This window comes from Calonectris borealis, chromosome 3, assembly GCF_964195595.1.
Source record: "Calonectris borealis chromosome 3, bCalBor7.hap1.2, whole genome shotgun sequence".
Taxonomy (NCBI): Eukaryota; Metazoa; Chordata; class Aves; order Procellariiformes; family Procellariidae; genus Calonectris; species Calonectris borealis.
In genome coordinates, this window is record NC_134314.1 from 101,366,504 (window position 1) to 101,654,861 (window position 288,358).

A 288,358-nucleotide genomic window follows, 5' to 3' on the forward strand; every position below is an offset into this window, starting at 1 on the left:
AGACTGGCTCCCAGCACCGCTTTGCAAACTGAGACCAGGTGAGTTTGCCTTCAAACAGTTGGATGATTTACTTTCTGATTCATATCCCTGGATACTACCCTCTCGTTTTTCTCGCAATGCTGATGCAAAAAAAATCACTAAAACAACACAAGAGCCAAAAGATAATTAAAACTTTCCATCACATTGCACTGACATTATCAAGCCGTGGGTGGATTTACTGACACAGTAGTGGAAGTACGAAATCAGCATTGGTTCCATTCTTTAGAGATGCAGTGCTGCTGGCGCCCATACAGAAACGCCTACAAGTCTTGAGAGAATATGATTGCTGACCTAAAATGTTTGTATACACTAGGTTATTCAAACAGTTTTAAGATATTTCTGAGAGCGAGCCTTATTTCAGTTTGATCTCTGGCTCCATGCTCAAGAAACATCTTGCACTTAACTGAGAATTTGCTGGGAACCTAGATTATATCCCAGCCCTGAATGCTTGGCCAAGGAGATCGAGGGTCTCTGCCAGCAGAAATATACACTGGAAGACAGGCTGCCTCAGTGTGTTTTACCAGTACTCCACCACATATTGGACTGATTTGAAACCACCAATTGCAGTTGTATTCCACCACAAAGAACAGTTAAGTCGGGCACATTTCACCGTGAACCACCTCAGAAGGATTTGATTTTATATGGAAATTTTTGTAATGTAATCTTTACAGGGAGGGAAGCAATAGCTCACAGAAAAATTAAAGAGAAAAAATGGCCTTTACGCAAGTGTGTACAGATAGCCATTTACTCTCATTTGGCTTTATCTTTCTTTGCATGCATGCCACCAGATAGAAAGACAGAAGTTTTGAGCTTTCTTTCCCCTTAGAAAAGAAGTAGTATACAAAATATGCCCCTTTTTGCCGTTAAAAAAAGAACAACCAAAGATCTGCTACGGAATAGAAAGTTAAGTTAATTATTTGCAAATATTTGAAGGGGAGCAAATAATAGAGGCAATCCAAAATATTAGAGCTGTCTTACAGCACAAAACAAGCCCTGAGCTAAAATTCAGGGGAAAAGAAAACAACCCAGTAAACTGGCTATTGGAAGAAAACTACCAAACAAATGATACGCCCAGGAAAATGGCACCAGTCACTTGGGGCGATAAGAACTGGTCCACACGGAGCACAAGAAAAAGTATTTCAGGAGGGAGCCTTTAACGTTAGGGACAGGACCCAAACCACAAAGGTCATAGACTAGCATTAAAAAGTCAACGTTCTTCAGCAACAAACATACAGACACACATCCACTTCACATGAAACACGTTTGCTCTGTTTTGGCAAAGTCTGGCATTTAGGGGTGCCTGAAGGCCAGTCCTCCCTCCCGAGCCAATGCCCTAAGCACTCTCCCCTTTCCCTCCATCCTCCTGCCCACCGGCATTCCTTCAGGAAGGTGGAAGCCCTGCAGCTCCTCCAGCCAGGTGCTGCGGGTGCCCTGGAGCTTTCTCCTGACGAACAGTAAATCTGGGCACACACCTCCACATGCCAAGGAAGAAACTGAGCCCAGGGTCCCCAAGATATCTGGCTAAGATGTCTAACACCTGAATTAGTTCATAAAAACCAGTGCCCTTCTCCTCCTCTGCCCGCCCCATTTTCAAGGATGAACAGTGAGTTCTGCTCAGCTTTCTCAGAAAACGCCTTCGGCTGCCTCCCTGCTGGGAGGACCCCAGTCTCTGGCTCCCAAGGGGACAGGTACCTCCCGCAGCCTCAGACACGCTTTTAAGCTCTGTCGAACACAAGAAATTTCCCCACATGCCTCAGCTTAACCAACAACTCTCTCTTCTCTGGTCAGCAGCAGAGATGCTTCATTTGCCCATCTCACATCCTAACTCTGATCACATATTGGCTGCAATCTCAGGTCCTAAACTCTGTGAGTTAGGGGATGAGTTAGGCTAAAGCAGCTGAGCCTTTGACTGAATCCATCCTTCAATGTTCATGGTCACACAGGAAGACTCTATCATCAGACTTCAAACATCAAAGCAGTAATCCCAGGGCTGGGTTTCTGTCCTGAGCAATAGGTCACCCTTCCTCTGAAGCTGCCCAGAAATAACATTGACGTAAGATCAACAGTTGACAGTCATTTTCCAAGTCACATATTTTTCTTAACAGCATTCACGAGCTGAGTTTTTCTAACACTATCTATTTCTCCCTGATGAGCAGCACATATACAAATTCTGTCCCATCCATGAATAAAAAGGGTTTGAACGTATGCAGAGAGCATACGTGGCATTTGTGCTACTCTGCGCAGGGCTGATCACTGATACTGGCTGACAGTCTATGACATGCGACTCAGCTGCGTGAGGAGGGATGGGGTAGGAGCTACCGAGAACGGTAACATCTTCCAGTGCTTTGATCACCTCCAAGGGAGGCAGGAGGGCTCCATTTCTAGATGTTGTCTGCCCTAGGGCACAGGGTTTTTTTTTTAACCTGGATCAGGACAGAACTTCTAAAGCAAATCTCTTGATTGTTATCACCTGAGTGTGCTTTGCTTCACATCCCCAAGCAGCCTCACAAGTTGCAAACCAGGTTCCTTTTATGTGAAACCTGCTTAGAAGATGAGCCTCAAGAGGCCACCTAGCATCCTCCAGCTGGTAGGGGACACTCAGTGGGGCCAGGCTAGAGCTAGCCCAAAGTATATGCACTGAAAAAATCTGTAAAGCATGGGTGCTAGGAGTTCAGCTCCAAGTGTTTAGATCCACAGGTTTGCTCTTGCTGGGCCACATTACTTTTTAACATAGACACAACTTCTGTAATTAAAATTAGGGCACCTGATTCCATCCTTGAAATATTTGGTTGCAGAGGATTTTCACTCAGTCATATTCCAGGAAATTGTCTTACTGCCCATAGCTAGCCCCACGAGACAGAATTTCAGAGCTCATTCTCAGGTGTGCGGTGCATGAGACACTCCTCTTCCATTTGTCATGCTATTGATGTCATTAGAGGAGAACTTGAGCAGCATTCCCAGACAACACCTCTTCCTGGAAACAGAGTTTGGATGGATCACAATGCCTCAACTCCAGAGTTTCCAGATTATTATTTATCACTAGAAACTGAGTTTCAGTGCTTAAGCCCTAATCCATTGGTCTCATTTCCTCCTCTAATGATTCGCTCTGCAAACACGCCCACATCGTTACCCACTAGCAGGACCCTATCCTCTCCTTGGACCAACAGTTGGGTCTTGCACCCACCCAGGCAGTATTTGTCCCAGAAATCCACCTCTCTCTAAAATCTTCACACACACCATACATTCAGACCATTAAAATTAAAAAAAAACATGGCAATGCAAGACCGTGAAAATTATAAATAGCACAGCTTCCCCTCTCCTAGCCTCCATGACGCAAAATGTGCTAAGAACAAATGGGGCAGAATGGTCACTCTTTTAGTAGATGTCCCACAATCCCCATCCTATTCTCCACAGATGTGGCCTTGAATTATTTCAGATTGTAACACTTCCCCAAAGGGCACCACATTATTTACCCCGCAAAACACCATACTGATTTCTCAGCAGTAAGTACAACGAACAGCGCTATTAGAATAAGTACACGGATCTAGTTTCCCCCCTGCTCTCTCATCCAGTGGACGTTAGAGAGGCTCAGACAGCTTTACGATCTAGTTAAAATTCCCCTCATATCACAGGATGGGTGCCTATCCCAGTAACTTACTGATGAATCTAATCTCTTCTTGTTGTTCCCATTGCTAAAATGTTTACCAAACTTCAAAACTAAGGCAAACTAATTTAGATTATAGCAGAGTGCCACCTAGTGCTAAGCAGGTTTGAATTCAAAAGACATGCTCTCATCTGTAAGAAATTATTGACCAAAAATTCATTCTTCAGTTGTACTGGCAGTATAACACACCCTCTCTGAGAGGGTGCAAGGAAAGCATATGAAATAGCAGAGGGGAAGATTATAAAAGAGCCTGAACTAATTACGTTCTTTGTAAAGTTGACAAGGCTCTGCCGTCAGCGAAGCCCTGCACTTCTAGGTGAGTGCATTTAGACTGTTACACATGCTCTAGATTTTAGCACATAACATGATGTATGTGAATGGAAGAAGAAAATGTGACAAAAATATGCTCAAACTACTCCAGAAATGCCCAAGAACGGAGGGGGGGGGGAGGGGAGGAGAAGAAAAAAGCCATGTTTATTTCAAACTTTTCTTTATAGGATTTAATTTTTTTCCCACCAAGAGAAAATCTAAATCCCCTGCTGAAGTGAACACATCACACAGGGCCAGGAACATCTTCTGTGTTTCAGATGAAAGGCACCTACTGACCCCAGCAAACATCAGCTGAAATCTTTATATGCCCCTCAGCTGCCTGAAGAGGGATGAGGTGAAAACTCTGCTTGTGGGCTCTGACAATGGCCTTAGGCATGGACAGAGATGAGAGATGCAGACGTTTCCACTCCCTAAATGCTTTTACTGATGTTCCAAGGGAGATTTTAGGCTGAGAGAGGGTGGGAGCAGGAAGAAGTTCCCTGATAGCTCCAACAGAGATTAAGCATTTCCCAGTATTAAGCGAGGGAAAGCATTTCCCTGGTTAGGATGATGTTCCCATGCTGTAGACGTTCTTCCCTGAGACCAACAAAGGAAAAAGTGTCAATTTTTTTTTTTTAAATTTCTTAAACCTTCAACACACCCAACAACAGGTGTTTTGTAAAACAAGATTTCCCAGAAGATGATACCCAGGCTACAGTCCCTTCTCTCGGTGAGCGCTACACGTGCTTATGAACAACTGGCTCACACAGGCTGTCGGGGTGGAGCACAGATACTCCCAGGAAAACACAGTCTGAGGTAAAGTCTATTTGCTGCTCAGCGCTGTCTTCTTCCTTGGGTGTGTTTGAGAGAAAGCTGAGACTAATTGATATTTATTACAAAAAACACAGACTATCTTTAGGCTAGTAGAAATGGGCAGGGTGGATCAGGAACTAATTCAATGAATTATTCTGAATTATTTTCTCATTCTTGTCTCACCCTGTTCAGTGCTTTCAGACTGCAGCAAAGCCACGAAAAACCACTTTCACTGTTGCCATTTGGAGCCTGTTATAATTTACAAGTATGGACTGTGGCATAAAAGTTATCAAATTCTTCCGTTTTAGAGGACAAACAAGATTTCATAGCTGCTTAGTAAATGTTTCCAAATACAGCAAATACACCCTTGCAGTGGGAGAAATTAGCATGATTCATGAGTTGCTTTTTCTTTTCTTTTTTGGTTAAAACCAGTCAAGTTTGAGAGGGATGAAACACAAAGGGGCAGCAATTTGAACCCTGTCTGCTGTGCAACTACTGTATGAACAAAAGCAACCTGAACTACTTTCCTCAAGTCATCTGCTCTGACCCAAAAATCTTGTCTTGAAAGACGAGAGAGGTGCCACCCTGCTGAGACTATGCCTATTTGTAGCCATTGTTACCACAGTGGAAGAATTCGGTGCAAGTCCAGCAGCACATTAGCAGGCGGGGTGTGGAGATGCCTCTGTAGGCTAGCGGCCTTGGGAAGACTTGCTCATGACCACCCCTTTGAAGGATCAAGCTGGTCCCACTACACACCTTCCCAGCGCCCCAAAGCTCGGGACGGGTGGCTCCAGCTAGCAAAACTGTTGCATATTCGCATACAGTTTCATACCGCACTCTGTGTGACAGAGCTCATATCCTACAGGTAAATGAAAGTGCCCCCTTTTTTAAGTCTTAAAAAGCAGAACTCCCCTCACTCAAAACCTAAAATAATAATTAAGACAAAATTGAACTGTGGCTGATTCCAGTTATTAAAAAAAAAGAAAAAAGGGAAGGATGCACTCCCACTCCCTTCTCAGGATTATCCCAGCGTTCCCCAGAGAGCCGCTATCTTTCATTAACCTCAGCATCCCACCACCTCCAGCACGCTGCACGGAATGAAACCTCCACAGCTGGCTCAGCTCTTTGATCCTGCAAACCTTCTTGCTTGAGGCAGAGAGAGGATTATCTCCATCCTGATTAGAGTAACTCACAGAAAGCTCCCTTTCCTCTCACAGCCTGCCCAGGCGGAGGCAAAGGGAAGTGCTGCTGTCCCTCACTTTTCCAGTTTTGCTGCGAAGGGTGTCTCATGCTGCGTGGAATGAACCTACTTCAGCCCAAGTACAACAGGCGCCACGTGCTCTTTTATCGTGTAAGTTCCTGGCCCACGTCCCAGTTTGCCATGGAAAAATTTGTGCATCTTTGCAAGTAAATATCATCACCACCACAACACCTATTTTTATATGTTTTAAAACGTATTATTAAATAATATTTATCTTTATATAAATATATTTTTTTTTTCGGCAGGGCAGCGCACCTCAGTTTTACAGAAGTGAGATGCCCTCATTCTACACACAGAGAGACTGAGACACAAGGGTGAAGCTCTTCGGTGAAAGCCTCCCCGTTGACTTGGGAGCAGCACTCTGATGTCTCCAGCCTCCACCCGAGGTGTCTCCACCCGGCCGCAGCTCTCCCTTCTGGCGCTCCTGAGGCGCCATTTGCACAAGGTCAGCTGCCTTGTTTAAGCCAGGACTCCGGTTTAACACAAGGTCAGCGGCCTACCCAGGACTCTGGTTTAAAAGACCGCTCTCCGTTGGGAAGCTGCTGTCCCAACCAAGGACCTTTAAACCCAATCCAGCAATCAACGAGGAGTCCCGTCTTACAAAACTGCACAGACAAAACAAAGGGGCTGAGCCCGAACGGCCTGCGTGATACCCTGCGGTGGAAACCTCCTCTTTGGGTTATTGCATTTGAACTGCTCAGAGCAAAACGCAATGCTCAGCTGTAAAATATTTTCTTTTTGGCAGCTCACAATCTTGTTCCAAAGGCACATGTGAAATACATTCCTGGGTAATCTTGGAGTGAAGTGGGCCAGATGGTAGCAGTCAGATGTGACCCAATTCTTCTTAAGCTCTCATATTTTCAAAGATGTGTGCTTAAAAACCTCATGCCTCTTTCCCACAGCATATTTATATTTCAGACCGGGTTTCCGAGGCAGTCGCAGGCATGTACAGAACTGTCACCTTTTGGCACCCTGTGTCCTGGGGATAAGGAGCAGTGCACGTCTGTAAGGGAACAAGTCGTGCCATCGCAGTTCTCGTTCTGTTTCCCCTGGACCGAGGGGATATCAGGCAGCCTCCCGGAGGGCGAGGGAGTGGAAATGCTTTCTTCAGGCTTTACTGAAGGGAAACAGATAAAAGAGGGACGGGAGTGGAAACTGGTTCCAGTTGTTGTATCAGCTGGAGGGGAGGGAATGGCTTTCAAAATGGCCATAGAGCATTTTAGCTTAAGGTTTAGGCTTGTTTTTCTCAGAAAGACTTTAAAATGCCTGATTCTTGTTCAATTAAGCATGCACGCAGGGCCTCCCCTCTTTCTGGAGGGTTTACTTTTTGTTCTCATTTTCATTTTCACGTATCTGGCACAGGCATCTGAGTCATATCCCTAATGTCTAAGTGTTTCAACATTCGTTGCAATATCGCGGTGCTCAGGGTAAGCCCATGCAGCTAACGCTGCAGAACCCATCACCGCAGGAGGGCCACCTCCGGGAGCAGGGGAAGGAAAAGCCCCGCCAGCCCAGGTGGCAACTGGAGCTGACCGGTGTCAGAGCAGGGGTAGGACGGTCCCTGACCCCGCTTTGTGCGGGACTCTTCACCCACCTCACAGCAGTTTTAGGATGGCAGGTCAGACTTCACACGTGTATGCAGACAGACCTCTCCATAAAACTCGACCTTTTCAGTGCTTTCTTTCTGACAAGAAGCTTATTAGTACTTGGCTATCACTACCTCACAAAATCATGGTCCCTTCAGAAAAATAAACCCAATAATTCACTACTGAGTCTGTCTTTCCCAGCTTAGGAGAGGCAGAGCGAGAGTTGCCCATTAAAATGGCTTTTCTCCCCACCAGGAGAGTTCAGCAAACAAATCAATACCTGCACCCCTCCAAGGGCCTCGGCTGAAAATTTTAAAGGTGCAGCACGCTGAGAAGAAAACAAAACTAATGTTCAAAGGCTACCTAGAGACTGCCATGGCAGGCATGCCTCTGGAAGGTCTGTGTCTGGATTTTGGATTTGGTCGGAAATGAGATGTCACTGAGCAGAGCAGAGCCCGTACGTACCCTTTCCCGTGCCATGCAGCCTCGCACCAGCCCGGTCCTCCCTGCTCGGGCTCCCCTCGACAGCCAGCAGCTCCAGCCTCATCTGGAGCGGGTGCCAACCACCACAGCTTCATGGAGGGGCATGGACATACGGATATCTCACTTGATGTAGAAGGTCTATTTCTTCCTTCAGTGCAAAAGCTGAAAGCAAGCAACTTGTGCATTAGAAGCATAATATACAAAGAAAATTTCCAACTAATACAAACATTTGGTTCCATATTGTGGATTATCAGATCAAGCAGCTGAATTTAATTTACAGGGCAGAGTTCAGCCTCCCTGATGGCGGCCGGGTGCAGCTGCTCACCGCGGAGGGGCTTGCACCCACACTGCACACACAGACGCAGGCTGCAGCAGCAAGAAATTCTCTGCGAGGATCTGACACCTGCATTTCACCAGTGTAATGGTTTTTCATTGTCTGCAAAGAAGAGATCAATACTTTTGATTTAATATGTTGCTGAAGGTATTTTGTGGAATTTCACTTGCCCTTCGCAGTTTCTTGGTGAAGCTGTTTGCAACACGGGGATTGAGCTGGAGAGAAGTGTCTGCTCACAAGCCAACGTGGCAGCAAAACATCATCAGTGCTAGGAGGCTACCTGTGGAAATCCTTCCCAGAAAATAAGCAGGTTAAATCTGAGCCTTATAGACCAGCTACATCAAAATACAACTTGCCAATTAAAAAAAAACAAAGCAAAAAACAACAACAAAACCCGATTTCTAAATGTTCTTGAGAAGCAAACTCCTATTTCCATGCTCACACAGTCTATTCTGGTGAAAAAGAGAAAGAAACACCTTTTTGGCCACTGCCCAGACTAGAGATCCTGATGATTGGTGCCATTCACCGTGGGGTCAAAGTTTTGGTAGAGAGATTAAATAATTAGTTTCTACCTGCAGCAAAGAGAAACACCAGATGTTCTGCAAGCGAATGAGAAAGTAAAAATAAACAACATGAAACATATATCCAGAACAGGGTATATTTTTGGGAAACATTCCCAAAATTAAAAAGCAACTATGCAGCACTGTTTAGTTTCATTCTTAGCATAAGGCTACACAGAGCCAACTTAGATAATGGCAGCTACCACAAAGGTACTGTAAATTAATCAAAATATTTAATCAAAAAGGGGAAAAATCTAAAAAAATGATCTGAAATGTCTTTGTAGAAATTTCTGCAAGGGTTTCTGTAGGGTTTCCCAAGCTATACACTGGCTTCAACATGAGAAATAAAGCAGTCACATTGCATATCCTCCTGTCTTCATTGGGTATAGGAGTTTTACAGTTCTAAGTTGGGAGTACGAGCATCTTTCCACCCAGGCAGATTTTTCACCTGCTGGTAAGAAAGGCAGCAACACAGCTGGATATCAATCCAGCTCTAATTCATACTGAGGTGGTGGTCAGAGATGATTATTCTAGTGGCCCTAGAAAAAAAGAGCACTGAAAAAAATTGAAAATAATCAGCGAGGAAAATCCTTTAGTAAAGTCTGCTTTGTAACAAGTTTTGACAAAGCATTGCACAACATACTTCGTATTGCCTTTTCTCTACTAGAATATAAAAGACCCTTTTAAAAGGTCAAATTCTTGTAGTTTAGAGAATAAGAATCACAAAACCACCGTCTAGCCTGCAATGCGCTGTAGCGGTGAGCACACTCCTTTGCCAAGAAAAGCAGGATGACCCATCCATGCAAATCCCCTTTTGCAGCTTTCTCCCTCCTTTCAGTTTTCAAATTACTCAAGAAACATATCTTTATTTCCTAGAATACGTTCACTACTGAACTATCTCAGCTACCTATACCAGTGTTTGGAGACCATTTGTTTGTTCTGTTTAAGAAAATTCAGTGGTGCAATCCCCTTCTTTTGTTGTACCAGTCACATGAGACCACATATTTCCTTCCCGTAATCAACTCTTGGAGTCACTTTTCCACTTCAAAGCTTAAATTTGTACCTGTGAAATTTCTTATGTGAACCTTTGTTAATGCTAGCTTAAAATTTGCCTGGTGCAAAATTTCCTTCCCGTAAAGCAGCTTGCTGGGATACCCTGTGATGAAATGCAAGGTGGATGCAACATTCACAACAGCAGTGTGACTATTCCAAGTGAATATTCATTAGAAATTGTTCAGGTGTATAACCTCCGTCAAGACAGACTTTTTTATTTTTAGTTTTTCAAATTGTGGCAGCAGGACCAGGTAAATTTTAGAGGCATCAAATAATTCAGAGCAAACAAAATATTCAGCATCTGCATGATAAGAAGTGAAGGATTTTTTTCCAAATGAACGTCAGCAAACAGCCACAGGTTCCTCTGCAGCATGACAGGTCAGGAGGCAAGAATTGCCATTTTCTTCATATATGGTCACTGGTTGGTGCATGAGAGTCAAGGAAAAACAAGTATCAGCGTTACTCAGCCAAAGCAACTACTAAAGGCAAACAAGCCTAATTATTGTGTCTACACACCTGTACGAAAAATGGTATGCCTTTACTGCACTTAGCTTTTATTTGCCATTACTACGTAGAATTGGCTTTTCCTCACCACTATATTCAGTAGCCATGCAGCCTCACTGCTGTAACGTTTCGTCAAATCATCAGCAGTAGCTTGATCAATTTTGGATCACAGGAGAAAAAAATGGTGCATTTTATTGCTGTTCAAATGCAGCTCTGCCCTGAAAATGACTCTGAACTGGAAGTCCTTGAGAACTACCAGGAATAAACCTCATGGAGGGCCTTTGAACATTTGCAGGAACAAGGGACAACAAACAAATCAGGTTAAGGATTACAAAAGAGTTGCATGTTGGGCTGATCAAAAACTTGCCCATTCCTTTGCACACATGATATTAATTCCCCCCGTTTCATGCACATTTCATTAAATACATATTTTACGGAGACGCGGCACGACGGATGCGCAGCAAGAACATGTGCACAGAGCACAGTACTCGCGGGCCAAGCTCTCTGCACATACAGCTTCATGCAGATGTACCTAGCCTAAAAGTCGGGAGCCGATTCCCATGACTTAAAGCAAGGCAAGTCTCTAGAAACGTTTTCGATTCAGCAAAAAGCTCGACTGTCAAGTAAGCTGTTTACGGCAGCTCTCCCCACCTGCAGCCCTCCCCCCCAAAAAAAAAGCCTTTCTGCTCTTTGCTGCAGGGCTGTGATTTATTCCCACAGGGTGATTCTGGGGAGATAGTGCATGCGGTGGGGAGAGACTGTAGTTGGCAACAATTCAGGACCCGAAAATGGGATACAGCCCATGGTTTCCCTAGTTCTTCCCTTAAAACAGAGCTAAAACAGAATGTCTTTCATGCTATCTGTGACATTAACACCTGTGACATTGGTCAGGCCCCAAAGTGATGGGGGGAACATAGGAATAAGCTTTCCAGTCAAACCTGCAGCAGACTTTGTGACAATGCATTCCTTTGCCTATTTCCAGTCAAACAAATTTAAATCTGTGGAAGAATGAAGAAAAAAAAAGTAAAAATCAAAGCAGTAAATGAGAATGCTGCATATAGAAACCTCTTCCTTTCCTCGCTGAGAAATTAATGGATCGCGATAGCCTGCGCGCTGCCGCTGAACTGGAGACGCTCCGGGAGAAGGTGATCCGAGGAAGAGAAACTGCTCCAGGAACATCACTCGGGCTGGCCACGACGAGGTGCCACGGCGCAGGGCTCACCACAACAGGGCGGCCCTGATGGCGCTCCGCAAGCCCTGCGCAGCCGCCTCCGCCGACCCCTTCAGTGTATGCATTTACCTCCATACACCACCAACCCTGCGTAGCCGGTAACTGCAACGCCGGCACCGGCTGACTTTGTCTGGACGGCTGAAGCCTTAGCCAAGATTTTCGGCGGACAGGGGGCCTGCGTGAGTTGCAGCCATTCCCCTCCTTGATGGTTAGAGAGACAGACTGCTTTAATTGCTGGAAATAACCTGGAAGGTCATCATATTCGTAAGAGAGAAAAAACATTTTGAAACATTGTGTTTAACTGGAGAGAAATTTAAAAAAAAAAAAATCTCTCAGACCAAGAGGCCTGTTCAGGGAAAGATGTTTCAGAGGCACAACTCTAGGAAGACAGATTACTCCGATAGAGTAATCCGGAAGAGAATTATTCGTGGAGTTGTTTTTTTTTTTTTCCTAGAGAACTATTCCAAAATATTCCAATATAAGCACAACTTAGTGTGTATGTACACACACAAAATATAACGTAAGCAGATCCGTATGGTCCTGGCAAAGGGTGGAACGGACATCTGTCCTGAAAAATCCCTCCTAGGTATGCTTTTTTTAAAATTGAAAATGCTTCACACCTGTTTCCCTCCCAGCTGGCAGAAAATCCACAGGATTGCATATCTCCTGATTTGTGAATCAATCTAAAAAATGCATTGCAACTTTTGACATAAGAAACCCAGCTTCACAGGCTCAATGGACATTTAATTTTCTATTTGCCAAACTTTGGGCAAATGGGATCCTTTCAAGTGCCCTGTGTATACTACAGCTATTTCACGTTCATCATTCATGACGAATCTCTGTTTAGCGTTAGCAATGTTGGATACCTGTGCATGGACAAGATGTTGACTGCTCTCTCCAGTCTTAATGCTGAGCTGTCCAGTTCTTCAAGGAAGAACTCAAACCAACGCAATGCTGAAAACAAGGTTTTCCACTGAAATTCTGCCTATGGTAGAATCTGCAGCGTCACTAGAAAAGAGGGTGCCCACCCACAGCAGGGGTGCAGCTCACACCCACCTCTGGACCAGAAGAAATGTAGTAAGAGCAAGTTTGGCATACAGTTACCTCCTCTGCACACACAACACTGCGTAGCCCTGCTTCTTTCGCTGTCAAATTTAAAAATTTTTTGTCTGCCTTGCTAAAGCCAAAGGCTTTAGCTGTTGGGTTTTTTGGGTTTTTTTTTTTGTTTTCCTGAGCTACGAGGCGAGACTCTAGGCTTCTCTGATCTAGCAATAACACCAAGTTTGTTCCAAGTTCCTTTTACCTTGGACATAAATAGTTTTTTAAGTTCCTAATTCTACTGTGAGTGTTCACACAACACCAGAGACACTAATTTTATATAATACAAAATACCAGGGACTTTTGTACTTACGTACTAGATAGCTTTTGAAGCTGTTTTGCTTGTCCGATGCAGACAGCTTGTGATTTCCCTTCTCTATGATTTTTCCTCTACGCAGTTACAGATGTACAGGAAAGCGTGAATGGACTTAAGAGAGACTAAAAGGAAAAATTATTGCCAGTGCAAGGACTGATCTCTTATTTGAGAGCTGTGGGAGGGAAAAAAAGGGGACGGACACACGCTCAGCCGCTAACTGGAGTGACAAGACAGCGTATTTAAAGGAAGCTGAAATAAATTCTGAAGCAGCGTTAAAAGCAAATGTCACCTCTTGCTTTTAGCCGGGGAGGGCAGTGATGCACACAGGACGAAGAGCGGGCTGCGTGACAGGGAGGATCCAGACCAAGGTCAACTTGCGAAACAAGTGATGCATGAGAGAAACACTGAATTGCTGAAACATCCTGCAACAGGGAATTCAGTATCTCAAGAGCTATCTGGAGCGCTTATTTGGCTCACTACGCAAAAACATGTTCTAGAAATAGCAACTTAAAGGCACTTTATCAAAAAATAAAGCTGGGACAATGCAACTGACTATAATTCAGACAGCCTCTAAGAATTTATAAAGGCGTTTTTTACAGCAGTCCCAAAGAACCAACAAAGCGTGGTGGTTATTGGAGAGCAAAATAACGTGACATACGCAGAGGTACGCAGGAGAGGCTGCTGACAAGGCACGGACCTTGCTGACTATGGAGGAGGTCACTTGCCTGGTGAGAGCTGGGAAGTGCCCGGAGGTCCCCTTCCAAAGGGGATACTGGGCTGTAAAACTTAAATCACAAGGACACACATATCCCTTGAAGATGTAGACTCTAGATTTTGGGTGTTAGTAGAAGTTTTTGGAAGTTTTCTAGAATTGCTTATTAAAAATAAAACCCAGCCAAAATCTGCATGAACTTGCTGTTTCTCCAAATCACCCTGTAACCACCCAGTACTTCTAACAAAAGTGAAAGCTCTTGTAGGTTTTAACATACAGACAAAACCTACCAGAGGGCAATTTTGAGTGCGGGGCAGGGAAAGGAGTTCATTTCTTTTTCTTTTTTTGATTATCCAGTGATAATGTCCTCTTCTTCCCTTAAAATCAGTTTAGTCATTTTGACACAGTGCCTTAAGCAGAGTATCAGGAGTGGTTTGTTTTGGTTTGATTTTTTCCCTCCTTTTCCAATGGCGACAAGAACCCATCCTCTGGAGTCTCTCCTCAACCGGGCATTTCATCCCTCCTCCCCCCGCAGCGCTCCTGTAACAGACTCAGCCATGCCAGGAGCCCAGCTTCCCAATTTTAAGTTTTTCTCTCTTTATAAAGAGGAATCTGAGGCCTACGCTCAGTTTAAGGTAACTGAGCAAGTTTAAGGCAATGAGGTTAGCAGACCTCTGAAGGGGCTTTTCATTTACCTGGAAATGTCTTGCATTTGTATAATATCACTTAGGAAACGTCAACCTTTAGAGGATGTGTCAGGAGCTTCCACTTAGCCCATCCTGACGGAGGGGGACAGCCAGACCCGCAGAGGAGGGTACCGGGGACCCAACCTAGGAAACGCAGCTCCGGTACGATCGCTGTCCCACCACTGTGCCTCCTCTCCCAGTCCTTTTGCCTGAAACCAGTCCTCTCACCTTGCCGTCCTGCTGGGAACACCTTTTTTCCCCTGTGCTCCTAAACCTTTCAATTCAGTGCGGCGTGAAGTCATCCACGTTTCTCTTTCAAACAAAAAAAAATGGCCTTGAGCAGCTGTATCTGTTTGATGCATGTACATACGTGTATGTACGTTAAATGCATTAAAATGTGTACATGCCCAGTCTTCTAAATTGTATAATCCTACTGTAAGCAGTTTTTCATTCTCAGTTGATTAAAGTATTAGTACATAAAACATCTGTCAGAAATAAAGATTAGGCAATGGGCTCAGACTTGCTCAGAAGGAAAGCAAACAAGCAGCACAAATATCGCACAAATAAAATCCATCTCATGTAATATTAATCCTTTCATTGCCAGGACCCAGCATTTTATTGGCATGAGGCAGCAGAAATGAGAATTTGTTTGTCTGGCTCTGGCCAAGCATAAATTTCACAAGGACGTTCTCCTTATTTTTATCCTGATTCAACTGAAATCGTGCACTGAACTGAAGGAAATATAAGGTGGTATAACACATCTTACGGGGTGAAGCACAAAGTAGAAAATACAACTTACTGTTCAGTGTAGACTGTAATCAATTTAACAATCAAAAATTAATTTTTGCCTTATTTTCAGAGACAAAGCCAGAATCTGTGCATTCCAGGGATGATTAAAAAAGAAATAAGAGGCTAGTACTTGACAGGCATCATATGTAAAAACTAGTACTTCTTATTTATAATGAGAATTACAGTAAGATCAAACCTAAAAAATGTTCATCACTACCCATCCACACCCCCAGCCTCTTCCTCACCTATCCTGGAACTTCTATGGGGAGAAAAAACTCCAAAGTTTTTGGTCACATCCTGAGAAGTGCCCTTTATATGTAAAGCCCAATTAATACCACTTTGCACGACAAGCACCCAATATGGATACATAGTGCAAGAACCCATAAGCTTGGCATTTCCTAACATTCAAGTATTCAACTTGGCATTCCCTGACATTCAAGTATGCAACCTAAACAAACATTTTAATGAAGAATTTGAATTTAAAGTTTCAATCATGTAAAATGGGATGTCATTATAGTTTTATGCTTTCAGTGGAGCTTCCACCCTGAACTTCAGCTCCACGTGACGCATACCATCCTTGCAGCCACTTAAGCTGGCAGCAGATGCTGCTGTCCCAAATAAGAGGGGGCTCTTGGAGCCCTATCCTGCCTCCACCGTGAGGGAGGCTCACAGAAGACCAGGTTACCTACTCTTCAGGAAGACTCCTGCCCTACAGAGCATCCCAGGAGAAGAGGTAGCAAAAGCCTTGTGCTGAATTTGGAGAGAAAGGGAGCAGAGCCTAGAAAAGCACACCACCGCACAGCTGCCCCCAGTGCAAAGTGGTACCTGATGCAGCAGGTGTGCTGGAAACAGCACAGCATGACCTTAGGACATCTGCTTGTTGCTCAAGTTAGAACCGCAGCATTCTCCTGACAATCTGGTGGAAAAGAAGAGTCACTGAGGTTTCCAGTCAAACTCAGGGGGTGGCAGTGATGGTTTTTTGTTTGTTTTTCCTTTAAGCGAGGATAAACATGAGGTATTGGTCTGTCTGGGAGGTTTCTTTCTTCTCCACCCCACCCTCCCCTTTTGTGAAGGACAGAAACCAGCTGCAAGAAATGGAGATGATTCAAAGCCTTTTAAAAGACTGAGAATCTTTCTCAAGGAATGTATTAAGCATATTGTGACCTTCTGCATCTGCAATTGGACAGAGACTATCAGGAATGTGGAAGCATCATGGTATTTAACATGTTATATCCAAAATAAGCTTGTACTTTTCACATGACTTCCAGAAGAAAGCTTCTGGCAGAACCCTGGAAGGTAGACTGCACTTTGCATCAGGACAAATACCTACTTGTAATCCCCTGCTGCCCATCAATTAGCTACAGTAGGATAATGCTAGTAGGCTACTGATCAAAAATAGAAAAGGGAAATGTCATAGAACTTTCAAAAAGTAAAGAAGATCAATATTTAGGAGTGCCAGCATTATGCATGATGCTGAACTACCTTATTTTTAGGCAATCTGGGAAGTTACCAAAAAACCACAAGTTAAAAAGGTTCTTCCAAAATGATAGACCCAGACATTGCAACTGCGATCACAGCATCCACTTTATATACAGAAGGAACCAGAACAGATATGAAGAAAGACACTGCAATATATTATTTTGATTATTTTATTTTTTTTTAATCTTCAAAATTTTCTGCCTTGAGACAGGAATGCATGATAGATAGAAATGGCTCAAACATCTTCACATGAAACACTCTTAATCATAATTCATTCACAATTATTTTTCTAAAACATCTACAGGTACATAATCCCACCCATTTCCATCCATTATCACAGATTTAATTATTTGTTAAACAGTAGTTGCCAGCAATTGAAAGCTGTAAGGCTTTTTGCATATTAGTAGAGTCTTCTGAACTACAAACACAAGAATATCACAACTATAACTCTCACTTTACATGGCAACCCCAGGTGGCAGATGTTCCAAAAAGAAATGTGTTGCTTACGTGGAGTTCATAAAAATGACAGAGAGAGCTCTGTGCCTCGTTAGCTCTAAAATCCTTTCTCCTTTACTAAGATTATTTTCTAAACCTACAGCATATTCCTCATTTGGAACCAAGTACTTTGATGAGTCGACCTTTATCTTCCATTGCTGCTATTTGGCAAATTTGCGAGTCAGGCATACTAGAGCTCTCCAGTAAAACTCTCTGTACAGAGCACAGTTTAAACAGATGGGTTGCTTGGAATCCGTATCTCCCTCCGTCTGAAGGGAACTACTTTGAGGTTTTCTGGAACTGTTGTAAACAAGAGGATATTTTTTTTTTTTATATATATATGTGTGTGTGTATATATATATTTATATATTTTATATATAAATGTTCTAAATGTCCTTTGGGAGTCCATTTGTTTTTATCTTTCCAAATGATGACTAAATACCTGATCTGTAGCATTTCTCCTGAGAAGATACTAGTAAGGGAATGACAGTTTTGATGCACTTTGGAATGGCACAATCACGTAAACGCTTGCACAATTAAGACTTATGAACTCATCCAAAGTTTCTAAACATGATATTCTAACTAAGTACTAAAATACCAGCACAATGCAGCAAGTTAAAAAAGAAAATTCTATGTAATCAAAATATAAACAAGTACATAGGAAATGGATATCTGTCAGTAAATCTGTATCTTTTTAAAGTAGGAAACGTATGCACTTAAGAAAAAAATGTAGCTATCTGACAAACTTTGTAAAAAAAGTACTTTCCAAATGCATAACAAATGCCAAGATATCCCGTAACTGGCCAGGTATAGCCATATGAGAGCTGCATGGCTTAGAGCAACCTGGGGAGGGGTGGGGTAGAAACAAAAATCACAAAAATAATAGATCAGCAAGTCGGGGGCAGGGGCGGGGAATCACATAATCGTCTAAATTATTGTATGCTTATATCACAACTGCTAAAGGAGCCAGGGAAAAAAAAAATAGAGATTGCAGTTTAATGATTCTTAGAGTTACCTCTAAAAATTCAGAAGAAAAAATTATCAACTTAATGTACTAATCCTAAGCACCAATTTAATAATTTAAGTTAACTGTATTTATATTTCTCCTACTAGGGATGGAGCAAGTTCTGCTTGAAGGCTTAAAAGTTTAATTCTGGAGCCCATCTGACTTCTGTGTTCTTGCCACGCTTCCTTTGCTGTTCACATCAAAGTCACTGTAAAGACTCTCTTAAGTTTCAAACTCTCTAGGCAAGCAATTCTTTGAAGAGACAATTACATCCTACAGTTTAAATCAACTTTCAGGTCATGAAAAGTGAAACACACTAGTATTTGGTTAGTCTGTTTTTAAATAGCCTGTGAAAATGGAACAGCCAACACCGTTCCTCGACAGGATTTGCCTTAGAACTAGCAGCACCCAGGGCAGACCAACTGCAAGGACATCCAGACTCCACTAGGAATTAGTAGTGTTAGAAAGTTGCATATGTGTTAGACCAAGAAGGCATCGCCATACATGTGGCATCGTGACATTGTTTTTCCTCTATTTTTCTCATTAAGAAAAAACAAAGGAAAACAGCCCTACAAAGACCTTTTTGGTTGTTTTTTTTGTTTTGTTTGTCTTCGCACCTGGAAAAAGCAGCACAGTACTCCCCGGCTGGAACAGCTCAGCACTTCCCATCAGCTTAGTTCTTTCAGAAAGCACTTTCACATAGTTAAGGTGGTCTACTTCAGCTAATTCTCAGAGCTAACCTTTTTTCCAGTATATATTTCATGCCACTTCCTGACAGCAATTTCAGAACTGAAATGGATCTATGGTAATGTCCACTACAAACCGTGACCAGATCTTGACACAGACCGTCAACAGCCAGGCCCTTGGGATGGTTCCACACATTGAACTGAAGCTCAGACTAAAAATCTCACTGAAACTCAAAAGCTGGAGTGGTCATGAATCTCAGCTACTTTTCCCTATTTGAACCCTCACCCTGTAATGAAAGCACGCACACCAAGGGAAAATAACAACCGCCTGAACTGGGAGCGTTAAGACACCGGTGAGTTATCTTGCTGCTCTTCAGTGACCGTGGATTCGCTGTGTTCCTCGCTCGTCTCGTTGGAGGGCTCCTCGTAGCCCGGCTCGGCGGGATCCAGGCTGCTCCCCTCGCTTTGCTCTTCGCTTTGCTCTTCGCTGGCCTCCGCAGACTGCTCCAAGTTGCTCTCCAAAGAAGCCGGAGAGCTGCCAGTTACACTTTCGTTTTGGTTCATTTCGTTAAAAGGCTGTGGGAGAGGTGCAGGAGACTGTACAGCATTTTCACTGGCAGGGATGGGCACTTTGGTTGCACCAATGTCTACGACAATGTCATTTTGTGGTAGAGTTACCTTCTCCACAAGTTTCCATTGAATAATACTCATGTCTTTCCCTCCAGTTGAAATCAAGTGACCATCACTATGGGTGAAGCTGACATTTGTCACATGACTACTGTGAGCGCTGTACTTGTGACTTGGAGCCTATCGAAAACAAGTAGAAAGATAAATCCCATGCTTGACTAGAAGAGCACACGATACCAAGATCTAAAACTACTACTGCTTTTGCTTAGCCCTTCAAGAGAGCTCTTTATTCACATAAGAGTAAAGAATTATATTTATATTAGGTTCCCCCTCCCCGGTACATCCTCTCTTCTTAAGGCTTGTAACTTGGGACAGATTTAGATCTTTATGCAAAAAAGTAATGGACTTAACACCAAGGCCAGCCAACAGAAAGCATCAAGCCTCTGCTCCAGAACTTAAGGATAACTATTGCCACTTCACTTTTAGGTATATTATTTTACATTTTGTATTATTTTATATTTTATATATAAACTTAATGGGGAAAACCATGCTTTTGTCTCTAGCACTGTTCTCAGATATAAATGAGCTATTTGGCTGCCAGGTTCCAGAACGACTGAGCTGGAAGCAGGTGTCTGGCAAGGAAAGCTTCATGCAATGCAAACAAGCACATAGACTAGACTGGTCTAGACTTACCTTTGGCTTGGAACAGGGATACTGAAAGAGATGGACCTTACAAAAATCATCAGCAACTGCTATCACTTTTCGGTTATGGGATCTGACAAGGGCATTTATGTCTGTCCCATCTGATCCTTCGGGCCAAACTCCTAGGAGAGAGTAGAGCAGATATTTAGCAATGATGGTTTTAGAAACAAATTAGAAGACAATCCATAAACAAAAATAAAATCTATAAAGCTGTGAGAAAAGGCAAGCTTAACAAAAGGTAAGAAAGACATTCAGCTGCAAAATGGAATAAGCATTGCATTAAATGTCATTAGTATTTTGCTAGCCTAATGCCGCTCCCCCACCCCCGCCCCCCCCCAAACCCTCAGCCTCAGCCAGGATAACCTCTCGGGCTTGATAGGTTTCCTGTTCAAAACCTCAGTTTCGTTTAAAGCTCATTTTAAGTTTGCTGCTAAAATTGGCAACTCTTAATTTAACACTTTCATTCATGCACAAACGTTTTAAAAGCAAGACTGATGCTGAAGCATGGAACAAGCCCAGGTACCGTACATTATTCAGAGACTTCTTTTGGTTTTATTTTAAATTTGGAGCAATTTTTAGTATTTGCATGATTTAAGCGAGACAACTGATTGATGATACTTTGCACAAAAACCCAGCCTGTATGAGTTTCATAGATGTAAGTGCTGTCAAGTGCTTAAGTACAATTCAATATGCTTTTAAGTGAAAAGAATGACACAGATATGTCTAGACAAAAGAATAACAACATTGCCTGGATGAAAAGCACTGAACAAATTGGGGAGGGGGGAGGCTCTAAGTCTTAACAAAAAATAAAGGTCCTAGAGATTCCCATAACTGAACTGATGATTCACATCTGCAAGAAAAGCTGAACAAAAGGTAAGCAAGGGCTTATAAGATACTAATTTATGCCGAAGGTATCATATTTTTACAGCTCAGACTTGGATTTCTGATTAGTTCAGGAGTTAGGAGGAATTTCATCCCCCTCAAATTTCAGCCCCTACCCCGAAAAACTGTGTGTCCGATTGACTGAGAAGGATGTCCATTATCAGATACGAAAATATCTTCTTCCTCCATTACAATCACAGACTCCGATAAAATAAAAAACATGTGCTGTCTTACTATTTATACAGCACAAAACGTCGACTTAGAATTGCCTTATCCTTTTCGAACTCCCACACTATCTCATCTTGTTTTTAAGCAAAATGGCAAATAGCATTTAACTTCGAAGTTGTTTTTTGACATTATTCAGTGAGTGGAGTAAGAACTGTATTTTCTCAGAAGAACAACACAGGCAGCTTCTTAAGCTTGTTACAATGCCAATAAGCTACGCTGTAGGTAATTTACTAAATAAAGACATGAAATGCTAAGGAAAGTATTCACAAACACTTTAGTGCTCTCGCATCAATGAAATCAATCCGAAAAATATATACTATTTAAGAATTTTCAAGTAGCTTAAAATGAATGAATTTTAACTTTCTCCTGCATTCTATATATAAAATACTGTCATCAGGTGGGAGTAATAAATGAACTTCAAATCAATTTCCTGACGTTTCAGCTACCACCTTAGGCACACTGTGCCAAACAGCCATGCTATTTCCTCTTCTTTTTAATTTAAGATTGAAAAGACTAATATTCAAGATTGCATCTCTTATTAAACATCTTTCGTGTTCACAAATTCCTTTAGCAGCTCTAAAGGTAAGACAACCCTTTGTCATCAGACAGCAGGATTTGCTTTCAATGCACCAGGCAAACATAGAAAAACCAAGACATTAATATGACCAAGTTCTTAGTTCTTAATAACTGTAAAAATAACAAAACAGACAAAATAATAGGACTTGGTTATTAGGTATGACAGCAGCAGCACTTCAATTTTAATAAAGTCTGCTAGCCAGCACTAAGCCTCTCAAAAGAATCTGCTCAGACGAAAGTGTGGGAAATGTGCAGTAAGTGAGAGAGTGACTTCAAGTGCTCGGGGTGCAGACTGATGACACTGCTGAGCATTGACAGTAATATCAACTGCCAAAAAGGAGTGATGCTATTCTCATTCGAACCATGCATTTCCATCCTCTTTCTTCTGCTGACAACAGTGCAATGCCTAAGCCTACGGACACACTATCCACAGCGCTAAATTAGTAAAACACATACCCCAAAAGCCAAAATCCCATAAACTTAACCCTCTTTCCTGAACATCAAAGTGAGCTGTCCCCGGCTTGTTTGGATCCCTGAGCCAGCTGACCCTCGGGTCAAAGCCAGACTTCTCCTTTGGGCAGCAAATATCTGCTAGTTTGGCTTAGCTGCACTGTCTGATTTAATGGGAAAATACTTGCCTTTGTCTGAGACCAAGCCATAATTTTAAGATTCTGCAAAGGGTGTCGGAATACCAGACAATATAAAATTAAAGCATGATGAATCTTGGCTAGGAAGTTTAAATATATTCTGTTCTGCCCCAGAATAACATCACATTATCTGCTTTATCTACTTCACTCCCAGGTCCTCTGGCACACTGAAGATTTTGAGAGCAGTTGAGACTAATTAAACTTAATCCAGAGTGGTTAAAGTTTGTATTAATCCAAAAGGGAATGCAGGCAGGATCAGCAGACTTATCCACTTTTTAAAAGCAAAAAGTAAAAAGGCTTCTCAAAACAGCAGTATGGGAGCTGCTCATCTCCACCCTGGCCCCAGTCACCAGTAGCTTCTATCCGACAGCTGTTAAAGAGACAAAGCCAATGGTCTAGATGTGAAATCAAACTCTTTCTGCACTCCCACACCTCATCTCCTTAGGTCAGGAGTAAAGGACACTTCTGGGAAAGCGCTGGGGTTCAGAGAGCTGCTCCCCTTATTCTGTCTGCTCTTACCACCAAACGTAGTGGTAAAAGTTCAGTAGCAACAGAGCCACTGTCTGTTACCTCCACGTTTCTGGTAGATTTAAGTACTCTGCATAAAATGTAGAACGGCTTCAGCTCCAAGGTTATTCCAGAAGGAATATTTAAGTCCTTACAAACTGTTTTCATTGCTCCTGCAGAAAGATGTCATACTAGTGTCAAACAGAGTCTTGCTTTTCACTTTCTTTAGCGTCTCCTGAATCTTCTGATACTCCATTTTAAAAAAGGCATTTGTTGCATATTATTTCAGTCACAGTAGCAAAGACAGCAAGGAAATGACTGCTGTGGACCAATTTCTTATCAGCCTCGGCTTACATGCCCAGAGCATCAGGAGGAAACAGCCATCCACTCTCTACTTCACCGATACAGACTGAACAAAAAATACACGTACACAACCCAGTTCACAGTTCTCAGGCTAATGGGAGCCAGTATTTTAATCGAACTAGCAATAATCAACAGTATTCAGCTCCAGAAACAGCACGCTCCTGTTTATTTCTGCTACCTACCTCAAGCTCCAAACAACTCAGAAATATTTATGCAGTTTATCAACCAGTCAGCTTCCTTCCCTGACCCCTTTATTCTCCCTGCTCTGCCTCAGATCTTTGGTACCCAGAAAGGAAATCAAGCCTGGTTATAAAGCACCAAATGCCCTCCACCCAACCAACAGGCCACACAAGAGTGTCAGTGTTAGCCCACAAATCAACTGCAATCCTTTAAGACTACTTGCTCATTAAGCATTTGACAGTCCTAAAATATACCCAATAGGTGTCAGAAGCTACAGAAAGCACTCAGACTTAACTGATTTTATTCTACCCTCAATCAGAGTTGAACTCCTAGTAGCTGTGAAGAAAAGATTTGCAAACTAACCCTCACCTCTAAAGAATTTGCTGATTTACCTGCTTTTGATATTTCCAACATCAGGCAGGTATCTGATCTCAGTGGTGGAAGCGAGACATTCAGCATCCTGCTCACACAACTTGGTTTTACCACACTGACAGGCTGACACATACTTTTCAACCCCTCACAGAGGGGCTCCTCATTTATGGCCAACAGGGCTGCCTTCAGCAAAAGCAGTTTGATTGTTTGGCCACAGTCTCAAACTGCACTATTAAAATCGGATCTGTCAGCTTTGTAAATTTTTTTGTACATTTAAAAAATAAACTATTAGGTAAAGGATCTGTTTAATCTTTAAAGCATTTTTACTCTTTAGAAGCAGTGTATATTACTTAGCATTGACTACAGGTATCAAAGTGCTATCATGATTTTAAGACATAAACTATAACCTACACTCACATAGTCTTGTTCCTATCCCAAAACAAGGTAAGCAAAGGAGAATGCACGTGTGCCATATGAGCACTTTAAAATATCAGCTTTTTGCTTCAGTGCCTCCAAAATTGGTAGCCTAAAATGACAGCAGAAAAATCAAATCCCGAACTTCAGGACTAAATAGAAATTAATTATACATTGTCTATAGAGCATCCAGTGCTCTGTATCACAGACAAGTATTGTGGTCAGTCTCTTTGGTCTGTCATCTCAGCACCATCCTCAATAATTATTAACAGCATGTTTCTAATGACAAATTAAAGCAAAAGAAAACAGAAAAGCACAGTGTGAATAGCTTAAAAGCAAGTTAAATGGTGCTTACCAAACACCTGGAAGCCTAGCACACAAGTGTATGTCGTCCAATCTATATCCTTACAGTCAGAACGATTCCTGATTAGCTTACAGCCACTTGGAATGTCCCCTGTAAAAAAAGTGAATGATGAGTTATGCCATATAATTTTATATTTACACATCTGCTCTTTGAAGGTACTAAGACAGTAAACAAATGCATCTTAAAACCAATCTGGAATCACATTGTAGAGGCAAAGACAGACCAGTACCTTTATCAAATTCCAGACACTTGAAGCTTCACTTTGTATTTAAGAGTCACATTTAGTTCTCACTCCCCTCTTCAGATCAGCGTACCTCGAAAACACTTCCCTGCAGCTTGGGTCCCCTGCTACCTACTCTACAAAATGATTTAATAGGGTCTGTAATAGAATAATTTCTCCTTCCTACCAGTTCCACTGATGTGCTAAAATTCAATCAATCATTCAGGAAGCTCTGCTTTTAAAATAGTGAGAAACTACTGCCAGAGGAGCCTTAGACTGCTTTTCAACTTCTAACTAGGAATGGAAAGATTGTTTCCCAAAAGAATGTCCATCTTTCAGTATACCAGCCCAGTACTAACGGCTCACAGCTCTTTCCTTCCCTATACAGGCAAATATAAACACCAACACGTCCTTTTGGTAGATCGAGGTATTGCACTATCCAGATTTGAAACATAAGTTGTGACAGGCAGAAGGAACATGTCAAGGTGACAGATACTTAAACTGATGGCTCTTCTTGTCTGTACAGGAACAGAGCTACAATCCTCTTGGATCTTGTTAAAATCACAGGAACACAAGAATACAAAAACCAATTTAAAACCAGACTGATATGCACTATGCAAGTTGAACTTTTGACATAACCACTATATATTAAATTCATATTTTCACATATTAAAAAAAGACAAACACAAGAACATTATTACCACTAACTCATTAAAGCAGTATTATTGCTTTGCTTAGTTTTCAACACCACCAGCCAAGACGAAGTTTAAAAAAAGAAACCCCAGAACAGAACAGTGGCACAGACCCACCGATTTTATTCCCCCAAAATAACTGATACTGTGGACACTAATTAGACAACTGTATATATTATTTTCAATCTACAGAACTGTAGGCCAACATCAAAACGTAGTGCCACTTGTTCTGTAACTTTTACGCTGTTAAACTGATTTATGACCTTGTAAAGAAGTCAGCTATATTTGGCATTGCCATTAGGTAATACACAGCTCTGAATAACATCAAGATATCAGGTTACACAAGTTCAAATTGGTTCCTTTGTCAGTAAGCATTTTGCACAGTCCTGATCAAACACACTCTTCTAAATATTCAGACAGCTAATACATACGTCTGTTTCCAGTGTATTTAATTTCATACTTACAGTATAGTATTTCATAGTCTCCTGAGTTTGACATTATATACTTGTTGTCCGGGGACCAGTCAAGGTGTGTAATATAGCTGGAATGTCCCTGGAGAATAATGCAGTAACACCAATGTGAAACACGTATTTTAATTCAAACAGAAGCAGAAGTTGCACCCACAGATGGGACAGCTAACAGCAAAAAAGCACCTTCCCACCCACCCCAGGTCTGCCGCAATTCACTTGTGCTCCTTTAAAGGCTCCTTACTCCCCAGTGCCACTCTCACTAACAGCTAAACAAACACAGGCTGGGCACTGCGCCTCTCCCACCGCATGGTGGATTCTTCACTTGTAAATGGTGTCATCCCTCTCGGACCCCAGAATGATTTACTCCTAGAAGGTACATTGCTAAAATACGGATGAACTCACATTTGTACTTGAATTAAGAAAGTATACATTGCTACTAATTGAGAAAGGCAAGTAACTTACACAGGATCATTTTTAGATCCCATCAGAAAAGTGACAGATAGGATTCTTTATTTCTCTGTCTATTCAAAATAATTTCCATTAAATGCATGCACATTCAAATAACCTTTGCTCACCCTAAAATCTTAGGATACCTTGGTTAACAACCACCATGTAAAACTACAAGATCAAGGACTGGTATTACAAGAATACCTTTGTAAGCTTTTTGAAAGTTTCTGCTGTGCTTCTTGCACTGCATGCATGTTAGTGCCAGCTTTGAAAGAAGTCTTCCCTATAGGCACAGGGTCATCTATATAAGAATCAAACCACTTTGGCCTAATTGCTTAGTTATCACCATCAAGAGCACACTGAAGACTAAACACCCATCTTTGTTTTTGAGGGAGAAGCTAAATGAAGCGGTCAGAGTATTTTTTCTGTACCTAAGTTTTTTTGTTGGTAATAATAATAATAATAATGATGATGATAATAATAATAATAATAAAAAAATGAGAGGCTCCAGAGAAGTCGCCAACTTGTGTAAGGTAGGAATAAATTCTTTCTCTGTAGAGAAAAGGGTAGGAAATTAATAAAAGTGATGTCCATTTCAATCTTTTCTTCTTCCACCCTTCCATTTTTTCTTACTGCTCCTCCTTCCCTTGTAAGACCATCCATTTTCTCCCCTTCCTAGTGATTCTGTCAGGCAACAAAAAGCCACTTTCTTGACCGACAGATGCCAATTCATCTCCCTTTCTAGGTGGGCATTATGAAGACGGTGTCTCTCGGCCCCTCCCGCAAGGTCTCTTGGCCCAGCCTGCACCCACCGTGCCAGGGCCACGCTGGAGCACTGCACTGGCTGCCGCGCCACCCACCACGCCAACTTCCTCTAGAGAGAACTCTAAGAGATGCCCGATGGCTTCCAGAATTACATGTAGACATACACCCGTGTCTGTCTCCTTGTCCCCAGGTCCTTTGTGAGAGACTGCAAAAACATTTAGGAGAAAAGCTAGCCTTTAAGATTTATTTACTTATGAACTAGTCTCTGCCTCAAGCAGAGGAACTGTGTATTGACATAAATACTTTGCAGTCATAGGTGGGATATATGATATCGACATGCAAACTTGGTATTTTGGGGGGGAAAAAAAGAAAAAGCACAATTGGCTAGGATTTTTTCTCCCCCCGCCTTTATTTTCCAAGTCTTCAAATTTGCAAGCGAACTCCAACATGGAAAAGAATTGGTCAGTCATTTACTAAATCCTGCCAGACATTTGGCAGCTGTTAAAATTCCTGGGGGCAGCAGGGGAGGGAACAAACCAATTGGCCACAGCGCTCCGTGCTGCAAAATCCCTTCAGGCAAGCGATCACCGAATGATGAGCTGGAACATAACATTGTCGTAATATTTTCAATAGGACGATCCCATTTTCTATTAAAATCTTTCTTTGGTAACTGCCCGCTGATAAGACAATGTTTTACTCTTTCCCTCTCTGTACCTTTATACACAATGAACATAATTACTCGCATTTTCACTGGCTAGTAAAACTATCTGACTAAATGGAAACCCCCTCCTTCATTGGCAATGTTTATCTGTTTCAGATTTAAGCAGTGCAAGGGCCGAAATGCCCACCGCCTATAGGACGGGCACACTAATTATTTCAGGTTAAGTCCAGTGTATCAAATACTTCAGCGTGGCTGCCCGTGTGGCTTTAGCCCCACAGGCCTCTCAGTAAACGCATGGCACTTGCTTCTCCTTTGCTAAAAGATATCTCTGATGTAAGACAGAGACAGCACCAGCTACCTTGGAGCTGCTGACACGCTGGAAGTTCATAACCGAGCCCACACCTTCACACTTCTGTCTGCATAGCTGGAGTCCTCAAAAAACAGCTGCACAAGTCAAAACGGTTGTTTCGGCTCATGTGAAATTCCTTCTGGTCACAATCAACACCATCCCTCCCTGTAGAAACAGGCTCACAGGGCAGAGACTCGCCTCTCCAGCAGCAGCAGAAAGCCCGGTCGTGGCTGAAAGGCGATGTAAACGTAACAGTGGGCATACAGCCCTTCTGCACAAGCTGATGCCTGTTCAGTAGATAAAATCCTTCTGAAAGTATTCAAATAATGTATTCAAGTTGGAAGAAACTACCAGGAGGACTGAGTCATACTACTTGGAGGTCACCCGCAAGGCTACTGAATGACAGAACACCAGAAGGACGCGGTGCCAGCACCCAAGCACCGGCCAGGCGAGCGCTCCGGGTCCCGAGCGTGCCTGGGTGTCTCCCTGCTTAGCGTCAAGCTAAGCAGGGTATTGACCCTCCAGCGTGCTGGCAGGCAGCAGAGGGGAGGCGCAGGGCACGTGAAACCCGATCGGCAGTGTTAGCTCTGGTCAGCTAACATGCTGCTGCCTTCTGCGCAAGCTGGAAGGGTCGGGGAGCTCAGCCCCGACAGAAACCAGGTTGCTATTTTTAGCTTCTACATGCAGTCACTCCGACTGAAAAAAATGGTTAACAGAAATCTGCTTTGAAGCCTTAGCGCTTCTGCCTGAGTATAACAATGCTCATTTCTCCCATCCCAATTTTTACAAACCTCTTTCCTGCCAAGGCAGAAGGACAGACAGACATACAGATGCTGGTTTAAATTACAATATGCTCTCTCCTGATACATAATACATACAATAGACAGAAATAAATGATCTCATACATCTTCAGCGAGCTCACAGAGACCTTGAAGTACATAGCAAGCTAAATATTACGTACGTTAAGATTAGCCATCTCTGAGTGATTTTAACAGTTATGGTTGAAAAATAAGCAATGGGGTGAAATGTTGTACTGAGGTGCAGCCGTCCGCTGCCATCCCCACCAGCCCCACTGGGCCCCCAGTCTGACCTCCTTGTAGGCTCAGTACTTTCCCCACTGCCTGAGCTCCCCAGGAAGGCTGCAGAGCTGATTTCTCACCTCACGACTGTTGTGCTATCGGCTAACCCCATCACTACACTGCTCGGGGGCTGCAGGATGCCCTGGCTCACCTGCACCACAACCCTGCTATCAGGGTAGTCTCCACCACACCCAGCAGACTTCCCTCCCAGCCGCATCCCATGCCAGCGCCGAGCCCTCCCTGCCAGCCTGCACACCACAGGGACAGAGCAAACCCACTGCTGCTGACCGCCCTGGCAGCCCTGTGCCCCCAGCAGCAGCTAGACCCAGGCTGCTCTGGACCCCCATGCTCTAGCAGCGCAGGGCATCCTCAGCCAAATGATGGGTAGAAATCTCTCAAAGACACCATACATGGCACTAAAGGACTGGCTAATGCCTGTTCATTTCCTCGTAACTAACAGTTTCCACTGCACGTCTTGCATCAAAGGTTGTAGAAAAATAATAATAAAAAAAAATTTAGAAATTAAAAAAAAAAAAAAAAGAAAACACAAAACACAATTTAGCCTTATGGTCCCCTTACCTGCCATTTTCAAATTAACAAAGCAGCTTGAGAAGTTCTCTTATTTTTAAAACTAAAGAAATGCAATTGGTGACAAACATATGAAAAGTGTTTTGAGCAGGGGATGCATTCCTTGAAAAAAAAACATTTCACATGATAAATATGGTATCATTTGCAAATCCCACTAAGGTTCAGATGTTCTTTATGTAAGTATTCCCACTAACCTAAAGAGACAGCTGAACTTAAGGCCAGGATGTTACATAACTAAACACTTAAGGAAAAAACGTATGCCTTTTTAGCACTGGGACAACCTCATGTAAGTGTAAGGACTAATATAAACTCCACTACTTCTGCGACATTTACATTTATTCACCCAGTGCCAGAAATTTATTGTTAATGTATCCCCCAATTCCAAATTTTGTAGTAACAATTACAGCTGAAAATAGTGCGTATTTGCAACCTCCAAAATCACATATTCTAATGAAATTCCACCATCTAATGTTACGTTGGTCCAAGGAGTACTTTACCAACAAGGGGAAAACGCCCCCGAACAGTGTAATATTTTCCCTGAAGCAGTTTCAGCATATAGGTACAAGGCATTTCTCCACCTTACTGCTAATTTCCCATTTCAAAGAAAAAGTCAATAGTCTGAGAAATTAGTTGCATTTGATGCAAAAGTGTTCACCTAACACTAATGGTTGCAGTATCCATCAGACTGAAGTTTAAAATCAATCAAATGCTGAAAAAAACCCCATAAAAACTATAATCAAAACTAAATATGGAAAAGCACCAACCCGGAAAGAGTTGCACTGCCTAACATCTTAGTGCATATATAACATCAAAATGCAAGAACTGCTGATTATATTTGCTCCAAAACTTACAGTGCATTTTCCGTATCTGCTATACTTTCTTCCATTTTCTGTTACTACGTAGAGGTAAATAAAGTTGTCATGGGATCCAACTGCAAGTAAGGTGCCATCTGCAACGCAAAATATTTGATATAAATTAGCAGAATGTTTGTTTTCCAAATTTTAATGATTTCAGATTTATCACTAAGACAATAGTCTCAATTAAACCACTGTCTACGAATTGTATTTAAGGATAGATAACTGTTTACATTATGTTGTTTTTCAGTCAGTACCTGTTTACTTTGTGGGTATGGTTTTTGGGCAAGTTCTTTCACTTCTGCTTTTTTTAAGTAAGTGTCCAATGGACAGTGTAAAAATCTTCAGATTGCACTAGATTTCTGGAAATTGCCAACAGCAGGCAGGCTTGAGTTTTCTGCATCACAAAAAATGCAGAACAGTACTCTATAGTTAGCTTAGCTTTGGAGGCGGGGATTGCATATAAATCAGCATTAAATAATGTCTAAAGAAGTGGAACATTCAAACATTACAAGCAGTTTACTTGTTGTCTCCATTTACAAAAAAAGTACGTGGACAAGCGTTGCCTTGAATCACGATCAAACGCCTCTAGTGTCAATGAACATCAATGCTTTAAAATAAATTGCTGTGCTTGGCAGATGTGGCAGCAGCAGAGGAACATTTTGCCCACTGACATGGCATGTTATCCAAAAGCAAACAAGAAACATATTTATGGGAGTGTTCTCCCATCCAGTTTTAACAGAGAGGAGTCAGCCTCTGATGATCTGTCATGTCACGTTTGAAGAGGAGACTAATACTAATACTGGCTTGGAGTCCACGTAATCCCATAGCAAATACTTAACAAACAGCTCTGAGTTTCAGACAGACCTGAGCTTAGTTTTACGGTTTTGTATTAATAAACTTGAAAATTAACTAAGAAGTATATTAAAATATCACTGAAATACTAAGCTTTTTACAGACTTTTCTGTTAACCTGTCAACTATCTAGTTGAGAACTTTTACTTTTTCTGGGAGCAAAGCTAACCTTTATTATAACAGCACAGTTCAACGTGACGGAAAGGCTGGGAAAGGCGACTGTAATGTTTGCAGTTACAAAACTCCAAGATTTAATACACACAAACAAATCTGTAACCAAGTATTCAGTTATATATGAAGCATCTTTAACGATTTTTTTCAAAGCTCTGCCTTTTCTAGTGACTGGAGAGTAGTTTAACACGGTTTAACAGAACAGACGTCTCATTTATCACCAATTATTCTGAATGTACAAGTCTGCCTACCTACTGAGTAGCGCATCACTGAGAGCTGTTCGTTGCCATCAGTGTGTATTGAAACCAGATCCCTCGTTTCCGCATCTAAAACAAACCACCTAGAGAGAGGAGAATTCCAATGAGTATCATTTCCACTAAACAAAAAAGCAAGCAAAAGAGCAATAATCACTGCCTGCCTTCATCTTCTCATGCTAGCCCCTCCAGGGCAGCACATCGAACATCTGTTTTTAATGGAACGCTTTTCTGGTTCACAAAGCAATACAAGTTTCAGTGAAGAATATATAACAGATTCTAAATACAGTCCAATTTTTTCCCCCTCCCTTGAAGACCATAGTAATCACCAAAATGTCTACCGGATGATAAACATGCTACCAGATAGCTAATATGACTGCACCTTATGATACTGAAGACTTAAAGCTACAGCTGAATTTTAATCTACTACTTCTTCCCTATTTTGAACAACAGCTTTGATATAAAAACTGCTCTTTCAGTTTGTATGAAGAAAGTTAAAAAAATAAAGATAGAAGTAGCAGGAGGGAGTGGAAAACATTTCCATACTCATTTTAAACACAAATTATATTCTAATTTGGTATCTTCCCCTCAGTCCTTTCCATTTCTATGAATAATTTTATCGAAGTAAGAAGGAATAACCATTTACTGAAATTTGATGGTTCATAACCTAGCATTTTTTTTTTCTTTGACTTCCTGCTTGGATGATTTATAACTAAGGTAATTAATTGCATTTTTTATTACTTAACAATAACTTTTAACCCGCAGTATTAGTTATGAGGCACATGTAAAAAGCTCAGAGAAGCTTACAAAAACTCAGTGGCCCGTACACTGAAATGGCCACTGACAGCAAGTCAGTGGTGGCCAAGATCAGCAGAACCTGAACGTTTTGCAATGGTTCTGATGCCCAACTCCTAAATACAGCGAACATTAGCAAAACAAAGACAATGAAAATTTAATAAAAAAATATATATACACATACATGTTTATCATGAAAACATAAGATCTCAACATGGCTAAACACATTAAAGGTGTACTCAGAATTTAATTTCTTGGCTCCAAACTTCTGATCTCACAACCGTGTGTGTACACTACGACCAGGCTTCTGTCCCTAGTGGCAAACGGCAAGTTCACGCACTGTGGAAATGAGCAAGGCAATTCCACCTGCCGCCTCACACAGATACTTAATAGCGAACTCAGTGGAACAAACACACCACAAAAACTAGGACCCTCTATTCCAAAAGAAACTTACATAAGCTAAAATAAACTTCAGGAACAACAGCGCACATCGCTGCTTTCTATGGATGAAGCTGAGATTCCAGCTCACGCTGATCCAGTGTCCCGCAGCTAGGTATCTGGAAAGTGGTCTGGTCCCAATGGCTTAAAACCAGCTTGTGGTTAGAGAACCACATGAAAGAAATTAAACAACATACACATAAAAAAACCTCAGCCCCACATGCCATGGACTGCTGAATAATCTGTGTGCAAGACAGATGAAAAACAGCTAATATGTTTGCATTGGACAGCAGTAGAAACCACGCTCAGAGTTTCTCTGCTGTAATCCTGTGCTTGAAAGTGGACTTTTGATTTCTTCCAATCTACACACTGAAGTTTTGAAGGTTCTCTGAACGCATTAGGAGTTACGAGTTGCTATTCTGCTATTTAGTTCAAACTAAATAGCCCTGTCAAATGCTTCACTAAAATGTTACCTGGCTGTTAACCCTGATGGGGTGTGGATATTAAAGAAGAAATCAAAATAAATTTTTAAAAAAACAAACCAAAACCACAAAATGGTTTGGCGGGGGGAAGAGAGAGGGTACTTATGCCATCTTGCCACCACAGAAAGAAAAACAATCGCTCCATCATGACAGCAAAATTGCTCTAAAAGTACATCCTGATGGGACAACAAGAGAAGTGTGAAGAACACACATGGAGGCATCACTGAGTTGGAGTCATCTGGTCTCCAAGCATCACGAGAAGTTGGTCTGAAAGCCAATGCCCCACTGTCATTCTTATTTGTGTTTTCCTGAATGCAGCCCAGGGTGGAGGCTCCTCACTGCTTCAGCCCAGGTTGGCAACACACTTCTTGTGCATAGACAGCAAAACAGGAGATAGAAAGACCTTTTGCTTCACCAGAAAACTCAGGCACTATACTGTAAAATCTATTTATCTAGCAAGACGACACAGCATGATGCCTGTTTGTTTATTTTGAGCAGCATAATTGCGGTGCCTGGATATGAAAACTGATGATCAGCACAGTAACAACCAAAAGCAGCCTTCTTCCACCAAGTGGATGGGTACCCTCTTCCCATGCCCTCCTGCAGGTGACCATGCTGCACAGCGCTTCTGCCAGACAGCCAAGGGGAGGGCCGAGAGCCCTTTGTGTTCCAAAACACACAACCAGGGCAGGGCAGGGAGGCTGCTGCAGCACAGACATGCCTCGATGCTGGCCCTGAGACCGGCTCTTTAGGTTGGTCCTTTGAGGCTGTTACCTGAACCAGGTAATCCTCCAGTTAATATTATGTAAAACGAAAAATACCAAAAGCCTAAAATGCAACCGGAAAAACATGCAAACCCCCCTATTTTACTGAAAGCGCAGAAGTGGTACTGCGTGGTATCAAACACAATGCAAAACTTCTCTTGCTCTTAAGAGTGCACAGTGAACTTCATATGGCATTAGGAGACAGCATTTTGTGACACTGGTCCTTCTCCAAAAATTTTTCTGAACAAGAGATATTAGCAGCAATCTTAGCTGACAGAGGAAACAGCCAGTGCACTGTGATGGATGAATGGTATCCCAGCTGTAAGATAGTAGCTCTTTTGCTTTTTCTGGTTTTTATTGATTTTCTCCCAATTGTTACTGAAGATAACATGCTTAACTTGTTTGTGAGTTCACGTAAACAAGACAGAACTTTTGCCATTTTCATCCATTTCTTGTCTCACCATTCCTTTGCTTTAAAAAAAATACTAATAACCTATCTAAAAATATGTTTTTAGAAACAAAACCCCTTAAACTACTCTCTTTTGGAAAACGAATTCTGACCCATGACAGACATTCATTACTGGTAATTCACATCTGTGAATGCAGAATTTTTCTGATGAAATCACCAGGGAAACAGTATTCCAAAGTAGTAATATATTTTTGCACTTACACTTGCAATTCCCACGTTTAGTTAATACTGAATGTTGAACCTGCAAGGCATTAATCAGAGTAAACAAACGAACCCATCTTACAAGACTGGTTCCCTGGGATATTTAAGCTTCTTCATCTTAACACCACAACAGATGCTGAACCGGTATGAATCTCAATAGCTCTATTGACTGATTTACCTCCTTGTGGCTCTGGCTCATGCTGGTCTCGTCCTCCAGCCCTCAGTTTTCTTAATAATGTTAGTATTTTTGTAAGAATCTTATTAGTCTTTTTTTCTGCAGTGCACAGCACTCAAGATATTCTACACGATTAGTCACAGAAAGGTCTACTTCCCTGCAAATAATACCACTGGCAGCATGGCAAAAGGATCTGTATAGTGCCCTGAAAAACCCCCTTTTCTGGTAGGATTTCTGATTGCAAGCCCTTTTTAGTTTTTTAGCTGTGCACTTCCAGCAAACAGCAGGATCCACAAAACGTATTAGTTCTCTCCAAACCAGGCTTAATCCCAGACAATTGATGACCAGGCACACAGAAGGTATTTAAAGAAGGAGTTAACAAAACCTGCAGCAGACCATTTGCAGACAGCCCAAAAAGGGAAATGATACTGAAACACTCATCATGGGAAGCGGTACGTGAAAAGCACACCAAAAACATATGTGTTGGCCTGATAAAAACACACCCCTGTGAAACAACAGACAAGAATGGGAAGAGAGGTAGAAAATTCAGTTTTCTTCAGATGTCACAGTTTTAACCATCAAACCCATCTTTCTTAATGCTCCATCCCCCACCCCTGTCTTACCGACCTCCATACTGGAAGAGAGCGGCACTAGAACGACAATAGACAGACACATCCAAGGTTTATTGAACTCTAAATAAATTAGACTCATTTAATATTGGCTTTATGCATTTTGGGCTATGAATCATGTAAGTTATTTAATAACTTGTTAAAGGCCTGAGACTATTTTCTCCCATACGTTAAACAAGATACATCATGCAGCCCTCCTTCCTTGGGAAATAATTCCCTTGGACTGGATTATCTGGTGCAGAAAGCACCGCGTGATGCTGCTGGTTAGGCAGTAAATTTAAAACTGTTCTGTTTATCTTGATTCACAACTCCATTTATTTCTCATACACTTGTACACTTAGCAGGCCTCATTTCAATTCAGTTTCATTTGTATATCTCAAACCTATCATTGAATCATGCAACTTCAGAATGCAATAAAATATAATGGTGAAAATATAACTGCTCAGTTCCAAGAAAAACAGGGTAAAAAACAAAAAAAAACCCAAAAAAACCCCAAAAAACCCAAGGCCATCATCATAAATTTATCCAACACAGTATAAATTGGTTGCCTCAGGTAACCAAAAAATACAAATTTAAACTGAAAAGTGCTGAACTGAAAAAGTAATGTTAAAACGCTCTGGGAGGAAAAAAAAAAACAAACAAAAAAACCTCACAACTAAAAACCTCAAAACCAAACACAAGACTGAATGCTTCGACCATTCAATATGTCTTCATTGTGCTTTGATGTAATTTCAAAAACATCTAATAACTCTCAAGAAATGTAGCCTGACCTTCTTTTCCCTTTTCCCTGTTTCAAGTACTATTAGGCCAGTATCTTCTGCTCTGTTTAATGAAGGTAGAAACACTTGTTTAATTTAATGCTATAATTAGAAAGGGATGAAAAAATGGAAAGGTACAACATGGAAACCAAACATACAAGAGCTCAGCAAGATTCTTCTTAGGAAGGTAAACTTGGTTTTCTAGCCTGATACTGTACCTAATGAATTTAGTGCAGACTGTATCTTCATCTTGGAGAAGAAAACTCCTTAAAAAGTATGTAACATTTCGTTTTTCCAGGAAAGTTTAAAGGTGTTACACATGCTCAGCAGTTTCTAAAAACCAAACTTTAAATGGTTTTTAGGCATGAGGTTAGGTATAAAAAAATTTCTAGGGGGCGAATTAAACACACAAAAAAATCCCGATTTTCTTACATGCACTATGCGTTATTTTATCATCGAATTGTCAACCATGAGGTATAACTGAAAAACAGAATAAAATGCTAGTAGATTTAATATCTACTCCTCTCACCTTTCTAATGCTATGAATATCCCGTTTTTTCTTTTAATTGGTACTTGATAAAAATCCATTGCATAAGACTCCTTTCTCAGGACACGATACCAAGCCAGAGTTTGACTATGAATTAAAACAAATTTTTTCCACCACTGAAAGAAGCCTGAGTTAAAAGATTCAGCTTGTGTTTTGATAGCTTTCAAATACGCAACGATTTCAGGAAGAATATGAACAGCTTGACAGCACTTCGTTGCAGCAATGTGCCATGTTAAACTTTGTCTTACCCAAAAATCAAAATCCTAGCCTGTTCACTTGCCTCTCCATGTCAATTTAAAAGGTTGCAAGTGTGTTTGATTTGGGAAAGAGGAAGATCTGTACTGTGCCCATCTTACAAACTAATGTAACATACACACACAATATTGAAATATATGATACTTGGTAAAGCCAATAAGGACTGCTCATGGAAACCTCTGCAAAAAAAATAGTAAAAAAATAAATAAATAAAAATCAAGGCCTGGGCTTTCATGGGAGAGTAGTTAAAAAACCAAAATAGTCTAACAACAGTCAAATAACCCTTCTGTCTTCATCTAACCCATGTACGAAAGGTCCGTCCCCTTCCCCCAAGCTTTTTTGGCTACTTAACCTCCAGCAAAAAGAATAAAAAGCAAACGAATTCCAATATGTAAGACACGTAGTATCAAATTGTCTGCTTTAAACTTTCAATCATCACAACTCAGTCGAAAGGCATTTACCTGCCCGAGTGCGTTCCTATTGCGACCACTGCTCCACTGGGATGGAAGTCAGCACAGTGCCCCGGTTCCTGAACGGAGAGGCACAGACATGTGATTCACCCGCCCGCCTCCTTATGGTCAAACACCTCTCCTTACCAAAGCTACCCTAAAAGTCTGAGGTGAACTGACACAGGGAAAACCAATCACTTAGCAGCATGCTTATAATCCTCAGACAGATTTTCTTTTCATGTATCAGTGACATGCACTACGTGACGTTCTTGAAAGTAAAAAGCCTAAATTTCTGTGTAAAAAGATACTTTTGCTTGGGTATTAGGACAGAACTAGCCAAAACATGAAATGAACAATGACAGTAAGGAAGGATATCTAAAGCCAAACCTTGCACAACTATATGATATCTTCTTCAGATTGTCTGAATAATTGGCAAAAAAGTTACACTGTAACAAGGACTAAGTTTTATTCAACTTGGATTGTCAGAATGGCATCAGACAATGGTAACCAGAGTACAGTGTATACAATGTCTGATGAGTCTATACAATGTCTGGTTAAGTTTATCAAAGCTTCCGAATAGCTGCTTTTAAAGACGTAACTACAGGATTTTTGCTTCTCTTGCAATTAGATGGCACAAGGGTGTTGCAGAAAACTAATGCTTTTTCCTATTTTCCAGCTTTGTATTTAACATTAAAGGGTTGACATACATCTAGCAGCCTGGTCCATTCCAGCGTGTGGTCCACAGAGTTCCACATACAAACTTGCCTATCTTGGGCACACGTTAAAAATAAGTCTTTGAAAGGATGGGATGCCAGTCCCCAGAGTTCATCTGTATGTCCCTGGAAAGAAAACACATATGATTTAACAATGAATAAAATAAAGACACTCTTAAAATAACTCACCAGCAGAGAATGCCTTTACATTTTTGGGTTATAGTTTTTTTTAAAAAAAAAAAAAAAAAAAGTTGTGCTCACCTGTACCTCTACTAGGAAACCATCGTTAAATGTTCCCCGCAAAACAAAGTTTCGTGAAGTACCAACTAAAAATTGATCTGCTTTTCCTTCTGCTACTGCTCTGATTGTTCCATACTGATCAGGAACCTAGGAAAAGAAACATCTGTAAAACCACATCACGCATCTTGATAGGTGCTTATTTTTGAAGACCACAAATAGTGCACAACGACAGTACCAGAACTGCAGTTCTCCCAGTAAAAAAGAATAATCTAATCATGTATACACTAGATCAGGACTTGGCCCGAAACCTACCCTATTTATTTGTTCAGTACAGGCATATAAAACAATCTTGCTCCAAAACAATCACAATTGTGCCATTTTAGTAAGTCTCAGTAGAAAAAATTACAAATTAAATTACATGGATTTTTAAGTGTCAAATACACTAAACAAATGCACTCCACAGCCTTACAACTCATCTTATAAGGATAGGAATAAGACATAGTTACTGTTTACTTTTCAAAACTCATTGTGAAGAATAAGAAAAATCTTGTAGCACACAGTAAATGCTTCCTGATTTTCTTAATGCTTCCTGATTAGCCTTAAGTAAATGTTCATATGCCTTATGTCAGCAATGACTCCGAATTTTATTGAGTTTGTTTACCACATGCTTGAAGTCTAATACACTGTTTTATTTTACAGTGTGCATTTATTTGGTTTTCTAAATGATTTTTCTTTAGAAAACACACTAACTTTAGTATTAGCCACAAAATCAATGCAATCATTCAGAAAGTCTTCTGTCAGGGTTCTGGTAATATTTCTCAACATAAAAAATTAGCTTTAACATAACATTATTACCAAAAGGAAAATAGAGACATTGATATGACTAGAGTGTGTTACTTAAGCCTAAGAGTTGTATATGATACTCAATGCTTACTTACTCTCAGCCGTGTTTTCTAAAGGTTAGTGTTAGATTCAAGGTAATAACAAACTCTAGATAGAACTAAACATACGTGTTACGGAAAAAATGCAGCTATAAATGGACACTAGGTAAGTGGAACAAACCATTATTACAACAACTGTTTAAGAACAACACGTTCTTTCAAGAGGTCATCTTATTGTCAGGAAAAAAAAAAAGTATTTTAAAATCCGTAACGTACCATTTTTTTCCAGTTCATCCCCATTTACCTAGCATTGCCATAGAGCCAAATCACAAAGACATACATATTCATGAAACACTTGTTTTAGGATAAAGTTAAGAGAAGTTCCTCAACACAGCTTATTAATCATTAATTCTTCCAGAATACCCGGATGTATCCTACCAATCGTTTGCCTTATGTCAAAAATTCTATTAAAACACACAAATCCTGGTAACACTGTCTTTCTCCAGACAGGCAAACGTAACAAAAACACAGGCAATACTAAAGAATATCCTCAAAAAAGGGACGAATAAAAGAAATTAAGGAAGGCCTTGGAGGAAAGAAAAACCTTAAAATTTCTGTTCAGCTTAAACCGAGGAGAACTGAAACTTCATATAGGCTCATTTATAGGCTGAAAATTTAAACACTTTTATAAAAACATTGTCATCCACTTAAAAAGACAGCAACCAGAAGATAGTCTTATCATCGTAACTACTGATCCTCCAAAGGGTGGAGGAGAGGGCTCGGTCTTGCTAGTCAATACCTTGCTCAAGGTAATTTCCTTGTCACTCTTGCTTTCTTACCTCAATTTCCCTTTCGGGATTCAAATCATGATCCCATAAGATGATCTTTCGGTCTTTCCCACCTCCAGTTAGCAGCATCCCATTCCTCATTTGACAGAGTGTGAACACACTGCCATCGTGAGCTTTGATTTGTCTGCTTATCTGATATACTCCTACATGCACAAAAAGAAAATAATAAAGAACACTACTCGTTTTTTCACCTGGGGTTTACAAGAAGCTGTGTCTTTTGGCAGAAGAATAAAGTAACAGCATATAATAAATAATTACATTCAGACTGTCAGGCTATTAGTATTGCATTAGTATTGCAAACACAAGGTGGTAGTGTTTTCTTACAGGATAAAAAGATAAAACAAAGGACCTGCCTTTCTGAATAGAAACTTTTTCAAGATTGATTGTCCTGCAACTCGTGAAGGCAAGAACAACAACTATACGCAAAATGCTTTCATTTCTCTGCTACCCAAGGGAACACAGTTTTTCCAGATGCAAGAGAAACTGTCCTTTAGAGTCAGTAAGTATTTAGCAAGTCATTATTAGAAAAGAGTTAAAGTTATTTTATTAAAAGAAACTCAAAGACTTGTTGTCTATAGTCTTATGGGAATAAAAAGCAAATTATTTATAGCAAAGTTTCCAGGATGCATGAACCTAATATCTAATGCTGGATGTTGCCTCACTTAAAATAGCATAACCAGCATTTGGCATCTATCAACGTAGCAGTCTACCCAAAGGAAAACACTAGGAAGAATGAAAGAGAGATGAGAAAATTAAACAACAAAGGTAGCAAGGAAGCCTTTTGCATCCTAATTCAGTCTTCATGTCAAAAGAACTGCTGTAGTAAAGTATATTTAAAAAAAAGCAAGATTCTGGTGCTTTGAGATTTGCATATTTTCAAATAGCAATCACAGAAAAAGCCTAAAACAGCTCCCAGATAAATACCAGCTTAACTTCAATGACTGCCTATGGCTCAAGTCAGTTCAGGTCAGCATGCTCTCACACTGCGAAAAAGAGTTTGCAATCAAGTCCTGTGACCAATCTAATGTGATAAACCAACTAAAAGATCCCATATTTAATTAAGCCAATGTAAATAAATGTTCTATTCAATATCTTTTAAGATTATACTGGGAAAAGGTTATTTTTGCACAAGAACTTCAAAATTAAACATCATATAATCTGTTAAATTACTTTTCCATTGCAGTTACCTTGAAAGACAAGAAAAAGATTTACCTAAAAAACAGACTTACCGTTAAAAATTTGCTTTTTACATGAATGTTTTCCTGGCATACCAATTTAAACCAGAGTGTTTGAAATAGCTGCCAAGTAAAATAAATTACCCTTTAATTTATAAGTTACCTTAGGGCTCAACTGTGCCAGGTCTGCATATGTTGGGTAACAAATAATTTTCCTTTCTTTTTTACAAAAGCTTTGCCCTAAAGAGTAAGTTTAACCCCAATTTCAAATAAGATGGGTTTTAAAGTATATTTTACAGCCAAGACTTGAGTCTCTGCTAAACCAGATACTATTATTTGCGTAACTGGTACAACTACACATTATATTTTTCCTTCACATACAAGTCCTACTAACATCAGCTTCAACACTTAATAGTATTCCTCTGAGACTAAGCATGGTACAACGTAAGCTTTATGAGGCAAAGGTAGCCTGCAGAATCCCCAAACTGATCCTACAGCCTTTTTCAAATCTCAGGATGAAAGGAAAGCTGATTAACTGCACATTTATTTAAATGCAAAACATTTAGATAAAGTAGTTTTAATTCATTTCAGGCACAGTCTCATTAATTATTGAGAAACTCTGGATTGCTCTTAAGTCAGCACATTGATGAGACTTGAAGGAGTTTAATACCACCTGTTAATAATAGGAAGTGTACACCCTTCGTCAGGCCTGTTTCCCTATTCCTTTTCTAATGCAATCCTTTATGTTTGTCTTCTACAAACTATCTAAAATCTGCGATTAACTGTGAATGTATCCTACCTTTAGGTCCTTTTCCTGGAGTAGATTCTACAGTAGTTTTGCCCCATATAAGTATTATCCCACCTGAGTCTCCAGTGAGCACATCACCATTTCCCAAAAAAGCCAAACACTGAACAAATTTGGGTTTTTCATATTTCTGAAACAAAATAAGCAAAAGAAAGGGATAATTACTTGTACGCGTTACGTAATTAGTATAATGTATCCAGACTCATACACCCTGCATACACGTATACAGAATTTAACCTTTTTTGATTGTTTACCTCTCTGCTCAAACAGTACAAATTTATAGAAAGCGTGAGCAGATCATTCCATTGATTTAAAACTGACCTGATATCAAGATATTCTTACCCCAAATATCCCTTGCTTCCTTGATAATGAATTGCCACTCCAGGTCCAGAAAAATATATGAGATTTGCCACATGTTATTATGGTATTTGCATCAGTTGGATGGAATTCTACAGCAAGAACAAGTTCATTTGTAGTCTGAAATAGTAACAGAAATAATATTTATTCAGATGGGTCATTAACTACTAGAAATCCCAAGTTTCAGAACAGAGATATGAGGAACTAGACAGCTCATTGTATGCTTAAAAGAATCTCTAAGTTTCCGTGCTAAATCAACTGCCTGAATGACCGCACATATCATTTTATATATATTGATTTTTTACATTCATAAGAGATCTTTATAAAACTTCAGTAGCAAAGTCAGGGGTTTACATTCGCTTTTTAAATCTCAAAAGCTTCTGCCCTCTGGAATAGCTAGGACTATTGCCATGGAAAGTGAATGATCTATAAAAGACAGTTTTTTGAGTTGAAAACCCTGCTTAGTTTCTACACAGACTAGTTTGCTATTCTGGATAACAAAGCTGTGACAGAGGCAACTGAGATAATGGTAACATAGTAGGATTATATTCATAATTCTCTTTCTGAATTGCTGTAAAAATTCCTTTGGGTTCTTTCTTCCTCTCCTTTCCTCCTCCCGAAGAAGAAGAAAAGAAACCTGCACAACTCAAACCCCTGATACAGAGTCCCACCTTTGTATTTTTAGTGGCTGCATATACTGTTCCTGAATTACTAACACCTCAGTCAATATTTCCTCCTTTACCAATAGATTTTACAAACATCATAAACTGACTGGTCATTTATTTAACCTCTAATGTATATTCAACCAAACTGTCTTTGAAAACAATCTCTTGGAGGCAATAACTCTACAAAACACTTAAGTAAATGCATCAATCATTTACTTCTATGGGATTTAAGCCCATGCTTTAAAAGAGTATACATAAAAGTGCTGCTGAATCAGCACCTGTGGGAGTACTCTTTCCCACCTCACCATTTTTGGCTCACTTTAGGAAAACAACCTTCTTAAGTTTCATTTTTCGTTGAAGGCCGTATTTGTTGAATTATGCTTCTCACACACAGTTTCCTCCACATGAGGGGATCTGCTATATCCACAAATCATACGAAACTAAGGACTGAAAAATTTAATGGAGTTCAGCTGAGAGAAGGTTTCCGTTTCGCACCCTAGCTCAAGGGATGAAACTCTACTGACATCACCTATCATGGAAGGTGCTTAAGATACTGCGAGATCAAGTCCTAAACATGAGTAAGTACTGAAAGGCAAGCTGTCCCTGCCAAATTGTTTTTAGCCAATTCCGAAACACCAAGGAACTCCCTGGAGAGTGAAAATAGTCGCAACAATGTCAATAAAGTGGGAAATACAAGGCATATGCCACATAGCTTCACATTAAATATCAGTAAGGAAATGAAAATAATGACATAGAATTACATGAAAACTTACAGAATAGAATATAATTAGTATTGGTCAACATAATTTAAAGAAAATGGGTCAAACCAACCTGATTTTGTTATCTGAAATTGCAAGTTTGTAATCATATAGACATATATGCTTGTAGAGCATGCCATTTGCTGACTTATGATTAAAATAAATTAAAAAATCCTCAGTTCCACATCCATGTACTATCTCCTTGCTTGATATTGTGTAATGCAAAGCAAGATGTCTCAAAATACAGACTTCAATAGCAAGTTATTATTGGATTGGGTGTTTCCAGTGGAATCAACTTTACATAAACATTGAGCGCAACACCTCTGAATGCTTCTCATCAATCAGAAATTTAGAAGGTTATGAAAGAAACAGGAAAGCAAACAAGATTGCAATCTACAAAAGTACTGATGGACTTCAAATGAGAAGAGACACATGTACTGAGAATCAATGTCTGGAACTCGATCCAGATAAAAAATGAAAATAAGAAATGTCTAAAAAAATTTGTTTTCTTTTAAATAAACAACTACAGACTGAAACATCACTTCAGTTTCTTAAAGCTCCCAGGATTATTTTTTTTAAAATTAGGAAAATATTAGAGAATTGCTTTATTTGGATTGGCTTTTAGGGATGAGTAAAATGGAATTATAAGTGCTCCAATATTCAAAACCTTTCCAATATACAAGTTAAGAATACATTTCTTTTGTGCCCTTACACAAGCCAGCAGTATTACACAGTTGCAGTTTCCAAGTAAGATCAAATGTGTGTCTCACAAACTGTTGTATTTATGGGAATAAAAACACTTGTATTTCAGAATATTAATTTGTGCAATAATTACCTTTATTTCTGCTATTTTTGATTTCCTCTGCCAATCCCACACAGTGAGCATATGCTCATTAGAGTCATCAATTACACACAAATGAGTACCAGAATCCTAAAGGAAAAAGAACAAAAGAAGTGCTGACAAAGTACTATCACACCCCATTTAGAAACAGGGAAGGGTAGTAGTATTTTAAAAAACCAAAGTTATAAATATAAATTAAGCAAGTCCTTTTAAAGTAATTATAAGCTTGATATATCTGGTATTTTCCTTTTCTCTTAAAGACAGACATAGATTTTTGCATAATCTCACAAAAAATGACCATGCTTCAAGCAATATTCTAGGAAAGCTTTAAAAGCATCTTACCAAGTCTTTCCATTTCAGTTTGGTTTTGTTGTTGTCTTTTTTTTTGCTTTCTTGTTTGCAATATCAAGGTAGTAGCAAAGAGATTTCTCCCTTTTTCTATTCTGCAAATATTTTGGTTTTCCTCAGGTCTCAGAGGACAGACACATAGCTCCACTTGTGTTTTTTTTCTTAAATGTCACTACCACATACACACAACTTTACATTATCAAATTTTGTAAGCACATCTCATTTTTTCCTCATGGACCATTAAGTACCAGCAGTTTCATCATGTAGTTTGTAAAACTGCAGCAAAGGTAACACCTTCTGAATAAAATGATGCTTACAGAGCAGAAAGACTGGCATCTACGGTATCAAATAACTGAAATGGCTAATTTTGAACAATTTTACAACAAAATGGTAAATATGGCTATACGGAATTGAAAAGAGCAGACAGAAAATCTTAGAACAAAAACATACTTATTCACAGCAACACATACTTGCACAAACCAGTTGTTTCAAGGACATGTGTAGAAAGATTTGGAGGAGGCCTTATTTATTTTAAAGTTGATTCTTGCAGTTCAACCGCATTCTCTAACAAATTATGAAAATAGAGGTGGCTGAAATTTTTATTCCCAAATACTAATACTATTATGAGCAGTAATATGCAAATATACATGTCAATTATTAAGTGGAAAGACACCCTGAAGACAGCACTGGCGATATACAAGCTCTTGCATGGGTTAATGGAATTATGTGGTAAAAACACAGTTCTAGATACTGCATATTCACTGTTTCAGTCCAGTGAGGAATCAGATGAGACTGTAATAAGGTATCAAAATCCATTTCAGCTGCAAAACAAACTAATAAAAACTAAAATCTAGTCCTCAAAAATACCTTAGTGGTTTTTTGTTTGTTTGTTTTGTTTTGTTTTTTAAAATGATGGAACATGTATTTATTCACCTTGAAAAACAAATGTATCTGAGTTCAGAAGTTTTATTGATTTGTTAGAGAAACAGGAATGACAGTATTCCTCTCACATTATTCTATGTATGCTACTCCCAATTTGTAAAACAAAAAACAAAAAAGAAACAAACAAAAAATTCTTTTATTTACTGAAAGACAAAACCTAGGTATAACTAACTTAGCAACATTTCAATGTGTAAGCATTTCTTTTCAACAAGTTGCCCAGCGAGACTGTTGAGTCTCCATCCTTGGAGATACTCAGAACCCAGCTGGACCACAGCCCTGAGCAGCCTGCTCTGGCTGAGCCTGCGGTGAGCAGGACGGTGGATGAGGTGCTCTTCATCCTCTCCCTACCTCAGCTGTCCTGTGAATCTCTTCCTCTATTAGCAAACTACAGCAGACATTCTTTTTCTGCATTTTTTATTTTTACACGTATTAATTCTTCTTGCTGGGATGCAAGAAGCACAGCCTGGGTTTTCATGAGGTCTGACTTGTCTTTAGTGCTTTGGTGAAAATACAAAGGCAGCTTAAAGATGAAAATATACACATATTTTACAAAAAAATAAACTCACTGCCAATTTTGAAATGAGAACTTTATCAATGCCAAGTAGCACATCTCCATTTGCTACCGATTTTTCTGATAAATTCTGTGGGCCTGGTAACAAGAGTTCTATTTTTTTTTTCTATGTAAAAGTAGAGGCACAAATTGAAGAAAGTATTCCTCAGGAAAAAGTAGCACAAGATAATGTTGGGTTTTTTACTTCCTGTTGGTGGATAAAAACCTACTCCAGCTGTGCAAGCAGAAAAGTTACGCTTTCTATCAGAATTCACTAAAATTTGTCTTCATGAACTTCACTAACAAACTTGTTTTTAACAGCCAAACAAAAAACCAAGCCCCTCACAAACAAAACCAAACCACCAAACCCAGCACAGACTTCAGTTTCTAGTTAAGGCTTTTCTTGCCTGCTATTTATTCACTGCACTAGTTTGTTACCGCAATTTTACGTGTGCAATTTCCTGTTTTTCCAGCTAGCTCACTGTCAGCTGGTTTTATAAAGTATACATAAACTTTACTGACACACTTTTAATACCAAAACAGATCAGCTAGACAACTACATACAAAAACTTCCGAAGATTTCCCTCCCGTTTATGTAGGATTGGACAAATTATTTAACACACCAAGTAACTGCACCCATCTTACCGCTTTTGAAAAATCCAAACACCCCACTCCACGTTCAAAAGTCCCGAGGCCGATAACCTGCAGCGTCACGAGGCTCACCGAGTCCCATACTCTAACATGGGGCTGCAGAGGCTGTGTGAAAAAGCAATGGGACAAAGAGCGTCATCAACAGTGAAAGCATCACATGCATGTGTCAAGTTTTGTTAAGCAGATGTTACCTGAATTACAGACTGCAGACCGAAATGCAGGATGACCTGTGCTAACAATGCCACTGGATAGTTATCTTGAAGCTCAAAAGGTGAGAGTCATAGCTCCCTACGTGTGGACTACAAACATGGCAGTGGTACCATCGAGATAAGAAATCAAGTATGGTGGCATTTTTGGGAGTTGTGAAAATGAATCTTTACCCAATTTAAGTCATTGAACAAATAATGGAAGAGTCATCTTGCATTTCAGACCCCAGACCTAGCAATCTTATGCAACAACTGAAAATAATGATCAAACCTTGGTTTTTTTAATATGTAATGTAGGGAAAAAAAACCACCAAACAAAACCCAACCCTGGTGCACCGAGTCCCCTAACCATCACCAACCACTCAATGAAAATCTCCATGGTTATATTTCATACAAGTACTATCCCAAACCAGCTTAGCTTCATAACTGTGAAACAATCACAAATAAAGTGGCAATTAAGTTGGCTTAAGGACAGCATTCACCATAGAAAGTGACAATAAATCATCCCATTGATGGAAAAACAAACCAACCAGCCCTAACAAGAGATTCAACAAATGTTCAGTGGAAATCATAACAATATCTATACAAAAAATCCCACATCAATTTCTTACAAAATCTAAGAAATTAAGTTGAACATCTGAATAAGGGTTATATTTAATGTGCTTCTACACCTCATAGTATCTGTCTTTTTTCTTCCCACCTCTTTTTTTTTTTCCCTCTGTCTACAACTTCATGAAGATAATCCAATTATTCAAATTCTGACAGAGTTCACCAACAGCCAGGGACAACAGCATTTAAACACACTTGCTCTCAAATAAGGAAGTTTGTAGGAAAGCTTGACACCTTCCGTGAATTCTCCAAGTTGGTTTCCTCTTCCATGAAGGCTTAAGAGTACACTGACCCACAGAACTTGGGGGGACTTGTTCTCTTCTGGGAGAAGACTTATTGAAAGAAATGTGACAGAAGTGACGTGGCCTTATAAATCAATTACAAGCTTCACATTTGCTTGCAGAGTTAAAATTGAGTTTCCTATGTCACAGTTAAAGGACTTTATGAGCTTCTGCTCTTTTTGATGTATGGCTGAGTGTTTAGTTGTCACTGTCTTTTTCTAGAGATATAGGCTGTTACCTTAGAAACAGCAAAATATCTCAGTAAAGGCTGTGCATAAAATAAACTGCAAACAGAAGGTGATGATGAGATTAAAAAAAAACAGAACACTTTTCCTGATTTTCAAAACAAAATACTACTGCTCAACAGCTCTATTACTTACCCTTCCATCTTTATCCACTCCAGCTAACTGTCCTGTTGCAATTCTAATTTTGTCTGGATGAACTGCAAGACTAAGACAGACAGAAATATGACTTGCTTTTGCTGTCATAGGTCTTCAAAACTGAGAGGTTTTTTGTAAATTTTTTTTCTTTCTCAACAGAAGCCCGTGAAGACACTTATGATCCTCAATCCCACTTCTAATGAGACAGCTTGAATGTTTTTCATCAGACTATTTCATAACACACTGTACTAATGGGTCGATCAGGCTCTTGCAATGGCTGCTGGCACAAAACTAGGAGTGCCAGAAGAGCCACCTCCACATGTGCTCTGACAAATCTAAGGTTTGCACTATATTGGGAGTCCACTGTAACAAAACATACATTATGTCACAATGAACTTCCTACATGTAGTTATATGCCATTTTTATAAACACTACAGCATATTTTATGCCTAAGCGTACAGATAGCATGAACCTGGGGAAAAAACAGCTGAAAAGCTGGCTGACGGCTTGTGCAGCCAGGAGTCAGGGATTACTGCCACTTGAAATGAGTTACTAATGTAATTGTACTAATGAAATTCTCCAGTATGGTGCACCACTAGTGTAAGTAAAAATTTGCTTTTGCTTATCACATTTTGCTTTGGAGTTGATATAAAAAAAAACATAGTGCAATTTCAGAGTACACATCCTCTTAGTCCTAGTGATTTTTTGACCGACCTTCTTATTTGCTTTCTCTGTAAAATTACAAATGTGAAGAAAGCCATTGAACCAGGAAAGGGGAAGCAGGGAGGAGCCTGAAGAGGTCAGAGTAATGGACACCAAAAGCATTTACAATTCAGCCTAGTTTTTTGAATGAAAGTGAAGAACACAAGACTGACAGCATTCCTCCCACAGGAAACAATTACAGTTATCAAAGCACAGCCGGGAGAAAAGAGGTTTAGATGGCAACTCTCCTCCTTTCTGGTACAGTAGGGAGCTTATGTTCCCCATCACATCATCTGCACTACTCTTCAGACTAACATCGTAAAGTCAGCAACTGCCTTTGCACCCACAATGACGTTGGCTTCAATTTCCCTGCTTCTCTGTTTGGTTTTGCAAACATCTTTCGTATTTCCCAGACAACAGATGCCTCACTTGGATGGGGCATCTATTAAAAAATGAGAAAATTATTGCTCAGTTTTCCATTTGGTTTTCTAATTCTCCTTTAAGACTACACCTTTGCCACACTGCCTGTAAATCACTGATTTAGAATTAGGCTAACAACAATTTTTAATTTCTGGGACATCTATTTAGAATAATTTACGCAAAGATCCTTTCTCTAATTTGGCACTCTTAAGATTGTTTACACACCCTGTTGTTTTACATTACTGCCAGAAAACCTAAGCTAGCATGGCCTGCTCTAGCACCGTTCATTTGTGCAGTGTTTACTACAGTGAAATCTACTGGGACTGATGAAACAGAAAATAACTACAATTATGATGACATTAATGAGCTCATACATACAGTAGGAGAGAATAAAAAAATACATTTCTGCATTATTAGACACATACTTACATGCAAATGTTAAATACTAACCATTTAACGCAGTCTGTATGACCCAAGTAGTGTCGCTGAGTTCTCTCCTCATAGTTAAATAGTACCACCACTGATGCTATGAAATATACAATTTCTCCGGTAGGAAGGAGGTAAACATTGGCTCGACAGTCTCTTCCACGATACCCATATCTATACATTTTTTTTTTTAAGTCAAGGTTTTCATAATCACTGTATACCAGAAAAAAAAAACCCCACAACTTTCCCCCCCCCCCTTAAAGGATTCCTGGGGAGCTCTCATGTCAGCAAATGCCCTTTATGTTTTTTCCTCTAGAACTACAGCACAGTTTCAGTAACACGGTTTAAAACAAAACAAAACAAACCCCATATAATTGGGCTTCAGGAAACGAAATCCCTTAAAAAGTGATGCTCATTGATGTTAAAAATAAAATATATACGGCACACTGAAGTAAAACAAATACAGTGTTGTCATTTTATAAACACCTCCATGTGAAGTTTCATTAGGTAACAGCAGGACTCACTGTACTGGCTTAACATTTTTTACAGCAACAGAGCTGTGCATCTGCCCCCCCGGCATCAGAGCATTATTTCCATTTGGTCTTTTAAAACAAGCGTGTGAAAATTCCTAATGCCCTTCAGAAAACGGCAAGCTTCTGCACAGCAGCTGCCAAGTTCAGGAAATATTTCTTTAGACTGTTTTAGAGTATTTTTAAAGCAAACAAAACTCAAAAGGAACTGACACAGTGAAAAATATTCTATCCAAATCTACCCAAAATATATAAAAGAGATGATTTTTGTAGGAAACCTGCATAACTCCTAATGACATTCAGAAGTTTTACACGCTGTGAACCAGCCTTGGTTAGCACTGATCAAATGTTATTATAACCCGTTATTTCTTTGAAACAAGTGCAATTTTCTTCACCTAGGCTATTAATGTGGCTGTCTGCCTGTATTTCAGTTCCCAGGGTCACTATGTACAATTAACATCAAAATCCAGACTTAAACAGTAGCTCTGTAGCCTCAAAAAATATAATTTTCCTGTTATGTCCTGCATTTCAGAGCGCTCCCCTCTTCAGTGCCAACTAATACACTTGCAACAGCAAGGAAAATATTGGAAATATATTAAGCAACTTTAGCTAAAGGATTCCAGCCTTAGGTCCTGGTTAATCAGGTAAATAAAAGGAATTCAAAGACCCACATGGAGAAAACTGGATGGATGAAGCTGGCCCTTTCTCATAAACGAAAGCAGGTGCAGTAGTCCAAGTTTGGGAGTATCTAAACTGACATCTCCTAAGCTGACAGCCTGGCCTCTATTCTTCTTGGAAAAGGTCTACCTTTCTACCAAAAATACTATCCTCACCCCTAAAAACCCACCACCACACTACCTTTCCTCTTTTGCAGTTCTACCAAACCACAGGACTGCTATACCACAGGAACACTTGCAAAATTAAACACATGCTGTAACTAAATAACGGTTTGAAGAGGGACACTGCATTCAGTTGTCAATTAAATCTCTTAAAGAGTACGGAAAACAAAACAGATTTATATCTTGCTGTCTTCCGTTTATTACAGAAGAACACAATGGCTCCTCTGAAGCAGAGATTATTCACTGACTTGCTCAGCAAATGGTATCGAGAAAAATGCTGACACAACACAATGCTGAGGGCAAAAAAAAGAAGGATGCCTCTGTTTCTCCTCCATCACTATTTACTTTCTCACTAAATCTTCCTCTTTCTTCTTCTTTTAAACGTTGATGGAGCAAAAAGAAACTCCAGAATGGCCTTTTATTAAAAAAAAAAAAAACACAAAGCAAAACAACCAGACCACTGAACTTTCAAAAACGATGGGCTACAAACCAATGAAAATATTTTTTCTATCCTGAAGCACGAAGAACACTATTCTAAATACCTTCTCAGAGGAGAAAGGCAGATCTTGTTAATCTGCTGTACACAATAGGGAATGTATTGATAGGGATTTATTAAGATTGACACCTTTGAACATTCATCCTCAAAGAGTACTAATGATTTACGCAAACATGCCTTTCCACAGCAGAAGTCTACCATGCAAAGCTAAGGCTAAATATTTTGGCACTCACCATTGAGCTCTGGCATTCATGAAGCTGCAAAAAATGGTTACGTTTTCTCAGTCCATTCCTTTCCTTTACCCTTCCTGCACAATAAAGTACCAAAGAGTGGCTGCATTTTCTAGGAGTGTGTTTTTTAGGAGTAAAGGAACAACTTGTATTGTGGGAGCAATTTTTTGCTTTCTTCATTCTCCATCTCAGACTATCTTGAGAGAAAACGAGAGGGGTTGTTGCTCCACAGCAGTTCTTTCCTTCTCCACATATTCAGAACAAAGCAGCAGATATGTTAATAAAATAACTAACTGTCTCTCTCTACAGAAAAAGGGGTAGCACAACTTTGATGCTTAATTTCCACTAAATTTCAATGTTAATCTTTCAATGAGACTGATGTTTCAACCAGGGAAATTCAGAGATGGTTGTCTTCGTATTGTGAATGATTCTCACCAATTACAAGGACTGTTTTGTCACAACATTTGATATGCCTAACAGCTTTTAGTTTTGGGGTTTTTTTTGGTTTTTTTTATTGGCTAAGAATAGCCACGGTCCTCATAAAAAGTGATCCACTGTACACCAGAATTCAATAGTATATTTACCACTGACTTCAATTATTCTTAGAAAGAGGAGCAGCAGAGCTAAAAATACCCTCCAGAAACTGAGCTACTATACATTGGGAGAAAGAGTCTACGAAGTCTATAAAGTCATTGCCTATCAACAGCAGCACTAACTGTGACCTCTGTAGCTGCTAAATAAACCCATATTTCGCTATTACTAGGAATGCCAGATATGCTTTAACCAGTTCTGAAGTGCAGTAGGAAAGATTGCACTACAAAGCAGGGATACCCAAACAAAATTATTTAAATGAAATCACTCAGGAACCAGACACAGTCAAGAGCTCAGACTTCCCCACGAGCTACTTTATCTTGCCAAGCAGCTTAGGTATTTCTGCAGAGCAGACAAAAGCTAAGTGTGTTCTGTTGAGTCTACAGTACTATGTATCAGTAGTTGAATATACTTGCAGGACACAGTTCATCTAGAAAGCACACCCCTCTCCCAAACCAACCAACCAGCAAAAAACCCCAAACAAAAACCCACCCCAAGAACCCTTCTGTTCTTGCCTTGAAGTTGTTATTAGTTGATCAGCGTCTTCCAAAACAGTAATATCGAAGGAAAGCCCAATCATAAACAATCATCCAGAAGGCAGGAGAATTAAAGGCATTCAAAACAAAACTTATAGATTGAACAATTCAACACTCAATTGACCTTTCAGTTGCAAAACACTGACAATAAAATATTCTGTGAATCACTGTCCCCATGCCTTTTTAATAAAGTGTACAGGCTTCAGTTTGCCGTCGTATTTGGAAGTTACTGCTGGCTTGCAGATTTCTTCCCCTTGCTAAACCTGTGCATGAAGTACAAGACCTTCTGCTGTTGTATCTTCCTGCCTCCAAAACTGAAGAGCAATTTTGTGCAACTTCATAAAGACCAATATTAAACCTTCCTAAGTTTTACTGCCTTTTCCTCATTGTTTTCTTCATCATTGTATTCAAAAGATACCCCACATTCATAAATATACTGGTCTGATTTAGGATGATATTTCCTTGAACAGATTCCAAAAACATATGGATAGTCTGTTTAGACTAGATTTATTTCACTTTAATTAGCCCTCAGCAGGAAACTGTTTTAACCTGAACTTAAGGTCCTCGGGCATCAAATAAGTGTGTCCACACTGGGATTTGCACCTACTTAGCTGAGGGTGTGATTTTGTGATCAGTTTTCCTCAGTTCAAACTACTCACTGCTGCTGAAAAAGTAGATCTGATCTTCCTCCAGTACGCCAGTTCTAGTCCTTGCATGTTTGCGGGGCAAATCAAATTAATGAGTTGATCCTGCTGAAAGTTAACTCCGCAAAAAAAGATTACATTTCAGCCAGATCAGTGACTGACCCAATTCACTCCACAGTCATATGAGTGCCAGCTTCACGAGCACCCATGAGCTGTGACAGTAGGAAAGCTGGGCACCACAGCTTTGCAAAGCATGAATAAAGCTCTGTTTTCCTTCCAGTCAGACTTTTAACCCAAAACTTTCCTCCTTTATGGTCTAAGCTTCCACAGTCTCACTGAAAAGTTCAGAGGACATGAGCTCCACAGCTGCTCTTCATAACCAAGTACTCAAAATTATCTGTTTCAAACATCTATTAGTTAAAAAAGGCAGGAAAAATAATAGAGGAATCTTCTTTCCTAAAGCGAGTAACAAGGGGTGGCTTAAAATATATGTATGCCTTGTTCACTAACAGATATGCCAAGAGAGGTACAGGCAGCCTCTGTCTGTACATATCCTGACATTTGACAGTGTATCATCAACATTCCTAAAAATCTTCCTGCTTTCAGCAACTTCAGAAGGATCAAACTTCAGATTATTACACCAACTCAAGTGATGCCTAGACATGTTATTTTACTGAAGCACTAAGAAACTTACTTATACAATCACAGCTTACTGGAAGAATCTGCAGAGATGGGGGGGGTGACAGGAAGACCCAAATGTGTGCAAAAGCACATCTCGTATAATGAACTTAATGTCTGATCTACTAAGCCTGGAGAATTGTCGTCAGCCACACACCACCTCCATTCTTCAAATGATAAATTTATTTAGTGCGCTTAATGCAAACTAGTCTCCAAGAAATTAACCCCTTCACTGTGGAGCTGAAATACAGCAGCAGTGCGGAAGATGGCTGCTTCTGCAAGGTAGGTAAGAACAACGAGAAATTAAAGATCTTCCATAGCTCTAAAACCTCCTAAAAATGAACAGAGATTGCAAACTAACAATGTTCCCAAATGCAAAGCCTACATTAATATAATGGGGGGCAGAGGAGGACATTTTTGAAACTCTGTAACTCTCCAAAGACACTTTCTTTCACACTAAAAATAAATTGCAATTAGTTTCATACACCAAAACAAACGAAGAAAAAGTACGGCTTTTCTGTGCCTACATATTTTGCAGCTTTAAATCGTACTATACAGTAGCTACAAGCCACTTCAATTGTTACATTAAATTGAACTTTTTTTCCCCTTTTTTATCTTTGAACAGAGAAGAGACAAGACCAGATTCTAAAGGAAAAAAAAAAGCAAGACAAGACAAAAAGCGAACAGCAAGTAGTTACTGATATCAAGGATACACCCACTCCAGTTTTAACTTTTCAGGAGGCAGCTCTGTCCTAATATCATCATAGTTTTCTACATCAGAAGGAATGAACATTGTGATTGGTCGACCTCGCATGAACATCTTGATATATTCTCCCTCTGTTGAAACAAAAAAGTGTATTAATCATGTGGCAAGCTTACACAAGAAATAAGCACAAAAGAAACCAGTAATAAGCACAGAGATGCAAATAACACTTGTGATATAACAATTATTTTTGAAATGCGAGCTTGGTAAAGGCCCAGATTTTTTTTTTTAAAAAACGGAACACAAACACACACACACACACATGTGCACACACAGAGTAAGCATTAGTTGAATTTGTGATAGAACAGATTTAGCATGTATCATTTTAGACACACAAATTGAATTACAAAGGCAAATTTCAAATTCAAGTTAAAATCTGAAATGGAATAAATAAGTAGTCCTAGAATCACAGGATAAGGTATTTCAGGTTGAAGAGGACCTCAGGAAGTCTTTTAAGTCCAACCTCTGGCTCAAAGCAGGCTGAGCCATGAGGTCAGACTAGGTTGCTCAGGGTTTTGCCTAGCCCAGTCTTGAAAACTGCCAAGGGTGGAGACGGCACAACCTCTTGCCACCCGGCTGTCTGCCAGCATCCCTAGGGCCTCTCCCGCAGAGCTGCTCCCTGCAGCCCCTCTGTCCCCAGCCTGTATCCCTGCCAGGGGCTCTTCTTTCCCCCAGGTGCAGGACTTGGCATTTGTCCTTGCTTAATTTTGTGAGGTTCCTGCAGGCCCATCCCTTCAGCCTGTCCAGGCACCCCTGGTTGGCAGCTCTACCTTCCAGCATATCAACTGGGCCCCCTGGTCTGCTGTCATCTGAAAACTTGAGAGTGTACTGTGTTGCCTGCTCCAGGTCATTGCTAAAGATATTAAACAGGACTGGTCCAGGACAGACCCCTGCAGATTCCATTTGTTACCTATTGGCCACCAGGTAGAGTGTGACCCGCTAACCACAACCCTCTGAGGCCAACCATCCAACCGGTTCTTTTCCCCAGCTAGCTTCCCCACCTATCTAAACCGTAACAGCCAAGCTAAGACACAAGGATACTGCAGGAAAAAGTGTAAAAAGTTTTGCTGAGGAATATCATCTGAAATTATATATCATCACAAACTCATACTCTAACCTGAACTATTAATTTATTGAAATCATTCCAATTGCATATTGCATCATATCCTGAAGAATGGAAAGAAGCAACAGCTCCTAATGACTTCAGCTGTAACACTGTCTACAGCTGTGACAAAATCCACGCATATTGGGGCATCTGAGCACTTCACAAGCCTTTAGGAGTTCCTTTTTAAGGAACATGAGATTATTTTCCACCAGAGAAAACTAATCACAGAGTAGCTAAGTGGCTTGGTCAAACACATTATCTAGTTGTCGGAAGGTAAATCATCTGGATTTAAGGAATACATGATTGCAACTAGTGTATTAGGTGCCTTACAGGAGTCTTCCCTCCACACTATGACAATAATCATTTTCTAACTGCAGAAGACCAGAAAAGCCCTTGGAGACTTTTAAAAGCCTTTACGCCCTACCAGCACTGTAGTGCTGTTTAACTGTGGTTAAACCAGGCCTCAAATCCACAAGAATTAATGCCAGCCTCCAACGCTGCTGACAGGAGTTTCATTTCGAAAAGCACTGATGACAAAGACCCAAGTATTTCACTAATTTTGCACCAATGAAATGGTAACTTTTCACTCCAACTTCTTTAGTAATTAATATCCATTGTTAATGTAACTAATATAACAAACCCAAAGTAATACAATATTCTGCTGTGAATCTGGAACTCAAATAATTTTTATGAGTAGGTATTTGAAAATCACAGCAGACAGAGGGAACTCAGAGTTTCAAACCAAAATATAAGTAGTTGAGTAGGACTGGAGTAGAAGAATAGCTGTGAATTAGCAATACAGTATTAAGAAATCTCTAATCACATTTGATGCAACGAATATTGAGCTCTAAAATTCAGACCTTTAAACAATTATTTTTTATTTCTTTCAAAAGACAAACATGAGACAGACTTCCCGTAAATGCCCAGGGAACACTTGTAAATATTTTCCCAATTAAGCATAAGATTATTACTTACTCAGACTGCATGAATGTGCAATCTATGTTTTGCATTCCCTAAGACATCTAAAATTGAAATTATGAGGAATTCAGACTTATTCCCACACAATTATAGCTTAACAGCTCAAGTCAAACTTGGAGATCTAAAAAGGCAAGAGAAAGCAGATAATTTCAGTGACAGCAGAAGCAATGTAGATTCCAAAACAGTCTCTTGCTTACAGAAACACTTTAGGAGATGCAAAGATGGAGAAATAATCAAAGTTTTGAGCAAGACCAACCTAAAGTCAGGGTCTCTACCCTTCTCTGAATTTGAAATACCCCTACTATACAGACTGCAGAAACATATTCTGCATTACTGCAGTCAGAAGAGAATGAGAGGGAAAAAAGGTAACTATTTTCATCCACCAAAGATATAAAGCAGTCTTGCACAAAGTTTGGAAATGAATTCTTGACACTCAAGGTCTTTCTTCTACAGCTAGACAAGATAGAAGACCGACCATCATCCGTCTAATGAAAAAATGTGGTGAATATTCTAGGTTATTTAAAAGAAGTATTTCTGATCATAGAGGATTTTATCAGAGTTGTGTGAAATTCCATGGAATACCCCCCCAGCTCTGAAAACACCGGAAAGCACTAGCTTTGAATACAGCAGTGATGATCCTAGCACACACCAATGACTTGGACAGCATTGACACATACAGGAAAAATCTATGGTGACCAAATCATACAATATATTCAGTAACTCCTAGCCAGAGAAAGAACTCCCCATGAGCTTGCGTGGTTTTAACATCACTTGTCACAGCATTGCTCAAACTGAACTAGGTCAATGAGTCCATGCATCTGAACATAAGCTAGTTAAAACTATTCTACTACATGCATGATACTCACTTTGAAGATTTCACAACACATACGGCTTTATTTGTCAAAACTTTTGTTTTTCCTCTTAACACCCTGTAGTTTGATTTCTTGGTGCTTAACAGTTTTAACAATTTTTTTTAGTTGTTTGATGAAAAAGATCACAGTTTATCAAATTTACCAAGTTCCCAGACTTAAAAGATATGATTAGTGTGACTCCTTTTCCTCTTTTAGTGTGCTCAAGTCAACCTTCTGAGACCGAGAATTCATTTTACTTGAATTTTGTGTTGCTTTTGACCCTGATAGTAGATTTACTCTCCGGTGGAAGCAAAGGAATTTTCCTACGACAGTCGAAATACAACTGAAAGTTAGTGCAAAAAACCCACAGGCTCAAAAAATAATTCCTGATCAGAAATCGTAATAATTGAGCAATGTAAAACTAACACATGCATAAAGGTTATTCCTTATTTAGAATATTAATACAATGAAAGTTGAGCCATTTAAGTCCAGTATCAAAAGAACAAATACCAAGAAGATGAAAAAAAGTTTTCCCATTTCTTTGTAAGAACAAATACAGCTCCTTTGGATGAGAACCCTGTGAGTCCATCCACTGACAACAGTAGAAAACTTGCCTCAGATCAAATACCAAAGAACAAAGAAAATCACTTCCCAGTAGCTAAGTTAAAAACAGTTATTCTACCAAATGCGCATTGCTTAATTGCATTGCTGAGAAAAGCTAAAGAACAGTGTTGTCACTAGCTTGACACAAATGTTTCGATAATTACTCTGAACTAGTAACATGTCTCATTTTCCCACCAAAATATTTTTGTTATAGTATGTATTTTACAGAGATAAAATAACACTGGCCAAAACCAAGAGTAACATATTAATAAGGACCTTTCTATTAAAATCTGGTGCTCACACTCTTATAAATTAAAGCACAGCGTAGCCTGAGGGTATTTAGAAACAAACATTCATTTGTGCAAGTCAGATTCTTGATTTAACACTGAGCTCGGCACTTCTGGTTCCACAAGATGAGTGCAAAATGACACCACAAATTTAGGATCAAATTTCTCATCGCTGCTTAGAACAGTGGAGACAAGCTGCAACTGAAATTCATTCGGATGGAGGCAGTTGCACCTGTCAGGCTCTACAGATGAGAGAGATGAAGAGTCCAAGAGGAATTCAGTCAGGTCTTTGGCCAGAAGAGAAGAGGCTTTCCTGAAGCTCAGGGAAAAGATTATCTGCAGGGCATTCAGATACAAATTAGCTCTCTGAACTCCCCCATTAAAGAAAGAACATTTTTTGCTTTTATTAGCTAGCTGCATGTTATTCAAGATTGCCTTTGAAGATACATATTTAACACACTTGTTAGAGAGATATAGGCTAGGTATAACTTGATTAAGCCTCTCCCTACAGAAGAGGAAGGATTAAAAAAAAAGAGATAACCCACTGAAAGATTTTTGTCTGACTGTAAATATCCTTTCGTCAGAATAACCTGTAGGGCAGATATAATATTAATGTAAAAATCTTTTGAAATACTAGAGAGGATGGCAGCATATCAACAAAACCATTCTCAAAGAGCAACTAATTGCCTGAGGCCAAATTCTTGTATTTGCAAGTTAAGAAAACCAATGATTTAACTCTTTCATAGCATACTGGCTCAACCGAATGCTCAAGAGCATTAAGACTGTTTCTTTCCTGCATTCTCACTATTACCAGGTACAAAGCAGTATGTCAAGACTTTTTTCTCCTCACTTGATCTTTCGGAAGAAAGGAGCTTTTGGTCATCTCATAACAGATAAGTAGGTAAGGGGGTATAGGGGAGATAAAGTCAGAAGTTTTAAAGAGGGTGGGGGAAAAAAAACCCAAACAAACAAAAAATCCTTGTCAATTCTGGCATCTACCAGCCTGAAAGCAGTAGGTATGAAAGTACAAATTCTCTACCCCATATAAAGAGATGTTCAGACTGCACTACCCACTGTGCAGAAGCATTTGGTGGGGGGAGGGGGGAAGGGGCAGGAGGGCATACTGAAAGGACCTTGGCACTTGCTAAGTTAATTAACCTGCAACTGCAGACGTCCTATAAATCCTTTCAAATATGGATCAAACCAAGTACAGTTGGTTTTTAAAAGTACAGTTAAAACTCTGTAGATAGCACACCCAGGTGCTGTGGATTATCCACGCCACACAAAAAGGAATAGCTCAGGCCCAGGGTTGCTACAAAAGGCAGCATCAAGCGGATGCAGTGCTCTGGCTTCAGGGGCCAGCTCTTCTCTGGGAACAGCTGTAGCTGCTTTTGTGCAGCTTTGAGCTCAAATTCACAGCCCTTGCCAAACTTTGCTTGGCTCTGCAATAATTCACCTCTGGAGCCTCAACAATCTCTTTGCACAAGTGCCAGAGCACACAGGACCAGCACTCCCAACTTTTGCTCCCAGGATCGGCTCAGGCTTATTAGCCTCAAATGGGAGCCCTGTGGGTTTGCTTGACCCAAGCAAACTCCATGAAGGTCTCAGCTCTCTGTGGGATCCCCAGAGATCTGGGGAAACTATTAACTCAGCCCCAAAGATGCAGAAACACTTGATCTGACTACACCGTGGCCCCAGTCAGCTGAAGGGAGACCAAACATCACTCAGGAAGACTGACACAAAGACAGAGCCTAGCAACTTGGCGAGGGCCCCCCAACGGTGGAATTGAGCGCCAATCAGCCACGAGGCTCTGCAAACCCATGCCATGAGCTGGAGGAACATCACAGCTGAACCCAGCCTAGCCCAGCCCGACAGATGCACGACATGTCCCCCAGTGCCCGCCCTCTGCCTGCATCACTCCGGTTTTCACTCTGATCAGGGTACTGCAGCACTTGCTTTGGACAGCAGAGACGTGGCTGTCACTGCTGATTTCGGACAACCATGCTCTGCTGATTTCGGAACACCATCCAAAAACCTCCTTCTCCTAACAGTCGGGAACCTCTCAACTTCCATGCAACAAAAAAGCATGGCTAGGTTGTTCACTTTTTGTGCGTGTCACAGCATGGCTGTTAACGTCAGCACAGGTCTGTCCATCTGCTGTCTGAAAGTGCATCAGGTGAGCACGAAAACAGCAATCATGCCCTTCCTCCTCCCAGCCTTCATTTTGCAAAAACATAAACATCCAACACAAAATTTACCTTTTATCATTGTGGGTGGCTATAACTGCATGCAGTGTTACAGAGGAGAACCTACCAGGGTTTTGATGCATTAACATTTTCTATGAGGCTGCGCATCTCCGTTATAATTACTTCTGATACATCCTGGGATTGCATTTGTGTCTTCATGATAAGTGAGTGGTTCAATCTTCATATGATTAACTAGCATGTTAGAGCCCTTAACTAGCACGTTAGAGCCCTTTTCCTCACCATTTAATTCTGGCAGACAACCTGTTTATAGCTAAAACATTGCTAGCAACTCCTGCATGTGTGATCTTTCACTTCGAATAATTTAATTCTGTCTTATACTACCCCAGGCCTCAGGAACATCTAGGTCTTACTGTATTAAAATCTCAGCTTCCACTGTATCAGTTTGGTCTCTCAGCTTCATGTCATCAGTGAAATTTCATCAGTGCTCCTACTTTCCTGTGTTAAGTTCATTAGTGTAAACACTAAGCCAAATAGGTCCCAACAGGCTGGAGGCAGATGTTAGCAACCAGAGTTTCTACTGCAGGTTCTTTGAAAGTTTATAACCTGCTAGAGAAGAGAGGAATAAATATGTCGATGAAACAAGGTGCTGCTACTGAGACAGAATCCTAGAAGCCTGCCTGATCTCCAAAGAAACAAGTGCATCTTCTTCACTGACAGTCACTGTAAGCCAGCGTACTCACCTTGCATGCAAGGAAACTGTTGGTAAGGCATGCAACACCAAGAATCCAGGACTAAAACTAGGGGCAAATAAAAAATTGTAGACAAACAGTAGAGTGTGGCCAAAAATTTTCTGCAAAGCTTCCTTGTATCAAAAGGAGATTCTCATTAATATAAATAAGCTTTTAATCAGGCCTTATACACGGAAAAAAAAAAACCCACACCAAAAAAGAAAAAGCAGCACAAAGGTAACAGTAAAATTCAACTTCAAACAATGCCTATTAATTCGCTCTTCGAAGAAAGTTTAAAATCCAGCAATTCGGGGAAAGCAAACTGGAGGGTAAGACCAATGAAAAACACTGCAGATGATAACAGACAGCAAAGATATGGCAATACAAACCCTCTGAAAGGCTGAAATTAGTGCTTCCATGAAGTCAGCACAGAAAGACTCATGCAATGACACTTAAGCAATTTATTACTTTCTGTGAATCATATTCTCAGGGGAATATGGAAGGTTTTCAGAGGAAAATAATAAAAATAATAGGAACTGAAAGGAGGAGAAAAAAAAGATCAAAGAAGTCTTTGTAGATTAACTCCGAAGAGAAGAGCAATTCAGGAGACATGAAAGCTACTATTTAGATCCTTCAGAAATTTGAAGACAGTGACATAACAAATCCAAAATCCTCCCAGTTTCCAAAAAACATGCCTCAAAATGAAATCGTCAAGGAATACACAGTAGTTTCCTAGAAGCACGTGAGAAACCCTCATCCTCAATTACTGATTTCTTCAACAAAACTGGACAAAATATTAGAAGAATGTATTTTATATCCTCATTATTTAGACAGACCCTGAGGTAGCCCTTCAAGTCTGTGCTGTAATTAACTGCTCTTCAGCTAGCAAGTGTATGCATAATGGAAAGTCTAACAAGCATACAGTAGATTTTTTATATATATATATATATATACACACACACACTCTCACACAGAGTAGATAATAGCGAATAGATAACAAAATTATCTGTTTTTCTACATGGTTATAAGTTTAATTCTTAAGGAATCATTACAATAATCTCATCTTGCAAATTATTAGTGACTGTTTTTCGATACATCCCACCCCATCTAGTCTGAAAGAGCAACATGGACTGATGCATCAAAACCCTCAGCTCAGCTCTACTTGTGTTTAGCATCTGAATCTTACTGTTGAAGTGAATTACAAGCAAACGAAAAACCCCAAAAGATTCCAACTAGCTTGGCCAAGCAGACCTCTCTAATAATACACAATAAACTACCACATCCAGAGTACATTTATTAATCTGTCTTCACCTTCTAGTTGCTTGACCAGTGAAGTTATGCTTTTTAATGCTACAAATAGCTTCTTTCCCACAAGCTTTCTGCTTTCAGGCCTGTGTCCAAGAACTCTGTAGGACCACTAACCTGAGGGACAAAGGCTTAGAAGCCTGTTTCTAATTTAAACCAGTACTAACAGCACAGAGACGAATACAACCAAATTCAGCCACCATGCCCAGACCATTACATTTTAAGTTACAGTGGAATTAAAATGCAGCTGCAGGTCTGCCATCTCTCACCCTGAGCTATGTGTCAATGCTTGCTGAACCTGACAAGCGGACATGCACTGTCGCTATTGCGCGCTGGTGCAATGCAAACCAAACAGTCGAAAAAAGCAGATGAGATGAGAGATTTGCCTCCGTTCGGAAGGATTTTACAGCTTTGCCTTGTGATTTCTTAATAGATCTTTGGTTACTAATTTTATATAACTTGATAAGTAAATCATAGTTAAAACCCTGTTTTTGCATGTACCAGGTGACATAAAGAATCCAGGTATTAACAACAGTTACCATTTATTTGCATTGAAATAATTCAGGTTTAATATTAAACTCCAGCTTTTTATTAAAAAAAAGGACTCAAAAAGGAGTACTGCACACAAACAAGCTCAATAAGACTGTATCTAAATGCTTCCTGCTTAAATAATAAAATCCTAACTTCACCAAGAATTAATCATAAAAACTCCCAAATACCAATTTGTTTTTCTGACAGTATCTATGGTTTTTAATAATATGCACTGTGCCTGAATGAGAGCAAGCAGCCCAATAATAATGAGATAGACTGGGTCTCTCTTTGCCCTCAGGTACATGAGCACCTTCAGTAAGCATCAGACAGAAAATCTGTGTCTGATGAAAAAACTGATCCAAGGTAGTTACTGAATTTTGCACTCTCATTGGACAGGACACACTATCAGCAGGGTAAATTTTTCCACTGTGTGCCCCGTTCTGTGAAGCTAGAACTATAGCACAGTTCAACTAACAGAAGAAAAAGTACTGGAAACTAATAAAGAACAATCTAAAAAGAAACAAACTTAGGAATGCAGTGAATGTTTTTCATTAATTCTTTCACATATGGTTTTTATTGCCATCCAAAAACGTCTAAGTGTCTCTTATTACTTTATAATAAGTGAACAAATGATTCATATACAGAGCTGCTATCACTGAAAACTGAACTCAAACGGGAATCTCAGTGAAAAAAATTACCTTTTATCTTAAAATAAGCCAGGTCATTAACTTCTGGGTATAAAAATATGAATGCTTTATGATTAATACTTCAAAAATGTCTCTGCTGAAGTGAAAAGCAAGATGACTTTTATAAGCAATTATAAACACCTGCTGGTAAAGAATTTAAAAGAATAACTTTAGCTAGTGTCCTTTTAAGGCTGTAGTAAGCACCTGTTCATTTCACCCATAGCTTTATTGGATTTTCACAGAATGTTAATACCTCCTTAGCACTGGATTTTATTGTAAAAAGATTGTTCTGGTTTACAAGGATAAACAAACAAATGTTCAAAAATAAGCTGAAAAACCTAAACGCAAAAATCTCTTCAGCGAATGTATGGAAGCATGTATAATACTTCCCTCATTGGACTGGCATCACCAAAGCGTTCCCGTCTGTATGACCTCTGCTTCAGCATATACCCAGATGCATAAAGCTCAGGACCTTAACATGGAGTAGATGCAACTCAACCCAAATGGGAGAGATAAAGGCGCTGAGGGAACAAAACTGGGTACTGCGATAGGAGGTATATGAGGAACACTGGTAACACGCATGGGCTCGGCATGGTGCTAAACAGGAAACTCAAGTGACTGCCTGCAAGGCAGCTGCAGGCTGCGGCTCCCCATGCTGCTGCTGCTGGCAGGAGGAGAGAATTGCCTAGGTCTTGCTGACGTTGACATGCAATACCTGCAGCACACTCTCTGGGAGACTCCACACCAAAGTCAATTCAGACGTCGAAGCTAATGTCTTTCACTACTAAAGCTCATCTAAGATTCTTACTTGCTCCTGAAGTCTTTCACTTTTATAGCTAATATATACTATCAACAGAAATCACAATGAATGTGCACAGATGGTCACAATATAGATAGTATTGCAGCAACTTCTGCTGCTAGAAAAATAAGATTCCAAGAACTAAACGTGCAAAAACATATTTCTCTACGTTTTGTGGTACTGTACTACACTGACGTGTTTCAAAGAAGTTTCTTTAATAGCTGAATCAAAAAAAAGGCAAAAGTGGTTTCAGGATGTTCAAAGCTACACAGAATTGTCATGTTCCACTGTATTATCCCATGCAAACCACCTTCTGCTATGATAATTTGCAATTTCACTGTGTTTCCAAACTTATTTTAAGTGTGTATAAAGACACTGAAGTATTTTTATGTAGATTTGCTTTGAAGCTTGACAGTTTGCAGTCTTCCCAAAAGTCTCCTTCACACAATTTCTAGGAAGCACATTGAGACAATCGTTAGCGCGGGAGGTGTGTGCCGGGGGCGCACGCAGTGTTTCACATACAGCCTAGTGAAATGAGCAGCTTGGGGGAGCTGCTGTAACTTAATTAATACCATGCTAGAGACCGCTCGCCTCTAGAGGCAAAGACTGGCAAGCCACAAAAGAGTGTTAAAACATCTATAACTTTTTCATGTCTTTGGGTTGCAGACCAGCAAGGTCCTGCACAAAGAGCACGAGCAAAGGCTACCCTTCATCCCACCCTGCCCAAGACAACTATGTCCAGCTGCATGGGATTTACCTCCAGAAACCATGTTAACTGTCTGTGCAAAACTTCAACTTTCTGACCGACTGGGTCAAGGTGCCAACGGGAAATTTGGTTTAGTTATGTGGCAACTATTAAGTACAAAATAGGCTAAAGTCACATGCCCTGAACAGGACGTTGCACTACAGAGAATTGGCTGAGTACTGCTAAGCTTATACTGGAAAGGATGGGGGGGCCCTCTGCAACTACAGTAACTAACAGGTGGTTACTTCTGTGGCAGTAAACACAACACAAAACCTAACACAGCCTTATACACACACAAACACATACTCTAAAAGTTGTCAAAAAATACACTAATTGGTCCATATTTAAAAAAAAAAAAAAAAACTTTGGAGGCTGAATCCTGCTAATTGCAACTTCACCCATGTTAAAGGCAGAATGATGTTTTGCCACTATATGTGTTTAAAATGTTAGTAAATGCGTTTTCTATGACAAGACTTTGTGTCCATCTTCCACATACGTGGGGCCACTGTCATCTGCATCGTATTTCTCTTTCATTCCAGTTGGGCTCAGAACAGACTATGGCATGACACACATGGAAGGTACCCGTTCATCATTCAGTGAAAGCTCACATCGTCAACAGAGTAACACAATAGATAGCAGGGTACACATCGAGGCCACGTAAGTTATAGCTACCAGGATGAGAGAACTGAAGGAGTGCTCATTCTTGGCAGAACACGTAGAATTGCAGAAGCAGATTGTAAGGAAAGAATTAGTATTGAAGATATTTTAGCTGTATGCAACTTGGTTTTGTGAAAAGTTGTCTAACAAAGGGTATTTTTAATCTAACAGTTTTATTTAATTCTTACAAAGCTAAATTGCAGCTGGTCTAGACATTACGGGTTAGTTTTCTTTTTACGGTAACCATTGCTGCACATATGTACTGTTAAGCTAGTGTTAAGCAACCTGGCATAAAGAAACATTTCTTCTTTGTTCCTGATGCTTATGCACCCTTTTTCATCCCTCTTGTCTTTGAAGGATGCTTTTGGTAAGCATCAAATTAGAATATTTTTAAATCTGTAGTTTCTCTATGAATTAGAAAAAGATAAAGTAAGTGAATTCAAGTTGATTTTGCTTTCATTACAACAATTCATATATTAACTTCCAAAAATTTTGAGTGTTTTTTTCTTTTTGAAAGAAAATCCAGAGGAGACCAAAAGAAATCAAACTGTGTATAATGTAATCTTGCTTACAGCACAGAATTTGGGGACTACAGATTTGTTAATTAGCAGCAAAAAAGCATGAGACAGAACCTCTGTACATAGATATATGTTGTGTACAGCATGCACTTGGGTTACATGCTTCAGTTTTGAAACTGCATGCTTCAGTACAGTTTGCAGGACATCAAAGCAGAGTAGTTTTGCTACACGAGAAGTGGATTTCTTTTGTTGTCAGGTCCCACCACATTCAGATTAGATGGCTCCTTTTCCCGTCTGAACAAGCCAGCAGCAGCAGGTAGCCACAGAATGCAAGATTCATCGGTGCAAATACATACACTTTAGAAGAGACTCATTTTTCATTTTAGGAGACCATATTAAAACCTTCAGTCTCTGTTCTTGTCTAATCAGCGTGTATATATTGTAATATTGGCAAGACAGAAAGCTGAGATAAAACAAATCTTTTAGTTGGCCCTTCTTAATATTCTGATATCTTAGGCAACAATGCAAGACTTCTAGAACTTTATTTGAACATACATTCCTCTCTGAGGAAATTATGCGTGTAGTAATTTATTTTAGACTACCCCCAAATAATCCCCACATAGATTGCAATGTGCGTATGCATATATATTTCCACAATAAGAAAGCTGAAATATTTATTTAAATGCTCAAACTTTTTAAGAGATCATGCACTGATGTTTACTTTGATGGTGAAAAGCCAAATAAAAGATTTGCAAGAGCGCTGAATTAGAAAGCAACCAAAGGGCATAGCTTAATTCTTACCTTGGCTGTTTTTTTCACGAGTTGACATTTTTGCTGGTTATGGGACAGAAATAAAATATCTTAAAACTATTCCTAAAGTCTCACTAACACCTGCTTGGATGAAGACTGGCACATAGGTCAAAATTTTAGATTTTTGTGTTCCTAACCTCTCTCTATGCACATGCATACAGAGAAAATAATCAAAATAGGTTTTTTGTTTCACAAAAGTAAAACAAATCCTCCCACCACCCACCAAAAACTTCTGTCCTTCCTAAAGATCCAATTTGATGAGGCATTTCTCCATAATTTCAAAGATCCTTATACAGGTCTTGAGTAACATTTGGCTAGATGAATTCTTGACTAATTATTAATGCTATTTTAGCTCTATATCCCTGTTTCATAAGCATACGTCCCAATGTATTTATTTACAGGACATACTATTCAGTCAAAAGCAAATCTTTTCAACTTCATCCAGTATTTAAAAATAAATGTTTTTATTTACCTTGGCTGACGATGACATCTTTGTGCCTGGGGAAAAATTCAAAATAGTATCATTAATAATATGTGAAATGCTTATCAAGCCAATACCATCTAGTTCTTACAGATTATTGCATTTGGCAATGTCATCAGATTCTGTGTACAGTGTAACTGTAGCATAGGATGCTAAATAACTAATCTTGGTCATTGTAGTGCATTTTTACCCATATATTATTTTATGCAGGTCACTGTACCTTTCGAGTAACTTATAGTCTTTGGCCCTACGGCAAGGGTTCCTAAGAATTACTGTGATAACAACAAAATACAAAGAGCTTTTAAAAATAAATTATGGAGGACATATTCCTTGTGCATGGAAAATTCCATTTTGAGAGAGCAAACTTGTAATAACCAAATGTTTTAAGCTGCCAAACACTCTCAGGCCTGCACGCAAAGCATTTAACACCTGTCAAAATAAGCTGTCAGCACAAAACAACACAAATTTTTCTAGGAATTAACCCCGTTGGACACACAGATTAAATGTAAGCAAGTTGCAGTTTCATTTAAACCAGATCCATGCAGCAGTACTGGATGTACAACACAAAGTCTTCAAAAGAGTGCAGTTGAGACATCTCTCCTCACCAGAACCAGGAATGAACTACTCACAAAACACCTCAATCCTTTTTTGTGAAGAGTGAAGAAATACTAATTTCCAGCATCAGAGCTACTTCTTACCGGAATAACACTCCTTGATAGGAAAATGTATTGCATAAAAAACCCTCTCGAATTAATTTGAAATTCAGCAGGAAGGTATGAGTGGCATCCAGTATTTTTAGCTGGATAGAGGTCAAATTTTTGTAACAGTGACAAAGGGTCAAGCATATGCATACGGAAAGTCATCTCTGGCTATTGGTAAAATCACCCTTCATCATACTGCCAAATGAAAAATTAAAACTGGATTCCCAGTATTACCTGAAAAACACTGAATGATGGGCTGCTGTGGGAACCCTCTTACTTCTTAAGGCTTTATCAGACTGATTTACAGCTCAGTGCTGGCTTAAAGACTGAGCTTACTAAACAAAGTTCATATCCTGGGCTGGTAGCGCAAAGCATATGTAAAACATTTCTGTCCTGGGGCCCACATTAGGGGCTGAATTCTATTCCCTTGCACAAGACTCGGGTAACTTCAGGCAGATTAGGCCAACGTTTCTTAATTGGGAATGATAAATGCAATATAACAATATGCCTTTGCACAATACCAACCAATTCTTTTAGAAATTGGGCACAGAGGATGTGACTAAGAAATGAGTATTAATGTGTGCTCTTGAATGCAAGTAGTGCTTTTATTATAATTCTGAGCATAAGAACAAGGTACACAAAGAATGCAACAGCCAGTCTTCAATCAGATGATGGTCTACAATTGACAAGGTTTGAAGCTTTGTTTTTTGCCAAATACTGTAAGATACAACAGCTTCAAGTTATGAACAGATAACTTTCTCTAAGAAAGAATTAATCCTAATCTTTCCTTGTCCGCTCTTTTGTTAGATACCTGATCTTTTTTCTACATTAGAGACTGCAGAAGGGCAGCATTTAAAGTCTTTTAGAAAATAAGCAGAATCACAGGAAAATGAAACAAGATCTCTCTATTTTGACCATGCCTGAACCAATATACAAAATGTTAATAAAAGTAAAATTTATTTTTTATTATTAGCAAATTTGAAGTATATACCACATTGTGAAGATACTTTAGTAGCATAACAAAAACCAAGAAAAGAAACTTGATAAGTAGAAATCAAGACAGAGGGTTTTTTCATTCCAAAATACTATCTAGCAGTACCCTGCTATAATCTAAATTGCCAAAGGGCTTTTAAATTCCAACAGTGAAAACCAATTACAAAAGGAAAATAAATACTTGCAAAATATGTAACGTATAATCCCTCACGCACAGCACTTCACTGCTCTGCAGAACTCTTCAGGCTAAGCATAAAGCTTTTAGTAAATGTGCCGATATCCACACCCAAGATTAATTTGTTTTTGTTCTTCCCATTCCTAGGAAAGAAGGAATGCACTTGCACCGCTCTTGACTCTAAGTATGTATTTGACAGTCTTATATGCAAGCTAGTAAGAGCACTGCAGACACGATCATAAAAAGACTGGGAATTACTCTGAAAGGTCTGCAAAGTTTTATTTGTCATAGTGGGAGGGGTTTTCAGGTAGTTCTGCCTTGGACCAGTTAATGGCTATTTGAATGAAGGTTAATGAGCGGATGCATGAAATCTGCAGACAACATCAAGCTGGGAGAAGCTGCCAGCACGCTGGGGGGATCTTGGCCAATAGGAGAGGGGTCAGTCAGAAAGTCAACACAACAATTTCAACAAATTCAGCAAAATGTCAACAAAGTCAAAACAAGAAACTAAGTGTGTGAATATGAAGTGGGAAGCCCAATTGGCAAAGAGTACTGAGGACAAGAATTGGGTCACAATAGGGGTCGACAATGTGGAGGTAGAGCAAAAAGCAAACTCTTGTCCCTGTGCTGACAGGAGTAGAAGTAACTACTCTGTGCTATTCATCCCTGGGGTAAGGCCTCCACTGGAGACCACAAACTGAGAAAACCTGCTGCTGAAGAAGAGCACGAGAGGAATGATGGGCTACAGCACATCACCTACTGAAGGTGAAGCTGAAAAGAAGATCTCTGCCTATTATCTAGAACCTGCCATCAGGAACCTGTTAAACAGCTAATTTGAGAGACCTACCTGAAATCATAAAAGTATGTTCTTACTATTACAGTCTACTTTAGAAACACACATACTATGTCAAATCCAGTAGATTAACTTCAAGGAAATAAACTTGCATTTTCAAATCAGTTTTAATTAGGAAAAAACTGGTTGGAAGCTTCACACCCGTGGCATTAAGCCATAAATCTTAACTCATAGTTAAGTGCATAATTCCACTAACTCAAATGGGCAACATTAAAATATATTTACACTCAAATCCTGCATTCACATTTTATAATAATTTTAAGATTCCACAGGCACCTGGAGTGCCGCATTGACAGGTAAGGCAAGTAATTACTCCTAGTAAAAACAAAGATGCAAATGGTCTTAGCATATACATAAATAAATTCACTAAAATTATGCAATTTCATAATATTTTCACTCTAAAGTTCACTTGCTTTTATGTACCAAACTGATACATACTTGTCTGCATTCTTTGCCACTTTTGATATTAATTTAGATGTTGATGCTACTCTCAGCAGCTTGTTACGACTGTCATCTGAACTCTCCCAAGCACTGTGAGGTTTTTCAGCAGTCAAGGATTTCTTTATGCTGGAAGAAACAAAAATATACTTTAAAATTACAAGATAATAAGATACCAATAACTGTAACTGGTATGCAATGGACAGATCAAGCAGCAGGAGACAAAAGCAGAGCTAGGTCTTCCTTCAAGCTGAAGCATGAAACGGGAAAAAAAGATTAGTCAAAAAGTTCTAACTGGATGAACGAAAACAATTGAGCAAGACAGTTGCCAAATGTTTTATCTATTCCTTTCCATTTCCAAATGCTCTTACATAAAGACTTGAACAAAATTCTATACTTCATTACTATATTGCTAATGAATTACAAAAGTGGAAAAAAAATGAGGCTACAGTATATCAGCCTTAAAGAAGAAATTATAAAAAAAAAAAACACAACACTTAAGAAGGTAACAAAGAAAAGCAGAATTTTTTTTCCCTGATTAACTGTTCACCAGTTTTAACACACTAATGTCTGAGGCAGAACAGTTCTATCAGGTTACAGTTTTATATGGCTGTTTTGCAGATAGCACATTCTAAACCACATTAATGGCTTTGATCTTTTTGAAACAAATGTCTGCAAACTTTTTGCATGAATAAGGCAAGTTAGGTTTGGCCCAATACTACAGACAATTAAATCCATGAATTCCGATGTAATTTCTCAGCAATCTTATTGTAGCCAATTTACACTAATAGGAACCTGCAAGTTTTGCAGTCACTAGTTCATTAGTTTCACACACATCTTAATCGTGGAAAACATGTTCAAAAGTGATCTAGCTCAAATTAATCTTCAACCAGCTGATTTAGAGTCTGCATTTGTCCTGCTAACAGTATTATACTTCATCCTGTCAGAAATGCTTTTTGCAGGATTAAGTCTTGAACTGCAACCTTAGAAATGGCAAGCTCCTTCCACAGCACCTCAAGAAGCTGAAAGGTCCTGTGACAAACAAGTTAATCAAATCAAGTTAAACCATTAGGAGACTAAAAAAGGCATTTATTTTTTTCCCCACACTGCGAAAGATTAGTAAGCGAGACTTCAGACAAACATCTTTACAGCAAGATACCAGGCAGGAGAACAACAGGCCACAAGTTCAGCTTCAGACAACTCAAGAGTTTGTGCAAGACATGGAGACAGAGCCTTTATGGAGTGTTATAACATGCATCAGTCAAGTGAAAGTTTAAGTATTTATTAGAGCTGTGAATTCGAGCAATGCAAGACAACATAATCTTGTGAACGACACTAAATTTCAGAAGAAAAAATTTCATTTATTTAAGAGCTTGTTTCAGTCTCCTAAATGCCAAACAGTAAAAGAAAATTTCATACCTTGCAAAACAATAAGGTGACAATGAACCAAAAAAGGAAAAAAAGAAAAAGAAACCACACTAAGTGATCTGCATAGTTTTGAAACTCAGAAATAATCACCCAATTCTTAAAATCCCTTTCCTTGACTTTAAAAAGCCATTTAAAAAAAAAAAAAAAAGGTACCATTTTTTCTGTGCCTAATTCCCTAATTCCCACTAAAATGAGTGGGAACTTAGAGGCAATCCTAAATAGACTTCTACATTCACTCAAGTCAAGCAGTTCTATGATTTGGGTGTAAAACCAGAACTTCACTCATGTAAAGAATCAGAATAAAAGCGAAGTGAACCACCTGCAACCTAGCAGGAATTGAAAAGAGAAGGGCTGCAAAAAAAAAAAATCTAAACTGCAATCACTTTATAAAATAATTTGAGAACAAAAACTCCTGAAGGAAGAGTTGCAATGATACTAGTATTTAACAAATGCTGTTACGAGATGTAGTAAATGGCCATGTGCAAAATACACTCTTCAACTCAGCTACGCCAGACAAAACATATGAAGTGTATTTTGAGAAGGATCAAGTCAGAGTAATCATTAAATATTTTAGAATAATGACTGATTAGAGGTAATCCACCATATTAGGATTTTAATCACAGAGAACAAAAAAACCTTTGTAATCTTAAAAATTTACTCAAAGAAAAATTGCATTTTTACGTATTTGCTCTGTTGCAATGCACGTTGAATGCATCTTCTTTAGCACAAAAAATATCAAACATTTATTCACTTGATCATGAGATTGGAACTATTTCACATGACTTGTTGTCAAATACGAACTCAGTATCATTACAATCATTTTCTAGTTCTGTACTGTGGTACTGTGAAAACCTTTTAGCTGGAGCAGAACTCTTGCTTTCTTGAGTTTGCCTGTGTGTTTGGAGAGTCTGTGAGGAGGGCTGGGGAGAAGGTGATGCTTGAGTTTGTGGACTTTGATCATTAGAATGAGATTCCTCTTTTTTTTCTTTCTGTCCTGGAGGTTTTTCCTTCTTTTTTTCTGTACCGCTGTAAAATAAAGTATAACATGGGGGGGAAAAAAAAACAGAGAACAAGCAAATAAATTAAAAAGGTGGGAGAAAATGCCCATTGTGAAAAGATGGGAGAAGCATGTAACAACTTACTAGATATAATCACCGAAAGAACGCTTTGATTATGTTTACTCACTCTCTTCAGGTTAGCGCTTTGCTAAAACAAGATTTTTTCACAAGCTCCAAAAATAAAAAAGGTGAGGGAGGCATGGAAGATTATTCACTTACTTTTACTGTGTAGTTGTACTAAGTTTAGCGTGATTTTAAAATGAATAAAACTTTGATTTGAGTATGTCCTTCATTCGTGCATGCTTCTACAGCATTCAAAGCTGACACAAGTTGATGCACCACAAGTCTGACATCCCTCAGAAAAAAAAATCATCCTCTGGTTCAGCTCACTGACTACCTCACCGTGCTGCTAGCCAAGGCTCCGTGCAAGCAAAAGGCAGGAGTGTGACTTGCACTATCTCCGATTAGCTTAAGCCCACCATGAAACTATACCCCTCTCTCTGTATTTCTGGACGTGCATGGTATCGCTTATCTTTGCGCTGTCACTGAAAGAGTGAAATGCCGTTGCCGGTCCCTTGGCTCTCCCTGGCTGCACCAGAGCTCAAAGGAAATCATCACTGAAAACTCATCGCTGTTTTGATCTGGAGTTGACTAACATCAGACTGTCTTGCCACTTCAATGCCTTCGGTAAACGACAGCTAAGAATGCATCTTTATTTTCATAGTGCTGTACTTATTAAGTTAACATTTGAAACAGCTTTAAATACATGTCATTAACAACCTTAAATTCATTAAGAACCTAACCAAAGGTCCACTAAGTAAACAGAAAGATTAATTAAAAGGCTCTTTATAAAATAGCATGCTTTGCAATATACTGAATCACACAAACAATAGCAGGACCTGAAAGAGAAAATTATTCTGTAGTACACAGCCTATTTTTTTTTTTTCCCCAGATTAAAAAAAACATCTTCCAAGATAAATTTCTCAGTGAACAAACAAAGCAAGACACAAACACCAGCTTTTCTCTTAGGTTCAAAGTAACCTGAAAAGTAAAAAAGAAATAGTCTCTTTTTGAAGGGAAGAATCCAGATTTCTATTCCCTCACATCAATTCCCCCCTGAACCCTTGTATTATTTGTGTTTTCATTTACCTTTCCCTACAAAACAATGAAAATCAGTAAGACAACATTCAAAATAAACGAATAAAAATGGGCCCCCGATTTTAAGGTAACATTCATAGGACCTTCTTTTTGTTTCATTTGTTACTTCAATTAAAGTATATCACCTACCATCAAGACAAAGCCCTCAACGCTTATGAGTTCAACTTTTCTAAATGCTTCCAAAGCAGCACTGAAGAATAGGTCAAAACATGAAAAATAATACAAAACCAAAATATATTTATAAGGATCACTCATATTAACTAGTTAAAAATGTCAATATAATCCATCAAAGTTACTTTTTCTTTTCAGAAAAAAGATGACAACAAAACAGAAAGAGCTTTCGCATTTCTTGAGGGCATATATGTGATCATAGAGAACAAAGCTTGAAGAACTGTGGGGTTTTGGTTAATAATTTATAGCCAGAAGTCCTTAATTAACTAGAAGCATAAAAACTATTATTATTTTTTAATCAGAAGACTTAGCTTGCATTGCTAGATGCAAAAGCACACTACGCAATCTTAATCTTTTTGTGGCAAGAAATGCAGTATAGCGAAATAAATTCTCGGAATCTCTTGTCACTAGAGAAAACACGTCTTTCTATTCCTACTCTGACAGGTACACTCATAGACCTCTGCATTCATTCTCCCATAAAAGCAGGATTTCTCACAGTGAAGTCCACCTACTAGGACAGACCTCTTTTTTTTTTTAAAAAACAAATCATGTTTCAAGAAGACATGCTTCCAATTTTCCCTTTCCCTTTACTTGGGGATTTCAAAATACAGTCTAATAATAGTAAAAGAGATGAGGGACACAGAGAGAATACACAAACATAATAACTTCCATAACTCCAGCTTGCAAGTCTACAAAGAATGGTCCTATTTGGTCAGAACAATGGCTCACCTGGCACCATGTTCTTTCTCTGATGATGGCATAAAAGAGCTCATCAGAGAGGTCATTACCTGCAGTCCCTTCCCCCATACTTTTTGTAATATCCTGTTTACAATGACACACCAGCAATCCTGCAATTCACCTCTGCGTTCCTCCAGCATGCTCAGGTGCATGCCACCTGCTGACAGCAGCATATTATCTAACTTATCAATTCGGTCTCATATTTTCTGTGTTCTTACCCAAACTCATTTAGCTCATCTGATCCATCTCCTAGAAACCACAGGGTCAGTGTGGGAATCTCTTCAATGGCTTCACCGAGCTTGTCAGCTGTGGACTATCCGTTTCACACCTCTGCCATTAGGTTCACTCCTTAACTTCTCTGTTGGGCCATGAGAGTCACTGGACCACTCCGGTTTCTCTGAGTTGCAGCACAAGGTACACCTTGGGTTCCAGCACAGTGCTTTTATCTACCACCAGGTTGCAAGTGGGCTTCTTTTTTTGACTGCCATTTTAATGTGAAAGTAAATTACGTAAATATGTGGCAGTCTTGGTACTGAATATCTTTGTGTTGAATTTATTTGGTTTGCTCTCTCCTGCTAAAATCTTCAGCTTAATTGTATTATGACTGCTATTACAGAGTGGCTCTCCCACTAATACCTCTTGAATTAGGTCTTGCGCAACAACTGAAACCAAATCAAGAACAGCACCTTTTCTTGTGGGTTTCTAAAGACTAGTTGTTCTGGGAAGCAGTCATTTAATGCGTCCAAAAATTCTTTCTAAATCCCTACTCGATGAGGCATTTCTTCAGTCTACATGTGAATAGTTGAGATCTATTACAATCTGTCCTAATTTTGCAGATTCTCTAGTTTCACTTAACACAATGTTTCGTCCTTTGGACCACAACACATTGGCACCTCCTGCAGAGGGTGGTCATTCTGAAACATGAAGACTATTCTTACCAGAAGCCGTTTTCAGAAGAGTGTTTAGTCCTAAGGAAAATGATCTCGCAAAGCAGGTCTCTGCAAGAGTCATCTGCAGTACAAAGTATGAACCTGTTTCCAAATATAGTGATAACACAAGATATGGGGCATGTTTTTTGTTCTAAAGTGTTTCGACACCTCTATCACAAGTCAGTTCCAGACTACAGGGCTGAAATTTTCCCAACATGTATGTGACTTCATCTCTGTCAATGGGACACATCTACCTGTTGTTCGTGGTACATTCCTGGGCTCTGGTTTTAGCAACAGCTGATATTTTAGCATACCTTTGTTGAAATGAGACGTGCTGCTGCTGTGCAGCTACTGAGCCATCAGATCATCTCCATGATCTCAGTGTTCAAGTTGGTAGAACAGGGATTAAACAGTCCAGGAAATGAAACAGAAGAAATTCTCAGAGATGGCACATCTACAGAGGCCAGAGCCCCAGAAACGTATAATATTAAGACTGCACAAAATACAGACACTAAATTTCAACAATAACAGTTTAAACACAAGTAGGCCTTCTGTTATTTGTGACTAGATGTACGGCTGCATATATTTAGAATATGAAAAGCTATAGGCAGGTTATGGGGGCTGTTAAAGTGTAATTCTACATCAACAGATGACCATGTCCACCTCCTGCACCAGTTCAACCTCCAGCCTGAAGAAAAGCCTGGACAAGTTGGGGTGAAGCATCCCATGACCAGCTGATATTCTCCTCTGGCCTCCCTCCTTTTCAACTGTGACAAGAATGTTAGAAATAGACACGTTTACCCTAACTTTAAGGAAATGGGACTACTATTGACATTCACTTATGTCTGCTACTAGGAACACTATCTGGTACTGAACAGTGTTGCTGTTGTTAAGAAAACACCACAAACCCTGAGATTTGACATTTTCTTTCACCTTTCTTGAGCTGGTAATTTTACAAAAAGGCAAGTCTATTTTCTTCCAAATACCAAACAAATTTTATGGAAGAGTGTACAAAAACAGGAGAGTGAAAGGAACTGCTGAAAAGGTAACTAAAGAGGGGGCTTAAGCCTTCCTAAAACAAGCCTTGAAGAAGGGAGTCACATATCTTCAGATGCATTGGAAACACCAAAACCTCCCCTGGTTATTTGGGTGCCTAGGGAGAGCTGTCCTCTGCATATTAAGGCTTTCCTCTTTTGGCCTACCCAGGTCTCCTTTTAAAGACCTTAACTCAGATGAAAGGGATGCCGGCCACTCCACTCTGCTCTTCTTCTGTAGTCAAGTGTTGAGCAGCCAATGAATCAAGGTGGTGATTCAGAGCAAACGCAAGCTGAACACCACAGGAACCGGACTGGCTCTCATCAAAGTGCCAAGAGCCACAGGGGTAAGATTAATGGAAAAGTGCTAACTAGGAAATACCTTCCTGCAGGAATGTCTTTTGTCCCAGGGCCGGTCACACTAGCAGACAGAGACACACCATGATCACTTTCTGATTTCTTGTCGAAAAATAAACATAAGGATTCAATAAAAAAGGATATGCAACGCTACACAATGGAGAAGAGCTAAGAGCACGGCATTACCCTTGCTTTCCAAATTCCAAAGGGCACTAAAGCTTTTTCTGGTTTGTTCTCACACAGTTTATATTTGCATACAGCATTTTTATTCCCTGAAGTATATAATTTCCCTGTCTTGTTGTATAGCACAGTATTTACATCCACACTAGAAGATAAACCAGCCACTGGGGTTACCAAAGTACTCTACAGAGGCCAAGAATTTGTTCACATAATTTACCACAGTTACACATTAGCGTATTCTCTGTCCTGCGGCTGTATGTGACATCCTGTTCTTCCCAAGAAATAGGAAAAGGTGCAAAACCTATTGATTGAAGAAGCCATGTAATCACTACCTAACAGACCCACAGAAGAAAGCAGTTACACACTTTGTTTACTGTATGCGGCTGAAACCATTACATGGAGGGAAAAAAGCTATTGTTTGGTGCTTAGCTCATTTAACTTACAAATACTCAAGCAGTGTTATTTCTACAGATTGGAGATCTGATACAGATATTCTTCATAAAGACTACGTAGCCATATTTCGGGTTAAGATTTTCTACACAAAAATGTAAACTTTTATCTTACACAATTCACTATTGTTTCATAGTTATTTTGCTATTGCCTACTATTTACGTTCCAGACAATGAAGTCAGTTTTGTCCTTGAATTTCCTTGGAAAAAAATAAAGATGCAGATGAATACCAGCAGGAAAAATTTTCCATTTGTATTGGAAATACATTTGCCCGTTCTGCTGCTTAGTGAGAATGCATTTTGGACACTATAGAAATACTCTCCATTTATGAATTCTTTTTAGAACCCTGCTGTAAGCAGCCAAACAATATGGTACATCTCCAAAGTTTATTTGTGCCTTACTAGACTTCAGGAAGCCCTGCTGAGGGTCGTGCAGAGGCAAAAATCAAATCAAGCTCTTGCTTGGTTTGTTTTTTGGTTTGTTTTATTTTGTTTGTTTCCCGCCTTCCCCCCCCCCCCCCAAAAAAAAAAAAAAAAAATTCGATTTTAATAACAAATTGGTACCTTTTTGCAGCAGATGAAAGAGTTTCTTTTCTGGCAACAGAAACAGAGGAACTGTGGCTTGTTTTCCTGCTTCCTGTACTCCCATTAGTTATACAGGACATCGAGATAGCTTCTCGGAGGCTTGGCTGACCTAGGAAAAAAAAAATATTTAAGAACACAGGGTTTTACAGCTGTATCCAAAGATCCATCTGAAAAACCAAAAGCTCTCAGACAGGGACCTGGTATCACACAGCAGCAGCCCCAGCACTCAGGGCAACCCCCTAGCCTACATCCGGTGACGTACATTCATGAAAGCCTTAACCTAAGCAGCTGGAGATGGGAGACCTGGGACAATCAGGCAAGAATATGCTCTGATAGGCGTCAGCTTCTCTGCTGCCAACTGCCATGCTGCCAGTAAATACTTTAATTCAGCGACATGCCACATCTCTTTCCAGTTGTGATTCACAGGGAGAATTATAGATTACAGCTAGCCTTGGGAAGCTGGTAGCTCCAAAAGCTGTGGGTCAGCAGATCTGATTATTTCAACTCTGTTGTTCAAAACCATCACAGCACAGATAATACCACATGAGGTTTGTTGTTTTCAATTTTTTGAAGTTCAAAGAAGTTGCAGGCAGAAGCCCTCTCTACTGGAAGAATTATTAAGTTATTTAAGGGTTGTGATTCTAAGGATTCAAAAATCAAGTTTTTCAGCTTGTTTTCAGCTGCCCCTTCCATCTTAAAAAGGCATCGACCTTTGAGTATATCCACTATGGTACAGTTATTACGTTTCTGATATAGTTTACTCTGTAGAGCATCTGCCACATCCAGTGAACATTACAGACTCCCTCCAGGGATGAATCAAGACTGTATATGTGAAGAAGGCTGTTGTCTGTCAGATGCCCACTTCACTCATTGCAGAAGTTTGAAACTATGCAGTGAATGTGGGAGGGGACTGCAAGGAAGACAGGGGGAGCAAAGGCTCTTCTATTTAAAGAGCTGAATGCTAGTCTGGCAATCGGCTCCCAGACCTGCCTCTGCCACAGACTGTCAGTGAAATACACGGCATTTTACTCTAACACTCTTTCCCACTAATTGTGTGTCTCTCCTTTTTTGCATGCCTGTCTTATTTCTAAGGTCTTATTCAGAAAAGAGTCTTGCCCTCTCCTCCACCCGAGTGCTAAACTTGTGCTTTTCCCTTCTGAAGCGTTACATGCCCTGAAAAAATCCCTGGGCTAATCTTACATTAAGCATCCAAAAACCAGTGGTCACTTTTGACCCCGTCTCCGTGCCACATCGCCATTTCACAAACAGCACGTTGTTACTGCATCTCATGGGGTCGTGATGTCCAGCCACTCTGACTTCAGCAACAAGCACGAAGGACACGACTGACAGGAAAATAACAGGTCTGTGTTCATGGCAGGCTTGGAATAGTGTGAGATAGATAAGGCATGAGGCCATACATTGAAGATAAAAGTGAGGAGTAAAAAAGCAGTCGGGGAGAATCAACTGCTCTGCGCACTGAAGGCAAACTCGCACAGATGCATCATTTGAACAATACGAGCATTTGGTCCATTTGTCACATTGAAGATCTATCAGGCAGGCTGAGAGGCAAATTAATTCTGATTTTAAACAAGCACTTTACATGCGAGAGATACCCATCAAGGGAATATTAGATTTCAGAACTATTTGGATGAAGGCAGAAATGGCCTGACCTGCGCTAACCATATACTGCTTCAAATGCACCAAGCAGCATGTGACCACATCTGAAATTCAGATCAGGAAAGCCAAAAGGAGCATGCAGAATATCCCAGGCAGAAGTGAGAGTAAAGGAAATCTGAAGAAAGTAAAGACATGTTTACATACAGAAACACTGCAAAGATCATTGTTGTTCTTCCTAAATTCTGCATAAATCAACTTAGTGCGATTCCTTTCGACCGGTACTTCTTAGAGACCATTGTATTTGCAATGTACACATTTGGAACACAGATTTTATTTTAAAAGTTAATATACTGTACAAAACCTCTAAAGCTCAAGAGATTTCTAGCCCCCCTGTGTAACTTAGGTGCAAGAACAAAAGCGCATGAGCTTAAAAAGCACTTTTAGTATTAGAAGCCTATAAATTAGCTTCTTTTATCTTCAGTGACAAAGTAAATCATCTTCTTTGTGGAGATGCATAATATCAAGGCCTATGATTCACTCTTGAACTGCATATGACCTTAACATCTCCATCTGCTCATCGTAATAGATCAATGCCTCTCCAACCAGCACTAGCGCGGCTTTCCAGAAACGTGAATCGGGAGACAAATAGCGGTAATTCTCAGTATGGTGGGGAAAGCATTCAGCAGAAAGTGTAAAGAACAGCGGTACTACAGACACAGTCCAGGAACTTAATAATATGGGGGGAAAAAAAATTGCTCCGTTTTCTCAAGCAAGGAGCACATTGCTATTTTGTTCGCTGATGGTATCTAAAAGAATTCCCCCTAATAAGTACAAAAAGCATTAGCTCCTGCTTACGTCCAAGGACAAAACTGATGACAAATAAAACTGTACATCAATGCACATTCACGACAGGAATGTGCTCTGCTCCATGCAATGATGAATGCAATAATAATTAAAAAAAAGGATCCGTACGGCAGTTTTGGGGTTATTTGTTTTTCAGTAAAGTGGGTGTTGATGGTAGATCTGCAGAGTACTTCCTAATTTCAACAAGTGGCATGCAAAATTAAGTTTGAGATGAAGATTTTTGAATCAAAGTAAAAACAATTTTGGTAAATTGACTAACAATTACACATAACCCAGATCTCTTGAATCATTCATTTCTTGAAAAAGTGACTGAAACATTTGGACACAGACTGAAACATCAAGATCTAGGAAAAAATGCACTGACAGATTTTTTTCAAGTGTCAAAAATCAGGCTTTCTTACACTCCAGAACAAAATCTTGGTCAGTCACAGTTCAGCGTACCACACTCAATGTGCAATAAAATGTAAAAAAACCCAACAAAAACAATGAAAAAAAAAGAAACCAAACAAAAACCCCCAAACGCAACACCCCTAAGAAACAAGCCGCTTTCCAGGCTCTCTATATATTCCATTTTAACTAGATATTCAAAAGTGACCTTTAGAATACCTATTTTTGAAAGGAAAAAAATTTTAAAATTCAATTAATCTGCATTTATATATAAAGAAAATGCATTTACATTTTAAGCCGTGAGAAGGAAGGGCAAGTTTAAGCTCTGTGCACGTCCCAGGCAGTGGAGCAGTGAAGTGGCTGCTGACGGGGTCAGAGACACACAAGCCGGATCTTCCCAGCTGGATCAGAAGCCCAGGGAAGCCGACCCGCCAGCCCAAACCACACAGCTCTCTTCAGGACTTTTAACCAGGGCACCTCTACAGTCAAAAGATGTCAAAAATTAAACAACACTATAACCTTCTTCACTGCAGAGATAGTCCTTCATAGCAGCCAAGCAACTTTGCTTCAGAGACCTGGGAAATAATGAAGCTGCACAGGAGAACACAAATTCCAGATCAATAAACTAAAACAATTGAGTTCTCCCAGCACTCGGATTGCACATCTCTGCCAATATCATGTCATACGTCACCTGCTAGCATAAACAGTCTGAAATTTTTCAGACTGAATAGCACTCAAGCTTTATCTGTTCATTTGGAACAAAAGCCAGACATAAACTGATGAACGTAAAATGAAAGCCAGTGTATGGTGACCAGGATTAAAGCCAAATTGACAGAGATCAAAGTGGTAAAAAATGTCTTTTATGGATAATGGATTCATCTCTGTTCTGATAATTTTCATAGAATAGTATCTGTTGAGTTCAAAAGAAGCATTTCATTAAGATCTGTCAAGTATACAAGTGTGTGAATGAAAGATAAGTAGGATTAGAAAAAACAGGCCACAATAAACCAAGAATCTATTTCCAACTCTTTTTCAGCCTTGATTAGCTAACTGGGGAAAAACTGAAGCCAAGCTATAAGAGACAGTGGTAAGTTTTGAAAATGTGTGTCCTGTGATAACATGATAGCTTTTCTTTCCAAACATACGTAAGGTAGTAGAGCTGAAGATCAGTTACTAATTCACTTCTTTTTCCCAAACCCCAAAGTTACAGTTTTTATGTTAAAATATATTTTATTATGTTATTAATTGTGTTAACTGGAACAATGATTTGCTTAATATCTTCGTATTTGCTGATATCCTGACAGGTAAACCGCCTTTCTTCCAAAATAAAACCAAACCCTTCTTTCTCTTCTTCAGGTAATTTCAATTTGAAGTAAATAGCTGCAGCTACATTAAAATAACTTCTCTGGACACTTCATTCAAGTGGATTTAAAACAAAAAGCTCAACAAATCACGTGTTACAAAAAAAAAGATTTACTTATACTGTTTTTTTAAGCTTGTCTTTTTTTTTAAAAAAAAAAACAATATCCAAGTCCTTCAACAACCTTAGAATATTTCCTTTTCAGCAAAACTTGACAAAGATTTCTATATTTCAAACATATTACATGCCTAGGGGTTTTGTGCAAATAAAACTGATGGCGTGAAGGACAGAAACCCAATTTAGTACTCTTACTAAAGAAGCGTACTTACTAAAGAAGTGTGTGTTCAACTACACTATTAGTCATCAGAGAACCCACACAGGTGAGCCACAGAAAAACAGACTGAAATAGTTCTAAGTGTAGCAGAATATAAGATTTTATCTGCACTTCCTTCCTAAAATAAAGGCATCAAAAACGAACTAAAAATTATGACAAATCCTAAACTTACTTCAAGATGTCATAATAAATTGTACCAAAGCAACTAACTGTAGTCACTGCTCTGCTTCCAAAGTTTCAAAGGATGTCAAGTCCCTCAGTTCAATGAAAACACTGGCAAAGAAATAGCTTGGGAGCACAAAAACTCTTTTCAAAAAGAGTACTGTATTCTGAAGGGTAGGGAAAAAATTTCTTCAGCATTGTTTTATTCAACTACTTCACTTACATAATAAGAGTCAAATTCTGGTTGAGACTTCTTAAGTAGAAAAAATGTTCTCTTCTATCACATGAACAAACATACTAGGTCTCAAATTATGACCAATATAAATCAGGAAAAAATAATTCAGTTCACTACCTATGAGTTATACTTCATCTTGTTTAATAATCCAATTTTAAGACAAAATTAAGTTTTGACAAACTTTATTATTCTTACAACAATTATATCTAGCTGAAAAAAATTGAGATGCTTTTAAACGTCTTTTTCTTGAAGCCCAATTTCACAAATCTCAACTGACAACTGGCTATTAAACATACATTATTTGTCATTTCCTATTAAAAGGAAAAGAACTATCTGAAAAGAGGCATGTTAATATGCAACAGTTTGAGAATGTATGGCTAAAACATAAACATCTTGAGATGCAAGTGAATCTCTCGCAACAGGTAGATAAATTAACTAAAATGTTACGAATAATTAAATATTTATTTAGAGATTTCTCAGAAGATTTTTATAGCTAGTGACTTACTGTCAACGCATACATTTCTAACTACAACTGATCCTCCTAGAGACATAAAACTAGTTTTTCGGGTGTTATGCTCTTAAGAGTCTAGGGGAGCCATGCCCCTGCTCCGATGCTTGGCTCTTTGGGCAGACATTTTAAAAACTACTACCCAGGGAAACTGAAGACTTCTTTGGCGTGGCACAGTCAATTGCTTATTCAAACCACACAGCCCTTTTCTTCCTCCCTCCCTACCCTCTTATTATTTTGCTATACTTTCCCAGAGGCACCATCTACTTCCTCAACCAATTGCCAAATGAGCTATATCCAAGCAGAGGAAATAAAATTTTAACTATGATATTCTGAAACAATTTGGTATACTCTGGCAAACAGTGATGAAAGAGCTACCCAAGTGTTACAAACAACAAGCCAGTTTTTATTTGAAAAAGTTAGTGGCACCATTTAACTCTTCCAATATTGTAATTCTTAGTTTAAGAAGCATCATGGAGAACAGCAGTACTGCTCAGGAGAATTTGCCCAAACTGCCTAAAAAATGCACACAAATGCACAAAACATATCCAAAACTGTAAGAGGCATATGGAAAAAGAATAAGGATACTTATCACCACAGCTGAAAACCACTCTTCTACAATGCTCTGAATATCTTCTTCAATGAACAAGATTATTAGGTTACAGAAGTTAAAAAAACTGTATTTTCTTCTTCATTTCTCTTTCCCTAAACTTAGTTCAGCTGGTTAGTGACCCTTAGTTCATTAACGCTCTCTAGATCCAAATTCTTTGAATATAGGGAAATATATGAAGAACATCAAGAATAGTAAATAAAACAGAAGAAAAAGAAAAGATTAAAGAAGAGGAGAAAAGGGGAAAAATGGGGAAGAAATGCAGAAAAAATAATTTTAATGCAGAAAGAACAGATGGCACTAAATCCAATATCTGGAAACCCCATTAAGACCTCAAGAGTATCATTATTTGTTATGTGAGCATACAGCCTGCCGACTTCAATTGGACTATTCCCATGAGTAAAATGACACACGTACAAGCTTGCCAGGTTAGTCTTAATTACGTGGATAAGAGCCTGTATCCTACCTCTACCATAAGCACTTTTCTATCTACACTTCTATTTTTTGTTTCCTTAACATTTATTGATTAGACAACATAAACATGTACCCAGTTATTAAAACAATTCTGCACATTAAAACGTGTTAAGACTAAACCCACAAATGCGAGTCTATCTTTTGTTTTCATTAATGAAGCTTGCTGAACACCTGAAGTCAATTTTTGTTAATATAAAACAAAATGACTTAATATTATTGAAATGAAACCATTGCCGAGATAAGGTAAAAATTACATCTGAGGTGCTTTGCTTTCATTGGTGCAATGAGATAGAATTCGATGCAAGATACTACTTAGCATTTTTCCTATTGAAGAGATATCGAAGAGGCACACTATCTCACACCAGAGAAGGGAGCAGGAAAGCAAGGAAAACTCTCCAGGTTCCTATTATAAAAATCCACCGCGCAAAGAAAAAAAAAAAAATCTGCATTTCCAGTACATAGCTGCATTTGCAGATCCCCAAGATCACTGCTTTAAGTAAAATAAATGGCTCTCGGTCTGCCAGCCTCTCGGTGCCTCTCTGCAAACTGCCATCCACTGCTTCAATTTCACTTTGTGAGCTGAATTTGCATACAAGTTATTTGATATCAATTCTTCTGCAAGCAACAGGAAATGTTCCTCCAAAGGTTTAACCTGTGACAAGCCTCCTCATTACTTCCGAATCCAGAAAAAGGACATGAACTCTTTGTTTCTCTACAGGCAGACATCAAATGTCCTTTCTGGTAGATGGCCACTTTTTCAGGCAAGAGCTCATACCCCAGTGATATGACTAGTCTGAGACATTTTACTGGTGCCATTGTGTGCCACAAACTTGTCTCCACACCCAGAGCCTGAGGGATGAATTCTCCTGTTACACACATTTTGACACCCTGGAAGATTTTAATAGGTTTACCAGGCACCAGCTGTGAGCCAATCTATCTTGCTGGCAGCCGCAAGTACCAGACTGCTTTGTGCTTTCCTTTTCTTCGGTGTCCAGGTAATCTTTGTTTTTGGAACTTTTTGTGAATGTTAACAGCATCAATCATGCATCAACAGCAGAGACATGTGGCAACAAGAGTGCAGAGCTGCCAAAAGCAAAGAACTTCTCACCAAAGAAATTCTTCTTACCAAGCCATCTATTAAAAAGAAAAGAAAGAGAGAAAGATAGATAGAAAGAAAGGAAAAAAAAGCCCCACAAACGCACCCACACACTACAATCCCCCCAAACCCTGTAGCTGCTGGGGACCTGTTCCCTAATCAAGCCCTGTCACATTTCTAATCCTCAACACTATCTTTGCACCTGGTAATTTCTTCTTTGTGTAGTTATTCTTAGTTGTGTGCAGAGATGGAGAAGTACTATCAGAGCCTTTTTATTCTGAAAAGATTTTCTCTATTTAGAATGACTTTGCATTGAGAAATACTAAAGAGGAAAACAAGCCGCGTGCGAACACTCCCAGTCTGCTTTTCACTGTGCAATAACAGACAAGTGCTAATTCTGCTGCAATCCCTACTAGAGGTATTTTCCTCATACAGTATCTCCAATTCATGCTTTACTAGGAGGCACTAAGGTGGGTGGCTAAAAAAATCTCACCCTTTAGCTTATCTCATACAGTTAGCTAATCACCTATCCCTGTATGAAGAGCAGCTTGCTTCTGAGGCAGGGCTAGACAGACAAAATCATAGGTAGTAACCTGATAGCCCATGGGTTAGAAACAAAAATCTACCCATGCCCATGTGAATTTTTTCACTGAAGACTGGACTAAGTTCAAAATAAGCATGCAACAGAAATGTAGGGAAAAAAAACCAAAGACTACAAGGATAATGCAAAAAATTTTAGCTTCAGCTATGGTTGATTCAATCTGTCAATCTAAAATAAAGGGATAAGAAAAATAAGAACAGAATTAGCTCACCAGATATGCAATGCAGACAAACTAACACAAAGGATGAAGAGATCTCTTTTTGCATTAAGTTAGGCAACTTCAGAACGAGAAAAATCAGTGAAAATGTGATCGGGATTTGTCCCTTTCAGCACAATTCACAGTCTGTTCACAAGACTTGTTTTTAGCCTATGAAAAACGTCTTTTCAGAAACACTGCTTGAGGTGGCAACGAGAGAAAAAAAATGGAGAGGTTTTGGAAAACTCATTTCAGCAACAAGTAGGAAAGACTCCTTCAAACGAGGTTAGATATTGTCTCTTAAGTAGATTAAAACTCTTTTGTTTGATGGAAAGATTCAAGTTGGCTTTTTCTGGTGCTATGATTATTGTAAATTCAGTTTATTTTAAAGGTATTTATCTCACTGTGTTGCCATACTTCAAATTAAACACACGTGTCTCGGTGTATTCAGAAATATATACACATCTATGCTCTTTCCTCATTATTTATGCCAGCATGTATTTAAGGGCTGCTGTAGAGACAAATACTTCTGTGAATCAAACACTCAGCATTTTTTTAAAGAAAACCTACTTATAATATTTACCATGAAATTGCAATTGTTGTAATGCAGAAATCCAGATTCTTGACAGGATCACGAACACCAAAAAGAGTTTTGGAGGAATACAATTACCTTTGCAGCATGACTTGACTAGTAAGAGCCTGTTATGTACCCGTAAAATAGTTCAAAGAAAAATTAACAATGACTTCCTTGAGTATTATTTTTATATGACAATTCAGATCTTCTGCCAATCCTACTTATTCATGAAAATAATACGTTTCGTTTTGTTAAAACATTTCAAGAGTTCTTTATCTATTGAATGAACTTAAAATACAGAAATCAAAAGTAGAACCTAAGGTATTGCAAAAAGCATCTTTATACCATCCATATGCAGCTGATTTAATGATAAACAGTGAAGTTAATGTGTTGCCTGGTGGTATTAGGTAATTGAACACAAAGGGGACACATCTACCACAAATTAAATACAGTGCCAATTAGTCATAACTCATTTAAGTTCAATGTATTAGCTCATATGTGTACATCTCTGCCCCCGCACCCATCTCTTTCTTCACAGTTACATGCTGTTGTCATTAATTGGTAGAGATGTAATAGGAGAAAGCTGAAGATATTTAGATATTCCACCCCCCTCCCCCAAGAAATAATTAATTTATTTTTCACTGAACAAATTCACCTGGAGAACTGTGTATGGCCCCAGGACCCCCAGAGTCTCAGTAAAGAGATGGCCCCCAAGGCATTTTGCAGAACACAGCACGTTTGCCCTGCCTGTGCACAGAGTTTGCTGGGTATCAGACAGCTTCAAGCCAAAGGTCTTCAGCCATGTTTGTGCATATCCCAGCTCATCTGCATTTAAATGGGAAGAATAAGGTCCTATGTTGCACGCATTTTGCCCACAGTTTTCTACTTGGACATTTTCTTTTTGTCATAATGGACAGCAAACAGCGAAGATGGATTTAGTCGAAGTACTTGCTAGAGCTCTATTTACACAGAGTTAGAGAAGGAAGTCTCAATCTTGATGAGACCAGAGATGCATATCAGGTAGATTTTGCATATGCAGAGATGCATATCAGGTAGAAGCTGCATTTATAAACAAGGATGACAAGAGTCTACCATTTAGCAAGCAAGAGAGAATGGCAGAATTCAGAGCCCAAGCCAATTAAGCATCATCACTTCCTTCCATCTGGCATAGAGACTGCAAAAACACTTAATTAAGGATCTCTCTGCCCCATCTGAAAAAATCCAAACTTTCAGCATTTTCAGCTTTTGCATTTTCAGCTTGTATAATGCAGCCACCCAAACGAATATATGCTATGATGTTTCAGTTCAGTGTTATACTGGCATTGGTGTAATGGGTGTACTTCAAGGCTGAAATACAGGGATTGAGCCCAGAAAACTATGCGCTGCATGGTTTGATGGGGATACATGCATTTATGGTGAATTAGAACTCTAAATTATCTCAAATATGACCTAAACTTTTATTTAATCAGAGGCTTAATATGTACCACAAACATACGTAGCCATAGTTCTCTCTGACTACACAATTTTAAGTTGGAGTAAATTCAAGTAACTCGATTCAAATAGTTCTCCAGAATAGAAAAGGAAATGTTCATGGAAAAAAAAAAGTATGTAAAAATTAGCGCAAACAGCATCTAGTTTCTCTACTTTTAAACAATCCTATATATTTCAAAGTTACAATGGAAAATTACTAGCCACTATGCAGAAGAGACGCTACATGGCCACTTCTTACAAGAAACCTGCTGGTGACGATTTATCTCTGTAGATGAACAAAAATTAACTCTATTCAGAAAACTTCCTTATTTGGTGGCAATGTGTTTTGGGTTTTTTGTTTAGTTTTGTTTTGTGATTTAGGAGCAGGGGGAAACATAGCCGCTAATACACCCCTTCAGTTGAATAACTTCTACGTGAAGTCAAAGCCGAGACTCAGAGCTGCTCATATGTGCCAGAACCCCCAGTGGCAGGTTAAAGACCGCAGCTGTAAAGCATTTCACCATTTAAATTAAAACAGGAACCTTTTAACAAGAGGTAAGGTAAATTTTCAGGGGTGTCAAGTACATAAAAATCTTAGCAAACGGCAAAATTAATATGCATATTTCAGATCTCTATTAGCCATATATTATAAAGAACTCTTAAAAAACTAACCCCTCCAGCTCAAAATATACCTGCCTTTCCACATGAGACAGAAAAGGGAAAAAAGAAGTGATCAATGGAGAACATTCTAAATTATAACATTCTGACTCTGGAAAGAATTTACCAAATATGGGCTTACCTTTACTTGGTGCTGATTTTCTCACAGAAGCTACATGGTCTTCAGAGATAGCAAGACGCCTTAGCACATCAGCCAACGCTGCTTTTAGCACAGTGATTTCATCTTCTTGTTGCTGTACTCTCAGCTCCAGGGCTGAAAGACGGTCCTGGACATCAGACGTGCTCGCAGCTGAGATGCTGTCATCTGTATAGCGGGAAAGCAGAGCGGAAAGAGGCATTTAACGGTTTTGTTCTAAGCTAAAGCCAGAGCAAGAAGCATGTACAGCATGAGTACGCCTGTCCCAGCATTTTGAAATACTGAAGATGTTCAAACATGTTTAGGCAAAGAAGGAATGGATATTATGTTAAATGTATCCAATTAATGCTTCAAGACAGAAACGTTACTAATCATTAACTAAAACAGAAGGTTTAAAGAGTTCTGATTACAATCAGAAGAGGAAATGTGTTTTCTGTTAAAATAGTGTAGAAAGAAAAACATGCTTACCAGTAGAAGGAAGACTGAAATTAAGCTTATTTAAATAGCCAACTGAATTAACAAAAAAGGTATAAAATTGTGGTCAAATTTCGCAATATATTCTTTTGGAACTGTTGAAGAATTTTAAATGTGATCCTTAATTTTAAAGCAAGATGTAAAGTCAAAAAAAAAAATCCGCAGTTGAACATAAAAGTATTGCTAGCCATGCCCTAATGGCATCAAGTGGCAATCTCAATTTAAATGGTCTAGATCAGAGTTCTTAACTCCAATGCCTTCTCTCTAACTTTTTTCACATCACCACCCTGCATGTGCCAAAAAAATATATGACATTATAACATTTGGCCTGAAGTGAACAGAAAATAAATACACTACAAAAAGGTTCCAAAAATCTGTTTGGCCACACAGAGATAGATTAGCATGGAAGGCATAATCCAGCCAAATCTATTCTTCAGTGGTAAAAAGGAAATTACAGCTTCTGCGTACTCTTTGCTTTTGACAGTTCTTTGCATTATTTCTGCCAAGCCAAAATAACACATAACAGATTTTTGTATTTGGCTGTTCCAACAAATCACAGGCCAACCACTAAAAAAGACCCATAAAAGAATATGTTGCTCAACGACAAGGTACTGAATTCCTTATCCATCCTGATTTAGGCTTACTAAAAACTCAGGAAGGAACTTCTAATACAGGTTTACAAAATTTACCTGTATTATACAAACAGACAGTATGAGTCAATGTTCTATGAAATATATACAAACAGCAAATTTACACGTAAGGGTGAATAGCTGGATATCATTACTGCGATTACATACAATCTAAACTTTAGTTCACTAATCGAGGGAAAAAAAAAGTTAATATAAGCCACAATCCTAAAACTCTATTTTTCACTTAAAAAAGCCTTAATCTTTGAAATATTTGCGTAAGGGCACTTTTAAAATAAATGTAAGCGAAAAGACCACTGGGCCAAACCCCTCCAAAGAATTAAATATGAAAGAAATTAATGAGTTTAATGCCAACTTCCATTCAGTTAAAACATGCTACTCACTACTGAAGGAGCAAGAATTGAACCAACCGAAATAGAGAATCACAGTAATACTTTCACAACACTAAGAAAATTCCTACAAGGAATTAGTAAAACAAACTAATATTAGCAGTGAAATGTATTCACAATTATTATTAAACTGAACGGAACAGTTAAAATTACATTGATAAAACAAGTCCTACGAGAAGACAGTTTTGCATATTGATTTAATGCACTATTTGGTTAAACCAAAAGCAGAAGTGAATCACTTCATAGTTAATACTATATTCATTCAGGCTAATAAATAAAAAGAACTGCAGGGGAATTAATAAGGCAGGTAATCGGACTGAGATCCAGAGACAACAGATCAGAACAACTCCGAACAAAATGCCTTTAATATCACCAGCCATAACCGTACCTCCTATATGCAGAAAAGTTATTTTAATGACTGTACAGCCCAACATATCTGATGCTCTCTCAATAGTACTTTACAAATCCAAACCAGTGACAGGTACCCCAAGTTGGGAAGGACTGTGTAAGATTCTTTTATTAAACCCCCTATTTTCAGAACATAAAACCCCATCTGTTTTAAGGAGCTAGGAGAAGTTCCTACAAGCACATGTACCTATGCAGCATATCAAAAGGAACTAAAGTAAATTTACATAAATGAATTAATGAAGAAAAGTTTTTACTTTAGGGAAGTGAATGGACTGAAAGAAGTACCATATAATTCATACTTTTGCTGTCCTTACAATATTAGCCTTTAAATACATGCAGTGGACCAGTCAAAATGAACATTGCATAAAACAGTGACAATTATTTTCAAAATATTATGATCTTTATATTTCACCTTACACTGCAGTAGCAGTCGAAACACAGAAGAGAGAAATTTGACATTTCCTTAAAAAAGAGAAAAAAAAAAAAAGGAAAGCTTAATTTTTTCCTTTTTTGTCTGCCAAAGCCTTCAATTAATGAACTACAAAAGGTTTTATAATGGATAAATTACGGATATATTCTGAGGCCATATAAATATACAGATTACTATAAAGCATTTGTGAAAGAACTAAGTAGCTATGTCAAATCATCATTTTAGAAGCCAGACATTACTGTGTTCCCTGCGTGGAGTCCAAATAATAGTAATTACCAAACCAGGAAAGGCTCCACTGCTGGTCGGTCTCTCCAATGAGCACAGATGCAAGCACTCTACCAGAGTGCTGGCTGCCTGACATGGACATCTTTTTTCCCATTGACTACGAACATTGACTAGATTGCTTCTGCTGAACCCCAGCACCTCAAAAAAGGGACACATTAGATGGCTCCTGCAGCTCCCAAAGCCACAGCTACGTCATTAACTTCAAAGGGACCAGGAAGGCAAATTCTTCTGCCCTGTAAGGCTGAGCTGCAATGCTTTTACTCCCTCAACATATCAAACGAGATGGTAGAGGAGTTGGCTAATGTTCACCTCTATGGCCTGTGCTATGGAGGCTTAACTCCTAGACGTGGCATGGAGAGGCAGAAGGACCCTCAAATTCAACCTCATCGCAACAGCTTGTCAGAGGTCGTAGCTGTGTAAATGGGGCATGAGTAAGAAACCAAGAAGGTTAAGCCATTTAGCCGATTCAAAAATAGGCAAAGCAATGGGCTGTGTGTACAATGGAAGAAAAGAGGTTTCAAACCACCAGCTGCTGCTTTGCATTGCCGAGAGAGACACAGCGACTGAAAGAAACTGGATAGCAAGAAGATCACTAGGAAATCAAGAATATTTTGGTTGATCAAAGAACACAGTAGCACACTGAGAAGACATTTTAGTGTTCTTTATCACTCTACAGAAGCAGCATCTGTTTCAAGGGATGACAATCATATATTACCCTGGTAACTATTAGAGAATTAAAATGAATGATTCCCAACCCAAATACCTCACCCATGACAGCAAATATTCAACTGAACTCCAACATGCCCTTCTTGGCAGTGTCTTGAAAAGTCAGTCAACTAGGGATTAGCTTAGAAGAAGATGCCTTGAAAGCAAACACAACTGCAATCCTTGAGATCATTTTGACAAATCTGCACAATGCAAAACTATCCTTTTTTTTCCATAGAAGTTTTTGAAATCTCTTCCAGATTTCTTCTTCCGTTAAAAATATATTCTTATAATCTAAATAACTTCCAAATAAACTTCAAAAGAAGTTTAAACAAAAAGCTTCCTTCAAGGGCATGCCTGATGCCCTTCAGAGGGGAAAGAGCTCTTATGCAAGTACAAAGTCAGTCACTTATGAAGCAGAAGTCCATCTCCTCCCTTCCTCTTCTCCCACTCCTAAACATCGTGCTGTCTCAGACATCTATCCAGGCCTTCCATGAGCCACTCTTAATTTACTAAACCAGAGGGAGAGTCATTTATTTATTTATTTAAAGAGGGAAACAAGGATAGGGAATATAGCAAGAAATTTGTAAGTGCAATTGACTATTAATTCATTCACTTAATTAATTTTTAAAAGACCTTTTTAGTTATCTGGTTATTTTTATTATAACCAAATAGCATCATTTCTGATGTGTTGGTCATGTTTCCCATGACCTATGCCTTCAAGAGAGCCACTGGGAACAAGATCCATTGCGAAAGAAGCACCATCTGCAGTGCTCGCTGGTAGTAGTAAGGAGACATCCACACAGATGTGGATCTAAGGTCCTTCAATCTTAAAAAGTGGTTTAAGGTAAGTGTATTGGTACTCAAATGACAGCAAAAACATGCTAGGTCTAAACAAATGGTGCTGTAACTTTCAAAATAATACGTCTTGTTATTTTACCATAGTTCACTAGTTTGATATTTAATTTTAGCCATTAAACATTAATTCTTCCCCTCCTCTTGGAGTAAGCAGGGATGTATGGGACGCTTGTATTCAGTACTCATGAGACATCTGAATGACCCTAAAAATTAGGGTTCATTTTTCAGAGCCAACGAACAGCGTGAAACAGATGCATTACACTGCGTGGGACTCCTCACAGTCACATGCATCCAACCACTCCCAGCAGACTGCACAAAGCAGCAGCTCAACCCACCCCTTAGACTTTAGCCAGGAACTTCGAAAGGAGTATCCAGTACGTAGTGATGGCATTTAACAAACCTCCCAATCCATGTATCAATCCTCTCCTCACATGTCACTGACGAGGCACGTCAGCATTTGAAAAGTATCACCCTTCATCACTGACTGCCTAGGAGAAATTTGAACTGGCTGCATTTAAAAAAATGTATCTTACTACTGATCCATCTATTCTGGGGCCCCTCAACAATTCCAGAGCATCCATTATCACTTCTCTGAGTCAATTCCTCCCCGCCCCGACTAAACATAAGTAAGGGCTTCATTTTAGACATAAGCAACATTTCAGAAAAACAAATTCTACAAACTCCAGCACATGGAAATTTAAACCACAGGGTGGAAAATCCTACATTTTATCCAATAAAGCCACACAAACCACAGATATTTTTAAATCCCTGCCTGCCAAGGCACCCACACAGTTTTCTGTGTTTTCTCCAGAGTGGTACGAGTCTTTTATCACAGAAATGCAACAGAAATTACTTGGACTGGTATAAAGATCTGGCTGACAATTTCAGGAGTTAATTGGCCCAAAGGAACCCTTTCTTACTAGGACTGTGATCTGTCCATGTGTGCAGGAAGGTACGAATTCACAACTTGCAATTTTCATTCTGAAGAGCAGTGAATAATTTGAATCTGGATGAGGCTTACATTTCTAGAGAGATAACATAGTAGGAAAAACAAATTTGTCAGTTAAGTGAAAGAAAATTCTCTACAGTTTTCTACAGCTCACTTAAGACTAGCTCATAAAAGATCAGGAATTCTGTTCCATATCTCTAATACATAATTCTCAAAAACAACAACAAAAAGTTGAATTAGACTCTACACTTTTGCTCGCAGTATCTCCTTCACCTCCTCCAAAAGCCAGCACACACACAAATTATCTCGGTTTTGTAAAGGATGTGAGTCATGGAAGGAACATGAGAACGGGAACTAAAACACAAACACAAACGTGGAAGATTAAAAAAGCTTCCCCCACTTCCCACCCCCCCACCCCCAGAAAAAGGATACTGTATTAACTTCTATGCCTAGAAGCTAGATCTGGTGGCATGGAAGTGGGGTGGGAAGCTGTCCCCAAGTTTTCTCTTCCTGCAAATGCAAGACTCTGGCCTTTAACACTCTGCATTACTCCACATATTTTTTACTTCCTTTCCTACTTTTTCATTCTCTTTCCCTAATTTCCCAATTTTTCCATTCAGAATTTTAAAAAATGCCCTGCTTGATCTCACATTAATTATTGGAGACAAAGGTAAAATCTCTTTCTGTACTTTCTTGTAGAACAATAATGCAGATGCTTTGAGATGGGTACAGCTAAGTCATTGACTGCAGACAGTGGTCCCCAACTCACAGCTCTCAAATATGTGGCACTGTTAGTACTTCCAACACTAGCTAAGCCTTGTATTTTTCTCTTCCACAGACATTTCTTCAGGTTTTCAGGAAGAATGCATGTTGTCATACTTCACTCATTTGCTCAGGGTTGATGCTGCACGAGGACCATCACGTTGAGAAAACTGTCTTCCCTGCGCAGCTTGTTAGATCGTTTAGTGTTTCATAGTCCAATCTTATTTTAGTCCCCTACATGCTAGTTAATAAAAAAAGATGTATTACTCTCCACTAGCCTTTCACAAGCCACTTTAAACTCAAGTCCACAGTAAGCAGTATAAGTTTATTTGCACAGATCCTACTGCAGAATCAGACCATAAAATGAGAGTGCAACATCTAGTGGATAGTGCCTTAAACATCAAAAGTGATCATCCCAATGGCTAATCTGCATTTTTAATCATAAACCATGTAAAAAGATTGCTTATTATTCACTTTAAAATATAGCAGTGCAATCCACTATGTTAACTGATGGATACAGATCTGGGCCATAAAAAAACGCAACAAACCAACAACAAAAAAAGCCAACCCTCACTCAAGTCTGAAAATCTGGACTGTGCCTACAACCTGAAAGGAATATAATTTATGCTGTTAACAATTTATGCATGACTTGAATAAGTGTAAACTGGCCCATACGGAATAGACCTATACAGACCTGTACAGATCTGTAATCATACACCCCAAAACTCAATTTTAAAAAAAAAAAAAAAAAAAAATAACCATGGGCCATAAACTATCAATTTAAATCATTAAAGCATTACATTAAATTTTAAAAGAAGAACAAAAAGATATATAACTACACTGGACAAAGTTTCCTTAAGACTTTTCAATTAAGCACAACATATATACATTATACAACTGCAGTGTTTTGTCTGTAGATGATCCATGAGAAGACTTTACCCTAACACAGGAATATTCTGCAATGCAATAGTCACGACTGATCTTTGCTATTTCTGGACTGCTTTATGGTTTATTTGAAGCGGGTTCATGTCTGTGAGCCTACTACTGCCCTATTACATTATAGAGAACACCACCCATGTTTTCAGGCAATCTCATTTTAAAGGGTTGGTCTGACACATAAGATGATCTATCACTTCATCCCTAATAATTAATAGTTCTACTTGTGTACGCTAAACAGATTTGTGCACATGGGCTTTCATATCTTTGTTTTTTGCTGACATGAAAAAGCAAGGGAAGGAGAAAGATTAAAAGACAATACAAAAACATCCTGAAAAAGTAACTTCGTAATAACCACAAATTACAGCTGTTATGACAAAAATATTTTTGTAATAATCCCATGCATCTGCTGCTGTAAACACTCGTATTATTTTTAATACAGATAATCTAGAAACATATCAGCACGAGATTCACAGGGCACAACTCCACCCATGCTGTATTTGACCAACGTGAGTGTTCAGCTTGCCCAAGTTTCCAGTAACTGTATTATTTATTGGGCACACAAGTTTTAAGAAGAAACAGATCAGACTTTATACTTGCCAATACTAATTTTGATAGGTAGACTGAGAAAACAAAACAAAACCAACACTTACACACACTTCTCCTATTTGACATCGGTATCCATATAATTACTTGAAGAGGCAGATAGTTATGCTGGCTCTCTCATGTATCCTTCCTGAACTGCATACTTCGTATCAGCGCCACCTCCATTAAGGCGCATCTCAACTGTAAGACCATTCATGGGATTTTCACCACCCACTACTTAAAAAGCCTTGTGGTTTTTAAGTATTTTTCTTCCCCTAGCATTGCTTAGCTCTGGATGCTCCTGGTACTGTTCTGAAGCTCAGGACTCTTCAATGCTTGGCCTTCAACCAGCAGAACATGACCTTGCTTTCCAAAAGTTTAGCTTCTGCTAAACAGATGAACAAGCTCTACACACCACAGACAGAATTCATGGTGGCTACAGGCACCTGCTTGGGATGCCCCGCATAACTCGTTCAGCAGCAATCCCAGTCACCCCAAGCTGTTTTCATATCTGATGCCACCCTATTTTCATGTGACAACAAGAGAAAGAGAGGGGCAGAGAGCATCTTCTCCTGTTATCTAACACGTATGCTTGGAAGTTCACACAGCAACCAAAGAGACTGCTGCAATGAACTGCTCCACTGTAAGTTACATATGCATTAAAAATAACACTTTAGCACACATATATTAGTATTCCTTTGTCAAAAATATTTCATGTTATGCTAGAAGTGTTAACATTATTAACATTTATGATCGTTTCCATAATAAAATGCTAATTTAAAAGTTACAAATTAATAACTTTGCCAAGCATGAAACTATGCAGGTTGAAAATTTCAGTCTCTGGAGTTCCTTTTCCTTATCCTTCCCCATGCCCAAACTGACTCAGTTAAAATTTCCTGACAAACAACTTTTCTCATGCTGAAGAGGGACCAAATCTCTGAGGTCTTCCTCTTCACCAAGGGCTCTGCCACTGCTCGCCTCCCCGCACCACGAGTAGATGGCACCCAGCCACCCCATGGAGAAACTCAACGGTCTTCCAGCTTTGCAGGACAGAGGCAAAGCCAGACACTGCCTGGGGCTACGGCGTGGCCAGAACAGGGCACCGAGAGCAGGAAAGCATCAACGCATCCCTCCCGCACTCCCCAGGCGACACAGAGGAAGAACCTCCATGTTCTGCCTAACCTGGAACACCGGACATCGGCGTGGAAAAGTGCTGAGCTCTCACAGGTACCTCACACCCGTAGTAATCAGGTTTTTGACGTGTACAGGGCTGTCCTACCTATGCACTTTGACAATCAAGTCTTCCGTGTTTCAAATTGGGCAATTACTTAATTAGAAAATTGGGTAATTAGCAGATGCTTTTGACCTTAATCTCTTTTTAACTTCACTCTTCATCTGTTAAATGTAAGCATCATCCCACACTGCATAAAGGTTAATTAACACTTGTGGGCTACTGAGGCACTACCATAAATGTTATAGCAAAGTCAATGTTGAAATTCATGCGTTTATTTGAAAAGGAAGACTAAAAGCCCTGACATAAAAATAACATAGGGAGCCACGCAAAGAAAATGAAGGCAACTCAAAACACTGAGCAACTGCTTTTTAGGCAGAATCACCTTTTCCGAGCACTGACTTGAGGGAGACTATGATCAAGTAATTAAAGGCTGCATCTTAATACCTATATGATCCAGAAGATTAAATACAGGCTTGAAGGACTAATCCAATTCTGGTTTTTATGTTCAGTCTTTGACTTCCCACTCATAACACTTTTCTTTAACCATATTTCATTACTGCATAAATCTACAAAAGACAGCAGCATTACTTGTCACTGATCTGCTCAACACAAGGAATGATAATACAACCATATTCAGGCTCGGACAAAAGTACCAGGATCCAAAACATCATAAAGTCCAGCAAACGTCGTGGAGAGTTCACCAAGGAACAAGAGATCATCTGAAACACTCTGGTTTTCCCAGAGTATTTTGCAAACTCATTTACACAGACAGGTACCCACCAGTTATCTGGCAGACAAGGAAGTTGGTGTGAAGGCTTGTAAATGGAAAAGGGGGGGAGGGGGGAAGCAAAAGAAGAGAAAGAGCACTCACAGTAATCTCAGATTCTCCACCTCTCTCTGAACCCCTCCCTCCCCCCGGGACTACTTATTTTTTAACTGCTTTTGTCAGAGTGATGGTGCTAACTCCTGCTCAGAGAAGAGTCTGTATATTTAGGGTATCTTTTTTGTACAGTGGTATTTTTGATGTTACAAATTAGAAAGTTATTTATGAGTCCTGCGGGAAGGAAAAAAGAGCAGCACAATGAAGCAGCCAGTACAACAAATTTCAGAAATGTTCCAACACTTTTATTTACAAAGATAATGTCTAACTTGATTTTATGTTCAGTCTTTGACTTCCCACTCATAACACTTTTCTTTAACCATATTTCATTACCGCATAAATCTACAAAAGACAGCAGCATTACTTGTCACTGATCTGCTCAACACAAGCAGATTTAAGCCCCAATTCATACAGATTACCTCTGATTTTCCAAGCTGTAGTTCCAAAATATATTTCCAATATATTTTTTCCAGTAATGTGCAAATAAAATCCGAGTTTGCAAAACATTCAATCTTTAGATTGCAACAACGCAGCGAAAGTCCAACATTCCCCATCACTGCAGTGCATCTCCTCTGCTGCAGAACATCTGAATTCAGTAGTACTAACACACTTTTAATCTGAAAGTTATGGAAACCTTCCAACATCTTAAATATTTATTGCTTATTAGGGCAACAAACTTATCTGAGTTTTTGTTTGTGGTGTGCTTTTAACAAGTCCGTTTTTGCCCCGGAGGAAAGCTGTTTCTACTCTTTAAGCTTGCTATATTCTCATCAATTCTAGGGTATAATTTCAGCAGTAAAACAGAAAAGCACTCAAAGCATTAAGTAAGATAACATCAAGCATAGCAACATACCCTCTTCTTTTATGGATACAATTTATTTTGTACCATGCAATGTTTATTTGCAAAATTTTACTAATCTCAAATCCTGAAACACAAATGAATAATCTCCAGCTTCTGTTATCTAGCAATCAAGTTAGACATTATCTTTGTAAATAAAAGTGTTGGAACATTTCTGAAATTTGTTGTACTGGCTGCTTCATTGTGCTGCTCTTTTTTCCTTCCCGCAGGACTCATAAATAACTTTCTAATTTGTAACATCAAAAATACCACTGTACAAACTAAGTTTCTTTGATCTCATTCTGTGCTATTCTAAGCCACTCTATCATAAATGCCACTATGCAAAACTCCATCAAGTCAGGGAAAATACAGTTTTATTATTATATTTTATTAATTTCCTTTCCCAAAGAAATATGGTTTTGTCCGTACTGTCCATTTATGAATCTGGGTTGTACAGGTTGTGCAGCGGTTGCTTGTGTTTCATAGGGAATAGGATGTTATCTTGTAGATTTAGTATTATGTTTACGCAACAAGAATAGTCTCCTATTGAAAGGATGGACGCATATATAAAAATATCAGTATTAGTATACTGCCACATTAAAGAGATTCACTTCTTGATACTGACATCAAACACAGAGCATAGTGCATGCTTGTTCTCACTCATCTTCATTTTCCTTCATGCTTAAGGGAAAGCTGCTCAAGCCTGTCCTTCCCAGCATCATTTCAGGCCCAAAACGCATTCTTAAAGTGCAGATACCCCTCTTCATCAGCACTCCCCCAAATTCACAGTAAACCTCTCGTGGGTGCCTAGTCAGCAGGTCAGGATGCCATGCTTTTTCCACAGGACAGAGCCCTGCGTCCCCTCCCAGGGAGGCTGGTGGCTCCCCACAGGCCACCGACCCACTGCAATTTGGTTTTGACCCACTGCAATTTGGTTTCATGGAGCTCGCATCCCCCTGGGCATTCGGAGCTCCCTCTCCCAAAACACTCCCCTCCCCCGCAGGGGAAGCCTTCCCTTTCGGCTCTGCTGGGAAGAGTGGGATCTGGCAGCAGAAACACGATTACTCCAGAGGAGGGGAGAGGCACCAGGGCTGGTGTACCCAGTGGGGTATTTGATGGCTCTTACCTCTCCAAGTCACAGGAGACAGTGATTTCAGATAAAGGTAAGTCTTTGGAAACAGACTTAGCAACTCACTGCCTTACGTTAGTTTTCTGGTATTTCAGGTATACTAATTCCTTCCACTTATTCACAGCCCTATGGGGCCACTGCTTTATTAACTCTCAATACCAGCACCCATTCAGTAAAACGCCAGCTTTCTCTCCAACAAGCTAAAGTGACCTTGAAAAGTTATTATCCTTCTTTGCATTTTCTTATCCAAAAGCTAAGGATGACAATCCTTAGCTCCCTCTCTTGTAAAAAATAAGCTCTATTAAGAGACAAGCCTTCTGAAGGGAGCGTTAATTCCAGTGTTAAGTTCTCTCCCGTGACCACCCACCACGGCTGAGGTGCTGCCGCAGCGGGGCCAGGGCGACCGGTTGTGCTTGCATGCTCCGTCCCAGTGGGCAGCATCTCCTACAGAAGGCACCCCTTGCCCCAGCTCTGCGTTGAAAACATTACACCCGCTGTTGCAGCAGGGGATACCACCTCGCAGTCGTAAAACCTCTCCTGTGTCTTGTAGGCAAGAACAGACACAAGGTTTGCTTTTGACATTTTTAAAAGTCCATTTTTTCTTGGGAGTGCAAGACTAAATCTCTCTAATCACAAACTAGATCCAACAGCAGTCAAAATCCCACTTTTGTTTACCTCCACCAAGATGTTTCCCCAACTTCTGCAACTGCTTACAGCTTTTGGTACTAGAGGAACACTCCTACAACAACTAATACTTACTCCAGGTGGAAACCTGGAAATCAACAGTGAGTTTGGGCTTTTTTTGCATAGAAAAGAACTAAAACTTCTCTGTACAGACTAGTCATAGCATAGACGCTGCTAAGCTATCTGCTTAGTTTCAAGAACAAAGCACAAGCTGCGTGACTCCCACACAGCCAAACTGTAAGGTGGTATCTGCAACTACTCATAGCACGTTAGTCACAATCTCCATTTCAATTACTACAGAGGAGCAAGTATTGAGAAATAAAGGGAATATTTGCACATCGTGTGTCATAGAAAACATTTCAGACCAGACAGCAAGCAGAAATATCTATACCGGTGTAAGTCAACAGCCACCCTCAAAAAGGGGAACTGAGCTTAAATACAATTAAAAAACTGACTAGTTCTTTAGTTAAGCTCCTTTGTTTTATTATGTTAGCAGTTAAACAGTCCCAGCAAAGCTTTGAAGTTAACACCTATAAACAAGGTGTGGGTGGAAAGCATTGCTCACACCTTTCCTGCCGCTGTGGCTGCTGCTGCCTGACAGGAGACTGACTGCCCGGTCATGGATCCTGCCATTCTGCAACATGCTGTTTCTGAACAGCTGTAGAAATATTTAATATTAACCTTTATTAATTTACAAAGAAAGATACTCTTTTAAACAATTCAGACTGCAGATCTACCATCAAGTGTTGCCACCTCTTCCTTAGTAAGGACACTACCAACAATAAGTTTCCACAAATGCTCTACAAACAAATGAGGTAACTGTAAATTAAAGTAATTTAATTCATGAACAGGAAGAACTCTTGAACAGCATGACAGACTTCTATATGTGTGACTATACATATATTTTAAAAAGCTATAGTTAGGCTGCTTCCACAGAAATGAACACATAAAAATGATGGCAGCTTCAATGATAATTTCAGTTGCAGTATACTGCATAATACTGGCAGTATTATGCCTAAAATGGAAAACTCCACCGGAAAGGGAGGAATTGGATCTCATCTTTATTTAGCCTAAGCCACAAAGCAGGTTCCAGAATCGATTCACCGGCAAGCAAACACAAACACATGGAAACAGTGTTATGTGATGCTACAACTTCTCAGAGAAAAATCAATCACCAAACAGAACATTTTGGACGATGTCGGCAGGCTAAGACCTTCTAAAATTTCACCTTGAACATATTTTATGTAGAAGTCCTACAAAAATTGAAGTGTCATAATTGCTATTGATAAATCATACAAAACCATCATGAATGCGTGCATGGAATTTGCCTGCATGGGAAAAACATCGCCTTTTCACGGGGATACCTTTTCCTTCCTTCTCAAAGGCTCCTTTAGGAAAACACATATATTTCTTATGTGGAATATTTGCCCAATTTTGTAAACATAAAAGGGACCATTTTTCTATCAAATTTGCTTAAATACATCACGTTATGTATCATAAACAAACAGATTACTTACTACCTGTTCTTTCCATGGATGGAGCCTCTGAAGTGGAAAAAATATTCAGGTTTCTTTTCCCCCTATTTGCTACAAAGTAACGGTTTTTAGGTAAAGAAAACACCCCTAAGAATAGCAAAGGATATGGGACTGATCATGGATGTGTCTGGTATTAGAAATGATCAAGTACTACAAATACTTGATAAGGAAACAAGAATTAAATCTGGTTGTGACTAAGTAACAGGAGCGTCATGAACCAGGAATAAGCTGCATTTTTGCCCATTTTCTTCCTTCTCTTCAAAAATCACGGGATTGATTAATTAATCAAGAACCAACACCAACCAAAGTCTCCTCAGAAATGGGAATCTTTATGTGCCACAGTACCCAAGCTAAAAGAAAGCAGAAACGTTTTGCTGCAAATGTACACTAGCACTGATGCCAGCGGACAGCCTCTCCGTTGCTGCTCAGCCTGCCACCGCCATGTCGGCCATCGCTCCCCGGCAGACCTACCTCTAAGCTCTTCTCTTCAGTACACAGGGTGTCACTTCCAGCTTTCTATAACACATCAGGAACAGCAATGCTAGGGAAAGCCTGCTTGCAACCCACGGAAAGAATGTCTATAGTTTCATACTAATACACTTCAAACTAGTGAAGTGAAAAATGTACTGGAAAAAGCTATATATTGTAGGCCTCCAGTGTTTGCAATTCAGTTCTCTTCCTGTTTTAAAATCCTGGAGATTTCTATAACCTTCTTTGATATCTCTGGGGGGGAACAATCTAAAGCCAAAAAATAATAGTTACTCTGAAAGCAGCTATCATCTTAAACCACAGAATTATCCAGTTTATTCCTTTAATGCTTATGTTTTAAGATTGATTAATTCCACATACACTTATTAAGCATTAGCTATACTAATTCAGCTATTTATTTGTATAAAAGAACCATCCAGGAGCGTGCTCTTTCTGCATAATACTGCCAGCCAAAATAACAGGATCCTTCATGCATGAAAAGGATCCCCCCACCACCACGACAGAATACATCAATAAGAACAAAATTGTTTTATACATTTCCAGCATCTTCTAACCTTTCCAATAATCTTATTTTACCAATTTTATTTTTAGCGTTAGCAGGAAAGAATTAAAACTGAGCTAGTATGAGCATGTTCTTTGGGCTACAACCTGGGGTACGGCCACGTAAACTACCAGGGAGTGAGCCCAAGAGGGAGTTAATAGCATCACAGCTTCCATGTAGTAACTACTCACATGCACGCTCTTACTCAAGAGTAGGTGCCAGGCTGTTTAACCTACTAATCCATATTTACTAACCTACTGTGTCAACACGCTGTAAGTTTCCGCCTTTGCTTAGCCCTCTGCAGCTCATGTGCAAGCCCACACTCTTAACTAGGTGTGACCAGCCTTTGCAACCTGCAACTTGCATAGCAAAAAGTCCTCGTACGAGAATGCTACACAAAACGCTGCCTGTACACCTCTAAGAGCTGGGGAAGACCTCCCGGCATCGATCCGCAGGTGGAGAGGAGAAGTGACCCTGCCCCAGCGGCGTCACTGCTCTGGTGAGGAGGGAGCAGGGCCAGGAGCACGGCTTTGCCCTTGCCAGCTCCTGCCAAACTCCAGCCCAACAGCCCCCAGGGCCACTGCACCACCAGCCATGTAACATAACCCCGATATGGAAACTGCATGCCATCAGCGCAAACCACTCAGGAATCAAAAGCCACTTCCAGCTCCAATTTTTGCCTCTTTATCATCTAAAAAAAACCCAACCCCCAAAAAACCTTATTGCTCAAGACACCGTGCCACTTAAGCCATTGAGCAAATGGGTAAAAGCAATCGTGGCAACATCATGCAAAAACCTGAAGGACCAACTCTATCAGCTTCTCATGGAACGGAAGGCTCCCTTTGATGCATTTCATAGATATCAGAAATCTGACTGTGGGTATTCTCATGGTTTCAAATGCTTCTGAAAAGCATCACAAGCAAACAAAGGCACAATCCAACAAATTAATGCATTTTTAGAACATACGAAGAACAAAAAAGGTGCTGTGAGAGAAGAGCATGGCACCTAAATTCTATCTGTTTTTATGACACATCGGAGCATCTTCTCATCACACAATAAACTGTGACTAATGACTGTCACATCCAGTCATTCCTTCTCCTTCCCTGCTCACAGGACGGATTCTGCATGTCCAGCAGTTTTTCTGTGTTTCTTTGCAAGTTCTGCTCTCAGAGTCGCTCTGTCTCACTGCAGAATGAGCAGGTTGAAGCAGCACTTTAGTTTTGCGTGCTGCAAAAGGGAGGTTTTCAATGCTGCTGCTTTCCTGATTACTTTGCTTATCTGTGTGAAGCAGCAGTGTGATGTAGGGTTCATAAAGATACTTTCTTAGGTTTCTTAATCTGGGCATTACTCAAAATTTGAGAGCAAAGACTCAGTGTTGAGAAAGTGTGTGCAGTCTGAGACTTTTTATCTGACGTTAATAATGAGTTTGCTGTGTCAGCTGCACCTTTGATATTTCACCAGTTTTGGTACTTCAGCAACTTGGAGTGTGGCTTGCAATTACTACACCTTGCAATTACTTTCTGTGACTGCTCAGAAAATGCTAACCGTTACCTTGCACAAGTCATCATTATCTTCTCAACCCCCTTTTGATGACTAATACATATTCCTAGAACTGTTAGAAGTGAGATAGACACCCGAACAGGCAAAGCAGAAGAAACATTACCAAAAAATGTAACCACATTTTTGAAAGTTAACTATCAAGTTAAAGAAATGAGACTTTTCCGTTGAGTCAGGGAAAGTATTAACCTTCTAAACAGTGTGAGATGAAAACCCCTAAGGACCTTTACAATACTTGTAATTTTACATCGTATCTACATAGCACTGCTGTTATAGTGCAATATTGCAGATATTTAGTCACATTCTATAGCGTAATAATGCAGACATTTACCAAAGTATGTACCAGATACACTTTTTTTTGTTTCTCAGTCGAGACATACATTGAAAGATTTTTAACGAGCTGTGTACGTGCAAACATTTACAGCACGTCTGCAGTTGGCGACCTGCAGAGTCAAACACCATGTTTGACCTGAGAGAGGGATCCCCACGGCTCTGCGCGATGCCACCGCACCAGCCTGTCCTGCGCACGGCCAGATCAGACCAGGCACGTCCCTTCTCTCGGTTACCTGGAAAGGGGGTAGTATCTGAAGAGGAAATGGCACTTTGACAATAAATTTAATGTAATGATGCCTGGAAACAGCTAGCCCATCTAGCTTACAGCTCACTTCATTAAGCATAGGCTCAGCTAACTCACGAAGCAAGTAAATACTGCTTAGTCCAATTGTGCTTATAACTACTCAATATAACCACTCAATAGAAGCTTCATTTAACTCTGCCAAATTAGTAGAAGGTGGTAAGCAAAACTATACTAACCTGATAAGGAAGTAGAACTTAACAACAAGTATACATTATTCTGCAAAATCTGGTAGACTTATGGTTGCGTAACAGGCAGCAATGGTATTTTCACAAACTACAATGAGATGGGGTTTCACCTCTAGACATAAGCCAAGGATCCTTGCTGAAGATGTCACTGAAGATGTGGAAAATTATGCCAGTAAAGAGTGGCGGCTGTCATAATTTCCTTCTATAAGTACGGTATAATAAGCAAAGAAGCATACAAAAGGAGAGTAATATCCCATCTGTCCCTACATTCGGAAAGTCCCATTTCCAGGCATTTAAGCCCTTCAATTACAAGCATGAATGGCCATGTCTACAAAAATGCAATCCTTTGCATTCATTTCTTGGTGACTCTGTTCCTCCTGGTAGGGACCAGTTTGCCCTTCTGTCGGGGGATCAATAGGAAGCAGAGAATTTTCCCAAAATACAGCCTAAAGCATTTGACTGAAGAAGGAGCCCTAGCTCTTGTGGAATATCTGGGTTGCATTTCATTATTTCTAGAAAATAAAACACTGCCTCCTTCACCCAGAAAACTCACTGCGGTTCTTTAAGCGTGCTACAATCAAATAGCTTTTTTCTGGAAAACAGGAAAGCAAGTTCAGAGAAACTATTAATGTATTTTGAGTCCAGGACTATGGCCAATGCTATTCTTATATAGCTTTTAATTCTTTAAACCTCCTCACTAATACAACCTCCTGTAGCAAAAACGCTTAAATGAGCCTTGGGCCATTCAGCAAACCCGACCCTCATCCCCCAGTGCAAACAGCTGCTCACTGAACGCTGGATTCGGACCCGCAGCAGCGCTCACGGTACGTCAAAAGCCTTCCCTGGTCTTGCCAGATGGAATTCTCGTACTAGGTAGGCCAGCGTAGGTTTGTAAGGCAGGCTGGCGGGAATTCTCTCCTCCTTCCTCAGTAAAAATATATCAACTGAAGGGAGGAGCGCTTGCTCTGAGTCTGATGCTTTTGCGCGATGGAAATGATAATGTGGATTGGTTAGTTAACAATTGCTCAGAACAAATTATTTAAAGCAGTTTTAAAACTAGCTATGACAACACTGACTTTCACATAGTCAAATCGTGTGTCAAACACACTGAAACCTACAGCAAGTTAAATTTTTAATCAAACACTGAATATTGTAACATTTTAGGTGCATCAACTAAAAGGACACAGACTTTTTCAGACTTTTTTTTAATTTTTTTTTTTTTTAAAAGTATTAAGATAGTGATATGGAGTTTTACATTTATTATCATTATCATTGGCAGCACCTAGAGAAAGGCTAGCTCAAAGGTTTTCAATACAATTACAGCAAAAGTTGTCTCATTTAAAAAGGCTTCACCGCATCAGCACAAATGCTGTAGTTGTGGCAGTCCAAGACTGTAAGAAAAACGCTGTTTAGGGAGATGTAATCCACCGGAATACAGTGATACTTGGTTTATTTCACTGGTCCCCACCCAGTACCTAACCATTTTAGGTAAAATATCAAACTGAAAATAGGACTTCTATGTCAAATTTGTCTATTTTTGCCTACATAACAGGGACTAGAAAGAAAAAAGCCCTTGTAACATCTAAATACTTAAAGCAAAGTTCCATATGTGAGATACTAATTCAAAGTAAGCACTACTTCTCCACAAGCGCCCAGGCAGGGAAGGCAGCAGGAGCAGCACCGTGCGCCAGCCACCTTCACCCCCTGCCAGCAAGGCAGAGGGCAAAGCTTCTGCTGGCCAAGGTGCCCTCCAAGGCACAGTGACACCCCCGGGTGAGCAGCACCAAGCCCAAGGAGGACTCGGTCTTACCCCTGCGGAAACCCTGCAGGGCCACCACAACACCGCCACCTTTACCATCAACACCTCCAGCAACTGGCAAATCCCCACTGTGAAACACCACCTAAGCAAACTCTCTACTAGTCTTAACATTAAAGGTAAATGTATCCAAATCAATTTAAGAGTCTGAAAGCAATAAAGTTTACAAACTTGGTAAACACTTGGGACATTGGTGGGGTTTTTTTTTCCCCACTTATAAAATACTATTTACAACGCCAAGTGTCATTGGAGGCATATATTTAACCAAGAAGCGTGCAAAACTAAAGCTTTGTTTGCAGGTAAATATTTTCCTTCGTCAAACTGAAAATTTCTGTCCTGATCCGTATGACCTAAGCTAAATTCTAGCTCAGATCTAATTTGATAGTTAATGTTATGACATAAGCCCTTGCCTTAGCTTTAGTTATAAAAGGCTAATTAAATACAAGTAGAAAAAAGAAGTTGTACCTACTGACATCAACCAACTTTTTTTTAAAAATCTGATTAAGCTTCCCATCAGCACTGATATCCCATACATTAAAAGGGAGTGCTAGTTCTTCACTGCTGAATTAGGAATTTATTTTTCGCTTTGGCATGAAATGAGTAATTGGACATATGTGCACAAAACAAATCACAATTAAAGGTAAGGTAGAGAAGTTCCTATAGAAAAGCGTATCACTATAGGATACTTATTAACAAAAAATTGTTATCCCCCAAAACCTCACCTGAAATACCCTACTGTAAGTATAAAGCCTTAATCTTCTTCAAATAAAGCAAGAATGAGCATGTATGGCCAAAAAAAAAAAAAAAAAAAATTTCTTTCTACAGCTTAATCTCAGGCTTTTTCCTACTTGTTACCACTGCAAAGTTGCTAAAAGCCCTCAAGGCAAGGAGCTCTCAAGGATGAGGATAGAAATTTCATATGAACAAAGCACTTGTTGATTCTCCATCATACCTGTTTCTAATTGCTGTAAGTTTACTTGCCAGCCAACACACATTCCTCAGAAAACTTTATATAAAGGTACATTAGGTTTAATGATATAAGTAGGAATCAAGTTTTAAACCAGCAGAATATATTACACTGAGAGTATCCAAAGCCACATTTTCTTTTAATTACAAATGCTATCTTTAACTCCTATTCAGTAAAATCCTCAGTCTTGTATCAAGATTTTAGTCAAAATTATTTTCTAAAATGCAGAAAAAAATTAAAGTAGAACATATGCATTGAGAAAAGAATTATTTCTTGCACCTTATTCTGCTGGATTTCTAGACAAATCTCAAAGGTAAGTCCATCATGCCACACTCACTTCTGACATTCAAGATATGCCTCAAGCTCAAGTCTGAGGCACTGCTATATTTTTTACAGACGATCACAGAAACTCTTGCTAAAAAGCCATTAAAGCCAATGGAAATGTCTTAATACTACTCATCAGTAATAAAGTTGCAAGTTATAGCCATAAAAAATGCTATTCTTTTGAATTTTGTTCTGAAGATAAACAGTTAAACATTAGCCTTTCTTTTCTACCGTAAAAATCCTTCTAACCCTGCAAAAGATTGTAAGAAGAACTTGTAATTTTAAAATTTCCAATTCACCCTCCCTCTTTCCTAAGCGTTGCAACATCTTGAATTCTAAACCGAATGCTTTGAATTCTGAAGCAGATAAAGTACAGTGCATTGCTCGCTTTAAGAAAGTACACTGTATCAAGGTCATTCCTTTCTCCCACTAAATACACATGGAAATCTATGCATTAAATACCTGCCCTTATTTTTCTTAATTTTTTTTTTAAACAAACTTTCCTGTTGACCATCACATTTTAGGCCAGAAGTTTTCCTACGCAAGATGCTGTAGGACGGCATGAATCAGCAAACAAAGAAGAGTGCCCAGTGATGTTTATTTCATTCCCAATAAAACACTTCCCTACCATATACAAGAGCAATACGTTTTATCTCTGATCCGATTTGTTGGTGGGGGTGGAGGTTATTTGTTTGGTTGGTCTTTTTAAGACTTAACTCATATACTTTTGGTTGGTACAGCTATTAATTACCTGATTTACACTCAAGAGAGGCTGGTTTGATAGCAGCTGTTTAAAGAAAGGAAATACGTTTTGAAACATTTCATTTTTACTACGACACTAGTAAAAATAACATGGGGGGGAAAAAGCTTACTTCTGAAGGGCAAATACATGTCTTGCACACCCAAAAAGCATAGCCACGCACACAGCTGAAGCTGCAGCAGACACATGCGGTTATGAACTACCTACTTTGAATGAGCCTTTGCTGCCTCCTGCCTGAGGGGCCGCAGGCAGCCCACGCTTCCCGGCCCGGGCGGCCTCTTACCCTGCCTTTGTCAAGCGTAAAACTGAGAGGTCGAAATGAAAGACTGGACACGCAGAAGCAGCTCTTTCCCGAGGGCTACAAAGGGTCTCTTGCACAAAACAGCTGCCCCTCCCGGTTCGGAGGCCGGGCTGGGACGCCCGGCGGGACCCACGCTGCCGAGGCAGCGGCGGGAGCACCCACGCCGCAGGAGCCGCCGTGCCAGGAGCCTTCTGTCCAGCAAGTATTAACTTTTGTCTTCCCGTCATTTTCTCTGCTATCTACATACATGAAAATTTTATTTTATTTTTATTTTTTTAATTTTCTCGAGGTTAGGATGCTGCACAGCAGCGAGCCACCTCAGCCTGCGGAAGCGCACCTTGCCGGCTGCTAACGAGGGTGCAGAGTTAACTTAATCACACAGATGAATATTTACCCTGGTATTTACTTTACAGATTTCCCTTTTTCCCCTCCAGGGAAGGAAACCTGAAGGAAAAGAGCTGGCGGTCATTTTTAGAGAGCCCTCACAGGCGTGGGGTGCGTGGCGGTGCGGGCCCTCCCCACGCGGGGCAGGCGGCGGTACTTTACCCGTGCAGAAGTTGACGAGCACCGACGGGTCGCAGGCTGCGGCCAGGCAGGGCAAGCTGTCTTCCATTCCTCTCACCGACGCCGCCAGCGACTCCAAGCCGGCCCCCGCCGCCCCCCAGGCAAGGCTCAGGGTGAGCCCCCGCGCCCCGGCCCGGCCGGCATGCCGCGGGCTCTGAGGAGACCCTCCCGCGCCGGCTGGCCCACCTCGGAGCACCGCCGGAGGCGGCTGGTCCCTGCTGCCTCTCCCCGCAGCCCCGGCGAGAGCGAGAGGCTGGAGGGGGTGGGATAGGGACAAAACTCGTTGGCTGCCGCAGGGAGTGGCTAACCCTCAGACGTCAGCCATGCACTCGCACAGGCACTCGCTGGGCGCGGGCAGCGCAGGAACGCGGCTACCCCGCAAACACCACGGCGTTGCGGCGTCCGTGCCTTTTCTCGAGGGAAGCGGAGCTCACCGACCTGCTTCCACACAGGGAACTGGCTGCTGGTTACACACAGACAGGCTCTTGCACCCTCCTCATCTGAAATCACAGTAACCGGGCCGTCGCACGGGCAACCCGCCATCCCCCTTTGCGATCGCGCTGCACCGCAAGGTACTTACAGCCCATTTTAAAATTGTGACATTAATGATAAAAAGCCAACAGCAATCAATTTGCTCTCGGTCTGAGCACAAATGACTAATGAAAAGGATTCTTTATACTCGGTCAATTCAGAGAAACCATTATTGTTCCAAAGCATGTTTGTCTATGTGTCAGAAGCACCACAGATCTAATGTCAGTCAAAGCACAAAATGACATGAAAAGTTCACACGGTGGGGGGAGGAAGGGGGTGGGTGGTTGCTTAGTATTATATTTGAATATTTTTCATATGACATCTTTTGAGACGAAAAAGCAATGACATCACTGGCAATATACTTGTATCCATTACATTAAAATGAAGCAAAATATCGTGGCTTAAAAGCAGCAGCTTTGCAAAGCTATCGTATTCAGCAGAAGGGAACTCGTATTACAAACGCATTACAATCTATTTAGCGTGATCGTGATTTCGTCTGTCTTGCAAGATGAAGCACAGCCAGATGAGAACTAATGAATGCAACATGTGTTCATTCTTTTGGTAGCCGTGCCTGAAGCCAATTGGCAGAATGACTACAGCAAGATAAATGTCAAAACAAAACTATTTGTGAATATGTACTGCATATATTTTGCCTCATCTCTCTAACATACTTCAAATAGTTTATTATTTTCAAGCTTTGCAAGTATATTAAATAACTCTGGATTAAAGTTTTCATTTCCAGACAACTGGGGGGGGGGGAATACATGGGGGAGGTCCATGTCTCCATTCAAAAAACAAGGAGGGGCAGCACTTTCCACCCTCACAAACGAACGGTTGATAAGAAGGTTCGTCACAACACATATAGTTAAGACAGCACACAAAGGGTTTTGTATGTTTTGCCCAGAACTATCAGTCTACATAATTTCAGTAGTACCTTCCTTTTCCAGCAGCTCCTGACACACTAAAAGCAATAGACCTTTGCAGTGATTTAGAAAAAGAGGAGGGCAGTCAGCTGAACACAGCTCTGCAGTATGAAGCCAGCCAGACAACTACCATGATTAATACAAGGAGGGGACTAAGAAACTGAATGGTGGAAGATGATAGAGGGTAAAAGGCAACGGCACACAACTAAGGAAAGGACACTAACTAAAGCCAAGGGTCTCAACACACAGGCACAGCACCAGGATTGACCAAGAACGCATGCTTCCAACTTGTCCCAACCACTATGTTGCATCATGTCGTTACATTAAACAATCTTCACTGCAAGACGAAACACTGAGTCTTATCTTGGGGGGGCCGGACACACTGAATTATTTAATGCACACAGACATATATTTTGGTATCCCTTAAAACTCAACATCCTTCCTAATATCACTGTGAAGCCTTGAAAGAAATTGCAGACAAAAATCCTTCATGAGGCCAGACAGACATTGTATGTGCTGGTAAAGACCGGCACAAAGAGCAGAAAGAGGCTTCATTTGCTGTTTTAAGTGGCCATTAGCGCTCCGAACGATGACAGATTACATACAACTGGCAGGAAGCATCCAATGTAGTTCAAACTAATAAAATTTTTTAGAATGTGTCATTTTTAGAGTAAGTACAACACTTTGTATAAAAAAAAGTTAGGATCTCCTACTGTACTAAAAGGATATGAAATACTGATTATTTCCAGATATTTATGACCCTGATTTCTAACTCTAAAAAGAATGGATTTCCTCAGCATAGAAAAAAGAAGTTGCATTAAGGCGGTATTTTAAACAGAGCTTAATGCCTGCCGAATCAAGAGCATGCAGGGTGAGGCAGAAGGAACCAAAGCAAATGTCAGAGCACCTTCAGAATGATCCTCTGAACACTAACATTTGAAATAAGATTTCAGATGGCCCACTGTATACAGCTCACCCTGAAAATAGCAGAAGCAGTTTCAATCCACCCATCACCTGTTCCCTTCTGGGCTGAGGATCAAAATTCCTTGATTTGCCTTTAAATCTCTCATGAAAGCCTTAACTCCTCATTAGGATTTTTCACTCTTCTAACTCTGGCCCATACCTGTCTTTCTAAGCAATCTCGCTATCTTCAACAGCTGTCTACCTCTAACCGTTTCAGGCTTAAACACCATCTCAGGCTCCTCTTTCCTGCTGTTATTCAACATGAATGGTGGCAGATGAGGAGGGACTCCTCTTAAGTATTTTAGGTAAGCACAAATTATGAAACATGTACTTAAAATATGGCACAGACCAAAACAAAACACTTATGACATAGGTAAGTAACCTTTGCCTAGAAAAAAACCTCTCAGAATATTAGTGGTGCAAAGTACAATGTTACACCATGGAGAAAAGAAAAAAACGAACCCTCTTCAATCTAACCTAATAGAGCAAGTTAAAGATCAGGAATAGAGCCACACACGTTATACAAGCACAGAATATTTTGTTTGTCCCCAACATACAGATATTTAAGAACATTACACATGTGGTAAGAACAGCGAATGTCTCAAAGACCGCAGCAGCAGTCAGATTATTAACCTACGAAACGAGTCATTTTAGACACTTCAGGTTTTCACGCACCAAAAAGCACTCCAACTCACATTTTTTTCAGAGGTAGGAGCAAATGGTTCCTCCAGCTTTTGAAGAGAGCCGTAGGAAGGCATGAACTCTTTGGAGTCATCACTTCCACGTCAAGAGGAGGAAGAAGCAGGTCCCCTGCCCCATATCCCAACCATTGCCTTTCACTGACCCAGATCCACCCAAGGAAACTGGGGGTGCCCCCGCCAAAGCCACTGGCACCCCCAGCTGCGCAGACTGCAGAACAGACACCTTGTCCCCAGGACGCCTTTAGTAATTAAAAACCAAAGAGGAAGATTATTTATTGAGTTTCCTTGGCAAGTGATCCTGCTACCAAGAAAATACCTGCAGTTACATGCAATTTGGAAAAATTCTAAGCCTGTTTTCACAGAACAAGGGTCTCTTCATCTCCTTCAAATTTAGGAGATTGCAGATCCAAGAGATGCTGCATGAGGCAATCACTTTGTCTTCCTTTCAAAGGATTACTGGAAACTCTCCTGACCGACCTTTCCTTCAGAAAACCTGTAGCCGTAACTGTACCTAAACAATATAAAGTGATAACCGTACTGAGACTAGTTTAATGACTCTCGTGCTGTTGAACTGCAAGAGGGCAGCACCAGTTAATTCTGTTTCTTCATATGTATAAAATTAATCATGTTTCCACTGGCAAACAATCCTTCAATTACTTTGCTTTCTTCTTTTTGAAAAGAAACTGCAGCAATGTTTCAGTTGGCAAATAACCTCATGGCCAAACAGTATCACCTTTCAGCAGCTGCATGCCTCTCTGTTCCAGTATTACCTTTTACCCCATGTTAAAGAGAGAATAACAATGATTTCTTCAATAACTACCCAATTCCTAAAGACTTGAAACCTTTTATTCCTTTTTTCCTTAGGAGAAAAAAAAAAAAAATCCTTTCTGAAATCAACAGACTTTTTAAAACTATATTTTATCTGCAGTCACCTAACTAGCACAACAGATCAAAACCATCTTACCAGATGAGACAAAAATAATTAAGCAGTTTTAAAATACACACTTCGGTTAAGGATGCTTATTGCATCAGGCCTGTTTCCAGCAGGACTTGCAAGGTGTACAGGGGTTAACAAGCTATGGAGGACAAGGTGCAGCCTCGCAGGATCCAGTGCTCCCACTAACATCTGCGGGATGTGGCAGCCTCTGCTCACTCCCCGTCTTCACTCCAGGTGCTGGCACTGTAATAAAACCTATTAAAGTCCCATTCTCTGAAGCATTAATACCAAGAGCGACGGAAGGCAGGACCTTTAGCTACAATTAAGGTCACTTACAGTTGGCATACGGCAGCGCTACTGCTAAAAGCGGCATCCCTGCCCTTCTCCTGCATCCTTCCCATCCTCATCCTGCTCCTGCCAGCGGCAGAACCGCTCGCGGGGCTGCGCAGGGAAGCACGCCGGCAGACTGAACGGGCTGAAAACTAATCCATCAACACCAAAACAGGAAAACTCACCAGGCCAGTCGTATGGCATATGGCACAACGTTGCAGCGGCAGGGAGGTGGCAGCACCCACGGGAAAGAGCGGCAGGAACCCTGCCAGTCAATAGCAGCTCTGCCCGCGGATGACTTAAGGTGATTGTGAAACAGCTACATATGTAAATCACCTTTTATTGCCAGAAAATTGAGTGAAACAAGAATTGATACAGATGAGAGTGAAGGTCCTGAGCGAGCAGTGCCAGGGCAGGACATGGCAGAGAGCACACAGCGGTGCTGGAGGCCTTTCCCTTATCACCCCTCCCAGACTCTAAACTGAGCTCCTTCGTCCTACAGGCGTTTTTCTCAAACACAGCTAGCATGCAGAAAACATGAGAAACAACAGATGTACATCAGATCTTAAAAGCTGTCCTGAGGCTGTCCTCCAGAACTAAACCACACCTATGTCCATGCAGTCAACTATCCTGGGAAAGGGACCTGCATAGGGAATTCTTTTTTTTTTTTCCCCCAAAACCACATTGCCTAACTCGAAAAAGAAAACCCACAAACAACACAAAGCCCTCCAAACGCACACACTTATTTCAGGAATAACCACCTGAATGTCTGTTTTTGTCAGGTGGGTTTTCTTCTGCATCAGCTGCTTACTCTAGTTTGCAGGGGCAGCTGCACCAACACAACTGAGGTGGCAGCAGGCTGATGTGGAGAGAAGGAAGGGTGGCAATGTTTCAGGCTGGTATTTCACTGAGCACAACATCAAACCACAGCTGTAGCATGCCTTCCACTGCCTGCTTGGAGCGCTTGCACAGCAGACTGCTTACAGCTGCTTTCCTGCCTACCCATCAAATGCAATACGGAAACAGCCAGCAAACAAGATGAAAACATATTAAATCTGAAACACAGCCACAAAAAGGTTTCTCCTGCAAATTTTGCTTTGGGCATATGTTCCAGACCACAGTCCAGACCATGCATGTATCCTACGTGGTGGCTCATGAAAATGTGCAACCCTGCCCCTGAGAAAAGGAAAAGTCTGAATAGCAGCATCCTCGTTAGATGCAGTCTGTGTTTTTGTGGAGATAATCACAGTGCCGTCTCTGGTCAAGAACCTACACAGCTTCAAACACAGCACTTTTGCATAAGTGATATTTTTAAAACTACAGGTAAATCATACAAGGTTGTTAAATATGAAGCATTTCCATTTTCTGCAAGTGATCAGCAGAAGTTTGGTTCTTAATAAAGACAAATAACCGGTAGTCTTAGTCATACCAAAGCTGTAGTTATGGACTAGTTATGGTTAAGTGACTGTTGTTTAATCATTTAGCTCATGCCAACAGAAAGAAAAACATTGCTTTTGCCATGCAGAAGTGGGGAAACAGCGGGGGAGAGACCAACTGCAAAAGTGTTTTCTAACAAAGCACTTTCAAAATAAAGTATCTACTTCTAGAAATATTACACTGCTTAAGAGTTGCGTATTCTTTCAAAAAAAGATTAAATGTCTTTCTTGCATATCAAAACATCTCCAAATGTTGGCTGTTTCTACTAACATATTGCTGCAATGTTGACTGTTTTTACTACTTTTAAAAGTAGTAAAAATTAAACTAAATTAAGTGTAAAAAAAACCATCAGAATTTGAGAGAATCCACTATTTATAACAGAGACCAGAGAGTTTCTCGTTTACTCTCCACTTTGAGATGCTGGGGAAGTAGAAAAGCCTTCATTAAAACACCACCAACAAAAAGGGCAATCCTTCACACAAAACTAATTCTTATTGAGGATTTCCAGCACGAGACTTGTGGATGCACCGAGGGCTCGCGCAGCGGCTGCCCGGCTCAGCGCCACACTGCTGTGCACAGAAAGCAGCAGATAGGGACGGGAAAGGCACATCCCAGAGGGTGGCTCAGACGTAACCATGCGTCTTGGTACGGCACGTAAATGGGGAAGAAAAACCACAGACACTACTTTGGCTTAATGTAGATGGCTAGGAACACCTTTTGGCTTCCAGACTTCTGCATATGCCAGCAGAACCCAAGTCTTCCACCTGAGGGGTAGGGTGATCATCTCCACTTGTGAGTACGCCGCATAAACACAGTATGTCCAATTTAAATATTATCTAGTACATGCAAATGTCAGGTAGGTGTCAGACCTTAAACTATTAAAACACTTCAAAGTTTGACCTTATCAAAAGATCATTTACAGCCACACAGTTTTGACATATTATATATAACAGCCATACAGTCCGTAAATTAATTACCCTTCTCATGGCACAGACTACTAAACAAAGTGGTTTAAAGGGAATCTGTAGAGACAGTTTTATATCCATGTCATTCCTTTAAATTTAGTTGACAGCAGATTTTGTACTCTCAGTAAATGAGTCACAATAATAAACATCATGGTTTGTTTAGACATATAGAATTGAAATGTTGTGAAATCCTCAGGCAGGACTTGTGACCTATGCTGTTGGAAGAACATAAAAGATATAATTTTTTTTTTTAAAAAGACAAATATGGAAGCTCCTGTTTACTTCTCTTGTTTTTCAGTAGTGTTCTCAGTATTATATTTCACCTTCATTTTAAAACTTGGTGAATATAAAATGGGAAGAACAAGCCACACTATTCCATTATTGTTTGATAAAAAATTGTCATTAGAAGGAACCAGCTTGGTTCACACGCAGAGGTCAAAAGAGACCTTTCCACTAAGTGAACAAACAAAATCTGCCAGACTAGAAGTCACACTCACTTGAAAGTCTGAATAACATTATTGACACAAAATTAGGTATTGATTTCCAATTTATTCTTCCTATAGGAATAGTATCGTTACAAAAAAATGACACAACCGATACCTTTGCCAGCCTCTCTGGAGAAAAACCAAAGGCCAGTAAGAGAGAACAAGCAACCCACCATTTTAATTGCTAGCTCTTTGACAGGTCAAGACCGAGGTCAACTTTGGACTACAGAAATGTGTGTTGATATTACCAGAAAAACCATTCTACAGGTCAGGGAAAATAACTTCTTCCTCTGGACCAGCAATCCTGTTATGACAGCTAAAGGTCAAAGCAAATAACAAGATGGCTAATTAAGAGAGGGAGAAAGAGAGAGGGGAAACTTTGGTGTGCAGCGGTAGAGGTCTAACTGAACTGACAGATTAAACAGCTGTGGTGTAGACAAGGACACTCCGTGCTATGGGGGAAAAATGGAGAAGGTCCTTGGTGGCTCTAAGAAGTGCAGTTGTATTTTCTAAGAATCCAGCTTACCAAAGCTTCAGAGATCTATGAAAGGTCAGAAGCGGCAGGAATTTGATGGTATCGTATTACGTAAGACACACTTTTATACACAGCAAAACCACCGGCCCTAGGAGGTGGGGATGGTTACGGTAGTGTATGATCAAGCTCACTGTGTCCTTGCTTCACCACAAGAAGCTTCTGTACTCCAGTCATCTTCAAGTACCTAGTCATCTTCAAGTTGGAAAACAAGAGAACAATCCAAAACATACCGAAGTCACGACTTTAACAGTAAATTAATCAAGCCTCAAATGAAGAGTTTACCCATCTGTTCTTTGAGAAGGACAAAAGTCCATGATCTAAGCGAATAAAATACCAGAGGTGATGGGACTACAATTAAAAGCAACTTCTTCACTAGCAGAAGAGACAACAGTACCGACTGGTGTAAGCTACTGAGGGCTTAGGATAAGGAATAATCTATATATACTTGCATTATTATAGTAAACTAAAAAAATAAAAACTATTCTCCCCCACCTTTTTTTTGAAATACAGACTGGCAGCATTTGTATTTTTCCTAATACAAGAGGGTATCCCCAATCCATGAAGTCAGTAGGCTTCATGTAACTAGCTGCTTATGAGCAAGTTTACATGATCAAGACTGGTATGAACACAATCCCACCACAGGATTTTTAGATAGAAACTTGACAAATACCTTTACACATAGCTTTTTTTAATCCAAGTTTTGGGGATTTTTTTGTGTGTGGTTTTTTTTGTAACACAAAGTTCTAACCTACAGACACCCTGAACATACAACTTCGATTCGAATTATGTATTCCCTATGAAATGGACTGTAAACACTTTTTCTCATATCAGCTTGTACAATGTTTAAAGCACTCCACAAAACCAAATGGAGGATCACAGAATTGTAACTGCACATGACTACACAGCTTTTAAATTACGGAAATAATAAAGCATCACTATATTTACAGTCTATGTTTTCGACCAGCAGGTCGAGGGAGATGATTCTCCCCCTCTACTCTGTTCTCATGAGACCCCACCTGGAGTACTGCGCTCAGCTCTGGGGCCCCCAACATAAGAAGGACATGGACCTGTTGGAGCAAGTCCAGAGGAGGGCCACCAAGATGATCAGAGGGCTGGAGCACCTCCCCTATTAGGACAGGCTGAGAGAGTTGGTGTTGTTCAGCCTGGAGAAGAGAAAGTTCCGAGGAGACTGTGCAGCAACTTTCTAGTACCTGAAGAAGGCCTACAAGAAAGCCGGAGAGGGACTGTTTACAAGGGCATGTAGTGATAGGACAAGGGGTAATGGCTTTAAACTGAAAGAGGGTAGATTTAGGTTAGATAGAAGGAAGAAATTCTTCACTGTGAGGGTGGTGAGGCACTGGAACAGGTTAGCCAGAGAAGTTGTGGATGCCCCATCCCTGGTAGTGTTCAAGGCCAGGTTGGATGGGGCTTTGAGCAACCTGGTCTAGTGGAAGGTGTCCCTGCCCATGGCAGGGGGGTTGGAAGGAGATGATCTTCCAACCCAAACCATTCTAAGATTCTATGATTCTTTCGTATTCCAAATTTTTAAAGTAAGTGAGATGATGTCAAGACAGTCTTGAGACATAAAATATGTCCAAACCTTAGTAAAGTGCTCTAAATTGGTTAACAAAAATAAGATTATTTTTCTTTTAAATCATGTATACCATAGGTCACATTTGACCATTGAAATACTCAGTCCAGTATACAAGCCCCCAAACCCCCACATTCTTCCTTTTTCTATCCCCAGGCCAAAAGAATGCCATTGTTTTAAAAAGTTTGTCAAAACAGAGCTTCAGAAGACAAACTGCGATTTATTTATCAGTAAGTTTGTAATCAACACAGGAGCTTACAGGACACTGAGCAACTGACAAAATTACTTTTTCACCGTAAGTTTTATTTAGTACAAATGTTTTGCGTGCTATCTCTAAACAGGAAGACTCAGCTATTTCCTTCAACCAAGTGCTAGAGGCTTACCAACATAACAGAGCCTGCAGCAACATCTACTTGAAAGTAACAAACCTGTAATGCTGGACATTTTATTACATTTCTCCATCAGCTGTATTTACAGCATAAATATGTTTTTTCTATTTTCAACATAAATGAAAATCATTCTACAGGAAAGCATACGCTACCGAATTATACTGCAGGACACCAGAATTAAAGGAATGGTATTAGTTAGCAATGAGAAAACAGGCTAAAACACCAAGGAAAAGAAAATTCCATTCCCTTTTTCTGTAGTTGTGTGTTTCTTTAGGCATCATTTGAGGACGCATTCAGTTTGCAAGGTAACAGATTTGAAGCAACCTTAGAGGCATCATCCAATCAAAAATACAGGTTTTCACTCTTCTGTCAAATTGTTCAATATTCTGCCACTCCATAGAAAAATAAAGTGTAAAATTATACTACAGTAATCAGGAATTAATGAATTGTTGCAAGTCACTTGTGCAGCTTTCCTACACTTGAATAGCTAGGATATTTACACTTTAACATATACACATTTGTATCTCAAAAGTAATCCTCGAAATAACTGTTTTGCATTTTTTTTCCTGTCACTATACACCTCCTTGTTGAAAAGTGTCTGTCACCCTCCAAGGTGGCTCACAAGGAGGCAGCTCCCCCCAGCCCCTTTAAAACAAGGTCAAGAGAGAGGAGGTGTGGATTGCAAATGACTGTACTTCATACTTTTCGAGATTTTCTTAAGAGAGGATTTATACCTCGGTATTTTTCTTTGCTAGTCTCTTGACCGAATTCACATCACTCATTTTGTTTCACCAGAGGAGGAGTATTTATTTAATGATTAACTCATCTGATGGGTAATCAGGCAACCGATTTTATCTACTTCATTGCTATCAAGTGGTCAGCATTACCCTCCATTAAGGCAAATTACAGGTTTTAAAGCATACCTGCAATAAGAGGAAATGAGTTTGTTCTTGCAGCATCCTCAAAACGCACAGAGGATATGTGCATTGGAGGGAGGTGCAGAGAAGTGGAGAGAAGAGGATTAAATTAAACAACAATTTGGAGGAAGCATCTTGCTGTTTTCTGTCTCCACTGATGAAATCAGGTCTATGGCATTAAAATCGACATGAGAGAACATGGCTATCTGCATTGCCTCCTTCCTTTTCTCATTCAAAACTCAATTGCTATCCTTAGGCAGGATATACACTGGAAGGAACAAACTAGCAAAACAGTAAACTGAATTTGCAATCCGATCCTAATCGCCCACCCCAAGAGCCATACAACATGGTCTGGAGGTAGACTGCATCTGAGACCACTGACCTTGGGCATCACATGTCAACATCAACGTGCGATGAGCATTTGGTCTACAGAAAACTTGGACGTTTATTTTCTTTAAAAATAAAAGCTGCCTGAATCTGTAGTGGCAATAATTTTTAAAAATTAATTAGCGAAGTCCTCCGCTCTACAAGAGCACATTACTGATTTTCAAACCCAAAGCAACACCTTGGGCTGTCTGTATCACACACATGTATACATGGTGTGGAGCACCTTGAAGCAGGTGGGGAGAGCATGGTGGCTTTCCAGCAGAGGTCCACTCTCCTACAGACACGATGGAGCCAGGTACCGGCTGTGGGAATGAATCCAGCCATCCCTGAAAACACGCCAGAAAATGCTTGCAGATAACTGCTTTCAGGGTACCACTCTTCAGTAAAAGGATTAGAGTGGAAATAACCCGTACTCTGCACGAACCTCTTGAGTCAGGGGTTTGATTTAGATCATTAGCAAATTAGCGGTTTAAACTAGATTCACTGTTGGAAGATGTGATTTGGTAAGGAATTTTCAGATCCTGCTGCACAGTTCTGCAGGAAGGAGTTTGCCTGGTAGCTGCGGCGCTGGGCGGAAGGGGGACACAGCTCTGAACACAGACCATCTCCTGAGTAAGGTGCTGGACAGGCTAAAAATCAGTGAGAAACTCCAGCTGATGGAAAAGGGAACAGGGGCTCACCTCATGACTATTATACCTTTACTCTGATACAATTTAACATAACATGGCAATTCCAACAAGTTATTAAAATAAGGCATCCTCGTAAATACAAAAGTCTTTTGAAAAACAACATTTTAATAAAACCATACCTAAATAGCATTTGGACAACCTGGGCTATAGTAAATATTATATGATACTGTCACTGCTTTTTTTATAGCATCATGTTCCCAATGATTAAGTATCAGAGCTACTTTCATAAAACGAATGGCTATTAGTATTATTACTCCATCAGTTAAAAAAAAACTTGCTTTTGCAAATTATTCAAGTATTTTGATTTCTCATACTTGTTTTGCTAGAAAAGAAAAACGTTTAATAAATTCATAAAGATGACAAAACCAAAAATATGCTGACTTAATAGAATTCCAAAGAAAAAACTGCTTAGAGTACCCCATGAAGTAGGACTGGCACAGGTTTTACTGCCTTGCTTCTTCACCAAATAAATTCCACTAACGTGTATTAAAATGCTAGGTAAGTGAGTCTACGTGCTAAAATTAGTTTGTATTATATATAGTAATACGTTAAGGACGATTTTGCCTCCTAGGAGACTATAAACCTGAAAACTGGTCCACATCAGTTAATTCATTATTAAAATCTGAAACACTAGTTACTACCAGAGACATTTTCCTTAGAGAGAAAGTGTCACTGAGTTGTCATTTATGTTTTACATCTATCTTAAATAGAAAAAGTAAGATGGTATAATTGAAGTCTGAAAAATAAATATCTTTGTAGTTAATAATAGAAAGTCATCTTTTCCCCCCTATAGGTTGCTGCCCTAGTACTGTTGTAGATACTACCCCTCATGTTATGGAATAATACAAACCCCCAAGCAAGGCATTCCATTTTTCAGTATTTTTTTTTTTCCAAATGTTCCATTGCTTTGGGTTTCTTTACGATCTAACCTAAGCAGCCTAAGCAAGACGGTGCACTGTCCTACACAAAGCATTTACTTAAAGCGTTCTGCTGGCTTCACAAAACATTGAAGAGGTACAGGAGAATCAAGTTCGCCTGAACTGAACACAGCTGACATACATCACTAATGCATCCAGTATTCTGGATTTGCTTTTGAAATGATCCGATGCTTCCAGAGAATGGGGAGGGGAGGAATATCAACCTCCTATTGGCGGGGGGGAGTTTCTTCTACAATTGCAAAAATATTTTTCAGTACCTGGGGTAGGGGGAGCAGAGTGAAGCCCCCCATAGGTGAGTGAGGTTGTCTGCTGGGCATAGCCACTAGAGAGCAGGATCTGGTCAGTGAGATAGCAGCTTGTACAGAACAGCTATAAACAATGTCAGTTTAAATTAAATATGTTTGTTTAAACCATATGTTATACGACAGGTATCTGCCACATCCAAGTTTTTATAATTTATGAAGCAGATCTTAAATACAAAGCCAACCTTAGAATGCTGAATTACTGGGAGGGGGGCAATGTTTTTTGGTCATCTTGTGTTTGTTAATTCAGGATTTTTTTTTTTCCCCTTAATGCTGCATCCCTGAGATGTCTGATTTTCATGCTCTTCCCCCTTGCAACTTTGAGGGCTGCTAGCTTCCCAGTTTTATTAAACAAGCACAGAAATCCTCTTCCTCATATTTCACAGCTTCATCAAGAGGGGCTTTAAAGAAAACCAAACTTTTGAAACATTCACAAGAAAGTCATACCCATTAGCAATAGGGCTGATGATGTTGTAAAAAAACCCCACATCAGGAGCTATACAAGGCCTCCTCTACCAGGAGGATCGCTGGAGTTCAGTCCCTGAATACGCAGCTCTTGGTAAAGCTCACTTTGGTTTGGCTTACTTGAAGATTCACAACAAAAATGAACAAAGCCTCTTATTTTTATGGGTCATCTCGCATGCTGATCGTATCTTCTACAAACAAAACCAGGATTTAATTGCACCGGAGCATTAAGCAGAGAGCCTTTAAAACTCTTTTCTATTTAACCTATCTGAATTGCAAGTGGCTGTATCAGAAAGGACCGAAGCGTGTGCCATTCTGCAAAATAACCCATAGTCGTATATATGGGCAGGCACATTTCCAAAGTAATTTCAAAAGACGTAACTGATAAGGAAGAATTATGAGTTTGCCTTTCTAACCTTCCCACAGATTAACACAATTTCAGTTTCCTAAAAAATAACCACATACCCTGCTCTAGGCATTGCCGACATTGCTGGATTATTCCCAGCACAGTTAGGAGGGGCTGCATATTAACAGCAAATCCACACATCTGAATTATCAGTGCAAAATTCCTAAAGTTTCTGTTTAAGCCAGACAAGACTGCATATTTTTTGCTTCTATTTGTTCTTCTAGATGTATGCCAAAATTTTGGCCCATTGCAATTTTATAATTCCTTTGCAGATCATGAAAACAAAGCAATAAAGCGTATTGATGAAAACAAACTCATGATTTTTCCATATTAAGGAAACAGTCAAATTTCCAATCCACTGTAAAATCTAGCAAAGTAGTAATTAATTAGGTACACAACGGTATTCTAGCTACACGAAGTAAAAACCCAAACACAAGCCACACGAACACCGATCACCCCACAAACCCTCCTATGCTCTCCTAGGGATAGGATGGATTTCTCTACTTCAGCCAGTACTTTGTTTCCCAAACCTTGCACGGAACAAGGCCCTTCCTAAGGTGAACCCTTGGCCGCAATGCTTTTCTAGCGAATACAAGAGGAGGGCCGCTTCCAGCTCTGTGACAGATGTGACACAGAGCAGCCCCACCGCCTCTCCGCAGCAATGGCGATCCCCCGGGAGCACCACGGAAGGAGACGCCACAAACTCCCAGCAGCGCTCGCACGAAGGGTCTGTCTCTGTTTCCAAATTCCTCCGGGGATTGCCTTTAAATAATGCCACTAAAACTGTTTGCTCCTCTTTGTCAACACGCACAAAGGCTGTAACTTCGCAGTTCTGGGAACAGAGAAGGTGTAGAATGGGCATGTTTGATATTAAGCACCAAGCAGCAAATAATATATGGGGGACACTGGCAATGAGGGGAGAACAGAGGGCCAATAAAATACCTTTAATTCCTTTAAATATTTCCTTTTAGCCTATTTTTGCTTTTCTTGCCTACTTAAAGCATAAATTATTGATGATGGGAACTGTTCTGAAACTCCTATTATGCTAAAAGAGGTGCTTACACATATCCTGAAAGGGTATTTTTTACTTCTCAATCTAGTAAGTTTCTCGTAGTATTTCTGGCTTAGAAACATAGACCTTTAGTCCAGGGTTTCTCGTAACGTACACAATTCCAGCTCCGTCTGAGCATCAAAAGGACAGAGAGAGAAAAGAGATTTAACATTTACACTTCATTCCACTCCCAAAAGGACTTTGATAAAAATGAAACTTACACCTGGATTAGCAAACATTAACAAGATTTATTTTGAATGCCTATTTCTTGGTTTTTGCCCTTCTCCCTAGCTCAAACACAGAGAGGTGAAAGACCTGGCACTAACCCTTCTTTTTGTCAAGTGGCAAATAACAGAACTCAATAACATTTGCACTTCCCCAAACAAAGACTAAAGGCTCCCTTTCTTGACAAAGTGGGACTTGGCTATAATAGTTCCTAGATCCCCACGAAGTTATCTTAAAAATAACCTGCTTACAGGTTAAACACCTTTCTTAGTAATAGGAACAAACAAGATCCCACCTACATAGAGAACAAAAAAAAAAAAAGTGGCCTTCAAGATTTAGCAGACTTCTTAAAGAAGTTATCACCCCAACGTATCTTATTCCCCCGTAGCAGTTACAGACCCCCTCACAGGCAGTAGCTGCCTAGGGAGGAACCCTCGTTGGTGCCAGGCGGTTACGTGCACGCTCCTCGGGCAGGATCCAGCTGCATGCCAGCCTCGCGCTTTGGCAGAGGAGGGGAGCTCCCACCGGGACAAGCCAGCTGCACGGACAATGACCGAAGCCAGCACTGAGCAACGGACCGTGCCAGCTCAGGACCACCTTAAACCACCACAGCTCTGAAGCAACTTAACCCCAAATTTAGTTTAAAACAGCTTACAAGTCCCGTTTGCAGATATATGTATGTATGCATGCAGGTGACAAAATCAGGTTCCCACCTGGCCCCTCAGAGCAGCTCACTTAGGGTGCATAAAGGACAAACCTAGCTCCAAGGTAGAGAGCGCTTAGTGTAAACTGCAACTGAGTTTTAAGAGGTGCTGCATCTGTTCAGTGACCATGAAGGAGAGGAAGGAAGTACTGTGTTAAGCGAGAAGACAAAATGATATTTATAAATTAGTTGTTTCTGGGTTCAAAAGTTTTGAGACCCTTTCCCTGGTATGAGTCATGGTCAAGGCAAGATTACACTAACATCTCTATAGATCTCTAGAAAGACTAACAGAGACCTTGTCTCACCCTGTCCCTACTGAATCACTCAGCATCCTTCCCTGTATCTGATGGCATTAATATTAAAACACGCTCACCTGTTAAGAGAGCAGCAACAACAACATGCCTGGGGCTACCTGGCTACAAAGGTCTGCAGAGACGAATCAAACCTGGAATTGTCCCCCAGCACAGACAATATTAGGCAGAAGTCTCAACAGTTGACGATACTTAACATTTTTTGCATAGAAAATAATCTGAACAATATTACTGCACATGGTGCAAAGATAAATCATAGAGCATTACAAGACGTCATTTGGCAGGATGTGTCCCACTTCCTCTTCCTCCTCATCAAAAACTAAACAACATAAATCACAACTAGTTATTTCAAATGTAATAAAACCCTGCCAGACATCAAGACTTGCTAATGCTTTCCCTTTGCCCATCTTCTCCTCACCATTAACCCAGAAAAATAAAACAGACAAAAAAAATCCCACACCCTCTGCACACCCAGACCTACAGACCCACAAACAACAGACCTGATGATGTGTTCCATTTTGGAGCTTAAGTAAAGCTAAGCAAAACAAACAAACCCAAAATTAAGAAAGGGGGAAAAAAGCGAGAGAAAAGGGAAAAAAGAAAACACACACACAGAACAAAGCCACAAAAACCCAGCAAGCACAGGAAAGGGTCTGGGCAACTCCTCAATAAAGGGAGCATTCAGAAATGGTATACCAACATATACAGCAGATCCAGATGTACAAAGTTTTAACCATTAAAAGCTTACACAGTTTCACAGCATGATTAACATCTATCGCCCCAGTTTCAGAGAGAGGAGCCACTAACAACTGCATAGACAGTATGTGCACCTCCAAGCAGATGCATTACTGGGCACATGCAATTAGAAAAAAAAAAAACAAGTCAATTACTGGTGTGATTAGACATTTTATATGAGTCTTTCCATTCCTAAACCTTCTCATATCCTAAAATTGCAACTAAAGGTAAAGGGATCATGTCTGGAAAAAGAATCGTACAATTTCTTGTTTTTAGACAGCCACATATCTTGTATGGCAATTAAAAATCTGCCAGAATTTCCCCTACAAACACGTTTCCAGCAATTTCAGCTCTCCCACGCAGTCTTTGGTCCTAAAGTAATAGTCTCCTGCAGAAAAGTTTTTTTAAACACACACAGAAAATAATTCAGCCTCACATTTCTCTTGCATGATGAATCATTTTCCACATTAAGATGACAACGCTAGCACTGGAGTGTCCTGCCACAACCAGCAATTAAGAGATTCAAAAGAAAAAGCATTAGTCTTGCAAAAGACGAGCCATTGCCACATTATGAAATACAAGAAGTAGATTAAGAGAAACACAACCTTTGAGAGGTAGCCAATACTTACACAAAGGCTGAAATTGCCAGATAGGATAGTCAATGGGGGAGGAGGAAAAAATAAAGGAAGAGAAGTACTAACACACACAAATCTTCATCAGTGGATTCATCCATCCATCAAAACAGACTAGTGTAGAAAGACTGAGCAATTGACCGTATCAGCGAGTTTAAGAGCTCGACTTGCTACGTTTTACTGCCAAGGAGGATGGGACTGAGCGCAGAATGCAGAGCCGGCTGCTGTGCAGCACATGGGCAGCATCTATCCTCTACACACCACCAGCAATACCAACACAGGCACCGAGGGCTGCAAGGTATTCAAGCTGGATTAAAAAAAAATATAGGAATGAGGAAGCACTGCATACCAATGAAATGGTTAAGAAATAAAGAATGGTTGAAACGTAACAGACTTTCGGCAATTATCACTTTGGAGAGCAACTGGGATTCTACAGAGATTTACACCTGAACAGAGACTGCGGTCCACAGATTAACCCTCATACACTGTCGATGAAAAGTGTGGACTCCTGGGAAGCCAACATATTTTATTTAAAAAAAAAAAAACAAACAAAAAAAAACAAACAACAAAACCCATGAATGTTAGCAATGGCACGGACACGACAGCTGAAGGATCCCTTTGGTCAAGAGCCATCATCAGTCAGAGGTCACCAGGGATGCTGTCTCAGAGTCAGTTCACGCTGCTGGACAGGAGAGATGACTGGTAGCTCAAGCAATCACAAGCCATTCTGACCATTCCCGATCACTTCCCAGGAGTACCTCAAACGGTCTGGAATTTGGCAAGGGCAAAGCTCAAGAAAACGACTGGAATTTGTTAATGGGGCTGGTGAAGCGGACAGGTTTCAGAGGGTATTTGCACTCCAACTGAAAGCCATTTCCACTCCTTGGGTTTGTTTTCCAAGCTAAAGAACAAATTCGGTGAGGAGGACTCCAGACTACCTGAATGAATAAAAACCTGACCTGTAATGCTAAAAATAAGCAGGAAACCTTTCTTCCACACAGTGGAAAAAAGCTTAAGAAAGAAAAGCATGTTTCAGAGGCTACAGGGTACAAACAGAAGAGTAAAACCAACTGGGAGCTTGCCTGAGCTGAACCATGCAAAGGAAATAGTGGGGGGGCATCACTGTTACTATGCATCGCAGCTCCAAAAGGGGGAGAGAAAGGCAGCTACCTATACAGTGACGTCTGAGAGGATATTTAGGAAAAAATAAGCAGGAACAAATACCGAAGCAAATACTTTGCCTTCTCTTTCAAGAAAGATAATAAAATGACACACTGAAAGGGAGGATAGGATAATGGTTATTACCACATACAGTGGGTAATAATTAGACAAAATTACGTAGAATTTTGTGGGAACAAAATTAGACCATTTACAATAAAGAAATAAGGGGATCTGGATAATCTCCATCCCACAACACTGAAGTAATTGGCACACACAACAATGACAGATACGCCAAAAATCTTTACAAGAGGGAGGGGGAAAGGAAGTAGTTTGGGAGAGAGGGAAAAGCAATCTTGGCGCTACAAGCACACAAGCATGACCTTGATAATACATCTCAGCAAAAGAAATCACGGAAATGTAATTGAACAGTGAAATGAAGACAAGGCAAAATTGATTTTAACTGGGTAATATATTCCTCAAAAAAGAATAATACAGTGAGCTTAATCCAGAGTTAAAGCAAGAACTGATGCAATATCTCATGGAATAATATTTAAGGTACAGACCTTTAACATTTTAAAGATGAACAAAGCACTGGCTTAAATGGACAATAAGAAGATAAGATATCCAGACAAAAAGAAGATACTGTGTTCCGTAGGTGTTGTGAGATCAGGGCTGTTAGATAAATTACATAGTGACCATACAAAACAGCAGGTATCCACTAACTCCCACGTTCTGGGAGACTAAAGTTTGGGGAATTGTCTGTTCCTGAAAGCATCTCACAGAAATTAGAGCAACAGAAATGCAACGAAATTTAAGTGTACAAAGTGAAAGACAATTATGAATAATGACTTCTGCTATGATCTGGGACCCATTAACAGGAGATGAAGGGGAGAAGGCAGCTGTCAGACCATCAAAAGATCACAGGATCCTATTAGCACTTTTAACAGCTGTTTGATACCGACGCTTTGCAGTAGTTCTACACAAAACAAAAAAAAGGTATTTTTAGTAGAAAACCAGGATCTATCAATTATATAAAGTGCTGGTAAACCGCTATTTGTAATTTTATATATATATAGTTGTGGCTACCTAGTCCAAAGCAAAACAAAACCACGTGCCTTCCCCCAAAACCAATTTAACCGAAACAGGTGCAGAGAAGACGACTCAGAAGATAGTGCAGAGAAAATCTATTCTTCTAGAGCAACTCTATTCTTCTCAGCATAGAGAAAATCTATTTTATAAGGGAAGCTAAAGCACTTGGGATGCCCTAGCCTAGCAATTAAGTGCTGAAAGCAACACAGCTCGGTAGGTATGTCTCATGTAAAGCAGGGTAGACCTCATAGGAAAAGGTAGGCATGTTTAGGGGGGAAAAGCAGAGGCTGGTCCTTGCGCAGAGGGTGGGAGTGCCTGTCAAACTGGATGGAGCAGATAAGGAGCGAAAACTCAAATCTCAAATACGTGAGGAACAGAGGCAACCCAAGCGCTCCTGGTTTGAGGCTTCAGAGGCTCAATCTGACCAACTTCCTAAGAGGCAGTTCCAAGAAGGTTCATTAATGCACGACATACTATATTACAGTAATTTAAATTCTGTACTGATAGCTTCTGCTGCTAGTATCTGAGAGACAGAAAAAAAGTTTCTCCAAGAACCCACCGTCTGGCTCAGGAGTGGAAGGGCTCCCACTGCCCCAAAGCACGAGGTATAACTCCAGCTGCAAAGATGCAGGGCAAGCTGTACTTCAACATGGAAACAAACTTCAGTGGGGTCTGCATAGCACCTCATTCATATTTTTACTACTGTTTGAGTGAATCTTTCCTGGGTCAGACTTCTGTAGTTTAGGTATGGTCTATTCCCCCACTCATCTAGACATTTACATTGAGTACATTCCCTGCTATAACAGGGATGTAGGAAAAATGCCTCTGATCTTTTTTGCTGTCTCCCTAGGGCACACTACAGTTTATTCACTCTTTCAGTCTTTTTATTAAGGCTTTAAATTTGTTAGAACACCTGAGGAGAGGGAGCAACAGGCCCATCTAGATTTAAACTTTTCTGTTTTACATGACTGCTTGGGGAAATTGTCCCCTTCAGCCCTCCATTCCCAAGCCAGCTGTACTTTAATAGTCCATTACAAGAGGAGAAACAAATCTCAATATTTACTTTTTGTTGAACTATCAGATAAACGCTGGGTCTATTTCTGTTCTATTCATATTCTCCCACAATTTCCATTACAACGTATGTACTAAGCACTTTGACAAAAAGTTCCCCACTGCTAAAAATCTCAGTGCTAAAAGAAAAAGGAAATATTTATTCAGGTTTTGGTTTCAAACAGAGATAAGTTTTCGAAATTAAACTGGAATTCCCCCCAAATTCTCTGCTACAAAGCAGACTCACACAGTCTAGCAGCTCACAGACACGAACTCTAGATGTTGCAAAGTGAATTCGAATCCCATTTTACTTGGAACACTTTTGGTTTGTTTAACTGTCCTGGACTACCAGCGAAACCTAGACTTCTGCCTAATTCATTTGGTTAGAAATGCCTCACGGTAACTGTTGTTCTCTTCCCAGGTTTGCATGGCACCCAGCAAACAGGACTACCTGCACTGGGTATAATATACATAGTAGCATCTAAAATTAATTTTTAATCATTAGATTGTAAAGATATACATACATACATGTTAGTTGTTTTCATATTCTTGGCAAGTAAAGCATAAGGCCTAAAAAGGATATCTGTATGATACTTCAATGGAAATCATATGCATGCCCAAAAATGATTGTTGTTCAGCAAATTTACATATTACTTTGCATGTACTATACCTCTAGTCTTATCTTCTTGGAACCATAACAAGTATTTTTTCCCCCCTTTCTGCTACTTTTGTTTTGCCCTCTTTTTTTTTTTTTTTTTTTTTTTTTTTTTAAGATAAGTTCAGCTTGCCATACCCTATAATACTTTGGAGTAGTTAGCTTTGAAAAAAGTTCCCTTCTCCAACTTGCAAACACGTCTGCACCCTATTTAAAAATTAACTTCAGCTCTCCATCCTTCATTCTGTGGAATTTTTTTTTTTTTTGGGGGGGGGGGGTGTAGGAGTGGTGTTTGTTTTGTTTTTTAATAAATTATGTAACGGTAAGCTGTGGAAAACGGTCTGTAGCTGTCCAAAAGCAGCAGGCTACTGTTAAGTCCAAAGCAGTAAAATAATTATGAAAGGAGGAAAGTGCACTTGATTTGCGTAACTGATTCTGATTTTATCCCTCCTCAATGGTGACTTTACAGTCAATAAAAGAAAAAAAAAAAGAAGATAACTGAAAGGAAGAATAAAGGGCAAAAGATTTATTAAGCCTACTTCAGCATTTTTTTATTTTCTCATTCTTTTCTACATATAAATGATGACTGAAAAGCCCTGGCAAGACTGGCATATAAGGAAAGACATCACATGCATATAATGGCCTGACTACAGTCCTACAGTTAACATCCTGTTTTATTTCAGTTTATGTTCAAGTGTTGCTGTTTGCAGGTCATCAACCTGTATGTCACATTTCCACTGTTCAAAACCTGATAAAGTAAGCAAGAAAAGCAGTTGGGTAGGACAAGTAGCTTAAAAAAAAAAAAAAAAGTCAAGACTTTCCAACTGCAGGTAAATTACTTTTCCTTTTTTCCTTGCTTTTAGTAGAAGCACTAGAAATGTTTCACAAAACTTTCTTTACAGAGCAACAGTGGCTATTTTGCTGGTTTTGATTAAAGAAAAGTGTAAATAAAGACAGTATACAACCTATTCAAAACCACTCAGAGTTTCTCTCTCACCAGTTTTCTCTGCCTTGTAAACACGTAGTCAGTCCTGTCCCTTCCTTTCCCTCCCTCCTCCATAGGAACATGTGGTTATTTTTGACAGCACGTTAACACGTTCAGTCTGCTATAAATCGATTTTGAAAATATACTACAGCAAGTTAATTTTGTTTGGGGATTATATGCAGGCAAAAGCAAACTTGACAACCACACGCACACCAAAAAGCAAAAAACTCTTCCTGGAAAAAGCTGTTGCTTTCACATAGCAGTAGGAAGAGAAGGAAAATTCACTTGATACCCTGAAAATGTTCACAGAAAACTGACTTATAAATTGTTTTGTTCAAATGCAAGGGCTAAATATGGGATTTATTACCACCAGTGGTTAAATATTGGTGCCATCTGAAACTCACTCTAAGCAAGCATTCCCATCATTTCTTCCACCAACATAATGGAGCATCCTTCCATTGATACCCCTCTGGCACCTGTAGGAATGGCAGGTATGTCTCGTGTTAAGAAGCCATTTATATCCTTAGCCTTTCAATAATACAGGAAACCACTGTTCAGAGAGATGGCAGGTTGAAATTTCATCGCCACGCTTAACGTGGATCTGGGTTCTACTTTTGGAAAGAGGCTGAAGGACAACCTAGGGGTTGCAGGGAGAAGTGAAAGGAAGCATGGCGCTGTGCGTCGGTAATAGCCCGGTGCACCCAGTTTTCATCATCCCTATGGGAACTCCCCCACAGCTGTTATACCCTCACACCGCTGGAAGAAGTGGTCGACGCTCAGAAGGGGTTTCAAGCTGGCACTGGTATGTAACCGCTCACGTTAAACTCATGCACAGCATGCTTTTAAAACACATATGAAACACCTAGCTGTCACCAATAGCTTTTCCACATAACCTTGTGATTAGCAACAATATTAGCTCCAGGAGCTACTGCCACCCCACGGCGTTGCTAGCCCCAACATCTCCTGTGCACAAGTTCATACCAGCTGGTGGTACCCCGTACTTCGTCACTAGACACCTGCTAGGGAGCTTCACATCAGGGGAAAAGAACAAAATCTCCTTTTCTAGCTCAGGCTAGCAACTTGGTGAAAATAAGTCAGCTCGTGAAAGCGTACTGGCGTTACCAGTACAAAGGAACTCGTTTGGAAAACTATGATGCTGTTTGGGGGGCGAGTGGAGGGTGTGTGTGGAATCTTTTAGGCAATAAGAATTTTATCCTTCTGGGAACCTCAGATGTCCCACAGCTTCAGAGGCACAACTCACAGGTGTTCTTGGCCTGATCCACTTCTGAACTGTATTCATTCCCAGGCAGTAAAAGGGAGATGCTAGGGAAGTTAGGGGAAGACCACCAAGGATGGTGAAAAGACCCATTAACATATGGGATTGGGAGCCAAGACCCCTCTGCTGAACCTGGGCACTGCCTGCTGCTCCTAGCTCTGGGGAAGCCAGCAGGACCTCGTGTCAGCACATTCAGTCCTCTAGGAAACACCGCCTCTGCTAGAGCCGAAGGTGGCTCAGACACACAGTCAGAGAAAATGAATTTCAAAAAGCACCACCTCAAACCCAGAAGCCTCACTGAGGATCCTCTGCCTTCAAGCCTGGACCCTGGTAGATGCACAGGTCCTTGGCTCCTGCCAGTAAAGGCAGCCACACGAAACAAAACAAAACAAAACAAAAAACCCAAACAAATAAACAAACAAGAGTCAGATGGAGCTCTCACGTGCCGCCTAGGAAAGTCAAGTAACGCCAGGAAGCCCACCGTTACTGGACTTGGGAGACAGCATCAACAAAAGAATCAACATCCTGTTATTGAACTTGCTGAGCATCTACCCTCTCAGTTTCTCCTGATTAGTGTCACTGTTTTACTAAATTATTCTCTGCAAGAAGGTTTTCTGGAGCCAAGCCCATAAACCAATGATCCATGAAAAACCATTAGGACTACTTCCTTTTCACAAATTGTGTAAGCAACAGAGATCCTATCAATCAGGGCTGGAAGAAACCCATCACATTTTTTCTTTCCTTTTTTGCCCCGCCCTGCCTTTAAATATGTAACCTGTCAGTAATAAAGAGCAGTTTTCTTGCTTTTATGTATTTGGCACGTATCAGCCTTTGACTATGCTAAACAGAGCGCTTCCTCATGCATAAAGCATCTATTCCCTCCTCCTCACACTCCTATGAGCCCTATCCAAACAACCCAAAGAGACACAATGTTTAAGTTCAAAAATCACTCTCTGGAAGGCATGAAAAAGGAGGTTTTCAAAGAGCGTCGTCTGTTCCTGAAAAGCCTGAAGCGTTGTGCTAGCTTTGCCCACCTCTCGTGGCCCAGCGCAGCATTTCAGTATAGCACACGTCCCGGGCAGTTTTAATTTAGGGCTGCGCTGATAACACAGTAATGCCTCGGAAAAGTTCTTCTAGGAAATACTTCCCACAGCAACAAAGTATCAAGACATCCAAGATGCGCGTAATTCTAGCTTCATGTGTTTGATGGTAGTGTTTCCCCCTTCCCTGTGCCCGGCTCAGCCGGAGCACCTGCGCTCCCTGTGGCCGCTTCCTCAGAGGCACAGGAGCAACCCCGAGGCTCCTTCTCTTCCGGTTTTACAAAAACGGTTTAACTCCAGTAACCAGCCATCTTACTGTTACTGAAGCCAACTGGCCAAAAAAAGAAATTTATATATATAAAAATTATATAATATATCTAAAAATAAATATAGACATATTTATATAGTACATACAAATATATAATGTATAGATATTTTATATGTCTACATATAATGTGTATAAAAATAAATACCTATTTTTATACCTATATAAATAAATACAGGGTCTCACTTAAAAATATTCCCTTCCTATTCCTACCACAAACTTGTGCTTTTTTGGAAGTTCAAGATTTTCCTCAAGTGGAAGGTGTTTACATGGGGTGCGACAGTCAGGAGGGTAAAAGCATTTGTAAAATGGAAGCATACGATTGTGATTAAAGAACAGAACCTATAGTTAAGTAATAAATAATCTGTTCTCAGCTCTACAATTTTTTTTTTTTTTAATTGTGCAAATAAAGGACAAATGACATTTTCCAGAAGCCCTACAGTGGAGAGCTACTCATCTAGTACCTGAATTCGTAAGAACTGGGCATTAGTCTGCTTGGGCCTTCAAAAGCCTGAGACCATGGATATATTAAAAACAAACAAAATCGAGATATGAAATGGCACTTGCTACCCCTTGACTCACAACCTATGTAAGTCAGCTCATCATGGTCAGGGCCTTCCTCTTCTTCTCCCATCCCCACCTTCCAGCTAAAAACATGATAAAAAGATTTTGTTCATCCAAACACCACATTCAACCCACAGCCAGGTTTTTAAGTTTAGTAAAGAATATTTTGCATCTTGAGAAGTGTAATGCAAGCAGCCAAAGGTCCCTCAGCAGGTTTCTGCCACACAGATCTTTCTGTCGGGCACTCCTGATAAAGCACAGCCCTTCAGAACTGTCTGCTGACACTTTCACAAAAGGCCCGTTTTCCACCGACACCCCCACTGACACAGCTGCACACCCAGGTTCTGCAACAGCCATAACCCCAATGAAGATCTCCAAAGTATTTTTAAAGTCTCATAAATGCAGACTTACGTGTTAACAAAAATGTCAATAATTCCCAGTGTAGAGTACATATATATGTATATAAAGTATTTCTTTAGCATTAAGTCTTTTGCGTGTCTGAGCAACAAGCCCCAATGTATCCTGCCACAGAGTGTATTTCTCTCCGGTTTACGCACATTGCAAAATGACCCACTTCTTTTGACCGCAATAAAAAGGTGACTACTTAAATTATTAGATGCTTAGCATTTCCCTAGCAGCCCAAACAAACACCACCATGATTTTAATCTAAACACATGTTGTGATATTACTTTATGGAAATTTTCACCTTCGGGAAGCAGCAGACATAGGTTCACAGAACAGACTCCTCCAAGTTCAGACACAGAGGCAGGTGCTCTCAAGCACTCCCCACTAGAACAGGCTGACAAGGTGCTCCCAAAAAAGTCGTATCTTTGTCCTGAGTTTTACACATCAAAATGTACGTGCCTGAAGTAAATGCCTCTTTCATTGGAAAAATAGAAAACAGTTGTGCTTGTTAACTCGGTACCCTTAGAACTCTGTTCACTAACAGTAGAACAGAATAAAATTAGCTCTTCATCCTGGATCAAGCAGTAAAAAGCTTTATTTAAAGGCCAGGTATATTGTTCCAACTAAGTGCAAGCCACAAGACTTCAACTGACATTTACTTTGGCAACCTCACCCAAATCAAGATCACCCATTCTGCCTTCAAAAAGGGATTTAGGATTGACCACGTTAATGGGACATTGTTCATTTCTAAGTACGCCAATTCACACAAACTTGGTTTTCAATAGAAAAAGTCACAGACGAAAACTATTTCAATTCCCCGTGGAAGAAAAGAAGCTTTTTGTGAAAGTTGGCAACGTCCCTCGCCTTTTGCCCAATTACGAGAACAAAGTAGATGCAGGAGAGGTGGAACTAGCTACACAAGAAAAACCCTGAGAGCACAGAGCGATCTGTGCCGTACCCTGTAATTGCTAGGACCAAACCACCATTTTAACCAAAGCACAATGAAACGGGCAAAGCCACAAATAAAGAGTAAGGGTGTCCAAGTGTTGTACAGAAAAGACAAGACAAAACAAAACTAAAAAGCTCTCAATTCCCCCACCCCAGAGATAAAAAGGGGAAAGACTGTACCACGAGCGTACAGAAAACTGCTGCTAAAGAGAAAAAGCAACAGATACCAGCGCTGCTCTCCCCCCCCAGAAGAGAGAGCGAGCTGGGACGAGCGCGCAGCACCTTGCCTTGCCATCGGCCCGGCGCCTCCGGGCATCCCGCGGCAGCCACCCGCCAGCTCCAGCCCACGCCGTACTGCCCACAGACGGCTCTCCGAAACCTTTCCCGCTTTCCAAGCCGAAAACGCTTTTTGCTGCACTTCTCCGTTTCTTAGGAGCTATCCCACAACCGATCGCAACCCCGAGTCTCTGAATTAGAAACAGTTCAAAGGCAGTTGTGTTAAATCTTCCTATCTCCTCCTATTTAAAAACCAGCACTTATCACTGCTTACGCAGAGCATGCTTTGGTAATCTTCATGCAAATGTATTTGGGTGTTTAATTCTCGGGGCGGGTAATAGAGATGGATGTTCTTTCCATGACTAGAGAATTTTCCTTGAGCTAATTGAAAACAGGCATATTTTGAGTAACGTACACTACTGCCAATAGACTTGCAGGGAGGCAATGCAAGAATGATTTATGGGCTGTGAATATCACGTAAATCTGTCTTCAAGTAAAAGGATCATCTCTGCATAGAATAAATTTAAGTACTCAATTATCAATGCTCTTAATTTTATGTATTTCCTAACTAAGCAAAAAAACCCACGGCATACCCTAGCCCTTCTCAGAGGTTGTCACACACCAAGTAAATGGGTATCATTTATAGCTAAAGACAGCCAGAAAACCAATGCTCAATTAAACATTCTTAAATTAGATTATTTCATCCTTTTTCCAAGTCTTTTACCATCCCATTTTCACATCACCTTAGCGTTCACCGCTTTGTGGCCCAAGGGGAAGGCAATAGTCAGTCAATCTCCTGGAAGCTAAAAGAAGTTTTTCATCTAGAACAGCTGTTGTATACCTCCTCTTTTTCACTGCCTTTTCCAGCAAGCATTTTTTATTTCATTTTAATTTGAGGCCTGTGATTTCTGACTATTACAGAAACAGGGGAAAAAAAAAAATTCAATTTTTTCAAGGAAACTTTCAATAAACATCAAACACTTGAGCAACTATCCTGATTCCTGGTGGAAGTACATTCCCCAAACTACTTCTGAGGCACGCAGAGTTTTCTTTTGTTTACCATTTGGGAGACACCACTCTTGAGCATCTGGATCTCGTTCCAGGTATCCTGTATCTATCATGTAACAGATTTACTTCAAGTAAAGCTGAAGCTATTCTCTCTGCAGATACTCACTGTCTCTTAGACAGATGCAAGCTCTGAGCACAGCAGATCCCTATTTTTATTGCAGCAGGCAAGTCAGCATATATCAATGACTGGGAATGCACTCAATGAGGAAACTGAATTTTTTTTTTTTCTGATGCAAAACCGCACTAAATACATTGGTAACCATACTAAAACATACATTGGTAACATACTTTTTTAAAAAAAAAAGGAAAAAAAAAAAAAAAAAAAAAAAAGAAAGTTTCTGAATCTGGTGATCATTTGAGTTAGTCGGGCAGTGCTGCACATGCAAAAACCCTGGGTCTGTAAGTTCACTTTCCTAGTCCATGCCTAGTGGAAACCACAGTTTAGTCCCCCAAGGTACAGAATATGCTTGTATCCTTGACCAGCTCCTCCAAGAGGCTTATGAAAGGAGTAGTGTTGAGTAGCTCTGGAAGAAGTCAAGTCAGAAAGCACGAACATAAGAGAAAGAAACATGGCATTCTTGGCAAGTTGGAGAAAAAAATGTCTATTTTTGACATGACGAATTTTGCATACCCATTTTAACTCAGTGACAGCAGACTGTGCTGATGAATGTCACATTAAATATGTCACCATGTTGAGTACAAAGGTAACTCACCACAGAAGAAGATTACAAACTGCTTTCGATGAGGGTCTTTGGCAACTGCCCCGTTAATTCAGCAGTAAATCAGGGCAGTATGAAGATGAGGCATAGCTGAAGGCAGCAACAAACAAACTATAGAGGCTCCACACACTACTACTATCGCTTCTTCACAAGTAATTTGTAAAAGGACCGCTTTCTTTATTTACTTCTGCTGTAAACAAGGGTTTGACCCCTGGCATCACATCTCGCTGGAGAGGAGTATTAACAACGCACTGAATGCTCTCCATGACCATGGCTCTTGATTTCAGCCCTCTACATTCAGCAAATATTCAAAAGAAGATGCTTGAAGCACTTAAGGGCTTGACAAATTAGCATTTGCATCTGAGGGGCAAATTTCAGAAGTCTCAGTACTAAACTTCTGTATTTAATAATTAAAAGCCGCATGCATAAGCACGCGCATAAATGTGGATGGCTCCGGGCAGAAATGGATGGATCTGCTTTTGAAACGCTGATCCTTCAGGACTCGATTTCAAAACTCTGGTTTTCCCCCAAAGCAATTAGAACAGCTAATTTGTAATTACATGCTCACTTTCAGTTTGATAATGGTGAGAAGTTCCGCTCATCAGAGACCCAGTCCTGCACTCACCGGAGCACATACAGCATGGGAATAGAGGTCAATATACGCAGGTACAGCACAGGCAAAGGGACCAACTCAGCAGCTCAGCACATTAATAGTGAAATATGCTTCAGAACGGTAATAGCTGTCCAAAAACTATTAATTTTGAAGGGATTCTTACAAATCCATAATTACAGAAAAGCAAATCCTTGTCATACAGCAGTGAAAACTATATTCACACAGTCCTAGAGGGAGCACTTTCAGCAGCATGGCTCATTAGAAAGGTATTCTTGCATGAAACACCAACACCAAAGACAAATGTTAACGCAATACCCCGGAGCCACGCTGAAAACTGTAGCGAAGACGTACCTATTTAATTTGATGCAGTATCCCTGTGCAGTGGAATGCAATTGGAGCCCAGTGATGGCATTCTGCATTGTTTTTCAGATATCAAGCATAGCTCATTATGAAATCCTATTCTACAAAACCCACACCATCTACACCATTCAACACTTACGAACATTGAGCATTATCCTTACCACAATGATTGGGAAGAGAGTCCATTTATCCTTCTGCCGTCCAGTTACCCTAACACAAAACTACTGCAATCCTCAACAGTACTTGCTGCTGCTTTTTCTATTGAAACTCTGCATTTCTTTAGCACAGCTCCATTGCAAAAGGAAGAAAGAAAACCGCCTCAGATGTTTTGCTGGAAAAGGAATAAAGCTATGAACAAAGGTTAAAACTGAAAACTTGAAACTGCTTAGCAGAGGTGTGGCTGCTGAAACCTGACATAGTTGCGTCACCAAGATTTTACTTTGGCAAACACGGCTTCCTGAATTCAAACAAATCTTAGACAGAGCTATCTTTTGTTCCAGCAATAAGCAATTATTGCACAGACGTGCTTTCAAGGTCACTAGTGGGAAGAGTAAACTACACCAGGATGTGTCAGTCATAAGTAATGTTTCAAAAAAGTTAACACCAAGCAAGACATATTTAAAGCCTTCCACACTTAGCAGGATGCAAAGTGCTTACTTCCTTCCAACTGGCCACAAATAAACATGAACAAAAAGATCTTCACTCCTCTTACTGAGGACTTTGTTCTTCTTTACATTAGGAACTCTAATGCAAATGTATATTTGGAAAAGAAGCATTTTCTTATTTATTAATAAGGGCTATGTAACCTATATCAATATTCTCCCTAAAAATAGAGTATCACTCTAATTACAAGTGTTGTTGTATTTATATTAATAAAAACACTTACATTTAACAAATGCAAAGTCAAAAGTTGCAACCATTCATACAAATGCCACTTACTCTCTTCAGGAGTGCGATAGATACATTCAGGTTACTATTGACAAAAACAGGCATAAAAACCACAAAGAAAAGCCATTTTTTAAAACAGACATCACTGGATGTACCTAACACAGGAAAATCATACTGGTAGATCTCACTGAGCGCACAGAGCTGAACAACACAACTTGAACTGGTAGATTTACTGCTTTCAATGAACACGTTCTCTCTCCACACACATAAGCAATGATTAACTCCCGTAATTCAATCCAACGATAATAAAAGGGTTTCTTCCCCCCTAAGCAGAAAAGTTAAAGTTAAGCACCTTCCTTTTGCAAGCCTCTGAAAAATGTACTGAGATAACACTTTGACATGAGGCCTCCTCATGCCCAAGAATGTACTTTACATCCATAACATACAGACTTTGAAGTGTGGGGTTTCTACTTGAACGCATCTGCACAAGCAATTCACACCTCAAGGATCTAGACACATATACCTGGGTAAAAAAATGTAACAAATCCAGTATAAATGCAACAGGCATCTGCTTTGCAGATGTGCTCTGTAACACACAGCGAATGAGAGAAGAATACTTGTTAAGTACATTAGAAAGTTTAAAGCCCCTCTGAAAAATATTTCATTCCATTTGATGCTCTCTAATGGCAATTGGTTAAGATTTAACCTGACCATCAAAAGAAAAGGTTATTTCATAATCACAAACTATGGAGCTCCCTGTACAACAGAGGGGCATGGTCAGCCCACGTCCTACGAATTCCGCTTATAATTTCTACATCACGTTTTGAAACTTCAAACCACATCTCAGAAATCTCAAGGAGTGACAAGAAGATCCAACGTGCCCAAACTGACATCAACTAATTTCTATTTAATAAGAGAAGAAAAGTCAAGAGTTGTATTTGACAACTTCAAGACTGACTCTATTGTACCAGTCTTCGCAGGGCCCTCAGATTTTTATTTGCATATCTGAGATGGAAATTCATGTGCTACAGGGCAGAACTCAACTCCTCACAAGTCTTCTCCTCGGTGACAGCGGCTGCAACGTAGCCGGAATTGGGCAGACGAAGGCAATGTGGCTTTAGCAGTCTCTAGTGCTTGGAAGCACCTTAACTGCTAAGACAGTTCAGTTTCCAGCCAGAGCAATTCCTGTTTAAATCTGTTTATATTCACAGAGCTAAGAGCCCATGACATCTCCATCAATGCTACAGCCTTGTACCAACTTCCGAGAGAAGAAGATACTTGTATGTTCAAAAGACAAGTTGTTCCTGGTGAGTTTCCCAAGCAAAAGTCAAGCAACATAAAAATCAAAGCATTTAATTTTTTTTTTTGCTTTGTTTTTTTAAAAAAAAAGGAGGTAAGCAAATGTTCCTCCCATCTCAGGAGGGCCTGACGCACACTGAGGTCATGAGCGGCCCATGCGGTAGGGCTGTACTTTAGAAAAAAAATTTTCAGTCTGGTTGGACTACTGGTGAATCTAACCTACACCATGTTTCTAAAAACGGACAGCATTTGCTTCTCCATTTACGTTAGTAACACATTCAGAGTGCTTTCTTATGGAGGGAAAAAAAAAACCACCCCCCACCTCTGAAATGTGCTTATGCCCAAAAACATGATAATTCTACAGTTTTTTAAAAACAGATTATTTACTGTAACACCTCCTACTTGCTACTCATACGAATGTCTAAGTCGTCTCAGTTCTCGGGAGAGTTCTCAGCTTCAGTAGCCTCCAAAGGAGATGTGTTTTTTAATGTAAACACTAATTCTGTGAGAACAAGGATAAGGAAAAAAGAGTGGGTGGGAGTATTTCCTTTTCCTTGGATTTAGTTTTGCTGAGTGTTCATTGTTCACAGGAGATGTTCTACCTTTCCATTGTCTCATATGCTTCCCCCACCCCTTTTTTTCTGATCCCTTGGAGACGAGCACTAAGATAAAACAATCTATTTTTTTCCATGTACTTAAAATTTGGTTGCCCAATTCTGGATTTAGAATCTACAACAAGGTCCTCTTTTATCTGTAACCTCATGTTTGTCCTGCCCCTTCCTTCACAAATTAAGACAGTAATTAAGCCTCTGTAAACCCTCTTAGTCCAACATGCTGTCCTTGTCTCCTTATTGCTCACTCATGCTGCTTCATCAGGTTACTCTGTATTTTCTCATAAACCTGCCTAGTCTTAACCAAATTAACTAACTGATTATTCTTATACAATTTTTGTCATTTCACCATGTTGCTCACACTGACAGTAAATCGCACATGTTTGGAACAGAGCAACCCCCTCATCTTTAAATTCTACCAGAATTCTTTGGCACATCCAACCGGTCGCGACAGTTTGCTGTGCTTCAATGGACCAGCTTGAGCGTCTTTTTATTTAACATCCTAAAACCTGACAGTAATGTATTCTTATTAACAAGACAAAAAAACCCAAAACCCCCACAGAACTAGAGGATTTACCACTACAGTCCCACCTATTTTTTTTCTTTAACTATCTATTGGAGAAGGAACTATTTCACTTACTTCCTATTTTTGTGAGGTGACACATTACAAAGTAGGCCATCTGCTTCATAGACTTATCACCCTTCCGATTTCTTTCCCATACGTTTGTCTGATGTATTTTATGGCTTTCTGTATTGGTTTCGGTAGGGTTGAATTCCCCTTTTCTGAAGGGCCTCTGTTGACTCAGCCTTGGTGTACCACTCTCCCTTCCTGCTTCCCTTTTGCCTGTCTTTTTCTCCCCCCCCGCTCCAGACATATGTATCCTTTCTGAGATCCGACGTTACTTAAGCTTTTATGACCTAAATTTAATTATTCAAATTTCTTCACTTCCCGAGTCAAATTATTGATGGCACACTTCCATCTGAAGGGGTAGGAGGGCAGGAATTGAATCCTTCCTCCACAAATTCACTGGGCTTGTTTGGGCGTGGCATTAGTTACCACTTCAGCAGTACTCTTGCATGTTATATTTAGGAAAATATCTAGAAAAACCTCTTATATGTAAGAAAGACAAATATCGTGGCTTAGTTTCCTTTGTCTATCACAAAGATTTTCAAAACATTTTTGACTCTGAGCTAATCTGCTTTCACTTTAAATAAGTAAAGGGAGGGGAAGATAGGAGAGGAGGATCTTTCTAAAATGTTAATTGGTTGGGTTTTTTTTAAATCACAGCTGGCATGTCTAAGTTTAAATAATTACAACTGATGTAGCAGAACTTGGCCAACCCCAGTCAGCTGCCTCTGTACTTACCGCATATAAAAGGCAGGCATTCCGAACGGCAGGAACCTGTTAAAGCACGTTGCGCAGCTTAGCTCATCTTTCCAGATCAGTAAGTACTACCGAAATCCAGTAAATACTTCTTAATGCAGAACTTTGTAACATAGTTCTTATACTGGCACAAAAATCCTCCTCCTTCATTCTCAGAGTGGTAAGAAACAGAGAGTAATAAAACACAAAAAGGAAAAGTACCGGTCAAGAGATTTAAAACCCTATGGCTAAGCAGAATGAAATATGAAAAAATGTTCCATTTACCATAAGCAAAAAAAAAAAAACCAACCCTAAGGTACACAACTTTAATTACACCTCTGATACTAATCTGTATCAGTGATTAGTTAAGGCTGGGAACATTCACTGCGTAGATAGAGGTTATTCATTTATTTTTAAAAGACCTTACACTCTACATAAAAAAATAGAGGTAGAGAGCAATGGGCTAGTGATTCAGCCATAGAACATAATTTGATGTAAAATTCAAGCCACAAAAAAAAAAAAAAAATCAAATGTTGATTTATATTTATTTAATTTTAACTGTAGACTAGTAAAGTTCATCAGAATATCAATAGACAATTAGGTATGGTATCATTTCTACTCCGCACATAGATATGGATTTGGTTTTTTTAATACAGCAGTATTTTAACACAGTTTAACAGAGTACTAATTGTAACATCAGACTCCCATATGTGGTAGTATCTGGAAACCTTTAATTATTTAGAGACAAAAATCAATTTTGCACTTTTAAGTCTATTCTGTGAACTACACTCAAGCTCAAATTTCAATTCAAGTAGAGAAAATAATTATCATAAAATAGCCTCAATTTGTTGTCTCAATTCACTTTGTTAGACATGTGCCAGTGTTTTACAAAAGCACAAACAGAAATGTCAGCTCTTTATGCAAGTTTTGAAAGCATACACATATCTTCCTTAATAAAAAAAACAAAAACAAAAACAAAACCAACAACAAAACCTTATTCAAGATGAGTTTCTTTTTAACATTTTAGAATAAAGACCTTCTGTTTCATGCCTACCTATTCCCTGGTTCTGAGACCACGAATAAACCACCTGGGTAAAAGTACAATTTTCTACACCGTGCCTCCTCTGTAGTATTATAATCATACTCTAAAACATTTTATTCAGCTTCTTCATTTTTCTCTTCCAAGTTAAATGTAACCCTGCTTTTTAAAGCACACATATCATACAAGCCAGTACCTCCCCAAAGTAACATACAGTACAGACTATCACTACTATCCACTGATGCTTTTCAAATGTAATCCTATACTGCAACATGTATTTGCAGTGTATTTCCAACAGACCGATCACTCAAGTCAGACAAGTTTGGATATTTGTACGCATTGTTATTTCCACTGCTGTCATCCCAAGAAATGCCAGATGAAGAGCAGAGCAATAAGCACTGGACAGACAAAAGGACCCGTGGAGTTTACAGATAAGGTTTACGGCCAGCTGCCATCTGTTTTAGAAGGAACGGGAGAAGCACCGGCGTGAGCAGGGATGTACCACACTAAGCAAGGTCCAGCTGAGGGGATGGATGCCTCGGAAGGAAAATATCTGCTTGGAAACAGCGTACGCAAACTTGTAAGTGACTACCTTAACAGATACGAATTACATTTTCATTGCTTTTTCTTCTTAACGATGCCATTATTTTTACTTGAAAGTACATGGACACCTAACAACCTTTTCAGAAAGCACTTATTTAATTAGACCAGGGCTCATGCCAAATCAATCACATTCAAACCACTATGTTTTAGTTAAAGCTAACGCTACCTGTTCTTTTCCGCATAAACAAACCACTAGCCTTTTCATTCAGTGAGAAACTGCAAATAAACTTGTTTTGCCCTGAGATATTTCAAGTCACCTCCTCCTTGCGCCATTTGATAATATTTATAGATTCTTTCCTTAGTGCAATTTAATCTGCACCTGAAGTGCAGATCCTCCTGAATTTAGAACAATACATAAAAATGGATGAGTTATTTTATAACCTGAATGGTGAACACAGCTTTCTCCACGTGAACTATTTCTGTGTACGTACATGGGGGGGGGGGTAGAGTGTTGTTCAAAGAAGTTAAACTTGCTGATGGTCTTTAGAAAATCAGCTGAAGAAGACATGTTCTTGCACAATACATTATTCTAAGCTTGCTGAAAACTGATGCAACACACAAATGCACATCTTCCTTTATTATTTTTAGCATGGGGATCCACCTCCCTGCTGCCCCAAGCTACACCAAGGCAATATTAAAATAATCTTCCAGTAAGGAAGAATTCTGCATGCTTACTAGATAGGATAATTACCACTGCCCTCACAGTACGTGCTAATTGTACTTGGCTACAGATGCTTAAATAAATACATTCAGACACTTGCCATCTGACTTCCAAGCCACATACAGCGAAATTCACATTTTATAAATATTTAACTGGAAGTAAAAATGGTAAGGCTTATCATAGCTGTCACAGCTTCATGCAACTGAATCAATTAACAATAGAAAACCTTAAGACAAAACAGATACGGGAAGCTTGCGATTACTCACAAAAACCTAACTGGATCAGATTGCAACGCAACTTCCCAGCTCCTGGAGCAAGTGCCCATGTGATCTCACCAAATCCCGCCAACAAAGAGGAAAAAGCTGTCGGTCCCTGCCAGCAAGTTGTTTTAAGCACCTGCCTGCACCTGGGGGAAATAAGAAAATGCGGCAGCCGAGCCAGGGGAGCAGCGGGATGGAGCACAGCAAGAGGTGGCAGGGGAGAAAAGGCCAGCGCATCGCCAAGGGAGATTTCCAGTGCTTCAGTTCTGATCCTACAAAGTATTACTTGCAGTCTGAATTTTATTTATATGTAGACACACATATATATACCCACAGAGCAGATCAAACTTCAGTCAGCACTTTAAATCTGCCAGGGGAAACAAAAACGTTCAGGAAAGTGGTGGGAACTTCTGCATTTTTCTTTTGCTTTGTGGTGAAAGCGACTGAACTGTCTAATGAGATGAAATCTTGGGAACTGATCCATACAGAAGCCAGCAACAGATTTCTTACATTGCCTCTAATTTCAGCTCCAACCTTGTTTTTAATTCCATTTATTCCTTCATTTTAACTTTAGCTATGCTCCCATTTCTTCTGACAATTTCTGGACATCCCTTGATGTAATCCACAGAAACAAAGAAAATAACATTTTTCCATCGTAGGCTTTCTGCCCCCTGCAGAAATGAAGTTTCTTCTTCCTGTTCTAGCACGATGTTCACTGAATGTAAAATGTGATGCAGTTGTGGACTGAACACCAGCTCCAGATCTGCTGCATCCATACAGCAGAAAACCCCAAGAGTTCCTGCATTACAGAATTGGCTTTAGGCAATCTCGGATAAAACCACTGCATAAGAAGAACGTAGCAAATCGCAGTTGCAAAACACACAAACTTTTTCTTTCTGTTTCAGCAACTCATTACAAAGACGAGCTCAAAATTCATAGTAAATTCATCACCAGCTTTCTTCCTGACAAGGTATTATAGCCTGGTGTTTTCAGAGCTCAAGTGCTTTAGTTAGAATCCACTGCCTTATACCTGCTGAAACCACAGAATCCACTGAAATTACACAAAGCTTTGAATTTAAAAAAAAAAAAAAAAAAAAAATTATCTACAACAAGACGACCAGCTACTAAAAAAAAAAAACCAACCAAACAGAAAGCTACATCACAGCCTCAAAAAATGAAATCACATGTAATCAGAACCATGCATTTAAGGCTTAGTATCCTGCAAGATACTAGGAGGACCACAGTCCACTCCTAGGACTAGGAGTTTTTGGAGGACCACAATAAAAGCTTCTAGCTTTATCTTTCTCAAAACTGCTACTAAGATTTAAACCTATGGAACTGACAAAAAGAGTACAACATTTATACCATGTTGTTTATTGCATGGGGATGGGGGGAGCGGGGAATAAAAAAGATTAGTGAAAGAGCAAAACTTTAACATCATTATCTGATAACATGCTCTACATAGTATCACATGCACACACTACAGGTATATTTTCACATCTAAATTTGTTTTTGATTAAAGACCTCTATTTAGCATGAATGTGATGTTGTCAGTAAAAAACTAAGCTCTCAAGCTAACAGTGCCCTCTTAACTATATTTCTGTCTAAAAAAAAAAAAAATGTATAAAATCTCATGGGCAACCCGATAAAATTTCTTCCTCTGGAATTTCTTATAAAGCTGTGTGCTGAAAAATTGCGAGTTTTGGATCCCATTGCCACCGTTGGTTCATGCAGTCGAACTGCTCTGACCGTACTCAACCCCATAGCTCCATCCAACAATCTTACAGATCAGGGTCAGATTTTTATCACTTATTTCTAACAGCACAAAAGACAAATTAACCAAAAGCTTAACACAAGTGTTCCTCAAACTGATGCAGCTGCAATGTAATTACGAGATTACTAGTATTTATTAGAATAGCAATTATATACTCCAAAATTAACTTGATTTTTAAATTTCAATTAGTTTGACAGACCAAGATATTTTAAACACCTTTATAACCGCAAATCAAGGGTTATATCCAGGGGCACATGTACCCGATGATCAACAGAACTTCTTAAAAGTTAGTGGTCTTCTCCAAACTGTAGTTACTGACTTGTGTCAGAAACTTGAAGATTACACATGATCTTGACAAAGACCAAGATCTCCAATGATTATATATAGTGAAAACAGAATAAACGATTTCTGCCTGCTGCACCATAAGGGAAATTCCCAACTGAACACGTGCTTTTCCCTCAAAACCCTGCCTCATCTTCCCCAACACCAAAGTCCTCTCTTGCTGCAATGGCAGTTAAAGGTGAACTTGCAGCTCCTTCTAGCAGATAGAGCTCGCTGCCCAATTCCACGTTCAACCACAGCAAGATGAGCTTCAGGCAACATGTAGAGAGGGGGGGGGGAAAAAAAACCCCAAACAAAAAACCCACTCATTTTCCACTGTCAACAATGAAAAGAAAGAATTTAAAAAAAAAAAACACACACACAAAAAAACCACCCACACATCTTCCATTAGATAAACTAGGCTGCAAGTTGATAGCTCTCACTTTTTCCCTGTATTTGACAGCAGATTATTTTTAGGAGAGTGACTACTCCTCAAGGTATGGCAAACAGGCTTTTACTCAAAACTGAAGGCATTTTCTTTATTATAAATAATCCTGCTGGCATCAATCTATACCTCCAGCACCTTAAGCAATGGATCATGATTTTATTCTGTACTTCCAGCAAACTCGAGTGTTTAAGAATGAAAGGTCAATGCATCTCCAGCCTCCTTTATATTTGACAAGTCAATACCTCTAGTACCATGCACAGCTGTATAAATTCATACCTGGAATAGAATTTTTTCCAAATTCATTTCAAGAATTATTAGGATTTTGTTTTGTTTAAAAAAAAAAAAAGGCTATTTGGAGAGAAAGTGTTACACAGTTTTATTATAACCTTCAAACAAATTGTATCAACACTTAGGACAAAAAAAATTCACATGCAAATAACAATTTTTTGCTTATTTCCAGAACACTAGTTCTGATTTCTGCCACCAAATTCTCTTTTGCGGGTGATGTTCTGACCGTTAAATTTGATAATACAAGTCAGTTGTGGCATAATGAAAATCAATGTTCATTCATCAAGATGTCTCATAGAAGAGATTTTCCATAGATCCATCTAATTAATCTACCAAATGCTTCTCCGCTTGCAAAGTCAACATACTTGTGTATCTTTTGACAATCAAAGCTGCTTGGCTTAGTTAAAAGGCATTCAAATACACCTTCGTTGTTGTGCAAACTTTTCCAAGTCCAAATCAAACAAAAAAGGGGAAAAAAGTGTAAGTAATAATGGATCTAGTGAGGTTAGCAAAATGAATGTACTAAGGCATGATGGCCAGATTTACCTCAATTATGCACAGCTATGTGTATACATTTGAAATACAAGATACTTGTTTGAACACATGTGCCTGTCAACGCGGCAGATTGTGGTGGGCACCCGTTAGTTTGCCGAGGAGAGGAGGGGGATGGAGAGGGAGGTGTCAAGGAGGGAGAGCAGGAACAGAGGTATAAAATCCCTGCAACCAACACAACTCGGGACTTTCACACGAATCTTCCCTTCAAACAGGACTGTTGGACTGAAGTCTGCCAGCGTTAAGCTGCTGTGCCATGTTGGAAACCCTGCCTCTGCCCAGAGAGCGTTTTTCCCAATTTGCAACTCCATTCCTCCCATTCATATGGGGGAAAATGCTCCACAAAGCTCAGGGACATCAGCTGTTCCCAAGCTAGGAACATGAAGAATGATTTACAAAAATTCTGACTAACAATAATTTGCCACCACCTCCAGAAAAGAGTCTCCCAAATCTTAAAGAAAACAAAAAAAAGAAAAAAGTCATACATAAAGATGACTTTAAAACTTCAGTAATTTTAAAGCAAAAATGATTTTAAAATAGTTCCAATATGCTGAACCTTCCTGATACTTTGTGGTTTTACTGTCATACATTTCCCTTAAAACCACTCTTCCTCAATTGCTTTTCCTATAAAGATCCTCCACACGCAACCAGTGCAATAAAGCTCAAACAATGTAAATTCGTACCAAAAGAGTTAACTCAAAACAATTGCAATTCTTCCTTTAATTTCTTTCCAGTTCAAATCACTTTGAATGTATCACTTTCAACATGAATATAGGCTGGTTAAAAAAAAAAAAAAAGAAAAAAATCATTCATCTGCTGGACTCTGTCCTTTTCACAAACAATTCCCAATTCCTTCTTAAAAGCAATGATGCATTTTTAGAAGTCTACATTACAAACAATTTCTGTTCCACTGTTCAGCTTTCCACTAATCTGTTTATTAAATTTGCATTTCTGAAATGTAAAGATTGGGTGAGAGAAGAAGAAGTTGGGTGAAAAACTAGTTGGGTCATCAGGCTTCAAATGCAGTGGTTGTGGTCTAATGGTTCTGGTCCAAATATCAATAGTTCTGGTCTAATGGTCCAGCTGGTGGTAGATTTCAAGTGGTGTTCCTCATGGGTCAGTACCAAGGTCAATACTGCTTCATCTGGTCAATGGGATGGACACACCCTCATCCTATTTGTGGATGACACCAAACCGGGGGAGGACCAAAATGGTGGGGCGTAGGGCTGCCACTGCCCAGCATCAGGACAAACTGGAAGAGTGGCTTGGCATAAGTCCCACAATATTCAACAAAGACAAATGCAGAGTCTTGCAGCAGCACCAGGATAACCCCACGCAGCAGTGCCGGCTGGCGTGACCACAGAAAGGAGTTGGGGATCCAGGTGGACAAACTGAATATGGGTCAGCAGGGCACCCTTGCAGCAACGAAGGCTGATCACACACTGGGCTGTATCAGCAGAAGTGCAGCCAACAGGTTGCAGAAATGATTATTCCCTTCTAGGTGGCAGCTAGACACATGTCCAGTTTGGGGTCCCTTAGTATAGTGGAGATTGACCAACTGGAGAGAGCCCCAGTGGAGGGCCATTAAGATGGTAAGGAGGCTGCAGCACTCCATGTATGAGCAGAGACTGTGAGAACTAGGATCCAACTCTACTCTTCACTACGTTGGGGGGCAGGGGCTATAGAGAAGAGCGTGCCAAAGCCTTTTCAAAGGTGCACAGGGAAGGGGTATGCAGGAGGCAACCATCACAAGTTGCAAGAAGGGAAACTCCAACTCAGCAACCTGTTTTAGCTCTTAACCACTCTCAATGAGGATTTTTTTTTCCTTTGTACCCAGAGTTGTAGCCTTTCCATCCTTGGAGATACTCAAAACTCAACTGGAGCAAGACCCCAAGTAACATGATCTGTCTTTGAAGCCAGCGCTGCTGGGGCTGGGGGGTGTTGGACCAGATGACCTCCAGAGGTTCCAACCTACATTTTTCAGTGATTCTATGATCTATTCTAGGAGGGCATGCATGGTATAGGGTTACAAATGTAATATACCAGCAAGCCAAAATGCACTGCCAGCCAAAATGCAAGAATAGAAGATCTACTCTACAGTCTTTTGACATACCCTTGTCAGCAGATGCTCCAAAATGCTGGGTCAAAACTCATGGGAAAGGGCAAGGGGAAAGAAAAAAAAAAAATCCAGAAATGCAAACACACAGTTTTTCTGACATATCTGTACATAAAGACTTCTACCTTATATACAGCAGATCATACCTTTCCGCGGCTCACCCTCGAGCAACAGACACAGGTAGCATAGATGCTGGTAGTACAGACTTGACTTGAAGGGGAACAAACGGCTGGGATGAAAGGTAAATGTTATGAAATGGAAATTTTCTTTTTTAAGATGCCCTCCACTGTTTTACTCCCACCAGATCCTACTTTAAAGTCACAATTCAATGACTGATTTATCAATCTGTTTGAACAAATCCTGATGTCACTTATTAAATACATACGTATCGCCCATTTTGTCTCAGTCAGAGGTACTTCATTGCAGAACATCTTGAGAAAAACTTGGGGAAGAAACTTGTTTGTTTAAATAGAAGCATCTGATAGCTATCCAAAGTCACAATAAAAAAAAAACCTGTAACAAACAGCCCAGGGAAAATAGATTTTCTGTAACACAGCTGATACAACAAACTTTCCTCCAACATAAATGTCCTCTTGGTGTCTCAGAGCCAGTAAGGCTATGTTTGGGAATGGAGAGCACTGGACACGCTGCGCCAAAAATTCAGCTGATGTTAATCAAGAGAACCCCATCAAGGAGAGTGGATCTGGCCTGCTGTGCTTTTGTTGCATGCATTGAAAAAAACTTCGGTGAAGTCTGTTGTGATAACTTTGATTTAGGTTGGTGGACGGTCCTCAGGACAGAAAGTCTGCTAAGGAGAATAGGGTAAGAGATTAGTTGTTTCAGTCTCTGATAGTTTAAGTTGGGAGTGGATGGAAGTATACCACCTTTTTGAAGAACATAGAATATAAAAGTAATTATTGCTTCTTGCTAATAAATATAAATAAGATACTGTGTGTCTAAAGTCCATGTTAGCTTTAGGAGACAAACTGAAATTTACTACGAAGACTGGAATGTGGCCATAATTTGGGTTTCCTAGCAAAGTGAAACAAGTAAGAGGAACCTACACTGGTGAAAAATTTAGGTGCCAGTTGAACCTGAAGACAAGATAAAAGGCAATAATAAGCTTTTATGTATTTATATGTATTTTATATGTATTAAAAAAACCACACACACACTTATTGTCCTGCTTCCTGTAATTACAAGGACACACCTCATCTACGCTACTGAAAATGCTACTTTCATTTTAAAACTACTATTTTGAAGAATTTTGTTGGGGACTGTGAATTTCAGGGGGTTAATAGGGCACTGTTAACTGCAGAGTCTAAATCTTATCCTTTCTGTGGAATAGGAAATGCTGATAGCCTGGGGGCGGGGAGAAGGAAGGGAGATAAAAGAAAACAGGCTTGTCCAGCACTGCAACTCCAACAAAAATATTCACTCACTCCATGTTGCTTAAAGTTGTGGGCATTTGCAAACAAGAAGCCCACAAGCAAATCAAGGAGACTGATGTGACCACACTTGGGTGAAAGTAACTTTAAAAGTTAAAATACTGGAGAATTTATGCACTAAAAGGTCTGTAATAAAAAAAAGGAGGTTGAGAGAGGGTTGCAGAGAGGGTACTCAACCATTAGTAAGAATGTCAGTTCTTACATTTGGAAAACATAGCCTCTATTGTAAGAGTTTGTACAGCATGAGCTGTACAAAAAGTTACCGAGCTGGGTGGAATGAAAAAAAAAAAAAAAAAAAAAAAATAAATCACAAAAAGAAAGGAAAAGAGGGGAAAAATTCTTTCAGTATTAGGAAGATTCGCTGTTTTGCTGGCCAAAATGCTAAGTCTTCTGATGAAAGGAGTACATTCGAATGCGTTAAACAGGTACTGCAGGAATGCTGTCAAAAACGTGGGAAAGATGTTAAATGCTAAACTCTTCACCATTCTTGCCCAAGTTGCAAATTAACACTTTGAGCACGCATTACATTGATACAAAGCAAAACCACCTACACTGATAATATAAGCCATGTGCAAATACACATTGATTCCAACAGTTTTTGCTAGCTCCCTGGTTGCAAAGAAGTAAACACAAAAATAACCCAACTAACATATATCACCAAATCAGCTAACAAGCAAAGAATAAGCCCTATATGAAGAGATAAAAGGGGAGGAAAAAAAAACCCTCAGAACACTAAAACCCTTTGAGAGAGCAAGTGTGGCAGAGTTTGATCAGTGACTGAAGATGCCAACCCTTATCAGTTTCTAAATTCCTGTCTGCTGGCTGTCAAGTGTCATTTACGAAAATGCAGTCTGAGTGAACGAGGCACACTTCATGACTCAAGGTAGTGTGGCATCAGAAATTCAGGATTTAAATAGATGCATCTGGTTAATCCATTTAGAAAACAGAGAAAAAACGAATAACCACTTAGACATTTGAAGAAAGTATGCAGTCACATCTAATATTGGTATCTCGGTTCATTAAATTAGGAAGGTTATACAGATCAGAGGTTTACATGCGTCTACTAAAACTATCAAGAAAACTTAATTGTACAATTGCACTCTTTTGTCGCCCAGTGGTCTCCTCATGTCACTCAAGATTTTCTTACTTGGACAATTAACGTAATCATATTAGGACACCCAAAAAAGTTGGAGAAACCGTTATCTAATCCAGTTAGGGAAACAAAAACCTGAAACATTTCACAGTATGTTTCTATACATTTAAGGATTTTAACCTGAGAACACCTGCCTACAGGTAATTTTTAAACAGTTACAATAACTCCTGTTAGCAGTTTTGCTCGGGTGCATCAACTTTTTACAGAACCAAGAACATGCCTACCATTTTCCTCCTCAGAGGTCTCAAATTAAAAATTTCAAACACACCCATATAGAAAGAGCAAAGTAATCAAAAGGTGCCTTTCAGACCAAATATTATCCATTTAGAAACATATCTGTGCCAAAAGCCGCTGTGTGTTTTTTGGAGAAACTTCTCTGCAAAGAAATTAACTGTATCACAAAGTTTTGTCATTCAACAATACTCTAGAATTTTATGCAATGCGTTGCCTTATCTTTCAACACATCTTGGTTAGTGCAATCGCCTGTGGCAACCCAGGCTATAAAGAAGTGAGACTAACCACTGTTTGCATAGCACAAAAATTACTACATATTAAAAAAAACCATACTTACATAACAAATTTGCTTTGCAGGAAAGGACAGCATAGATCTCGTATTTGTAATATTTAGTATTTCTTCAATTAATCTTTACTACTTAAAGTAAATAAAAGTCATCTCTGCCATCTCCCTTTAGGAATGCATTGACGATGCTTTGTAATAGCTCCTAACGCATCCTCTCCTCCACACACCTTCAGTTTTGCGTGGATTAATGTAGTATATTAATTAAATATTTAAGTGTTTACTTGGAGATACAATGCTGTCTTTTGTCTTCTGCTAGCCCACATTTCACCTGAAGGAACACCGTTTGTTTGTGCGGAAGGGTACGCTGGGGGAGGCAACCACACCTCCCGTCATAGCATCCCCTTTCCTTTTTCCAAATTTTAATTCCTCATCTCTCCAGCAAATTACTTCCACATGGGCCTCTGCTCTTCATGCCCAATTTCTATCCAAAGGCAATTTCTGTAGAAAGACTGAACGTAACTGGTTCAGCCATTTTTTAAGCTACCTAGGCACCCACCCCACAGCATCTTCCTTATGCCCCGCGCAGAAAACTGGTGCTGACATAACTGAGCGATCTACGCATTTCTACTCCAAAACACAGTTTCTATGACAAGTTACTCCAAGATCTTAGGAGCACACACACCCCCCCTCCAGCCCCCCATCCCTTGCAAGGGCACATGCTGGCAGATTTTGTCAGCTTGCAACGGTTTTGCTCAAGGGCTTATGACTCTCGAGCAAAATCCTGTCACCTCATAGAAAGAGTCAAACACATGCTTCTGAACAGCTGAATCCCTCAGACACCGTAGGAAATACGAGGAAAAGGAGTCCCCAGAGAAGAGGGAGCTGCTGGTGGGTGTGGTGACACTGTCTTCCTGAAACCCTGATGCAGAGCAATGATCACAGAGCTTAAAAAAATGCCAGACGGTGCTTCACTGCCGCTACATCAGCTGTTGAAAAATAAAAAAAATGCATGCAAAGAACACCGCACCGTACACCAGCGTTATGTGTCACGGCGAGTTTTCCAGGTTAACCGCTCACCAAGTCAGTCGTCTTTAATCTTAAAACGCATTGAACAGTAAGTAGGATTTAATTTGCAAAGCAGCATTTCTGAGGGACTTCTTAAAACAGCAACCTTGCAAACAAGCCTAATATTGCAAAACCATTCCTTGGTTTCTCAAAACAACCACATGGAAATACCCTCCTCCTCATACGCAAGGGCTTCTTGAACATGTTTAAACTTACACACCGAATGAGATACAAGCCAGTCAACAGAAACATCTAGCTGCACAGAACTGTCTTCATCTAAGATGTTGAAGGGCCAGGCCAAAAGTTTCATAGAAAAGTGACAAAACCCTTGAAAATATAGAATTTGAACCAAAAAACCTCTAAGCCACAGATAAAGATGATCACAAAAGTACTTGAGCCCAAAAAAGCATATCATGTTATGCCTCTTCTGAACATTTTAAAAGACTGCTGCATAAAAATGGTACAGTCATAAGCATGAGAAAATGCTTACCGTTAGCAATCCCAGTCCTCCATACTGCTAAATTTTGCTCTCCTTCTAATCCTGGCCTCTTTCCTAGCGGTATTTCAGAAATAGCACTGTACAGTGGGTTCTGTACTCCAGAAACTATTTTACTCAAGTTGCACTCTTCCACAAAGATGATATAAAATATGATGCTTCTTGAGAAATCAAGATGACTTCTCTCTTAAATCGCGCATACTTGTAACATTGGTTGAAATTGATCTGATTTTTAAAAAATGCTCACATTTTATTCACATTTACATTTATTGTAAAAAGGACATCACAGAACTCTGTTTTCTTACCTTACATAAAGACAACCCACCTTTTGCAGACATGGAAAGCTAACACCTCACCAAAGCATATGAAGAACCTCCTTATTTAACGACCAGTTGAAAGTCATTGGGGCAAGATTATAAAGACTTAAAAGCTGCAAGGCTCTAAAAGTCCCATTTTATACTTCACATGACTCCTGTATAATCAATAAACAATATTTTTAGCCCCAAGAAGTAGTAAAAGAAGGATAAAGTTCTCAGCCATGAAAATGAGTTTTCCAGGTATTCTGACTTTGTAATTGTCATAGCCAAGACTAAATCCTATACCTTCCTCTGCTATGAAGTAAATACAGTACATAGCCTTTCTTAAACTCCAGAAATTTGACTGTGGCAGCAGAAATAAAACAAGGGAGGATGAAGATGAAAAAGCAACTTAGAACAGGCACTTTTGATGCCAAGCCCATCATCTGTGTTATTAATAGGTCACACATGGACCCCATGTGATGCTATCAGTGAAATTAAAAATAAAGAATCTATTGACATGGGTACAGTTATTATTTCCTACAATAGTGACTTATAAAACACTGTTAAAACTATGAGAGGAAGTAGTAAATTAAAAAACCTAAGGAAAACACAAATAGACACGCATAGTAAGAACTGCAACGATCATCCTGAATTACCTTGGGATATCCTAGTGCCTTATCATAAAGAACAAGCAAACAAGGACTAATAAGGACCTGAAACACAATTCAGGCATTCCCCGTGGGGATCAAGAATGATCAAGTTGCCCAGGGCAGGAGGGTAAGAGCACTGGAAGATTACTACAAACCACTCCTGAAGCAAGGGAGTCCCAAGCGACCTCAGATCCAGGAACAATCAAGACTTCACCATTAACTATAACCTAAAATTGCATTTTTCTCACCTTACCAGGAAAGTGCAGCTGCAATTACTGAGACGGGATATTTAACCACTGCCTTTGATAACATGAACCAAGCTTAGGCTTATTTCTAAGGTTCTTTTTGTAACAAAACGGTCTTTAAAATTACCTGATAAATACAAAGTACTCCATTCTTTTTTTTTTTTTTTTTTTTACAAGGGAATCATTACAGAGAATAAGCTGGCAAGCTCTCAGAGTATGTTTCTTTCAAAAGCAGTTGCAGGGTGCACTAGTGTTGGCAGCCAGAACCAAGGTTGCAGAACAATTTCCATTACAATATTGTTTTCAGAGGTTTGTAACTTTCTCAAATATTTACCTTTTTATTTGAAAGGTTTCAACATTCACTCTGGGAATGCTCTTGATATGCATCTGAATATGCTTCTTAAAAATACATATTAAAAAAATAATCATACTGTAAAATGTGATCACTCAGGGACTATATAATGATAATATACGTAAAGATCTATACAACCAATCTGAACCTGACACATCCCTGATAGCTCAGCTATGCAACCAAAATGTTGGGGGGTGGGAGGGGAGAATGAATAGGTGAAAAGTTTAAATTTATATACCTAGCAAACCAAATACATTCCTTTATTTTCTTCTACTTATAATACAGCTATAGATTGGCTTACAAAAAAAAAAAAAAGAATTCTGAAGAAATTAAATCCAAACCAACGAATTATAAACCAGCAGCTTTCCATCTGGAATTATTCAAAGGCACATATGGTCATATTTTTAATGTAGAAAAATTCTGTAATCTGATACTTATTCACCTTTCTTATGATTAGTTGCTCCACAACATAACTAGCTTTAGAATATGGGGCTTGCAATCTGGTCTTGTAAAAGAAATATTAAATTAAAGTTATTAATTCATTAATTTAGGGTTATTTCCATAAAACATACACATGCTAAGAGACTGAATTAGGTTGCCTTCTTTTTTTCTTTTAGCACACAGCAACAGTAAAACCAAATTAAAATACACTTTCTCAGCTGGAACGTATGCATAACTGCCTTAACAAAGACAGCTAGACAAATAAAGATAATCAAGTGGGGTAATGAGTTCACTAGCTGCGTTCAAGGATGGGGTTTGTTTCAAAAACCAGTACTACATTTTTTTATATTTGATTTTTGAGACTACATGATGACATAGCCTAATGCTACTTAACCACCTTTTTCAGAAAGCTTTGGAAAGGAAAATCCATTCCCAAGATGGGAGCACCTGGTCTCTCTTTCCACAGCCCTTTTTTGAGGATGGCGTGACAAGGAGAAGGGAGGGAAGAAGTAGAAGAAAAGGAAGAGAGGGAGAAGCAAGCTGCTAGGTTTTGGAGAGAGGAACAGGGATGTTCCAGAGGGACCTGGACAAGCTCGAGAAGTGGGCCCATGTGAACCTCATGAGGTTCAACAAGGCCAAGTGCAGGGTCCTGCACCTGGGTCGGGGCAACCCCTGGTATCAATACAGGCTGGGGGATGAAGGGATTGAGAGCAGCCCTGCCGAGAAGGACTTGGGGGTACTGCTGGATGAAAAGCTGGACATGCGCCAGCAATGTGCGCTGGCAGCCCAGAAGGCCAACCGTGTCCTGGGCTGCATCACAAGAAGCGTGGCCAGCAGGTCGAGGGAGGTGATTCTGCCCCTCTGCTCTGCTCTGGTGAGACCCCACCGGAGTGCTGCCTTCAGCTCTGGAGCCCTCAGCACAAGACAGACATGGACCTGTTGGAGCGGGTCCAGAGGAGGGCCACAAAAATGATCGGGGGTGGAACACCTCTCCTATGAAGAAAGGCTGAGAGAGTTGGGGTTACTCAGCCTGGAGAAGAGAAGGCTTCGGGGAGACCTTATTGCAGGCTTTCAGTACTTAAAGGGGGCCTATAAGAAAGATGGCGGCAAACATTTTAGCAGGGCCTGTTGTGACAGGACAAGGGGTAATGGTTTTAAACTAAAAGAGGATAGATTTAGACTAGATATAAGGAAGAAATTTTTTACAATGAGGGTGGTGAAACACTGGAACAGGTTGCCCAGAGAGGTGGTAGATGCCCCATCCCTGGAAACATTCAAGGTCAGGCTGGACGGGGCTCTGAGCAACCTGATCTAGTTGAAGATGTCCCTGCTCATTGCAGGACTAGATGACCTTTAAAGGTCCCTTCCAAGCCAAACTATTCCATGATTCTATGTTCAGCAGCACCCGACTGGCTCCCTGACTGCTCTACCACCGTACCAAGTAGTTCTTCCTCCCTTGCAGCATCAGCCCTGCAGCCATGCCTCGAGGAGGTATTTTCCCCTTTGGGGTGAGAAGCGAACAAATTTCACCGTGTGAGCAGACAGGAGCTCCACAACGGAGAGAGACGGGTCTTTGCAAAGGAGGACCAGACCACAGGCTGGCCCTACCGGGCAGCACACAACAGCTCAGCGCCTTCTTTCTAACTGAAGAGCTCTTCAAAAGGGCAGTGGCACAACGTTATCTCTACACTTTCCAAACCAAGGTTTCAGACCACCATCTGCCCGCTCACTTCCAAGACCCACATCTTCTGTCCTCCGGAGATAAGATGACAAATTTGCCCTCCCGGTAATCTCCTACATACCCACTAACACCGATCCACCAAAGTCAAAGGCAGTGCTGACACGACACCAGCGCTGCCCTCCTGCACCTGGGCTCCTCGTGGAGGGCAAAGCTGAGCCTACAAGGCTCAAAATCTCAAAACTCCTCCGAAAGGCTGGAGGGCTTCTCCAGCATGACTGAAAGGATAGAAGAGTTACCACTGCCACCCCTGGACATGCAAGAAAGCAGCTACCATGAGGTAAACTGTCTAGCCTGACAACCCAAATCATTCATTAGCCGATTTTCTGCAGAAACGTACCCATTATCATGCTGACGGGCACACGGCTAATCCTAAACATTTTATACAAGACATCACTTGGGCTTCAAGCACTCACCTTTTGTTTTTCTCATCTCTCTGCCCTCAAATGCAGCCATTACTCAGTCATCACCTGAAGAGGGTTTATAAGACCTGACTAGTAAAAAAAAAAAAAAGGTATAAAAAAATCCTTCATTTTCCAATGCTCAGAAGCCCTCTCCTTGAATGGCAACGGGCAGCCCGTTGTCTTCTGCTTGCCAGAGCTGCCTCTCACCAACCCTCTGAGGTCCTCCAACACAGCCTCACGCGCCACGCGGTTTGAGCCACGAGTTTCGGAGAACACCTCCAGACTGGGTCCCGCACGGCATGGTACCACGCAGGTGAGCTCACGCACACAGAGCAAAGCACGGTCCCGAAGGCGGCAGCATACCATCCGAGGTCCAAGGAGGGAATGTAGTGAGAACACAACCAGAACTCGAGTCCATCTGGTTTGCCCTTGCCGACACTCTTAGTAACGTTTTCATACAAACAGGAACAACGACCTACCGAAGGATTGTAAACACTGCCTCAAAACTAAAACCGAGCTCTTTCTGATGGGTAGAAAGTAGCTGAACTGCTCAATATGCAGCTCCTCTCTAAGGCTTACTCAAAAGGGAGCAGAAAGAGAAATGCAAAATGACTGTAGAACACATACGGCAATAGAAAGATCACAGTATGTAGCCAAAGAGCTGCACTACCTCTTGATAATTATAACTATTCTATATGGCTACTACAGGACACTCCCTAGATGAACAAACGAAGCAGCACTAGAAAGCACTTAAGTACAACTCTGTGTTCAATTACAAAACCAAAGATAAGTTTCCTACTAATTATGTTGACGCATGGGGGTTCAGAAAAATATTCTCAGTGATAAAGCAGACACAATATACACTACGCATGTGAAACAGAACAGGCACAGCAAGAAATCATTAACTTTAATACCACAAAACATAAAAATCAGCTGTAAAAGCAGCAGAGAATCTTCAGTGAGCTGATGTTGCACTTCCTTCTAGGCTTCCTGTTGTACGTGTGTAAATGCTGCAATAAAAGTCCTTGGAAAAATGAGTCACGTCAAACAAAATAATCAAACCATAATGATTAACAGAGAAGTGGAACGTACCTTACAGTATAAAAAACTCTTCTCCAATATAAATTCTTTTAAAATAAGATTATATGTCACATGTTAAAAAAGCATAGTTCTATTTTGCAAAACCAAGTTGTGTCACATTTCTATAGTTAAAAGTCATCTTAAAAAGCATTAACTATTCTGGAAAAGAAAAAAAAAATCTAAACACCAAAACATCACCACAAACGTAAGAACTTTCAGGAACTCTAGGAGTATAGTTTACAAACATCAACAAAACATTTTCTTAATTCACTAAACTGCAAGTAAACTGTCCCTAAAATCAAGTAGAAACTTCCCTACTTTCAGTGTTGTAATAGTATAGAAAATAGTCTTCCTGATGCTTTTACTACATAAACACACATGCAAAATCAAATGAAGGGAAGAAGGGAAAGAAGAAAGCCATATGGCAGCCATCATCTTATTAAATAAGAAGGATGGTTCTTGTTAGAGGAGAACTGAAGAGAAGATCCTTGTTGGACTGAACAGCCAGTACAGCGCAGCAGCAGCAGCAGCACCCTCCTGCTCTGAGCTCCCTGGAAATGGCCCAGCAACACGTTCAGTTCTCAGAGTGTCAACAGGATTCAGTTTTCCATTTCGAGAATATTGATGGTTAATGTAGCACAAAAGTTGAATTCCTAAAACCTATTCTAACAGCTGCTTCCAGGAGACAGAAAATTGTTTCTATAATGCTGAAACCATTCAAAGTCAGCATCCAAGGAGGGCACAGGTTAGAAAAAGTGTGACATGACATGAAATAGCTGATGCCAACCAAGCGTGTAGCAGGAGAACATGGGGGCGCACATCGTACACCACCAGATTTGGACAAACAAACATTTGCAGAGCAGGGCTGTGCTAGCCCTGCTGCCTGCATGCCACAGCGGCCCCCAGATTTGAGGGATGACTTGATTCTGTCACCACCATGAGGTCGGGGACATGCTGTTGGGGAGCCCAAACCAGGGCAGCGACAGGAGTGCAGCCAGCAGCTGGGGCTAAGGAATCCACGGGCCTCCCCGTTTCACAATTTATTTATTTTTAATGTGTAAAAAGAAACGTAAAAGTGCGTGTCACCTCCATTTCCCTTCATTCAGTGCAGCAGCACTGTGAAGACGACTGCAGTAACATCCTTCTCTGCTGTCAAGTATGCTGGCAGGATGATCACCACCTTTCCCTGCCTCCTCTTCAAGGATTAGGGTGTAGCCTTGCAGCTACCAGCAAGAATAGTCAGGACCCACCTCAAGAATTCTTCAGCAAAAACTTGGAAGTTAAATGGCAGTCAGTGAAGAACAGAAAATAATATTCCCCAAGGAACAAAGTTTGAGAAAAAACCCACCACATACCAAAACATCCATACAGATACTAAGGGAGGGGAGGAAGTTCTACAAAATTCTGTAGTGTTGGAAAATCTAGGTATTTATAGTGAGGAGCACATGTTACGGCAGCCTAACACAACAGGAAGAGATAGGAATTGCTCTGCAGAGCACCACTCCAGCCAGCTGCAGCTTGTCAGCATCCCAGTGACACTTCCCAGAGAGTAGCCGAGGGCGGCTCCCACAGCCTCTGATGAGAGGCCTTTCTTCCAGGGGCGGACGTCTGCCCTTCCCTTCCCTGCTATAACGCTGCTTGTTCACAGCAAGCCAAAACTGCATTTAATATCTGATGATTAACATCACCCCTATTTCGTGCAAGCACACAGAAGTCTCAGGACCCATCCCCAGCTTCCCTAGACACCACTTAGGACCACATGTGCAATGGGATTAGCAAAGAGCCGCAGGGATGGGTTTTATCTCGAGCAACACCTCGAGGGTTTTCCCCCAGATGGGTTACCCCAAACCCCAGCGGGGACCCAGCTCTGCTTCCCGGCACGATGGTGCCCATGGGTAGCACGTGGCTCAAGGTCATCGACCAGCCGCTTCTCATGGAGCTTAGAGAAAAACATTGGATACAACATGTACGACGCACTGCACAGAAGAGGGGACGTTAACACATACACATCAAAGCCGATGAAACAGATGATGAAAATCTCTGTGAAATGGTTATTTCTACACCCCTATTCCAAACAGAGAATGATGCAGATCAACAGCAGAAGCCACTACCCGAGGCTGTTCAACCAGCACTGCAACTCAAGGGTCCGTAACATCCCAGGGTAATTAAGCTGATGAAGAAGAGTTAAGAGTGAACAGGCAACTCTTAGATGACATCAACCCTACCCATTTTTCTTCTAAAAATACATACGCAAAGATCATATGATAGTACAGAAGAGTTGTTTGCCAAAATGTAGCTTCTTATTCATCTGAGGCAAGTCACTTCTTTCTAGTAAAGATTTCTATCTTCTTTTACTTGCCAATTAGTTTAACTTTGAAGGTATTTGAGTTTTAATCCATACACTGTATGCAAAAGACTTGTAAATAGCAATCTGGCGAAGAGGAAAAAAGCTATGTCAAAGTTAGCTTAAAGTTTGCAAAACCAAAATATATGTTGCAATGCATAAGATAATCAAATACCAATAGTATTGAAAAGAAACTAAAATGTATTAATCATACATACAAGAAGTACCTGAAAACAGGGCTATATAATATAATAGAAATGTTTCAACTGAAGAATGCATATATACCTTTATGAGATTATAGGAGCACTATGTACTGATTTTATACAGTTTTTGTAGAAGTCAAAAAGACCTGTTGTAGATGCTGCTGAAAATCTAAGATATTACCAGGTCCAGAACAAACTGTAATAGCATTCTTTGAAATGTTCAGTTATGGACTAAAAAAGGCCAGACTTCAGTCCCTTTAAATAAAACCTGGGCGGAGGTGGTGGGGGTGGTATATATATGCACACACCAGAGTCTGGAAACTTCCCAATTTGCTCTGGAAACAAAAATAAGGACAATTCAAATTTTATCTGTTTAAATGAACTTCAACTAAAGGCTGAAAGGCAGATATAAGTGACCCCATCAAACACAAATCCGCACATACCGATAAATGCAATACATGCTATATGCTGCAAATACCCTATGCATGCTTTCTTGTCAATTCTCTTTTGCATTCGCACAATTCCCTTTGTCATTTTATCTATAGCTTTGAAAAAAGGTCCCTCTGTGATCTATAAAAAGCAAACAGAAAATGTTGCCATTAATTCACAAAAACAGTGGCCAAGTTAGAGCCCTTTGCTGGTCGAGCTGCTATAGCTATAGGAACAGAAAACTGAAATTTCTACTGCAAATAATAATTACATAAATGCAGATAATTAAAAGTATGTTAGCAAGAACCCCCGCACACACTTGTATTATTTAGCTAGGCAATAACTGGGCTGATACCCAGAGAGCGCACAAACAGTAGTTCTCATTTTCGTGTTTCTGAAGGTTTCAAATCACCGTATTTAGATATGCTGGGGGGGAGAGGGGGGGGATGATCAAATAAGTCAAGACCCACCTGGGGTTCAAATCTCACCTGCAGAGACATCACCTCCCCTCTTTATCTTTCCCCAGCCCCTACCCCGGATTTGTGAGGCTTCAGGGAAGCGAGCTGTGCTCAGCTCTGCCGGCGCGGGGGCCGATGGGGACCCCTGCACGGAGACCAGAAAAGGCAGAGAACTGGAGCAGGAATGGGGCCTCCTTCAGGGGAGGGAAACAAAAGGTAAATTCTCTGCTCTGTCAACACCAACAGGACTTTTTTTTACTATTATTGACTTCAGCATAGCCAGAATTTCAAATGCATAGTTTACAGCCCAGAGATATCTGAGTTAAAGGACAGATGTTTAACTCTTTGGTGGCCCACACTTTCAGTACCACTTAAAATAGGAAGTCCTGACGAACAAATGGGAGGAAACCGTCCGAACATAGGGGCATCAAAGATCCAAGCCCCCTGTAACAGCAATAGGAAAAAATGCCGAGTGACCCCTGTGTGGTGGGAAGCTGCAGGCTCGCACTTCATTTGGAGACGCTCTCTCGCTCAATGCAGTAAGGAGCTGCCTCCCTCCCACCAAACAGCTCCCCGCTGGCCCCGGGTGAGCGCCCGGGTCCGGAGCACAGAGGTATGGCCCCGCTCCCCCAGCAGCTCCGAGCTCCCCTCCCGGCCGCTGCTCCACCTGTATTCAGGGAGAGCTCACAGGCGAAGCTGTGAGGCTTTGTGCAGGTACAGAGAAAGGGAGGCTGCTTGGTGCTTGCACAGCCGGCAAACTTTACACGCATGTGTTTTGAAATAGAGTGCAATACACACGTACGCACATACAAACACTTTTTTGTGGCAGAACCACAAGCTTGGCACACACATACAAAAATCTGTTCAAAACTCGGATGACTTGATATAAAAAACACCTGTCTGTCATCCCAGTTCAGAAAATAGTATGCCAGATTAAGTCCCGCCCAATACCATACAACTCACCAACAAATTATCCCAATGAAAAAGCAACATAAGGTTCCTCCAAGTGAACCGTATTTTCTGCGTTTGCTAATGCACACCAGGATATTTAACCCAAAAGAAACCATTCTGCAGTACACCGAGATCAGAGATCAACAACAACTGCCAACCTGATGCCCACAGCTTGAATACCTTCGCACCACAGCTTCCTTGGGAATACATTTACACAGAACAGACCCTGTATGCACCTTTCATTTTTCCAGCCAGCATCCTCAACACTCCTTAAAAGTCCGCAAGTGCCTTTCGGGGGTTCCAGCGCAGAAGAAAGGTCGCAGCATCCTTTACAAATTCGAGCCAGCCTCCGCCCTGCCTCTCTAGGGCTGGAATTCAGCCTCCCACCGAGGCACAACGCAGCCCAGCCACCTGGACCACAGCACTGAGCTCTCATTTTAGGAAAGGGTCAGCAGTTTTACTGCAAAAGGGCACACAAAATCAGGTAAGCAGCAACTAGCATGTTCATATCATAGAAAGCATGGCTGGCCTGGCACAGAAAAAGAAAGAAAAAAGGCAAGGAGGGTTAGGATTCAGGTTGGAAATATTTTTTAAATAGAACTTTTAGCAGGGTGTTTACTGATGCACCAAAGCATGGGATCCCATTTCTCTACTTAAACAACAACAGAATGAAAAGTAGAACCATACGACAAGTTATCTTCAAAAAAATTGTCCAAAACACACCCCAAATAATTACAAGACCCACAGTGACAAAGCTGTTTGGCCTACAAGCCCAGAAGGGCATGCAACAGCATAAAAAGAGCTACCCCCTCTTACAGGTGGGATTCTTGCAAATATTAAATCAAATGCATTAAATTGTCACACTCAAAAGACCAGGACAGGAGGGGTTTTCTCCCCTCCTGTGCCATACATTGCACGTACCTAACAGTTCCAAAGAAGTAATTGATGCAGATTACCTGGAATATTTAACTCCCTTAACCTGCATCAGTATCTTTCCCACTGAAGTCTTCAAGCAACTCATTGGGTATATTTGCACTGTCATCAACTGCAAATAGGAACTTTCCATACAATGCATCTTAAATCAAAAGCTTGCATCCGTAACAGAATTTAAATAACTAGTAACACCTACAGGTTTGGCATCTAAAAATGAAAAATGGAAGTCTATTTTAGAATTAAATTTGTCATTAAACAATAACTTCTAGAACATTTTTTTCCACATCATGAATAAAGTTGGATTATTTTTCAGTTCTTGGCTGCAGTTGTTCTAAACATCGGAGTTTATAAATTTGCAGATTGCAAGCTTAGATCTATTTTCTTTGCATCTAAACCAGCTAGCATGGAAAAGCTTGAGGCCAGATGTTAATCTCACACAGAAATTAATTGCATTCTCCGCACTTTGAAAGTTTTCAAATCGAATCATAAAAATGCGTATCGATTTGTAATACAATTACTGACTAATGTGCTGGGTAGGTTTTGGAGATGCACCACCTGAAGCTCTGCTGCACTTGGGGGTCAGGAATCGTTTCCTCCCAAACCCACAACGGGAGGAGAACAGAGCGCCTGCCACAGCAGCTCCCAACTCTCTTGCACGCGCGTACAAGACACCTGAGGTGATTCACTTCTGTATCTGCGTTCCTCCGTGGTACTGTAGCCCCTGGAGAAGGCACATCGCTGGCACTCCTTGGCTTACGATCCACAGAGCATCCCAGTCACCCGGCTGGACCCATACCACTTGGTGAGGACGGTCACCTCCAGAACTGAAGAGGGGTCCCCCAGTGCCCTCGCTGGCACTCGAGCGGCAATGGTTATGGATACACACCCATTTCATGCTTGCACCTGACCATCCGGGTTAGCTGTGTTAGCAAACAGCACAGGAATAGAGCTGTACTGGAGCACCATTTCTAATGAAACACTAGTAAGCCAGATCAAGTGCTCAGAAAAAAAAAAAAGTTGTTTTTTCCAAGAATCTGAATTGTTCATGGTTTTCTACTACTATGCTGAATTCTAAGTTTCTCTATGTTTAACAGGAAAACAAACAACTTTTGTAAAAAGCTATTCTGAAAATATTTAATTAAAATATTTTTCCCCTCAAATCACCCACCTCTTTCTCTATGGAGCCACTAAACACTTCATAGCTATAGCTTCCATTAACTTTACAATATCAGTAACACATGAATGTTCATAGGGTTGGGTGGGGTTTTTTTCCCATTTTAAAAATCAAACAGAGCTGAAACAAGAAGTAGAAATCAAGGCTAAATACTTCTCTGTGGAAAAAAAAAAAAAAATTAAAAATTTGATTTTAAAAAAAAAAATCAGGAGAACCCAGCTCCATTAGCTTCGCAAAGTCAGAAAACACAGGTTTAGCTGTAGAATTAAAGAATATTATGCTGCTATTCAGAACCTGAAGTAATGAGGAATTCTGTAAATACCTATATTACCCTGCTTTACAGGATTTGCCCTCATCACCACTGGGCACACCGCACCTTCAGCCTACCACATTTCACCGTAAATCCTGCAACAACGTGGTATCTTTGTGCAGTTCCTATTCCCCGTAACCCAGTCTGCCATAAACTGGGTCCTCAGCCACGTCAGCTACAACAGATTTCTGGTACGAGGTGAAAAACAAAAGGAAAACAACCCAAGGGAGGATGCTGAGAAAAAGCCTATATCCTCCAGGAAGCCTTTCCTGGAAGACAAGCACACGTACCAAATTATTTCTTAGGTATTTCTTAGCTTCACGCTAAATACTTGCCCAAGCTACAGTAGTTTCTGCAGATCAAGCCAATTAAAAAGAAGTTAAAACAATTTATAATAAAAGTGTTAACAGATAGAAACAGCATCTCCCCTGACTAACACATTTTTAATTCAAAAAATAATATTTAAAAAAAAAAATCACATTTACATCAGGGATATCAACATCAAGTCTACACTGGCTAAATAAATGTTACTCTGGTTCTTTAGTGTAAAGAATAAACTCAAAGAAATCAAGCTCCTAAGCATTTCACCGTATCTACCTCCAAAAGCATCTTATGTATTCACATTAATTATACATTCACTCCTCTAACAAGTATTCAGTCCAAGAACTGCTGACTTATGCATGCTAACCAACCCTTCACCCCTCTCTAAGCACCTTTCAGAAAATACCATGGTCACAGATCATTGAAAATACAACACAAAATCCAAATCTGGAGAACAGCACTGCCAACAAGTCATTTCATTTTCACGGAAAAATGCCACCCCACATGTTAAGCGTTTAGAAAACAGACATGCAGAAATCCTCCCCATCACCCCACTCCCAATGCACGTGAGCCTAAAAACAAGAGGGATCTCAAAGCAGTGCTTGTTACAGCTATTGCAAACCCGTCAACAGGGACTCAGAGCTCTTTTATAGCTTATCCTACGCAAAAAAAGCCAAAAAGTTCCGACTGCTTGTTATCATTGTCCCCCTTGCCTCATGACTTCAGTGGACACGTCTAGAGTTCAGAAAGCAAGCGTTACAGCCACACAAGCCACTGATGTCCTGCTAGGTCTCTCTGACGGCATTTGCACAGTACACGCTGGGAGAGGAGGCGACAGCGGTTCAATGCAGAATTTCATAGCTAAACAAAGTTGTAATTTTCTCCTTGTTAGAGTTCTTGTTTAAAAAAGCTAAGTGATACTATGCAGACGTGAGTATTGCTGTGTCTCTGAATCTTGCAGCTGAAATACTTTAATTTACCGTTTCTACCGCTGAAGATTCCTCGTTTCCACACCTCTCTGAAAACACCGAGAAGCACGTTTTTAGGAATGCTCTCCTGAAATTCCATTCAATCAAATGGCATCCAAAAAACCACCAAACCATAACAGCTGTAACGCACGTTAACACATCTGAAGTGGACCTTTCTCCCAGAGAAGCCCAGACGCACATACGTAGCAGTCATCTCAGAGCTGCTCCGACTCAACGCGTGATTTCATCACTGCTACATCAAACCAGGGAAGTGCAAGAAAAGGTCTAACAGCAACACTTTTCTTTCCATTCCACATGGTCAGGTTTCCAATATCTACTGCTCCTGGAAAGGTATTAGGTCAACCATGCCCTAACTAAACAATTAAGTCTACAATTCCAAGTCACTCCAAAATTTGTCAATTAGTTGTAAAGCCAGGTATATAAAAGAGGTACCGTAAGATGTATAATAACAGTCTAAAAAACACGGTTAGTTAGTTTTTGGAGGTGACGTCCATCCTCAAAGAACCTCTTGAACCTGCAAGAGAAACCTTCAGCTTTTTTAAGCAGAACTTGCCAATGAAATTCAGGGGTCTAATTAACTAAAGATCCATATAATGCACACAACAGGAAACCTCTTAAGAAAACGGCATGGTCTGCTTGTGACCGTGACTAAGGGGGAAGGAAACAAACTGCAGTCCACCCTAATGCTGTTGTTTTGTCCAGCGATGGGCGCAAAGCTCATCAGGACGTAAAAGCAACACTCTTCTTTTGTTCTCGAAAGAAGACGACAATGTACCATACAGTAAACGTAAGCAAACTAATAGCTCTACCATTCATTTTATGTATATTTGGGATTGTTAATTCAGTTATGCTTGTGAGCGCTTGCCCAATTATGTCATAATTACATTAAAAACCATAAAAAGTGGTGAAATCATTACCTCTTGTGTTTGGACAGCAAATATAAATTTCTCTTGTTAATAGCCATTTTCTTGCTTTTGTGTCCTCAACTCAGAATAAAGAAATCCAACCCTTTTGTTTTTAAAATTATGAAGTTCTCATGAAAAAGCATTTTCATTTACTTTAACTAAACCACATTTCTAGGCCTAACTAATTTACAGCGTCCCTTTAGGGAGCCAAATCTGGGGCTTAGAACCATTTGTGACTTTAATTTATCCACTGGGTTTCAAACTCCCAATTTTCCCAGAGGATTACGAAAGCCTGCCAATTTAGTTTGATGCATTAAAACTGTTTACACAAATCCAAAATACACTCAAACATAAACCAGTTTGGTTTCAGCCCCCCTCCCCCCCTTTTTTTTTAAGCCCAAAGAAACTGGCAGGAGAAGTGGGAACCAACTCCAGGCTGGAGCACCGCATTCACAGCTACGAGCTGAGCTTCAGTGAAACAAGAGAGAATCAGGCGAGAAGACAACAGTGACTGTTTTTCTTTAATTTAATACAACACCTGAAACCCATGGTAGCAGTACCTCTCCAAAATATATCTTAACTGTTTACAGAGCATATCTATGTTGCTTCCTCTCTTGCCCCTCCCATCGCACTTTTATTGTATGTAAGAGTAACACACATGTACAAGCAGCTCCAGAAAGCTAAAGAAAATGTGTATAAAAACAAAGGGTAAGCCTACTTCTACAATAAGACAGATTTGCACTCAAGAGTATCCTGCCTAAAAGCTGCAAGACCATGCAATTCATGTCATTAGACAGGGCAAAAAGGCAGCGTAGACCATCACCAAAAAAAGGAACTGGATTCTCCAACACTTGCTAAAAAAAAAAATCGCCCTTCCCAATGAACAGCACTGTCATGCAAAGCAGAGCAGTACAGACACTAAAAAGTCAGGAGAGTAGTTGGGAAACCAGCAGTTAAAGAACATCAAGACGCAGCTATATTTAGTAAACAAGTTAGGCTGAAACTATTGAGGATGAGCAGAAAAGGCAACCCACTGAGAGGCAAAACAATCAAAAAAAACTAATAAAAAAAACTAGTTCATCCAACCCAGTAAGAAGTCTTAGGGCAGAAAGCTAGGAATAATATTGTAATATTCACTGATGGTATGTAGCATGAACACTTACAACACGGAGCAAAAAGGAAAAAAAAATATTAAATAAAAGTAAGAAGTAGAGGGGAGCCGGAAGGAGGAAGAAAAGAAAACCAAAAACCATTAAGGGAAAAAAAAAAGCAAAACCAGAAGAGAAAAACATTTCATATATTCCAAGATTTAGCAATAAACTCAGGCCTTTAACGTCTCTGGTGTCTCTCTTCACATCCCACCCCTCCAGCAGCACCACCCATTTACTGCCACTGACTGTCTGAATTACCAGCTCAGACTGCAAGCTTGCCCACGAACACAGTCTTTCCAAATCTGAGGGCACATATGTTCCCTAAAGATGACTCAAAACTCTGAGAAGACCTTGCACATCACCACGTGGTGCTTCCAGGTATCCATCCTTCAGCACACGATGAAAGAAAACCCTAGAAAACCAAAATTCTGCATCCACTTCAACAAGCAGATGAAAGAAAAAAAGGCTAACAATTCCTCTTCAAACTGTCGGTGCCTGTGCTCACTTGTTTACAAAGAGGAGAAACGAGGCAAGCAGTGGCTCCACCTGAGCTCGTAACTAACAGTAGAAAGATTTCTTGAAAAGGAAGTTAGTGAAGCTTATAAAAAGTTGTTTATCAGGTGATTCTCATCTCCTAAGCAGAAGAATGTCCCTACTAGAAACGCTCAGCACCAGCAAGAGCAGAGACTTGCACTGTCATCGTACGTGCCACGTGCTATAAAATTAATTACCCTCTAACACTCTTCCTATTACATTATGTGTGGGTAACACAGGAACATTCTTGGCCTTAAAATTGCATTCATTAAGGATTAGATTCAGCAAGGACCTAAAGAGAGAAGGGAAAAATAAACCGCAATAATTGATAGAAACCACACCAAGAAGGGAAGCAGCTACTCTGAAGAGCAAGAAGTGGCATACCGATCTCCCTGTACATCACTAACAGTACAATTAGCAACATAATGCTGCTTACAACACAAAACGATGCTTCAGAGGATTTGTAAGAGCACTGTTCTTGACCAATTTTTCCCCTCTTGCATACCTCATGATATAAAGCACAGGAAAAAAATCCTTTCAGAGTTGGTTCTTCAGACAAGAGAAAATTATCTCAGATAACTGCACTTCCCATACCAAAAATATTCAGTTAAAGAGTATGAAAACACACTGTGAGGCCAAAAATTCTTCTCAGCATCCCAGGCATTAAAAGCTTTTCTAAAGAAGAGAGAAGAGAGTCTTTCTAATAGAGACTCCTGAGTTTGGGATTCTGTTTCTTTTTTTGTTTTTAAAAGCAAGAGTGTTACTCACAACCAGGCCAAATATTGACAATTGCTCCGTGCAAAAAAAAGGATTGTTTTTTAAACACAAGATCCTTTGCTTCTCAGCTGGCTACAGAAGGGTTCCTCCCCGCTGCCCATGAACTAAAGCCCCTTTTAGCAAAAGGTGGGCCACCACCGAGCTTCTAAAGCGAACAGCCCGTCTTCCTTGCTGCTTTAGTTTAATCACCCCTGGCACAACCAAGGCCATCCTTCTCAGGCAGGACAGACTGCCGTCCTGCCAAAGCTTTTATTTTTAAGACGACTAGCACACTGACAATAGCACACAGCAATCCCACGAACAGAGCCCCGTGAATTAAGCTGAGCTCGCTGTCGCTATGAGCAATTGCACTGCATCACCACGGCCACTTCTGCAGTCTAGACGGGCAACCATAAAACTTCATATTCCAGCCCAAATAAATGACAAATACCCCAACTTGCTGCAGTCATTCCACAGGCTCATTTTTCTCGGTACTGAACCCAGCCAGAGATGAATCATGATGCACGCACACTCCCCAGGCTCAGAGAACCAGCAACCACAAGATCCTCTCTGCTTGAGCTCTCCTGATCCCTCTAGCATCACTGGGGGCTTCAGAGAAGAAGACTTACTGGGTTTCAGCAAAGCCACGGGTTCAACAGACACTGTTGGCTCTCCAAATGCAGAGCAGCAGCACATACTCCTAACACCGCCTCAGTGGCTACCCGATGCAGACCTGACATACCCGTGAAACAGGAATGTTTTCCAACAGCTTTTATACAATACCCAGTATAAGAAATGGGAAAAAAAAAATTAGGAACTGCCCTACATGCCACCCCTCCAGTAAGTAGTTAGTACATACACTGCAGTTAGTAGCAGTACATTCACAGTGACAGAACAATATGTAGATCCTACATAAAATTAGAAAGTGAATCTTTCTTATTATTTCTCCAGCTCTCCCTCCAGTAACATCAACAGCAGAGCAAAATACTGGTCTCTACTCAGTCATTATAGCTCTCCTTTGCCTTCTATTTATCTGGAAAAAAAAAATATGTAAGCTCAACTACTCCTTTTTTTAAAAGAATTCCTAAATTATTCTGCTTGCCTGAGACTTCAAGAGAAGATTGATTTTAATTTCTTTGTGAAAATATTTTCAGTCATAGAGAATTTTCCAGTAAAGACTACTTCTAAGCTTCAGGGCATCCTGCACAACTCTACAAAAACCACAGTTTGAATTCAGAAGTTGAGACTTCTTCATTTATTTTTATGAGTTACTATTCTGCCACAGACCTCATCACTGGAGAGAGTCCTATTGAAATGCTTTATACCATGTTATCATCATATGCTAGTGACAAACTTGGAAAAGGCTGTAGTCATTTTTTATAACGTAATCTGATGAATGCTTCCATATCTTTGTTTTCAATGAGTTATTGTTACAGAACTCAATTAGCAGAAGCTTTCTCAGAAGGGAAAACAATGCAACAGCTAAAAGCCATGGAAAACTGTCCACCAAAGAACATCCCTCACCAGCCCCAGGCAGCCAGTCATGCCTTACTCTTTGTAAACCTAAATCTAGTAGATCTCATACCTTAGCCAATTAACCCTACAGAAAGTAAGATAAATGAACAGCTTAAGAGGTGCCACAGAGCAGTGACAGAGTGACAAATGCTTCATACTAAGACAGCACTCCGAGACACCTTTCAGCTGAAGGTCGGCATTAGCTGCACCAGAGAAAGTACCAGCTCCAGAAAGTTAAGTTTTAGGCCCAAAAGAGGCATCACCCTCCAGGCTGCAGCAGGTTCACAATACACCAGAGGCAACCTAAGAGCTGCCAACTACACAGTGCCACCACACCCCATCCATCCTCGGCTGAGGGCTCCTACCGCTTCCCTCCCACCACCTGTCACGCTTCTCCTACCCTCTAACAAGCCAATTTAGGAAGAAACCCACCAACACACCTGTATAATCCATGATGATAAGTAAAAATCAAAATTATTGTTGGCAAAACTGTCAGCCTTCTGCAGTCCTACAGCCCTCTGATGGGCACCTCTGAACCAGTTCACCACGGGCTCACAAGCACCGGCGTGAGGGTGGATGAGATGCAAGGCAGTAGTTGGCAGCTCAAAGAGCTTTTTTTTGGTAGAACTCTCTTGCTCGATTCTTTTGGTGGAATTAACAGTGCTTTCTTTTCCCTGAAGATGCCATCTTCGGGTTGTTTTGATCAGGACCCTAAGGCATGAGAGAACTTGGCAGAGCCAGAGCCAGACACCCATGCTGTGCTCCTGTCTCGCACGGGCGCAAGGCAGGAGCCCAGGCGCTCGGTCCAAGTTCCCAACTTCTTGTTCCCATTCAGAAGCACATTCTTTCAATTCAAGGGATGCATCTGAAAAAGCAGATGGCCAAAATCCATTGAGCCCTCTGACACTAACCGTCGTGTTGGAAATGCTCAAGTGCAAGGTATGACTGTCCTACTTGAGACAATAAATGGGATTCAATAACCACTTTGCCACTGGTGGTATTCAAAAGGTACTGAGTCCCCAGTAAATGTGAAATAACTCAGTGTTTTATCAAAAGAGTAAATCAATACCTATTTCAGTTGTGCAAGTTAACTCAGAATAGATTTTTTTTTTTTACTTTATACAGTAATTGTACACTCTTAAGTAGAGTGCTACATAAGCATTTACTAAACCAATAACCAAAGCAATTTTCTAAATTACATATAAACTGGCTTCTTTCATCTGTTTATTCTCATAAAAATTTCAATGTGGAAGCCAAAAGAAAACAGCTGCGTAAAGTATTTTCAACTGCAAGAGACACGTAAGAAGGTATTTCTGCCTGTGCTGGAGGGCACAATCTGTAATAACATTTTGCCTTCCAGATAATGACAGGAGGCATTAAAAGGACAACTTGCTCTCTAATAAGCTCGCTTGACTGGTTGAGCACGCGCATACATAGATAGTGCAGTTTCGCCAACAATAATTTTAATTAATTTTTACATTTCATTCTAAATTACATTAATTTATGGCCTTCCTAAATGACGTTTGGCAGACAGCTAATTAAATTCAAGCCATTAGATTTTAATTAGAGACATTTAAAAAAAAAAGAAACTCAGAACAACTCACACGTCTTTGCGAACACTACATGCTCGTTAGCAGCTAGAGCAACCAACAAGTGATTATAAATACAGAAGAGGACAAAGCAGCATGCATAAAACCTGAAAACAAAAAAGTCACATAAAGTTTCACGCTTCAAATCTAAACATTCTGGGAATGCTCTCTCCTCAGCTCAAGTCCAGAAAACCACCACACATTAGTGCTTGCCATAAAAGCAAAATCAAAGGCCAACTAACAGTGAATATCATGATATACAGTTTAAAAGGTTGAGCTAAGCTTAATTCTCATTAAATTCTAATAAAATCATAGTGCCTTCCTGACCAAACAGTGAAACAAATTAAAGGTCCAGATGGAGCCTCCCTTAATAAGGTGAGTGGGATGCTCTGAGCAGCCAACCGCCGCTCCAGCGCAAGGTGCTGGGCCACCCAACCAGCCCGCACCACTGCTCCGCGAGCAACCTCCGTGCCGGAAAATGACGCTTTTCAAAAGCGTCATTTTATTCGTGCGTCATTTCATTCAAGCGCCAATTATTTCAAAATAACTGGGTTTTTTCCACTTACAAAACAGTTATTTCCAATGTCAACCTCAGCGGGGCCAGTACTCCATGAGTTAAAAGCAGTATCGGTGCCCTTTGAGATGGTGATCAGTTCCACTACTGGGTAAAGAGGCTCATAAATATTAACCACGACACATTTGCATATGTCACCCACAGGCACAATCTTCCCTCTGAAAACCGGGAATAGAACCCGTACAATTCCTCCGTGTGTCGCTTTTTGATCGTCAGATATAAAATGACCATGGGAGTTACTTGAACAAGAAGAGTGTATCAGGCAAACAGCCAAACTACCAAAGTGTACTCTTAATTATGGTGCACCAGTTTGGTTTGGACAGCTGCCCAAAATGCTGGAGTTGACATTTCAAAAACCTGAAAGGTTAGGATCACACTCAGAAGTATTTAAATGAGTCAATTTTTCCAGAAAATTGAGAACTATTCACTATTATTACCAATTTCACTGGAGTGCTGTAAAAATAAATTAATCTAATTTTTAGAGGCACAGGTTTATTCTTCTACAAAAGATGGAGTGAGTTCAATCACGAAATGCCTGCAATAGATGCAGCAGCGCTGAAAGCGGACAGAAGGCGTACGAAGAGAGCGGCAGGTAGGCACCGCATGTAACGTCACCGCAAAGTGAATGGTCAGACCTATGTTACCCTTATAATTTGCATTAAATACATAGGAACATACAGGCTTTGTAATTCTTACATTTGCATACATTTTCAGTTCACGCTTTTAATCAGGACGACTTCATACCACATGCCCTCTGTCCTCCAAATCATTCAGAAAGCGGGCTGGTGAAGTATTTTTTCTTAAAAAAAAGGAAGACGATTTGCCGCAGCCTTAACAAAACTGAGGAGAACGCAGCCTGTCAGTTTTCTGGGAATATCTGGATAAACAAGTAGCAAACATTTTCGATCACAGCAGAGATCCAGGCAGAGAAACCTGACGCTCAGGGAGCCGGGAGGGCTCCTCGGGCACACGGAGGGATGCGCGGCCGCCGGGAAGGCGCGGACTCCCCCGCCGCCGCCTCTGACATTTCCGCGGACGCTGCCACCGCTCCCAACTTCCCAGGCGTGCGAGCGAGCAGCGCAGCCAGGCCGCGGGGAGAGCCGGTCCCCGGCTTCCCGGGGCAGCGGGGCGCCCCGCGGCAGAGGCGCTCCCGGGGCTCTCGCTGCGATACCCGGGGCCGCTGCGCCCGGCCGGGGTCCCTCCCACCCCCGGAGCAAAAGGGAGGCACGAAAAATAAAATAGTATTATTAAAAAAAAAAAAAAAAAAACCACACAACAAAACCAACAACAAAAAAAACAGCCCAAACCCAAGCAACTAACTCTGGGGAAGCGCAAGCCCTCGGCGCAGGAAGAACAAAGGAGGCAAGTGCAGCCGGAGCTCCCGCAACAGATGGTTTGAAGCTGACCAGATTTCGCGCTGGCATCCCCTCCCCTCCCCGCCCGCCGCCGCACGGGCGGTGTTTGCACGCACCGGCCCGGCCGGCCCCAAGTCGCCCCCGCGCAGGGCAGCCCCCACCGCCCGGTCCTCGCCGCCCGCCCGGCCCCGCGCAGCCCCCCAGCCCCCGCCGGCGGGGCCGGCACCCCCGCCGGGAGCCGCGCCGGCCGCAGGTGCGCGCCCCCGGCCCCGCGCCCCCGCGGCAGGACGGGCTGGCGGGCGGCTGCCGGCACGCTTGCCCCGTCCCGCCCTCTCCCTCACGCTTCCCGCCGCTCACCCAAACTCCCGGCGAAACCGTCCATTTTGTGTGGGGGGAGGCCGGTGCCGCAGCCCGAGGCGAAGCCGCTGTCGCCGGCCGGGACAGGTTCATTCACCCGCGGAGCGGCGGCAGGCGGTGCCGCAGCCCGGCGCTCATGAGCCGCCTGGGGCAGCGGCTCCCGCGGCTCCCCGCGCTCGGCGGCGGCGGGAGGCGGCTCCGGCGGCTCCTCCTCCTCCTCCTGCTGCTGCTGCTGCGGGGCCGGCGGCGGCGCTGCCCGGCTCCGTCCCTGCGCCGCGACCCCAGCACAGCAGCTAGTGCCGAGCTCCTCCCGCCGCCGCCGCCAGCGCCGCCCCAGCGCCCCGTGCTGTCGTGCTTCCGACTCCGCCCGCCCTGGCAGCCGCCGCTTCCCCTGCGGGCGGGCCGGCCCCGGCCCCCGCCGGCGGGCAGCCCCGAGCCGCCTCCGGCTGCGGCTCCCGCGCCCCGCCGCCGCGAGAGGTCCGGCTACTGCTCGCCCGCTGCGCCGGGAGCGCGGGTTGCAAAGGGCCTCCCAGGAGCGGGGGGGGGGGATGATGGGCTGCTGAGCGCTGCTTTCGCCGGGGGCCGCGGGGCCAGGCCCCGCTCTGCGGCAGCACGCCTTCTCCGGGATAAGCCATTTAGGAGTAACATCTCGATTTACGTTCAGAAGACTATACTATCGGGCAGTTTGTGGGAGGGTTAATTGGGCGATTTAATATAGTGATCCCAGCAATCAAAACAGAGATTTTCTTAGATTAATCTAAAAACTTGTGTTCAGATTGTTTTGGGGAAGTTCTTCCTCACTGGATATTAAGCCAGAGGAACTGTCACTTCTGTAACCTTATGTTCCTTACAGCTGCGTATAGGCGGTCTCTCCCTCCACTTACAGCCAGCCACACTGCCAGCTGTCTCCTCTAACTTCCAGCCATGTGCTTGATGGTGGGGGAAAATAGAAAGTAGAACCCGAAATTCAAGTCAGCCATGCTCCGTACCATCTCATCTCTTAGCTAACTGAGTGCTTCATATGTTAAGCAACATCATAAAGTTGTGTGATGCATTGCTTTCTCCTCGGTCAGGAAAAGCTACGTACCCATTGCAACATCCTGTTTTGCTAAAAGTATTTTCCTGTAATGCACTCAAGTGCTAGTGCTGCAGTCGTACAGAGAAATGGATAATTGCCTCATGAGCATGTCCCTGGCATTTGCAGCCGTGTCCTCTAATGACAGTCTGTGGATGTTTTTGAACAGGACTGAGGAGAAATGTGGTGCTGGAGAGCAGCACAGAGCTGATGGTAGCAGCGCCCATTTCCCCAGCACCTTCCATCCACTCAGGCAAAAGCGTCATTATCTTGCTGATCTGCAATATAAAATAAAACGGAGAGGTTTATGCTTGCTCACATTAGAGGAAAACACCTTGAAATTTTTCATCAAAACCTAATCTCCACCAGATTTTGCAGCAAATTTTACTGAACAGCTGCCACAGCAATTAATTTGAGTGTGGCTGCCTGCAAACTACATAAATAATCCGTCTTCATACATTCTTGTCAAAAGAAATGCCTTTCGATTGATCTGCTATAAATGGGACATCATTAGCCAGTAAGTTCTGGTCTTAATTACTAGCAGGTATTAGACTTCCTACCTGCTCATGGGGTCTGTTGCTGTAGAATGGCTCTATATAGGCTACTTCCATGGTCTCTTAGCTATGGCAAAGGAGTGCTGCTGTCAGTCCAGTCCAGTAAAAATTACCTTTAAAATGCTTCATTTGACAAACAAAAGCAAGAAGAACAAGGCTCTACAGCTCCAGTCCCATCTCCCGACCCCCTATTTATTATTTGCCTCGGGCCAGGTTTTCAAGATGCTTAAAGCATTGGGAGTACAGAGAGAAATCTCCTCTAGCTAGGAAGAGTGCCCTGGGAATTCAGAGCCTGTGGACGGTTTCCTTCAGAAAAGGGCCCCTTCCCCTGAGGCGGAGGAGCCTTACGTAAATTCTTCAGGTGGGACTTGTGTCCTTCAGTATGCTGTTTTGTTAAACAAACAAAACAAAACAAACAAAAAGCATGCCCAGCTGCCTTCTTGAGCTGTCAGCAGGACCATCCTTCAGATACACCAGTGAGGGAGTTTATTGCAAACATCCTTAGGTCTGTAAGTAAAGAAGCGTTGCCTCTATTTTATAGACTGGAAACTGAAGCACAGAGGTGAAGATGACAGTGTGGATCCTTATCTAGATGTTTAATTCCTACTGAAATTGGTTAGGAGCATGATTATCTGGGTCCTGCAGAGCTTGCACAAAAGTACACGCAGTTTAAGAGCTGCAAAGAAAGCTAGTTCTCCATAATCTTATCTTAAACCCAAGATGAGTTTGTTGTGGAAAACCCAAACTTTGGCACTAACATTTTAAAAATAAAGCTCTATCATTGCAGAGTTAAGGAAATAAGCAAAACTAAGGAAATTAAAAAGCAAGGAAGTTTACCTCTGCGTGATTTGTTAATTAGGAATTTCTGAAGAGCTAATGCTATGGAGGAGTTAATGAAATATGGCAAACTCCAGCTTTAAAATTCTTATATGACCTTCTTCAGTCTAAGCCAAGTTCTGAATGCTACCTGAATTTAGGTGGGGTTTGTTTAGGGTGTTTATTTATTGGTTGTGTTTATGGTGTAAACAACAGATGTAATTGTGGTATAGACAATACACAATCAGAGTTTTAGCAAAAAAATCTGCAGTAAATACATATATGGGTGTGTGTTTATCATCTTTAACAATTTTACTTGGCTGTTGAGCAGAATAACTTACAAGTAAAGCAAAAAAAAGCTTTTTTTATGTATGTTTCAGACAGGTACTGGCAAATTACCCAATATAGCCTGTAGACTGATAAACAGTATGACTGTTCCAGATGCAAACCCAAAGGACAGGGTGATCCTTACCTGGGGTATAGTACCTGGCGCTTAAGTTGGAGGAGGGAGGAGTTGTGTAGTGCTTTAAGGGGTTTAACTTCTGTTTCTTAGTTGACAATGATTCAAAAACATGAACCAAAGAGTTGTTACAAAGTTTTAACAAGCTCAGTGATTGTCTCCTTTTAGTTTACGTTTTGATGCTAAAGAAAGATTACATTATTCAGGGTTGGAGTAAACTTAGAATATCTCACCTCAGCTTTCAAATCAGCTAAACATCCAGTGCTTTATTGCACGTATCGATGGTAAATAGAGAAAGACAACTGCGATACCACAGGGCAGGAATTTTACATCAGTTTGACAGATTCACCGTTCAGGAAATCCAAATTCTTGTCTGCAGCCTTCCCTCCTCCTGCAGTGCAGCTTGACCCTTTGCAAGTCCCCCTGCTGCAGGAGGCCGCGGGGCCGGGGCCGGGGCCGGGGCCGGGGCCGGGCACAGCCAGCTCCACGCTTCTCCGAGTGGCTGGTGAGCAGCAAGCCAGTGCCTCAGCTGCTGTAAATGGGCTTGGTCTTACTGCCTGCACCAGACACTGCTGACATACCCCAGCTGAGGCCCTGGGCACACACCTGGAGTCTCCCTCTTACTAGAAGGAAGTTACGGAAAATACGAACCACAGAAAGAGGTCACCCTGAAATACACAGTGGAGGCTATGCACATTCCAGAGATTTTTACCCAGCCCTTGAAGGAAATAGGCTATTTTTCCCCCATTGTTTAATTTCTCTGGCACATTTTCCTTGGACTACAGGTTGTTAACAGTACTTCTTGTAAGAATACCTTTTTTTGTTTGGTTTTTTTTAATTGACATAGTTTGGCAATTCAGCCTAGGAATTGTTTATAACTTTTTGGTGGCTTGAATGTAAATGATACTTAAGCATTTTTCCACTGAGGAAACATAAAAATGATTAACAACTGAAAATGAAATTGCTGAGATTCTTGTACGTGAAGTTGGGAGTTTAAACCTTTGAGCCACTTCATCTTACCCGGTAGAAAGAGGATTCTGCTTCCCACAGTACTTGTCTCCTGTTGCTTACAATGGTGTCTAGTTCCCTGGACCAAAGAGGAAACATCTGAAGGAAATCTCCTCCCTTTTTTTTCTGGTGCACCTCTTTAGGGCAAGTGGTGAGAGCCTGGGTGCCTGGTGAGGAGCAGCCGGGGAGCCCCAGCCCCACAGCTCTGGTCTTACCTCTCCCCTGCTCCCACCTGCAGACCTGGGAAGGGGGGAAGAGGTGCTGCTACTTGTAACCAGCTGTGCCCCACAGAGGGTGGTGTAATCGGTGTAGGATCAGTCCCCGTGCTGTGGTGGTGCTCGTTTGAGATGTTGTCCCTTCATAGATACGTGGGGTTCCTTATGGTGCCTTGTTTTGAAGAGGAACAACTTTATTGGTTTGCCATAAGGCATGGGATATTGTTAATTCTCCCAAGTGAGGCTCAAGTTATAAGAAGTTCCTAGGAGTCACTGATGTAAGGGGAAAAAATTGATGCCTGACCTCAAGGTAGATGAAATTACTCCTTCCTGATTTATAGAGAGTACTCCTCTTAACCTCCAACACAGAATCTCTGAAGTTTTTCTTTCTGGGCTGAGATTTTGCCTCCCCACAGAAGCAGACTAAGGTTCAGTCCCTCTAAATTACCCAAGGGCATGAATCAGCACCTGTAATGCTGAATGGGCTGGAAGGCACTAGGAGTCTTGCCAGGGACTGGAGGAGAACTAGAGAGCTTCGATTAAAGCTTTTAATTATGTGTTTAACTGAAATATGACATAGGGTTTTCAAAATGGGGCTGAATTTGTTAACTGCTGTGTCTATCCTCATTAATTTTTATAAAGATGCCTGGCTGCTACTGTATAATACATGTTAGAAGCCAGTCTTCTTGATGTTGCTGTGTACCTGCTTCACTCGTTTTCGTACGTTATTCCTGGAGGTCTGAGGTTGAGGCATACCTACATGTCTCCTGGTCTTCCTCCATTGTCGTATAAAGTAGGAACAGAAATTGTCTTCCAAAACAAAAATATCAAAGTTTGCCAGAAGCTTTCAAGTGGCTAAGCTCTGGTTAGGTGGACTTTTTTGTAGTAGGATGGATCATAGTCTTATTTCTATAATGCTACTGCTTCACTGTTGATTAGCATGAAAAAATGTCATCGAGTCAGGGTTGACTTTTGCAGCTATATATAGTTGATCTTTAATTAACGTCTGCATGTTTAGTTTTCCAGTTTATTGCAAATAGATTTTGATCACAGTTTGCAAAGTCATTCCCAAATGTTCAGAAATGTCTTCATTTAATACAATAAATATAATTTACTGACAGAAGAAAAAAGCATATTTTTTAACGATACTAATGATTTGTGAGGACCTCCATAATGGAGACTCAATAGAGATGGTTTTATTTTGAGGAAGTGCTGAGCACCCACTTCCTGAAAAATCAAGCTTACGTTTGCTGCTTTTTGTTGATTGTCCCAAAAATCGAAATTCCAAGCCATTAATGAAACTTTGGCAACAATTTCTTGGGGTCCTCATTAAATGCACATTTTGGTTCAAGTGCAGAACCTACAAAACCCTGTTAGTTTAAGCTAAATTTCACATCATTGAATTAATGTATTTAGAAAATGGCAGTCTCCTAGAAATGTGACTACCAAGTAAGAGAAAAATAGCAGAGCTCTAGTGCTAATTTGTTCCCCAGCCCTGGTGGGGAACGAGCAGATTCCGTGTGATTCTAAGCATTTGAAAATTGGCAGAATTTGAGCAGAGATAGTTGAAACTCTGTGTGCACGGTATTTTTTTTCTCATGAGGGGATTTTAACTAAAGAGCAGGTTAAAAATTTTATTCTGAAACTTTGTTGATATTGAGCTTATATTAAATGAGGAAATCTGAAAAACATTTCACAAAGCTGGAAAAACAGAATCTTATCTTCCTTCATTTCTCCGCATGGATAAGTGGTCTGGTTTGTCATACCAAAGAGCACACACAGTTGTTTTCTCAAATTAGTGAGCTCCTCATGAAATTCATACCTTGGTCCAAGCCCTATAAAAGTCTAATGTCTTACATAAGTGCTAAGTTAAGGATTTAGCTGAAGCATAAATTGGTGCATTGGCTTTGTATCAGCCATTTACATTAGGGTGCAGTTTATTCTCTGCCTCAGGAAAAAATGTGCTTCAGCTTGTACTCGGGAGCACTACGACAAGCTTTGGAGCAATGCCTTTTCTGTTCTCCCTACTTAGAAAAATTAGGAAAAGGTAAAGCTAACAGGTTAGCAGTGTTAACTAGGGGTGCTGACAAGGAAGTGTTCAAACTGCTGGAAAAGGAGCTGATTTTTACACTGACGAGCTTATGGAGATCCCCCTTGGGGACAGAATAAATTAGCGTTACGCGTGGAATTTGTATTTTTTTCCCCTGACTGTTAAAACATCTCCTGTAGCTTTGCATTTTATACAGATCGTTATCCACAGTAAGAAGCTGATCCACACAATAGCCTGTGTGCATGTGTATGTATCTGTAAATAAATACACTCATATAGATTCTTCTTCATCAGTGCCGTTCACAATTCTGTTTAAGCTATTACTCCGCTTGAACCATTTGTCAGTGGGAGGAAGTGCCTGCAGAGAAGTGATACATTACTGTATAGTTTCTTGCTGTGAAGTGTTGATTTTAAAACAGGCTGGCAGCCTGCAGCCGACCCCATAATAAAAATGAACAGACATGGTTGAGGAGGTTTTGTTTTTCTTTTGTCCTGTTGTTATGCCCAGTTTAAGGAATCCTTTATTGTCTTTCTGCTATGCCATACTCAGCAATAAATTTCGCTCTTACGTTTGACCTTTTCCCCTCTGGGAGTTTGGGATTCTTTCCCATTTCCATTTCTACATTTTTAAGCTGTGACAACCATCCTATTGCCTGGTTATTAGCTAGCAGGGCAGGTGTGCGATGTTTTCTTTTAGAAAGGATAATGTTAGCACCCAAATTCAGTGAGCAGCACAGTGATCATCCTTCGTTTTACAGACTGAGAACACCAACAAGGATGTTAATGTAAGACCATAGGCTGGAGAATGAAGACCAAAAACAGGTCAGCATAGGCTAAACTGAAATAAAGTGGAAAGAAACTCTATCCCCATTAAAAAATACTAATCTTGCAATAATATCTAGATATAGATAACTTGCATTAAGGGCAAGCCTGCTCTCTTGTATATCAGCAGTACACAAATGAGCTTTTAGGCATTGATGTCTTCCACGTCTGCAGTATCAGACATTTACTTTATGACTCCATGAGAAACTGTAGATCTAGGAAGGAGGCTTCTGCCAGGCTCTTGGACACACTTACACCATTACTGCATTTGCAGGATGGGTCATACAGAAATGGTGTATCACTTGCAAAGTCTAATGAGATATCTGAATGCATCTTTGCTGGATGAATAATAGCAGGACCATCACTATCAATCAAGAAAAAAAAAATTCTAATCTTGGTTTCTTAATGTCAACAAAACATAAGTCTCAGCTTAGTACCTCCTGCTTTCAGAGGGCCTTCAAATTCATTTAGACAGATAGTATGATGGGGGTGATGGTTGACCTTTCTTTGGACCAAATCTGTAAAGACTCAAAGATGAAGCTTCAAACCTGTCTTGCATCGTGATTCCTGGATGTGGGTCCCTAACAGGTATAGCCAGAGGAGTTAGATTTTCTGTAGTCAAAGGCAGTAGATTATTAACTTATTCATAATAAGGCTGTTCTTAAGCATGCAGTGTGTAGCTGGGGTGAATGAACTCATTTCCAAATAGATTTACCTGTGCCTGAAGAATTAGTTAATAAAGCACATTTGTTTTAATTTCCATTACCTACCCTACATTTACAAATTATAGTTCCTGATTAATGACATCAGGAGTTGAACTTTGGCTTTTAAAGCAGCAGACCCATGCTGTGCGGTAGACACATTTACATTCCATTTATGCAAGTCGTCCAATTAAAATTTACTCATAGAAATTATATAATACACCAGAATGAATACATTATTTCCCCTATTAATCTGCTTTCTTTGCTTTTCAGCAGAAGTGACCAACATTTCCCTTTGCCCCAAATGGGAATTCATGTCAAACCCCCCGCCCTGAAATAGGCAGCAAAAGTAAAGGAAAATTTTCCAGATCAAATTAGTAAATTACAGTTCTTAAATGAAGAATTGGGAAAATGAAAGCTTTCCCTTTAATGTTGCTTATATGTTTACATTTAAAAATTGAAAAAACGTGGTCTGATCCTACAAAATACCAATTCTCCCTCATGTCAAGAGAAAAATGTCACAGAGTTGAGCCGCCTCTGTCACAGGATGGCCCATATCTCCGAGAAAGCAAGTCATTCAATAATAGCACCATGAACTACTTCAGGTTTTCCTTTTAAAGATAGTGAGCAAAATTTAGCAGGCACTTTCCAAACAAAGGCACATAAAAAATGACTTCTAACAGAGCGGTTCAGGTGTGCAGCTAGCGTTAGCCTTTCCTCAGGTTGGTTTACGTGCCGGTGCTTAGGAGCAAAGCCGATCTGGGTCCAGCACCTTCAGTAAGAGCAGCTACTGACAGTAACTCTGCAAACGAAAGAGCTGTGCTTGCTGTTTTCTGGAACCGCGGAGTAAACGAATCCGTGTGAATGATACCTCCCACGTGGTCCATGAAATTTTCCCAGATTGTAGGTAGGGTTAATGCAGTAGGCAGAAGGAAAAATCATGGTATAGTATTTGAAATTTTCCATGCTTCCACACGACAACAGCAGATGGCAGCAAGAGCGACGGTGTGCATCCAAACCTGGGGTTTGCCTTCCTCGCTTCGGTGGGTTGGCTTTCAATCATTCCTCAGCTAACATCTCTTCTAGTTGGTCATGAAAATATAAGAAAGCTGAAAATTCCCTTTTCTTTTAGGCATGTGATCTCAGTATCTGTGACCTTCATCCTGGAAAGGTGTTTCTTGGCTCAAGTCTCTCTGGCCTGGCACTGCAGTATCCTTTGTCCTTTTATGTGGTTTATAATGCTTGAGAAATCATGCTGAAGGCAAAGGTGGGTGCCCAGAGCAACTCGATCTTTTTGTTTTGTTTTAAATATAATATTGGTGAATAGGAACATTTCTCCTTCTAAAACAGGCTTCTCAGACAAAATCCTTCATGTGTCAGGGCCACAACTCCCAGGGTTTACTGCTGGATGCAGAGAGTGTATTCGACTGGAGACAAGATATGAGAAAATTTCTGCCTGAGCATCGTGATAAATAAATGGAGTCACGGGGCAATGCTTTTCAAAAGAGAAAGAAAAATGTCATTCAAAAACTAATATTGCTGAAGTTGTGAGACAGGCATTAAAGGCAAAAGTTTCATTTAATATCCAGGTACTCATGAATTCATCCTTTAAACAGCAGCCAGCGGAGGTGAGATCTCCACAGGTAGTTCAGGGCATCACCATTAGACTCCGCAGCTCCATCTCTGCAGAGGTATAATATGTTTTAAGGAAATAAAGCTTGAACTGTGAGAAGGGCAAGTTTCCTTTAGGGCTTCATAGCTGAGGAAAGCAAGTGCGTTGGGACAGTACAGAGTCAAATTTAGCGAAAATGTCTCAATTAACCGTTCCTGTGACATTATGAATATTGTCCCGCCTTTTTTTTTTTTTGAGCAACTTCCCTGATTCCATTGTTTTGACGAACATTGTTATGTGAAGTTTTTTCTTACTCTTCCTGCACATTGTATGCTGGCTACGCAGACATCTTGCGCTCTGTGGATTCCTTTACCACATTTCGGATCAGGCAACCCAGTCTTCTTCAGAGCCATATATTTCTAAATGTTTTTTCTCTTTACTCTGCTAATTCTTTCACTATGTTTTTTTCTACTGTGGTATATAAGAGGTTTTTTTGGCTCAGACAGCCCTGCCAGGTTGACTGCTTGTTCCAGTCCTGGTTCACAACTGATAGTGATTTTCTGAAGGGTCTTTGTTTCAAACAAGAAAATTTCTTGTGGTCTCCTAATGACTTCAAAGTTACAGTGCTCTTCCTGCTCCTATGTAAGCCTTTTAAAGGTTTCCTTCTCTTTCTGTATCTCTGCATGCTTTGGTTGAAGCATGCATGATAATGAATGACATTTTCTTTCTGAATAAAAGATGCCCCAGACAGACTATATTGGCTATACATGCTATTTTTCTCTGCCAAATCAAAGGATTTAGAGATGTCTCCAGCATTTCTTCATATGGAAAACCACTGTGAGCTGTTTTATATTTTGCTGTTCCAGCTGTTACAATTTATGGAGATCAAAATCTGATTTAAATGTTCTTTCTACAACAGAATCTTGCTGGGAGAGGACAGGTGGCAGCATAGGAGAGGGGGAATTGATCTATTTCTCTTATTTTTCTTACCTCAATATGATTGCTGCTATATTTTGTGCTTAAGGTAATGTCCTGAAGCCCAAGAGATCTGCACTGCATGTTTTCTTTTCATGTCCCTCCCTGCCTATGTCAGCCTTCCAGCACTTAGACTATAAGGGTTTTAGGTAAATGAAACAGTAAAAGTTTGGTTGTGATGATAGGCATTTGGAAGGGCTTTTAAATTATTCTGGCTGGTTCCACATCAGTAGAAAAGAGTGACTGATCTTGAGGACTGCAAAAAATGTACATTAAAGCTAATAAACATGAATAAAATGGCAAGAAAAATACAAGGCTGCAGCAACTGGGAAAAAAACCATGCAGGAGAACTTATTAATTATGCCTGATAATGGGAGGAATGGAGCAGCCTTTCTTTAACAGACCTGGAGTCAAGTTCGTATTCTTCTTCCTGTTTTCTGTACCTTATGGGTTTAGGTTCACAGGAGGAATGCTGCTGAAAACATGCTGTGTACTTCAGGCAGCAAGTGAAGAACTACATTTAAATCATCTTTGTATGTAGCCAAAACAATGACTTGAAGGCATACCAAGGACTACCGTCTTTCCCCAAGGTGCAGAGAGGAGTTGGTGGGCAGGTGCCAGTTTCTCACTCTGCTCGTCTGTCCATTTTGCAGCAAGCAAAATCAAAACACTACCCTCCTCCAGCAGCAGTGCTTTATGCCCATCCCTACTCAACTAGCTCTCACTTAAACAAATGTAGGAGAGTGAAAATCCTGAATATGCATCTCACAAATGGAGGAAAACTATGTGATGCATAAAGGAACTTTTGCTAAAAACTGGCATTTGTCATCAGAACTCATTTCCTTTCAATAAAGCAGCTTTTTTAAAAAACACAAACTGTTATCTGTAAATGTTACTGAAACCACATTATAGCTGGAATGTGAGAGTATGGAATAAGCACAGTTTGCATGTAATGTGAACGTACAATAGGAATAAAATGCTTTTGGTGTACTTGGAATTGGCTGCGTTTTATTTTTTCTCAGCATTCTTCCTGTGTTCAGTTCCTGTATTGTCTATACTGGTTACTTAAACGAATTTGGTCTGGATTTCATCTGAAAAAAGCAAGGACGGCCATATATGCCTTTTAAGAGAAAATTCATGTTTCCTTTTCAGTATTCCTACTGCTTGCTATATGATTGCAAGTACAGTTTATCCTCTAAGATCATTTCAGCAGAAGAATTTGAATCACCACTGGAATGCATGCGGCGAGCAGAGAAACTCTATCAGCAACGAAGCCCCTCATCAAAAAGAGCGCCTAGTAGTTTTAAGACTGCATTATGGCTTGGATTGATTTTGTGGTGACTTTTGTTTGGTTTCTTGCCATTATTCCAGAAAATACAAAGATCAAAGAAAGTGAGTCATATTGATTGGCTTGGGTCTGGTCAAAAACTAGATTTGTGTCTTCTAATGTAACTAACATTTTACAGATGGCTTGGTTCATGTTAAAGCTAGGGATGCATGTAGATTGAATTATCAGAGGATTAGAACCAGCTGCATTTAGCCTGAAAATATTTTTGTGCATATTCTGTCCAGCAAAATGCAGAGAGCAGACTCTTGCTGTATGAATTCTAAAAAAACCCCACGGAGACTAATTGAGGGTCTGCCCCTGTTTACTGCTGGTTACCTTTTCTTCAAAGAAACCACATTGTATGTGAGACCACTCATGAGTTCAGGTCCATAAATCTCATCTTTGACTGTGAATTAAGGGTAAAAAGGATCAGATCTGAAGAATTTACTTGAATAAAACTAGAATCCAGCCCAGTAGGAGATCCACAAGACACTGGGAGTGACTTTCCAGTTTCCTGCCTTGCATTTTGTGCACCTTCATAAAGGGATTTGGAACAATGTGATTCTAATTTTGTAATGTTTTGCACTGACTCTGCACATCTCTAAATGACTAGACCAGATGCAAAATGATGAAGAATCAGCACCAGTGAATAGTGGATTGAACTGTTAGCAGAAGTGTCCTTAATTATTTACTTCTTCAGATTCTGAGTATCAAAATCTTCTCATGATGTCTCAGGACAAACAGAAATACCAAACACATTGTTAAAACAGACCATCTAGATTTTCACTGTTAAATTAGATTTATCACAATTGATTAAATTTATTTAAAGCTCTTTGAAGTCACTAACAAAAGAACACTTAAATTATAAAAGTGTTCCAAATATACTTTTTCTTATTATTGATATTTAAAATAGCAGCATCCACACTTGCAGCAATGTTATTACCATTAACTACATAAAACAGGAGCGTTAACTTCCTAGCGTTAGTATTATATAGTTTATTCTATTCTAGGTTCTTAGGTTCATTATCCATGATGTATTAAGAAAACCAGGGATAAATTCTCACTTAGTATCCATGAAGTCTTCTGTTATTGATGTCCACTTATACTGAAATGATTCCGTATGCTCATCTGCTGCAAAATTCAGAATTCTTTTGCTAAGTTAATCTCTCTTTGCATATATGTCTTAGATTTAAAATACATGATTAGTGATGCTTAGTAAGACCAGTTAATTTTTTAAGGGGTGATTCTTGCCAAATTTATTGCATGGGATAATCTCACCAGAAAAAGTTCAGGCTTACTAGGCATAAGCACTTCATATTTTTATTGAGTTCAGGGGACATTTCTTTGCAGAACTTTTTTCCTGAAGCAGATCACTTATGGTAAAATCAGCATGCTTCTGCAATGCATGTTTTTCCCATAAACGTGAAGTCCCTTTACAGCATATGCTGATGCTTCTGAGAAATAAGGCTTTGTCTTGAATGCAGAGCCAAATCAATTATTAACTTCTCATACAAAAGGTTTATGGTGGGGGCCAGGCCCCTAAAGCTGAGTGCTATTTTGCATCAGGTATTATAGCTATGTGATTTTACTAAAAATGTAGCTTTAATCTTGTGCAGGTGTATTTGTATATCAAAAGAAAATACGAAGCGAAGTCTTAAATCTGTCTTCGTCTTGTCTTGGCAGTCTTTGTGGATTGCATTGGATCTGTACAGGTTCACCCCGTTAGGCATCTCTCCCTGGTTTTTTGCTAATTACCTCTTTAATTCCCAGCAGTAGTGAGTACAAACTGACTTGCTGCAGCAAACTCCAATGAAAAGCATTATTCAACTCCCAGGAGATTATCTTCTGGAAGTCCTATTTTATTTTTTCCTTTGAATATTAGTTTAAAAGGAAAATGTGGCTCTTAAAATTTCTCGGCCATACCAGAGAAGGCTGGAAAGCATTCAGGCCCCGAGTTCACTAACAGCCTGGATACTTGTGCAAAGAATTATTTCAGTTTTTGCTTGCTAGCAGTTTTTACTATTTTTAATCAGGTGTCTAATCAACTTTTACGAGGCTTCTACTTGCAGAATGAAATCAGCTTACGGAAGGCTTTAACAAATATGTGTATTTTTCTTCCCTTTTGGTCTGTTCAGTTTGCATTCAGCTTAGGTTTTTGAACTTTATTCACACCAGGGGATATGGAAATTGCTTTTAACTGATACCTGAAATTCTCTTGTAATCAGATTTCCTATTTTCAGGACTTCAGAAAAGACTTCTAATGTCATCATCAATTTTACAATATTAATACTTTATGACAAGAATAATGATATCGTAGATATATAATAATGTATTGACTATTGTATTTTAATGCAATGTATATTCTACAATATACATTGTATTTTAATACAATATATTGCAATAAAAATCTATAATTAGGCTTTGTAGTCTTTTATGAAATGTTGATGTCTGTCTCAAAAAAAGGGTGAGTAAATCATTAGACATCCACAGAGCTGCAACAATTTTCAGAAGCAGAAAATGCTGTACATTATTTCTGTGCTGAAATAATCATAGCACAATTACTATTGTCGGGGTGGTGCAGCCCTAATATTTTCAGAAAATACATCTCTCAAGGGAGTAGATCTGATCTAAGATTTGCTTGCACAGCACTTAGCAAGAGGGGGCATGGATCAGTTGGGTAGGCACTAAGCTGGACCGTGAAGGGCTCAGTTCTCCTCAGCCTCTCCTGGGGGACCCTGAGCAAGCAGCTCGGCTTCCCTGCCTCCGGGTCCGACGGAGGGATTCCCATCTCATGTGGGATCAAAGGGGCCCCGTTGCTCTTCTTACTCAAATAGTCATGAGAGTACTGCGTGAAAAGTAGTCAGCAGCAAGCAAATGCAGCTTGATTCACCAGTGTGATCAAGCTTGATTCATCAGTGTGATTAAGAGAAGATATTTCGAACTTCCTGTTCCAGCTTACATCGTTAAATGTATTATTAAGTGATATAGTATATTATGTGATGCAGTTCCAGATTTATAAAATGGATCCTGAAACTCACTGGAAACTGGTAATGCTTGATACTTTGTACATGTGGTTATCTACAGAGTTGTTGAATGATGCCCATGGGAACTTACCTCTAGGTATTCCTTTTTTCTTTTCCAAATCTTGACCCCTGTATGTGAAGTTTTCTGGAGCTTTCAGAGATTATAGGTATTCTCCTGATAAGTTTATATTTCCGAGGGCTGTTATTCTGCCTGTGGATTCACTGATTAACTATGCCTGTAGGATACCCTATGGCCTTACTTGGGTACAAAGGCATTAGAGATAAAATCATCAGACGTAAACTGGTAAGATGAGAGCCGAAGAGAAGAGCGGGTAGAAAGCAACAAGCATCAGAAGAAGTGCCAAAGTGGTGGTCTGAAGGAGGAGTGCTCATTTCTGTGGCAGCAACGCTTCATCTGCTTTATGGGCAATGTTGTGCTGCAGATGAAGCAGCTCTGGAGAGAGTGTGAAAGCTGACGCGGGAAGGGCTGAAGCCTGAAGTGAGGTGGGAGCCATCAGCAGAGCAACATCAATCTCTGCTGACTGGGGCTGCAGCTCTGAATCCTCCATTGACTTTGCGGTTCTGCAGAGGTATCTATTGGAATAATTTAACAGGAGCACAGGTTTATTTTTAAAAACTACCTGGAAATAAGAACAGCACAGAATCTGTAAGTGCCTTGCACAAAGAATCAATGTTTTTTTAATCTCGGCCCTGCTCTTGTAAGGTCAAAACTGAGAACCCGTGATATAAGTATGCTAGTGAAACTGCTCCATATGGCTTGATCCCAGTTCCCTGAGATCACTGACAACTTCTTTTGTGTTAACTGAAATGGACTTTGGATAGGACCTGGTAATAATTAGAGTACAAAATGTCTGGCACTCTCAGGAAAACAGGTGGATGAATCCATAACTAAGCAAAAAATGAACTTATGCATATTTATTGTGGACAGCTGCAGGCAAAATCCCAATGTTTTAACCCTACACAGCCTTTGTTATGTGCCTGCATTCCTTTGCACTAGCCACCTGTTATTTATCAGTTGCACCACACCAGCATTGCCATATGAGGAAGAATTGGCCGTGATTGATACGGACACCATCCCCGGTGCATGGCCTTGCCCGAGGGACTCCCGGGGAAGTCAGGGACATCCAGTGTGAAAAAGGACTACAGGCTGGCTGCTGAGTTTGGATCTTATTTGGAATAAATACATGTGGCTCTTCATCACCTCTTTGAAAAGGACAAATTTGCATAGTGAGAGCAAGAAAAGAAAAGATACCAAATCTGGTGCAACACCCTCCACCCATGAATGTGCTTTTCCAACCTTTCTTGGACCAATTAAAACTATCAGTTGAGTGATTAATGAAATGTGGCTTAATATTATTTATCAATAATCACTTCAGAGATAAGGAGATTCTGCGGTAAACTGCATAAAAAAGAAGCAAGGGCTGTGTCTAGCAGACACTGGGCACACAAGAATAATTTTCATGAAAAAAACCTGCCTCAGCAATACTGTGTTGCCGATTCACTTCATGATCTGCTCTGCTTTGCTGCTCTGGAAAGGACTAGGACTGCTTCCAATAAAAATGAGAGACAAACCTTCATTGACTCCAGCAGTAGGCTCAAACTTAAAACACTCCTTTCATTTTACCCACACTTACTGATAGGTATCTGAATAACCAATATACTGTACAGAATTTGAAACGGGCATTCTAGAAGATTTGGGAAATATTCTTGCATATTTTCAGTAGCTCCTTCATACGTTGTTAATTTACCACCTACTCCCACTAAATCCACTGACATCAACCGCAGTCTTTTGTTGTTAGCTTCAGAAAGTTTTGCCCTATAATTTCACTTGAAAAATATAAGGATGAAATCCTGATTTCTTTGAAGTCAATGACAAAACTTCAGTTTTATTTAAGTGTTAATGCTGGTAATTGCAAAGATAACCTTTCACCAGGAATTCAATTCAATTTATATAATTATATTTTCGTGTATGTAATGACTAATATTTTCCCATTATTGTTTAAAAGAGATTTAAAGTCTGTACAGTCATGTTTGCTTGCCTACTGAAGAGGGAAATACTTACGAAAAACTTCCTAGGACACTGTATGTCTTAATGAAATTATTTTTTACTTTCACTGTTTAAAATCAGCTCTGTCTTTTTTTCTGCCCTTTTTTTTTTTTTTCTTTCTCTTCCTGAATCTGCCAGGGCAATGCTGAGATGGCCATCAGTTGTCACGATGATCTGAATCTGAGGCTGGTAAACACAGGTGAAGTTTCACATTTCAGGCACTGAGTGTTGTGAACATGTAAAAAAAATTCAGGAAAAGATTCTAACATCCACCTCCTAATCTGTGTTAGCTTAATTTATTTCTCTAGGTGCTTACCTGTACTGGAAAATCACCATGAGTTAGCCTACCCCCTTTCACTGTTTCCATAAATGACTTTTGGTAGAAGACATTCCTTCACTATCTTCAAACTTCCAAACTCCTATTTCCCATTACAGCTCTACCTGTAGTTGGTGGGATATGTAGTACAGGATTGAAACGATACCATGGGAACCTTAAAGTTTCTTATTCTTCCTTCCTTTCTTTTAAGGGGTCATGATTGAACTCACAAATAAATACCAGGTATAAATCTCCAGTGCCTGTTTGTTTTTATTAATATCCACAGTAATTCTTGCAGTCCTTTCGGTGGTATTATTTTAGGAGGAAGAGTGCTCCTCTTTCTGCGTTGGCTGTCAGATCAATTTTTCCTATCTTCTTTCCTCATCAAGCACTATCATTCAAAATCTAAGATATATTTTTAAACCCCATAGAGTTTGGTTTTAATGAGACAATTTTTTATTGGGAATACTGTTGAGCTAGGGCAAGAAGTTGCATAAAGAAGACACTTGTATGACTCTGCTGAAAGCTATTGCTGGACTAATTCTGCATTGAATTAAGAAGTTTTGAAGTTTTACTACTCTCTGGAAAAACTGTCCCATTTCATATTTTAGAGCTTTATGTTCTTACTAGTTCACATTACCTGGTCCTTTCTCTTCACTGCCCCAAGAATGGTTTCTACAGTGTGGGGTTGTTATAGCACCATAAAATATCAGTGAAGAAAAGGCACCGACTGGTTTTGTTGTCTTTTTTTTTTTTTTTTAAGACAAGGACAGGCCAGCAAACTATCTACTAATGGTTAACCTTACCTCTTTCACCCTTCCAGTATATCTTCCGTGCTTTGCCCCCACAAATGTTATGCAAGAGAAATCAAGTACACTGTAAAAATATGCCTTTCTAACACTAGAGATGAAGCATTGGTCTCTTTTTATTGCACATTACCTGTCTCATTTTGAAAATAAAATGGAGTTACAGCCCTGTGCATCTGCTGCCGGACAATGTAAGCACAGGTACGTGGTATCACTCTGAACCCTCCTCAGTAGCTGTTGTGAACACTCCAGATGCCGTGTTTTCATCCAGGACATAGGGTGAGGTAACAGTTTAGTAACAGGCATTTCTCGGCAAACTGCCTCTTCCCCCCAGCCCATCACTCTGTCATGGAAGACAAAGTCCTGGATTTATGTATTCATAGGAAAGCTACCACTTTTACTTCATAAAATGCAATACGGTACCTCACATCCATTATGCATTAGGGGTGTCCTGGCAGGAAGCTAGTGCTGGATAATTGGTGCTCTATAAATCCACACGCTCTGCTACTGCACCATATCCTCCCTTTGTAGTGAAGCCGTAAGTATGAAATCTCCATAAGCAATTTTCATGACAAAATCCTCTGTCTAAATATAACAACAGCTTTTTGCTTGGCCATATCTTATATATTTAACATTTCCCTAAAGCTCCCATTCCCAAGATTTCCTATTAAATATAGATGTCTTCCAAATCTTCCTAAAAATTGTTGTTATCCTTAATCTTATATTAAGGCAGGTCTATCTATGATGAAAAAAGTGCTATACAGTTACAAAGAGACAAACGGATAATGTTACCTGGCATACAAAAATGTTACCTGGCAGAAAAAGCTGGGAAGATAATGGTTAGATAAGAATATCTCTTCCTCTTTTGCCATTGTAATGCCTTAATCACATCAACGGATTCCCTGCAACACCCACCCTGACAGCAATCTGATCTTTATTCCTAATCCACTGCAGAAAGTGTGGCTGAACAACAGATTACTTGGGCTTGCCTCGAATGGGCAAAGAGATGGGAAGCAGACCGTCAGATCTGCTGTGCCAGTTAATATCAAGTAGCATTAAAAACCACCGGAACCTGGATCCACCTGTGGTGCATGCAAATTTAGGCATATTTCAGCAGCGCATAGTGTCAAACCAAAGCTATGTGTTTATTTGTACTTGCAATGTAGTTTTCATTTTCCCCATAGACTGTGAATGTACAGTTTGTTCTAATTATCTATGAAGAACATATTTTGCCAGAACTATTTCTATGCTAGCAAAATAACTGCAGTTATTATTTAAACAATGTGATCTGGAGTTTTGATCTGGATGCACCAGTCACACCATATATTTCTGTTTCATGATTCATTAGGTACAATTCTTTGAATGATTTTTTATTTCAGTGGTCTTTTAAATTGTCCCTTTATTATAGTTTTAAAGTCTAACGTTTGGATTTGGTGAGCTTCCTAGAAAATAAACTTCAGTCCTGCTCGCTTCCATGCTGGCATCCTTTGGAGAATTCAGTGTTCTCTCCTGCGAGCCCTTGGAGAGCAGCGTAATGTGTTCAGCACGACAGAGTGTTTTCCTTTTCCTGTGCTCTGCTTGTCAACAGTACATTACCTTTGACTTTCCATGTCTCCAAACTGTTCCTCAAGCAGATTGAATACGTAATTTAGTGCTCTCCCCTCTTTATAGTTTTCCACTTGTTATGCGGAGGAGGTAACAAATTCTTCCCTCACCATGAAATACCTCTCTTGCCACGGTCTTTAATGGTGTTACTCATAGCCCGAAAGGACTGTTAGTCTCCCTGAGAGGCAACGGAGTTAATTATTTATGTTCGGCTCAGACTCTCTTCCTTTTCCACGCAGTCATCCCGTGTTTTCAGTTCACTGCAGGTGCAGGAGGTGGACTTCTGCATAGGCAGACCCCCAGCAAAAGGGACACCTGAGTACCGGCTCCTGCTGGTACCTTTTTAGCAGTGCTGGCCCGACACCCAGCTCCTGACCCAGGACACCGTTTTGTCTCAGCCTACCCCCTTAGTCTCCGCAAATCTGTGATTACAACCCCCCACATAGTCTCTTTATGAATTTCTACAACATTTCCTCTTTCAAGACAAGCAGTCTTGAAAAGAGACATTTTTAGCAGGATGTTTTCAGAAAGAGGATCCAAAAAGGACGTGAATATATATTAAGCAAATTTGATTACTGTTTGGAAAGTACATTTCGGTACAGTTTGTGGCTGTTCTTATCCCGCAATGCCGTGCACAGACGGACGGAAATCATATGTATTTACACAGGGAGAATTGGATTTGGCTCTCTCCAGCGCCTTCAGCTGACTCTTAGGTACATTAGCTAAGAGTATGTTATATTCCTATTCAATTTTTTAAAATTATTTCAAAAGCCTTCTGTGGACCATAACTGCCACTTCCTCACCATTTCACAGGCGGCTGAGTTGTGCCGCAGGCAGGAGGTCCCCCTTCCCGTCGCTGCCTGCGGAGGCAGAGGTGGTGTGGCAGTGGGGGGTCCCGACGGTGCCCCGGGGCTCCCCTCTGCCGGAGGGCCCGCAGAGCCGGGGGCTCTCCCATGCTTCCCCAGATGCCCTCATGTTGCTCATCCTCAGGGAACAGGCAGGCTATGGCAAGGCTGTCCCAGGACTCCATCACGCCCATTGCTCTGGGGCCAAAATGTGTGCCTGAGGATCCTGGTGTCAACAAGCAGCTGGGATGAGAAGGACACTTCCCACCCCTCCAAGCCAAAGCTTTTATAATCAGATTTTGCTCATGTCCCAAAGCTGATTTTTGCCCTGTTTTTTCTTCCCCCCTGCCCCTGATGTCTGTCAGAGCTGAAAAATCAGCCGAGACCCCACATAGTCACAGGGCTCAGAGGGCTGGACCTTCAGGACATGGAGCCTGCAGCCTCCTGACCCCACCATTTCGCAGAGACTTCAGCTCCCTCACAAGAGACATGCGAACAGAGGAAATGGTCCTTATTCCTTCTCTCCGCAGCGTGCACACGCTCCAGAGCAGCCAGACTGTGGCCTTCTGGTTTTCATTATGACTAAATGTTGGAAATGTGGTGTGAATTTTCCAGAAGGGGCATGTTGTGTATTTAATTTATGAAAGTAAAGAAGAGAGGAAGAGTCTTCTAGATTCCTTTTGGTTCAGTGTTTTGTATAAATGCAAGAACTGGGGTAGTACTGGGGTAGTATTGTGCCATGTCTTCCAACGATTATTAGCCAGATGTCTGTGTATATGCTGTTAAAAAATACAATATTATAAAAAAGACGTGTGGTACTGTTTTATTTGTAATGTGGTTGCATACAGGAGTCTTATTAACATTTCTTGAGAAGGACATATACCTAGAGCAAAAAAAGCTGCACTATGTGGATGCTATTTCAGTTCTGAAGCCTAGATATTTTTAGCACCCTCATTTTTGGAATAACTTCTACCGTAGCTGTACGAAACTTAGAGATACACAATACGTGCAGAGAATGCAGGAAAAGACTTATTTTACTTCAACTATGCATATGTACTGGGCTGCATAGTACAGCGTGTGTATTGGGAACTGGCTTAGAGCTGAGACTTGGCAGTACGTGGGTGTCCACAGGACAGATAAATGAGCAGTTTGCACTGACGGACCCTGGTCTGCGCCTACAGAATTGAAACAAGACCTCACTTGTCAAAAAAAAAACCCTCAGGAGAAACACAGGATGTCATAAACCGGGTTCTTTCCTACTTTGTAAAGATGTACATCAGGAGTAAGGGATTTTTGGTCCAGTGAGGCTAAGATCTAAATTGAAGAAATGGGCTGTCCTCGTCTGATAAGTGAAAACTCCCGTCTGCTCTGTGCAAGCTTTTTGCAGGGCAAAGGCAGTACACCCGGTGTGTGGGGTTTCTGCTGGGAGGTAATGCTTGAGCGAGCACAAGAAGCACCAGTGGAAAATTAATAAATAAAAATCCACCTTTAATTACTGATGGAAAAGAGAACATCTCCCTTTCTTCAGCTGGAGCTGCTGTGGCCCAGTATTTGATCCTTTCTTTCTGGGACACGGGCAGCATCCTGAACTACATGGCAGTTACTTCCCAAGAAAAGGTTTCTTCCGTAAGAAGTGCCAGAATTTCAGCATGTGAACAGCATGCCCCCTCAGCGCAACAGGGACTGAAGCAGATGCACCAGCCCTATGCATTCAAAAGTCGAGAGGCAGATCACAAAAATCACTAGATTGGTTTAAAAATCATGAGATAGATAGAAAAATACTAGCTGTGCAATTCTTTTCATTTGCTTTGGATTGTTAGAAGTTTTCAATTTTGTTTCAACTTTTCTCTGCAATCCTGGGGACAAATTAATTTTTAAAAGAAACCTACAGGACTCTAGAAACCAGATTTTTTTAAAAAAAAAAAACCTTCAAGTGGTAAGAGTTAGAAATATTACACTCAAAATATTACAAGAGTAGCTGGGAAAGACTGGTTTATTACAATTAGAATGAAGAAAGAGAACATCAAATTAATTCCAGAACTCGATACTGCTGACATGATGAGGGAAGGTAAAGGACAATATAACTTACTAATACGATGCATATGTTTGCAGTGAATCTATTGTAGTGATGGGAGGTTGCCAAAGACTTTAAAAAGCATACACATACACACAAAAGCCCTTCTATGAGAGGAGAGCTAAGCATCTCTCTGCAAATTCTGGAACTAATCATGAAGACTGTATTTCTTTCTTCCCTAATCTCATGGTGAAGCAGATTGGGTGTTGGCTTGGGAAGGAAAGCCTTACTGCCACCATGAAATAGTCTTGGGCTTCCCTTAGTACTTTACCTCACTCTTCCCCTTTCATTGAAGGAGCCATAGATACAGACAATATTTTTTCTTGCTCATTCTTTCTTCCTACAGCTTTGTTCTTAAGATTTTACATGCACGTTCAGGGACGCTGAAGGTATGTTTTGTAACTAGGGGTGAAAGCTCATGAATGTTGAGGACAGAAGCCAAGCAACAGCAGGGCAGATATTGGTGGGAGGCTGTAATCTCTGTTATGTTTTGGAGGATAGGAGGGAGGGCCAGTTGTTGTGCCCAGGTGGGCTTATCTCTAGTCCGTGCTCCCATGAATCCTATCTGCTTGTCATTTTAATGATGAAAGCAATTAAATACGTTGAAGTTGGGGCGCTGATGTTCCTCAAAGCAAAGGGACCATACACATATAGAGCTGGGGGTTTCCGCCATGCCAGCAGACACCTCTGCAGGGCACAGCCGTACCTGCGCCAGCTATGCCTGAGCCCGAGCCACGCCGCAGCGCGCTGATGGCACCAAGCGTCGCTCACCGGGTATCATAAGGGTACGGGGAGCAGGAAATGCTGGCTTCGAGGAGCAGGATAGCCATGTATTCACTCCTCCAGGAATAACTGGTGATGCTTCTCAGCTAGCAGGGCTTTGCTGGAGGTAACTTGGGTACCTTGGGAGGGTACTGCCCCGGGGTAGCCGGCAGACCCTGCAAGGGGCCGCTGCAGCCGCTATCTTCCCGTTTATGAGCAGCCTGTGGACGGCTCCGCAGGATCCCAGATCTCCTCCTCAGGCGAGAGGAGCTTTAGAGAGAGCAGAAAAGAAACATATTTTCACAGCAGGGAGGAAAAGAGAAAGATGAGGAGTGTGGCACTAAACAAGGAAGAAAATCTGTTGGGGAAAAAGAAAAGTTGGCAATAAGGAGAGCCAAGTCCAAGTACTAGCCTGTGGGTTGCACGAATTATCTGTGCAATTAGGATAATAGCTTCCAGGGCAGTTACTGTGGAAGACGTCCCGTAAGACTCGAAGAGAAATCGTTAAAAAAAAATCCAGCTACAGAAAAGAAAAACAAAATGATACACAGATGAGAGATCCCATTTTGTATTCTTCAACAAACCATGCTCTAGAATATGTGATGATTTTTTATGTCTTCAGTATTTTTCTTTCCCCTTCTAATCGAGAGTTTTCCCTCAACTTTTTTTTTCCATTTGGTTCTGTGTGCATAAATCATCACGGCTGGCACCTTCTTGTTGACCTCATCTGCACTAAGAAGTCTCGTGCAAAGTAGTTCATGATATGGTGGCAACATCTGAACCATATTTCACATGAATGCTCATATATCATTGTTTGTAACACCGTAAGTGCACGATTGCTGGAGACAAGTACGAATTACCCTGCTGGAAGGATAGCTGGTGAGATTTATGTTGTATTGTTGCCTGTTCTTCCAATAGGAAGTTCTCTTTACTGGTACAAGTATGACCCCTCCGTTGAGCAATATACTACATGGCCAGACATATGGAGTCTAGCCTTTCTGTCTTTATGGTGCAATACCAAAATATGCTACAATACCTGACATAACTCCAACTGAACCAGCGCCAGAACTGGGAACAGTTTAGCTGCATCAGCACAGTGGTATGCCCCGGCTAATTAAAATAGGGCAGAGGCTGCACTGATACAGCTATATTGTTCCTGAAGCCAAGATACTATCTCAGCAAAGAGCTGCACTGTGCAATATAGATATACTCTGTAAGACTGATGAGAGATATGTGGATATATCCTTCAAGATTCAGAGACAAGCGCCCATGTAATAGTGGTTTTACCCACCTGTTTTAAATATTGGCACAATCCTAAATGATTTTCATCTCTCTTCCCAGGTTTTCCCCTACATTCCAACAGCTGCTGAAGAAAAACAAAAACCCACAACCAAAAATGACTCAAGGAAGGAGTTCAGAAAAGTACTCAGCCAGTTCTTGTAAAATTCTTGAATAGAAGTTGTCCAAGCCTCCCCACTAGTAACAGACATTCTCACTTGTTTATTACTCTTGAAAATTTGGCCATTTTCTCAAAGTTGACCATTTGTTCCAATACATGCACTGTCCTTTCAGTCCCAATCTTTTAAAGATCTCTTCTCACTGTTCTTAACTGTGCTGGCCTTAATTTTATTGCTTCCCTTTTCAAGTTTTTACAATGCTTTGTAAAACGCATTTCGGATACGTATTTTTATCATAAACTTCCTTTTTTCTTCCACTTGCTATTTTTAAAATCTCAAGGCTGCTTTCTACATTCTCTGTGCTGCTGACACTGCTCGAGTCTTCCAGCTATGCAGAATTTTACCCCATTCTTTTCCCTTTCTTGGGAAAATGGCTTGCTGGCCATTTTCTGCCTTCTACCATATGAAGAGTAGGCTCATCCTCTTCCATGTCCTAGATGTAAATGCTCAAGCCTCCCAACTGACTTCTTGTTGGCCAGTTCTTTCTTCGTTGAACTGAAGCAAGTGATGCTTTCTGAATATGTTTGCTCAAGACCCCCTCAGTTTCTCCGTTGGTCTCAAGTACTGTTGGTGCTTTCCTGTGGATCCAGGCTTGGCAGACTCAGCGGAACCACCAAGAACTGGCTTTAGGGAAGAAAACATGACAGGCCAAAAGCACTGTTTCTGGCCGTTGTATGACTGCATATAGAAGTCACTTGGGAAATTTAAAGTGAATTAAAATACCTGTAGAACTTCCTGATTTGTGGCATCTGTTGATAAGAAAAGAGGACAAGGGATAATCAAAGATTGTATAGCCTCACTCTTTGTCCTCACTTATTAGCCTATTTAAGTAGCCAATAGCAGATCCTGGGGAGAAGCTTAAGAACTTCCATAGAGTATCTCCTCCAACTCCAGAAAAATTTGGCTTGGAATCTTACTGTCCTAGGGGTAATGTTTTTGCTTTTTACAGCCCCAAATGTTTACTTACATATCTTAATCCACCCACTTTATGAAATCATCTCATCCTTTAGGAACCACAGTGCCCTGTCACAAAGAGTTCCACAGCTCAGCCAGGCACTGTGTAAAAGACATGTAGAGAAGGGCTGAAACTTTGCCAGTCAATTCAGTTTTATGTGAGGCTTCCCTCCTGAGCTCTATTGTTTCACTAAAATGCAGATAGACAAATAGAGAAACACCATCGTCTTGAGTGTAGGGATCTGCAAGTTAAACCAGTGAGAAGCACATGCAAATATAGATGCCTGTTCATGAAGCCTTGAACATTTGCTAATTAATTGATGATATTTTACAAAGAGCTGAAGAACCCTTCTTGGGATGGCATTTCATGCCTTGACAAGGCATGGAAGGAGAAGAGAAGTTGTTGGAAATATCTGCATGGTGTGCAGGGCAGTATAGTCCAGCCTCAGCTACTGTAGAACCTCTTCAGTTGGTGAATGGTTTGGTTCAAACATTAAATGAGACACCAGAGTGCCTATCCAAAATAGCTGGTATTTCTAACAAATCTAATTAGGATCAATAGCTGTAAGTCTCAGGGGAGAGTTGTCATTAAGGACTGTCAGGAGGAGGTACACAGGAAAAATTCAAAAGCAAACCCAACTCTCTCCCATCCACTCCAAATTTGTTTATCTGTACCAAAAGTCCTTTCCCTTTATTTGGGCTCAGTAAGTAAAAAAACAAGAAATTCTGTTACCAGATTTGCTTTTTGCAACACACTAACAGCGAAGATTTACCAATGTTAAGATTTGCACATTTCAAAAAAATGAGCTTGCTTCTAGAACCTGACTTAATTGTCCTCATTTTGTTTTGAAGCTTAACCATCTCCTAGAGCCAGCAAACAGAAATGATGCCTTCCGCGCTGCCCCATACAACTCTATCCGGGCAGCTCTACAGGCATTGCACCAAGTATGAAATCAAAGAGATACTGTGTAAATTTATCAATAAAACACAGCTGGAAAAACTGACATCTGGAAATAGATAGTGTATAAGCTAAACAAGTAGAAAGTGTATTTAATAAGGTACGGTTTAATTTATTCATCTTGACCTGTCTCCCTGTGATACCTTTATAGGCAAAAATTGTGCAAGTGGGGTCTATCACGGCGACGTGTAATGAAGGAAGGGGAATACATTTCTGACTCAAATGGGGAACGTATCTTGTAATCATTAGCCTATTTAAGGGGAGAAGTCATGCAATTGCCTAATCAAGGAACCCCCTCAAATTTGCAGCCGTACCCTGGCAGCAGACCAGGTCTCCTGGGCCATGCCTAGTTTGCATGTGTATTTGCACACTTTCAGATTTAAAAGTAGCATAGGGAATTGCGTCTGTCTGTATTTCAACTTTCTTGATAAAGGTTAAACAGTGACACCCTGTGCATGAGAAGGTAGGGGCAGAAAGGCATCCTTTTCCACATCAGTCACAGTATCAGACTCTCCTAGCACATCCTGGATGTCATCTGCACCCATGAGAGCAGGAAGAGCCAGCCCAGTGCTGGAGACCTGCCCTCACAGCTCGTCAGCTGAGATGCCATGCAGGGTGGTCAGTGTGCAGTATCACTCTTAAGATGATCCCACTGATACAATTAAGATAAAGACCTCAGGAAGTACCCCAAAACAGTATTCCCAGGGAAAAACATGTATATGTGTAGCTTCATGAAAAGGAATTTCCTGTTGCTTGACTTGCCTCGTCTCCACCATCAGTCCAGGCAGAGAGCCGTCTTCCTACCTGGATTATAGCTAAATTGTAATTGTTTCCTTATTTCTTCTTGAATGGTCCTTTCTATTGGCTTTGTTGAATTACTCCTGTCCTCATCATTTACTTCTTTGCACATGAAATAAAATCAGGCATTTTCATCTCTCCTCATAAGGAAGGCCCACAGGTCTGTAAAAAATTTCATTGCCCTCGTCTGAACACTTCCCTTTTGTGTCCTTTGATTAGATTAAATATACTTCATTAACAGCAATAACACACCAGGACAGAAGAGTGACATCTCCTGTCATGCATAATAACTCTTGTGGTCATTTCCAATAAATAGTTTTTCCTTCTCTTTATTTTCTTTTTTTTTACTTTTTGCTTTGCCGCTTCTTAATATTTTTTCAAAACTTAATTGGATTTAATTTTGGGGCGTTTTATTGTCTCACACCGAATGACATGTTTCCAATACAGATCTTCATTTAGAGAAGAAAAAAAAAAAAAGCTGCCCAAGAAGCAGCTTTGCAGCTATATTTGACCCACTTTGTACAATAGCCACTGCCAAAAGTAACTTCTGCTGTGTAGCTCAGTAATCACACTAGCGCTGCAGCGTGCTTAAATTGCTCTGCAGATGACGGGTAAAAATAAGTGATCTAGACATAAAAGCAGAGGGTGAGTGAAAGAGCAGGCAAGAGAGAGATGTCCTCAAATAGATTATACGAGTCAAGTCATGCAAGTGCTTTTGTTACTGCTGATTAATTCTGTCAGCTGTTATGTTAATGTGCTGCATGGCATGAGCGGGCACCGAGCAAAAGCACAAGGAAGCTGAGACTATTCTCTAAATAAGGATGTGGCCCAGACTGCTTGAAACGGTGTGTGTGTGTCTGTGCCTGGCAGAGTGATGATGGATGATAACAGGATGAGAATGAAATCTCTATTGCTGTGCTTTTGCAATGCAGATACATCTCTCTCCAGACTCAAGGAATTAGAGGCAGGTTTTGTGTTGCCAACCCCAAGCCTTCAGAAATCTTGAGACGGTCTGACATCATGTATTTTTTAAAATAATAACTATGGGTTTGGGTTTTGGTTTTTGGTTTGCCCTTTATTTTCTGGACTGACAGCATTTCATTTTCAAACCTCCTACTTCCATAATGGCTAGAACTGTACTTAATAAAACAGAAAGCCAAAACTTTGCTGTGTGCCAAAAGCTCGGATCTTGGGAAAATTACAAACTCCATGAGCTTCTGATAACATTATGCAAGCTAACCTGTCCGTACGGTCAGACCTCAGGATGGGAAGTACAGTGAGAAGGATGCATGCAAGCTGTGACAGGCTTGATTTGTGAAGAGTCGGCACTCAAGAAGAGAGCACCCAAAAGGTTTTGGGAGGTGGTGGCAACATGAGCCTGGCATTTAAACCAAGCAAGTATTTAAGAGAAGGTGAGGACTATTAAAGGCACAGGTAGAGCGGTGCGCAGTCTGCTGGAGGCGGCTGCCAGCTCCCAAATGAGAAAAAAGGGTGCAGACTGTGGTGTGAGAGCTTGCCGGAGCGGCCTCTTGCCCGGCGTGCTGGCTAAGCAGGGGCTCTGTGGGCCGTGAGCTGCGTCCCTCGCTGAGGAGCCGGGCTGGGAGTGCGGCTGAGTCCTGCTGGCACTGCGGCCTCTGCCCCAGGCTGTCACCCACTGCCGTTGTCACACGCGTCCTCCACTCCTCTCATCAAAAACAAGGTGTGTGCGTTGCCGCAATGGCTGGAGCTCTTCCGCTGCTACAAACGGTTGGGGTTTTTATCCTTAAGGAAGCACTCTTTCCCACCAGGGAGCTGACAGCAGTAAGCCAGCACAGCCTACCTGGCCCTCCTGCGACACGTGGTCCCCCCGCAGCCGTCTAGCAAAAGTCCCCGCTTCAGATGCGTGACGGGGACTTGAAGTGCTGCCTGCAGGGCCCTGAAGGAGCTGAACCTCGGGAGAACTATGGCATGGCCAGGCGGGGACAGTCACCTAGGGCTGGGGCAGGGTGAGGGGTGGCTTTTCCTGGGAGCAGGAGGAGGGTGGTTCTCTGCCCCTGGTTTGAGGGGCGGCGCGCAGGGGGCTGCGAGCGGGGGGCACACAGGAAAGCCCCTGCCGCTTTGTACCTGTGCATGACAGCCCCCCGGGAGCCCCAGGGGAAGACCTGGGGGTAACAGCAGGGGAAGGCCGCAGGACGCGGCTTTCCTGTGGGCTCCTGGGCCAGGGGACCCCCTTGTCACGCCAGCATCACCCGTCTCCTGTCCCCATGGGTGTCCCCCTCCTGCTGCGGCCTCCGCTCACTGCCATGGCAAGGCCACGCGCCCAGCAGCCCACGGCCGGGGACACGTGCGTGGCCATAGCCCAGCTGGGACCCTGCCCTGGGCAGCAGGCGGGGCTGGAGACCTCCCTCCCAGCCACTGATCCTCTCACCTACAGTGTTCATCCTAACGTGCATAGCTAATACAATAATAATCTTTAAAAAATCACTAAAGCCAGGAAGTTGATGTCTTTTTATACCAAAACTTTCACCATCCGTTTCCTCTGGACTTACGCCCTCTTATACAGATCCTCTGATTCCTGCGCTGGCAGACATCATGGCTACATCATACAAATAACATTTGTGGCGTAAACTCAATCTGCCAGAACAAAATCCAGTGAGAGGGTAACTTGTTTAATGATCTTCTAAACTTCCCTGAACAACAAAAAATCCTCTCTGAGGAGTGAGAAGTGGCTGGGGAAAGAACGGGCTGAAAATGGTTTCAGATGGTGCATTGAAGAAGAGTTTGTGTTCCTCAAAGCTTGTTCATTTCTTCCAAATATGCCACCTAGTCTAATAAAAGAAATTGTCTTTTCCTAGAAGCTTTGCCTTGCCTTGCTTATAGCCATAGTGATAACCATCTGCTATTGAGAGATACTATTGTGATGAATAACGTGGCATTATTTGAGAGTGTCTGCTCTAAGAGCGCCTTGGTGCTGCAGGAGAATTCTCTCTTGCTTTTAGTTTGCATGGGCTCACGGGTTTGCAAGGGAAACTCAACGCTGGCTAAGGCCGTGCTACCCTTTCAATTGCCGTTTCCTTAATAAAAGATGCCCCGTGTCCAGCATGCTACCTTTCAGCCCAGAGGAAATACGTCTGGTCAAGTGGTGCAGGATGGAAATCTTGACAGTCTCAGCTGTAATCGGTACAACTCTGTGCTGCTGTAACGAGCAACAGACAATGCAAACGTCAAGTCACCGGAATCTGTTTTCATCAACACTGGCACTATTTAATACGCAATCTTTTTTTTCTTTCCCTGTGGCTATTAGGAAATTGTCTTGTTTTTTTTTCTGCTAAAATATGGGTATGGTTGTAGATCAAAGAATGACGACACTATTTTATATATTGATTGCACTAAATTTCTTTTCAAAACAGAATAAATATACAGCAGGAAATGCAGATGTTGCAAAAAGCTCCCTTCTTTCTGAATTTCTCTGAGATAATATACATTGTTGCTCAGTGTGCAAATAAAAATGTGTCTTAGATGTGGGTAGTTTTGGTGCCTGACATATGGCAGATAAGTTTATTCTTCGTGAATTTGTGAAAGGATATTAGGGTAGTTTTATTTTCTCTTTTTCCTTCTTGGTAAGGGGGCTGGGGGGACTGGATTGGAGTGGCAGGAAATGAAAAGCAGTCTGGAGAGGAGAAGGACAGAGACTGAGCGGCTGAGAATATGGCCAGAAGGCTGAATGCTGGCAAAAATGGGAAGTAACCCTATGCGCTGGCAGATGCTTGAAGAATTAATTTAGCAGCTTTCAGTGCAGCTAGAAGTGGTGTTAATTTTTCTAAGGGGAGCTGTTGTTGTTCACCAGGCTGTGGGGGGACGCAGCTCCAAATCACTGGAGCAGGAGCATGTAGCACGCAGGGGAGACAGCACAAAGAGCAGGCATGAAGAATTACAGGGTGAGAGATTCCATTGCAGAAGGAAGATACTGGGTGTTATCAGGAGACTGAGTGAATGAATTACTCAGAGGGTGGTCTTCTCCTTCTCCATCTTATCTCCTCTGTCTGTGTTTGATGTTTCTCTAAATTCAGCTTTGCAAACTTTCAGCCTTTTCATGCCCAATGAAGGGGCAGCCAGTAGGCCGAGGAAGGAGCACATCTGTCCCGATGCTGGGGAAAGATAAGCTGCCACCGGTCCCTCTGTGCTGTCCTGTCCTTCGGTCCTCTCATCCCTTCCAGACAAGGGATAGCCATGAACCCTGCTGCCGATACCAAGGACCTGGCACTGCCAAGCCCTACATCAGTAGCAAGTGACCTTTCTGGCCACTTGACTTCACTTGGTTTTGGCAGAAGACAGTCAGAGATACCTGAAAGTGAAAGGAAGTGGAAAGACATTTTGCTTGCGACAACAAAAAATCATCTCACCGCTGATCATTTTTGTAACTAAAAATAGGCTCTGAATATGTGATAGCATGAAAACTCTTTTTAATAGATAGCATGCTCTTTCTGGGTACTTACCCCTTTCTTTTGGCACACTACTCCAGTTTTTCTTATGCCCCCTTTGTAGCCCCATTTTTAAGGCAATGAGGCTCAGCTAACCTCAGATCTCACACGTGTAGGAGAAAAGCCTTGAAATCTGATCTGCCGAAAGAAAACATACCCTAACTCTGGAAATTCATTTCAGAATATGGACTTTGGGGCCCGCCAGTGAAAAAATAACAGAAGCAGAAGGGAAAATGCATGTTTTAAACTGACAGCTTGTATATTTTATTCCTGATGCAAAAAGACAAATTGCTACATGAGTGAGCATGCACCAGAATGTGATTAAATCTAAATCCAGCGTACTCACCTTCTCCACAGCAGGGGCTTGCACAGAGCTCTTTTCTGGGTGTTTCTGTCTGTTCGTGGAAAAAACAGGTGGTACCTTGTCAGAAAGCCAAGCCAGGCAACATATGCACAGCTTTTTACCCAGCTATTTATTTGTTTAAATCCTTTGAAATATAAAATTTGAATTTGTAATGAAACAGCCACAAAAACATCCTGAAAATATTTGGGACCACACTCAGCAAAAAAAGAACCTTTTTTTTTACACAGCTTCAGAAACAGCAAGCGTAGTGCCACTGTGCAGTTTAGTTAGCTTGTAAATGGGTACAATGGCTCTGACACTTTGTCTTCTCAAGGAAAAACTCTTTCAAGTTGATCTAAATGAGATTTATTATCTCATGCAAAGGAAAATAAGCCTTTGGAATCACTAATGAAAATTGTGAGAGAGAATGCTACCTCCACTAAATGCAAGGGATTTTGGAAAGGTTCATTTTAGGTGCATAATCCTGTAACAAAGTACAATTTGTCTCACCAGCTGTCAAAAAAAGGCTTCCAGTTTCTGCTGTAAACAATACAAATAATAATACAGATAACCAAAATAAATAGAGTTGTTAAAAATTAACGTATCTGGGACAAAAAAAGAAATACAGTAATTTCGCTCTGCAGACAAAGAGGTAAAAGAACACAGTCATAAAAAAAAATGAGTTTTCAGAACTCTTTCACTATTCATCATTAAGGGCTATTTAGTGATGTAAAGCGTCTACAATATGTACGGAAGGAAGCCGACTCTAGACAACTACAAATCTGGGGCAGAAGTCCACTCAAGCTAATGTATACAACTCACAGAGGCTCTATTTGTGGGAGTGGCCGTTAGCAGAATGATCCCATAACCTGAAACCAATATTATTTCACTGGAAAATCGCAGTTTGTTTTGCACAGTACTGCAGAGCAGCACCATACAGGTTCCTCTCGGGCAAAATTTTCTCTGACATCTACGGTAGCTTAGCTGAGTAAAAACTGAAGTCGAAACTGTATAAAGCAAAGAGAGAAAGTCCAGTAAGCAGATCCAATTTCTTATTCTGTGTGATGACTCTTGTCTTGCTTGATCCCTTACCCATAAATCAGTGAAGCTCCACGTAAATTTTTGAATAGGAGTTTTCAGGGAAAATCCCGGGTGCTGCAAGAGTCAGTAGGTGGCATGTTTTCCTCTGAGTCAGCCCTCAATCACACCTCCAGAAAGCTTGGAGGGATTGCTGGTAGCCCCGTCTTTCAACCAGCGCTGACCCAAAGCCCCTGACCTTGGGGACCAGGACCTGAGTCGCCACCGATGCTGGTGGGTGCCCTTCTCCCTGTCTGCGTCCCCGGCGCCAGCGAGGGGGTGAGGCTCTGGCCCGCTGCCGGATTAAGACATTTTCCTGCGTGAATAGTGATGGCAATGCTGGTACCCTGGCAAAAGCTCTGATTCACCCGCTGTGGTTTTGTTTGTGGAAAGTTTTAGATCAAGCTGTAAATTACAGTCCAGTGATCACTGTATTTGTTTGTAGTGCCTTCAACTGCCCTTTCAAGAGAGTAAGGCTGTGCCTTCTTCACCTACCCCAGATTATTATTATTGTTATGCGGTGCTGAACTGGCTTTTAAATAAACAAATGCCAGGCAAGAATTTCCGTCTATTATTTTGCTGTATCCTTCACGTTTCCTTGGTATTAGCAGAGGCAAAGGCTTTGGCCAAAGTTGAAAGAAATCATGTGAGATTCAGTTACCGCTGAGTTTTGGTATCGTGAGACAATTCCTCTCCTTTTACATCTGTGCTTGCATATGTTTCAGAAATAGAATTAGAGAAATCATCTAGACTTACAGATTGATCCCAAGCAAGAATCTAAATAGTTCATATTTGTGATTGCAATTTTTATGTTCTGCAGTTATAATGCTTCGGAGAATAGATCTTTACCAAGATTTAAACAATGACATAAGATGTGCTTGGAAAAAATAGAACAAGCAAAAAGGATCTGCTTTGTGCATGTGTGGCACAAATACATAGTTTGGCAAGGAGCTTCTGAGCTACTTCATTTTGATAAAAATGAAAGCAGTAAGTTAGAAATATGGGCTGGGCCATATTTCAAATGGTAAGACCTGAGGTGGAGTAAACTGACTGTGCTTAAATCCAGGATTTTACTTTACTTTTACATTTGAAAAATGGCATATGTAATTTTTTATTTCTGATGGAACCAACTTTGTCTTCCTATTTATACCTGTTGTTTCTTTAACCTTCCTCTATTACGTAAGACGTAAGAAAGACATGGTTTGTAGAGAGGGAAAAGAAAACAAAAGATATTCAGAAGATGTTCAGTGCACACAAGGCCAGAGTTTATTTGTTTCATCCTGTAACAGCACCAAGTCTAATAAAATTTATTGCTTCTGCTTACAGACCTTGCTTCAACTGCTGCATAATTGCTACTCTTTAAATACCACATTCTGTGCTCTGTTAACGTCATGGCCATTTGAGGCTGTAATTGTTAAAAATGGAGCTAAGCTATCTCAAAAGTAGGAAAAATACATATAGTTGTCAGATCACAGACAGTTTTTTTCAGGCTGGTCTTGGCATATGCATGTGTTTTTCAAGTACTTAATGCCAGACGTGCAGATAAATCTGAATTTTGTCAAGGTGCCATGGAAGAATCAGTAAGGCGAGATGCTGAAATCAATACCACCTAGGAAGAGAGAGAGTTTCCCATCTTACAGATACCTAACAAGGCACGGCGAGTTCTCCACCCTGCACATCCCTGCATGGGCGCACAATTTACCTCCTGCTGAGGACAATCAACCCAAGTAATAGTCCTGGAGGAGAAAAATGAATTCCTCATTAATCTACAAGTGCTATAGCATTGTCTAAGATCGTGGGGTTTGGTGCTCTGATGGTTAAAAGTAAGTTGGGCTCAGATCTACCCATTTATGTTTCATTATTAGTCTGGATCAGAAGCAGGTTTCACGCAAACTTGGGCTGCAGGGGCCATTCCACCTTGCTCACCTTCTTACCCTCTGTGTCAATCCCTCCTTCACCCTTGCCGCAGTTCGGCTTCACCCTTGCTGCAGTGGTGCTGTCAGCTCGGTCACCGCTCCCCCGAGGTTTCTCTCTGCCTCCCTGGAAGGGACAGCACTGAGCTGGGACAGAAACCAAGGCTCAGAGCCAGACTTACACAGTGTCAATGTGCTTTTCCTCCCTGATCACGCCTGCACCAAGTACAGGCTTGTAGGCTGGATGCAGAGCGCAGTGGTGGGACGAGGCCAGCGTATGCTGGCTTCACTGGGGAGGGAATTCCCAGGGAAAAGGGCTATGATGGGAACCCAGAGAGTCACTGGTGCACAGCGGGGAGATTTCTGGAGGGTCAGCAGCTGGGCAGTAGCTCTCTAGTGCCTTGGGCAGGATTGCGGAGGGGCAGTGGTGGCAGAAAGTGAGCAAGGAACACAACCTCTAAAAAAGATTTTTTAATAAACGGAGAAGCTACGGAAAACTGTAAGATGGCTGAGATAAAAGCCTGCAGAAAAGATGAAGTGGTGTATTCAAGAGTTGGGGCAGGGAAATGATCAGCCATACAATGTTTTGAGCAATGTACTCCTTGAGGTAGAAACTGGAGGAGGAGGTGGTGTTGGCTCATAAGCTGTTTCCCTCGAAGAGGTGAAGGGGTAAAGTACACAGCTGACCATATGGGTCCAGAAGAAAGTCCTGATGTGGAAGAGTTGTGGAGAGACCCCGACCACTGAGGGAAAACTCTCCTCATAAGAGCCAGCACTTCATTGCCCTCTAGGCAGGAAGGTCCTCTGTGGAGTCCCTGAAGACCCTTAGGGCAACCCACAGAAAATCTGTAGATAAAACAAGACATTTGACCTAAGTTGTGTGCTCAGACTCTTCCTTTCTTTGAAAGGGAAATTCAGGACAGATCAACCCCAGGGGATATATTTTCAGAGAGGGAAAGCTGAGGCAGCAGCCATACCTTTAGCAAAGATCAGTTGCACCCATATCACCATGGGTGTGTACACCAAAACCGATCAGCCTCTTTACAGATAATTTCCAGATTACCCACATGTACTTCATGGCTCTCGGGCTGCGATGGATCTGGACTTATGCTTCTGGCAAATGTACACATCCGTGCTGTATAACCACGAAGTGAAACTGATGACCCAGCTGTCTGACTGAATGAAACACTTGGGTGTTGAATGAGACATAGTTACAGTGCTGCTAGGTTGGTACACCAGTCTGAAAATGGGCTTAATGTTGTGTGCGGGGTTGTGAACTGGAGCTTGCATAACTGTGGAGGGTAATGACTGCTAATGCCCACCTTCCCTCTGCTTGAGAACTCGAGAGAAAAGTTTTTGAACAGTCCCTCAAGGTCTTATTTTCTTAGACCTTTGGAGGACAGTGTGTGCTGCTATCCTTCTCTCTTTCCAGAGAGGAAATCCACTTGATACTGGCCATAACTGCGGCTACAAATCTACTTCATAAACCTGCTGTCACTAGACAGGGCTTTTTTAAAAAGTAGCAGTAATCAATTTTCTGAGTGTTTAAGCTTGAGAGATTTTTGTGGTTAATGTGATCTTATGGGAGCTGATGTTTCCCGGATGTTATTACTGGAATGCTGCAGCTGCATTTTTAACTGTTAGTGGGCTGGAAGCACTTTTTTTCCTGTTCCTCCCTGGCTGGGGCTTTCACATGGGACTTGATAACCAAGGTGCTGCAGAGCCCTCTGCTTAAAGATCCAGCAAGGCGCTTCAGCTCGGTGCTAAAGTGCTTCGTTGGATTAAGATAATGTCTAACAACCCCTTGGAGAATCATATCTCAGCTGCCCAAAGTTTCTCAGACAATAAACAGCAATTCAGGAAAGTGAAGATTTCCATTCAGCATCTGCCTTTTAACAAGCAACCTTTGGAAGGTTGCTATGCACCTACATATTCATACATCCTGAAAATACCTCAGGCTGGGGGGTCAGACCATAGGCAATTCTACCATACATGCGTGAATCATTAGTCACTCTATGTTATCAGTTTTCCTTCTTCCTAAAAGCTGTAGTGGTCCAGTTGGGCAGTGGAGGTAATACCATGACAGTTATGCAAAGACAAGTCACCTACAGGAAAAGCAGCATCTTGCCAAAGTGAGCAGGTCTTGGATCTCTCCGAGTGTACAGCTCACCAAATCAAAAGTGCTGGTGTTTCTTTATGTAAAAACGAATGCAATTTTCTGTCTGTTCTTGGTACCTGGGATGGAGACTCGGCAAGAGCAGGCTCCATTTGTAACACACTTCTCTAAGGGAATGTGCTTGGTCTTGCTTTTGATAAGTTTCAAGTCAATACAGATCTACAGAAACTGGACGATTCCTTAACGAACCAGGAGACATTCTTATCATTTAATTGCATCTTGACCTCTTCCTTAGAAACCTGAAACAGGAATAGAAAAGTGATATGAAATGTCATAGAAAGGCTTGTAATTTAAAACAAAGCCAAGCACTCTCTTGTACCAGCTCCTCTTACAGCTCCTTCCCCTTTAACAACAGTAGTGTCCTAGAATTATTTCTCCCATTTTTTGGTTAGCAAAAAAGGCAACCTTGTCTGAAGGGCTATTCATTTAGGGCTTGTCAACCAAATCATATATTTAGAAAGTGAACTTGAATTTAATTAAAGGAGTGAATTCCAAAATGAATTAATTAAATTGAATTAAACTGCCCTGTGGACACTATTAAACATACCACTGTGGCTGCCAGTGCTTATTCCCTTTGGAAGAGTAAAAGCATCTACATAGGAGTTTAATTTAGTTTAACCGATCAACTTTAAAGACTAAAAAGGATTAACTTTCCTGGGTGTCCTCATTTGTAGAAGCACACAGGCCTCTCAGAGGTTGGCCTGAACTTAAATAATGAGACATTTCTCTTGTAGTGACTGTTGGCTATTTGGGCTGAAGCTACTTCTGCTTCTCTCTGAAGTTGGTGAGATTTTTTCCCCCTCAATAAGACTACTGTAGAAAGAGGGAGGAAGAGAGAGATTCGAACCAGGTTTAACCAGCTGGCAGGCGATGCCGGTTGGTGCGGTGCCCCTCTGGGCACCCTCACCAGCCGCCCCAAAGAAGGAGGGCAGAGTGGACATCTCCTCCTTGAGACCTCACAGACAAAGAAGTGGATGAGGAGATGGCCCTGTGTACAGCTCTTTTACCTTTTTATGAAGAACCTTCCCCCAGTATCATGGCGTAGCTATTCCCCCCCCCCTTTTTTTTAGAAGTCCCCCTTTTGAAGGCTTTTTAGCCTTCCTGTAATACACATTTTTGTTGTGTATTACAGATACTCCTTATTCAGATAATCCTTATTCTAACCACTGATGTGGGGGAAATAAGGCCAATTGTAATGGTTCAGGAGTAGAAAGGGAACAGGAGTTACTCCTAGAGAAGGATTTGCTGCAGAAGCATGCTTCAGTGGGGAATTTGACAGGAGCAGGGAAGAAAGGGAGCAGATTTTAACCCCTGTACACAGAAAGGATCATTCAAACAGATTTATTTTTTCCTTCCTTGTTGTGTACTGTCTTCACTCGAAGAAGACTCCCCTGTTGTGGGACAGCTCTTTCACTGTTCACATCCTGCCCAGCCCCTTCCAACAGGGAGAAAGCCTGTTCCACAGTTATGTATAAACATTGCAAAATGTGAGCATTGCTGGGATTTTTTTGTATGCGCAAAGCGTAACATTGAAAGCTATTCTACCTGCCTGTGGTAGAGTTCAGGGTGGGGAGGAGCGTGCAGATTCCCTGAGCAGCCCGGGAAGCATGGAGGTTAAGCATTAAAGGCCACTTCAGCCTTCCAAAAATGAGTTTCAGTAATCTGTGAGACATCACGGAAGAATGAAAGGGAGTTTCAAAATAGCCTTACTTTAAATAAAAACATACTTTGGCAATGCTATGTGAAATGAAAACTGACGTGCTTGACCATCGTATTGACATGTTCATCAAACCACTCGACAGACTGCAAATATCCATGCAGGTTCAGTGCCAAAAGCCGGAGCAGCCAACCAGATGTGGAGCAGACTGCGGCTGAGCCTGTCTGCTCCCCCAGCCGGGACGGAGAGAAGCTGCTCGTTGGGGCTACGATCCATCAGAACCACCCTGGACATCCCCAGCAGCAGAGACAGCAGCATCCCTCCTCCTTGTGAGATGTTTCGGGGGGGGGAGGTTTTCTCCTGTTGGGGACTCAGCTGATGGAAAGGCCACTAGGGAGAGCGTTGAAGTGGGAGCACAAGGAATTTTAGGATGGGGAGTGGCGCTACAAAATATCAGTTCTCTGCAAGTATTTAATATCATAGAAAAGCGTGAAGCTGAGTGTGTGTTTGCTGGATGCGAGTGTTCCAGCACATTCCTCAATCAGATGTCTATACCTCAGGGAACTGGGCTCCTACTGAGATTTTGCACGATACCAATGCAAAATAGACTTCTATAAGAGCCACTTCAGACTTGTTTTAACTGATGAGCATTTGTGCCAATAAACTTGCTTGTTAAGATACTGCCAGGAAGCAATAGCTAGTCCCGTCCTGAGCAGCCTAAAAATCTGCTACGTATATATTTATACAATGTCTGCGTGCAGGTGCCAAGACATAGCTCAGGGCTCACAAGTTCCACCAGCACAGGAATAATAGACATGATTACTGTAAACACACTGCAAGCAAACATGCTTAAAAGTCTTCAGAGAAACATTACAAAGGCCCCATTCTTCACAATGTTTTCTGAATGTAGCAGATGTTGGGGACTAAGCACCGTGATGCAGATCACCAGGTATCCAAGACCCACAATGAATGTGCTATTAATCACTGGCTGCACTTGTTCAGCTCTGAGTAATGATGAAATGCTACAAGAAATACTTCAATCACCTAGTTACAGTACAATAGAGGCTAACGTCAAAACAAAGGAACTGTTGAGAAGTAGTAATTTCTTGAGAACATAGTGATATAACCTGCTTAATTCTTAGGCAGCTAATGGTGTGTAACGATGTCGTCTAGCTCTGCGAACAGTGCACGCCCCGAGCCAGGGCTCTGGGGCAGCTGCACCGTCAGCCGAGCAGTCAGACCCCTCGACCTACCCCCTTTCTTAAGACCCACGAATCTGTCAATCCAGTTTGTACGAGATTTGAACTGTGGTAGGTCAGTGACTGTCTTTGCAAATCGCCTAAGAGAAAACAGGACGGGTTTGGAAAGTAAAGGGAGTGTGAACAGGCCAAGGAGAAAGGAAAAAAAGAGCTCAAAGTGCCGATTCTGAGGGAAAAGGCAACCATTCTGTGTAACGATTTTGTGATTGTTAAAAGAAGTGTAAATATTAGTAAGCACTGAAATAAGACTCCGGTGCTGAAACACACAGTCATATGAACATATTGTGTTTAATGAATCAGAAATACCTATCTTACCACGCACTTAAGGAGGGGGAAGTTTGACCCAAACAGTAAAAATGAAGTTGGAAAATTGCTATTTGTGAACTGAAGACTCACTCCTGGGCCACTGAAGAGTGGCACAGGGGACAGTGACACCTGGTTTTATAGCTAGAGAAACGGAGTGAGATTCAAGTTTGACTTCAGGAAGCTGTACTGCTCTCACCAGCTCCCTGTGTGACGCTGAGTGAGATACGTGCTCTCCTTATGTCTCACTGTCTCACCCTTCTTGTCTGCTTACACTAAAAACTCTTCTGTGCGATCTGTATCTTTCCATGTAGTTTATATTAACCTCTTCCTTTACTTTATTTAGCTGCTGCTTGGAATCATTTGGTTTTGATTACTCTTAAAGTTGCATAATAACAGAAAATATCGCACTGGAAACAAAAGGAGAGAGCTTTTCGGGCCAGAGCTGCTGTTCTGCTTTGACCCTTTTCCAAGCACAGAAGTGCTTTGCCCCGTCTCAGACCAAAAGCAACCTTGCGCACATTAGCTGCGCACTCCCATCAGAAAACGGGATTTATTCGTCCTGTAGGCAGCAAGCTGAATCAAGAGCCAGCACAGGGACAATGATGCTAATACATTTAATTGTAAACATAACGTTGTTCTGTGATGGGCTTCCACCCTGAGAGCCTGGGATGGAGCAGACCCGGAGCGCAGGGAGCTCCCACACATGCTGCATCCCCCTCCCTGCCATGGGCTACACATTGCTGCTTCTCCGGGACCAAAAAGCAAGCGTGGGCTCCCCAGAGGAGCCAGGTTTTACGGCTCACCCACCCCCAGAGCCACCTCGTCACCCCCAGGAAGTGCTGTTCTGGGTAAATGAACCCCACTAGGCTTTGAAGTCTGATTCTTGGTAATTCACGGAAGAATAAAAGGTTGCCCCAGCTCTGCAGACAGTGTGTGGCTGAGGTCCAGATGAAGGGAGCAAAAATCACTCTTTCAGAAAGCTGCGGGCTTTGCCTATGAAATCACAGGCTCAGCCCAGCTATGAAGGAACCCAAAGCAATGGATGTATTTTCTTGCACTGTACTAAAAAGAGACAGCTGAGGGTGCAGATTTAACAGTGAAAAGAAGTGATGTCCTGCTGTACTGCGGTGCTCCTGCTGCACTCTGCTCTCTGCCAAAGAGCCCTCGTACACTACCACTCTTTGAAGGGTTAGGGAAAAACATTTTAACGAGGAAATGCTACTCGCTCGTACACAGTTTGTCTGCGTGTGGAGGTGGGGGCTGACTTTTTAAAGTTAAAATGTGTTGCTCACCTCCTCATTTTCAGTGGGCGTTAGATGCCAGATAACACACTTTTTTTCCCTGCACCCAAACTGTCTTACCTACATCCTCTGTGTTTTAAAAAATCTGACCCTGGGCTCTAGTGTGCTATTTAGACTTAGTTTGCAAAAGACAAAAATAGCACACAAGAGCTATTTCTGCCTTTTGCAAAGCAATTCTAGTATTTCTTAGCTTGAATCCTCAGGCACGTGTTCCCTTCTCTCCTTCCCTGCTCCTTCCCCCCCGCCCCCAGGATCCACACCGTTAACTCTGTGTTTTGCAGCTGCATTTTTCTTCCTCTGAGATTATTCTTATCTGTTGTACCAAAAAATCCCTTTAGCTGCTCCCCAGTCTTTCAGTTCCATCTCAGTGGGCATATTTGCATAAATGTTACTGCGGTGGTGCAGGAATCTTTACAAGGGAATTGGATTGCAGAGGCCAGGTGATTAGTTTCAAAGTTTATAAAAGACTTTGCATTTCCTTGCAAATATGTCAACTATATCATTCACAAAGCAGAATTTTCAATATAGCAAACAGTAAGCCAAGGAAAATCAGTCTTTAGAATTCTTTTCCCCCCTTTGTATTGAAGGCATGCTGTATTAAAATAGATTAAAAATGAAAATACAGAGGTATGTACATTTGCATATACTAAATATGTATATTTGCAAGGACTGCTCTAAGGTTCTTTCAAGTGAGTATAATACCATCTTTCAAAAAATCGCAACTAAAATGCAAAATGTCAAGTATTGATCATAAAAAGTATATTAAACATTATAACAAACTTGTCAGGAAAAATAATACAAAATAAAGACACCCCAAAGCTATAAAATTATAAGAAATACACCATTTCTACATTGCAAAATGAAAAATGTACTCTCCTCTTCTTCAGTTTTATGTCCTACCGTTCCCCCATAAATTGTAAGTGGTAAAAGGTAGTGTCTGCAATGCCCATAATTCATTATATCATCATATAATTTCAAATAGGGAATATTCTAACACCTTCTTTGGTCATCTTTTTCTGAGCACAGCATAATAAAGGCCATGAGGCAAGCTGTTTTCATTGCAGATTAAAGTCAAGCTTGGAGGTAGCGGAGGTAGCCCCTTCTTTTTTCCTGTTGAAACTTCCCTGGGGAAACCTCTTTCACAAAAACTCAAGTAAAAGGAAAATTGAGTTCTTTATAGCATTTTTTAAAACAATGTTTTGTTATGAAATGACAATATTAAAACTTACATCCATTTTTAAAATGCAAAACCAAAATGAAACATCTGTTTTGACTTAATGCCATTGAATTTTGGCATTTGGAAATTTAAAGATTTCGACTTTTGGATTCCCATGCTTTTTAGAAAAACAGGCCCCTCCTTTTCCTCCCCCCAGCCTGAAACCTCAAATCTGGAAAATATTTAAAGCAGCATGTAAATATTCTCTTTTTCCCTTGCTTCCCTCCCACCCCCATTTTCCTGCTGTTTTCTAACCATTTCCAGTTGTCAGGAAGATGTGCTGGTAAAACAGAATAGAAAGAAAAATCATTATATACAATAAACCCAAAAGAACATACAGGTGTTAGGGCTTGTGTGTCCGTGAGAAAGATCTTCTCTAATCTTCATATGTCCTCTAAAGATACAGACTTTGACATAAAATGCTTCAAGCCATGTGTTTGTCTCTTTTGTGCCTGTTGGTCCAAATGCATCACTGGGCTGATTCTCTTTAGAGCTAGAGCTGCACCGAGGAAGCATTACTGCTGTCTGCCGGGACCGTGTGGTATGGTAACTACATCTGTGAAATAGGAACCATCCACTTTAAATAGGAATAGCAATATTTCTCTTCCTTCGTAAAGTACGTCGAGATTCATGGGGGAAACAGAGCTGTAGAGCATGATTACATGACAAGTTTGCTTTGCAATTACTGACGCTTACAGTACAGAGTTTTAGCACTCATAATAAGGTGCTAAGAACGAGTGAAAAAGCATGTTTTGTTCTAAGCAGGACCGTTTCTGAACAAGTCCCGTCACTGTTCCTCATACACTCCTTGTTAACCTGTTGCCTTGCGTCTGAGAATAAGATGACTCCATTTGAAACCATGTGTTGGTTTGGGATGGCCCGAAGTCATCAGTAACCAGGAGCGGTCACCTGGAAAGTAACTGAGGCTTGAAATGTTCTACCTCCTCTCTCCTGGCTTGAGTATGTTCACCCGAGCATTTTTTGCGTTCCCAAAAGGAAAGCAACGCTGGGTGTTGTAATGGACATGGATGTGTGCACAGGTACGAAGGCGTCAGCAGCCTTTGTGTGTTTCTGACACCGCTGAATTACCCAGGCTGAGTGCATGGGGGTAGGAGCCAGAGCTGCTCTTCATGTCATGCCTACTTCTGAAACGCTCTGACAGGACTTCTGAAATAAGAGTTTGGTCAAAATGCATGACAGCAGTACAGTAAAAGGTAATTTTTTCCATGACCATCTCATTCCATAAATGACTGATTACAGGTTTATGAGTAATTGCTTTTGATTCTTCTTAGTCCTCTGGTTATCTTCTTACTCTCTCTAAACCAGGAAACCTCTTGCCAGTTGCGTATGCTGGTATCAGAGCTCAGGAGAGATGCTTTGTGCTGGATTTGGATGGACACTAACTCCCTGTCTCCCATTCCGCATCCCTAGAGAAGTCTGTTCTGAGTAACACCGAAGCTGGGAGGACTGGTAGGTCAATGGGGGTCACTGTGCCGCCTGGAGTACTTGAAGGAAATTGCTGCCATGTGTCTTTTGGCCAAGGAAACTGTTCATGTCTTCTTCCAGGAGAGAGCTCACTCCTGTCAGCAGCAAAACAGTAAATGCAAATGTGTTGCCTTAAACGTTTGCTACTGAGCAAAGAGCTTGAAAAGTTAGTCTCTTTCTTAGCTTCCTGTTCATTACCGTATGGGTCTTCATACTATGTATAACTAATTTTAGAACAGCAGAATCCCATGTGCCCCCCTTGGAGGAGCATTTTAGTAGTAATACTCCTGTGTTTGTCTTGAACTATACTGGGGTATACTCATCACACATTTTGCTTCAAATAAAAAAATATTCTTCTGCATATTCTAATTAGTATTGAACTTTTCTTGACTAAGCTGGCAGGACAAGGGGAGGATGAGCAGAGATAGGGCAGACTGTAGTTTTCCTTCCTCCAGTGGGATGGTTGTTTTTCTTTCTGTATAGCTGAGATAATCCTGATTTCGGCTCCAGCCTGTGCTAGCAACCAACAGGCACAGAAGGACAATCTGGTACCTAGTGACTGGTGGATTGCAGAGAGGCATTAATCATGTTTTCTTTCTTTTTCGTAGGTCCACAGGGCTGATAGCAAGGAAAATATGTGACATGGCTTACTGTGATAGCCTAAGCTCCTTCCCAGTAGGTTCCGTTTGTTTGCTTTACTTTATGTAGACTTCATGGTTAGTTTCCACTGGAGTGGTGTTTGGAAGTTAATTGTTTTTTATTCCAAGTAACTTTATTGTGCCGTGACAGCCATTCATAAGCTGTCTAAAATGGACTGGCATATTAATGGATATCCTGTTCCAGGGAAGCTTGTGTTTTACAGTTCTATTCAATGAGTCAAGCTTCAATCCACTGTTGCATGAGTATTCGTAACGGTATGGGCTGCAAATGCACACAAAGGAAAACATCCACCCTAATGGCAGTCGAGTACATAATACTGTGGAAATGGCCAGTTCTCTCTGCAAGTTAGTGGCAGGTAGTAGTGACTTTTATTGGCTGTAACTTTCCTTTGAAAGTTAAAATGCTGCCTGGTGTTAATCAGCATCTAAAGCAAAAGTGTCAATCTACTTTGCCTTTTAATAATTCTGAAACATGATTTTTTTCCAAAAATAGCAATTAGATTCAAACTGTCTTTTGCTCTCTGGCCACTGGAGTCAATGGTGTTCCATTGAGAGACTGAGGTCGGGATTTTGCCCACCCTCATGATCTACCTTAAAATGTCACTTAGTGCTCCTGGTGAGTGTCAGTAAAGGCTGCCGTTCAACTATCTCTATATTTAATAAGACTTGCTACAGTAGACAAGGACAAATTATTCCAGAAAGAGTGGTTAAAACATGCTCCTGGGGGTTTTATGGTTGCATGGTGTAATCCAGCCCTTGGCAAATCTGTTGTCCTACCAGTATTTTTCCAGTTGGCAGTTCTTATATAGATTTGTTCCAGCTCTGAACAGAGGTGAACAAAGACTGGAAGTATTATATTGCATGTATATCTCTAAATCTGAAAAGGTAATTCTGCTGGATTAATAGCCTGATATAGAAAAAGGAGAGCGTTTTTTTGTAATGTGCTAGCTGATGGTGAAACAAATGTGGTAGAACTACTCTGTGGAGATTAAAGTTTTCTTAAAGCCCATTATATTTAACAGAAATTGCAGAAAATTGTTGCTAACTTTAGATTGCAAAATATGGAATTACATATTTAGCACCTCCAAAATCTTGCTACGCCATTTGTGGAAATGCACAGACTGATGCATGGTATATGGGCCATGGTATATGTGTTCAATTAACCGACAACTGCGTATGCCAATCTTCACAGCATTTGAGTGTCTGCTTTGCAAAAGTCAGAAGCAGGTATTGAGGATGTGGAGAGCCTGTACTTTCAATTCATAAGGCTTTTTAAGGTTGAGTGCTCAGAAATCTTGAAAAGCTGAGGCTTGGAATCTCAGGTATGCCTTTTCGTGCCACTGGTGAGTTTGAAAATACTAGCTGCCAGGCTGTGCGAGCAGCTGGACTTTTTTAATATTTCCTGATTACAGATTAAACTTTGTGGGTGTATTAAAACTTTGTGAACTGTCTTGTTTCTAATCAAATATTCAACCTAATTTTTGAAAAATAAAAATAAACCCCCATGGTGTAATTCTACATAATTTTGAATAGTTTGTAAAGCTTGTAGCAAATAGCTGCCACATTGCTATTGCAACGAAGAGACTAAAAATTGAATTACCATTAAAATAAATTCAAAGAAATTAACAAGTTCAAATGACGCTGTTGAATACCTTTGTTTCAATATATCAACTTTTAAGACATAAAGTATCAATCTAGCATACATTCATAAGTTTGCTTTACTCTCACTATTCTCTTTGTGTCAGTGACCAAATGGAACTGCTCCTTGTGGTAAAATTAGGCAGTCCTACAGGGGCTTGTAGGAGCCTGTAGGATCACAGTCTTAAATTTGAGGTGTTATATTTCGTTTCAGTGACAGCTGAGTGAATAAATTGTAACAACTTGGTTAATTTGCTTGGCTTGTAAGCAAGAACCTAGATATTTCACAGTTCTTGATTACTGATAGTTATTATAAATTTTGGAGGAGGTGGATGGTCTATAAAGAAGCATGAAGATTTGCAGCTGGTGGTGAGACCTTGGGGTGGAAACAGCAGTAACCACAACTGTGCTAGAAATGTGTTTTTCAGGTGTTTATTAACATTTCATAAATGCCTGGTACAGGAGTGTATCTGTTGTATTATCAGTATTGATCCTGAATCTACAGTTCAGTGATCGCTGGTTAACTACGTGCCATTAATAACTCTACCAGCCACTTCAATATTGGTTTGGTTCAAACTGTGTGAGCTGACTGGTTTTTCCCTGTGACGTGATGCACTTGTTCCCGATCAGCACATGGCATACTATGGTTTGCACTTGGCTGAAAAGGCAAAATTTTTGATCCTCCACCTTGTGCAGTACTTCTCATATCCATTTTAAATTCATTGTATGCAGTAATTACTTAAATCTATGATCAAAACCCAATCACTCTCAGATAAAAGAAAAAGGGAGAAGAAGACACCAAAACTAACTTTCTCCACCTATGGCTCCATTTTCCACCACTCACAAGCGCAAAGTGCTCAGTAATGAACAGTGCAGCAGATAATCAAAATGAGAAACAAAACGAACACGATAGATTTTCTCAGGAATTAAAAAAAATCTTCACAGATCATTAATGAGATTTCACAAGGGAACATTGACTTAAAATATCTGTGCACTAATTCGTTAAAGTCCCTGTGAACTCATTATTGGTGCTTTCTATAATATACAGTGTACCAGAGAGTAAAACCACTTTTGAAAGCAATTGGTGGAGTTTCGTGAATGTCAGTGATGAAGATCTTTGCTGTTCCTGTGTTCATCTAAAAAATTTTACATCAGCAATACTTGAATAGAAGCAACACAGGAAATTAATAAAACCCCATGAAAACCTTTTCAGGGTATATTACTTCAGCTGTGAATCAGATGAGGAACTTGTCTAAACAGATTAATTTCAACGGTACATAGCTTGTACAAAGTCGTTATGATGTACACATACCTTACCACAGCCAAAGTACTTTTGTTCTTTGAAAGGCTCTATTAGAGGTAAAAATCTGTAGAGACAAGTTGGTAAGCAGCCCCTTAGCGCCCGGGATATTGCAAACACCGCTGACTGCTGTTACCGACCTTTGAGTGCCACACGTGTCCGCGCTGGCCGGCGGAAGGCATAGCCTCTTCTCAAAACATCCCATCTGAAAGGAGAAAGTGCTTGCTTGCTGCTTCTTTTGATGGAGATTTGGATGATTCAAACTCCAGACATTTGAAGAAAATAAAAATGTTTGAATGCCTTATGAATGAGTCACAACGCAATTTTGGATCCGTCTGTTGGCATGACAAAGTATCCATTGTAGAGAAAGGATTTCCTGATCTTGAAAATGCTACTGAATCACTGGCTTATAACAGCAAACTTTTTGCAAAATCTCTGCCATTAAAAAATGTCTTTTTAAGCCTCCCATTCGAGACACAGCTTGTTTTTCTCTCAAGCACTCTCAGGAGTATTTGCTCTGCGTTTTGACTGTTGTAAGTTCTTATTGTCAGGCTGCTTGGAAAGGAGAAAGAAGCAACAACTAACTTTTCACGGAGGGCAGGCAGAAAGATTTGGAATTTGCTACCTGGAGTCCATTACTCTAACCCTTTTGAGTTTCTGACTTAAAACCGCCTGCATTTCTTTTCAAATAGGTCTTGTTTTTATGATGGTCTACATTGCCTAGCTTAAAAAAAAAAAAAAAGGAAAAAAATGTAGAATGCTTACCTATTAACGGATGAAATGTGGAAGTAGTAAAAGAAAACTAAAGTAGTAAAGGAAAACTAAAGTAGAAAAAGAAAACAACAACACCCAAGTAAGCAGAGCAAAAATTCATGAAATGTTGTTCATATATTTTAGGATAAATGGAAAAAAGTCAGGGATCTTGATGTCCCTTCTCCTAAAATTGCGCAGAGGCTGCATAGTGTGTCATGCATTCATTTTGCGCTCTATTTTTACACTTAAGAACATCTATGTATGTATGCATGCATGCATTTTAATTCTAACATTCAGAAGTCTGGTATGTTCAAAACATTAGCACTGGATAGTTTTAAAAATGTCATTCTTGTGCCTGTTGTTCATTCTCAAGATAGGATATGGGAAAAACAAGAAAATAATTCTACCACACTGGGAAACACTTTGCCAGTATTTTTATTTAGTAACAGGCTGGCCAGTCCTCTCCTCAGATACCTGAGATAGGTTTTCTGTTTGTCTTCTCCACCATAAAAATCACCAGCGCCTACTCAAATGAAAACTGCAGTGTACCCCACCCCCTAGTTTTCTGCTTTAAAAGGCAGTCAATGTGCAATGTTTGCATAACATTTTAACATTAGCTGAACTTTATTTCTGTGATGTGATTAGTTGAAACACACACTGTTACCTGGTTTTTGATATTTTTATGCCACTTAATAACACATTTGCATTTCTAAAAAATTCTAACACCTGCCTTTATACTTTTATAACATCAAATAATTACTTGATTTACTTGTGACATAGGAAATCAGTCTCATGGACTTCAAGACTTGGACTTCAGAGAAATCTGAGTTGCAAGTGCATTCATAGTGGTCAACAGGAATTTGCTACCTCGTTGCAAGAGCTACCTATATACATGCTGTATCTAAGTGTTTCCCAATTTGGACTAATTTCCAGATTCTAGACTATGGGAAAAATTGCTTTGAGAGATCCACAGCTCACTATGTATTTTTGGTTCAGTGAATATCTTCATAGACTACCTTTTCAAATATGTAGGAGACAGTAATCAAGTCAAGGTATGTTTATTTTAACTCACACTTTTAGTTGTAAAAAAGTCGATGCCACCAACTCAGAAATTTTAATAAGGACACTGTTGTCATTTCATTGCAAAATTAATTGGTGAGGCAAGAAAGAAGGGGAGAAATATTTGCTCCTGACACAAATTCAGTATATATTACTTTCAACCATGAAAAGAGTTCAAGTATGATGTTACCTTTCTTTCCTACATCAAAGGAAGAATATTCAAGGCAAAGCCATGTCATGTAAGGTTTTCTTTAAATCAACAAAAACATGATATGAAAGTATTTCATCTTTTCCTCCCCAAATAATTATAATCCTGAGTGTCTTAAGGGTGTGGAGGAGCCATAGCATTTCTTCAGAAAGGGAAAAGAAATGTGACTTTTATCCAGGCTCAGTGATACTCTAAACCTAAAGCAACCTTGTATTTACTTAATCTTGTCCCAACAGTACTGGTCGGCACAGACTGGCTCATGGGCGCTGCTGGACAGACTATCAGCACCGAGCACATGCCAGCCTCAGCAAGGTTTCTTGAGGACTATCTCAGCCTGGGTCTTCTTCGGCTGCAAAGACACGATCTCACTCACACGTCAAGGTGAGGGCAAATAAACTGATATCAGCATCGAATAAAGCCAGCCCCAGGAAGAACAGGTATGTGGTATGCCAGGCGTACGTTGTGGACCCTATGCAGAGTCTATGAACTGTCAGAACCACTTGTTCACCACTCTGCCTCCTCCCTTAGCAAGGGGCAGAAGTCACCAAACAAAAGGATACTGACAGAGCCAGAAAGCCTTCAGAAGGTGACATGTCCACTCCCAGCAGATGCTGGTAGCTGTGCCGCGGTGGGCAGGTTTTCCATGTAGTCCACCACCTTCGGCAACCGTGCCACTTCTAACTGACCTGAGAAAGATCCGCTGAAATTCCTCACACTTCCCAATGGTGCTCTGTGGTGTTTTGTGATAAAACGTTGAAATCAGTAGGGAAACTTGATCACAGACAGTTTGTTGCAACCACGTGTGGATGGATGCTAGGGAAATGGGTCACGCAGCTAGCACAGATCTGAGCACAGGTTCCAGCTGTTGAGGGTGCAGTTCTGAGATTATCCCTTAGCTGTGGAGGGACACGGGTGTAAAATACGATGCAGCGTAGGTTTTCTGCATTTCAAAGATGAAACGTCAAATTTGAAAGATACCCTATTTCAACAGCTTAACGAGCAGCAACGAGGGAGCCTGTGGGTTTGCAGCTGGTGCCCCGCTGGGCACCATGGAGGACCCCCATGGCGGGCGTACTTTGCTGAGCAACCCTCCACACGCACTGAGACTACACCAGCGGCGTTTTGTTCAATGCACATTATTCAGGTATAGCATTGCCGAACAACGTGCACAGTGTTTCGTGCCTGTAGAAGTCAGAACAACAGAATTAACTATGGGGCAAGCGCTACGCACAGCTTGTGTTTCCTGGCAGTATTTATGTTGGCAATGCTGTTTGGAAGCCAGCGTGGTTTAGCCAGTGTTTACCCTTCTGCGCATAAAAGAAGTAGACACCAGATTTGTTTTCAATAAAGGTGGAATATTATGTTTCATACTCTGTTTTTTTAAACAGCATTTTCCTTGTTTATTATTTTTCTTTCCCATTTGTTTTAGCTATATCTCTTTACTGCATTTTTCCTGAACTTTTCTTTCCTATATTCTTTTCCACTGCGTACTTTCACTAAAGCTTCATTTACTTTTGAGTATTTCAGTTTGCTCTCCTTACCTTGGTCATAGTATTTTGCTGTTGCCAATCCTTATAATTTTTGGACAAAGTTAGCTTTATTTTTTGTTCACATAAAGACTATCTGCCTCTAGTTTATTTTTCATTCAGCTGCATATAATTAGATAACTGTGGGCTTCAATAGAGGAATATTGGAAATAAGAGTGAACAGTTTTAATGTGAAATGAATGTATTTATTGACATTTATTTTTCTTACTATTTCTCAGTTACAGCTGTTTGTTATTCTAACCACAAAACTGTGGTTATCGTTTCTTTTTAAGCTGATTGATAATTACTGAAGGAGCAGTAAAAAGATACTGGAGCTGTTGTCAGTCTGTATTTCAAATTCATAACTGCAGTGAAAACACTTCCCTCATTTTTAAAGTTTTTATTCTTCTGTTGAAGAACAGAAGGTAACTGAGATACACAGGCCTTTTCTCCATTCAGAGTACTTGAAATACATGATTTTACGGTGCTGTGTTGACAAACCTGAACCTGACATTCACCTTTTTTCTAGTGCTGCAAGCATCTTCCTTTCTAGACAGCAATATTATTCTGATATGTTCAGACTGGCTCCTGAGATAGATCAATGGGCATCTTCCATCCTTTAAAAATACAGTTTCCCTCCTGCAGCAATCTCACTGCAGAGTTGACTAGCAGATATTAGAGTATTCCAGTAATAATAAAATAGAAATGCTCCTAATGAACATGCTGCAATGAATGCTTGTATTTCCATAGTAATTCTTACAAAATAATAGGCTTCTGGGCCTTAGAATTGTTCCTGTGATACAAGCTCTATTCCATATCCCTTGGGGTTTCATTAATCAAGACATTCAGTGCTGCAAATTATATAAGCCGTTCAAAGACTTTTTTTTTTGGCTCGAGAGAGAAAATTGTCCTTTCAGTGTGTCGCTGTTTGAAGAAACCATTTGAAAGCGTTTATAGCCAAGTTCTTCAAACTTATTATACTAATACGCTGTATATAAGATGCTATGGAAAACAAACATACAGGAGACATTGTTGAACCATACTACCCCTGTCTTTCTGTAAAATGGCTAAAAAAACCTGAAACAGCATAAGGAAGGTATAAAATTTTGAATTGTGCAAATGTCCTGTTCACCACTGAGCTGTGTCATAGGGATAAGTTTTCAAGGGTGCCGAGTGGGCTTTCACCTTCCAGCCAGTGCTGTTGGGTACAGCACCGTGTCCCCAAGAGTCATGCATACTGTTCCTTGCTCCACCTTTTGTCTCCGACAGTTGGGTTGGTCCCAAGTGATGCTCATTGGTTTGGTAATCTTTCTTCATAAATATTTTCTTTCTCTTTGCTGTTATTCAGCAGTGTTATGACAGAAAACACTGATTGGTTTTGCCTGAACATCCCTTGTTCCTTGTGTATTAGAAAGTTTATTAGCATTGGTGAGTCAGGGGAATGATTGTTTAAGTACTGACACGATCACTGCAGTTTATTTTGGAAATAAATCGCTGAGAAGGAGTCTGTAAGGAAAATGTTGGCTGATGCTGCATGTAGCTCCTACAAAACCTGACCTCGTAGCTCCTACAAAACCCGACCTTTCCTTACGTTTTATAGCAACCTTGTGAAGTCAGCTTGCATTATCTGGTGGCAAATTCCAAACTCAAGAAATCATACATAAAAGGTGAATAGATTTGGGTTGTTGCCCTAATTTCTGTCAGGGGTCTGCACGATACTTCCCATGAAGCGGACATTTTATACAAGAATGAAGTGCATGCCTCCCTCCAACAGCTCTGCCAAACTACCACTGCCCACTGCATGAAGACTGAGTGGGCAGCCCTAGGTCTGCACTGTCCATCCTGATGGGGAAACAAAACAAAACAAAGCATTGCAGAGAGAGAGGGGAAGCGTAGATGAAGCCACATGGAAGTTTTTAAAGTAAATTATTGAGCAATGTAGGGTGAGCTAAAGTACTGCTTAATGCCTCAGAGTGAACCACTTCTAATTCCTAAGTATTGCTTCTTTTTCTTGACCTTGAGGGACCACAGAATGCTCTTAGGCATGATTTTCAAGCCTTTATTAATCAAGGGAAAAGAAACTGTGTTCCTTGGACTGTATCCTTTGCTGCGATGTACTTAGGCTAAATGATGCATTGAGTTTACAACGAGCATTTTGACAGTCCAAACAGATGCATTAGTCATTCTGCATTAACTCAGTTTCTAGGGGAGTGGGAAAATGTGCTATCTGTTCTTATGGTATGGGAAAATATGCCTGCGCACTGTCCACATGATACAAGAAGAATCATGGACTTCATTTTCCAAGGCACTCTTCCAAAGCACTGAATGAATTTGATTTGGAAAAATCACTGCAAGGTTTGCAAAGATGCGGTCCAGGCGGGTCACCTGAAGCTTCTGATTATTAAATCCATAATATGATGAGGATTTATCCTCTGAATGTTTCTCTCCAGATTATATAGTGATCTTTGGTTTAGCCAAATCCCTTTGTTAAACCTGAGAAAAAGTTTAACACTGTGAGAATTAGATGCCATGGCACAGAACATGAAGTGCAGCTGCCGGGATGTGTTAATTCAGTCCCTGGGCTGCTGTAAAGGATCCGTGATCACCTCATCTCCATTTCACCCTGTGCAGAATGGAGAGGTTTTACAGCCGTTTGACTAGCCTGGGGACTCTATCACCATAACTTCAAGGGATATGACTGAGGTGGGATTTACCTATACCCAGCAAGGCTGGATTTTGCCTTGGTCTTGTTCATGTTTATGTGAACATGAGTTTGGCCTTGTAACAGTTCACGGGAAAAACACCAGGGCAGTTTTAAATCTATCAAGGTAGAGTCTAAATAGCTGCAAAGTTGCCCATTAATTAAAGATACTTCTGCGTATGATCCCAGGCAGCCAACATGGCTGCAATGCTGCTAGCCTCAGTTTTGCTGCAGAATTGTAACGTACATGATATCATCTGGAGCACCACATCAGGTGTATCTTCCCTGAAGTGATAAAAATATTGCACTATAGAATGTACCTTTATGAATGTGTATTTTAAATTTGCTGTCTCTGCATAGCAGTGTGCTGGTGAGGGAGTGAGGGAGTCATTTACCTGCTGCCTGACTTCAGAGATCTGTGCAAAGACACATATATCTGAAACAGCCTGAGTTGTAGGATTGAGTTAATATCAAAATGGCTAATGTTTACAAAAACAAAAGCTGTTTTGTTTTTTCATCTCTGCCCAAAATGAAACCTAGAAACCTGTTGCATGCTTCGGCTCACGGTACTCTAGTTAAACTGTCACTGTGAAACATATTTTCCAGATCTGAGAACATAAAGGGAGCTGTAAAACATACTAGAGGATGATTTTATACAACCTTGGTGTGTTTCCTCATGCAGAATATGGCTGTTCACCTTTATCAACTATGCTACTGAAGACCTCATTAACATTGGTCTAATTTGAAAAACAAAAGCCCAAAACTCAAGAACTTGTTATGCTGACCCTTTCCAAAACGCAGGTAAGTAAGGCTGAGATTTAAATCATCCATGAGCCTAGGCAGATTGGGCTGCACAATTTTGGTTTATGTTCGACTTCTTTAAGGACCATCTTGTAGTTTGGAACTTTGACCTGGTCAGGATTTTGCACTGTAATATATTCACAGGTGTACAGAGTCAGCTTTAGTAATGCATTTTCTATCCACCTATTATAGCTAAATGATCTAAAATCCTGCTGATATTAGTGAACTCTGTGAAATATGTTGCCATTTTGTGGTAATCAGCAGCAAATCTAAGACTGGCTTCATTAGTCTTTACACTTACACTGCGCTTCCTCAGTATTTCCCACAGGCAGCAGCCCAGCCCTTCCCCTGGTGCCAGTGGACGTGGTTCCTTTTGTGACATCCACTGAGGCTTGGGCCTGATGGGCAGATCTCTTCAGTTTTCATACAATCACACTTTACTTAGCAGATGAACAAACAGGAAAACCATTACACTATTGCCCTTTTCCCAGATTCTAATACACCATTCTGTGCATTTTTAATAATAATAAACCATAAAGAAGCACAGTAGTACCTTTTCATTTATTCTCTATCAGGGAAAAAAAGTGTATCTAAGCGTATTATCCAGCATAATACAGGATTTTCATAGCTTTCACAGTTTTCTTGTAGTGACTGATCTATATTTCTGCTCTTATCAGCTAAGGCTGAACCCAGCAACACTGTGAATGGGAAAGACAAGACTCATCACATCTTCTTCTCTGCCGCTTATCAGTGAAGGCACACTGACCCATGCCGTGATGATCGGAGACAGGGGAAAGAGGTAAGGACAGTTCACTTAGTCTCCCTTCACCGACTTCAGAAAATCCACACAAGGTAAAGTAAAATCTAGGCACCACTCCTGGAAAGGGCTTTGCCAAACTATTTTTGTCTTTCAATCACTTATTTTTCTATAAAGGCAATACAACAGCACTTCCAACCAGCTAAACTTTTATAAGCGCCGAAGAATTCATATTCTTTCAGGTTTATTGCTGGTAAGTGCTGTTGAAATAGAAAGCAATAATATTTAGAACTGGTCAAAAATAATATCAGTTCTGCAGCTGAATTCAGTATTTTGTTTTGTTTGCATTGGGCCCCAAACTGCCATTGAAAAAATTAAACTTTCCAGAATCCTTGATTTAGAATTTATCTAAGTGTTCCCCCTTGGATAAGACTAAAATATTTGGTTTTAACTCGGTCGTATAGAAGGCTGAAATTAATATTTTGATAACACATTTCACACAGAAAAAATGTGGAAAAATTAATACATCCCTGTGAAATGTTTCCTGTAATCCTCTCAGCCTCGTGGATCAACAGCTCATTTAACCATTTTGACTGCACCTCACTGTCACGACAGAAATAAAAATATTAAAAGAAAATGAGTCACTCAGAAACTAAGGGGTTTTTTTTAAAAAAAGAAAGCCTACTATTTGAGAGACTCGATGTCTTTGACCTACCAATTTCTCTAATGAACAAAATGAATCTTAGCCATCTGTTTTCAGTTATCTGGCACAAGTACGTATTTCTTGTAGTTTAATCTTTGATTAAGCTGAGAAAGGAAATGAATAATTTAATTGAATTGCATTTCTATTTGGAAAATTTATTGGCAGGATTAGAAGTTGTCTACCCTCCCAGGTCACAAGTGTAGATGAACCCTGTGTCCTTAGTCTACTCCTCTGTGGATGTTTGCCTGCATCATGAAGGATGCACATAATCTGATACCACTGATGGCATTACATCAGAAAAAAGATCAGGGCTGGAAAAGCTTAGAGAGCAAAATGTACTCAGAGCTGCATGGGATACTCAAAGATAACTTGCTTGCTTGTAGTTCAGTCTGGCTCTAGCCAAGTATGATTAGTTCTCTTTTTCAAGCTCACTGAATTTTTCGCTAAGTTGAAGAAGAAAATTTCCTCTTTTTTTTTCCTTGAAACCTTTCTAAAGCTGCTGGAAGAGTGCAGAGTTTCTCAGATAACCAAGTACACATGAGAAATTCTGGGCATGCCAAAATCCCTCTGCTAAAGGAAATTATTTGAGATTTCTCTAGAGATAACACTGATAATTTAAATGTAGTTGGATTTACTCACTATTGCTGCAAGGTAATTGAAAATGGTCTCTAGACCATGGATAAACCTTTGGGCATTACAGCTTTTTCTTCTTCATAGCACATGACAGAAGAATTTCTCTGGAAACACTCCAGATCGCTCAAATGCATGTCATTTTCTCAGCTTCTAGGGCAAGAACAGCAGAAAATTGTTTTAATCTTTCCAGGTAACACAGTTACGCAACTTCAGATTTTATGAACACACATTCCTTCCAACTGAAAGTACAATTTAATTAAAGTTTGGAGAGGGCTGATAACATTAATCAAGGGTACATGAAAATTACTCATTTGTCTCTGTTTCTTAAGCAATAATTCAGATGAACAGATGAAGAATGCCACCTACAGTTAAGGTCAGGAATCTTGGTCTCTCCTGGGGTACCTGTTTCGGGTTTCTACCCTGTGACCAGAATACAAATGAACAGTTGCTAAGGCACAGCAACTGCATCACACTGAGCCAGGTAATTAATTGCTGAAGCTGGATGATATTGCCATAAATAAAATTAAAAAGCTTTAGAAAGTGATTGCCCTGTAGGCATGGGCATTCAACTCATTACTTCCTTGAAGAGCATATGCAACTTCTTCTGTGAGCATATATGATATTTTATAAAAACAAAGTACTCAGTGTGCTGGGGTCCAGGCTGGCCACGTGGAAATTTACAGCAAGGACAGTGAGAAGTTGAAATACCGAGAGGTGCTTTCCAGCCTTTTCCACCATTACGCTATGATGCAGTGAAAGAGTTAAGAGGACTGTAATTTAAGCTGAATGCAGTATGCTAGAAAAGGAGGATTTTTTTTCTAGCTAGAGAATTATTAAACTATGCCAAGTGTCTTAACACAAAGCATTCACTACTTTGAGATATACTTTGCAATAGTCACAACAGCTGAATGCACCGTTTTGAGTGTTGATCAGGCTATTGCAGTTAGAAAAAGAAACACTAGAGCTAAATGAAATCCGAAGGGAAGTGTTGTACTCATCTCTCTTGCCTGGTATGAAGAGTTCCTGGTAGGACAGCAGCCCTGCTGGCTGTTTCAATTCAATTACTCAAGCGCAGTGGGTGTGATTCAGTTGTTCGGATACTGACTTCTTGCCCTTCTGACATTGTCCAGCTCCTAGCCCTCTGTGACTCTGCTTTGCTTTCCAGGCAGAATGATGCATATGCTGCTTCAAAAAGACGGGTCACACAAAGAGTATCCAAGACTGTGCTCTGGGCAAATGAACACAGTGTCTGAAGTTTCGGTATTTCGATATTTCCCAGCTTTTGACAGCAAAACAATTCTGAGCAGAGTTTGCACAAACAACAGTCCCTTAAATCCTAAAGCTGACCAAGCTATGAATTCTTTGGACAGTATTAAGGAGACTGAACTTGTGTTATACGCTAGCACCAGGTTGATGCTTCCTTTCTGAAACAGCCAAGGTTAAGGAAACTGCAATTTTACTCTCCATTTGGGTTACAACTTTGTTTTTAGTTTAACTGGTGGTAACCTAGAACCCTTTTCCCAATTGGGTAGAGAACTGCGCCTTCCCAGCAGCCTCCTGCTGAAGCTCAAAATGCCGCCCTCCAGGCCTGCCACGATGGACCACTGCCCACCACAGATCATCCCTGCCTGGGGCTGGGCAACATGCTGAGGTCCAGGGTCCTAATCACGACTCAGACATCGACTCCCTGGCCTTGGCTGGGGCAACCCGATTTACTTCCCTCTCTCTCTACAACAGAGAGCTAAAGCCTGCTTTGAGAACATGGTGAGGTTTCAGGTTTATCAGAACTAGAGCTAGGAAGTGTAACGTAATGGTTTGATAGACTTCCTCATAGCCCAGAAAAGCCTTTGAAAGTAAATCTGTCCCAAATAATAAAAACAAGACATAATACAAAAAGAATAAAAAGAAATAGTAGTGATTTTGGGGGTCGTTGATACTTCTTTTTGTGAGAGGGCCTTCACTGACTGGGTGTTGAACGACACTTCACCAATGGTTTCATCGCCGTGAGTCAGGTAGCCGGCGCAGAGAGCTGGCTTCCTTTTTGCTTTGAAAGGTTGGCTGTTTGTAATTAGGGTGTTGCAAAACCAACTCTTTTCTTCTGTGAGTGTTTACATGACAATTCAGCAAAGGCTGCAAGGCTATTGCATGGTAGGCAGCGCTCTCAGGCTTATCAAGAGCATTGTGAAAGTTGTGATTTTTTCTTTTCTTTAAAGCTTCATCTTCTGGAGTCTTGGCATTCAATTTCTTTCTCTCTTTCTTTTACTACAACAGAAAAGCTCTTATTAGCTTTAATGTCTCTAGGGGAAAGCTGAAAATAACACCAGCAGTTTCAAGATCGAGGGCAAACAGAACCCATTATATGTTTTATATTTTGACAGCAAAACACTCCTGAGCAGAGCCTGGACAAAGCACAATCCCTCCAACTGTAACGCTGATTTGACTATTGATTCCCCAGAGAAATTGGGAAAAGCCTTGTGTTTGCATTTGCTCCCTTCAGAGCCCTAGGGAAGAGGATGGGGCAAGAGGCGAGGCTGCCTGAATACAAAGAGATGAGGAAATAAGCTTTTGTTGGAAACTGTGGGCACCTCTTGCTGCCTGGTATCAGCTAGGAGGTATGTGTGTTTGTTGCCTGCCAAGCTGGAGTCGGATGGACAGCTCTGTCTGTCCCGCCCTTACCTTTTTTTCTCAAAATACCGTACACCAGTTACATGCAAGGTCAAGCCGCTTCTGTTTCTAATTTCACTTAAGTTGTCAGGAGCTGTGGCAGAGGCTTGAACTGTAAGAATTACTTTGCGTCAGGCCAAGATATTCCCCTAAACTTGTCTGGTTTGTGATTCCTTTAGTGCAAGAATCAAGAAGAGGAAAGGTAACATCAGCTGCGTACCCATTACTTCCTCTGCAAAACTGCGGCTGCTGGTTTGTCTGCGACCTTGCCCCCTCACAGGCAAGGTCATTTCCTTCCTCAAAAGGCCAACCACGCTAACGCCTGCTTGCACGAGCCAGGCTTTGGGAAGGGGCTGCGCGCTGCGGCGTGCAGCACTCTCTGGGGTGGGTGTGTTAGGCTCTTCTTGGAAGCCGGAGGAGCCGAGCGTTTCCTACCACGCTGTCAGCGCGGCTATACGTGTTTATCTTGATAAGAACTGAGTCATAGTCAATGGGCAATTATAATGCTAAGGCATCAGGATTTCCCCTCTTCCTACTTCTTCTAACAGGTTTTCTATAACTCAAAACGTATGTTCTGTTTTAAGCAAGGCAAGAATTCTGGGGAAAGGTAACAACATCTTTGGGACTTTTTTGTCTCAGTGCAAGCCAGCAGCGAAACACCCACGCTCTGGAAGTCAGGCTGAGAGCAGGCGCTAAAGGTTGCTCTGTGGTTCTCGAGAAGGGGAGAGAGACGAGGGCTGGTGAAACGGGGGAAAACCAATGCTACCTTTTGGCAAAAATTTAGGTTGTTATTACAGATGTGTGCTTCTGATTGAAGTTTTCGGGAGATGGTGAAAAAAGGTTATAAATTTGTCTTTATCAACATAGGAAATACAGGTTGACATTTCTTATACAGGTTTTTACCCTATGTCAGTTTTCATTTAGTCAGGGTTGTGGTCTAACACGTATTAGAAGGTACCTTCAAGGGATATTTCTGAAAGTGAAATTATTTTTTATTTGTTTTGTTTGTTTGTTTGTTTAAGAATTGGTGCTTATTATTCCAAAAACCTTGGAGCTGGTAAATAAATGCATCCAGTTTGGCTGGTCATAACATTCCTGTGAAAACCAGGGAGCCTACATAGGAAAAAAAAAAAAGAGTTAAATGTGGAAGTGATTAGTATAAGACCATAGGAGCACTCATGTCTTCAGGAAACCACGTGGCCATTTGCATTTACATCCCCTCTAACACATTCATTGTTGAAGCCTAGAATCTGTCAACAGCATAAATCAATCCCCTGCACATATCACTAAGTTCAAGTTTATTATACCATCAAGGTGGAGCTCAGCTATCCCTGCTGTCATGCTGCTTTAAATAAGCAAATAAATGAAGCTTATTTAAATATCATCTGGTTTTGGAGAGGATTGTGCTGTGTGCTCGCTTATATTGCAAAGAATTTGTGTTGGATGGGATTGGAAATAACAGGTCTGAGTGGGGAATTTTTTAAGTGAGACAGAACTGAAGGGAGGTGAAAACCGATACTGAGTTTTTATATAATGCATCAAAGCCTTGGCATGGTTATTGCCTTTATGAGTGTGTAACTCTATCTCCTAATGTGAATTAGTTTCACCCCCATGACAGAGCAGCAAGTATTTTGCCGCAGAGCTAGGCGTTATCTTTTGCGCCCTGATGCATTGAGCCCAAACTGATATGACAGACATATCCTAACTGTTGGGTTTGCTTATTCTTTCCCTATAAGAGAGAATGGGCCAGGTATTCATCTCGTGGTGAGATTATATGAAAAGAATTACACAATTCAAGTAGGGATAAAAGTAATGAAATTTTATGAAGACGATTTTAGTATAGTTCATACTTCCCTCTATGTCTGCTAGAAACTTCTGTAATTCTCCCCCACATTTTATAAGAGTTCTAAAATGTCGGGTGGATGTGAATCTTTAACCTACAAGTTGCTGCACTTCTGAACTCAGGAACAGCTTCGATTTTTTCCATTTTCTGTGGATCAATTTCCCAGCATTCCTGCTAGCAGATGGAAAACTTTCCATCCCTTTTTAGAGATACCACGAAACAACAGAACTAAGGAAAAGACAAATTGAATTATTCTACTTTACCAATTCAACATTAATTTACATGGCAGACCTGCTTTTAAATGATCCAGATAAAACTTTGAGATTACAGTTAAGTGTAGTTCTTCATGTTTTTTTCTTGATGTTAAATGTAAAAATGCCTTTAATCACCTTCATCCCATTGTTCTTGGGCTATGATGAATAATTCTGTCCCTCTTGATGGCTTACGTGTCTCAGATGCTCATGGTAGGGTCTGATGGTAGCTCCTCAGTACAGTTAACTATTTACATTGCAGGGCTGTAAGTCCACAGCCCCATGTCCAGGACGTTCATCTGGGAGACCTCAATCCCTGACCATCCTCTGATTTGTATCTAAAAAACGTCTAAAACCAAAAGATATTTAGCAAAGAGTTTAATAGCGGTTCACCGCAGACTGATGCAGAGAAGAGGGAGAGGCATTTCTCTCTTAAATGGAAGATTGAAGTTTGATGTCCTATTCTGAAGGAGCTGGTGGAAGAGGGATTTTAGCTGAGATCTCCCACAGCTTAGTTGATTGCTGTAGTCATTCAAGAGCTGATGGTTGGAGAGGGAGGAATGGGAAAAACACCCTTTCCTTCTCTCCCAGATGTATACTGTGCTCACTGGCTACTCTCAGAACATGCATAACAAGGCAAGAGGCATAATTGTTGCGGTGGGATGACTTCGGCACCTGAACTCAAAGCCGCATGTCTGAGTGCTTTTAACGGGCATGGCCCATAGTGACTGGTATGGCTATTCTGTGGCAATGACACACTCCTCACCGTCAACAAAACCAGGTGTGCCACGCTCAGTGTCCGGTGCCCGATCACTTCACAAACTCTGTAATAGAAAAAGCTCGTCATGAGCACTGATAAAAAGTATAATGACAGGCTGGGGGGTAGCTAAGCGGATGGATGCACAATGATGCAAGCTTCATTTTTGTTTTCATTGCACATCTTCAATCCTGGCCTCTGTCAGTAGTAATGGAAAGTTATCGCTTTTGGCATGTGCGGATTTGCTGCCGCAGACATCTGTGCTCATCAGAGCTCCCCATCAGGAGCGGCATTAATTAGCAGTTTGGCAGCCCCAAAGAGGACGCCAGAGCTGAGCGAGCAGTCAGGGGTGCAGCAGCTGGACACCGTGGGGCTACTCCACGGCTTACGTGGGGGGAAACTTTGCTGGGAGGCAGAGTTGGTAAATGAGGGCACACGCTAGGCTGTCTGACTTCCAGCCCCCAGCTGCTTGTGTTTGGTGTGGGACGTGGGACAGGCTCTAGCTGCACCTACGCGTGGACGCAGAGGAGCGACGCTCCATTGGCGACTGCCTGCCTATGTTATTAATCACTTGCTAATGCAGTGTGTTTTCTTAAATTAGTACCAAAAATAAAGACGAGACAATGACTGATTGAAAAAGGATTTTCTTTGTCCCTAATGGGCCGCATGGAAGAAAATCTCCTGAATAATTTATCAACTGGCTAATGATTGAATGTAGCTTTTATAATGCTGACGAAATGATGCTAAATTCATCCCTGATACACTCCATGGAATTGCACCAGGGAGCAATTTGGCCCAGTCAATCTATTTCAGACATTTTTAACTGTTTCAGTATCAAAGGGACAGTGAGTAGGTAGCAGCAATAGATAGAGTCTGAAGGGCCCTTCAGACTGTTTAAAATAAGTGAGGTTTTTTGTTTTGTTTATTTGTGATGTTGGAGCTACAATCCATGCGAGAAAAACTAAAGAAGCCACTACATTGTATGTAGTCCTTTATTCTGCATAAACTGCAGTCAGAGGGAATAAATAATCCACAAAGCTAAAAAAAAAAATTATACATGATGTTGAAGTATAGCCCTTCCCTGTTGAATTAACTTTATCTTCTAAAAATAATTATTTGTTGTCATTTCCCTTTCAAGCACAGGGAATGTAACTTGTCATCTATCAGAAACTACACATTAAAAGGAATTATTTTGTTGATTATCAACTTGCCAGAAAAGATACTAACCTTTAGTGATATAATACAAGAAAATGAAGTAAGAAGCAAAACCTCTTCCTGATTCTTATCCCTTCAAGATCCTGGTCCAAATCTTGTGGTATCTTTTTTTTTTGATGAATAAAAAATGTATTTGAAGAAAATAAGGGACCCTAAGATAAAAGAATTGAGTCAATTCTCCTGCTGATTTTTACCAAAGATGGAAAAAGAGCCAGGCAGCATTTAGGGAGAAAGGTGTAGATTTGACTGCACAAGAAAAATGGCAATGGCAAAGAGAGCTCACGTTGCCTAGCTGGGGAACAGTGAGGAGTCTGACAACTGGGTTTTGCAGTAACAGGCATTGAGTGCACAGTAATTTTAAATTTAAAATTAATTTCCTGATAGTTTGTCCTTAATAAATACAAAAGTCACAGCATGGGAAAAAAGAGAGAGAGGCCAAACTTCACCTTCTGAGCAATTAGGATGTTTCCATCACTACTGTGTCATGTCGTTTGTGTCTTGAAGTGTTGCCATATATCAAGTACAAATTCTGGAAATCAACTGAGTGCTTTGGAAGGTGATGGATGTTTCTGCTGCAAACTTTCATTGCCACAGTATGTCTGTCTGGTTATCAGCGTGCGCTAAAAATAAAGGCCGAATTTAATGTTATGCTAAAATAGCGCGTTTTCTGAGTTCAGAGTGAACAGAGCAAAACCACTGTCGTGTTACCGAGTTTTGCAAGCACTTTGGAACTGGCATTTATGGGATGAGAAATGACGCTTAGCACATAAATTCAGTGTGACACAGACAGCAGGTCTGGCTCACCAAAGAGTGGTTTTACGAAAGCTCCAAATCCTCCGAGTTTACAAGGATAGTAAATTCCTAAAACATACTAGTTACTAAGCCGAAGAATTAGACATTTACAACTTTTGTTTCCCCATGGATATTCTCCACGAACATAAATCTTAGTGTGCGTCACGGTTGCTTTCCTCACAGGAACCTTTCCTTGCGTATATACATGTGCAAATATAAAGCAACAGAAAACGCTTCGTGAGCGTAATGCATTCATATCTTGTATCACTTTAAAATGCCACACGTGTGATTTAATCAGAGGCACCTCGTTGACTTCTGCTACCCCATGCCCTCCACCACCTCTACTTTTGCTTTCAGTGAAAAAAACTGAGGGCTCAGCTCTTTGGTTGAATTTCCGGTTCAGGTTTTATACACCTCCTGAGCAAACGCCTTCACTGCCCCCCTCCCATCATTGTTTTCTTATTTGTTTCCCCATTAAGGCCTTGATCCCGGGAAGAAGCAGGTGCCCGCCCAGTGCCCGCAGACACTGAGTGACTTGTTTGCTCGAGGAGGAAGGCGCTGAGCCGCGCTCGCGCCCCGCCAGTCGCGGCCTCCGCGGCGGGGAACGCCGGGCCGCCAGCACCTCACCCGGCCCCGGCCCCGGCCCCGGCCCCGGCCCCGGCCCCGGCCCCGGCCCCGGCCCCGGCCCCGGCCCCGGCCTGCGCGGCGCGGCGCTGCCCCCTGGCGGCCCCGCGGCTCCCGCTCGGCCCCGCCGCCGCCGGCCGGCCCCGCGGCAGCCCCGCGGAGGGAAAGCGGTATCCGGCGTCAGGGCCCCGCAGGGCTTTCCCGCCCCGCCGGCTGCGTGCGGGCGCCCGTCTCGTCAGCTGGGCCGAGTTCCCGCCGGGAGCGGGATGGATTTCTTTCCGGAAGGGACGATCCCAGCGGTTCCTTTTTGTGATTTTTAGGTATAAAGAGTCTGTTTTTACAAATCAGGAAAGAGAGGTACCAAGCTAATGATCAGCGCTCGGAACCCCTCTCTCCAGTTTTTACCCTGGGTCTGGTGTCCGTGTGTTCGGGCAGTGGCTTTGCGCTACTGTGAGGCTAGTTCGGAGGATTTCTGTGTGTATTTATCACCGCTTTCATCCGGTGAGCTCCCTCGATGGCGTGGGTTAACGGCCGGTGGGTCTCCAGAGGGAGCGCCCCGCCAGCTGTAGCCCCTGGCGGCTCCCAGAGGTTGGCGGCAGGCTCCTGTGCAGTGTTCTTACCTGCTGGTTTGGGCGGGAAAGGGGGACTGTCCACAGAGTTCATGTTGCTAACGGCTGCCCCCCATGCAGGGTGCAAGCGATAGGGCAGCGGTGTTAGTGCCGCTGTGCAAACGCTGATGCTGTTTGCAGCGGGTGCTGGAATTTCTCTTCTGTTCGTGCACAGAGCGACTGGAGCTGAGGGAAGGGATTCATAGATCCACAGACAGATTCTTGAGGCTAAAAGAGACCATTAGATCATCTAGCCTGATCTTTTGTATGGCACAGGCTGCAGAGTTTCACTCGGACCTGCACTGAGCTTCTAATTTGCTTGCTGAAATTACCTTTCCCAGAAAAGCGTCTACCCTTGATATGACAAATAGCAAGAGGTGGGGAACTCACCACTTCCTTTGAAGTTTTGCCACAGTAGTTAATCACAATTAAAATGTGCTCCTGCAATCTAATTAGATTTTTGTCTGGCTCCAGTGGCTGCGTACAGGTCTCAATCATTCTGTCCTTTGAAGTGAAGAGCCCTTGAATCCCTGGTGTTGTCTTTTCCGAAAGTTTTTATGTGACAATCAGCTTGTCTTTCACTTTTTTGGTTGATAACCTGCATAGATTGAACTTGCCGGCTCTCGCTGTATTGTGTTTTCCCCAGCACTCGAATCACATTTGCAGCCTCTCCAATTTATCAAGATGCTTTTGAAATTGCCTCTGCTAAGCAGTGAATATATAGACCCCAGAGGACAGGCATGCGTGGTGCCACTAGTCTTATCAAGATACCCTTAAGGAGCTGGAATTTGTTTACCAGATGCTGCACTTCATAGTAGCATCAGCTATGACTGGGCTGGTAGCAGTTTTCTGGCCTTGAATTATAAAGCTTGCATGTTTAAAAGCCAATATTAGGAGAAAAGCTTTCCGCTTGAGCTTGGACTGCCTATGTTGGAGAGCCCTGTAGGTGTCTGATCGAGAGGCTTGCAGACAAAGAGTTGCTCCTGAGGGACCACAGAGTTTGGACTACACTTCAGACCTGCTACTTGTGCCTGAAATATCCCAAAGCAGATGTTCGATATGCTCGGCAAGGGTTTTTTTAGGACTGAACAGAACCAGCAAACTGTGGACTTGGAGTCAGGAGGAGTTCTCTATTGCTGTCTGATCTAGGGGAGCTGCTCTATTTGGTTTGTGGGGTGGTGGTTAAAACTTGTTTCAAGTCCCAGCAGCATTCAGGGACAAGGTTTGTCTTACAGTTCATTGGAGTACAAGACCGCAATTTGCTGTATAAGCTTTAAAGATTCAATTTGCTTGCTTTCCCCTACTCCTGCTGACTCACCTTTTCCTTCAGATTTGCTGTGCCCTTCTGGGGTTAGGTTTTGTCTTTCGCAGTGATGTTCTGGGAGCATATTGGCCACCTCTTGTCTCAATTTAATTTCCTTCTCTATGTTGTGCTTTCTTGCACTCTTTACTCATCTATCGGTGTTCCTCTTCTTCCACACGTTGCTCAGTGTACATCATTCTTTTTCTTTCTCCTTACCGATCTGTTTCCCATTCAGCTATGGCTCTTACTGGGCTCAGCCTGAGATGTCTGTCCAAGCCTATTCATCCTTCTTGTTCAGGGTCATGTACTTAGCTTGCTCTTGTTTGAAAGTTCATTCATCCCTTTAAGGCAGAAGCTCCAGATACTCTCTAGCTCCGAGACATTAACTGGGCAGTGGGCCATTCAGGCACCTGGATGCCAATGGCAGAATTGGTATCCATAAGCCATCAGGAGTAGAAAAGCATGTATGCAAAAGTTTTGGCAGTTGACTAGTTGCGGGACTTTGCTGGAAATCTAAAGAGGCTGAGTAGCAATTTCGAAATGTATTTTTTGAGCACTTAATTGTTGAAAATTCCCACTTGAACTCCTCTCTCTGATCAGAACAATGAAAGCAATACAGCACTTGGGGATATTTCACCGACCGGATTAAGCAACTTGTCTCCAAGCTGTTCCTGCTGGTTTGGGTCAGTATATTAAGGGTGAAACATCTGAGAACCTGCTCGTTTCTGGGTCTCATTCAGTCATATCCAAAGATGTGTAAAGAAAAGGAATCAGCTCCCTCCCTTATGCAGCATTAAAAGTCAGATGATAATGTGATTCCAGTTAAAATACCTGCCTAGATAACTGCCTGATAACACCTAACCGGCTGTTGGTTTCAGCCAGAGCTGACTTGTTGGTTTCAGCAGTGCTTTCTGACGTGGCGCTATTTGTGCCTAATTACATGTTGGCTCGTGGCTTGAGTCCCAGCTCTCCCACCATCCTCGCTTCCTGTTATTGGCTCATGTTTCGGCTCGGCCGCAGGCAAATCAACTGTGTTTTCTCAGGCAGGCAAAATCAAGCCCCACATGGGGAGTAGCTTGACCTTGAACCATGCCCTACCAAGCAGTAGGAACTCAAGGCAGGTTGGGCTGATGGCTTGAGGCCACACTTGGCCATGGCTAATGAAGACAGTCTGGCATATAGCTTGTGCGACTTCAGTGTATAGCCATCTCCTAGCCAAGCAATTTCCTGAGCTGTTTCATGTCTGTTTACCAGTGTCATCTCTTTCCACAAGAATTTCCAAAGTTTAGATACTCCCTTCTATACTGGAAAAAATGCAGTGGAGCAAGAGTGAAAAGTTATACTTTCATAGCCTTCTTATGTTTTCATAATCTGCTACTTTTTATACTGTTTCTGAGAATTCTTTCATTCTGGCATTTCAGTGAAACATAGAAAATCAAATTGAATAACATTACATCCTAGGGATTTCAGGTGATAAATAGCTGAGGTATAATTTTTGTGATTTATAAGGTCAGCAGCCACCTGGTATTTGTAACATGCCTGTGATTAACATCAATATACTTTAAATATCCAGATATCCTATACCCTAATACCATATGATCTATAGGCTGCTCTTATGTCAGCTGACTTACAGTACTTTACGCCTGCCAGTCATTAATAACTCCTCGGTCTGTGCAAAAAACTAAATATAATGGGTAGAATTGCAGGTCCCGGTTCTGATTATGTGAAAGGCACGGACAAAGTCTAGAGATCTTGTGTATGTGGACTCTCCCATGGGGCACAGGCAAAAGAGATTATAGAGGGCTGCTGTGCAGCTGTCACACAAAGATGGGTAGGCAGGGGTCTTGTGTTTGCTAGTTACGCAGCAGCTGCATCCTGATGCTGGGGACCAGATACTGAACAGGACAGGAGCCTATTGCTTGCTGGTTTGCAGCTAAGGAGATGGGTATCGTGATGGAAGTATGCCAGCGTTACAAACGAGGTGTGCCACAGCCCCAGTTAATAAGTAGTGGTAAACTTATTTTACTAGGGCTCTCCACAGTTTTGGAGCAGCAGCAAGTCCCCTGGGGTTACAGGGCTGAGGGGGGTGCAGTGGCATGAGTCTGGAGATGGAGAAGGAGGCTGAGGAGCAAGAGGCTGAAGGGAAAATCAGAAGTGCAGATCCAGCCTTCTGCTTGCCAGCCGTGCCTACACCTCTGTACTGGTAAGAGGGACAGTAAGATGAAGGTCCATTCATTTACTTAGTGTGAACAAAAATCAGGTGTCAAATGGAAGGAGTGTTTAAAAGCCCTGTGCTTTTAACTGCCTACCTGGTAAACTGATTGTACCCTGGGTAGATCTTTAGCTTAGCTTTTCTATCCCCACCCTCTCAGTGCATTCCCACCTGCATGCAATGATCGTAAAGTCTTCGGGGTGAGCACCTGTTTCTACCGAATACTGTGAATCCCGGTCTGTGCTTCAGGCTGCTGCGCGGTCAGCATTAGAAGCGTGTTGATATTCTTGGTAACTTGTTTTTGTATGAATCAAGAATAAATGAGTCAGATAAATATACACAAACAGTTACTTGAATTTGCAGGACACGGGAAAATTTTTCAATAAGGTCAAGCAATCCAATGTCATATTACCAGCTAAATGTAGAATCAGTGATTATTTGAACAAAAAAATATTTTAAAAACGAGACTGATAGTGGTGCCAGATCACTCAAAACCCAACAACAACAACAAAAAGGAAAATTACAAAACCTAAAAAAGAGCTGGCTGAGGGAGCTGGGGCCCAAGGCAAGCTGCGATTGTTTCCCCTTTTCTGGAGATAGAAATACCTTTGTCTCAGAGGAAATAGAGCAGACATTCTTTGTAGCTGATTTCCTTCTGACTTCCTCAGTGCTAGAGATGCATGTTTTCCTAGAGCTTTTTTAGAAACTAAATCTTTTTGCTGTGATTTCACACTTCAGCAGCTTAAGTCCAGCTAGTTTTCAGTGATATCAAATTTTGCTTATGTTAACAAAAAAACCCTACCTAAACTTCACTTTGCTTTCCCTAGCAGACCATTTCACCCACTTCAGAATATTCATACGCTCCAACTTGTGCTTTCCTTTATGATCAAGCTGAGTACTTAGGTTGCTGGTGGCAAAGTTCATGTTTGCATTGTTTTCTCCACTGTTTAATCTGGCATCTGTTTCAATATCACTGCTTTGTGTTAGAATTAGCAGGGAAAAGAAGAAGCGTATTTATGCAGTACAATAAGTTTTCGTAATCATTTCCAGATGTCAGATCCCATCCTTCCTTTTCTTATGATTCACTGAAACTCAAAACACTGTGTAGAGTGTTCTGAAGGTAAAGAAATAGGAATAAAAATCCTCTCAGGGAAAGGTTGGTATGCCTTGCTTTTCATGAAAATCTGTCAAAGGAAAAGAAACTTAAAAAATAGGATGTGAATTGGTAGTCACTGAGGGAGAAATTTATTAATCACATTGAGTGCAGAAAATGGCCTAGTAAACAGTATGATGATAATGTCATCATCACAATATCATGAAAATGGGCCAAATCCATAATCTTTTCTTCAGTCCTTGCCCAGACGAACCATTTAAAATCAAATGTACTAATATGCTTGTCCGATGTAATTTTCTCTCTCTGTTAAGGAAAATACAGAATTTGTTGAGCTCACAGCAGAAGATTTACCAAGGCTGAGTTAGCCAGCTCAGAGAGCAGCAGCTCCTGCTGTAAGATCCAGGGAGATGGGCACTGTTCCCATGTGTGAGGACTCATCCACGGCGTGCTTTTGCTGTTTGGACGACATCTTTTCACTAGGCGCAAAGTTGCCTCACCGAGGAGTCAGTAAAAATCCCCTTCCAGGCATGGGAGATGCTGAGATTCCCAGCTACCTGCCCCACCTGTTTCCCCAAGGACCGCACGCCAATGTTTGGTTTTAACCACATCTGGTCTCTGGCTCTTTTAAGGGGTGGATGGCTACCTCCTACCTTGTTGAGAGCAGGAAGATTTGAGCCCTTCGTGGATGTGAAGGAGGAGATTAGAAAGCTATATAATATATATAATATATAATAATGCTTTCAGCAGAGTGGGGCATCTGGGTGGGAAGAGGGACACAAGTAACAATTCTGTCTGATAAAAGCCGCTCAAGAAAAAGTGTATTTCCTTACTTCCAGATGTTAAAGAAATACTATCTCTTGGCTGTTCTTGTAGCTCTTGGCCTCTGACTTTCCAACATTGATACCATAAGTTCATTTGTATTGGCTAATATAACGCCAAGAAATCAAGCTGAAAGAGGCTTTGTGACAAAGTTGATTTATTTTTCCAATTAACGTCATCTCCATCAGCTTCAGAGATGATAAAATGACACACAGTTGCCATCCTACTTTTCACAGAGTTTGGCAAGGACTTTTTTTCCTGATGCTATGAAGAGGGAAAATGTATTTATTTCTACATGTGAGATTTATTTATTCCCTTTCACTTCCACCTCCCATTCATTTACCAGTCCAGGAAAGGAGCATGTCAGTTTAAAACAAACAAAATACCCGATACGTGGGTGGCTCCAGATTCACTACAGATCTCTACAGAAGCTTTCATTGTGAAATACGCCTATATGGATGTGGTGGAAGCGGGGAGTTTTGTGCATTCCTGCTCCCCTCCATTTGGGTGGCAGTGCTGTACTCTTTAATTGATGAGCAGATTCAGTACATTTTAGTTTCTGTCTTGCTTCTTTTCGTGCCTGCCGTATCCCAGTAGCGCTATCCTCTTCCAAGCTAAAAGTACCTCCCATTTAGCCTGCAGATGTATTTTACTTCACCATTAGTGGGATATCCAGAGAAATTAAAGGCCTCGTTTTTTAATTCTTTCATAATCTCACTTTTGCACAAGGCACATCATAAAGAGCTTCGCATGCATAGTACAGTCTGCTTGATGGATAGTTTTAAAGAAAAATAAACTCGGTTAGCAAAGCCTGATTTGGTGACTTTGTGGCTGCTTGTGAGCTGGCCATTTGCAGGGCACAGACAGAACTAGAAGCCTGAAAGGGAAGGAAAAATAAAAAGAAATGCAAATTCGTCATCATATTCTGTTGTGGAAGAGATGATTTGCAACGTAGACACGGTTGTCGCCCAAGAAAGACTCGCTGTTTCTAACTTCTTGAAAGATACTTACTTGATAAATTTGTGGACTGTGTGTGGGCTCTTTTTTTTTTTTCCTGGCACAGATCCTGTTAAATACACAGAGGGTCAAATGCTTCTCTTGGTCTTCCTTCACGGAGGCCAGCTGGAGAGCTTTAGCGTAACAAAGCGCGCTTTTCCCTTCTGCGATTTACCTCTGCGTGAACTGACAGTGGGCACTTGAGACCTGGTCTTGTTCTCGCTGAGTGCGAACCATATCTCTCTCCTTCAACACACTGCCAGATGGAGGCCTTTCTGAGCGAGCGAAGAAGATATATTATAGAACGTGTCTGTCTTTGCCGTAGTAGAGTTATTTTCATGTCCGTCATATAAGGCACTGCTGTGTTTCAATGTTATTTCAAGTTAGGTTACTTTGGGGTATTTCACGTGGATGAGCTAGTAGAATAATTTAGCAAAAGGAAGCTTTTCCTGAAAGTAGATGGGGAAAAGGCATCCAGTAGTCAGCAATTCTTGGATGCTCTGGGATATATGTAGGGATATCAGAAAATAAAGAGAGAAACTAGGGGAGAATAGGGGAGCGCTTTTGTGAGAGACTGGGTCAACTGGGAAGATGCTACTGAATGGTTTGCAGGGATCTGTTGTCACTGGATGCTACCCAAGTGTTGTTTGAGGATGTGGCTGGTATTTATCAGTATTTAATCTATTACAATTGCAGCAAGAAGCGTATCTTTCTGTGACTGCACTCTTTGCTAGCAGCTGTGAATTTGCCTCAGAAGTGCAAAATATGTATCAAAATGAGGACAAAGAGGAGCTTAAACGAAATGTTAAATGTGCTGAAAAATTTTATTTACACAAATACCAAGACTTCTGTTGTATGTTCTCATCTTGTGTGAACATGCACCTTTCTATTTCAGATATTTGGTGGGGTTTTTTTGAAAGAATGGCTGGCCATTGACAGTTAGCCAGTTTCTCAGTATCTATTTTTCAAATGAAAAATGGCATCAGGAATTAAAGAAGTATCCCTAGAACATATTTGTTGCAGCTCACGCTGTTCTTAACAACTTTCGCAAAGAAAGGGAATCATCTCTTAGCAGTGCGTGTATAGACACATCCCAAAATGCAGTTGTACAGGCACTTCTTCTCCTTGGGGCATGCCAGGGGTGAAGTGTGTTGAAACAGAAGAATCTGAGATCTTTTGCTGCAGCAGATTGTTGTTACTTTTTTAACAGAAAAATCTCTGAACCCCAGATTTAAAACTTTAGTGATGGAAGGCAGAAGAAATGTAAATATTCTCTGTTAAATAAAGAATTCCCTGAAGCCTGGTGTGAGTAACAATTGTGTAGGAAGAGACTATCAGCGTGAGAGGGGTAAGTGCTTCTGAGGAAACCAGAAGGCTTTACGGTTTGAGAGTGCTTCAACAATAAATATGCAATCAGTTCAAATTATATGGCAAACTCTTAAATAACGTCAGTGTATTTTGGCATGATGGTTGAGTGTAAATGCATTAAGCTTTTCAGTGAGTAGTAATAATATGGCATTAGAGCATTAAGAACGGGATGAGCTTTGCCAAACCTTTGCTTTAGCTCTGTGCCTAAAGGCATGTTTAAAAGGTAATTTCAGTGTGGTTTTAACTGGCTGCAGTACTAACGCAGGAAGGGCGAGGGAAAATCTGGCAAGGGCTGATGAAGTTTTGAGGTCTTAGATTTTTGGATTACTGTCATAGTGGGATGCAGCTGGATTATTATATGAGCAGAGCTTTGTTGCAGCTTGCATGGCTGTAAAGTAAACGGAGTTTCACATGCAAAGGAAAAGCAACAAAATAATATATCGTACCTGTTTAGGTATGCATGGGCCAGAACCTTTCATAGCAGCAAAAGATAGCCCTTGTGCTCCAGTACCTGCTAAAGCTCCGGACTGTGACTCTGCCACATGAGGCCCTCTTCATTTTTAGAAAATACCCTTTTAGTTATTAGTTGCAGGCAGGATCCCAATAACCTCTGTTTCTGATAGTGGGATAAAAGCTATCATTCATCAGATGGTTTTATATATATATATATATTCTCTTGTGAATAGAGTCAGAAAGAGGCAGAAAAGGGGGTTATGGGGGGGAAGGAGGTCTGGCCTCCATGGCACTGTGTCTAGTCGGTGTTGAAGGGAGGCAGTTCCCAAGATGTTTTGTAGCTGGAGCCTAACAAAGCCTGAGGCTGAGATGGTGATTCAGGACGGCTGGCACTAGCCTTGGGAATACCCCCTCAGAAAATTCTTAAATTGGAAAACCAAACCCCCCATCTGAACATGTTTTGGATATCAAATGAAGTTTCACCTTTTTTTTCAAGTATTCCTATTTGACCGCATAGGAAAACAGGCTTTCCATCAGATTCTGAAGTGCTATAAGGGTGATTGCATCTGCTTTCGTGCAAAATTTCAAATTGATGTTCTACATTTTAAAATTTAATCAGGTTCAGGCTGTGCTTTGGTTGGTTTGCAGAGTGAACTGTCTCATGACCAATGCAATTGCTGACTGCTTTTCCATCATGATACCGGTTGATGCAGTACTGCTGTTGTTCAATGTCATTTTAATGCTCTGGTAGTCACAAAACTACACTCAAAACATGAACTTCTCCAAGAAACATTAGTTTCTTTATTTTTTGTCTGGCATAATGAAAGTTTTGTAAACTTCTTGGTTAATGATCCCACATAGGATCTCTGCACTCAGCATCGGCAGCTGGCTGTAACGCGACCTGAAGTGTTTGTACTAATTTGCAACTTCTTCGGGTATCATTTTTCACCTGACCTCAATGAACTAGTCTGCCAGGGCTATGAAATGTTGGAGAGTGACCTAATGGCCACCTCTGCAGGATCAAATCATTCTTCCAGCCTGCACGCTCAGCAAAGTGAGTGCCAACACCTCCAGAGTCTATCCATTTAGATTAATATTATTTCATTTAAAATAAGAAATTCTGTTGCCAGGATTATTTTGTCTGTCGTGTTACCCAAATTTCCATATGGCCTATTGTATTGAGTATTGTATTCTTCCTAGTTATTCAACAGGACATGATATTCTTGTATTATCTTGAGGACTTTTCCTATGTGTCACCTCACAAATGGCCAGCTTTCATGTGGGGTTTCTTTAGCCATGTGGCTAGACTAAATGCTAAATAACATTGGTAAAAAGGTCCTCAGGCCAAAGAGTCAAGAATTTCCCTTAATTTCTAAAATTATTTTGGACTCTTCCAGGATGTAAAATCCTATAGAAATATAGGCCACTTAAGAACTGCTGAGGCCATGTTGTACATTTAACCCTTTTTGAGATACTTTGGACTTTTTAGAAATTTTTCCATTATCTGAAGCCAAATTCATGTGGAATTCTTGCATAAAATACTTGATGGATATTTTTATAAAGTCCAAATTAGTGCCATATACTTTTTTTAAGCAAGCTGTTTTACCTGAGAGACCTCAAGCCTTAGCCAATGCCTGTGCAGTCTACAACACATTCACTCGAATTCTAATCCAGAGAATAAAATGTCTGTGACTTTTGCAGCGTCCTCTTGTGCGACAGGATGGCATTTTGCATTACTGCTACTTTAGTGAGAAGTACCTTGAAACATGCCCGTAGAGTCCCACAGCATACGAGAATAAAATAATAATGAAAAATATAGATTAAATGATGTTGCTCCATCTATCTATGTATCTGTCTGTCTGTCTGTCTATCTATCATGATTGGTAAATCAAGTGTACAAACACTTGATTTGAAAAGAGAATACTTAGATATTTCATGGCCTGTTTTGTACAGCTGCAAGGGCATTTCATATGAGAACATAGTGTTCAAAGCTGTGAAAGGAATAAGGTATCTCACAAAAATGACAGAATAAGGACATTACTGCTGATTCGACATCATAAAGAACTAGTAGGAAAACATGCCAGAGATGATTTACAGATACCAGAACACTGCTGTAACTGGAAATTTTTTTGCCTGCTGAACACCTCATGGAATTTTCTTCCACAAGGTCTGGATTGCATTCTTTTCTTTAACACAACATCTGGGTAGAAAACTTTGTTATAGAAGGGATATTTTTTGAGAAAAATTGCTTCTTTCTGTTGGAAAAACATCCGATATTTTATACCACAAGGAGACTTCTGTGGCTATACATCTTTTGTGACTGCGAGCTCTTTGGGGCAAGGTCTCTTATCTCTTTCAATGTGTAAGATATACCTTACACAGCAGGGCTCTGTTCATTGTTGGTCATCTTCTGTTTTGTCTACATTGAGTCCTTTAATGAAATATGGAGTCTGCTTGTTTGGTGTGCTGCGTGACAGAGCTGAGACAGCCTGACCCAAAAGAAATGTGTGAAGTGAACTCCCTCTTGGGACCTTTGACATTTGTCCTTTCTCACATGCTGCCTTTCGTCTAAAATAAGTCATCTGGAGTGCAAGTACATGGTGGCTCTTTGTGCATAAAGAAATCAGTAACTTTCTGGATTTTAACTTCAGGGAACAGAGATTTTAGCACCCTTTTTTGTCTTGCAAATGAAGCAAAAGTAATTACCATGTAATTCTAAGAATACATAGTAGAGCACCCAAATCTCACCCTGTAATGACCTGGAAACTATTGTACAGGTGAAACAACCCATCTGAAATGTCTGAGATAATGATGGCCAAAACAGAAAAGGATGGGTTTCACAGGTACACAGCGTATCTGTGAAAAACATGGAAAGTTCCAAGTTTTCCATGACACTTTTGTCTTTATGATCGAGTCTTTAAAAAAAAGTCCTTTAAATCAGTTTTTCTCTGGTATTGTCTTTAGCTGTTCATCAGCAATTGTTTTCCACTTTTCCCCAATTAACCTGAATTGATTGAAGGCAGTTCCTTTCTAGGCTATCTGAATCTGTACTTTCTGCTCAGGAAGAATAGCACCTTGTCACAGCTTGCCACTCAAGTTTTGGCAAAAGGTAAAATGGCAGCTATGAGAAGATTTTTGTTCTTTTTGTCCCCCAATTTTGTTCAAGCTATGTGCATTCTGCTGGAGGACACTTGCAGAAGTTACTGAACAGGAAATGGTGAATCTGCTAATTCAAACCTAGAGATACAATAAGTGAGGCAACAGTTTTTGTAAACAGATGATATTTGGGTAGTACTCTGTGGTGTGTAACAGATAGGAAATCAAAACAGACGTTAAGGAGATTTCAGCAACACTCAGACTCAACCAGCTGGAATAGTGACTGTAGTAAGCAGCCAAGTTCAAGCCAAGGGAGAAAGATAAACAACAACCTGGTGGTGATGGGTGAACTTCGGTGAAGTTAGTATGATGCCTATTTACAATAATATGCTATTATAGAGTTTAAGATCAGAAGAAGTAAGGCAACAAACTTTAAAAGCAGAGACCACTGTGAGATGTTGAAACACTCCCTGCAAACGCCCCAGTTTTCTTTCTGGAGCTTCAGTGCTTCCATTGTAGGTGGTGGCAATGACTGCAAAACAGCAGAAGAGCAAGAAACCTTTGACTTCTGTAGAGCATTGCTCTGCTCTGCTTTATCCTCTTGCTACTTCCAATACTACAGAGGCCAATTCCCCTTCTGAACGTGTTGGCAGAAATTTCTTCCTCCCATTCCTTCCAATATGAATCTTCTCTGAACACAAAAGAAGTAACTTCTGGAGGAGGAGAGAGAGAGACAAATGAAAATGCACATTTGGAAAATTCCTCACAATTTTCATGAAGATATTCTTAAAGAAAGGACAAAGAATGAAAGATAAAAGGGTGAGAACCTGGTGTGGACTTGAAGCGAGTAGCACTCAGACCTACTCGTGCGAGGAATTTCCAGGTGGATGTTGAAGCGCTGCATGATACAGAGGATATCTGCAAGTGATTTGATACCTAGTGTGCAGAATTGAGTTTTAATCCACTCAGTGATGTATGGATAAGGACACCTGGCCAACATCTGGAAAAACTTAAAACAGGAGGGGGTCCGGTGCATTCTTTCAGATAGTTTTTGCCTATTACTGTTTCCCCAGAAATTGTTTCCTGTGTGTGTGCTTCGTTTTCAAGTGCATGAAAATAACAATTCGCTTTCCAGATCTCCATTTTGGCAGTTCAGAGAGAGGAAAAAGGTGTACAGGAGTAGATGAATAAGAGGCAACTCTGAATCTGCCCTTCAAAGCTTCTCAAGTGCCAAGCAAAGCACAATTACATGAACTGATAAGAGGGCATGAATGAAGTAAGGATGCTGGCATTCACAAAACCGGGGTAACTGTCCCATTAAGATTAGATGAAATTGTCTGAAACTGAGGGTATCAGTGTGTCCTACTTATAGCAAAACGACGAATAGCTGTAGAGTGTGGAGACTTACTATGTTCCTATAGAAGTAGCATAAAGCAGCTTTGGAAGGCCATTGTGTATGTGGTTGGTGAGGTTTTTTAAAGATGCTGAGTTTTCTGATGCAGTTAATGCGATATTACCCTTCGGAGAGTTGGAGAGGAAATAAATCTCTCCAGGTGGTATTCTGGAGAGCTTGTTCCTGGTGACATTGCTGCCTCTGAACTGGGAGCTGCTGTGGCAGTGGAAGGGCAGGATGGTGAAAATCTAATTGAAAAGGCACAGTTTGTCCGGAGAAAAAGTCTTCTTTAGCGTTGAGATTTGCAAGGCATGAGGCTTGTCCGTTCTTCAGTTGACCAAACTGGGCACAGGACATGTGCAGCACTTTGTCCAAAAAGCCAGCTTGAGACACAGAGGTGGCTTTTGTGTTAGCCCCGACTTTGCTGGCAGTACATGGGTTTTAAGAGTAAAAAGGCTGCTGGAGGGCAAGAAACTTTTTTAATAAATGTATTTGGTCTCTGAAGCAATTGTTCTGTGTTTGCCTGGCAAGGACATCTCTGCCCCAGAGCTTTCCACTGGAAGGCAGAAACAGCTCTGATGCGAGTGGTAAGTACCCCACTGGTAAAAGGCTTGCCTTTCGCTCAATTTTTAGGGATCCTGTGCTTTTTAAGTAAGGCAATCTGTCTTTAATAATGTTGTGACACACAGAAGTACTGGGAACAAAATGATCTTTATTTTCTGGCTGTAGTAACGTGACATGGGCCTGAGGTTACAGCCAGTTACACTTTATCCAGTGGCTCTTATGGTTATTGTTAAAAAGCTTTATCCTTGTTATCATCAGGATGGTCTTGAATTCATTTTTTCCTATTCTCACAGTGTTGCAGCCAACATGGCCCATACCGTTCTGTCAGACATACTGGAATTGTATCGTGTGGTTTAAAGCAGATTCTGGGAGAAACTTCAGCCCACATAGAAAATTTTTTGACTGCTTAGCCTTATTCCAGTCTAAACCAGCACCAGTGTTTAAAAAAACAAATGGGTATGCAGCTGCACGTTTGCAAACTGAGCACAATGTACACGTTTACAGAGTGTAAAAAAAAAATCCCATCTATTTTACTAGGCTATATTTACAAGCCACCAGGCACTTTTCTCTCTCCTGGGACTTTGGAGATAGTCTTCAAATGATCCTTAGCTTTACAAGGCATGAAAATAAATTTGAAGCTAAAACAGGCAGATTCTTGGCAGGGTTTTTCTTTCACTCTGCCCTACGCAACTATCAGTGCAAACCAGGGCCAATGTCTTTGGCTGCGAAAAAGAAAGAGCTTATAAAAATAGTATGACAATGTTTTGTGCAGGGTGTGTGGCCATAGTCATGTTAAAAGAATAGGACAAGTATTATTACAATAAGCTGACTATACAAAGAATTTGCTGAAGTCAAATGATCAATTTTTAAGAGTTGACATTTACAAGAGGACTGGCCTGTATGTTCAGGAATAATTGTTGCACTAGATGAGAAAATGAAAGATCAACTGCTTCTAAGGATTTCTGAAATGTTACAGTCAAATTCCCATCTCTGTTTGTGTATGAACTGGCTCTGACGGAGGAGGGCAAGGCGAGATCGCTCCTTTTGCGGTTACAGGGTAACAGCAGAACTGCTTCCTGGAGACCAAGGCATTATCCAACCTGCAGACATCTGAACCTCCGTGCATCAGGATCTGGCAAGCACATCCTTGCAGCCACAACCATGCCAGTCCTCTTCCCCAAGGGTCTGCTGCAATAAGGTGGTGCAAAGCAATGCCCGAGTTGCACCCTTTCTGAAAACAGCGAGAAAAGAACTGAGAAAGGAAAGGTCCCATCTTGCCCCAGGGGAATTGCGACAGCTCACTTTAGGGCCTTCTTTGGATGTTGGCAGTTTAAGCAAAGAACTTGCTCTTCCACAATTAATCCAGTCCTGTGAACGATCAGTTTAAAATCAAGTGGATAACTCATTTTACAATACAGGGAACTTCAGGGAAAACAAAGAAATTGGGTAAAAAGATTAGCCTTAATAGTACTGTACAGAGAGAATGAAGAATTGGAATATGACCCAATATATCCTACATTCATCGGTAGGGAAAAATAGAGTTTATTTTCTATCACAATGATATCTTGCACCAAGAAACACTGTCTCCTGAAGCGGCAATTAGTTACGGTGGGGTAAAACTTGCACATACATTTCAAGAGTTCTCTCAGTGGTTTGCACTGAATTATTTGCTAGGGTGCAAATATCATGCTACTTCTCATCCTGTCTGAACACGTGTTTTCATTCTTCTTGGAAACATCTAAATTTTATTCAATATAGATTCTTTGTTATCCACCGTAAGACCTTCTGGCACCAGAAATTTATTTTAAAGAAGATTAATAAGGTTGAATGTTCCAATTCTTCCACATAGCAAAAGGCAATACTCAACTTTGCTTCAAGGTGCACAGGATCAGATGGTGGGTAATTTCTGCAGAGTCCTGGGCTGGCTGCTATTAGACCAGCAAGGCAGCAGGGTAACGTTGATTGCACACTTTTCATCTGCCTGCCTGTGGACAGGCACACCAATGCTTTCCTAGAACCGATGACATTTAGATATCTGACAAATGTAAATGTTTTGAAGATATGTGGCATACAGCCCTTCATACAGGCAGCAGCACGGTTTTACTGATATCAGGCTTTAAGCCCCCGTGGACCTTTGCAGCAGCCCCAAAATGCAGCAGTTGCAGAAACACAGCAAGAAGTAGCGCGCCAAGCTGAGAGCAAGGATAGGGAGCAGTAGCTCTCCTGGGCACTTGGAGGCAGGGAGGAAGCGAGGGGACAGCAGGCAGCCGGGGATCTGGGAACGCTTACTCGAGCTGTTGTGCGGCCCAGAGTGGGCTTCCCTTCACCAGGCCTGTCCCCAGCTTCCTTCGGCAATGGCAGCTTAGAGAAGGACATTGCACAAAACCCATCCTTGGATCAGGTTAACTTTTCTCATTGCTACCTGTAGCAATAAAGCTATAGCTGAGGAAGATCTGGAAAAAAAAATATTTCATGAGATCCCGCTCTCGAAGGGTCATACCAAACATGTCTTAATTCATGGGACTGCTGTGGGGATCCTGGTGGGACTAATGATACTTGTTTGGCCAAATGCTTGATTATGGGAGAAAAACAGATTCAGAATTTGTTACGTTTTGAAATAAACGAATTTGTTTCTCTCAAACAAAGCCAAAGCTCTTTGAAACACAGCTTTCAAAAGTCAAAATAGGTTTTTCTACAATTTATTCTGTTCCCTCATTTGAAGGCAATGTTTCAGTTACTTTAACTGCAGTCGGTACTTGTGTGGCTAGGAGCCAGCTGCCAAGAGACTGTAAAGATTGACAGCAATTGCAGAGAAAATTGGAGAGGAAAAAAAGGACTGTGCTTCTTCAACCTTTTTAATGATGTGCAGCAAATTTAGAATGGCAAATACTTGTAGAGACTTGTTATTCAAAACCCTACATTGACTAATTAATGGAAACATGATTTATTTAAAAAGAAGAGGCAAGATTGGGAGATAAATTACTGCTCAATATCCACTTGTATATTGTGCTTTCTGTTCAGTGGGAATTGTTTCTATCAGCAGTAAGAATTAGGTGTAATTAGAAAATTATCTCTTGCAATCATTTGAGTCCTGGTTTATTAAAAAAACCCAAGATGCTTGGCATCTATAGGTGTTCTCAGCGCCGAAGAATCCTGGCCTCGTTAGTCCCTGCCATTGCCCTGTTATCAGATGCCTTTTATCAAAACAGCGATATCCTTGAGGGATTTGCATGGTCTGAGGACCAGTCAATGAATGCACCAAGGTAAGCATGTGTGAAATGAGTAGTGTGGTGCCAACTCCAAAGTAATCACGGTGCCATGAGCAATCTCCTGAGGTGTATATTAAGTAAATACCGTCTTGCAAAAAAGATCAGTGAGGTACCCTTCGCACAGTTATACAGACCAACAGCAGTTGCTCTAGCTGCTAAAATCCTGTTTTGCTTTACACTCAGCTCTTCTGGACAAAAAAGAAAAGTGCATTTACCCCCTCTCTCAATGGTATTGTTTTTGCAGATTTTAAACATGAAGAGGTTGTCAGTCTCACGGAGGCTGCAGAGGTGACAGAGGAACTGCGTTCATCACCTCGGGGATGTCACTCCTCATCTCTGCTGCGGTGAAGGCAGCCCTTCAAGCGGCCCCGCACCCGGATGGGTCCCTGCTGCTTGTCTGGGAGAAGCAGCCACATCTGCACTACATCTGTGGCTTTTCATACATTCTTGTCTACAGGGGTTACAAAATGCAAAGAGAAAAAATGCAACGTGTTCAACCTTTTGAATTATCAAGGTGAGCAGCTCACTATCATTCGGTTAGAAAACAGTTTATTTGTATGCTTGGGGCTTTCTGTGTCCATATTGGTTTGCGCTTCAAGGGCTTGAGTCCAGTCCCAAAAGAAGGAGAGGGATGCACCCATTTATAGCTACTTCAGCGGAATGGGGACAACTGGGAATATTAACAAAAGGAAAGTTAGAGGGAATGAAGACCCCGGAAAATATTATAAAAAACTGTTCACTCACCTCTACCTGGGCTGTTTGTGCACTACAGTCTAAAAAAATCCCCCAAACCACATTTACAAATGGAAGCAATGAAGTTATTCTATTGACATTCTGTACCATACCAAAAGAACTTTTTCTGCATTTTCACGGGGGTTTGTTTTTTAAAGGAAATATTAATGAAATGTATTACAAACATAAGGCCCGCTTCTGCTTGTACTTTTCCTGTTAGCATGGAGCTGTTCCAATGCTGTTAAAGTCAATGGGAGGAGTATCGCTGTGACAGGACTGGTCTGGACCCACAGGAAAATACAGCGAGTGCTGGCAAGGTGACAGAGGAACTGTGCTTAGTAAGGTCATTTGTAACCTCTCCATGATGTGAGCAGCTGTGTAGTAGCTCTGTTGCAGAATCAGATCTATAAACCAGACATTATAACTACAGTATCCTGTTAGGCCATTGCTGGGAGAAGGTTTTTTTGAAGCTTCTGAATTTAATAATTTATAACGCTTAAAATGATTGTGCTTTATTTTCCAAAAAGAAATGCCCCAAACTGTAAAATTGTAAATTATATTATTTTAGAGTTATTATCATGTTTCCTGTAGTTCTTCTTATGGTTGCTTATCATAGCCATGATACAAAGGAGCATTTAGAGATGTACTTCAGTGCCTACCTTTCCAGAGTACTATTTAAACTTACTTTTCAATGTATTTTTTCTAATTAGAGATGCAGATATGAATTAGGGCATATGGGCTGAGTCCAATGCTATTGAATTCAAGAGTAAGACTCTGACTTCAGGGGATGTTAAATCAGTCACTTTGGCCAAACATTGAAATTTCAGTGTTTTCTTGTGAAGTGTTGAAATGCAGGAATCGGTCTCAGATCAGATCCAGCTTTCTTGACTGTTTTTCATCCTTGGCTAAGCCTTCAAACAGCTTCTGTTGAAAATACAAGGTTTGTTACCGTCTCCAACATGAACAGAGTTGGTTAAGTTCTGAGGAGTCATAGTACGAACAGTCTAGAAAACGAAACTCAGAAGTGAATATTCTTCTCGTGTTGACAGTCTGCTTACAAAAACATAGCCTTGTGTGAAGAAGTGGTGCTCCATAAAAATAAGCACATACACTATGAACTGTGGTTGGCAACATTTAATAAATGCTGCAGTTTAGGCATGGAACATGTGTTTTGTGTGAGTGATTTTCATTTAGTCCTAAACTAAACAATGCTATTTCTTATGAACTTTCAATAAGAAATCCCTGAAGGGTTAAAACTTCTGATTGATCGCTATCTTTTTTTTTTTCTGTTTTCCCTGCAGAATGAGCTTCAGAATGCATAATTCTCACTCCCAGACAACTTAAGAAGGGGAAAAAATGCCCTTTTTATAATAAATATTTTGTAGCACAACAAGTATTCACACAATAGAAGTATCGGCTAAGAGAGCTGGGAAATTTGACCCAAATATCTGCTGAGAGGTGAGCAATAGTAATCAACTAGCACATTATCTGAAAAGTAAATTATGCGTCCAGCCAGACTAACTATGCTAAAATGAGTGGCAGGAGAAGATGTCAAGATTTTTTTCTTTATGACCTCCATTGGTATGTGTTGATTTTTTCTGGCACTGCCCCAGGCCCCAAGTGTATATAGCTGAACAAGGGGAAAAGGCAGCAGATTTTATTGATTCATAATATGGCTTGCTGTAATGTTCTGAGGGAAAACAAAGGGCTTATGTTAGCTATAAGGTACTGTAATATATATTTAACTGGTATAAATTATAAGGTTGTGTCTCCTTAAGAGTATAAAATATAAGGTTGTTTCAGAGAGAGTCTGAAGTAAAAAATGATTAAAGCACTGTCCAAAGTAGACAAATTCATCAAACAAACTCAGTTATTAAAAGAACGCAAACTTATGAATTATTTGCTCCTGCTCAGTTTTACCAAAGGCTGCTAACCATTCCCAGTCCGAGATGAAGGGTAATTTTGTACTGAAGACAGCACCATGGCACATGATGCATTGCAGAATGGATCAGGTAGCTTGACTCAGTTTTTCTCCTTGATGCTGTTTCCAGCCAAACTTGGGTTCCTTTTGACTTAATACAGTGTGGGATTTGTATAGACCCAAATAACTTCCAGAGATCCCTGCCTCTCTCTCTGTGCGCTGTCCTGAAATGTATCTATGAATGTCCTTGAGCACCAGCAGAGCTCGATGCGGTGGATGCGCTGAACTGTCACGGTGCATGGCGAGGTTTGTGTATGGGCAGGTCACTGTGGCAGATCTATTTCTGACGTTGATCAAAATGTAAAATCATTGTCAGAGGGAAGTTACAGCATCACTGCTGGGTTTAAATGGGTCTTTACAGTGCCTTCAGAAGAAGAGGCAACAAAGGCTGAAGACTGGAGTGGATGCTGCCGTGTAGCACCCAGGGTCTCGGCGTGTCAGGGACCCGCTACGTGGGGGCAGTCCGTGGGTTGCTGTGGGACAGGCGTAGGGCAATCGACTACACGAGACAAGGCAGAAGCCCTTGGCTGTGTAAAGTTCATGATGAGCCTGGGGTACCAACATCTTAAACTGTTTGTAGCCATCCCAAAACCTATGTTACCTCTTCTAAGCACCAAGAAGATAGTAATTCTTAGGAAAAACTGTAATTTGTCACATGCACTAATAATTTTTAGGTGGGAATTGATATGTGACAAAAGTAAAAGGGCTCCAAACCTAATCAATTGAATATAAATCCTGAAGTTATACACACAGCATGAAGCACTGTAGAATTTGCCAAACGAGCTATCTAAAATGTAGCTAAAAAGGGTTATGAATATCTAGGGTGAAATTTTGGCTCACTGAAAAGAGTGGGAATTCTGCCATTGATCTGAACAAGGCTAGAATTTCTCTCTCCTTAGACTCCCTCCCCTGCATCTTTTTATTTTATTAGCCATTCTGCTTGCTGTTTGCATGCATTTTTATTTTACATGGAGAGATTATATTATGTCAGAATATAATATTTCACAATTGGCAAGACACCCCCGCTCCTGCAACTGCAGTTGTAGTTGCCTGTAGGGAAGCAGCGAGTGGCTAATGGCCAGCAAACTGCAGTACCGAGGAGGGGTTACAAGGGAAGCAGAGCAGCGATGGAGCAGAGGAGGAAAGGGGCCCCTGCCTTGCATTCTTCTGTGTGAGAGTCAGGGAGAAGCTGCAGCCATCTGTGCTCTTAGACGCTTCCTTTATGTACTCTGCAATGGTAAAACTGGCTGCTGCAGTGGTCATTCAGGCTCTTTTTCTCCCCACTCGTTATCCAGCGTGAGCTGCTGCGGTTTGAATCTTCCTCCAACCCACTCATTGCATGTGTTGACTGTGGAGCTAGAGAGCCTGCTCCTAAAGCTGAGAGGTAGGTGATCTGTGCTCCTTCTGCTGAATCTTTTACAAGGGATGTTTCACGCACGGTGTATGATACTTCACTGGTGACAGGGGAAAAACAGCTAGTAGCTGCACACAAAACACTAGTAGCTGCACACAAAACACTACTTCTCTGGACCAAGTCCAGCTTTCTGACTTAGTGGAGAAAGGCCCCATCTCTTCCTTTGGCAAAACTTCCAACCCATCCATCCCTATTCTTATTTCTTTATAAGGGAAATACTGCCTTTAGTAAAAGAAGAAATTGTGTGGAAAATACACTCAGTACATCTACTGCTCATGTTTCCCTGCTAGCTTTTGTTAACAGTTTCAAGGAAGCTTTCTCTGAGTACAGAAGGCTTTCAGGAGGCAGGCCAGCCCTCCAAAGGCACTGGCTAGAACGCTTTGTGCACCCCTTCACTCACAGCTGTGGTCCCAGCAAAGCTGCAGTCCTCAGTGGCATTGCACTGTATCATGTTATACTTGCAGTCCTTCTGGAATGCTTTTTTTCCATATACTTTATCCAGAGTTTGGTCATATATTATCTGCCTGACAACTCGACACCTATAAAAATTTATGAATTTGTATTAAAACCAATACTTGATTATGTCAGTGTTTATGAGGCTTCCCATGAGCCCTATATTCTTCAGTTGAATCTAGCTATAGCCCCTCATAATAATAATAAAACAGGCCATATTTCACCACTTCTCTGTTAACATGACTCACTGCTAGCAATTACAGTAGCTACCAGCTCACACTTTTGTTGATTTTAAGGATTTGCTGCCTTGTAAGGGTCTTTGCTGATCTAAACACACATAGACATATATTCAGTGGGCCTCCTTAACTGGGCTAGAAATAGCTGTGGGTGCATTTTTCAGTTTTCAGAGAACAACGTCTATCTACAGCTATTCATGCAGAAGTGTGTAGTGACTCATAATGAATGCGTAATTGTGGGTTTATGTACTGATAATAAGAAAAAATTGACACCACTAGGTCCATTGTGTTTGCAAATGCGCTGGATATGGAGACCAACAGAAAAAATAAAGAAGAAAAAGCAAATACACTTCTTCCTCTCTCCTTATTTCCACCCCTTACTTACCTGGATCAGCCTTAAGTACTTCATTCTGGGGCTTGATAGAGAACTTGTGTGGAGTGCCAGCTGCAGCTTATACACTTAAGCAGTATGAGTAGTGTTCTGGCTTCTTCAAGGGAGGATGTTTCACCTGAAGTTAATATTTTACAGTCTGGTTTTGGTATTGTGCAATTCTTCTATCTTCATCATCCAGCTTGTAAAGTCAAACCAATGTATACAGTAAGACCATAAAGGAGAAGTGAGAATCTAGCATTTTAAATGAGAAGTCAGTGAGTCTGGGGGTTTTCTAAGCTTTAATACTAGCAACGGTAACATACTACTACTGTTAGGGTAACCATAAGCTGTACAACATGCTTGCAATGTAAAGATTCTTACATCCTAAGAATGATAAAGTTGTTTTGAAAAATGAATCAGGGAAATAACTTTTTATATAGATAAATATATACATATAATATAAAACACATACCCACATTATCCTAATTCAGGATAACCTAATTACTACAGAGGAAGAACATGGAGGGGCACAAATAGTATACGTGAAACACAGGAGCAAATTTATTTTAATTTCCATTTCTTTACTTCCAGTAACACATAGCTATAATATTTCTGTAATATGAGAACTCCACAGGGATAATTTTTTCTGGTTTGAAGGATGAGCTTGATAGAAGTTGGCTCCAGAATTTATAGCTGTACATAAATTTACAACTCTTAGCAATGAATGTGTAACCTATACACAACTTTTAGCCAACAGTTATATAGCATTGTAACATATTTTATGGAGACATAGAACTATGATGATGCTTGAACTTTTTTGTTCCTTCTGTACCAGATTGTATCTCCAGGAAAAGAACAGATGACTTATGCCTAAGTTTAATGATTTTGAAGTTTTAAATTTAACAGATGTAGATAACACCAGTACTACTCCCCAAAGATTTTTTTCATGTCTCAAAATACCTCGTACGACTTAATTGTCTCAAGATAGTGATGTAAAAACCCTTCAAGATGATAGGTCATACTTTTCCAAGTCAGATTAAGTTCCACTCCTATAGAAAGAATTTATTGCATTTGCAAACCTTGAGATTGCTGGCAACAGTAGTATGTTGCATTTTGGAAAGTCCTGCAGGACATATCCCCATAGCCTATACAAAAAGCAAGGATTTAGAAAATGGAGCAAAAGGGGAGAGAAACTGGTAGACTATTCTATGGGTATAGAAAACCCTATAATTCCTAGAAGCTCCAGTGTTCTAGAGCAATCTTATAAACCTCTTCTGATACTTGTACTGCCAAAAATGTGGGCAATGAAAGGTCAATGTCTTTGAAAATGATAAAGATGAATCATTTAAAAGTTGGGATCTAGATTCACAAGAGCAGTTAAAAATCGTGTAGGTCAGGAGAAGGTGGTGGCTGCTCCTTTACACCTATTCCAGTAGAATGATTAGACAAACTTCCTCTTTTATTCAAAGCAGAGTTTGGAATCCATATCTTCCATTTTGTAAGAATATTTCCTAACCTGTTGGATGGTCAAGATGTTGTAGTCAAATTTCTACTTTAAAGATTTCAGGAAAGGAGCTGACACATTTTCCTTGCCTACATAGTGCTCTGACTACTGGGTAGAGAATATAAAAATGCCAGGATTATTTCTTTCTCTTCCTTATCCTTGTGAATGTGATCAGTTGTGAATCTTACCTTTTACTTCTTTTGAAAGTTTCCTAAGCTTGATGCAATTCTTACCTGCAGTTCCTATGGTGCAGATATGGCAAGAGGTGTGGCATTCACTCGTACAGATGTATATGTCGAAGCTGAAATACGGCACAGTCCAGCTTGTGCTCTCACTCTCTCTCTGCTACTCTCCCTCCTACAGTTAAAGTCAAGATAGTTTCTGCATGGCTGTGTGAAGGTCTTAAGGGATATTTGGATGACTGTGCAGAGCTGACTTGCAGTCTAGCTATATAATTAGCAAATACACAATTTATTTCAGTAACATAAATCATGTTCCTTCATAGAAAGAAATAATCAAGTTAGTATCATTAAATTTTATAAAATATCAGGAACTAATTTCAAGGTCAAGATAGAAATGGCCTTCCTTTTAATTATTTTGCTATTACAGACTTCCTTTACTTTATTGCACTGTAATTGTTAACTAGAGGCAATTGTAATTTAAAATATGATCCTATTTCCCCAGGTTAAAACTGGAAAAATCAGCATTAGGCACTATGCTTTATATTTGCTGGTAAGAGCTTGTAACATCTCCACCTTGTGGTTGTTTCCCTGAGTAACGAGCCTAGACCGCTGCATCTCAAATTGTAGGTTATTTTGGCCCTGGGACTCCAGGTTTTCTGAACACAAATATCATACACTGAGGGATTTTAGCTAAGAGATTCTTGTATAAAAAATGCCTGTTGTACTGACTTTAGATTAAAATCAATTCTTTTTTGCATGCTTTTATCAGACATTATTAAAATTTTATATTTTAGGCAACATCAATAATTAAAGTCAGGGATAAATGACTACAGAAGCAGTAAACATATAGGATGACTGAAACTGCCCAATTTGAAAAGAAGTGTTTCTTACATAAAAAATGCTATCAAATCAAATAATAAGATGACCCAAGAGTTGGGTCAAGAAGATGAATTATCTTTTCCTTATCAAAATATTTGCAAGTATCCTCATATTTGATGAAAAGAATGCACGTTACACACAATAATATTCACTATGTAGCGTGGGAAAGTGTTATTGTCCCTGTTTCACAAGGGGAAAGCTAACTGAACAGAGAAAGTGCCCTTTCACAAGGTCACAGAGTGAGACAATGATGGAAGAGTAACCCAGACTTTCTGTTTTACAGTCCCTGGCCTTTTACTGTTAGATCTGCCATCTCTCATCTTGATTTGCTATATTAATAATATCAGGAAATTGTCTGCTCAACTCTGAGAAACCTCAGATCACAGGTATTAACTCAGCACTAGTTGCAGAAGTTGAGCTGCTTTTTTTTTTGCTTTTTCAATTTGCAAATGTAAGAAAAATGTCCCATGATATTTCTGGTATTTCCCTGATCACAATCAGCCAGAAAAATTAGGACATAAGCTCTTTTGTGGTATTTTGTCACTTCCTGCACACATCAGAATTTTAAAATGCCAGGATAGGCAAATAAATAAGTGTAATTATGTTATCTAGGCTTTCTAAAATGTCAGAAATACTTAGGCTTGATATTTTAGATAAAGGTGTCCCCGCCTTTTATTTCCAGGTTTCAGTTCTCATTGTATGCATGATTTTATTTTCTTTTTATTATTTACGGCTACTTCACCTTTCTCCATAGAAATATTTCCTGGTTTTATGGTGGTCACTGTAACTTCCTTTATAGCATATCATTTGTGAAAAGCTACTCAGCAGCCTTTTGTAATGCATCATATAAAGGGAGTATGATATTTGACACAATGGCATGAATATAAGCAGCATCATTCCTTCTTTCTCCATTTGTAGAGATGCCTTACAGCCAGAAAAGCTGTATTAGCTCTGGTCACTGACCTTCTATTTTTTTGGGGGGGAGGGGGGTTTGTCCTCACCCCATTAAAAGCAGTACCTTTCTTTAAAGAAAAAGTGCAGATCCTGTAACTGCTGTGGTAGGATTTGAGGCCCAGGATGCCCAGAAACATGCTGATGTTTCTTTCCATCTCTGTGACTCATCCTGAGACAGACAGTGGTACCCAAAGTGCCCTTTCTGTTCCCCATTCCTACTGGGCTGTGTCCAGTCCCTGAACTGAGAGGAACCATGAGTGAAAATAAGCACTTGGCTATTAGTAGAAAGAATGAGACGACTTTTTTTTTTCTGTCAGAGCTCTTTTTTCTGTCCTCAGTGTCCTATTGAATATTTACCCAGAGAAGGTCTAACCTAGGAGGGCTCAAAGGCTCAAATACACCTCTTCTAGCTCAGACACCACACGTAACAACAAAACTGCCTCTAGTCAAAAGACTAGAAAATGAGATTTTTTTTCCTATCTGAATACCCTTCTGTAGTCACCAAAACTTAGGTGGTGTGATTCTTTGTGGCAGCCTTGCAAAAGCATCAGTTTGGGTACAACTGTCATTGTATACTCTGAGAGCTGATAACAAAAAAAAAAATACTTTATCCTTCTGTCAGAAGTGACTTGTCCCAGTGAGCATTAAAATAAGATTTTGAATAGCTAGAAAATGCTTGGTAATGACCGTCCAAAGTAGTCCAAATTGTTAGAAGAAATGGCACTCCATGAGGAATGAGGCTGGCAAAAGATGAAGCCTTGGAGAGCTTTTGCTAAATTCAGAGATCAGCTGAGAGATAAATCTGACAGAGGAGGAAAGGAAGAGGTTTTGACAACCATAGCAAAGAGTATGTCATGTGCGTACGTAGTCTGTGCTTCCTAAGCAGGAGGTAGAATTTTGAGGTGGGGAAAAAAGCTGGAAGGAGGAGCTGCGAGGGTGGTGGATGATGAGGAAAAGTGGTGAATGTGGCCAAACATGGAACAGATTAATCTAGCTAAATATAGATGTTTTCACTGTAGGTGTCAATATCTGAGCTAGTCATCCCAGCATCCTTAATGGGGCATTCTCAAAAGATTACTCAGAAAGGATGTATTCCTTGCTCATAACTTCACACAACTGCTTTGTAGTTGCCAACATGTGAACTAGTCATGGACTTCATAGTCACTACAGAAGAGGAGGCACTCTGAGGGCATGGTTAATGCCCCCATGAAGTAGTCATGTAAAGTAAATCATAGACAAATCATGCTAAAGTTTCTCTTTTCTCTGTTGTCTACAAAGAGAATGCAGATTGATAGCTCAGGTACAACATCTGAAGAATGGTCTGTGATTTGGGCTAGAGAAACCATGTCCTGCACAACTGATCTCCAGAGGATTCAAATTATGCTCTCTTCTCACCAATGAAAAAGCCCTAGAACTTGCTGAAGGACTTCAACTCCAGAGCTGCGGTGCCACCCACGCTGGCCGCCCTTGTCTGCAGGTGCTGGCTGTGTAGCATGGTGTAACCCCAGCTCTGGTGTTCAGAGCTGTCCAGACAGTTTAGTAGTCTTCTTAAGATTAGGTACTGATAATAGGACACTGAGCTGCTCAATAACAGTTTGATTTCTGAAACAGAATACCCCAAATAGAAAATGTGGTTCTGGTGTGTTTCCTTCATGCGCAGTACAGTTTTGATCACCATATGGCGACTAAGCCATACTGCCCTGCTTCGCCGGCATGATTTCAGAACGCTACTGTATTGAATAACCACGGAGCTTTGAAGAGCAGATCAGTTGAGGGATGGGTGGGCAAACTTTAAAAGGCTAAAAAAGTTTGTTCAAATAACGCATTCAGATGGTTATTGGGGATTAATTGGTCTGGAAATTAAGCTTCAGTGCCTCCTTGTCTCAGACATTTGCAATGCTGAAGGAAAACCACACCTTTCAAACTGGTGCTCTGCCGAAGTTCAGTGAGGCTCCAAAGAGTTTTTGAAATGCTAAACTTTTCAGCATTTTTTCCCCGTTCTGTTTGAAGAAGTCTGCCTGCGACTAATTAAAAGCAGCATGTAGCACACGTTGCAACAGTGCCGTTGTCGCCGAGCCCCCTAGGTGGTCCTGAAGACCACAGGCATTTGCCTACTGCCGGCTCCAGCGGGCGAGGGCTAGCGGCAATGCTCCCGTGAACAAGAACGCCCCGGCAGCCCTGACTCAGGCAACGCCGCCGATGAAGCCAGCTGGAGCCGTGCCGCGGTGAGGGCTGCAGGGTTTGGCCCTGAACGCTTCCAAACAGGACGGATGCTTCAGCCCAGGAAATGCTCTGCGCAATAGGCTGTCGCCCCCAGATCCGCTTGATGTTGGTATGCGGATACCGTGTTAATCTACAGCCACAGGGTAGAATAATGTTGACATTAGTGCCAACTGTACTTGCTTAGCCAGGAGCTGCTCAAGTCTTACTCATCCTGTAGACTGAGAAATGCTTAGAATGGTCAAAATATAAATTGTTTATTTTTAATCAGTGAAAGCATCTTAATTAGGTTTTAGGGAGTTGTGTTTTTAGGGGGCTGTGTGCACATACGCACAAAATCCTATTACCCAGAGCATGACTTAAGGAAATAAGAAAAGTCAACTCTGTGGTGTTCAGAATGATCTGATGGAGAGCGTAAAGGGATATAGCTTGTTCTCTGATTCTATTCAGCTGTCTGTAAAGTAGTAACAGCAGCATTTCCCTTCCAAGCTGTTCTAAGGTTTAGCTGGTCGCCTTCTATAGCACAGCTTGCAATACTCATGGTGGGCAATATTAACTGAGGTAGAGCAGTATCATGACAAAAAAGCAGGCTTTTTCTTTGGAGTTAAAGGGAAGTTCCACTTAAAACAACTGCTAGCATGACATGCAACCATGCTGATTATGGAGATTTAGATCTATTATCCTATTATCCTAGTTTTTACTGAAAGCCACTCCTTGCAGCAAAGAAAACACAAATACTGTTTTCTGATGTTTATCTTAAATTCATACTTCATCTGCTAGAATACATATTTGGCAGTATTTAAATGAACATGTAAATTTCAGAATTTGAAATTTTCTGAAACAAGATTTTTATAATGATGATGCTAGGAGTCTAAAAGAAAACAAGGTTCCTTTTATAATTAAGCAGAGCAGCTATTTATACTACCGGCTGCCGGCTGCATTCCAGTACAAAGTGCACTCATGGCATCAATTTAAAGGGCATATGTTGGAGGCAAACACACAAAAGTGGTTTGGAAAGAGGTATGGAGTAAAAGTTTCTGAAGTGCCTAAGTCTCTTCAAGGAGTGAGACTTCAAGGACACTCAGTTGACTTTGAAAATTTTACCCAGGCTTACCAGAAACAGAAGATGAATTAAAGTTGGCTGCGATCCTTTGTGGCCACAGAAAATTCCACACTTTTGGGATAGGTTTTATTCGAGTTACTCCAGATGTACTTGCCCTTATTCCTGTGTTAGAAGGAGGTCCAATTTGATTTAAATTATTTGCTTTGACTTCAGCAGCAGCAGGATTACTTCCTGAGTCATTCGTCGGTAGAAGACTCAGAAATTTCTTTACCCCTTTTAATGTGAATATTTTTCTTTCTTCTTGCAAATTTTAGCCTCCATACTTACTTCTCTTTAGGTTTGTAAGGTGCATTATTAAAAAAGCCTATCGTTAGGAGAGCAAAGCATTTTTTCTGTAACGTTTCCAGTTTCCACCAGCCTAAAGAAGAAAAAGCCTAAGTCTGCCCTCGAGTGTGTACGTTTTACTGCATAGCTGAAACCAAATTCTGCATGGAAACATTTTATCAAGTACCTTATTTTTCTACACATTCCTGGAGGACCTGCAAAGGAGGAGCTTGTCAGCTAAATTGAAAACATACTAATAAAGTTAAAAAGTTAATGGGAGACATTTGCAATTTCCCAATAATTTTCCTAGTGACTTAAACTCGAAATAACTGTGTATACTTCTGCTACTGTTTTCCTTACATCTTTGTATCAAATGACATGCAGAAGAATTAGTGCCGGATATCTACCATTTGTCGCACACCTATCAAATTATAGTTTTGCTAGGCAAACTTACAGTTCAGGTGGCCAGATCTCTGTTTGTCTGGGAGGCTATTTTCAATTACTTGTAAGTAATAATGTGTGTTTTATAACTCAAACCACTTGTATAAATAGACCTTAAAACCTTGTGACTGAGGCAATAAAATAGAAGCAAAGGTTTAGCTGTTGTAACCTACTATGCAGTCCATTTAAGGACAGTGGCTGAAATATAGTTCCAGACTCTGGGCCACTTTTGTGCTAACTAGACAATATAAAAATACATTTTTTTTTCTATAATTAGGATGATTATTATCCCAATAAAGCAACTGTAATGATTGCTGCTTCTTTCAGTGAGCCTTGGTTAGTTATTTTGAACCAAGACACTTCCACATGCTCTGCTAAAGGCTATGGGCTGACAGTGTTACCTTTGCCTTATATCTCCAGGCTTGCAAAAGGGTGCCATTTAAATATACGATTTTCCTTTAAGGCTACACAGAAGGATGAATCTGCGGGGCTTGGTTAATTCTGTCTTAGGTTCTTTCCACCTCTCCGTTTACTATGACTAAACTATCGTATCTGAATATCACATGGCCAGTCATGTATTTATACCAACTAATGCTGCACGTCACTGGCTCCTGACTGAAAGGTCAAGAGAGAAATCGTTTTGATGGACTGACTAGCTATTTCAAAGGATATCTTTTGTTTTTCTTTTTCGTTCCCTTCAGAACAAAATTTTCTGTTCAGGCACCTATTTTATAAAATTTGTGTATTTGCTAGATCTTTTTGACCTCAGGAAAAAAAATATATGAAGTGACATCTTATTCCTTTCTTTTATCTGCCTTAAGCCTCCAAGAACATTCCTCTGCATTTTTGCCTCTACTGATAACATCTTTTCTAGCTGCTAAAGAGCTGACAGCATATTACAGGGGTTGCACAGTACTGAACCCTTCTCATTTAGGTTTGGCCTGAATGCCAAAAATGTTGACCTTTTCTGTATTTAATATGGCTTAGAAGAGGCATCTTTCCAAGTCTTAATATAATCTACTGCTGAACCTTCTCATCCTCCTCCACTTCCCCTCTCCTTCGATCTTCTAGCACTCCTAGTTCAATGTATGGGATACAGACACCCTACATTGCCTGGCATATCCTTTTACGTATATCCAGGGGATTCAGGAATTCTTTTGAATTCCTTAAGTGCTGCTGTATTTGTACTACTAATCAGATTCTTTTATCAGTTTCTGATATCAGTCTCTGTTTATCTTTAAGGATTTAATAGTCTGTTAGTGTGAGTGGCTCATTCCTTTCCCACACAACCTTTTTTTTGCCTGTCGACTTTTGCCTATCCGTTCTTTTGAGACAAATTTTTTGAATGAGGATTTGGCCTTCTCATAAACAATACAGAATAGAAACAGGAACATACAATATCATTTAACTTTTTTACTTCTCTTTGTTATGAAGGGTACATCTAATAATATCCCAGGCCAACTACCTTAGTTCAGCTATGTCTATTTAAATATTTTTCATACAAGAGTGATCAAAACAGGGAAAATCTGAATTAAGTTTTATGATGTGGATTGTTTCTGAAACATAGAGGTGATCCATGAAAAGGCAAACACTTTGAATAGCTGCCTTTGGATTTGGTCAGATTTTGCAATTGTACTAGATGATCATTGTAGGTCCCTTCCAACTGAAATTACTCTGTTATTCTATTCTATTCTATTCTATTCTATTCTATTCTATTCTATTCTATTCTATTCTAGATATGACTACGTTACCATTTTTGGCTGTATTCAAGGTGAATGATACACTAATTGGCTTGCTAAGCCTTTTTTTTCAAGCTATGAAATAAAATTATAATGAAGTTCTAGAACAGTTTTGAAAATTATCATGTACCATAGAAATTTTTGTAAATAGTCTCTATTTACCATTTAGCACATGACTTTGATTGTCTTCACAGTTGCAGTATATTCACAATGATGTTTGCTGCTCACTTGAATGCCAAATTGACACCTATTTTAAAAGCAGAATCTGGTTTTCAGCTTGAAGAACAATTCCTATAATATTCCTTCATAAAATTCTAGCTCACAGTGGACCAAATGTTATAACTTTTACAGCTTTTACCCCACAGTCTTCTCCCTGATTTGCCACCCATCCTGGGTACTGAGGAAAGTGGTTTTGTAAGCCAACAAAACAGAGCCATGTCCTGGTTCAGCTTGCTTCCAACAGCTGTGCCCCATGAAAAAAAAGTACTTGGATAATACCTCCAGATATACTTTTCCAAACATAAAGATGCAGTTCTCAAAAGTCAGTCCCATTAAAACTTATTCTTTTGAGCCAAGCCCAAACCATGGCAGTACTGGGAGTATACTTTCAACCAAACAGCACCAAGCCTTTTCTTATTCTCCACAGGGTTGTGGAAAACTCCCCAATAAGGGCAATAACACAGCCCATGGGAAAACCATGCCAAGCAGATGTTAGGATATAATTTCTGATGAGAAGTCCTATGGTCCCCAGAGATCATTTCCTCATTCACTCAGCAAATTCAACCCTCCTGATGGAACAAGCAAATATAATACAATGGAAGGGGTCTGCCCTTCTCTTTGTACTCAGTGTAAGTTTGCCCTATTAAATTCTGAAAAAGAGACTCCTTTTCAAGCACAAAGGCACACATCTTTTATTCTAAATTACTGTATTATGCTTCAAGTTAAAATGGCAGAGATTTTTGGGACTTCAAACTAGTTCAAAGTGGGGAATGAAACACGGTGAAGCTTCACTCCTTCAAATTTTCTTTTCATTGTTACCTTCACATATCTTTATCTCTTCCCTGTCCTCGTTTTCTCACTCCACCTATTTACCTTCTTGTAATGCTGATTCAAAAAATCTCTTTCTAGCTAGCGTGGGGTGATTATCCCATGCCAGCCTTCTGCCAGTGTTACACCAGTAAAATTTCCAACAGTATGGGATAAACTTCCCAAAGAAAATTCTGTTTTGCAATCTGTAAGACTCGCAAAATGAACTTAGCAGATGGAGAATCCAGTCCTGTGTGTTCCACTGACAGTAGGCTGCTATAAGGTCAGCAGTTACCTTTAGAGTAACAGCCAAGAAATGGAGAAGCAGTTGTGGATGAGTCCACATGTGGCGATTCAGAATTCGTATTAGACATTATCAACACGTTTCAGGTGTATTTCTCTATCAGCTAGCATCAGGGTCTGTTCTTTCAAAACACGGAGAGCAGGAAGTAGGGAGGGAAAACTCAGTTCTAGCTGTAAATTCTGCCTTTCCAATCCCACTGACCCATGATTATTCTTTCATGCTGGGCAGAAACATTACTTTTGAATTGTGTCCATCTTATGATTAAAACGTATGGAAGCGCTGTTGCAGTCCAAAAACACTGAAAAAAAGACAATAGAAATTTCCACTGTCTTTACACCAAAAAGCAAGGTTAGTTAAACTGGTTAAGCACTAGTTAAACTCTGATGCAACATTTGGATTTAATTACAGTAGGCCAAATTCTGCCCTCAGATACACCAGTCAGCTTGGGTAAGACTTGGCATGGAGGGGGCATTTTCAAATCTAATACCATGGTATTTTTATAATACCATGCCAAATAGGGCATAATATATTTTTAGAAACTTTCTCATTTATAATAATAAAATGCTCTTCAAGATGATTCATATTAAAAGAAACAATTATTTTGGCTTAGAGGACATATTTGTAACTATGTGTAGACACTTATTTGGACGCAATTCAGCAGCATGTAAATTCAGAACATGGATGTATGCCAGTGGCAGGGATGAAAAAAAGTCTCAACGAAGTGAGCTGTACTCGGTAGCTGTTGCTGTTTCCTTTGCCTGCTAGCTCAGAGCTCCCTATAGCTTCACAGAGATGAAGAACTGGAAGGGACCTCTAGAGGTCATGTGGTCTATACTTCTGCAGAAGGATAAATTCAAACTGACAAGGACAGACATCTATCAGCCATGGTTTAATATCTATTGAAAACATTTTAAAAAGGGAAATTCCATGCCCTCCCGTATTCTTCAGTATTTTTGCGATAGACAAGCTTTTCCTAATGGCTAATTTGAATGGCTCTTGATGCAAATTAATCAGATTTCTTCTTTTTCTTTCCACTGTGGTCAGGAGGAACAGCTGAGCATGTGCTATCCCTCACTGGAAAGTTGTCAGTTTACCTCCTTTCGATCTCCTCTTTTAGATGAGACATGGTAGAGAACCTTCAGCTTTTCCATCTCATTTATATGCACATTAAACCCTCTCTATACTTGCTGCTCTCCTTGGGGTCCTTTCCCAGTTATCTCCATCTCTTTCAGTTGCAGTGCCAAAAGCACCAGCTCAGATCTGACCGGCAGTGAGGAGAGTACAATAATCATGTCCCATAGGTTTCATATAACTTTTCTCAGTTTGCAATAGCCTCACATTGTTGACTCACATTTAATCTATAATCCACCGTGAACCTCATATGCATCTACCTGTACTAATTGTTTCCTTCAGTTTTTAGACCATTTCTCCAACTTGTTGAGATCCTTTGAATTCTAATTTAGTCCTTCAAAAGGGTTTGTGACACCTTTCATATTATAGAACTCCAGTCCATTACCCAAAACATTAACTTTCGAAGAAACCTGGGCCTTGGTAGATAATGCTTGAATGGTTCCATATTTTGAAGAGTGAACGATGGCTCATTACTATTTGAAAGTAATATTTCACTCACCTATGCACCCCCAATATGACAATTTCATTATAATCTATTTTAATTCATTTAATACAGCATCAAAAGCCTTTCTAAGGACATAGTTGTTCTGTGATTTTCTCCTAACCAGCTAAAAATGAAATTTTTTTTTTCCTTGGGTGGATGCATAATTTCCAAGGCAAAATTAAAAAAGCTCTATACTTAAGGTGCATGCTCCTAAGAAATAACATTGTTAAATCAAAGCTATTACTGCTTATACTTTGTTAACTTGAATACAGGCGGTCTATTTATTAACATGCATGAAAAAATACTACAGTTATTAACTTGTAAATCACTGCTGTAATACGTTATTCCAATCATTCTCTGGGAGGGTAGGGGTATGTGAACAATATTTTGAAACTTATTTGTAATGCAACTTGCCATCTTTCTGTCAAAGTCAAAAAGAGACTGTAAGGACAACAATTCTGATTTACCACTTTTTATCCCTTTTTCACCAACCTGAAAGCAGGGAGCACTCATTACACTCTGGGCAGAAAAAGTTGTTCTCCCTCAGGCTGTGTTATCTCCCCTCTCCCCTTCTGCCTTCTCACGTCATTCATAACAAAAGAAGCATTTTTAAGCCATGCTTTAAGGAAAGCTGCTACAGTCTTGTCCTGTGGAGAACATGGTTTAATGTAGCCCAGAAGGTCACAGAGCTACCGGATCAGCAAATGGTCTCTGTTTGATCCTACAAAGCTTCTGTCTGAACTTCTCTGACTTCTACCTCCCCCCTTCACTTCATGCATTCAGCTTAAAATATATTTGATGAGGGTCTGGGGGTTTTTGTAACGATTAGCTTTATGTTATTCAAAACCCATTGATATTTTAATGCAACAAGTACTGACAATATTAAGCACCTCTGGTGTACTAGACCAGATTTTTTGATGTAATAAGATTTTTTGATGCATTCATATGTGTCTAGAGTATTTTGTTATTCTGTTGGATTTTTTTATGATGATGCACTGTCTTCCCCTGGACAAAGTCTCTGGACAAGTAATAGCACAAAGCCGTTTCTCCAATGATTTCTGGAGACAATAATTCCTCAGACATAGGCCTTAGAGAATTAAAAGTCAGAAATCTATCAAAGAATAACGTTTTTTTGCAAAGTCTAAACTTTAGAGGATGGATCCTATGTGTTGGTAACCCTTTACTGTCTGCAAGCATTCCCCAATGTGCCTTAGATGAACAGACTATGTTAAGTTGATGTGTTTAATTAGGTATGTGTAAAGAGAGAGAGAGAGAGAGAGAGAGAGAGAGAGAGAGAGAGATACCTCATGTTTGTGTGTACATGTGCATGTACGTGAATGAGGGTCATGGAGAAAAGGTAGTGTTATGGAGGCCTGGACTTTTGCTTCTTCTGACCACATGCATCAACTTTCTTTCTTATGATTTTATTTTTATAAAGACACAGAGCAGCACATTGGACACCAGTCAGTTATACTCCTTTCAGTCAAAGAACGAGACCTGTTATTTGTGGGTGCTCCGCACCAGAGACATGGTTGAAAATGCACAAAGCCTGGCTGGGCAGGGTAGGCAGACCGCTCAGCTCATTCCAGCAGAGGAGAAACCTGTCAACACCATCTTTGTGAACTATAAAGTGGTGATAAATTTGGGTCTTCCCCTACCAGTCCATTTTCCTAGTGCACAGGCAAGTAAAGCAATTTAGGGAAAACAGACTTTTTTTTGTGCAAGGCAGTGTAGATTTAGGGCAAGCATAACTGTCGTTTTCTAGATGATATAAATCTGCTTATTGATGTATAAGGAATGGTATGGAATTTGCTTTGTTTTCCCATATATCTTCATGGGGAAGTACACATAAGTTTGCCCAGGTATGTTGCCTTGACTCCCTTGAGAGTTGGGTAGGGATGCATGGAGAGAAGAGGGGCACAAGGGGGTGTAAGAACCTATTTGCCTGACCTGCGTGTACGTACCTTTATATTTAGCTTGCAAGTATTTGTAGCTAAAACTGCACTGTCTCAAAGGTACATATCCAACTCCTTTTGGTCATAGCTATAAATTGTTTATGACTGGTTGTACTTTGTGCTGGCTGCCCAGAATCAAGGCAGCCACTGTGAACTCCTTTCTACTCTCTGTACCACAAGGAGTAAACTTCAGTTTCTGGTGAAACACCTTGAGTGCAAAACACAGCCGAGCGGCAGACTGAGAAAACGGGGCCTCTTCAGAGATAGGTCTTGAATCTGCATCAGTGCTCTGTTTTTCCCATGGCATCTGCCAGGTGTGGAAAAATATTGGGCATAAGCCATCTCTCCTAGAATCTTACTTCTTGCAGGCAGTAAAAAACATCACTTATTTATTTCATCTCTGCTTTGTACATTGTCAAAAAGTTTACTTTCTCTATCACCTTCAGTGATGGGGAAGTGTATCCCTTCTGCTGGTCTTCTGACAGACCGCCTTGTCTCTCATTCAGCCTCCGCCTTAGGACAGGAGGAGCTTTTTCAGGAGCACAAATAGTCAGATCTCCTGCACTGTGTTCCCTGTCTCCTTGAAGAATCCTTAAATTTTTCCTACATCCTTTGGCTCCTCACTCCTCCACTACACTTTCAGTGTGTATTTTCTTTGGTAATAATGTATTTCAAAGCAGAAGAATTACAATTCATACTAGCTTTTTCCTTTTTTATTTCAGTTACACACCAGCAAGAGGGATCAGCTTTGCACTGTAGGGTCTCCTTCCTGTGGATGCCCGTAGCTTTTCTCCTAGTGCTGTGACTTTGTTTCTATCACTGTTTTGCCTTGTCCACTTGCACCCAACTGTAAATGGGTCTGCTACTGGCATGTCCCATTTGCTTCCAAACTCATGGTCCAAGAATATCCTCTTAAACCAACGCCCATTTCTCCTGTGAGGTCTTCTAAAACAGACATGCCGTTTTCACCACCTTTGCCTGTGCTGTTTACTTAACTTTGCTTCTCCATGCAGGAGTGTTTCAGATACTGAGTAATGTCAGACAACAGGTTGGTGAGGCATTATTAAGAATGAGATGATTAATGTTACATTCATTTATATTTCAAAAGAATGAGAGAGTCTATGAATTTGCCAGGTGGACTTTGTGCTGGTTTGAGGTAGCTTCTTTCTTATGAATATCGAGCAGATTAATTTGCTGACAGGAGCGGATAACAGGGTCCTGAAGTTGTAAATGTATCCCCTTATGTGATGGGTATGTCCCATTTGCCAAGCATGCCTTGCATTTTGGGTATCAAATTAATTTTCCCAAACTTGCAGGTTTTGGGAACAGAAATCATCGCTGTGACACCACTGGAAAAATACCTAGCACATTTTGACTGTTGTTGTAATATAAAAATAATATATAATAGTACCCACAGGCAGATCACATTATCTAGAGCGCAAGAATTTTTCACAAGAAAGATTTAGTAAATGTCGCAACATATTGAAGTGACCCAGACAAACAGATAAAAATGATAGACAGACACACTGCTTTTTATGCAAGTGGAATGCTGTTTAAAGTACAAAAGAGTATCTGATGAGCATAACTGAATGGACTTCAGCAAGTTTCATTTTTTGATACCTTTCAGATTAGATAAGAGTAAATTATGAAATAATAGCAAAAAGGATATAACATCCGTGGATGTCATTTAGAATAAATTCCATCTCAGGTTATTGCATGAAAAAGAGCTATACCCCAGCAGGGGCTAGTATCAAAGGTGTAATTCAAAGTCAGGGGGGGAACCACAAAAAACCCCCGATGGTTTTTAATGAAAAACATTTTTTAAATGGACTAAAAGATCATTTTCTCCAAAAGACTGTATGTTCTTTACATATTTTCTTCCCTCTACAAAATTTCAAGTATACCAGTGGGCTGGACAAAAGAGAATCATCTCACTGAATTTATGATGCCTCTTCCGTTTGAACTCAGCAGGTCTTTGCCATAAAGTGAAAGGTCTAAAAACTTTTTCCTGCTTCTGAAGAGAAAAAAGAAAGCCTTATAGTTGGACCAAATCATTATACAGTGGTTAGTATTCATTGTCTCCCATGTATTGTCATCTGGCCAACAAAAACAAACATCCTGGGTCACTCGGAGAATGTGGTATTCATCACAGCAAGCTATGATCTCAAGCGAGCTGAGGTGGTTTCGTAGGATGCGAAATTTGCAAAAAGCCCTAACCAAAGTGTGCAGACAGTTTACGGTTTATGTATTGGTATGTATAGCACTGACTGTGACATGGGTTTGCAGCTACAATCTTCCCTTAAAGATTTATAAAAAAGAGGAAACACGGGTGAAAGTTCAAATTGTTACCTGTCCTGACATACTGACTTTCGAAGCGAACAGTGGAAGGCTCCTAGTACAGGTTACAAAAAAATAGTAGAGGATAATTTTCTTTATATCATGAACTTTTTAAACCACGAGTCATTGGGCTGAGTTACCAGCAGCAGGCTTTTGCCCCAGGGAGGTCACAGAGTCAGCCACCGTTCCCGGGCAGGCGGCCCCTCTCCCTGCATCCCTGCCGGTGGTGCACACAGACCAAGGAGGGTGGCTGCGCAAGCACCTTGCCAAGCTCTGCCCTACTACTTCTGCTCCGCCGTCATCCCATGCTGCTGCACTCCCAAGGTCGGTTCCCGGTGGCCACAGGCTGATGGGGGATGTACAGCCTCCCCCACCAGCTGCAGCTTTCCCTGGGGCTATCAATCTCAGAGAGAGAGGGCCTCAAAAATCTGAAATTCAAAATGCAGGGTTTTTCTTTGAATATGGCTTTATTGATAACCGCAATATAATAATAGAGCCCTAGAGTTTTCCCCTGCGTTTGCCCTTTTAAAGATCCCACAAGACGTGTGCGGTGCCGTTGTCCTGGCGGGGGCTTGCTGGAGCCACTCGCTAGCGTGACTTGGCACTGATCACTCGGGATAATATGTGGAGGGCTCAGCACCCCTAGTTTAGAGTTATTCAACTAAAATGCTGCGTGCTGAAGTCTGCCAATGTCTTGTGTAATCCTAACAAATTCCAGCATTGCTGTGGAAAGCTACAGGACATTTAAGAATTTTCTGGAAACTTTACTGTTTTCTTTTATATTCAGCTTTGGATTTCTATAAACCATCTGGCAGTTCTTACATGTAAGTTTGCATTACCTGCAACCTTGCATTTTAAATTTAAATCAATGTGTAATTGAGTTC

At 40.7% G+C, this 288,358-nt stretch overlaps 1 protein-coding gene across 3 annotated transcripts; it reads right to left on the reverse strand.

Annotated features, from left to right (window-relative positions):
• Positions 1-19,025: 19,025 nt before the first annotated feature.
• Positions 19,026-183,396, reverse strand: EML4 (EMAP like 4). 3 transcript variants are annotated; one of them, XM_075146942.1, is made up of 25 exons: positions 114,129-114,275; positions 92,263-92,445; positions 80,955-81,084; positions 75,169-75,342; positions 72,889-73,017; positions 69,720-69,745; positions 69,239-69,271; positions 56,388-56,511; positions 51,155-51,304; positions 49,583-49,652; positions 48,101-48,211; positions 45,610-45,705; positions 43,337-43,471; positions 42,989-43,124; positions 41,006-41,157; positions 39,307-39,432; positions 39,040-39,171; positions 38,345-38,412; positions 32,368-32,456; positions 31,089-31,186; positions 26,343-26,430; positions 24,958-25,056; positions 20,425-20,555; positions 19,783-19,911; positions 19,353-19,680 (listed from the first exon to the last, which is right to left on the reverse strand). In XM_075146942.1, the coding sequence occupies exons 1-25, from the start codon at positions 114,193-114,195 to the stop codon at positions 19,447-19,449; spliced, it is 2,910 nt and encodes a 969-aa protein (XP_075003043.1). In that variant the 5' UTR covers positions 114,196-114,275; the 3' UTR covers positions 19,353-19,446. The 3 variants fall into 3 exon arrangements, with proteins under 3 accessions (XP_075003045.1, XP_075003044.1, XP_075003043.1); XM_075146944.1 differs by lacking the exon at positions 114,129-114,275 and adding an exon at positions 183,191-183,396 and having other exon boundaries at positions 19,026-19,911; XM_075146943.1 differs by having other exon boundaries at positions 19,026-19,911; positions 114,129-114,398.
• Positions 183,397-288,358: the final 104,962 nt, after the last annotated feature.

What these genes read in the sequence shown, in the direction of transcription:
- EML4 (XM_075146943.1), bottom strand. Translation starts at nt 114,195, where the DNA reads ATGGAAGACAGCTTGCCCTGCCTGGCCGCAGCCTGCGACCCGTCGGTG. An exon ending in CATACAGACTGCGTTAAATG is followed by an intron (nt 49,653 to 51,154) that starts GTTAGTATTTAA and finishes TGTCTGTCTTAG; the next exon opens with TCTTGCAGTTCATCCAGACA. An exon ending in TCCAGGAAAAGGACCTAAAG is followed by an intron (nt 41,158 to 42,988) that starts GTAGGATACATT and finishes TTGTGCATGTAG; the next exon opens with GAGTATATCAGATAAGCAGA.